The sequence below is a fragment of the Athene noctua genome, chromosome 5 (assembly GCF_965140245.1).
Source record: "Athene noctua chromosome 5, bAthNoc1.hap1.1, whole genome shotgun sequence".
Taxonomy (NCBI): Eukaryota; Metazoa; Chordata; class Aves; order Strigiformes; family Strigidae; genus Athene; species Athene noctua.
This window is the reverse complement of record NC_134041.1, coordinates 46814181-47035480: the sequence shown is the minus strand read 5'-3', so window position 1 is coordinate 47035480 and position 221300 is coordinate 46814181. Positions and strand designations below refer to the sequence as shown.

General features: G+C 40.4%; 2 protein-coding genes across 7 annotated transcripts; one reads left to right on the top strand and one right to left on the bottom strand.

Annotated features, from left to right (window-relative positions):
• Window positions 1-15528: 15528 nt before the first annotated feature.
• Window positions 15529-164806, top strand: ARHGAP22 (Rho GTPase activating protein 22). Of its 5 annotated transcripts, none has more exons than XM_074908347.1 (10): window positions 15529-15565; window positions 32962-33161; window positions 45591-45678; window positions 125288-125464; window positions 145148-145355; window positions 149462-149594; window positions 154131-154204; window positions 155995-156116; window positions 158922-159819; window positions 164007-164806. In XM_074908347.1, the coding sequence occupies exons 1-10, from the start codon at window positions 15532-15534 to the stop codon at window positions 164233-164235; spliced, it is 2163 nt and encodes a 720-aa protein (XP_074764448.1). In that variant the 5' UTR covers window positions 15529-15531; the 3' UTR covers window positions 164236-164806. The 5 variants fall into 5 exon arrangements, with proteins under 5 accessions (XP_074764448.1, XP_074764449.1, XP_074764447.1 ...); XM_074908348.1 differs by lacking the exon at window positions 15529-15565 and adding an exon at window positions 16433-16477 and having other exon boundaries at window positions 125288-125416; XM_074908346.1 differs by lacking the exon at window positions 15529-15565 and adding an exon at window positions 16433-16477.
• A 3657-nt stretch (window positions 164807-168463) lies between these two features.
• Window positions 168464-220838, bottom strand: MAPK8 (mitogen-activated protein kinase 8). 2 transcript variants are annotated; one of them, XM_074907382.1, is made up of 12 exons: window positions 220785-220838; window positions 195296-195462; window positions 192469-192598; window positions 191187-191245; window positions 190933-191071; window positions 186008-186173; window positions 181446-181517; window positions 178897-179079; window positions 177963-178087; window positions 176560-176623; window positions 174636-174713; window positions 168464-173630 (listed from the first exon to the last, which is right to left on the bottom strand). In XM_074907382.1, the coding sequence occupies exons 2-12, from the start codon at window positions 195415-195417 to the stop codon at window positions 173485-173487; spliced, it is 1284 nt and encodes a 427-aa protein (XP_074763483.1). In that variant the 5' UTR covers window positions 195418-195462; window positions 220785-220838; the 3' UTR covers window positions 168464-173484. The 2 variants fall into 2 exon arrangements, with proteins under 2 accessions (XP_074763483.1, XP_074763484.1); XM_074907383.1 differs by lacking the exon at window positions 181446-181517 and adding an exon at window positions 181025-181096.
• Window positions 220839-221300: the final 462 nt, after the last annotated feature.

Here is a 221300-nt window from a genome sequence, read left to right as displayed (position 1 = left end):
AAAGGTTGTTCTTACCCCTTACTGTGAAAATGTATTTATTGAAAGAAATATAAATAGAGGCAGCAGCAAAATCATGGGTTTAGTTCATCCCTTTACAGATTATACCACAAATTAAGCAGATCTGTAGATTTGCTGCAAACAGAAATATACCTTAGATCCCGAGCAAAATGCTCTGCTCCAGCCTGTACAGACAGTAGTGTTAAACTGAAGCATTAGCTAAACTAAGTATAATCTACAGGGTGTTTTCCAAGCAGATGCAAGGTTGCACTGAGCTACCCACATCCAAGGCAACTCCAGTTAAATGTCGTATCTGGCCACTTCAGTGATCCCCATTGAGACACACATAGGTCTGGCTGAGCTCAGTGCTGCACTGACATGGCTATCAGGCCTCTGGGCAGCTCTGAGCATAGGCTGAGCATGTTCACACAGCCTGTAAAAGGCTGTGCCAACACATCCACTACTCTTCTGCCTTAGGCCGTTCATATATTAGCTGATACCTTCTCAGTTGCAATCTAGCCAAAACCACAGTGGTGAGATGAATGGCAGAAGCACAAGACACCGAGACACAGAAAGGAGTATTAATACCAACCTAGAGAGAACATCATTGTTTTCCCCTTCCTAACTCAGAAACAAGCCTAAATGTGCTCCATTTCCTCCCTTTTAGTGCCAGTTTAAAACCACAAAAGAGAAGGTCATTTGCAGCAGCCCCTCCATGCTGTTTGATCAGAGAGGTTTATTTCCACGGAGCCTTCCCTATGTAGTGGTGACCCCCTCACTAGATGCTGTCAGGACTCAAGCAACCACATACTCATTAGTAGATTTGTAATCCACACAGCAGAGGAAGCACCATTTCTCTTTTTTATTCTGCACTAACTGCTGATGGGGTTGAAAGTCCAGAGTTTCAACACACCCTCCCACTTAATCTCTGCTTCACTGGAGCAAAACAGCTGTAACCAAATTATCTGTAGCAGAAATAACTCAAGAGGTAAAGACAAGCTAATAGTTAATGTAGTAGGAGACAGTGCCACAACACCCTTTGTCAGTTTGGGCTGTTTATATTAACAAACCACTGCACTGCACCTTCATCTACAAAAATGGAGAGAAAAATCCTTCCCTTCTTCATCCTTCTTCCTCCCAATCTCACGGAAAAAAAAAAAAAAAAAGCATGTTTCCCACATACTTCCATTTGTGTCTATGTGCAGGGCATCTTGTTCCAAAGAACCCTTAACTTGGTTTAAGGTTTCTAGAAAGAGCATTAATAACCTTCTCAACCCAGGAGCCAGCTCTACCAACACCAGCTGGAAACTGCTATCTGATAGGGGCAGCACTCTTAAGTAGATCATGCACGGCCCAGTGAAGATGGGATGTCCTGCCCAAGCCAGATATACAGTGGCTTCCTGAGACAAGGATCTGAAGATAACTACAAAGTCCACCTGTCTCACATCATCAAATAATATCCCTTATGTTGATTCTTATTAAACCTCTCTTCTTTGTCACTCCAACCTCCACACACAAGCGGAAAAACCCTTTTTCATGCCTTTTCATTAATGATACCACCCACACTGAGGTATCTTCGTAACCCTAGTGGTCCAGAACAGCTAGAAGCACAGCACTTATCCAGCTTGAGGCTGGAGGTCAGCTACTGCAGGTTTCTCCAGAAAACCAGCTTGCAGTACAGTTCAGTTTCAATGGATTCAGCAAATGGCCTGACTGGTTACACCAAGAGCAAACATGTCCTCTGGCAATTGCTCCACAGCTGCCATTACCTGAGGGGCTGATAGTTCAGCCCAACTGCAAACCCAAATGGGATGGAGCTTTGCAGAAAAGTCTGTATTTCTCCCTTCAGCAAGTTTCTCTCTTTGTAGACATAAGAAAAAAAATGCAGCTGATTTTGCTGAGACAATACATTTTTCTGCTACACATTCATAACCTTCAATCTAGAAAAAAAGCCAGCTAAATGCATGTCCCTGTCAACACTGCAGTGTCCAAAAGTTGAGCTAGCTGCAGGTTTTTTCCACTCTTTTCAGCTATCTTCTTTTTTTTTTTTTACTTCTTGATAAAAAGAATGTTGATTAAAAAAAGTTCATGAAATAATTTTTAATTTCTTTAACATCATAAAAGGAAGCGGCTGTGTTTCATTTTCCTCCCCTCTTTTCAATGGCAGAACAGAAGCTGACAGAGAGACCGCAGAGAAAGGCAATGCAAAAATTTAAACCATCTGCTTAACCATCATTTTCACTCATCATTTTTCTCAGGAAACCTTGAAATATGCAACGAAGAAGGCGTTCAGCTCTTTCAGCAAATCTTCCCAAAGAAGTGAAAGCAGCAGACTACAAAGTGAAAAACTGCAGGACTGTGATCTTGAGCAGCTCAGCTCCTCTCCCTCTGGCACAGACACAGGGGAGGTCTGGGGTGTCAGGGTAGGCTACCCTATCTCTTTGGCTGGGTTTTCCCTGAAGGGCAGAGTCTGGGGAGGTGGAAAGTAAAAGCCATCTGCTGCCAGGCAGCCCCAAACTGGGCCAGGGCCCTCAAGAGGAGGCCTTCTACCCCTCAGGTGTGCCGTCCCCAGGCAGCACCACCCCCTCTGAGGAAAATAAGGTGGCATGTATTGACGCATGGCCCCACTATGCAGATTGTAAGGTGACTTGCATATTTGCACAACTGCACAAATAACTAAACTTCAGCTTTAAATTCAATGGAGTTCATGCTGATGAGACCGGTAGCTGGTAAAGACATACAGCACACCTGTGAGGCAACATTTCTCTGCCTATTGACTGCCAGAACCCCTTGGACCTGAGCACTCTTACTCTGGATCCGGAGGTCTTGTTACACCACTGACTACTCTGGCACCGTGACTGATGGGCTGTAAAAAGACAGGACAGTTTGCAGTGTTAGTACTGGAGTCAAGAGGAAAGGGATCCATTTCCATTCCCTGGCGTTTTTGCCTGAGCAAGGCCAGGCAGTCTGCAACTCACCCTCTGTGCCTCACAGCATCCTGCCTGCACCCTTGGTGCTGGTAAGGATTGATCATGAGTAGCAGTGTTACATGTTAAGGATAATTTGTCACATGAAATTCTGCCATTTCAAAACGTTTCATTGCAAATTGGAACAAAACTCCTCCACCAATAAAAATCTGTAAATCAAAAGGGGATTTTTTTTTTTCTGATGCTTTTTGTGTTTAAACAGGAATGAACTAAAAAGTATGAGGTCAGACTGAAGCAGTGGTATTCAGCCTTTTCCAATCCATGCAATCCTGGAGTTGTTTCCTATGAACCCTTAAGTGTAAGTCTGCTGCTTCACACCCCACCCCAACCCTGTTTGCTCATCTTTTTTGGCTCCGTTAAAAGTAGTCTGGGGGAGGGAGAGGGGGAAAGCACTGGGCTGTATAATCACAGAAAAACCCTAAGTAATTTTAAACTACATTTTAAAAAAATTCTGTGCATAACTAAATGCCACCAAAATTAGTCCAGAGTTAGTAAAACAATACCAACTTCTTAAAACACAAGAAAAAAGAAACCACATTTAAAAACTGATTTGTAACAAAAGTGAAAACATTCTTGTTTGAAACTGTGGACCCAAACATCTTGATCAGATGAACAGATTTTCTTCCCCCAGAAGAAAAAAAGTATCAAATATGAAAGTTCCTCTGGAAAGGTGCTATTTTGATTAAATGGCACCTACTGACTAGAAAAATGTTGTGCCGGAAAATTTTTAAGGCAGCTTGACAGAACACATGATCTCCACACTGGAAGGCATGCTATTCTAATGAGATTGAGGAAGTTGAAAGGCTAATGCAAAATATGGCATATCATTTCTTCCCCCCTCCTGTACTTCAGAGTAACAGGATACACAGGAATTAATTGTTTTTATGATCAACTCAAAAGCTGTTGAATGAAAGGATCATAATACAGAAGTTCTGCAGGAAAATTTTGACAAATGCTTGCAAACCAGAAAGGTAGACTTATTACACTTATCAGAAAATGCCACTCTTGGACACAGCCTCAGACAAAAGCACAAACTACAGTTACATAAACACATATTGACCAAGAGCTATTTTCTTGGAAGATTTACTCTTCTCACTCTTTGCTGAAGAAGCACCAAAACCTCTGCAGACAACACCACTTTCTTAAGTCTCAGAAATTGGTCCTAGTTCCTGTTTAGCACACCTTTTTGCTCTCTGCAAAGATGATGTGTAGCTTGCACAGCCTACAGCAACTCTCATCGTCATTTTAGAGGAAATAGGGAGCCCGAAGTTCAAGCTGAACAAATTAAGCAAAATCCTGGCAAGACAAGTAGACATTTTTCTATCTCTGATGTGTCCCCCTACTAACTACTATTATTTTTCCTTTTGCAGCTCCCAAGTCTATTTATAAACTCCTGCTCCTGTGACCTTGCTCTTCTATAAGCTGCGCTCCCAGAGAGGCTTTGCATGTATCCAGGATGGCTGCTTTCCCACCGTGATAACTGCTCAGGTACTTTCAAATAGCTAATAAATGCTTCATGAGCTGTTACACCCTAATCATGAACATGCCTGGCTTTTATACAAATATTCTGCTAGCTCTCTAAACTGAACTCACGTATCTTCCCCTCTCTTTAATTCCTTGTTTACTGAACTAATGCTCCAATTGCATTTGGTTGCTAGCTTTTGCCATGTCATACAAAATTCTGGACAGAAGGAATTGGGACAAACTGATGAAAGCAGTAGTTTTGCTCTGGTTTAAAAAACAATTATTGAAGCTGAGTAGCTTCCCTGGGGACTGTTTTGTTGTTTCCTTTTTTTCCTAGGAAAAGACTGCTTTTAGGGTATTGAGATTACTCTAGTCATCTGGTAAATAAGAAATATCGCCTTAATATCTACTTAATTTATAGCCACATTCTACATTAGTGTTTTCTTTTGTGCTAGGAACTTGACCTATAAGGACAGACAAAATTGCTGCTGCTACTCAGCAGAGAGGTAATATTAGACTTGAAATTAAACCCTAGCACTAAACACATAGAAATATTTTGTTAAAGAATCAGAGCAACAAGAAACTAGTCGTTGGCTACGTGATCATTTGCGAGCTCAATGTATTCACCACAACTTGAAAGCACAGCTTGCACATTTGAACCAGAGGCTGCTACCACATGGAGTAAAGGAGGAACTGGTAAAAAAATGCAGTAGTTTCCTTGCAGAGAGGCTCACCACAAGGGTGAAGTGCAACAGGCTCTGCAACGGCAACGTGTCAGGTAGGAGTCTCTTTTGCAGCTATACCTTCCCCGAGCTGGAGAGCAGTGTCTCAGATCTGACAAATCAACAAATTCCTTCTGCAAGGTTGTGTGTTAGGATGCCAGTTCAGACACAGGATCTCTAAAGCTGTCTGCCTGAAAGAATTGCCTCTCTGTAAGCAGGGAAATGTGAATGTCAAGATTCACATGGAGGCCTAAGAATGCTTATTCAGTAGTAAGAGTTGTTAAACTGTCTAAAAAACAGACACCAGTCATGAGGTGAAACTTAAATAATGTATCTCAGTGCATCAGTCACTGCATAATGCTTAAAGGAATGTGCAGATGCCTCTAACTTGAAAGAAGGAGCCTACCTTGTAAAATTCTGAGATCAACATACATTCAGAATGTAATCTGCAAGGTTCGTCCCCTTCATGCCAACTACGTAGTGACAAACTAGTACCAGAACCTTTGTTCAGACCATTGGCAGAGTTACCACTACAAAAAAATTTGGTCAAAGCCAGTCCCATGGCTTGTGTTTAATTCTGCACAACTGGAAGAGTAGCTCAGAGATGGAATCTATCTTAAAAGACATCCTAAATGCACAGATGATAAGTGTATGACTAAATACTTAATGTAGACACGCCAGGCTTTAGTGGTATTTTTATTTCTATTTAAGTTCTTATCCTTTTCCATTTAACTTCTATTTTCTATTTTTATTTCATATGTTTTTGCTCAAATGAGATAAGAATAAAGATGAAAAATTCAAACAGCCTGCCTTTGCCCAATACAGGCATTCCTGCCAGAGATAGTCAGAGCTCTTCCTTTCCCACGCACCTATTTTTTCCATACAGATCATAAATATGAAATCGTATCTTACAGCCTTTTAGCCTCTCCCCAACCTCCAGATAATAGCTGATTTGTGGGTCTCGGCTGTAACATATTAGAATTCTGAGCGTCTTTTGTGTTGGCACCTTCCTCTCCGAGCGTCACCAGGTGGCAGTACGACAGAAGGGCTTTCAAGGTCTGCTGTTTTATGAGGCAGCAGAAATACATCGCTGCAGGTACGCAGTTATTATAATTTTAATGTTATAATTGCAGCTTCCATTTCTTTTCCTCAGTGCATCTTAAATAATGAGACAGGAGAGTGTCATGGAACAAAATACAACGACTTACTTTCCTGGTTATTTACTTTCAGCAATTTGAGCATTTACAGGATGACATTTTCATACTCCCACCAGCCTCTGGAATGGCCAGGTTTCAGCTGGGCACCCAGCAGAGAAGCCACTTGGCAAGCACTGGTGTACTTTGACTCTCTCACTCTAGGGGCACAGATTATAAAGGTGTCAGCATGTAACGGAGCAGATAAAAGATTGTGAATGAAGAATGGACCTCTGGGGGGAAGCAAATTACTTGTAAATTAGGTCAAATGTGGCAAAGGAAAAAAATAAGGGATGTTTAATAGAAGAAGATTTTTCCATTATTGTCAGAATTAAACTAGTTGATGTTTTGTTTTGAAAACATAAAACAATGTTCATTTAAACATTGAACAAAAATATTTGTCAGGCTAAATAAAGCATAACATAAACCAGAATATCCTGAGACTAATGTCATTTGTGGGGAGTTAATAATTTTTAGAGGATTATTTGGTTGTTTTTAAACAACAAAAAAAAGTCCTATTCATACCACTTTAATGCACAGTGCAGTTCTGATTCTGTAAATCCAATAATGTAGAGCTTTTCAGTACGTGTTTGTTTCCCAACCTGTAAATTCCCTGCAGGGACACAAAGCTTAGGGACTGTCTTGCTAAGGATTTAGAACTATAGGGGGTTTTTTGGTGCTAGAAATTTCTCATTTTTAAGTTAAGTATCTCTGTGCAGCCTCATTGCATTGCAGCTGCAACGTGTGGACAACTTCCACGGGAGATCATATCTGAGAAGACATTTGTATAAATACACAGTTGGATAGTGCAAATAAATCTGCTCCACATATAAATACTGGCTCAGGGAAAGGGAAGAAGTATTTATCATCTTCCAGGAAACAGATAGCCTTGTAAATGAGAAGCTGATTACCAAAATGAAGACCACTTTTATTAGGATTATATGTACTCTAAACTGAATGCTGGTTTTAAAAGACTATGATCCCTAAATTATTTTTCCCCCCACAAAAATGCTTCCATAATTATTTAAAAAACAAAAATGCTTTTTACATATTCTGTTATATTTTGATCCAAAAATATTTACAGGAAGAAATTTTCAGGTCACATTTTTGCTTAATAAGTAATATTACTTATATTAAACCCATTTTATTGGGCATTTTTCTTTCATACATCTTGAAAAGCTTATCAGAGAGGTCAGTATTACAATCTCCATTTCACAGGCTGGAAAAAGTGACATTAATAATTGAAGTGACATACCCAGAGCCACATTGTCAGCCAGTGGCAGAGCTACAGATAATACCTGGGCCTCCAAAACATGAATAAGTTAATATTACAACTCTTATTTTAATCTCATTATTTTATCTCTCATTATTTGAAACAGAATAAAAATGGGTCAGTGTCAAAATAACAGCACATTTGAAATTTTTAGCTCCCTTCATTTTTCACCTAGCCTCCAGTTTTCACCCTAGTTTCATTTTGAATCAGATCTGCCTAAATGGCTATATTTTGCCCTGAGACAGCAGGAGGAGGTATGTTCCTGAGGATGCCAGCCTCAGTCCCCAGTGTCTAAAATATGCATGCACTCCTCTTTGGTTCCTGCCACTGAAAGAGAAAAAAAAAAATTAAAAATCCATTCTGCAGAGATAGCATTTAAGTTTTAAATAATGCATTTCTGTATCTCCTCTCTGAATCAAGGACCCCATTTCTTCTAGGCCCAGAGATGATAGATAGGATGAGTGATTGCCCAGGTTACTGCATTTTAATGCAGCTGTTCCATGAGGTCCTGCAGCTCCTGACTGAAGGATGTATTGCCGTCACTGTTCTCAAAGGTGCAGGGAAGGTCTGGGGGTGCAGAAGAACAGATGGAGAAAAAATCAGTTATGTCTCTGGGCTTCACATCCCACCTGTCCCAGGAATGTCAGAGAAACTCAAACAGACAAACTTTGTTGGGAGATCAGAGTGAGAGCAGACTGATGTCAAGCTACAAGTGGAGGTGTAACTGTGTAGATAATACAGTTAGAATCAGAGACCTGGGCTGGACAGCAGAGTTAACTGGCACTTGGTCATATAGCTTCCTTTGAAGTCTGAGGCTCTATGCTTTGCTTACATAATGCAAAATCCAAACAACATGAACTACTCCAATAAATTCTGATCCAGCAGGTCAGTTAAGCATGTATTTTGATGTGAAGCATGTGAGTAGTCTCTCATCATTTAAGTTAAGCCTTTAAATGCTTTTCTGTGTTGGAATCAAGAAATTAAGTTCCAGGAAAACCAGAATTAATTTAATGTATAATTTCTGAGAGAAGAATCATCCATTTGAAAGAAGTAATGATGAAAGGAATACCTTCAGCTGCTATTTCCCTGATTTGACAGGCTGCTTGCTGTAGCAGCTCTGTTAGACCTGTGATGATCTAAAGGTGATAGTGAGACAAGGGTTGGAGAGAAAAGTAGTATTTTGTTGGACAAACAGATATAGCAGCAGAAAACTGGCTTTCAGGTAGACTCACAAAAACGTTGGACAGAAGGGGCCTCTGGAGGTTACTTAGGCCAGCCTTCTGGTTGGAGCAGGGCTAGCACCAAAACCAGACTAATCTAGACATCTTGAAGACCTCTGAAGACTGACATCTCACTTGCTCTCTGGGTATCTGTCCCAGTGCTGCACCACCCTTCTGGGGAAAAAAATTTTCCTAGGCTCCAATCTAAGTTTCTAAGATGAAACTTGGGGGGCATTGCTTTTTGTTTTAGCATCTGTCACTGTGAAGAAGTGTTTTTCTTCACTGTCCTTTAACTAGTTGTGGGTTGCTATTAGATCTCCCACTGGCCTCTTTGCGAGGTTAAGAAAGTCTGTCTCCCTCAACCCTTCCTTGTAGGTGATGTGCCCTAGTCCTCAACCATCTGAATAGCCTTTATTCAGACGTGAAACAGATTTCAAGCCAAGTACAATTTAGAAACAATTTATTTGAATTTACCTTAAGTTACTCAGTATTTTATCTGGCTAGGAGACACAAGTTGCAGTGTCATTTCCATTTATTTCAGATTGAAAAATATCTACTAGATCTTGTATGAGGCAGAAACAAATGATTCAAAATGTCTGATCTGCCCTGGGGTGTCTCTAGTAGATATTGCAAAGGTAAAAAGATATCTGTCTACCTCATTAATATAGCTATCATGTAGTCACAAACTCAAGATAGGCACTGGTTTTCCATACAGCTAGTATCCATTCTACATTTAATTTATCTCCTTACCCTGTGAAAGGCAAATGAGATGCAATACTTGGAGACACCCTGTCTTAGGAGCCCTATGTTTGCCTTCATTATTGAAGAAAATTTTGCTTGCAGACACGTTTAGGAATACTGCAATAGCAAGAGAATTCCTGGTATTTAAGGGGACATATAATATTTGTTTCTGGCATTGCCATTGGTGTCATAAGGATGATACCACAAAGACTGGTATAGAACAGGAAATATACAAAATAAATTAAGAACTAGGGACATGCTTTGTCTCACTGACTAGAAAGCTTAGAGAAGTCTACAATTTTGGGGTTTATAAGAGATTTGTTGTTTTTAAGAAAGTTTTCACATTCATAATCTAAGTGTTGCTTGCTTCCAGTGTGTGAAGGTGCATCACAAAACAAAGTTGGAAATCTTTATCAGAACTGTCTAGCCTTCCTTTTGTCACCTCTTCAATTGTACTGCCTAATAATTTCTTGAAAGCCAGAAATTTCTGTTAAAGATTTTGCTTCTCATTAGTGTAGTACACACCTTTGACATGGCTAGAGACCCCTGTTTACAGCAAAACCAGAATAGGCACATCAACATCTTTGATGTCTGTTAGGTATAAACAAAAAAAAAGGAAAGAAAATACTAAGTCAGGCTTTCTTTATCTACTATGAAGAATAAGATACAATAAAATGATTTTGCAGGTCATTTAAGTAAAAAACCTATTCTTACTAATCATGGGGCGCTCTTCTGAATAAAGTCAAATGATTTTCAGGTATTTGCTACAGTAGGAGAGATCCTGCAGGGATATAGATACACTTTGTGCATGTGCATCACTGCAGAGAAGAAAAAAATTAAAGTAATCTTTGGCTGGCAGCAGTATCTCTGCTTGGTAAATTTCATGCCCCACTGAAGTCTATGACGGCTGTCTTACAGCCTTCTCTCAAGCTGTAGATGCTCTTTAGAGATACGCTCTCACATCCTGAAACTAAAGATTAATTACTCCTGACCTATTTGTGGAATGTGATTAGATGGGAAGGAACAGTGACTGTAAAAGAATGATAAAGATACCCAGAAATCGCCTAGTTTCACTCTGCAAAACATTAAAAATTATTCTTGTTTATAGTCTCCCCCTTACCCCTCATTCCTGAATATAATTCCATGAGATCATCATCCTGTCCTCTCTTAGTAGTCTTGATGTGTTTGGCATATTCACTGCCTCCTCCGGGAAGCATTATCCCTGGGAAGCCCAAGATACAATTAGGTTTATGCATTTTTCTTAATTTTCAGCCAAATCTGAAGAAATTGTTCAATTTCTTATCTCTTGGCCTTAGATAATCCCTGATCTAAAGTTTTTCCTGAACTATTCACATTTTTCTCAAAAATACCTTTGAGCTTCCATAACTTTGTTTCCAGAGCTGCTCTAGAACATCTGCAGAGTCTTCTCCATCCTGCATCATCAGCTTATCTGGTACTAGAGAGGCCATCTCAAAAGGAGAATAAGGGAATTTTCTCTTCATGGTCCAAGTATTTCTTGCTATATTTCCTAAGACTGCCAATAAAACTGTTGGTTACTGGCAGCTGAAAGACCAGTGGCCCTTTTTGCTTGGAAAACCAGATGGCATCATCATCATGAGCTTAGAACTTGATCACTTAGCCTGGAAGCAGGGGTCATATCACACTGAAATTCCTTCTGGTCATCAGATACTTGAAAAGTTGTCAATTTGTGCTTCAGCAGAATTCCCACAGTTCTTGTATACATAATTATTCTAGCTTGCCTTGCAGAGGCAATGCTTCTGCACTTACTGATCTCAAAACGCACACCATGATCCTTCTTGTTTCGTTGGACCCTTTTCCATCAACTCCATTTTATATCCCATGAGAACAGATTGTAACCAAAGTTGCAATCTAAATAAACTAGATCTGGATTTCAGTGGTGCCAAAGTCCAGGGTGATTAGATCTTGGGCTTTGATCCAGATGCATCTTGCTGATGAGTAAAGAAAATATATCAATCAGCTAGTTACAACAAGTCCTTGGCCTGCATATGGAAGCAGAAGATGAGGAGGAGGAAAAAAGGATATGCTGTGTAATAATTGGTCGGTGACAGCATGCTCTGTGTGCAGCCTGGGGAAACATCCATTCAATCCCCCCCACACATATTCAGCAACTTCACTGGCCCACGCACTCCTCCATCTCAAGCACCTGACATGTTTCATAGCCTCCAGTCATCAGCCTTGGCGCCAACAGATGAATCATTTCTCCTGTGAGTGTCCCTACTGCATTAACTTATTATCGTCTTCTGCATCTAGATAGCACTTGCCAATCCCAGGTCTCAAAACACTGCATGGAGGTGGGTAGGACTTGGGACTGAATATCTTTCTTATAGCCGTGGGAAATCAGTCGGTATTAAGGCTGGAGGCCATGCCTCCCCATTCTCCTTAAATTTTCTAATCCCTAGGCCACATCACTTTCCTTCATTATGTGTGTTTAGCAATCAATGGTAAATACTTGTGATATTTCCCTCATTCCAAACAGGCAGCAGATAATTAATGAGCACATTTATTTTTAGATTCACACAAGAGACAAATAGTAGTGCTTCTCTAGTACTTGGTTAGTCAGCTGATTTATATTTTCTAGCCTTGTAGATGGTTAGTGCTGTATGATAGACTGCCATTCTGGATTTGGACAAGCAGAGGCATAGAACCATGAAAGCAGTGGTTTCCAAAACTGACACACACCTTGACATTGGTATCTCAGTCCATCAGGAATGTCCCTCTTGTCTCAGATCAGTCAGTCATAAAAGTCTTACTGCCTGCAGCCCAGCAGCTTCCCAGGTCTCTCTGAGAAGCCTGCTGTACTGGGCCACCTTTAGCCTAGCTCTGGAATGGGATGACGAGCAATGACCATTTGTTCCCTAAGGGAAAGGGAGGGACAGCACAGCAGGGTAGGGAATAGTCTCCACAGCACCTACAGAGTGAGGTAAGGAGAAGAGACTTAAAAGCAATGGTCAGGTTCAATCAGGAGTCCAGATCATCAAACACATTCACTATGATGAATCATGTCTAGGGTCAGGCTAGGAAAACTACTTACAACTCATAGTCAGAACCAGGTTGGTTGAAGGTTACTGGTATCAGACACAATCCAGGAATTCTTAGGTAGATCACAGCAACAAGGCAGATGTAAGGTCAAGCTGAGGAAACAGTTCATAGGTCACAGTCCAGACCTATACAGCACCTATACAGTATAACTAAGCTGGAGATCAATATTCCTACAATGTAACTCAGGCTAGAAGTAAAGGCCCAAGCCTGGGATTAACCAGAGCTCTTGGACCTATGGGCAGAGGGTATGGGTGGTGGTCAGGAGAAGCTGGTGTTAGGCTATTAATGCACTTCAGGGCCACAGTATAGGTTTCTACAGTTTTTGTAGAGCATGCTTAGGTACAAGAGTAACTCTACTGCTTGCTCTGACTCCACTGCAACTACTTATGCACCTTTATGCAAGAATTTTTCTGGTGTCATAACCTTAGGTTTCAATAGCATGGACACAGATGAATCATGTTCTGAAGCAGCAGGCAGTCATTACTCAGAATTGCTGATGCAAGGACTCAGTCTGAGACTCAGCACACAATATCAAATGCTCTCAAACGGGGGAGCCTGCCCAGATGCATTTTCTGGCATTTCTGTCTAAATTCTCTAATCAGGGTATTTTCGAACTCCCCTCAAGGATACCTTTGTTAGGTGAGAGGGAAGAACTGGTATTACAGAACGGTATCTCTTATGTTCCTCAGTTCTACCACCCCTGTACTTACCAGCTTTTATTTAGCAATGAAATACAGGGCTAATGGGCTAAACCAGTATCCATTTTTTCTACTATGTGACTGCATAATCAGGGAGAGACCTGAAGCAAATACAGTGAAAGTAAAACTTTCACAGATTATTCCTTCATTCTTCACATCTTTACAGTCCTTTAAATAAAATTACTGCACTGAAATAATCGTCCCTAGATGAACTGCCAGATGAACTTCAGATTACTTAAATTAGGTACTCTTCAGATTGCAATTACTGTCCTCCACAAGCAATTAAAGTTGTCAATACGCCTGCTGTTTGGAAGCAGCATCTGAGTCAGACAAAACTTGATGTAGGGAGAATAAGCTAAATCAGCCATTGCTCAACCTTTTTTCCCTCCTACATCACCATGAACTACTCTAAGCTCTGTCACCTTTTACATAGGGGCTTTTTGTATAGAAGGTTATATGTTGAAAATGCCTCTTGCCAGATATGTGCACTGAAGGGGCAACTGGCAGTGATGTGGGACACAGGCAGGTGAAGAGTTGATTTAGGCTACAGATATGTGCATTTCCAGCCCTGCTCCATGGGCAGGGCCCCTGTGGGATGTGGTTCTATGGGGTCGGTACAGCTGAGGAACACACACCCTGAGAAACTAGCTGTGGGATGGAAAGGGGCTGTGGAACTCACAGGAGAATTAAGGTAAATACAGATCATTGAGATATATTGTCCTAATCATCCTGCTCAGTCTAAGATGTTCAGTACACAGGCTTCAGGGATTAAACATTCCCAAAGGATCTGGTTCCTTCTAGACACTTGCTAGACTACCTTTCTATTGGAGCTATTCTCAGTGTTTCTTTCAGGAAGTATTTCTTTAAATTGTCAGAGCAAAGGACTGCAGCCAGCATTTTTTTTTTCTCTCAGCTGGCATTTTTTTTTCCTCTGACAGTTTATTTGCCTCAAAAAGTACATCTGAGAAATTCAGGTCTGAATTATTGTGTTTAAACTGGGGAAAAAAATAGGAAATTTCCAACATTTAAAAAAATAATTTAAATGATGTTGCTCTTTTGAAAATTGTTTTAAGAAGGGCTGAAATGTTTAAGTCAAAGCAAAAGATTTCAAACAGGATTTAATTCAGTATTTCTTTTTACACCAAGTACTTTTTTTTATTTAACGAAACAGTTAGTGTGGAACTTGACTGTTATTTGTTTGAATGTTTTCATTTTACCCATGATCATGATAATTATTTATATAGGTCCCTATATATGTCTTTCCCCAGAGGGGAAATCAAGTTTTCATCGGAAGTGACTTAGCAGGATGAAGCATCCTATGTTTCCCCTGAGGTTAAAAGTTCAGTTAACTTTATCTCTTGTCATGTTTTACTGTACACACCTTTTGGCTTCCTGCTCAAACTGCAAAATGATGTGTATAAACAGCATCAAAGCAGACAAGAAATGCTAAAAATATGGAGAAAGAGTTCTGTTAAATGGTTGGTCGGAATGACTTTTTGATCTGGGGACTGACATCAGGCAGAAAGACAGAAGCGTAACTTCCCTCTGGCAATGCTCTTGGTTATCCAATTTCAGTATGCTTGCTAAGTCTGTCGGCCAAGCGATCACCAGTTAGCTACTCTTCAATGTGGTGAAGCCCAGCTAAGACAAATGGATTAGCAGGGAGATAACTGCAGGACCCTGTGTATTCAGGACAGAGACAACGGTCCAGATCCCACTCCTAGCCTCATTTACAAGTGTGTAAATCTGAGACTGCCACCAAGAACTCAAAGATTTGCAATCATTTCTAAGCAGCTGGTTCCACCAGCAGATAAAGCAGCTGAAGCTCCAAAACATCTTAGCCATTGCTGCAACCTGCATATTGAGAAGCACAGCCTCTGTAAAGATCAGAGAATCTCTTCCACTATTGCAGATGTGACTTGATGGCCAGTATTCAGTATCCAAGATCTGATGGATCTTCTGGCAGGGAAGGAAGCTACCAATCTCAGACGCTTTTTGTCAATGCGACTCAGCAATACAGACCTGCAGGGTGATACTGCAGGGCATGTACATTACTAGGGAAATATTTACACCCTTCTCTACACTGCAGGAGGACCTGCTAGGCAGATGGGGATAGCGAGGAAGGAGGTTGTGCTAAGAACCGCCCAGGGGCAGGATGTGCCAATTACTCGGATTCAATTTTCATCCAAGTACGTATTTATAGTTTATAGATTCTATTTAACAGTATTTAAGTATTTAATCAAATGTTTGTCCATTCCTCCCCCCAGTACCGACTCACTGCGGACTTTGCATCCCCACCCAGGAAGGGGTGAGGGAGAGCTCAGCAAGGAGTGCAAATGAAAACGATGGGTACTAAAATGGAGTGATGGCATTCTCCCTCTAGGCTGTCAGGGCAGGCAAGAGGTATTTTTTTTCTTCCTTGCGGAGAGCAGTGGGTCGTGTCTCCCTCTGCCCCCCGGCTCTCACGGGTACAGCTCCCCGGAGGGGGGGTGCGCGCTCAGCAGGCAGCCCAGCATGCCGCTGCCCTTTGGACCAGTGCACTTGGTGTTTCTTCTAACGCACAGCCTTATCAGATGCGCAAGCTTCGCGGCGTGTGCGCGGTGCCCCTTCTTCCCTCTGGCTCGGGCTTGGAAAGATTCAGCTGCTGATCTGATCCTTGCCGAGTCAAAGCGTCTGTTGAGCGCGACCGGAGGAGGATGTGCAGAGGGGGAGTGCGGGATCAGCGCTGCTCCCTGGAAGAGGCGTATTAATAACACTGATGCATGGCCAATTAGCAGAAGGAGCCAGATCCAGCCCTCGTGTCTGCGTGCTGCTGATTTATCGGCAGTAATTACCGAGGCACTTAATACCTAGTTTGGACGGGAATTAATTCGAGGCCGGATAAATAATGCATTAGCGTTTATTTAGCCCCATGCGACGCGTCGCCCCCGAGCCAGAGCTGGAAGTGGCGCGAAGTGGCGTGTGAGCGGCGAGCGGGCGCGGCGATGCGCGGGGCGGCGGCCGGGGCCGGGGCCGGGGCCGGGGGCGGGCGCTGAGGCTGCCGGCAGCGGCGCGCCCAGCCGGGAGCATGCTGAGCCCCAAGATCAGGCAGGCCAGGAGAGGTGAGTGTGCCTTCCCGAGCGCCTCGCGTTGCGGGGAGGGGGACCGTCTGCCGGCACGGGGAGACGTCCCGGCGGTGGCGGAGAGCCCCCGAGCCGCAGTGGCCGCCCCCCGGCAGAGCGGAGCTGCTGCCCCGCTGGCCGAAGCCGGCCCGGGGCGGGGGGGGTGGGCAGCGGCCGCCAGCGGCGCTTGCAAAGCTTCGGGGAGAATTGAAGCGTAGGAGGGGGGGACCTGCGCTTGTGTTCATCAGCGTCGTCGGCAGTGTCAGGGCTGAGCACCGGGGGTAATTAAAAAATTGTACTGCGTCCTGGGACTTGACGGAGCCTTTGCACCCCTGTGGTGGTTACTAATGCTGTGCTTGTGATGCTGAAATTCATTGTAACAGCTGGAGACAGTTGTGCCAAGCTTACCTGCAGCATCTTGGAGAAGCAGTTTGCTGTTGCACGTTATCCCTCCAGGGCTGGAAGCAGGAGGTGGGGAAAGTAGTTCTGTGTGAGCTGTGGGCAAGACAAAGGAAGGAAGGAAAACCTGCCCTGGGTTTGCAACAGCTGCCTTGAGCAGTCGTTCAGACCTGCGAGGTGTGGTACGAGTGTTTGTAAAGCGATCAGCTGGGGCTGGGCACAGCCCGTGTCTCCACTCCAGCTCGCCTTGGAGGAGATGCTCTGCAGGGCATATATTGTGTGATCTCCCGCTGCAGCACCAGTTTCTTGTTTGACATGGCATTTGTTGAGCATCGTTGCCATTCGCAGCCTAACGACAGTCTCAGAGGGGTATCTTCCCGCCCATCGGAAACAGACTAGATTAATGTCATCCAGGAGCAAAAGCAGACGCAGTCAGAAGAGTATGTAAATATAAGGCTTTTCTATAAAGCCACCATTATAAAATAGGAAAATGTCACTGGTTCTAGCTGGTGTGATTCTGAGACAGATACTTCCAGCTGAATGTCACTTTGCATCATACATATAAAAGCAGTATTACATGCTGAACAGTCTTTAAAATACCAACAGTCCATTGAATAGCTGTTAGTATCTTGGAAGGAGGAAGATTCCTGCCATCCAGATGTGTCAGCATCAGATATGTACAGCCTCACCCACAGTAGTCATATGTACTTATTTTTTAGTTACACAATTTTGTAGAAGTTCAGCAAGTCTTTCGTAGGTGCTGTCTCTTTGTCATCCCCCTTCTAAGGGGTGTCTAATCTCCTTCCAGTCTTTAATATATTTGTTATCCAGCTTTCCTGTGGGCTGTTATAGCTCTGATGAGACAAGCTAAATGATGCAACTAGAGTGGTACAAGAAGTCTGTGGCAGCGTAAGGAACACAGGTTTTCACAACTGCATACCTGCCATTCTTCCACTTTCTTCAATTCATCTGGAAGAGACTTAAGTTGTATATTAATATGTACTGAATTCTAGTTATGGGACAGATGTTATTCTAGATCTCTGTGGGCTACTGATGCTTGGGGGACAAACTGTAGTGTACCTTTGTGACTCAATTTCAATTTATAGCAGCATATGTCATTCTCTTGGGGTTTGTTCTGTTTGGTTTGTGAACTATGCAGTGGTAGGTTTATTTCTGAGTGAATTTATAAGTAATGAAAAGAGCTGGCTTCATGGCTTTTGAAACTTCAGGAATTTTCCTACTTTTGCAAGGCCATGGCAAAGCACTGGTAACCTCTTACAAAGGTTACAAAGTAGGACCTAATACTAGAAGGTTCTTCTATAGCTCTTGTTCACAGGAGCTGTAAACAGGCAGTGCTGAAGACGCTGAATACTTCTTGAAGGTAAGTGTCCCACCTTGCAAGACTGAGTTGAATGTGAAATGGTGGTTCATGCTCCCTGTACTCTCAGCTGAGATTGCTAATGAAGGTTCAGGTAGTATAATGGTGGGCAAGCAAAGTACTGACAAGACTGCAACCATCTATTGCTGACAGTGAGTGTCAACAAGGGCTAGAGATTTGCAAGCTGCTGTATGAGCTTGGCTGATTTATCAGTGCAGAGGCTGTTAGCTCTGCCACTGACGACTTAATTGTGTAAGGGAGGCAGTGTGACTTCACTGAGCAGACAGAATGAAGAGAAGGGACAAGGAAGGGACATACGAGCGTGATAGGAGGCAACAGTAAAGCTGAACCTAGGGATGTTCACGTATTTAGTGTAGATTTCTTGTGGTTGAATTATTCAAACCACCTGTGTGCGTGTCCAGCTCTTTGCTTCAGGCTCCCCGCAGCTGTGCAAATAGGAATGCTTTGTCAGCTCCCCTTGTATTTCCAAATCTCTGCTGAGAATGTACCTTTAAACCTTCACTTGTGACATCTGATGCTGTCATTTTTGTTTGACTTATGAATGGTCCTTAAGAAAGCTCCCGGGTTTAAAGACATTCAGGCTTTTGAAAATCAAGAGTGTGGACTTCTTAATATCTGTGAAAGGTATGGTAGAGAACCAAGATAATTTGCTTTACTAGAGGTAACTGTCAAGTGTAGTGCAGTCCTTACTGTTCCATCAACAAGCTCGCATCTGTAACTCAGAAACATACATTCAGAGGTACATTATGTTTTCATAAGACCTAGGAAGGTTTAAAATCTCACAGACTGAAAATCTTAATGTGCCTAAATGGGCCTTCTGGAAAATCATTCATCCTGGCTAGGCCTGAATGGATTTTGCATTATTTTTTCATCTACAGTGTTTTATGTACAGCAGTTGGCAGAGTACAGAATTCTGAAATAAGTGGTTGCAATGGAAAACATCTATTTTCACATTCTTTCTGTGTGATGGGACATAGAAATACTGCCTTCCAGAGTGGAGGGCAGGGAAAGCAGTTTTCAGACTACATCCTTCAATCTGAAGGAATAAATTTTTGTTTCATTAAGAGATTAAAAAAATAAAACCAAGCATTTACTCCTTGGTTTGAAAAGTCTCAAACAGGTTATACCTGCCCAGTTGCATTTAAAAGTGCTAGGAAATGGAAGCTGGAATGACTACAAACTTACGTATTTGTTTTTTAGTAAGTGGTGTGATGGGATTGCCCTCTATAGCAAGAGGGTTAACCTGCTGATATGATAGATTCTCTACAGTATTCCTGTCTTTAGCACAGTCTGTCTCGGTTGTATAGGTACTAAGAATAGACCTTTCCTTACTGGGACTTTGTACTAATAGGTGTCTGACATTATGGAATTGTCTGCACTTCTCTGACCTATTATTTTTGTTTGGCACATGCTCATACATATTTTACAGTGTATATATATACATATATACAGTATATTTCTTCACAGTCATAATAATGAAACTTTTGTTTGTTGGTTTAATTAAAACTTAGAGCCTGGAAAAAAGTGTTGGGAGACATTTTAGCTAGCTAGCCTGCTGCAGATGAACTGGTTTTACCTCAGGTATCCTTCAGCATGGCTGTAGTAGAACAGAGTTATCTCCCTCTCTCCTTTTTCCTTCTCTGAAACTTGGCATAATTCAATTTTAATGAAAAGTGGGCTTTAGCATACTTAAAATGTTTCTAAGGATGGTGTATAGTAATGCTGCCAGGAGAGGCTTCAGAGGGTAAAGTACTACTACAGCCTTCTGGGAGCGTGCATATTTACAATGTAATCTTCATGTGCTTGCAGTGAGAACAGCTAGGTTTTAATATTCAGTGGCTTTGCAATGGTGTCATTGTATTTTTAATGAAAGTGCTGTGTCTTTGATTACAGAAGCATGAATACTCTCTATATAAACTGCTTCCCTATGGCAGTAAGGGTACATGTTTGCATGGTTTCTCTATCAATCTCTGCCCTATTAATTTTTGATCTGCTTGGCTAAATCCAACCAGATTTGAAAGCAGAAGAGGAGTGTCAAAATATATTTGACTCCTATAAACTTAAAGAAAATTGGTGACAGGGCAGAGGAAAGATAACCATATCTGTACATCTAGGGGAAACTGTCACATAGTACTCAGCAGAATACATGTTCTGAAAGATAATGCCCAACTGACCATCCAGAAAACACGTATTGACTGTCTTGTAAGAACACACATACATTCAAGTCAGCCAAAAAGCTAAGGGATGTGGGAATGTATTGGGTTGTTGGGGATGTGGAAGGAGATGGGTATTTGAGGAAGATGAAGAAATGACATTATGCAAGTTTGAGGAACATGTAGAGGCACTGGGTTTGTGTGGTAGAAGGATAGAAGGCATAATGGGTAGAAACCCAGACTTCCTTAATTCTGCAGACTGAAAGCATATTATTTAATACAAAAGCAAATGACAGTTATGAGAATTACAGTAGTACACTTCAGAATTTACATGAGCACGTTAGGGTTATAGGTGGGCTTTTGAAACAAATCTAATTCTCCTGATTTACTGCACTTTTGTTATGGTGTGAAGCAGTCTCAGAATAAACAAACTAGAATTCCTTTTCGATTAAACTAGTTGGGAACATATTTTCAGAATTACACCTAATGCTCTTCAGCCACTAATAGTTATTCAGTCCATTGGATCAGAATAGAACTAGTCCAAAACAGAGCCACCTGAAATGCATATGTAGCATGGATATTAGTTCCCTGCCATTAACAAACAGACCTACTCCTAATGATCTGCACTGTTTGCTAATTTAGACATCTCTGAAGTTGTCAGTCACAAGACGTTTGTATTCAGAACGGATAATTTTATGTTAATCCAATAATTAGGTGACCAACCATTCACTACCACAGTATCTCAGAACTTACCAATTAAAAATCTATTTATCTTTGCAAATGACACATTTCACAGGTAACATTTACATGTCTGTGGATTAGGAAAGACCCGAGGCCACATGTGAAGTCCAAGGCAGAGAAAGGACTTAAAATGAGTTTCCCCAAGTTTAGTGTATGTGAAAAAATACTGGATTATCTTTCCTTCTTATTCAACAGCTTTTTACTGGCCGTTTTGTTATCAGAACACATCCGACTAAGAACTCAACAGTTAAGAACAGCTTAAACATATAAATGCAACCCTGCAGCTTTATTTGTTGAGTAAACGGAGGGCATCAGCACAATAAGATGAACATACTGGTTTGAAATTGTGGGGGATGCCTCCAGGAACTTCTCCTGTACCAGAAACATAGGGTGGTTGGGTCATCCCTCTAGAGGTTTCTTGTCTAAAGGAAATTACATTATTAATCACTTCTTCAAGACAGTCTTAACCACAGCAGAAGGCTATCAACCAGTCACGGCTTTCAGTTCTCATCTCTCCTGAGTTTTCCAGGCTCAGGAATAAACTTTGATGATGATGAATAACATCTAAGGAAACACCAATTAGGCATTTTTAGACTAGCGAAGGTGACCTCTGACTCCATTAAAAGATGCTGCTTGTTCAGAGTCATATTTTGCCCGGCCAGTTAATAATTCTTCAGTATCACCGATGCACTTAAATTGCAGGAGTTGGACCTCATCTAAGAGATAACCTCACAACCCCAGTAGCAGGCGCAGGTAGCAGGATAACCTGTACAACAGGCAGAGCTGAGATCAGGCCCAGCAAGGGAGCAAGAAACAGTAGTTAAAGGAGACTTCAACAAAAAGGAGAAAAAGAAACAGTGTGCGACTCCTTTTGTGAAAAAGGACATGTCAGAGGGAAGAAATTAGGAACAATGAAATAAATACATTTCACAGGGATCCAGAGATAGCCAAACAGTATTAAGCATTCTCAGACTTCTCTGTTTACCAAGGCATCAGTCTCCAGCTTCTGACTGTTCTCCAGGTCCTCCACAGAGAAGAAGCAATCCTGCTGCCCCATGCACAACAAGAGTTCACTGTCATGTTTCTAATTCCCTCTGGCTTAGGGGAGAACTGGTGACACCTTCCCCCTCAACTCCTGCAGAGGCCAGCACCATGCTGCTGGAGCAAGTCCTAGACCTCAGAGGGTGCTCAGTGCAGGCAGCTCCCTCAGGTGGTATTCCCTTCAAAATCACGCCGTGGGAAGAGCCCTCCTTTCACTGGCCAGTGAAAGGCAGAAAAGGGGAACTCTCCCATGTGTCTAGTCCCCCCTCACGGCTTAGCTAGCACCTGCAGCCTCTTAGTGCTGCAAAGAGGAACACCAGTGCCTCCACAGCCCCACACTGCAGCTCTGGCTTGAGGGGCTGCTGATGCACGTAGCTATCCCAGAGCACGTGGGAGGCCAGCAGCTTGGCACCTTCAGCTCGCTAGGCAAATAGTAACAGCCGGCTTCTTACTCCTGGAACCAAAGTAAACAGCCCTGGAGCAGTGAACTGCATCAAACACTTCCTTCAACCCCTGAGAGCCCACCAACATTGCTGGGAGCACACCAGACCCCGGGGCAAGGAGCAATCAGTGTGACTAGCTGCAGCTGGCATGGCAGAGCCACCATTAAAGAGGAGCCCATCTGCAAGGGGGAGGGTGACTACCCCCTTTCCTTAAATGAGTGATTCTTTAAGGCAGGAGAGGCAACTTCAGGAGCTGTGCTCTAGAAAGATAGGTGAGTAAAAGGCTAAGATGAAGTGCTAGCAAATATGGTTTGGTTTATGTCTTATTTTATGACCTGATGAAGGAGGGAGTCTGTGAGGCACTGGCATGGAGGAGGTAGTGGCCCTGTCTGTGGTGTGGGTCTGGGTTTCATCTTTTTGCTTTGTAGGAAAGTGAGATAAAGCTGAGTCTAAAATCCTAAGGCAGTGGTACAGAGATTGTGGAGAGAGGCATTGAGGCTGGAGCACTGCTGGATTAACTGGCCTGAAGGCAGCGTGAAGAAATTGGCTCAGACTAGAGGGTAAAGCATGGGAGAAAAGTGAACAAGGATGGAACTGGGTGTCCCTTTTCACTGTGTGCAGCTCTGTGTAGGTGAATGAAGCAGGGGATTACTTCTGCCCCTTGGTACCTGGTCAATCTAGCACTGTTCTACTTAGTGCTGGCGTGTGTGGCAGCAAGCTGCGTTGTCAGCTATGCATTGTAATTACTTTGTCTCTTTGTCCTGGTTCAGTGGCCACGTGCGCATACAGGGAGGGTATAGGAAGTGATATTTGTGGGATTCCTCCAGAGGCAGGTTCAGATTCCTGCTCTTATTTTGTGGTATGCCCCATGAAGAGGGACCCCGGATGTTCAAAGGTGTAATCATGTCATCTCTGTAAAGATGCCCCTCTCTTTCCACAGAGGACTCATGGTGTGTGCTGAAGTAAGTGCTTCTCTTGCCTTTCCCTCCCTGCCTGAAGGCTCTGGCAGGAAATCATTCTCCTTAGGAAATGCCCTGAAAAGTTTGCAGGCAGCCCCTAGTTTATTAAGCATAGGCAATGTGAAATTGAAATAATGAGCCATGGCCTCACCTCCTGGGGAGGGAAAGGGTTCTTGAGAAAGAGCAGTTATTCAGCTCAAAGTGTAGCTGGACTGCTGGGGAGAGAACTTATGGGGAGGGAATTAAGTATTAAAAAATGAAAAAGGTATAGGCTCTCTAATTACTTGTAAAACACCCACTGAAGGAGTACAGGGTGAAACCGGCAGGGTTGTGAAGTGGAAGACTGTAAGTGCTAGCACCTCTTGCCTCAGAGGACAGTCACCTGTTATTTTTAGTGCCTACATAAATGTATTCCTTTTCATTGCAGGGTTACTACCAAAATTACTTTTTTCTTTGCTGGCTTTCCCTTTACATTCATGGTAGCTGATAGGCAAGCACAGCAGCATAAACAGCTTAATTTGTTTTCTCCAGCTCCCTGCATCATGGGCAGAGGTAGTTTGAGGCAACGATAAAGGCACTTGCACACCGTGGTGGGTAGGGGAAACCCCTTGATGAGGCAGCAGTATGAGCTGTCTGGTGAGCTGGAAGGAAAGGGATCTATGCCTAGATTCTGCCTAGGCCTGCATGTGTTTAAGTTATTTAAAACTAATTGTGGGGAGGAGAAGCTGCTGCTGACAGACTTTCTAAGTGTGTTCCTTCCACAAAGATTTTTGGTGTGTCCTTTGTGCCCAAAAGGCAGTAAATTGGTGTTTATGAAGAGCTAAAGAGAGGAGATACTAGCTCTTTGCTGCATCTGAAAAAAGTTGCTTCTAATATCCTTCCTCTTAAATGCAGGTATTAAGAATTTTTTTATGCTTCAGTAAGATGGTCATCCTGTGAACTGGCATTGAAATTTAGAGAAAACCTATGGTACAAGGAAGTGGTATGTGTGGATTCTAAAATGAGGATTACAAGAGACTTTTGCTGATAACAGAGGAAATATGAGGTATTCATTGAGTCTTCCTTCTGTGACCCGATTTGATTCACTAAAATCTAGACATCCTGCAAGGAATAAAAAAATCTGAAAATTTCCTGCCATTCGAGTGAGTAACTATTCTTATAAAAAGGTCTCCCCTTGTCAGTGAAGTGTAGGAACGTAAGGCTGGGTGCACCAGCAGAAGGGAAGAGCAGTGTGGGTGTAGGAAGAAGGGAGTAAGACTTCCTCTTCTGAGAACAGTGAGCTGTAGCTCAGCGTAGTTGTCCATGGGACTACAGAGCTTTGCCAGCCACAGAGATGCCTTCAGCAGTGCTTGTCAGGTAGACAGTTCTAACCAACCAGATAGAGATGATGTACAACTTTCAAGAGATCTACCAAGGCTCAGTGGGAGTAAAGAGCTGGTGCTTGGGTTTACTGGATAGATTTGTAGCCCACTGTGTGTAATAAGTGGGTGTGCTTTAAAGCAACACACCAAATGGCTGTGAGCTAAGTGCTGATCTGTACTTTGAATAGTATGCAGTGGATCCAGTTGGGAACTATCAGAAGATGGTGCAGATAAAGGGACCTGAGAATTAAAATACAGTCTTTGCTGGGAGCATGTTTCTGTACTTGGGCTGCTTATCAATATGGTCTTTAACTCTGATTTTGCAATAACAAAGGACACAGCAGGTTGAATTTGAGGCTCTGACCTGCTGGTTACAGAGTTTACTCATGATCAGCAAGAAGAAGAGATAAGAATATATTTGACTCCCCCATCCCCCTGTCCTGAGAAAGAATAAAAATATTCTCTCTTGGTAATGAAGCTGGTCTGAACTTCCTGTCTACTGGTGTAGATTAGCATAAATATATAATGGATTGGCCCTCCAGCTTCTGTGTGTCCGTTTCAGTATTTAACAAATAAATCAAGCATATGAGTATTACTTGAGGGACGGGACTAGTGTTCATTTTGTGGAGCTTGTAGCTCTCTAATCTTGTCTCAAGAATACTGAGTATTACCTTGTTGTTCCGTGCCTTTTGTGTTTATATTCATTGACTGGGAGAAAGCTGTTCTTAAAATATGACTTGCAGCAAGCTTTGTGAATCTACTTCATCCTCCTATTTCTAGGAGGCAGAGGAGATCACTGTTAGTGAATAAAAAGTTGGGAGCATTATGAAGGCAAATTGGACTGGTTGTGCTTTCATGTATTGGTGCACTCTGTCATAGAGAACCTAACTCATACTGCTTCATGCGTTTGGGTTTTTTGCTGTAGCAAAGTGCCTGAGTGTTGAGAAATAAAGAGCCAGTAGTTAGGGTGCTAAATGAATGATATCTTAAGTCTGTGATAGGACAAGGAATATTTTGCAATAGTTTTTCTTAGCTGTTTTGTATGCATTTTTATTCATGCTGTACAGATTCAGCCATGCTTCAGATACACTGGGAGCAGTAAAACTAGAGAAGGGAACAACTAATTGAAATTATTAGTCACTAATACTATAATATCTAAATGCATCACTATCTGCTGTCAGTTCTACCATGTGTATGCCTCTGTCCTTAGCCTCAGCTTACTTGGTCAGTAGATGGATCCTGTCTGTTGTCTTCATTTGGATAGTTTGTCTACATAAGCATCCTTTTTGGTTTGGATCAATGGCATGCTGTTGAAGCAGCTCTCCTTATCTTTCCTACCTACTGTGCTTTGGTAGCATTGTCTTGGACTACTTCTGAATGAATATGTGCTCCATGTGCAGTATGCTTCTGTGGTCAATACAAATAAAATCCCTGAAATAAGTGTTGTGTAGATGTTGGATCTGTGGTACCATCTGTTTCCTACTTATTCTACCCTACACCCAGTGTGCTGTAGTATGGACCTGTGCTTTGTAATATAGACCTAGCAAAATTCCCCAGTTCTGCACAGAAGATGCAGGCTACCTCATCTGAATGCTGACAGTCCTCAGTGGCTTCCCACAATTCACTGTGTTTTTTAGGCTAAAGTATTTTGCTTTTACTAGGTGGTAAATCAGTAGGTTGATCTATTGCAGCAGAAAGAATCAAGCCGTCACCCTTCCATCTTGTCACTTACCTGTGATACAATACTAGTGGTTTGATAACACTAGCATGGCATCATGTATTTGTAGGGCATTCTTGTGCACAGCTGGTGGTAGGTTACCTGTAGAATTTAAAATTTATTCATTGTCAGGTGCCAAAACCCCCACGTATTCCCCACAACCTGTGGTAGTAATTAAAATACTTTTGAAATACAGGAATAAACTCTTTAAATGACTGTTCTGTGGAGTTGACACCTGCTGGCGGCCTTGCTGTTCATGCATCTTCTGCTAGAGTGTATAGTTTATTTCTTGTCAGAGTCCTTCAGCCTGGCTCAAATTCTTTGGCCATAGCTGTGCTTTGTAGCTAAAATATGCTTTTCAGTCATTCCCTTGCTGTTCAGATCTTCCGTCATCCATCTCTTTGTTCTTTCTGCTCAAAAGGCTGTCTCTGTGGATGGTATGGTGGTTTTTTGGTTGGTTGTTTTTGATTTTTGTTTTTGAACAGAATGTGTCTTGCCTATGGCTAAATATCTGTAACCAAAGTTTCTGCCCTTCAGGTAAGGACTTAGAGGTATTTTACCCTTTATATATAGCCAGTTTCCAATAGCAGTCATTCCTATCCTAGTCTGTGAGTGGAATTACACTAGTTTATGCTGGATTTCAGATTTATGAAGTGGCCTTCAGGAATGCAGTTGTTTTTGCAGGAACTTAATAATATCAAGTAAATATTTGTACAAACATATTGTTCCTTCAGACTGTCAGAATCTTTTCTTGGCTGGCCTGCTTGTTTCAGTATGTTCAGTCTAGTATCCCAACCATTGCAGAAAATACAGGTTACTAGACAAACATCTAAAGCTAATCGTGTCTCTGCTTTTCCTTTGGTTGAACAGTAAGGTTACAGAACTGCTTCCAGTGTGTGGCTTCTCTTGGGAAACAGAGGTTTTCACACCCATTTATTTTTCCTTTCATTTTCTTCAGCAATATCTGATGGTGGCTATGAAAAATTATTTTCCAGAGCAAAATATCCTTTTTATATTTTTATTTTGGCCAAAAGAAAAATCAAGGAAAGGAAGTAGAACACATCATCTTAGTCTATAAAATGTTCTGAATAAACAGGTGTGGCTTTATTGAATAGAAGTAATGGAGCACAACCTGCTCTTACGGTAGCGTTTCTGAATGTTCTAAGTGTCCTTCAGGTCACAAAATGTGAGCAGGCATGTGGTTGTGTAACACCCTTTGTTTCTGAACAGATTGCTACTCTGGCTTGAGGGAGCGAAAAGCCCTTGCCACTTTCTTGTAACTGATATCCTAGTTGCCTGAACACATCTCACCACCAACCACTTCAAACATTCTGCCTTTAATTTCTTTGCTTATTGAGTGTCAAATGCTAAATTCTCAGATTGCATTGAGGAAGTATCTTGGTTTCATTTGTGCTCACTGGCTGTGGTATTTTTAACAGTCAAATCTGAACACAAACACAGATGTGTAATGGACACAGAAAACAAATCTAAACCAAGTAGTTTATTTCCTACAATTTGGTGAAGAGAAATGTAGTATCTCTAAGGCATACGAGTCTTGTGTTTTCAGTGCATCCATTTTTGAGGCAAAGTTTGAATTGAATAAAACAAATGAGTATGTTTTTATAGTATGTGAAACCACTTCCCTTTGTGGCTAGTACTTTAAAAAAGGCTATATCAGAAACAATATGTAGTGTTGCTATGTCAGACTGAAGAAGCACTAGAGCAAAGTGCCTTCACTGTAGGACAGTTTGTCAGCCAGAATCAATTATAATTACTATATTGATTTAAGCTAACTGCTTATCAAATTTCAAAAGATTACAACTTTAATTCATATTGAATTGGATGGACTTGATTGATTTCCACATCCCTGATTTAAGTAGGTACTTGTTGATTGCTCAAATCTGTAGTGGTGTTCAGAGCTGAGAGCAGAAGAGATTGTATTATGTTGCCAGACAGGATTGAGCTCAGGAAGGAGAGGTGGTATGGATAGGGAAGGGAAGGAGTTGTCCATGTTATGTGTATGCTTAGGGTCGAAAATAGATGTGTTGAGAAAACAGGAACGTGTATATTGCTTGGAGGCAGGTCTGAGTTGCAGAGGAACTCGTGTGTGTGGTGCTCTGTTAATGGGGCAGGAAGAGAAGTTGAGAAAGAATAGCTTTAGGCAAGGCTGAGTTGGGATGGGGATAGGGATTACTATCTCTTTAAGGAATGGCAGCATGGCTTCATCTGGTTTAGTCCATCCGCTCCTTAGTACATTTAGTAATGGTACATTTACCATTAGAGATATGGCAACCAACTGTGGGGTTCTGGATGAGGAGCTTATTTAGTCTAGCCCAGGCATTTGCCCAAGGATGTTGATTGTCACCCCATTGCTTTTGCTTGTATTCCTCCTCCCATCTTCATCTAGATATGAGAACTTCCATACTAGTGTCACTTCCAGTCACAGGAGTATTTCCAGGGTCTTTGATTCTGACATTTGCCTTCTAATGATTTATCCCCAAAACCAGGCTTGTCTCATTACTAGTGCTGCCTATGGGGCAGCAAGGATATGGATCTGCCTGGTCGGTTGTCATCTTGCTGTGCTGTAATTGCCTATTTTCCTGCTTCTCAGTGGGTATGTCCTGTAGTTGGCATTTCAGTACTGCTGTGCAAATGAATTGTAAACATTTTTTCCAATGAGAGCTTGAATTCTTTCTACATTGATTCCTGTTTAAAACTTAAGCATATGGCTGAATCAATAATCAATTAATGAAAATGTGAAGAGCAAAACCAAACTGTGTGGTGTTATTGAAAAGGCATTACTTGTTCAGAACTCTAGAGCATGTAAAGTATCTGCTGAGTTGTTTTGAGTCCAGTTTATTGATTTGTTTTCTTCTTTATGCTCTGCTGATTCCATAATTCTGTTAAATAGATGAGCACTAAGAATATATATCCACTATTAAGAATCAAGGGCTTGATGTACTGGATCAGATTATTAAAGCAGATATTTTGATTCTAATAGTATGAGATACCTGCTGCTTTAAAGTGAAAGTTTTCTTTTGACCTCTATGCAATTATTGTATTCTGTGAAGCATGCAATATATACATTAATGCTGTTAATAGCCATAAATAATTCCTCCTTCTAAAATTTTGTCTGATCCATGTTGTTGACTTATGGGTGAGGTTGCTGAGTATCTCCCTGATGAAATTACCTGTCCTGACTAGAAACTCTGAGGAAATGGAAAGCTAAGACAGCATGAAGAATTAACAACCATAGCAATCAACTAAGAGATGGTGCTGCTTAAAATAAAAATATGAAGATATACATTCTCTAGCAACTGATCATGTAGGACTTAACTCTTTGCTATAATAAATAATTACTAGGTAGAGCTGTACAAATAACACCAACAGGTGTGATACGGGAAATAGGCGGTAACATACTTTGGGTTATTCCAAAGCTAGATGTTTGATGTCTTTTCTGAGGTTGGTGTCAATATAGATGCTAAAATAAAGGTAGTAGACTTCCAGTTAAATAAACCTAATTTCTTTTTAGGAAGAGGGGTGAAGTAGGAGGGCATTTATCTAACTATATTCAAGACAACTTGCTGGTTGCATCCTTAATCTGGAGTGATGAGGTGCTCAGTGTGGAGATGACTGAGGTGCTTTAATGAAGTATGGGTTTTGCTATTATTAGACTAACTGGTTAAGTTAATAGCCAAGATGTTACCTAAGGAACATTGTAGTTCCATTTGGAAAAGCAAATTCCTGGTATATTTGTTCTTGTAATAACATATGTTGTAACATGAATGTGGAAAAGAATCTGGAACAGACTAAACCAGACTAGAGTTCAGTCCTTGTAAAATGTGGCCTGGGACAACGCAGAGGCAGTTCCATCAACTAAATCCTTATGGGCCTCTGCAATAGAGATTCAAATGTGAAAAGTCTATTTTCTTACTCCATGTGTATGACATAGGATCCTCCATTTCTTGGCAGTGAAGTGGGGCAGGGAGAGGAAACAAATTGTTCTAGTATTTTTTGGAATCGTCTGCTAGAGGGCACTGTGTTGCCAAAAAGGATACATTAAGGCATAAGGATCTCTGCTTCATGATGAAAAGTGTTTCTTTATAAATTTTGCTGGAATGAAAGTGCTGCTCTGAGAGCTCAGACTACAGTGAGTTAAGCTTAGAGAGTAAGTCTGGATGCATCAAAACCTGATTTTAAGTGAATTGTATATTAAGATTATTTTTACTGTTTTGGCTATGTAAAAATAATCAGAATTGAGGAGAGCTGAGTGACTTAAGCAAATCTGAAGTTTGCTGGTAAACTTCATTAATGTAGAATGCTATGAGCTCAGGTTAAACTCAGCAAGGTATTTTAGCCAAAAATAAGGGAAGTGTAATTCTGAAAAAGCTATGATACTTCACCAGCACTTCTTATAATATTTCAACTTTTAAATTCAATTTTACAGTGAAACTGAAAAAAATAATTTTTTACAGCAGGAAATAGTTGTAGGTTGAAACAATTTATCTTGCGTGAGGCATAAGGCAAAACCTGTTATTCACAGTTTTGTTGGGTAGCAGAGCTTACCTTAGCAGTTCAGAGAAATGGGGGAAAAAAAAAAAATCCCTCTGTGTTCAGACCAGGCTTTCACAGAGTCTGAAATTTCAGACTAATAAAGCGATGTCATCTTCTGCCTGTAAAACTGGGAAGTTGTCAAGAGGCCAGACTGAGTGCCTACTAGATGACTACAGGAGAGGTGAGCAGATTTTTAAGCCAGGGTCGGCAGGGAAGCATATGGCACTATACAAGTGGAGATTGCTGTCACTGATACTTCTCAGTAATGGATGATGTGGTACTATTCGGATCTGCCCTCCGCTGACAGAAATGTTTAGCATGTAAAAGTTCTGGGTTTACATTTGTTTATGAAGAACACATTGGCCTGACTGCCAGGTCATGGGGAAGGTCAAAGTAGATTTTTTATTACTATTTTTTTTATTCCCCAACTACCACCTCCACTTTAATTTTTTTTTTTTTTTTGGCATATGTTGTCAGGTCTATCACTGTGGTGAGGCACCAGAGGCAGAAACCAAAGTTAGGTGGCACTGTCAAGGCCACATATTTTAATTGTCTAGTTTTGCTTCTTTGGGGTTTAGACAGCGCTTTGAGAGGCGGAGAGTTGCCCTTTGTTGTGACAGCCTGAATTAGCTGTAGTGTATCAGGGATAACCTTAATAAGAAGCTTGCCTGGTTTTTAGCTGCAACAGTTTATGGCATGAATAGGAGACATCAGGGATGTGGATTTTGGTACTGGCCTGTAAACTGTAACTCTGTTTCAAGTGGATGATTATAAATTGTGCTTTAAGTTAGCTGAATGTAGAAGATGGGAAGGAATAGGATCATGTTAGCACTAATGAAGGAAAATGACATGAGATATTAAATAACTGTTATTATAAGATACTTCATAAATCCAAATGAAGTAGAAGTGGAAAAGACCTATGAGGTCATCTAACCTATCCATTCTAGAGGACTGGCTTGCTGCCTGCAATATATAATCATTATCTGCTACTCCACAGTAGCATTAAATGCACTAAGCTTCAGTACTCTTACTGCAGGCGTGTGTGAAAAGAGGAAGGAAAGGACAATAGACTTTTCTGAAGCTTTTCCTGAGATTTACATGGGTTTTTTTCCTTTGTCTTGTCTATTTTATTTCTACTGTGGTTTTCTGCTTCAGTGTCAGAAAGCCTTGAACAGTGAGGTGACTCTAATCATTCTTGGGTAGCTGTGTTATCTATATGTGACTATTCCCTTTCTGAATTTTTCTCAGCTTTGAATCTTTTTTCCCTGTGGCAGCTGGTTTCACTGGCTAATTGCCCCAGTAGTGATAGTGTGTGGAGTGAGAATATTTTCTTATAGTCTCCCCTTCCTACTTTTCTGTTCCCCCTCACCACACTTACACATCCTCACTGGGTAAATATCCCTTTAGGAGAGAGCAATATCCTTATTTCCATGTAGAGCTAGAAGATAGTAATGATTTGCCACAAAGGTAGTATGAGCATTGGAGGTATTGTGTCACTTAGAAGGTTGCTAGAATGAGCAGTACCAAAAGGTTGATGTTTGTCTTGTATTTGACTATCATGAACTTGAATATACACCCTGAGAAACAAGTACCTGGTCAAAGAGGAGCATGCATGTAATGGTCTGTCCATGTCTGAGAAAAAAGTATGGAACTGTTATTTCACCTCTGTATGTGCTTATCTTTATTTGTTTCATTTACTCTGTAATTGCTTTTTCAGCCCGATCAAAAAGTTTGGTGATGGGTGAACAGATTGGGCCTCCCTCCAGACCTACTTCTCCAAACCCTCAAGAACGTGTGCTGAAGTGTGGCTGGCTGAAGAAACAAAGGAGCATTATGAAGAACTGGCAGCAGCGGTGGTTTGTGCTGCGTGGGGACCAGCTCTTCTATTATAAGGATGAAGAGGAAACTAAACCACAGGTATGACTAGAGAATTGTAGGGCATATTGGTTGTGACTTTTATGTGGATCACAGTCACTGATTTGACAGCTCATTTCAGTTGCTCTCTATCCCAGCCAAAGCCATACACACTTAAGGAGGTTCAAAGGCAAGAGACATTGCAAGGAGACTTAGCTACTATCCAGGCAAGTAGTAGAGCTTGGGAGAATGTTGGAAGGTGTTCAGATACTCCAGATTGTAGTATGGTCACCTATGAGACTGGAGTTTGGCAGGAAGAGCTATAGAGCTCCTGATTACTGAGGCAGGAATGAAAAACCTTTAGTCAGCTGGGACTCAGTATTTCCCAAATAATCCATTATTAAGCATAGAGGTGAGGGCTAGCTTGTGTGGGTAAGGTATGTAGGTTTTGTTACGTGCCAGCATGCAGGATTTGAGGATGGGCTGTAATATGTGTTTTAGTGTGTTTTATATACACCTGGGAACTACTGCTTTTCTATGCAAATTTTGCAGAGAAAGAATTTATACAAAACTTTGTGCTGTCTGCATCTGGAAGGAGGAGTGTGTGTTTGACAGCAAAAGCTAATTTAGCAGAGTGGTGTACAGTGTGACCTTCTACAGTGCAGAAAAAATTAAACTGTCTGAAGTTTGCCTTTTTCAAAACTCCTAGACTTTATGGAGCATGAAGGAAAGAGAACACCTGGTAGAAATCAGATTAAGTCCTGCTGTGCAGTGACTATTGGACAGTGTCATAGAGCCATCCCAAAGTAGACAGTGAAAGAAGAGGAAAGGGATAGGATCAGGATGTTTAGGAGCTAGTAGAGACAGAAGAGGTCAGCAAGTGGTTAGACAATATAATAATAACCAGTAAATGATAATTGAATAAACTGAACCACGGTAGGGCTACTTAAAATGGTAAGTTGAAATCAGCTGTATTGGTTTGTCCATGGGACAGCAAGTGTCTGCAAGACAGCTTTCCAAAGCACATTTATTCTTGCAAAAGACTTAGGAGATTCTAATTAACTTTGTACCAAGTAGTGGTAGGGCGGTTTGATAGTGATAAAGGGTGTAAAAGACAGTCGTCATGCAATGTTCCCATGGGCACACAACATGTTTAACTTGCAACTTTTTGGGAGTGGATATTTTAAACATTTTTTTAATAAAGTGAATACTGCTCAAGTATGTTTCTCTTAAGCCAAGTATTAATGGATTTTTTGACTAACTTCTTGCTGCTTCACATTCTTTTTTGAGTGTGTTGCTGGTCTAGCAACAATTTCTTACAATTAAATGTGGTTCTCTAAAACAAATTATAAACAGAGGACAGTGCTCCTGCACCTAGGGGAAATGCAGACCTGAGGACTTTGTCAGTCTGGACTCGGCACTAAATTCAGGGTGACTTTCTGCTTCTTTGACCCTTCTGTATCTACAGCACTTGATGGAGGGCACATGTTGCACTACAGGATGGGATAAAGCTTACAGCTGAGATGAAGAATTTCTCATTCAAGTTCTTCAATAGCCTGTAAAATATTCTTGCAGTATTTGAGCTAAGGGCTTTCCTAACTGCTGTAGGATATTATGCAGCATATTTAATGTAGCTGTTTTGACTGTCAGGCCTCTAACCAGAGTCATTGAACAGAGGGAACATAATTGAATAAGACAGACAATGTCCCTGTACTGCTGCCTCCTGATGAGTCAGTACAGGCATTAGAGTGGCAGACAGTTTGTGTAATATCACCATCCACACACTCATTATAGCCTATTATTAAACTGCTTGATACAGCTGTGTGCTTGACTTACACATAAATTTCATTGTAGAGTGAGAACGGAAATGAATATTCCCCTGTGAGCCTGACACATGCGTGGTAGCTGTATGAGGATGTTGGCTGTGTCTTATGTCTTGCACTTACCTAATCAGGGATTTAATCCATCATTATGGGTAGTCTGCTGTGTAAAGGCTAGAGACTCGAACAACAATGAGGTAACCTGTTGTTGCTCAGGCCTCTGCAAGCAACTGCTGGATTTTGTACTTTTAAGACAAGTACTTTATCTTCCTATACAATGCATGGGGAGACCTGGACATTTCTGAACTGTATCAGTGCATGTGATGAGGAAGGAGCTGCCATGGGTAGTCCTGTTGGAAAGGGTTTCTTTAACCCTGTCACTTTTTGGGAACAGGGTTGCAGTACATTTATGATTGGGGAAGCCATTTCTGTAGGATGATACAGGACCATGTTCTGACTATTCTTGTTAGCAGTTGCAAACCAGGATTTGCATCTGACTTCAGCTAGGACTGTATACATCTCACAGGCGAGATCTACTTTTCAACCTATAGATAGCTACTTCTTGGGATTCTCTGGAATGAAGGGACAATGGTACAGGCATGTGCACATGGTTTAGGAAGGCAGCTTTGACCCTGGGAGATCTTTGTTACAGGCCATGAAGATAATTTCTTCAATTGATATTAATCCCTAATTTCCTTCAGCTCTAAAGATGCTCATGTTTCTTTTAAATATTAAATATGGCCTGCAAGCTCGTGTGCAAAAACTAAATCAATAGCTTCACTGAAATTCCCATTGATCTCTTGCCTACTTGATTATTTATGTGTACTCTGGAAGAGGGTCACATACTTGACTTTTTCAGATAAACAATAAGAGACATTTATACCATAATGTTTCAGAAGAGAAACCTTAAACAATGTCTTTTTGTTTATGGATGTTGCATTGCCTATTTTTATGAAAACCTGTGCTTCCAGGTCCTTAGAGGGAATTATAGATATTCTTCCCTTGAAAATACAGCTGAAAAGATGGAGTTGTAATCTATTGACAGGAGAATGGCATAAGCTTACTGGAGTGAGGAGGAATTATTCTGTAGTCTTAATGGATCACATACAGTTGAACATGTGTGCATTCATGTACCGTATGGCATAGTTGCAGAGTCCACTCTGTCAGACTGACTTCTGTGCCAAAGGTTAGAGGGTGAACTCGCAGACATTGCTTTTCTTGCGTATTTTCTCAGGTGCCCCCATGAGGAAGGGGGGAAGGAAGACTGACCTGCAAAGAGCTTTTGAGGCTCCTATTAACTCTGTCAATATGTGTGTGGGTTTTTTAAAGTAGCTTTGGGTTTGTGTCTGTTCCCAGGGTAGGATGTAGCATGCACTCCTCCCTGATTTCCAGGGGAACAGAAGCCGCTCTACAACTAATTCATTAACCTTTCTTTCAATATTGACTTGGTATGATAAAAGGCTTTAGTGCATCTGCAGTGGGCTTGAATTTTGCACCATAGAAGACAACAGAATTTTCTAGAGTGTGTTTTGGCCACTGGACTCTAAAGTTGATGTTGTGTATGATATTTCAATGTACCATTTTGGAATAATTTGTGATGCATCTGCAATTTTATCATGTTGCCTTTCCAGTGTTTTCCTGTTATCTTTGGAATGCCTTCAGTGTGTCTCCTAATTTTGGTGAACTTCAAAGTCAAAATGTAGGACAATAGGAATGGGATGGAAGGGTGTCAGAAGTTTATCCTGTTCTGTTGACCTGGTTTTTTTTTTCTTTCACTTTAAAACTCACAACCATTCTAGATAAACCACTCAGTATGAACTTCGCTAAGTACCTTCCTACATTGTGTCCTTCCACAGTCTTACCTTTTCACTAGGTGGGGGACAGGAACCGAGCCCTGACAGTGTCCTGCAGCACTACCGAGAGAGCTTACTAAAGAATTAGAGCTGACTCTGCTATTGCTGTTCACTGACTATTATAGAATAATGTGATCTCCACATAGCAGACTTTATAATGTGTTACCCAAAAGAAGTGAGAGTAGCAGGGCAGCTGCATGTGTAATAGGAAGTGGGGATCGTAACACACAAACTTGATGAATGTTTTTATTCATTTCACTGGATACCTGGATAATACTCATTGATATTGGTAATGGGAATTAACTAGCTGTTAGGTAATACCTAGTAATAGCAGGACGTTTCTCCCGCTGCATGCCCCTGTCCTCTCGGACTATTGACAAGTTTTCTGATAATTTCTTGTCAGTAAAATCCACCTGGTGGCTGGCTGTTTTCTCTTACCAATCTAGGGTGCACTTCACAAGGTGAAGGAGCAAAGCTGTACTTACATATGAAACAGACCGGAATTTCATCTTTCTTCAAGTCATTGTGGAGATTATTAGCTGCTAATGAAGAGAATTTTGGTTTGGGTTGGTTTTTTTCTTTGCGGAAAGAGACAGCCAACACCTGGAAAGTTTTTGAAATAACCAGACTTCATTGTTCCATCTACTCCACCAGCAATATGCAGGCTGGACTGTTGCTGCTACTCGTATCTGTAGGTGCTCCCATAACCCTCTGGTCCAGTGGGATTTGTATGTATAGATTGACTGAAAAAATACATATATCTGTTACAGCCTTGGTTTAGAGGTTTCTAAGATGTATTCAGCTTTGGAAATCCTCTGTGAATTTCCCAGTACTGATAAGCCTTTGAAGGCTTCTACTTGCAAAATACTCCTCCAGACAAAATCTAGTTCCAATAATGTCAGTGAGAAACTCTCCATTCTTTTCCAAAAAATGCAGTGTAACAAAAATTGGATAATTTCAGGTGGAATCTTACTTGAGAAGGAAGTAAGGATTTTTCTGGACAGGTGGAAATCTGAGAGTGTCAAGAACACAGAGATTAATATTAAGGTGTGAGTTATCTCTTGGAATCTGCATTCACTTTTCCCTTTTTTTCAGAAAAGTATGAAGCAAGCAGAATGTTAATACTGCTCAGAGCTGTGGAAGACTAAACCAGCAAAAAGAGCAGGGGTGCTTGTGCATTGGTGGTAGCCCAGGCTAGATATCCTACTTATTTCTTCTGCCCTTAAAATCTATAAAACAGTCTGAAGCTTACAAAGCTCCAGAAAGTGACTGTTTTATTTATAGTGTTCTCAGACATTGATGAAGCTCAGGCATGCCACATCTTTAAACTTTTTTCCAGTGGTCTAAGGACAGACCCTTTTCCTGCCACTTGGTGGAGAAGTGACTGCATAGCAGTAATTTAACAAGTATTGGGATGTTAACTGGTCATAGTAACTGATGTGCATGGCCTTAAATGATAGCAAGTCAAGTAACTTTTTCTTGAAAATGAGTGAGCTCAGTATATCCACGGTAAGTTACTACATGTTCCAGCCTGAAATATACAAAGTACATCTCCAGTGATGACTTGGATGCAATAGTCTTCATTCCTCTGCCTTCCAAATAGAATTTAAAGATGCAAATACCCTTAAAAAAATAAAGGCAAAAAAGCGCACCTCTTTACTCATACAACTTCTTTTTAAAGATCTTTAAACTATTTTTTATAGACTCAGTTTTCTTTTGTGGAAGCAGCTGCATTTACAGAGACATTAAAAATATCTTATAGACAGAAGAATTGTGATGCAGACAACTTAGTTGTTAGATTGGTGTAATGTGGCAGACTTGTAGTTGGGTATGTCCTGTGGCACAGTTGAACCACTTCGTGATCCAAAGTGCCAGTTTGAGAATGAGTCTCTTGAAAGGATCATTTGCCGTGGCTGGAGCGACAGGGTTGGGGTTTTAGCCCTTGAGGTTGCAAAGAAGTCTTGAGTATAGCTGAAGCAGGAATATCTGCTGGCAGTCTGAGCTAGCAAGTCACCTTTTTTGTCTATTGCTGACAAAACTGTTACTGAATGTCTAGATGATGAATAACAGAGGTAAGGGAGCTCTTCTACAAGTTCATGCTTGTGTAGCCCTGGAAAAGTTCTTCACAAACACCTTGTAAAACTTCTTTTGTCATTTTACTCTCTGTTCCTGGCCTGAAACATGAGGATCTGAGACAATAATTGACTTATCAGTTGGACCTTGGCGTTTATCCTTAGCGTGCTTTAAATATGAGACAATTTGATTTCTATGTCTTTCACTGAGGCTAAGGCTAAGTCTGGTTATGGGTTAACTTGGGCTGTTTGATCCTTAGAAGTCAGAGTTGGAGGTAATTCATTGGTATAAAGCTGTTGTAGAAATTTTGTTCCTTGTTAAGCTAAAATCAAGATGTTCATGTAGTCAGTTCATCATCTTTGGCCTGGGATTCAGAAATGCATACCCAAGGGCAGATTTGAGTCCCGCTATTCCCAGCCTCCCATCTTGTAACAGTGGCTAGAGTGCTGTGTTACAAGTAATGGTATGAGAATTGGTATGACCAGTGTTCTGGCAGCAGTTGTGTGTGTTTGAGGGACTCAATCAAGGAAAGGAAGCTTTCCACTCATGTTTCCTTTCTCACAGGTTTTCTTTACCAAACCCTGGCTCCAGAGAACCTGGTACAGGGCAGGACTTCTCAATGGGTCTTTTTAGGGAGAACGACAGTAATACCTTTAAGGTATGAACACTTTTGTTCTCTAAAGATTCTCCCTCAAATCACTAAGGCCCCCAAAAGAGCACAAGGTGATGCTGTCATCAGAAATTGGATACAGACCTTCCAGTAAGCTGAATGTATTGCCTGGCCCTTGAGCTGTTCAGCCATCTCAGGCTCCCAAGGCCTCAGGGAGGGAGGAATAACTTAATCATGCATTGAAGCTTATTTCTGGGGCATGTTTTGCCGTATATCGTTAGACCTTGGAGAATTTAAACTGGTTTAATCTATCATTAATTTACATCCCAAGCAAGATTGCTAATGCAGTCTGAGTGGCTGCTGGACAAGGACACATCAATCTGTTTAAATTTAGCAATGTCTTTCTACCAGTGACAGCAACTGTCAGAACTGATGCACCGTCCCAGCTAAGATGAATTGGGTTTTTTCTACCTTTTCAGCTCTGTTTATTTAGAGTTCTCCATCGTGTGCCAGGCAGATTGGGCAGCTGTGAGCTAGGTACAGTGTTACCCTCTGGAGAAGCATTTCATTCCCTAAAAGGACTGGTTATATAAGATAGAAGAGTTCAGCACAAGTCACTGACATATGCAGAGAGAAGTGCGCAAAAAGCTGATCTGAAGATCTTTGCTCTATATACACTTATGACCTAAAAATACTTTTCGGAGATAGGCCTAGATTGCAGGCTTTTCTTGTTTTTCATAGGTAGAGTGAATGTCCCCCAATTTTTCTTCCTGGAAAATCATTCTTTTAAGTTCTCCTATTTCCCTACTTTTCTTCCTGTTGTTATGCTGCCAGCTCTGCTTGCTGTGACCTCACTGCACAGCTGGTAATGACAAAGTAGCTAGTGTACAGTTCCCATCACCACTGTGGCTGCAGCAAGTCCTGCATTCCTTCCACTGTCCCGTATCTGTGGTTGCTTTTCAGTTTGTTTCTTAAATGAGCTCTGCTACATAGTGATCTTCATCTTCTCCATTTCATCAAAGCTGGTTAAAAGGAGACTAAGAAACAAGTCACTTCGATGAGAACTTTGTACAGAATACATAAAATCAAGTATGTTCTGAAAAGGATGAAAAAGGAAGTGTATTTTGAACTGGGAAAATGCTTTGGTTTAGGGTATTAGTTCAAACAGTTCATGCCTCTGTAATCTCTTCTAGAGTAAACATCACCCTCATGTACCAAAGGTGTGTCTTGCTGAAGGGGGGCAGGTGACATGGCACCATATGGCGCATCAAGCATGGAAGAAGTCCATTTGCTTAGTTTTGAGGCAGAAGGGTGATGGGAGGCAAGCAAGTTACAACCTCTGGTAGTCACTGTAGTATGAAATTCTGGCTTAACCCTTTTGACTTCATCACTGGCTTCAGTTTCCTGCAGAAAGGTGGACTTTCTGAAACTCTGTAGTCTGACAGCACTTTTCTGTGAACTGCTCCTGCTCTTCACTGTAAATACACTCTGAATTTCTTGGTGTGTGTATACTGCTGTACATCCTCACCATTCCATGCTATAAACCAGCAAAAAGATGGCATGTATTAGTTTTGCCTAAAATATGTGTGACTGGCCTGTATGTCTTTGAGTTTACTAATTCAGGCTGAGGGAAAGAACCCTCCACAAAAGCATGCCTTTTTCTGAAGTAACATGGGGCTTGATTCAGAGTGCTGGGTTGTGCTTGATTATAAATGTGAGGTTTAGGCAACTATTTCAAATAGTATAAAGCAAGCATAAATCCCTACTGGATAAGGAATGCCCGACTTCTATGTTGTGCTGGCTTGTAGGTACTACCCATTTTGAGACTGACTAATTTTGCTTAGAGGACTTTGAGAGGACAGTACCTTAGAGGAAGGAAAGAGACACAGTTACTGTCCCTTCAATAACTTTTCTTTCTACAAAATGTAAATTGGTACTCAAAGGAAAGCAGCTGTTAACACTTAAAAGGATTCAATTTTCTGACAGAAGAACAACTATTGCTGGCTTTCAAATGATACTTGAAGCTCTGAAAGTCTGATCAGCTGGAATCAACTGATTAGTTTTTATTGCTATATATACATTTCTAGCTTGTATTAATAAGATAAAGACCTGAAAAGTAAATTTACAGCTGAGAATGCATAAACATTGTATTTAACTTAAACCAACAAAACAACCTTAAGAGCTTTTTTTAGCCAACTGATTTTTTGGGGGTCCTTTCTTGTGGCTTCTTGGCATTCTTGCTTTAGGCTACTCTGAAATCCTTTCTGGTTTTGATTGTGTGACACTGATATTTTAGTTTTCCTCTACTTGTGCTACCATTTCCCAAGGGGTGTTCCATATACTCCTAAAAGCAGGAATGGTTTGAATTTCTGTGTGCAGTATTAAATCTTTCAGTTCTATTCTTCATGAAGAGACTTTTAAAAGACAAAACACAGAATTGTGACCAACCCACATATCTACATGTCCTTACCCATGTTCTTCAGCCTCAGGTTGACACAGGAGCTAATTTCTTTTTCTCTCTTCAGGGAACTGTATTCTGCAGTGTGACAAGCAGATGCTTACATTAACAGTTTTGTTCTTTTTACATTTTGAATATGGTGCTCCTAGGAGCCTGCTATGCAAGTACTTTAAAACTTGTGCATTTGGTATGAAGAAGAGATGGGGAAGGGTCATGGACCTCTCAGTACATCCAGTTAAATATTTTTGTTTCAGAGAACAGCCTGATAGAAACCAAACTAAGAAAATGAGTCTTCCTGTTCAAGCCAAAACTTGAGACTGCTCCTTGGCAAAACATTCTAAGCCTTGGATAAAAGCAAGATTCAGGGTCCTGTCTTTGACAATCATGCTGTGTTCCCTTGATCACTGTTTGGTCTTTGTTCCTGGCTCATATAATATTCCATGACTCTGCCTCTACTTTGCATGAATCTTATGAGTTGCAGTGTGCACAGTTCTTTAACTTGCTTGGGAAATTTGTCTTCACTTTCTGGGAGAAGATGGTTTAGATATGGTGTGATGGGTGATCTGATCTTACTTAGAAGCTGGGACCTCATGGTGGAGGTTACACTGCAGAGAGGTACTTCTGCCATCTGTCTCACCCTCTTTTAGTTCAGCCCTTTAGCCACTGCCCAGCTGATTACAAAGGTGCACAGCAGCACCTGACATTCTGGTGGGCAGTGCTCCTTGTTTCCTTCAGTAGAAGAAAGGGAGGAAGAAGGTGCATTCAGATCCAACCATTCTCCTCCTTTGCTTCTGGAGCACATCAGCTGTGCAAGTTGCCACATACACATTTCACAGGGGCTGCAGCAGGAAAGGAGATGAATGTCTGCCCAGTGGGGCTGTATGATGCTGTTCTGGGTTGTACAGCAGAGCCTACTGCAGAATGGGGCACAGGGCAAGGTACTGCTGGATAGCAGGTGTAGATTTCTGTTTAATATTGCTTTCATTCCCGTTTTCCTTTTTTAAATACAAGTTGACTTCTGTGTTCTGTATTTTTCCTTCTCACTGTATCTCTTGGCAAATAATAAATTTCTGTACTGAGTAGCCTAGAACTGGGAGTATTTGGTCTTTCATTGGTTTCAGCATGTTCTGCTCACAGTTCACTCTAGCCACTGGTGTTGGGCAGTTCTTAGTTTTTTTTATGTGGACAGAATGCACGAAATATATATAATGTCCACTTTAACACCTTTAATCTTCCCTTCTAGGATGCTTCGTGGACCCAGCAGGTGCTGGCTTTGACCCCTTGCAGAGTTTGGCTGAACTTCTCTGGTGCTCTTCTGAGCTGTCCCTGCTGTCATTATGGGTTTTTTCCCTTTGATTTCTCAAATGTATGTCAAATGTGCTATGAAGAACCTTAGTGTGCTACAAAACATCCAACCCCATATTTTGCTGTTATGCTAAGCACAGAGTTTTTATTTTTGAATTCAAGGAAACAAAATTGAGATAGAAGTATAAATGGACAATTTCCTCAAAGCAAACCCCAAAATATCTAAATTAAAGGCCTCAGTACAAAATCTGACTTGTTTAAGAATGTTTTGGTTTTTTTTTCTTTTGTGATTGTTTTTGCTTTTACATTCTGTAGAAGTAATGGCAATAGTTTGTACTGTTGAACATTCAGCATATATGCAATGTGGTTGGGGTAATTTTGCTTTTGGAACTTTCATTTTTTTGTTTTGATTTGTTTTTTTGATGTAGTAACACTGGGGTGCTGTTGCACATCTGTTGGATATAGAGTAATACTTATTGTATAGACTATGAATACTCAAATTCAGAGTGTCTTGCATATTTCTACCTTTTAACTATCTATGCACTGCCCTGCAGTATGTGGTTAACTGTAGTAGAGTTTAATGAATTCTGGGTGACAGGAATTCCCTGCACCAGATTGTTAATCTGGTTTATCAAGAGGAGCTAAATGAAGGTCTATAGGCTGATGTCACTGAGGCGTGGCAGGTTGCTGAATCTGTAATGACATGGCAGGTTGAGGTCTGTTTTGTGAAGAGCAAATTTGAGTACTTGTGAGACACTTACTCTGCAATGAACAGATCCTTTCAAAACAGCAAGTCATTTTATTAGGGTGGATTGTCAGGACTGGAATGCCAACTTGTAAACCTCCATGACTTGGAGTTTATTTCCTAGCTGAAGTATTTTCCATCTCAAGCATTGCTGTTCTGGTAATTTATTTGTAGTAGTTTTTGTATGTTCTGCGTTCAAAGAGAGTAAAACTTAATTCATTTACATTTAATACAAGCTGGCTCCGTGGTTTATTACGGTGGTTTCTACAAGCATCTGTATAAAAATGTATTACCAAGGGGCAAAACTAGAGAAGTTATGCCATAACAGATGTTTTGAAAAATAACACAAGTGACTTCTCTATTTTATGGAGAAGTTTGCAAATGTCATATGATGGGTTGGTTGTCTTCTATCTGTTGAAATTCTCTGTTTTCTGTCTCATGAGATGCTATAATTATATTACTCAGTAGAATGGATCTGGAAGCTGACAAACAGTGTAGCTGGGATTTGTTTAGATTACAAACGTTATGGTGCTCCAGTGTGTCTTTGGATTTGGCTATTGCCAGGTTGGTTAGAGATAATCTAACCGTGCATGTTTACTAGAGAAATGCATGAAAAAACTGAGTGAAACAAAGTATTTCTTCCTTTTCTGCTCAGCAAAAAAAGGGGTCTGGACCCAGCTTCCATTCCAGGGTAGTTCAGTGCAGGAGTAGCAATTGCTGATTACACTCTTCATGGCTTAATTCTTGAGAGTACCAGTTCTTACTGTCTTTTATCTCTCTTATTGTGTGTAATTCCTGGAGAATGTTAGCTGGAAACCTTTTAAAATGTCAAAGATTAAACTAAAAAAAGCAGAGAAACAATAGCGTGTTTGTTCTTGTTCGACTCACATTACTGGACAAGAGCTTCCTGTGATCTCTCTTCAGCTTTACCATAGATGAAGATGACTTTGTTCACTTTGAAGATACTGTGCCACCAGTTATGCAGAATTCCTGAACTGGAATACATTTTGTTAATTATGCTTGGGCTCAACATGAGAATTAATCTGAATTCTGGCAGCATTTGAACTTGAGAAGTAAAGGGGCTCAGATTTCTTGCTACGGGAACTATAATGTCCTGAATTAAAAGGTAGCTCTGTTGCTTTGCAAACCTGAATCAGCTGCTTCCCTCCAGTATCTTCTCTGGAAACTTCTGTGTACTGAGAATCTCTTGAAAAAAGGCTGGTTTTCTTCAGTTGCAGGAATAAAGATTTAGAAATAGAACTTCAGCCACATCATTGCTGCAGGCTGCAACCAGAAATTAAAATGTGAAGGAAGAGTAGATGTAATTCAAGATAAAACTTTTGCAAGGGATAATTAGTTATGGAAACCAAAGAGAATCACCTGTGCATGCTTGTTATACTGTTATACCAGAGGAAAGATAATTTAATCAGAAGTGTTCAGTGTGAGAGAAAGGACAGGTGAGGCAGGTACATGACCAGCTCAATTTTTTTTCTTGTTCATAAGGTTGGGAGGGACATGGGCTTGGTGAAAGAGTGAGGCTTGAATTTGCTACTTGTGTTATGTTTATCTTCTTTTCCTTACCCTCTTCATTTGCCTTTCCTCTTTCACTGGTGTTTGTGTCCTTACAGGGTTTGATACTACTGCAAGGCAATCAGGTGAATGAGCTGCCACCTAATCCTGATGAACCAGGGAAACATCTTTTTGAAATTGCCCCAGGTAAGCCAGCATTTCTTTGTACTTTCAACATAATGTCATCTCATTCCTCTCCACTGTCATTAACAGTAATCGAACTGTACTTATCACTTCTAAGCATTCTGATAGACTAGCCAGATTATATAGATAAACGAGACTTGACAGACTACTTAGTGTTCTTTTGTTTTGGGTATAAATGCTGTCCTGATATCTCATGAAAAGAGTCGTTGAGGTGCCTCATGCTCCTTGATTTATTTTTAATTTTTTTTTTATTTCTCTCTGTCTGGATGGGGCTCCTTGACTGGAATGCTGTGTGGTCTCCCAGCCTGGAGTGAGGTGTGGTCTCCCAAGCTGATGTGGTTTTCTGATTGTTATGGGAGAAGCTGACACAGAGCACAGTGCAGAACTTATGGAAACGGGGTGTGCAGTCGTGCAGTATCTGGATGTAATTTCTTTCATGTATACCAGTCACCCTCAGTTGTGGGAGGGGTGTGGAGTTTTAAAATGTTTCACTTTTGGATAAAAGGTTTAAGAGAATAGATGACCTGCCATGGAGGAGGGGTTGAAATTTTGTTAGGTAGAAAATCTAATGATCTGTCAGTGTAGTCTTAATGTAAAGCTCTTGAAATCATCTTAGTTTCCATGTAAATGCTTCCTGTGGGCTGGCTTGATATCTCCAGGGTATATTTAGAGTTAAGTTCCCTGTTGCAGTATAGGAACAGTTGTATTCCCTTTATTCAGTGTTGATTGTAGTTGGTAGACAACTGTCCCTGTGCATAGGTTTGAATGCAGTATATTGTGGAGGTAGCTTCAAGTGGCAGGATCTACAGAGAAGAAAGGTGTTGCACCACTAGCAGTGTTAGGCTACAGGAGTGAGAAAGATGAACCAGGTTAGTCCTTCCATAGCTGTCTTCCAGTATGTGAAGACTGAGTTCCTGGGAACATGGAACGAGACAAACGTAACTATGGTAAAAGTCAGGCGAGTGCACTGACTCAGTCATGCCTTACTTTGTGGCCAGTTGCTCCTGCATGGACTACCAATCCATGCTTCTTAGTACTGTCTGTTTCCCTGCAGTGTTGGTCCTGTTGATGGGTAGATAAAAGTAATTATGTTAGGCTGCCTTTTTTTTTAATGGAACAGACAACACGGGAAACACTTGTCCCTATAGTTGAATGTTAGTGTTGTGGAAGCAGGTGTGCTTTTACTGGTGTCTTTGTTTTTTTTTTTTTTCTTGCCCCCAATGAGTCTGGTTTAATGTGCCTGTGTTACACACTCCTCTTAACACAGTATCAGGCAGCACTGCAAGCTTTTCAATTCTGCCATCAGGCAGGGTTTTGCCATAACTCAATCACATCATTGTTTGACACACCAGAAGCTACTTGAGGAGATTTATTTTTGTTTTCTCTTTCTTATCATTGCACACTATGTTAATGCCTCCTTTTTCTTATACTGCACCATGCCCTCATAGGCAGGGCTACACAAGCAGCAGGACATTGGCTTCACAGTGTTGCTTGCCTGGAAGATCTAGGAATTGGCATTCACTGTCTGTGACACATCTTCTACACTATCTTTCAAAGATTGTGCACCATGCTGTTGTAGAAGGACCATGGACCTGGGATGTAAAAGCACTTGGGTGGTTGTGACTGTGAATGATTGAATGATCCTGTGTGTTCTAGCCATGATCTGAAATAACGAACTGAGCCACGGACTGGCTTGGTTGAGTTTCCTGCAGAATTTGCCCTCTGGTTCCAGGTGGGAAATAATAATTCTGCACTTCTTTCTCAGTCTGCCAGGTTATATTACTGTAGGCTGCAAAAAAATTGTCCTGAACTGCAAGTGGCTGGGGCTTAAGTGGAATTGGTAAAGCAATGCCACATGGCTACTTGAAAAAGGCTATCCAGAATGGTGGGAAAAGGTGATACTGTTAACAGCATAATTGCAAATCCCAGGACATCCATGTTCAGCTTGTGGTTTTGAGATTGTCCTCCTCTGTGTTCCCTGGAAAAATGATTCAGACTTAGTGTGCACTACTGTACTGCCTGTAAAATTGAAATGTTTTCCCTACCTTGTGGAGCTAAATTCTTCCATGTTTGCAGCAAGTTTAGTTTGCTACGTGGATAGCGAGTACTGGAAAATGCTATAAATGGCCAGTCAGTACAGAATGTGACTCAGCATAGATGTCACTGGAGAACGTGGCCTGAAGAGTTCCCAGTTTTGTTCACAGTATGCTTATTCTGTGCTGATTGTGGTGTAAATGCCTTTTCTTTTTCGCATGTGTTCTGAAATGACTGTGTTCTATGTGGTTGCCAGCCTGCAAGACACCCACATAGTGAACAGCTCTTGAGCAGATGCCAGATAGGAAGGGGAGCACAACTGATCTTGAAGGACCTATCATCACTTCCTGTCTTCCCCCGTACTGGATATATGGCTATGAGTGTACCTCTGCCTAATTCTACCTTAATCCCCCCCCTGCAAACTAGGACTATATAGTTTCTACAGGGATAATGAGATTTTTTTAGTCATCTTAACTAAATTGAGGATCTTGTGAGTACAAGTACATTCCATACCTGAAAACAGAGGTATGGGATTTTACTGTGCTTGTAAGCACCAGAGCTTTAACAGAATTAAGAATAGTGTAGCATTCCTAAAACATTCCCATGGTTTCCTAGTACCAGCTTATCTGACAGAGAAGTGAGGCTGAGATCTCCCAGCAAGGAAATGTCCGAAGCTTTCTAAAGTTTGTGGTACCAGTTACCAGCTGCTTCCTCAGTGCAGGGGCTAGAGTAACAGCATGTCCTGCACTGTAACAGAGCACATGCTGATTTTTCTGCTGAGTAACAAGAACTAATGATGGTCATTGTGTAGTATTCATGTTTCATAAAGTTCACTTCTAAGCTGTGTAGTGCAGCTGGGAGAAGGGTTAACTAGGGACATGAGACTGTAGAACAGTTCTACAGTCAAACCAGTGTTAGTTCTGGTAGCAGGACTTCCTGAAATATCTCCTTTGGCAGATGTGTGCTCTAGCTCCTTTTCTGGAGAAGCTATATAAATTTCTGGACCCTTTTGAACCCATTCATGCTTTCCTCTCTTACAGCTAGTGAAGTTCAAAATGGAATGGCAGGGTAAGCTATGGGCTCAAGTTGCTCTCATGTTCCAGTGTACATTAGCAGGTGGTGGTGGTGGTGATTTTTTTTTTTATAAAATTATCAGGGTAACATAAGGTCAGGTGCAAAACCTTAACCATTTGGAGTAATCATCACATAACAGCTGATATTTCTGGATGGAAATAATCATAGTATGTTGCTTGGGAGGGGAGTCCAAATCTGGTGACAGAAATTAGGGGCAACAAAGCAACCATGCATTAGCGTGGGTTTACTGTGCATTTCATAATGGTGTAATGCAGTGTGTAAGAAGCACAGGGATTGATCTTGTAAGAATGTCTTAAGGAGTACTGATAGATTAAATGCTCCTGAGGTCTTGCCTTTTAGGAAGCTGATGCTTTTAATGCTCTGTGGCCAACAGTCTGCCTAGTTTTATTCTCTGGTCTTTGCAACACTGTAAGATGAGACACTCAAGTTTCTCTGGAGAATCAGAGATAATACTTCTGGTATAGTAAGGCTTTCAAAGTCAAGGGAGGGAGTAGTAAAAAGGTTCAGAAGTTAGGAGTTGAAAAGTGTTGTCTTTTGATAGATATGGCAAGGGTTATTACCCACTGATTTGAGAATTGCTTTTATTTGTAGAAAACTTTGTGACTTTAATAAGATTCTTCTATTCTGACTCAGAATGGATTCAGGTGATCTTTTCATGGAAAGTAAGAGGGGAAAGATAAAAACATAAACAAGAAATTTTCAATGAATTACCTGGTACCTCTTTGGCTAACATCCTCTCCTGTGATGCCAGAGACCCAAGTTTCTCTTCCACTGGGTTTAGACCAAGAACCTGAATCTGTCACCTGTATAGTGGGCAAGTACCCTCAGTGATTACGGTTTGATTTTATTTTTCTGGAAAGATGGTTTTGCTTCATTTTGTACTATGAAATCATTCTAGAGTAATTGTCTTTATCCAAAGAAAATGTGACCTATTTCAACAAACTGGTATGTTACAGTAGACTGAGAGCTAGTTCCTGTTTCTTGCCACAGTGCTTTCTGCCAGGGTCAACAGTGACAGCTCTTAGCTGTCTTTCTGTGAAAATAAGAGAGCAGTTTTGTGATGTTTAATTTGATTTAACTCAAAATTGCTGCTGAAGGAGTAGTTTTTCCCCTTTCCTCTTGGTGGCTTCCCCAACATCTAATCACATCTCTTAATTCCACACTTATGACTGAAAAATATGTTTTTCAAACCAGTTGGACTTTAATTCAATTGAACTAAGCTTGATGAAAACTGCACCTTCAGGTTGCTTTTTGTGCTCCTGTTGAGTAGCACCATCAGTCCTCTCTTTAGTGAGACAGTCCTCTTCAGAAGTGTTGCCTCAGACTTTTTGCAGACCCAGCCAGAGCAAAGATGACTGCATATGCTTGATTCATATGTAGAAGGTTATTTTCAAAACTTCTGAAGTCGGAGCTTTGTGGCATGCTCTTCAATTAATTATAAAGACTGAGCTCAGTATAGGCAGTTTGACCTTATGAAAGGGACCTGCAGTCAATAATGACTCCTTTAAAGTTGGACAGTGGTTACATTCTGCCAGAAATTAGGCTTGGGTGGAATAAAATACCTCATCCAGGAGCTCTTGTTCAGGGTTCATGTAGAAACTTTTACTGCCTTGTTTGTGCTATACAAGAAGTAGGAAATCGAGAAAGGCGGAATCAGAAGGTGGGAGTCCTAACTTTTACAAGGACAGTAACTGCTAGCTACTTGTTCTGTAGGGAGTCTGTCAGTGTCACTGACAGTGTCTTACAGAGCAGTGGAAGTGGTGGCTTGTTTGTCTTGTCCCAGTAGGTTGAATGATGCTTACAAAGCAGTCTGCTATCTGGTATGCTTTTCTGTCCCAGGTGATCAACATCAATTAAGTTATTTTTGTGGCCTTTTTATCTCAGTTCCTGTTGAGATGGTGTGTAATTAAAATAGCTGGAGGGGAAATTAGAAATTCAGACATGGAAAATCATTCCATGTTCTCTATTATTCAAATTGTAATTCTAACTAACAGCAGGAAACAGTTTGCCGCTGGTAATTGAATTTTCTCCTGAAATCCACAGCTGATAACCAACTGTGCATATCTGAATATGTGATGATGTTGATATTTGAGGGTTTTATTTAAGTTTCTGGGATTTGACACTTGGCATATTTAGGGAAATGGCAGCAAAATGAAATAGTTTTGGGTCCTACTAGGAAGAAAGATAATGTAGTTTCAGCAGTGCACTGTGCAGACACTTAGCAAGTGAGAGCTGTGGACACCAGTGTCCATGGCATTGCATTGACCTGCAAGAGAAGATTGGTGGTCTTGGTTTGGCAGTGGAGGGCACTGTCTGATCTGTTTTCGACAGCTCTAGATGTCTGGAATGTATCTGAAGACATGCAAGTATTTGTATGCCACTAAAAGTGGTGACTGTCTTTTGGAACATGAGATAGGCTTTCCATGTATTAAGGAGAGAGAAACCTAAAATGTCTTCTCCAAACTGTCTTTCCAAAGGAGTACCCAGAATGATAAAACTGCATGCCACCTTTGCAGTCACGGAGTCTGGGAACTTGTTTATTATTACCTTATAGCTTGGGTTGAAGACCTTCAAGGTAATAAAGTCTTAGCACTAAGGTAGTGACCGGTATATCTGCTTGTTTTTTGCCGACTGCAGACTCCTTTTTTATGTGTAAGGTAAGTGCAGCCTGAGTCTCCTTGGAAGTGTGTGTCCTGTACTTCCATGCCTAAAAATTGTTGATAGATTCTTCTGTATGTTCTGCTTGCTCCGTCTGCTTCTGAGCACTAGATGGTGCTGGTTCTTTCCACCTTGTGCGTGTACGCTCACTGTCGGTTATGGTTCATGTCTTGAATCACATGAGTGCGAGTTCATCCTGTAAGAGGAAATCAGCTACTCTGTGGTTCACTGGTGCCTCCTCAAAAACAAGTCAGCAAGCATGAGTTCCTAACAATGTTATTGCCCAGCCTGTGAAGATAGTACTGCGCTCTGTAGACAGAATATAGTATTGCGTGCATTTCTGTACGTTTGCACTGCCACAAGCATCTTTGTGTGAATCCACAAGATAAAAGAACTGAATGCTTTCAGCTGCTGTCACAGATGCTAAAATCAACAGTCTTTGAAAACACTCAAGTTTAAATTGTTTGTCTGTTTACTTTTAAGTGGAAGACAAAATTTGTTATGGAAGAGCAAAGCATGTTCTGTATAGACATGTACATGACTGTGTAGGGAAGCCACTTGAACACAGGCCTCTACTATTTCAGGTTAACATACAGACCCAGGGGTTACTGGCTATTTTGTGGTACCTGTATGACCGTTCTCCCCCTCCCCCATTCTGAGCCTGATAAACTTATTTTTCAAAAGATGTATCTTCAGACTTTTCCAGTTTTAATTAATTGGCATTTGCCTCTTGAATCTGAGTGTGGGAGTTAAGGAGTTTGATCAGACTTCTCACTGCATTGCTGGGATCTGCTGAAAAAACCAAAAGATAGTAATTGTCTCCCTCAAGGTAACTTCTTTCCTAATTCTTTTATCTACCAGAAAAAATTAGGTTTTGTGGCCAGTCCAGGCCTTGACAACTTCATTTAGCATTGAAGTATCAATCAGCTGTCAGTATTTCTAGGCTTGTTATATAAATGGATTTGAGTTGAACAACTATTGTTTGAGTAATCTAATGGAGGATCTAGCTTCCTTCATGCAGATATTAGATGCTAAGAACTCAAATCTTCTGCAAGTAATGCATCTCTGCTTACTGATCTCCTTATCCATACTTTCCCTGAATACTTGACTATACCATATGACTGAAAACCTCCGAAAAGAGAAGGTGGAGAAAAAGGGGCTGAACTCTGCCCTTTGAATTCATGTAACCTTACCAATTTCAAGTGTTGTGTTCAGTCCGGTGGTGTGTCCCTGCAACTTGACCAATACACTGTTGCCTACTTAAGGTGATGACTCATTGCAGGTGAAGGTCTTCAGACTACGTTCAGACTTCTGTACAGAAAGGTTATCAGGCTTCTCTTTCCCCCTGAGGGCTATGAGGCTTTCTGATAGTTAAGAATGTTTTGGTTCACCTTATGTTATCAACTTAAAACATCTTGAAGGGCATCAGGAGGCACCTGCAGCTTGTAAATTGCTTTTTTGCTTTGTTTTTTTTCCCCTAGCATATGCGATGCCCAGGGCTTATGTTTGTATTTGGCAAGCAAAGATCCTGCTTCATGAAATAAACAAGATCCTGCCTTTGTTTCATTAGAAGTGTTTGATCTACTCCAGGTTATACTGTCTACATCCCTCAGTGCTCTGGGGCCCTGGGCAGTTGAAAGTAGGCCTGGAAACGGGCTGTGGCAGCATATGTGTTCTGCTGTCCTGGAATTTGCATCTCTAGGAGAAGCTCCCTGTCTGATCCCTGATCAGTAGCACCTAGCTCCTTTTAATGCATGTGCTGGCTTCCAACAAGAATGCTAGTTTTTACAATTTCAATTGCAACAGCATGAGACCTGCTGGGAAAGGAGCATGAGGCTTAAGGAGTTTCATGAATACCTCTTTCTGCTAGTGCAGATCATTAAGACATAATCTCTGACTGTTCTTGGGCAGTTTTCCTTAACCCATTATATTCTTCCAAGTCAAATATATCTGCATAACATTTTGTATAGGCTGCCCTTTGGGTATAGAAAAATGGCTCTGTAAAATGATGGCATGTTGTTGCTGGAATGTACCAGGTATGATCTGATCCGATCAGGTTGCTTTTTAGTGCAAATTAGGTAAGATTTTTGAATTCTTCCTGCTGACACGTTTCAGAGAAAGCTCTGCTATTGAGTATTCTGCCTTAAGGATAATATATTAAGCCTTAAGGCGTGTGTGGTTAGTAGAGATTTTTTTTTAAAGCATTTTTGTGCAAGAACAACTTTGTTCCATAAAGATATGCTTGTCAAACTGTCAATGTGATCAATTATATAGTACCTTCCCTATATTTCTTGCTAATTTGTCAGAAATCAAGTCTTCAGTGCTGTCTTGCAGCTTGTGTGCTCTAGTGCTGCTGTTGCAGGTTAAAGCTTTGTTCTGCCCAACGAGCAGTTCCCATTTGCACTAAGGATGGGTGAATTTTTTCCACAAGATTTGTGCAATGTTTTGGATCCCTGAGGCTGAAAAAGTACTCTAGTGGGTTAGCATGATGAATAAATATACATAATTTATTGCAATATATTTAATAATTGCACTTTCAATATTTATAATTTAAATTAATTATATTCTATTTCATCATTATAATTATATTTAATAATATAAAGATGCATGATATATGGCAATGTAGTTCATACTACCATAAATTCTAGCAGTAGTAAGAATAAATATTAGAGGTCAACAGCAGCATGAAGAAAGAACATCAAGCTAAAAGGAAATTTACTGCTTAGGTGCCTGCTCCACAAATGTTTGACCAGGTCAGTAGTCTTACTAAGATGAGTTGATCTTTAAGTCTTGTGGGATTGGGCCCTTTTATTTGAATTTCATCTGATTTGCCTTGTGCAGTTCAGTGGGTTAATTCTTGTCTCTAGCTGATCTAGCACAGTCATGTTAAATTACAAATATAATACATTTCAGATTAATTTGTAGGGTTGTACTGGCAGTGTGAGCTGGAGATGCAGTCAGGGTTGCTTATTCTTTTCCTTCAGTGTTCCCAGGGACTGCTTTCCTCTATTTTTTTTGTACTTGAGCTTTTTAAGGGTCAGCATGGCTGCTCAGTGCATTTTCTTTAGCTCTGATACTAGAAGTAGTAAATTGCTGAATTTTGGATGGATGGATGGATGATGATTCTTTGTTGAGGTGACTGGGTTTTCTTAATACTCTGTGGATCTTGGACCTGTCAGTGGATGTGTGTCTCTGCTTGCAGAGTTCATGCTTTATAACAGTAAGAATAAAGAAAACATCTCTTTGTTTCTAAATATAAAATTTTGCGAACAGGTAGCAGTAACTGAATTTTTTTGTGTACCTGCTATGCTCCTGCACTACAGAACTACTGTATTGTCTGCAGCATTTAATGACTTGTGAATTTACTCTGACTTCCTACCAGCTTTGAGATGCTGGGGATTTGATTCCTGTGGTGTGTGCAGCAGGTGCAGGCTAAGCAGAATATAGAGAAACATACACACACTCTGAAACTACATCAATTGCACTGCATTCACTAAAGAGAGGGCAAGAAGCAGGACTGGTCTATAAACCAATGCAGAATAACACACAAGTAGAAGAAACCAAAATATTCTTAGACTGCTCCAGAAGGGAATTATGACACAGTTTTTAAAACCCCTATCTAAAGGGGAGACAGAACTGTCATCCAAAAACATACTATGTATTGACAGTCATGTAAGGCAGCACTGCTGATGCTGTTGAGGTACCTGCTAGTGCTGTTAGTTTAACTGCTCAGTGTGATATACTAATTTGAAAATATCAGATGGAAGTAATTTTGGGGAGCAAAGGTACAAAAAATACACTTCCTTTTCACACAGTCCCATAAAAGTGTGTGGGGGAAGGGAGGCAAAGCTGATAATGTGTTGCTCCAGTACCCAAAAGGAATTATAATTGGGAAACTGCTATCTGGGCTGTTTATGAAACTGTGTCTTTGAATGATGTGCTAATACCAGTTTGAAGTGGCTGCTGGCCTGTCGTCAAACAGCTGTGAGGGTTTACAGGCAAAACCTGCTCTGTTTGTCAGAAAAGCTTTAGGGATAACTAGTGTGCTATCAGTGAGAACCAGCTTGTACTGGGCTTTCTGAACTTCTAGGGAGGAGGAGGGAATATGGTGAAGATTTATGCCCTAGGCAATACCACTTAAGATTTGTACTTGGTTAAATAAGTTGCCTGCTATAAAGTAACAAGAACTTAATGTTACATTGTAAAAGCGTTCTTTACCTTTCCTATGCTACTTCAAGTATTTCCAAAGTACTGATTTGTATGATGAGTGGGGAGGTGGGCTGGGATGCTGAAGTGATTTATATGCTGCTGCTTAATGGTTTTCAGATTCCTACCCTGTGTACTTGCCTGTATTTAGCCTTACCCGTGAGTAGGGCCCTATCAACTTGGTTGCTCATGAAATATGTGCCTGACTGTGACCTTGCTCATAAGATTCTCTTGTGTTATGCAGGAACTTAAACTGGGTCATCACATGGGTCCCTTTTGGGCTTGATCTTATTAAAAAGATCCAAGTTACTGCAGGGAAACCAGTTGATCTGACACCTGAATTTTTTGAAAATGTAGGCTCCGAAGAACTAGTGCAACATAAAAAAAGGTAAAACATAAACAAGCAGAACAGTTTAGTTCCTGTGGTATAACAAAGAAATACTGACACTAATCACACAAAAACTGAAACATACAATTTTATTACTTCATAGTGTCCCTGTACTGGAAAACTAAGGAATTAATTTTGTGTGTTTTAAAATTATAAATTATAAGAATATTAGTCTTTTTCCATCAGTTCCTGTTGTTCAAAGAAACTTATGAAGCTAGGGATGGATGTGGAATCTTTGGCATGTTCAGAATGAGTGGGATTTTTTTATGATACAAGCTCTTCTAAGAGATCGGATCCTGTAAATGGTTGGATATTGGATTTACATGTATTTCAGGACACTGGGAGCAATTCATCCTTCCTGATACCTTTATGCTCTGTAGAGAAGTTAATTCAAGTAACTTGAACGCAGCCTGTTGATCTGGGTGAACTTTTTGGCTTAAAGAAGGTATCGTGACAGTTTTGATTAAGACTTAGTTACTAACCAGCATGGCTGTGTTTCACTTCTTGTTGATTTTTTTTCTCCCCCCCTGCACCCCAGGAATAGTTTTTAACTCCCTGTGTTAGTTACCTTGGTATAGTTTCCCTATAGGGCATGCATGAGTATACCTGGATGTCTCCTCTGTTATGTTGAGGATGCCGTACCATTTTAAATTTTACATTGCACTGCATTAATAGACCTGAGCTATGCCAGTAAAGAACTCAAGTTCTATGTTTATATTAATGACACTAGATATGACATTAGTTTTATTATTTTAGCAGTCTGTAAACAGGTGTAAAATAACGGATATTGAAAAGTACAGCTTATGACTACAAGCACCTGAAAAAAGCTGTATTTTGCATTAACATTTTCATCATATTTTCAAGAAGATTTTTAAAAGGATCTCTGAGAACACTTGCAGAAGTGTGTGGCTAATCTGTGTTGAATTTAGTGGCATTACAACAACTTTTTTTCTTGTAAATTTAATATAAGCTTTACAACATCTCTACAGTACCTATCACAGGGACTCTGCTCAAGGCACCATTGTATAAAAGTAGTGAGGCAGCTGGGATTAGGGCTATGTTCTGTTTAGTGTAGCATGTTCTGATAACCTTAACCTTCTCAGCTTTCTTCAAGCACTGTAACTGAAATGGATGTGTTTTTTTTTTTTTTTTTTTTTTTTTTTCCATTAGGAAGACAAAGTTCAGGTCACTTGTAATTATAGAACTTTTCCTTTTAACAGACTCTCAATGTTTACTTTCTCCAAATTCATGTCTTCTGTCTCTGTTCTGGCAGGTGCACAGCCCAGTGCATACACATTCTTTCAAAGTCTGACTTTGAATCTCAGCCAGAGGCAATAGATGTATTTGTAACTGCAGGATTAGGCAGTGTCTTCCACATCCATAAACCACTGCTCATCTAATTGAAGTCCACTTAAGAAGATGTTGATATCCATGCCTCCATGTGGTACCAAAGATGCTATATATCATGCTGAACTCATGAAATATGTTAGTTCTGGGGTTTACTTTTAATCACCTGCTGTCTTGACATCATGAAAACTTGGGGGAGGAGGAAGGAGGCATTTGAGGTAACAAAGAACAGAACTATGAAATCAAAATCATACAGTGTTAAAAGGGAATGTCTGTAAGGCCATGAGGAAAGACTGTTATAACCAACCATATATTCTTTGCATTGAAGAATAATTGTATACACTGTTGTTTCCCTGGATTTGGGGCTGTGGATTTAAATATGAGGATTTATCAGCACACTGGCAGCTGCTGACTTGAGGGATGAAGAGCCTTGCTGCATTAGGCATGCTGTGCTGGTATAGTTATGTCAGAGGAAAATCTGTACTGGCATACTAGTATAACACAGAGAAAGATTACTTTTCTTAACACAAATATAAGTGTCTACAAAGATTAGCAGCCTTCTAGCTATGCTGGTGTGAGAATCCTCCCACTCCACAGAAGCCAAAAAGGCTCTGCTTTGACACCATGGGGTTTCTATATATATCAGTCAAAAGGATGCCTTCTGGGAAGGTTCAGTGAATATTTTCCAGGCTAAATTTCCTGTGGACAGACCAGGGTTCAGTAACTTATTTCTGTCCTTATAGGTCTTGAATATAGATCATCATTGTCAGGAGTTGCTGACATTGCAGAACATAAAAGAACACATCCTAGCTTTACTTAGCTCTGTGACACAAACATATGACAGTGGAGAACAGGGAAAGTTAGTACAAATAGAAATACTGTGCCTATGATCATGCTTGGTAAGAGAAAGATTCCTTCCTGAGCCCCTGTTTTGAAGCTGGTGGGAGTCAGTGGAAGATGTCACAAATATGGCTGTGGATCTGTAGGGTGACTGTCTTACTGAAGGGAGTATGTAAGGATTGGGGAGGAGCAGGGAGAGGGAATTCAGCATCCTCCTGTAGTAGTGCTTTGAGGCCGCAGCTGTTTTGTCTTGGAAAACACAGTTCTACCTTGTAATGGGAAGAACATCATAGGATTCTGCTTTGGTCTCAGTAACTTTGAAAATCTGATTAAGCTACACTTACGGAGTTGTTTCTTAACTACTTCCAGCAAGGCACCCCAGGTGGAAGGAGTCCAGATATTTTCTATCTATGTCAGGCCTTCTTGCCATTATCATAGAATTGTATCATAGAACACTTGGGGTTTGAAGGGACCTTAAAGATCATCTAGTTCCAGCCCCCCCTACCACAGGTAGGGACATCTTCCACTAGAGCAGGTTGTTCCAAGCCTCATCTAACCTGGCCTTGAACACTTCTAGGGAGTGTCCAGCTGCTCTGGACAACCTGTTCCAGTGTCTTACCACCCTCACAGTAAAGAATTTCTTCTTTATATCTAATCTAAATTTATCCTCTTTCAGTTTAAAACAGTTACCCCTTGTCCTATCAATACCTCCCCTGATAAAGAGTTCCTCACCATCTTTTCTGTAGGCCTCCTTTAAGTACTAGAAGTATCTGGAGTTGTCTCCATGAAAGTGGATCCTTGTTTCTTTTCTAGAAGCAGTGGTTCTTTGAAGTTAGTAAATGTAAAAGCTTGCCTTTGTTAATAGTAGGCTGTCGGCTCTCGTGTACACTGAGATCTGTTAGGAAAGAGTTCTTGTTTTTACAGCAGTTTAAAGTGTTGCTGGGGAGTAAGATGCTTTCAGATACCTGCAGTAAATCTGTGGGTTTTATAATTTAAACACTTAGCTGATCTTCCTCTCTGGGCTCTCAAGTGGTGTGAACTGTGTAAAAAAAGCTGCATGGCCACTGATGAGAAGTAGTGTGTGGTGCCAGGTAAGAGTTGCTGATGTCAGCCAGTGTGCTCACCTGCTGCTGAAAAAAATGAAAGCACAGCAGTGAGAGCTGTCCTAGCACTCTCCTTTAATCAGGACACACATTGCGTTTCTACTGACAAAAATGGAACAGTAAGGACATCAGCTTTGCTGGGATCAGGTGCAAAAGGTTCATTATAAAGGGACTTCACCCATGGGTAACACTGACTTCAGGATTTTTTCATGCTTCCTCAGTACTTCAATGACAGAACCCTAAGAGCTTTGTGATCTCCCCGAAGCAAAGGCTTGGGGATTTACTCTTTAGCACAGTGTGACTAAAGGTATAATTGGAATTACAACCAAGCTTTCTTCATTTGTTGATGCTTGCACCTAAAATTCTTCCGGCTTGAATTTGCGTAGGAAGCTGAGAGCTTTTTGTGTACAACAGATGGTCCATCAGAATTCGTGGGATTCCTTTTTCATTTCAACAAGTGCTTTCAGTTGCAGTCATTATTTGAATGGAAGGAATAAAGATGGACACCTGGGAATTTCTTGTAAAATGTGGTCAGTGCTATGGAAAAATTGTCAAAATGCCAGTGTAAATTGTTGTCAGATCAGTGTCAGATGCTATGACTTTAGATGCTGAAATTCTCTTGGAATTACAGTGATTAGGGGGAATAGACTTAGTCAAATCAGAATAAATTTACATAAATTCAGTATCTTGTGACTCTCTCTGAACTAGAAACTGTTTAATAGAACAAGGTCATATGTTCTGAAATATTGCTCCTGACCAAACAGACTTCTGATACTCTGTTTTGAAATGCTGGAGTTTCTTTTTAAGCCCATATAAACCCTTAACACAACTGTGCCCTATTACAGGCCTAGCCTGACCTGGCTAACAGGAATGCATTGTTATATCACATATGAATACAAAATGTGTACTTCTATGCAGTACTTAACCTCTTGCATAGTCCAGTGATGTATCTACATCCAACTCGTGTTCCTCTGTACTACTGTCTTCCATAAGGAATAGATGAACTATAAATTGTTCCTTTAAACCATGAAGGTGTGATGCTTCTCTTAGCAGATTATTTTTCAGTCTTACCAGCCTGGAGAATGAGTTTGCAAAAACATTTCCTTCACAGTTTATATTAAAGGTATTAGAACTGTGTATTTGGAAGGTCGGGCTTTTAGGGGCAGGGGATGATGGAGACAGGCTTGAAAGGGGACTGTGGTTTAGACTTCTCTGATCTCAAAGGAAGGAGGTAGCATGTCACTTTATTACTAAATAGCAGTCTAGAAAGCTTGCTTTCTAGTTTTAGGCTCTTATAAGAGATGAAATAGGTCTTGAAGTGAGTTACAGTGTTGAGGTATATGAACTATGATTGTAATGCACTCTATGTGTTATTATATTGCCCAAATAGTCTCTTTTCTTCCTGAGATCCGATGGCCATTGGGAATTCTCTGGAGAGTCACAGGGTCTTCCCACTGTGGCATGGCAAGCTACTCTCGATTGCCAAAACGCATGGTGAAGCTCAAGTAAGGGAATAATCTGGGTTGAATCTGACTTATCATAAAAAACAAATTTGCCATTTTAGAAAGACTCTAACTTTTGAAGTTCTTTTTGTATGGTTTACCAGCAACTTGACTTTTAGATTTTCAAGCAGTGTGGGGAAGCTAATAGTATAAATAACTTTGGAGACAAAAGGAGCTTTTACTGGCCAAACTTGAAAATTTTAATATATTCTCCTGGGTTTTGAACATGGGTCTTAGCATAAATTGTCAGCTTTTCACAAGTACATTTGCCTTGTACTGGCTGGCTCAGATCAGTTCTCTATAAAGCACAGTTCACCTGTTTCCATATTAGTTTCCAACATTTCTAGTCTTCAGACCAGTTTGTGCCTTCAAGGGGGTGGCTGAGGAAAAAACAAAACTCTGTAATCTTTTCCTTGTGTCTAAAAGTTTGAAAAGCAACATTTCCTCATCTTTAGAGATGCAATTCTGGCACATTTGGGAATCACAAAAACTATTTAGTAATTACTCCTAGTAAGGGAATGAAAAATAAATACCTTCAGCCATCAGTGAGTTGTCACATCTGGAATGAATTGTTGAAACAGAATTCCTCTACCCTGTTGCAATTTTAGGTGTCTGTCCCATCCGTTGTTGTCCTGTCCCGTCCCCCTCCCCCCAAATATAAGTGGTTGGCTTAACTAAAACTGAAATCTTTACCTGTGGTTTCCAGATCTTCAGCTTGGTCCTTAAATAAGAAAGTTCATTATTTGCACAACAGTGTTTAGCAGCCAGCTTTCCTTTTCTGTGGCAGCCAATACATTATCTTATTTCTTAGGAAGGAACTTTGATTCAAGAATTTCAGATGGTGAAGGTGAGAGCTATGGAGAAAAATGTGCAAAGTGTGTTGTTCAGAAACAATTGGCACTCAGTCTGCACTGGTTCATTTCACAGGGACCTGTTAAGCACTTGGTGTTATTGGAAGATTAGCCTAACTGCTTAGTACTTGAAATAAAGATTTAGACATTAAAGTCTGGGGTCCTGATTTTGTAAACCTTAGTCTGAAGTTGATATGTAAGGTTTAAGGAGAAGACATGCATGGCTAACCATAGATCTAAAAGGTCAAATTGTGAAGAATTACAGAAATCCCACTTCGAACAGCTCCTGCTATACAGAATGAGTAATATATATTAATGGAAATGAGTCTCAAAAGAATCTTACTTCAAAGTAAGTGGGTTTTGTTGCTGTGAAAGTGCAAGCATATCCACCTCTCTTACTGTAGGAATAGACTAATACCGACTTGAAATTTTTAGTGTGTATAAACATAAATATTTTATATAGTATTAAATATATAAAATCTCAATTTTGTTTGATTTGGGTTTGGCTATCTCTGTGATACTGCCTTGTGTCGAGCCTTCAAAACCTTCAGGAGTAGGGTTTCCATCTGTATCAGACAACACGTTAGGATCTAGGATGAGAGTATTTATGGTTGCCTTTATATTTAGGCAAAAGATCTGGGTGGCAGTTCTGCATCTTACCTTCATTAGCTGACTCAGATGATCTGCCTGGGCCTGTTTATATTCAAAAGAGAAACTAAATGAGGTTTAGCTATTGAAGAGTCTTAAATTTCCCATGGGATGACAGATTTGGCTTCTGCGTCTCCCAAACATTGCCCTACCCTGCAAGGTGTCTGGTTTGTATGGATGTACTCTGCTGGCCTGCTGCTCTCCTGCCAGCTGCTTTTGTCTAGCAGTATTTGGACTGGCAATGTGTTTGACAACAGACATGCATTGGTTTAAGTTTTAAGAAACAAAATGTGTGCCCTTAGATATGTACAGTATGTATGTTCTAGCTTATATGGATTTTTGAGGTCATAAAAGAGGTTTTATGAAAGTGATAGTAGTTATAGTATTTTACTAGAGATTAGGTGTCTGTATTTAATCCCATATGTTTAACTGGCGAGTTATTTCTATATTCTTACTCCTAATTCTTTGGAATTATCAATGAACAACTCTTTAGCTACAGAGATATATTTCCCATGCCCCTGGCTTTGTGTTTCCTCAGTGTACTGAGCTTTTCTTTTCACTATCAAAACATACATCAAAGACGCCAATACAGTGAAGATTGAGTGTATCATCTTTTTTTTTATTGAACCAGTGTTGAACTGCTTTGTTTTGGATGAAATGTGTATTTTTCTATGAAATTGAAAGTGGAATGCTTCATGCATATGCAAACTTTGGATGGCTTTCTGAAAGCTGGCAATATTGGCTTGTTTTATTGCTGAACTTCACTGTGATTATTATTGTCATCCAGAGCAAAAGTGAGGGAAGGGTTAAGTGCTGTTTTAATTCCATTTGATGTAGTGATGCTCTTGGGTAATGTTACCTTATGTCGGTGTGGTAGGGACATCAGAGGCTCTGCCTCCCTCTTGAAGTGCATGCATCTGAAGGTTATTCTCTTAATTACATGGTGATGCTTATTACAGTAAATGAATCTCAATTTAGTTTTGGACCATTTAATTCCCTCATGTAATGTAATATAATCAAGAGATGAAAAACTTTTTGTCAGTTTTACAAGTATTTTGTGAAAATAAAGGGACTTTAGAATGGTAATATTTCAGTAATAGAAATGCAAAAAAATCGCTACATGCTTTACTGAAGATGTCTGCTTCATTGTTTAAAAGAACCCCACAGCAACCTCTGTCTGTTAGTGTGAGGTGATGTACGTAGTAGTCGTAAAACTTCTTAAATGCTCAGATTTCAGCAACTTTTAGGTAGTCTGGGAAGTTGCTCTGAGGTCTAGCATCTAGTAATAATCCCCATGGAACTGACTTGGCTGCCAGGCTGGAACAGCTGGAGAGCGGGGTGCTCTCTCAGCACATTTTATCTACTACTGATCTGACAGTGTCATTAGTAAACACTTTGTGTGAGTATTCCAGAACTTGGAAATCTTACACTTGCCAGGGGGCTCTGGAGTTTGTTTTGTATGAAATGCAGGAGTGTTGCCAGGAGAGCGTCCGGCCACTCAAGCAGGTGGTTTATGTGCCTCTTCTCAGATCAGATCACCCTCTAGCCAAGAAGAAAGAGAACTATCTGCTGTTTTACAAGGGGAGGGTAGCACTTTGCACAAGAAATGGATTTCTAAGGAGCTATCAGCTACTGGCATTGTTTTGCAAGTTTAGAGGCCCTACAGAACAACTGAGACGAGTTCTCATGTCTCAAAGAGAACCAGTTGGTACCAGCAAAGCCCAAATACTGGATTTCCTTCAGCACTCTTGCAAGAATATCTTGAGTTTCCTCTATCATATTTGGTGGTGATAGGAAAGTTTTCCTGTCCTGTGTGTTTTTTTTTTTTTGTTTTTGCTAATTAATTCTCATAATCTGGGATGGCCCAAGTGTTCAGAAACAGCTGAACACTCTGCAGGGGGCCTCTTTGCATGACATTATTGTAGTCTTATTTTCTAAATTATGGGAGACCCAGTAGACATCTATCCTTTATTTTATTCAGTATCTCTCATGCAAGTCCAGCGTGAAGAATTGGTTTGGTCTCAAGAGGTTGGGATATGTATGAGAGCAGGAGCTGCAGATTCTCATCATCTCTCAGGTTCACGCTGTTTCTGGTATTTGAACTGTATTTAAAGATATAGCTCCTTGTTACCACCCCCACTCCCCCATCCCTCAAACTTCTCTTTGTCTATCTCTCTGTTCTCCCACCTGCGCTCCAATTTGTTTTGTGCATTGTATGCTACTGCCAAAGAGCAGTCTTGTCTGCAATACCGAACCTGGAAAAGCATTTATCATCTGGTCTCTTGCTTGTGACATCTAACTGTTAGTACTTGATCGAAGCTTTGCAAAGACATGCTGTTTGCCTATTAGTTGCTGTATAAAACAAAGCTATGTGACTGCACTGCAATGCTTATGGCATTGCCGCTTCTGAGCAGTGAGTCTTCAATAAGCAGAGTCCCTGCAGGTTTAAGTTAAGTGCTCTGGGGTCTAGAAAACAAACTGAATGATCACAGAACCAGCAAATGTTGTTGTTTCCTTATCCCAAAACAAAACTCTTATCTTGTCGTTGGGGCTATCGATTTAGTTAGGTTAATGCAATTAAAAGTAAGTGTTTAAAGAAGCCTTCTGAATATTGCGGTGCTGACCTTTGCAAGAATGCAAAGTCCCTGTAACTCTCAGTATTTACAATCTCTGCAGAGACTCCTAGAGATACATGGTTAAGTGTTTACTCTTGCAGGGAGGGAGGGCATATTATATGACCCTGTCCTGTGCTGACATAATTTTGCAAGAGGTGAAGTGGCCTTTCTGGTATCTTTTCAAGCAGACTGAAGGTTTACGTTTTGTGTCTGCTGCCCTCCAGCCATCTGAGAGCAAGCATCTGCCACTTGCATAAAGCAGCCTCTGGCAGCTCTCACCACTTCCAAGGGCCGAGTATAATTAATAAGTCGGTGAAGTTTAACGGGCAGAGAGCCGCGAAGCGCTGAGGTCAGCCCCAAGGCCGGCTAGGAACACGGGCGACCAAGGCAGGGAGCGCCAGGGCACCAACCTGCCGCTGTCCCCTGCGCAGCCTGTTGGGAGCCCGGGCCCGGCGGCCCCCGGTGCCCGCGATGCTGGGGGCGGCCCCGCCTGGCAGGGAGCGGGCGGGCTGGGGCTGCGAGGGACGGTCACCTGCCATGGGGCTGCGCTGCTGCAAAGGCTGCGGTGAGGAGCCCGGAGGTAACTAGCAGCCGTCTCAGAGGGGACAGGGAAACAGGCGGCGGCCCCTCTCCTTCCCTCCCCGTGCGCTGCCCGTGCGGCGGGGCCCGGGCGCGGCGGGGCGGCGCCCGCTCGCAGCCCCGGGGAGCGCGGCGCGGGAAGCGCCGTCCGGCCGCTTCTGCAGCCCCCGCCGCGGCGGCCGGCCCCGCCTTCCGCGGGAACAGCACAAGGTGGGACGGCAGCGAGGCCATCGTTCCCTGTGTTCAGCGTCTGGTCCTTCGGAAGGTGCCATCGCTTCTTTTGTAGTTAACTTAAAAACCAAACCCCTAAAAGCTGTCTCTGGGTGTGATCTTATGCTTAAAACATAAGTCTTTGTTTCTCTCCACTAACAGATGAAATTTGATGGGAGGGGGAGTGGGGGCAATAGGATTAACTGACAGAGTCTTTCCGCATCTGTTCTGTGTCCTGACGGACTTGAATTCCTCCTGAGGGGTCGCGCTCTCGGGAATCTAGCAAAGGCTGGTTGGTATAGGAGGCAGAGGGGCAGTGTCTCTGACCCACCTCAAACTACTGGAATTCTCCCGTCTCCGCATGAATTGTCAAAGGTGGCTCCTGCGTGGGCTTATCTGTTGGAGCCAGACTCTGACGTCCTGCTTGCTTTGGTGAAAGTTTGTAGTTTGGATTTGGGAACTCTAAGAAGAAAGTAATGTGTGAGCCCAAAGAGAAGTGTGTCTTTTCTTGGCGGAAAGATGTCTCCTTTAAAAAAAAAAAAAAAAAAAGTTCAAAAACATTAATGGGCTTGGAGTTTGTAAAATTAACTCTTAAATATTTTAACTTTTTGCCAGCTAAAAATAATTCTCTTTCAGTAATCGAAAATTATCAGATGCTGGATTCTTGAGCAAACAGGGGAAAAAAAATCAAGTTGTTTCTTGTGCAGAACTTTGGAAAAAGCAAACTGCACCCTTATAATCAATACACTGGAAACATGATTCCAAAAATTGTAGCAACTTAGCACAGACATTTTGCTTTTGAGACAAAGGCAAAATAAACACATTGATGGAAATCTGGTGAATATGAGGCTGCTGTCTGCATCACAGCTGTATCAAGGTGAAGTTTGTTAGTATACCTAAGCTTCCTGAAGTTAAAGAATGTGGTATAAAAATAAAGCTAAATGAAGAGTGTGCTGATCTGAGGTAAGATCAATATCAGTTATATTAGAGAGAGAGATGAACACTGAAATGAATTTTCCCATTCTGGAGATATGTTAGGAGTAGGGAAATGTAGCTAAAGGTGTATCTAGTATTTCACTGTTACTGAGTTGACTATGCCTGGATTCTCAGAGTAGCTCCTGGTGAAAGTATCTTACACTTCTTTCTAGAGACAGGCTTATGAAAAAAACTTTGAGGAAAATACCCCTGAATTTTGGATCAGAAATACTATGGATTTTTTTCACTTCTGTTTTTAATCTGAGGAAGGGAAGCTAAGATTGGGGAATGTCAAAAAAACATTTGTCCTAGTTCCCGGCATAAGTTCAGTCACCTCATTTACTTGCGTGAAATTGTACTTATCTTCTTCGAGAGAGTTTCTACAAACAGGGCATATTTCAGCTAGCCTATTGTGTTCAGGCTTGAAATAACAAAATGTGTTTTTTGTCAGCTTTGCACATTTGGGTAAACCTGCCAATGCTGGTGAAGCCACACCATTCCCTGAGAATTGGTATGGTTGAGATGGATATTTGTATTAAACTGTACTGTCTGTGGAGTGATGTGGTCATTAAATCTTCCAAAATCTGAGTATGTAATACTAACAAACTTTTTGATAACTTCTTTCAAGGGCACCCCATTCAAGGCCCTGCCATCATTTTTGTCTTATTTTGTAAATATATTTTTAAGTCAGTCCTGTGTAATGGTATAAATCTTTTCTCTGGTTGATTCCCTTAACCTATGTAGAAGGTTGAAGTTTGTTTCGCAAAGGTCATATGTCTCCATCTACATTATACTTAATAAATGTCAAGTTTAATATAACTTTGGTATTAATATGATCAGTGAGGTAAAAAGTCTATGCCCTGTCTTGCTGGGGGAAGGCCTGAAGTGGCAAGCTATGATTTGTATTCTTAATTAGGACCAAATTTGGCTTTGTATGATGCTGCTGAAACTCATTTGTTCCTTGATGCTTGGTGTAGGGCCCTTTAAAGCAGTAACTTTATTTTCCAGTGCTTTTCAGATACTCCTAGATTTATGAAATATGTAGGGAAGCCACTGATTGGGATTGTCCATGCTACTTTTGCACCATTTTATTATTATGGCCTCAGTGGAAGTTTTTTTGCTCTTTTGCTCCTGTAGCATGATTTCACAAAACTCTTTGTATTTGGCTTTAGAGAATGGTTTAGGTGACGAGTCTTCTGACCATGAGCTTTAACTGCTCTGCTGTGAGAATACTTTCAGCAGATGTGGGAGGAAAGGTGTGGCTGGGGACCAATGTACTGATAACAATATGTTTTGAGTTATTGCATTTGCCATGATAGCTTTTTGTCTCTATCTAGACTTTTAGCACATCATGCACAGATAGGTCTGACTGATGAGTAGGTTTTGGTTTCTTAGAAGAACTGACAGACTGAAATGTTGTTAGTCTCCCTGAGTGCAGCTGGTTATCTGCAGCTAGCAAAGACAAGCTTAATAGGGGAAATGTGAGGTTTTTTGGGATACTTGCTTTTGTTTAAGGCCAGAATGGAGCTGGAGTGTTGTGATCCCCACCTACCCACCCTCCTACTTCTGTCACTGTATTAGAATTATTCTACTGGCTAGAAAGTACCAGATTGCTGGACAGGAATACTGACTTGTGCCTTTACCTTCTCCTTTAGATTCAGTGACTTACTGTGTACTGAAATCAGAAGGTGGGAGAAAGACATGATTGCTGGTTGGAATTGGAATGGAACTAGAAATAAAGTCCTCCTTCCACCTAGCCCACTAGTATTAGCCTGGACCAGACTGGAACCTGAAGCTGGTGGGAGAGTGTTTTCCATGTGCTGTGGTTGATTAACTACTCTTTCCTGTTTCCTGAGCTTGCTTGTTTCAGTGTGATCGTATTTCTTTTTTTGGCATTTCTTACAGTGGCAGTTGGTACCAGATGACCCCAAAATAGCTTTCACTGTAGCTTTGCTGATTTCTGGTGGCTTTCCAGTGATGCAATGTAAAAAAAAATATTATATTGCCTCTTTTATCTACTTACTTTTCTGGGTTCTCTTTCAGCTTCCACAGTAACTATAAAGATAGCTTCTAAGAGAATATTCTCACTAGGACAACTGAGTAGGATTTGAGCATAATTTTATACACTTGGCTCTCCTGTGGACAGTTTCCTAGGCTGTGCAGTCATGTGAAGTACACAATAGTACTATTTTAGAGTTATGCAGTCCCCAGATGAGAAAGTATGTGTATGCATAAACTTGTGTGCTTATTATTTTGTATACTTTCCTTACTATGAGAAACAGTCCTTTGTGTGGTGGGACCTAAGCACTGTGAGAACAGGCTGTGTTGGGTGGGAATGTATATAAAGTTAGTATGTGAACTCATTCCTCATTTCAACAAGGTGATTGGTTTACATAATAACCATAGTAGCAGAAAGAACTTGGGAGTCTTCTGAGCATTCTGCATCCTTTTCGAAAACCAAAGTTGTGATAAAGTTGGTATTCAGTCTTTTCCAAAATATAGGAAATAGTGAATTGGATTCTCTCAGTGGGTACAGCAGAGAATGTCACCTGCACACGTCTCCAGCTGGTGTTCTCTGGTGTGTGCCCAAATGTGCTTCTTCCTCCTTTTTCTGTGTACCTATAGCTAATAAGGGTGACATTTGGAGGATATGTCGTGGTGCCTGTGGGAGTCTTTTCTTTGGTTGTTTTTGCTGAAATTCAAAAATTAACTAGAAATTTGAGAAGCTGAGAGATTTAAGAAGAAATATTATCCTGAATTTATTTGGTTGAATTTTACAAGTCTAGAAAATTTTTCTGTGACTTATGTCAAGGAAAGCAAACACTAACCTTTGACCTAATACAACAGAGCTGTTGCTGTGTTTAGTTTATGGAAAAGTATGTTAACTTTTATGGTCTCTACTACTTACGCTCCAAAGAGGAGAGAAATTAACTGATAGCATTTCAAAGGCTTGATCCATATGTTCAGTCTCTTGTCTGTTTTTTAGACTGATCATGGAAGATATTCACTGGTTGCTAAGCAGAACTAATTGCAATTCTCTTGTTGAAGCACTTCATTAAAAAGACTTTGTAATCAAAAGTTGTATTTCTACAGTTTTTGATTGCTGTTACTTGGAAACATGCTTCCAGTAAAAAAAGAGGTTTATTTCTTCCCATAAAATTAATACTTTGCACACAAAGGTGCCGAATGCTTTTGGTTGTTATTTTTACCCAAGGAGGTAAATGTTACTTAGTGCAATGTTGAACTCTGTCCTCCGAAAATGAGCACGTGGCATATTAACCAGAGTGGGATACAACCTTGCAGGACAGGAAATGTGGGGCCAAAACCAGAAATGGGGCTGTTGAGATATTCAGCAAAGCAGTGGATCACTGTCTGTATATAAAAACTGTGGAATATGGCTATGTGGAGGGTAGCTGCACAGGGACTTTTAATGTATAACAGCTACATCAGCTGAGAAGTTTTAAGTAGTTCTTTCCTTAACAAACAGCATTGGTGCCCCTTCAGTGAACTGCCTTTTATAAGTTGAACTGCCTGCTGTGTTTAATCTGTACACAACTGAATCTAACACCTGAAGATTTGATAACATCTGCTGTATACACAACCTCTGGCTTGTATTTACTGTAAACAGAATCTTGTTACTTGTTGATCTAATTTCAGGCTCTCATAGTGAGAAAGCTCATAAAGGCAGCATGGATCCCTGCAGTGACATTGCTTCTACTCTCTATTACCACATCACTCACTTGTAACAGGAAAGCTTCCTCTGCTTCATGAAATGAGATGTGTTCTCTCACCTCCCACTTGTTTTATATCCTCTTTTCTCTTTTCTTCCTAAAGACAGTGTCCATCTGTACATAAAGGCTTCCAACCTGTCATCCTACTGCAGGTAGAACTTGTATTCATTGTTTTTGGGACTTGATGAGCTGTACAAACCAGCTGTCATTTAATTAAGTTTTGATTAATAAAACATGCTGTGGGTAAGGCTTCTTGAAGTTATTACTAATTCTTTTATAAGGAGCTAATGTTTTGAAAATGCTGACTTAAATAAAAACACATTATAGAGGCCTGTACCTAGACAATAGTTAGGTACTCTCCAGAAAGACTCATAAATCTTTGGTCAAGGATGATCTCATCTACCTCTTATCTAGAATATCTCATATAGAGGTCTCAGAGTGGCTTTACAAGAGAGTTGAATTCATATATATTAAGAGGGAAAAGAAAACCCAAACAACAAACAAACCACAAAACCCCCAAAATCACAGTAGGTAAACTGGGGCACAGAGAAATTTGGAATGTTGGGCTGTTATATCTAGATATGTACAGTGTGCTAGATTTGGACATGTTTTACTGGGCTTGCTGGCTGAAACATTTGAAATAAATTCCTAGAGCACTGGCTGTGTTGGTATAATAGCTGCATCTTGTGTGGTAATACACTCATTTATACTTTCTATTTCTTTAGGGCCAACAAGCAACAGCAAAGGCCAGAGCCCAAGTGAAAGGTGGTGGTTGATATTCGTATTTAAATAAGAAAATTAATGCTAACTGTTGAATGGAAATATGGGGCTGTAAGAATTACTTCAAGCGATCATCTTATCCAACTCCTGTGCTCAGACCAAATTACATGCATGTAGACTATCTCAGATAACATATAGCAGAGTCTTAAACTTCTCATGAAAGATTCCACAACATAAGTTTTCTACTCGGCTTCTTCAGTCAACACTAATAGCACAAACTCTCTCCTAAAGCTTACATGAATTTTTTGTTAGGGTTTATTTCTCAGTGACAGCCATTAACATACTAAGAGACTATCAGAAATCCTTACTTGAGTCTCTTTAGACTAAGCAAACTCACTGTTTTCCAGCTTTTCTACAAGATTTATTCTAAATCTGTCATCCTTGCTGTTCTCCATTGATCCTCTGTCTGGTCTCCAAACCTGGCTTGCCATGCTAGGTGAAACCTCACCAGGACAGAGAAGACAGCAGAAAATCTTCTGGTTCTGTTAATAAATTTCAGAACGAGTTGCCTTTCTGCAACAGTTACATTTTTTGGTTTGTGGTTCACCCTACTGAGAAGCTAAAACAAGGCAAACCTTATTTTTTTCCCCTCATTATCTCCACTTTGTGGTACAGGGAAGGAAAGTGACTTGGCAAATGCTATCCAGCAAATACTCAGGAGAATGAGAAAATGAATTATTGTTTCCTGATGAAAATACTGAAAACAGTTGGTTGTTTACACTGTTGCATTCCTGTATTCTTTTAAAAGCTGTTTTGAGTCAGCCTGATATGACTGTGGTAAAATTTCAGTGGCTCAAAAATGCACATTTTCTTTGGAGATATGGAATCAATTATTTAATCTACACAGAAGCATTTTATTTCAGATTAGTCAGTTAACTTTTTAGAAGAAAAATGCAAAATCATTATCTAGTCTAAACTTTCTTACAACTCAGTTATTTAATTTGGATTTGAAAAATCAGTGTTCAAATATCCTGTCCTAATCTCCATTAACATAAATCGTTTTAATTTAAAAACTGCTGAAATCTAATGTTTAGTTCTGTCACTTGTAATTTTATCCTGCATCTGAAAAAGTCAGTGGAAACACTAAAGTTGAGAAAATATTTATCATGCAGTGTCCAGTTTTTTTCTAGAAGACAGATGCACCAGACAGTACATTTCTAGGCCTGAAGTGTCATTTTAAGGGGCAGAGGCTTATGTTGTGTGGTGAGCACTGAAATTCCACTATCTTTCCTGCTGCAGAAGAGCTCAATACCCCCCACACTCTTATAACTAACTGAGCAATTGGACATCAAAGCAGGTTAGGTTATTTCATGTCTATTCTCTTTGCTAGCCCATATATCCAATTTGGTCTGGAGCATTTATGTTGCTGTGCTGATAAGCAATAGTATTCCCAAAAGCAAATACAGGTAAATAATCAGCTATTGCTGATTGGGATGATGCAGAACTTGTTCAGTTCGTATAAATGATGCCATTGAGGTGCCTGGGGTTTTTAACCAGGGTATGACATGGAGAAGAACCCTCTACAGCAGTATGTGAGAATTGAGCAAAGATGTGGTATTTGGAGAAACATAGTGGTTAGAGGCTGGTGTAGCAGGCTTTCCTTTTTCTTTCTCTTTCTTCCAAATAACAAAAACACAAACCATAATCTGTATTCTAGGCACAATTCTCAGCCTGGAATGGCTAATGGAATTTGTGTTTGGGTACCTGAACCTGCTCGTGGAGCAGCTGTATGCTGTGCTGAGCAAGGTTCAGCACCGCTGGGATCCCCTGTCGTTTTCTGGGGGAGGGTGAAAAATCTTTTTTCCCCAAACAAGTAAGCCACAAGTGACTCTGGGAGGAGCAGAGATCTCACCTATGCAAGTCAAAGTGTTGCTGAGAGTATGCATGTTGGTGGTGTCTTGCCTGCGGTTTCTTTCAAGACATTCCAGGAAATTGTCTCCATGCTTGCTGTAGACTGTGACTACTGCAGGTATCAGTCAACAAAAGGGATTGTATGAAACACCGCTGTTTGCCTTGCAGCCTGTGAATGACAGTCTTGTTGAAACTTCTTGGACATGCTTGCTGACTTGGAGTCAATGCTTCTATTTCATATGTGACAACAATTGTGCATATTGTTATCAACTGGTTTTACTGCAATTAATGTTTGATACTTTGTTCAAATGTCAACACTGAATGCCTTGCATCTGTTGTAGGTGATCACATTGCTGTGAGCAGCTGCTACAAGCAAAATAAGTGGTCTTTTAGATCAGTTACTAACAGTGTTTAGGGATGTGACTAACAAAACCAAGCCTTGTTTGTTGAATGTCTATTGGAATAATAATGCTATTTTATTGATTTTTCTTTATTCTTAGGAAGTATAACATTAGCATTATTAGCAAACATAAATCTAGCAACAAAAGCAGGCAACAGCATTTTTAAGGAATGATAATATCTAAGGCTTTGAGATCTTGTTTTGACTTTCAGAAAGTTGTCTCGTGGTGTAATCTACGTGGTTATATGTCAGTTCATTCCATGTAAGAAAGAATGTTGCTTTAAAGTGGGAACAGCCCCTGTACCTCCCCAAACCATTTCCATAATGCAGGCTTTTCTAGCATTTGACTAGGAAAGGACTTAAGTCAGTGTTTTTTTCCATCATTAATATTTGGGTTATCTGAGAAGTTTGGACTGAATGCAAATACAAATCCTCTGTGAATCAACAGCTTTTTGGGCCTGTGATACTGGAGTCAGCACTTTGAAACAAGATGGTAGTCTGTGCTTCAATAAATCTGTTATAAAGCTCCCTCTATTAAAGGGAACACAATGGGAGAACAGTAGTCAGTGTTATAACATGACATGTAATAATAATTTTGCCTTTTATAAAGTATCATGGAAAAAATTTCCAGGACTGTTCTGATCTTTGGGATAATTTGTAGTAGTGAGATAAGCTCTTAATTTTACTACTTTAGCAGTTACAGGTTTTTACTAAGTGACTAATTTCAGCAGTTGGCTTAGTCTAGGCAGTGAAGCAGCAGTCAGAAAGGTAAGTTTTGCAGCTCTGATGTAATCAGTCAGACTGCTTCTGAAAGGAATAAGTTGTTAAACTTGTTTTTAACCAAGAAGAGGACATGTAATCTAAAACATTACAGCAGGTGTGTGGGTGACCCCATGGCTGCATGTTGTGCTCTACAGTTGGGAGATGCTACATGAGAAAATGGACTGGAGTTTGCCATAACTTGACCCCATAGACAGGACTGTCTTCTTGCTCTTACTGGATTTCCTTGTCTTAAAGCTTGGTAGTAAGGAGTGAGAGTTCAGTGTGCTCTCTCTGGTAGAGGCTTTGACAATAACTGTAAGTGATTTGAGTAAGCTTTTAGGAGGACTGAGTCCAGAAGGAGCAAAACTGATGAATTTCAAGTAGTGCTTTGGGGAGCAGTTGGGGTCACAAGAGAGGCTCTCTAACCTCCCACAGCCTTTGCAGCAAAAATGGTCTCTCAACTTTCAAAGTGCAGTAATATCTCCGAGTAGAAATGGATATTCAGTCATGCTGTGTTGGCAGATTTAATGAACTAAGCAAGTGAATCTGGCTGGGAGTTTAGAAATGAATGAGATGAGCTATTTGAAAATTTCCTTTTAAATGAACTCAGTCCTAACAAATCTATAAAAAGGCCATTACATTTCAGCTAGGAACTGTAATATACATTCCAGTTCATTAATAACCTGTGACCCAGGAGTATGAGGTTCAACCATTGCTTCCCAGTAATTTCAGATATGGCTTCTCTAGGCTCTGTGTCCTTGTAGTGGGACCAACTGTGGATTGGTCATTTACTGTGAGTTGGCCATTACAAACCAAGTGGATTGGGCTCTGCTACTGGTATCATGAGGATGAGAGGAAAGAAATGCCTGTATGAAGGATTTTTTTTTTTCCCCCAAATCTTGTTTAATATTTTGTTGTTGGATGAGTGGCAGACACACTTTTCCATCTTGAGTAGCTATGGCAGTATCCTAGCAGTACCTATGATGGAATAGCCATGTATCCCAGCACCTTTTGTTTATCAAAACATAAATTAGAAGTGCAGTTGGTAGGGGAAGTCATTAAGTTATCTCCATAGAGTGTAAAGTCTTTTCTACTGAGCATTCTGTTTTTATGAAGTTGCTGGAACATGCAGTGACTCCTTAGTGAACTGCTGCCTTCAGAATGAGAAATGAAAAAGACCGTGTATCACCATGGCCTTTTCACCTATGTTCTTGCCATTGAGATGCTGTGGATAGCAACTAGAATGTAGAGGGTAAGAGAATCTAAGGAAGTCATGGTTGGAGTAGGTTTGGAAGACCCAAGTTTAGTATCCTGCTCTGCCTCAGTTGTTATTCTGACTCCAAGCCAGTTGCTTAGTCTTGTAAGGCCTCACTTCTTTATTTGTGAAGGACAACTAATTATGCCTGGAATTGTGATTGGACACTAAAGATTGTGATATGCTCAGATACTGTCATAATGGGAACTACATTACTGTCATAAATCTATGAGACTGTTGCATGATTAAATGTGTTATGGCATGACAATCAAATAACACGAAAAAATATAATAACATACCAGTAACTGCTCATTTTAGCAATGGTAGACAATCTAGAAGGGGTTTTTTTACTCTTTATTTCATAGAATAGAATACTAGGTTGGAAGAGGCTTCAAGGATCATCTGGTCCAACCTTTCTTGGCAAAAGCACAGTCTAGACAAGACGGCCGAGCACCCTGTCCAGCTGAATCTAAAGTGTTCAGTGTTGTGGAATCCACCACTGCCCTGGGGAGACTATTTCAATGGCTGGTGGTTCTCACTGTGAAAAATTTTCCTTGTGTTCCTAATCAGAATTTTCTCAGGAGTAACTTGTACCCATTACCCCTTGTCTTTTCCATGTGACTCCTTGTAAAAAGGAGTCTTCTTCCATCTTCTTTGTAGCCACCCTTTAAATACTGGAACATGGTGATAAGGTCTACCCGAAGTCTTCTCTTCTCAAGGCTGAACAGACCTGATTCTTCCACCTTTCCTCATACAGCAGGCTTTCCAGTCCCTTGGTCATCTTTGTGGCCCTCCTGGACCCTCTCCAGCCCATCCACATCTTTTTTTGTATAGCAGAGACCAAAACTGAACACAGTATTGCAGGTGTGGCCTGACAAACACTGAGTAGAGTGGGATAATGACTCCTTTATCTCTGCTGGTGATGCCCTTGTTGATGCAGCCCAGCATCCTGTTGGCTTTCTTTGCTGCTGTAGCACAGTGTTCACTCATATTGAGCTTGTTGCCCACCAGGACCCCAGGTGCCTTTCCACAGAACTGCTCCCCAGATGAGTAGATCCCAGTCTGTGCTGCTCTCCTGGATTGTGTTTTCCCAGGTGCAAGACCTTACACTTGCCCTTGTTGAACTTCATAAGGCTCTTGTTAGCCCACTTTTCCAACCTATCCAGGTCTTCCTGCAGAGTGGCTCTCCCTTCCAAAGTGTCCACTTCCCCAATCAGTTTGGTATCATTGGCAAACTTCATCAGGGTACGCTTGATCCCATCATCCAGATCATCTGTAAAGATATTAAACAGTGATGGTCCCAATATCAATCCCTGGGGGACCCCACTTGTGACAGGCTGCCAGTTTGAAAAAGAGCTGTTTAACACTACTCTCTGGGTGGGGCCTGTCAGCCAGTTCCCCACCGACCATATGGATCACTTGCCTAGACAGTAATGCATCAGTTTCTCTAGGAGGAGGCTGTGGGGAACCGTATTGAAAGCCTTGGAGAAATCCAGGTAGACAATGTCCACCATTCGCTACACATTAACCAAGCAGGTTACTTTGTTGTAGAAGTCAATCAGGTTTGTCAAGCACGATTTGCCCTTGGTGAATCTATGTCTTTTCCCAGTCATGTGCTTCATTTGGCTTGTGATAGCTGCAAAGTGTTATGGTTGTAAATGCAATTATGCTATTTTGCTCCCCATCTTCATTTATAATTCTTCGTAAAGTTCACTATAAGATGAAAGCTTTCTATGCTTGTGTGTTATCCAAGGGGAATTTGTACTAAATCTTGAAATGTTTTGAAAAAAATCAGACTAAACACCAGAGAGCAGAAGAATAAAAGCTTTGTTTCTCTTGTTACCAATATTCTTGTGAACTTTTTTGAGTATTTGATAATGGCAAGAACTTTTCTCTTACCTTAGAGAAGTTTATTTGGCTTTTCTGATTAAACATTGGTAAAATTTGATAGTTATGACTTGTGAAAATGGTTCATAAAATAAGTCCTTTCCTGCTTCCTCCCCCTCCTCTCCCAAGTGCCAACGTAATAATTGATTCTGCCTAATCACTTCAGGGAAGACATGATCTATGCATGCTTATATGTAGCAAGTACTGAGAACATAAAAAGTCAGGTTCAGAGATCTGCCCATATAAAATTTCTTAGAATTTTATTCTTGGATATGTTAAACATTTGAAAATACTATTGGAGGCATGATTAGTTGCTTATAACTGGCCCAGCACCAGTTCCTTAGGGGGTATTTGAGATGTGTTTGAGACTGTGGTGTTGATGTAGGTAATTGGAAATGGAACAAAAATAACACGGGGCTACAAACCTGCTTCTAAGTTATAGAAAAAGGATGTGAAACTTAAGAATAAAATAATGTAAAGAAGTTTTTACTCATTGTTTTGAGTGATCTCCCAGATTCCAAGACTGAAGAGGGTGGTTTTTATTATGTGAATTGGATGTGTTTTTTAAGTAATCTTGTTTGTGTGCTTTAAAAATAAACAAAAGCAAACTCCTGAAGTCATTTCCTTAAATATAGTGAAAGGGCTGTTTTCTGCCCTGAAGTGTTCTACATCGCATGCTCTAGGGTGTTATGTGCTCAAGAAGCTGCCCTTGTGCTCATGCTCATAATCCCTATTCCTTTCACTGATTCTCTGCATCCAGTGTATGCAGTCTGCAGCCAACATCTGGCACACTGCCTGTGGAAAACCCTTATGCCATACTTCTAAACTCAGGTCTGTCTATTTAGCTTGATGTTATGTCCTCACACTTTCTAGCTGTGTTTATTTTGGTGTTTGGGGTTTTTTTTAGGGTGAGATTATTTAACTTTTAGCATTGGACTCTAATGCTTGTCCCCTGACTTTCAAGACAGTGGTGTTTTTTGAATCTTGGACCCTTATCCCTGTCACCTGTACTGTCAGCACTAACTGCACTTGCTTTGGGGACAGAGTCTTGCTTGTTCTGTGGCAGGTGTTGTCCCACATAGGCCAGACTGGCCCCAGTGACATTCAGAAAGGTGCTTCAGGGCTCCAGCAGGAACTAAGTAGGGAGCAAGGTAATATCCAGTTTGCTTTCCAGCATGGTCTGCTGCCTAAGATGCTTTCACTAGTGCTGTTCTGGACACATACAGAGGTGCTAAAATGAGAGACAGAGAATCAGTCCCTTAAGAAAAACCCTCGAATGAACCTTCCACTTCACCACTGTCTCCTCGTGCTCTGTGGGGATTGGTTTCTTTACCATATGGAAGGAACTTAAACCACTTAAGCACCTCTAAAAAGGTGGAATCAGGGCCTTTGCTCCCATTGCCCAAAGCAATGGTCTTTTGTGTCTAACTCTTGAAGTAATGCTTTGAAAAATCAGTGTTTTGGCTTTCTGTGTGGGAAAATCTTTGTGTGCCAATGTGTGTGCCTTGCTGAGTAGCCCACTGGGTCAGACACCCCCCTGGAGCAAAGAGTGGGACTGAAGGGTGGTGGGAGGGAGTACTTTGGCTTCATCAACCCCTTTCTGTCTGCAGCTCTAAAGAATGCTGAGAAATCATATGCGGTATTGTTCCTCCCTGCATATTCTCATGTGCTTTGTCCAGCCTGACTGTAAGCAATTCAAGTGACAGGCATCCAGCTCTCCCTTGGGAGGCAAAAAATAGTTCAGCCATGACTGTAGAGAGGAGAATGAGATTCCAAGGAAATGAGGGGAATCTCCTTAAAACCAGCAGCAATGTGAAGGGCCTCTTAGATGTTACTATCAGGGGTTTGTTTCTCAATCTGAGCCAGAGGCAGACTCGGGCAGTTCTGTGCCTGCTATGACAATGGCATTGACTTAGTTAGAGCCTTACTATGCTTCTATTTTATGTTGTAATTTGCTTCTGGTTTTGATTCTGGAGATCTAGTACTGGCATATGTATGGTAGAGGGAGACTTTAGTACAGAAGAAACACACAAGGGAGAGTGGGACTTGAATTCTTCTCTCAAAGCAAGGGTGACTAGACTAGTTGAGAGGCTTTAGGCAGCTGTTTATGGGTTTGGAAAGGGTCCCTGAACACACTGCTGGTGTGGTGCTTTTAAGCATCCTGGTTCCATGCTTCTAATACCAGATGTGTGTTGCTGTCACCGGGCAGTATAAATGTGATTCTGATCGACAGGACCGATGCATCAGTGTTTATATTGGATTGGGTAGAGCATACAGTAAGGTTTTATACTGGCACTTTATGCCTTGTATTGCCTGTGGGAGTAGACTGTGACTGATCTGACACAAAATCTTCAAGAGAAGTTTACTGTTTCATAAAATCCTAGTACATCTGTATATGGCAGACAGAATTGGCACCCTTGTGTTTGTACCGTGCAGCTGGGGTGTTTTCTGATATAATGGAAAATGCCTCAGAACTTGCTTTTCTGCCTCACAGGACAGCAGCCTTGTGTCTGTTGGCATCACCCACTACAGTTCTCCACAACTCTGTATCCTCTTGACTATACACTACCAAATCACTCATGTGAATTCAAGGTGGTCTTAATTAATCAGGTCATTCCTCTCAGTCACAGCATCCCAATAATTTATCCATACTGAGTTATTCAACCTGTCAGAGACCCAAGCTGGTGTTACTGGCAGACTTGGCTAGCCCAGGGAGGGCTTAAGAATCATGCTCTTCTGTTTCTCTGGTGCTGTAGGTGAGTGGTTGGTAGTGCAGAATTGCAAACGAACATTTTAATACAGGAGTACAATTAAACCTTTTAAAGCTTGTGATTTCTGCTGATAGGTCTGATTTCTGCTCTAGAAAAAGTAAGGTGTACTCTGATTTCATGACTTTGAAGCTGATTTATGCATCTCTCATCTCCTGCTCTCAGCAATCCTTTCTGAAATATCTAGAATCAGAGGAATACCATACTTGAAGAAATCTCTGCAGCAGTAGCCTTTCTCTGACAACGGTTAAAACAAAGCATGATTAAGGCCTGTTTTCACTGACAAGTTCAGTTTCCCTGGACAGAATCCTTGCTGAGCTGTTAATTATCAAATTAGATAAGTCTGTTGTTTTGTTTTTCTGAGAATGCAGCAGTTGCTAGACTGGTTCTGACCCAAGGTCTGGTATTCTGTTTCTGACAGTGGCTAGCACCAGATGTCTCTGAAGTGACTGGGGCCTGCAGCAGCAGGAGGGAGCTAATCTTACCTCTACACTAGGTTTTATCATGTCAGCTAGAGATAACTTAAGTTCTGGAAAAGATGTTTCAGTATTTCTGCGAAGTGTCTGTTGCTATAGCGAGGTGATCATTGTGGGTAGTCTTACTAGCACTAGGAATGTTCAATAACTTTGAATCATAAATTTTGTGGAGTTTTCTTTGGTCTTTTTGTCTTTTCCCTCTCCCCTCTCTTTCCCTCTTTTTTTTCCCCCTTTTCCCTTGTCAGTTTGGCACCTCAAAAGATCTGTTGTGCTTATGTGGTGCCATGAGGGGAACACTGCTCCTGTTTACTGAACTGTCAGCTCTTCCACTGGCTCTTTCTAGCTTCTCGAAGTTGCTAACCTTTTTTCTTCTGAAAAAGCAGTTTTCTTCTTTGAAGTCTGCTCAGCTGCAGTAATGATGAAAGTGCTGCTTGCTCACTACTACTCTTGGAGGCTGCTCTGCTGAACAGTGTTAACCTGTTGTTGCCTGGATGCAGCCTGGCCACTTGTGGAAGTATCGGTGACTTTACATCCTTTGGTCTTTTGTTACTTGGAGTTCAGTAAAAATAGCTCAATTTCTGTAAATGTGTTATCTGTATCTTACAGAAAGGAAAACTGAGGCAGAGACCTAGAATATAATTTGGTCAGATGGGATTTGAGCCAGGGAGTGTGGTATCTCAGGTCCACTAATGGGCACTACTTCCTCAAAGAAAAGTCAGGTTTTGAGACCTTAATCTATTAGTTCAGCTAAATATGAAGTGTTTGACGACCTGAGAATGACCAAGTCTAAGAAAATAGCCTCACTAACACTGAACACCACTTCAATGTCATCACCTAGTGTATTTCAGATTCAGGTCCCAGCAGGACTTATTTTGTTGCAAATTTTAACTGGGGTGATTACAACTGCTGGCTAATTTCCTGGCACAGGCACCTAGAACTTGGATTTCCAGAGCTGCATTCCTTGAAGAGACCTCTTGCAGCACCTGTAAATCTGTAGTTGTTGAGTGCTCCATTGATTCAGTGCAATATAAAGGTAGAAAATAAATTATACAGTGTCTGGGAATAATTCAGATGGAGTACAGATTTAATCTATTCCTGTTTTACAGGTGAGGTTGCTGAGACACTGAACAATTAAGGGACCGACTTTCAGAAATGTGGTTTAGAACATCCACTGAAGTCAGTGGGAAATAGGAGGACATGACAGCTCTGAAAAGCAAGACTTGATGACACACCCGAAGTTGTGTGACATGCCCTTGGCAGACTGGGAGAAAACTTGGGATTCCTGTCTCCCAGCATAGATCAACACTCAGTAGTTTGTCCTGAAAAATATGTGCTTGAATGCAATGCTGATAGATGTCTTAACCTTACGCTTTGCTGGGTGACAATGTGGGTTTGTTTCCATCTGTTCAGTTGTGGAAGGAATGCAGAGCCCCCAGAGGAGAGAGGAATCAATGAAGACTTATGAAGACTAATCTAAACAAGTCTCTTTGCTGTCTTTGAGAATCAAAAGGTGCACAGACTGTTCATTCACAGAGTGAATATGTGGGATAAGTTTTGATTAAAAGAAATAATACTGAGACAATTCTCCTTAAATAGCGGCAATGCTCCAGGGGTCTTGGTGTCCTTTTGTGTTGGAACGCTGGGAAAGTTCTGCACTGAAGTGAAAACCTCCTGAAATAATTTGCTTTTGTCTGGTTTTTAATTTCCTTCATACTGTGCATAAAAATCCTTTCTGGGGTAAGGTGTAACATGGCTCTGAGGAGTGACAATTTAATACCGTCAGAGTAGGTAGTAGTCCGTGAAGCTAATGCCACTCAGGGAGCTCGGTAAGACATTTAAGTATAGCTGAAAACAAGATCCAGAGTCTTGTAACACAGTGGTTTATTTAGTCCACCTCTTTCCTTTTGACTTCTTTCAATCTAATTGCATCAGTCCGGGTTTGGAACTAAGCAGAACTGGTGTGCAGGGTATGAAATGATCCATGCATGTGGCTTCTTGACAAAACCTCTGCTGCTGTTATCCATCCAGGTAAGCCATAGAACATTGGGATGCCATATTCATCATCCCAGGAGGTAGAGTTTACTGGTCCAAACGTGTCATTTAGTAGCACAGTAGATGAGATCTATTCTCTGTCAGTCTTAAGTGAAAGCTGTTGTTAAAGCAGCAGTTGCCAGCTGTTACTGCTTGGATCCTAGTGTGTGCGGTTTGATGACAGGTTGGGAGGGTATGCCAGTCTCAGCAGCTAGTGTGTGATCTGCAGGGAAGAGGTTGATATCTTAGTGTCCATTTCCTAAAAGATATGTTCTTTCAGCTGTGGTGTGGCTAGTGAATACTCTTCATGTGAATAAATGTCATGGTCATCATCAAAGCTAGGGATGTGAGGTTTGGTAATCTGGATTAAAAGTAATAATAGAAAGGAAAATCTCCCTTAATGTGTGATTCGGTGGAGGGATGATTTTTTTGTACAGGTTTCTCCTGAGGGGGAGTCAGTTCTGGCATCCTCATTCAGTGTCAGGATGTTGTGTGCAGTCAGATCTCTAAGAGCAACAGTCTCAGTGTTTTCTGTCCTGGCAGACCTGTTCCAAGACCTAATTGCTAATTAGAATCAATATGAACTAGATAATAGTTTTCAACTGAAGCATCCATCATGGTCTACTCCTTGGGGAATTTCATAATTGTTACCACATGAGTGGACTTGATGTTTTGTGAGGCATGTGCAGAGCTAGACCTGGTTGCTGTACAGAATTCAGCAGCCATGAGAACTTTCAGAAACAGCGAAATAATGCATTAAAATATGTTTTTGCCTTGTGTATGTTTCAGTGCTTTCTGCATCACTAGAAGAGGATGAGCCTCAGAAAATGCATGGGAGGATATCCTCAGAAAAAGTAGGGAAGGTAACTTCTGCTTGTGGGTCTAGAAGAGGTTGGTTGTACAGATTTGAACTGGAATGGAATTTGAATCCGTGCAAATGAACTGGAAAGCCTGAGACACATAGTATTTGAGGTCCCACTTAAAATTACATCTCCTCTCTGTAACATATTCTATATTGTAACTTTGCCCAGTACAACCCTCAAATATAACCATACCTATGAAATTCCCTGAGATACTCATAGCTGTTTAGTCTACACTGAGCATTACAGACATTAACACCACATCATCATCATCAGTGTCAGGTTTATATTTGCAAACCAAATACTCTGGTTCATTTTGTGCAGCATGTCAAGAGTGGCATAGAATCAGTTCATACCCTAAATAAGCTGTGCAAATGGCTTTTCCTCTCACTACTACTGGCATTTCTCTACCTACTACAATACATGGGTGGCAGCTTCAAAGCTGCTGTTCTGTTTCTACAAATGGATGTGTCTGCTTAGAGAACATCTCTACTTTTATCCTTTGGTTTGTCCAAAACAAAGGAAAAAGCTTCCTCATGTAGCCTCTGCAAGCACAAACAGAAGATGTGTAAAAGCATATGTGGAGTCTCTGATGTTCTCCTCATGTAGAGGAGAGCATCTTCTCTGCAGGACAGTATAGTGAGGAAGGTGGTATGTTTGTTGGGAAGATGGAATCCAAATCTTGTCCCACAGGTCCCTGCTCTTGGCAGAGGATCAGGATCTGATTGTCTTTAGAGAAAATCCAATCTTTTTTGACTTTCATGGATTTGGAAGAATTAGTGTCAGAAAGTAGCAGATGTTCAAGGGACCTGTGTCTTCTGCTGCTTGGTCACTTCCATTCTCCCCTTTGCAATCTTTTTCCAGTGCATCAGATGCAACTTTCTACTTCTTTACTCCTTATGCACATAATTCAAGCTCTTTTGTCAAAGCTTTCAGCACCTTTGTTTTCTCATCTTGACATGATGAGCTCTCTTAAAAATAAGAGGAAAGTGAGGTGACTGAATATAATCCCTCCTTGGTACTCTTCTGTTTTAATCATCACAAAATCTGTTCTCTTTTCAGGTAAATTTTTTGTTCTGCTCTTAGGATTAGGACAGAGCTCTGATCACTGGCTATCAATTTAACACATCTTAAACTTTCAACCTCTGTGGAGATATAACAACTTATGGATGTACCTCTATCTGATGGAAAGGCAAAGTAAAATGCATTAGTGCAATGGTGTGTTAATGCATCTCCCTTAAAAATGGAGACTTCTGCATAAGGGCTGGTAATTCCCGAAGATATGCTGAGTAGATGGTCTGACCATAACTTCAGTGTTTTCACTTGTCGTGTGTGCACTGAAATAGTTGCTGCTTCTTGTCTATTTTTTTCAAGGTAAAGACCTTCACTTTGGTTTTATAGTAATTGCCCAGTGATGTGAGGGCACAGAGACATTACCCCAATACAGATGAAAGTAATCGTATCCATCTTTCCAGACTCATCTATTTAATAAAAGTGCAGAAGGTATTCCAAAAAAGTAGACACTGCTTTTGAATGGGCTCACTATCTGTGTTAATCTGTATTACTCTGGTTTGTTTGAAAGTCACTTTCAAGTAGGGAGCCTGTTTGGATTGTTTTGACTAAGGATAGCCTGTTTGGGTTGTTGTTTATCCTTTAATGCTTTGGTTCCAGGGAAGTCAAGGTCAATAACCACGATGCTCCTTTAGAACTGTTGCTTATTGAAATGAGGCACTGCTTAAAGAGAGCACATAAACATCCAGTGTCCCCCTAGGATGGGAATAATTGAAGGGGGAGCGCAAGTTGTTTTGAACATAGAGCATCTTCAGCCCTTGGCAATACTGACAGCACTGAAAGGACTTTCAGAGCAAAGTCAGACTGGTGTTGTGAGGTGGTGATTGGTGTTGTGTGTCAGTCTGCTCTCAGTGTGCTAATGTACATAGATTTTATGCTGTCCAATTAGGGAGGAAGTGTGTTCCCTTCTGCTAACTGCTAATCCACTTTGCCTTCACACTTGGATCTGTGAAGGGAAGAGAAAAACCCCAACAAATTCTCAGTTCCTAGTATCTGACCACCTAAAATGTATTGACTGCTTTCCTGTCATAATTTCTTTAACTTGTTAATCAGTTGCATCTGGGTAATTTAAAGTGCCATGAGTGCTAACTAACTGTCATTTTATTGATGTTATCCTAATGGACTGGCTGAACTGCGTATATGCAAATAGCTGTTGTCATGATTAATTGGACAGAACTGGTAATGCTTCATGATCAGAGGGATGAGGCTGCTGATTTGAAGCAGCCTGATTTCTTTTTTTTTGGTTGTTTTTCCTTTAGCATCCATGGTGAGAAGGTGAAACTTTGGTGTTGAAACCCTAGTTATTGCCTTTGAAAAGTTCAAATAGTTGGAGCCTGTCATAGCACTATGATCAAGATGAGTTGAATAGAATTTATTTGAAGTATTAATTGTTGAACTGCAAATTGAAGCTCTATTTGTAACCATTCTAGGAGGCAAACTTTCAAATGGGTAACTTGTCAATGGGGGTGCATCGTCCTTCTGCTGTGTAGTTGATAGTGTGTTTGAGGGTAGATTAGACCAGCACACCATGTATCATGTGAGAATGAAAGAAGGGCTCTTCCCTGATGTACTGTTCTGTGGTTCCTCTGAGGTTCCCTCCTGCACTGGTTTGTAGCACTTTGTAGGCTTCAACTGTTACTTCAAACAGGCTAGTTGCCTCTTAGTTTATACATGTTAGATGAGACACATGCCAATGTTCAAGTGTTGCTTGCTCACTACATTGGGAATCAGCAGCTACAGCAGTACAGCTCTTCTTAGCATTGTGCTGGGCTTGTTTCTGGCATCCTTAAGGACAGTTCTTACTTTTATGTAGGACCTAGATCTTCCTAGATATCTCTCATGACTGCCTGGGCTTGCAGTTTCTGACCTGAAAGCAGAGTAGCATCAAAGTGTTTAATTGGCACATGATTCTCATAATGTTTGCTTGTACTGAAGCTTTCCTACATGCTGTGTGATAATAAAAAATCTACTACTGTAATGACATTCCAGGCTTATGGGGAGACCTCTAGATTAACAGTTTGAATATTTAATGCCTAAACATTAAATAAGGGACGGAAAGCATAAAAGTTATGCCTGTAGTATCCTATTCTTGTCTGCTTTATTTAATTCCTTTAGTGAACCTTCGTGGTTAAATCAAAATTCTGTATCCAGCTAATGGTCCTCACTAAGTTACTTACATTTGATTGCTTGCTCTCACTTTGATATTAATTTGAAAAATATTTTAAGGAGATTGAATGTTATAATATAGCTTTTTAGAAGAAAAAGTTCACACATAGCATGAAGCCTGGAAACTATGGATAGTAGAATAAAATTGTAATTGGAAGTAATATGTTGTTAGTTCTTGAGCATAAAAATGTGATGCACTAAGACTAAACTATATCTGGGATCTGGGGGATAAAATTTATTTTCACTCTTGGCCTGACTCAGCCATCTGTAGTCTGTTTAAAGCTGCAGTCACTTAAGGAAATGTCTGTCTCCTGCAATTATGCCCTTGTTTCCTAATCCCAGTTCTCAAGGGCATGTTGGATTAGTTTGAATAAGGAATGTGTCTAATTGAGAGGAGTTGACACTGGATGTAGCTAATAGAAAATAGGGTTGGAAACAGAGCGGGTGTAATGTAACCTTTGAGAGGACACACTAATTTTTCTTTTGAAATGTGTGTCATGAAAAGACCCTTATTACAGGTATTGACATGCTGCAGTTCTTAAAATCCTGTTCTTTGAGACTTCATGGATTCTGAGGCTGGATTCAGTTCATGAATCCTTATTTTCAGTTGCTTGGTACCAGAGTGAGTAGGACTGACGGTTGTACTCTGCTCTGTTCTCTGCAGCTGTGTGCAGAGAATGGCCTTTGGTCCCTCTGTTTCCCACCTTCCTAGCATCTTTACTCAGCTGCTGCTGTTTTTCTGTATAGGTAAATCTCACTCCTGCTTAAGAGATGAAAGCTTGAAAAGAATGAGGTTTACATGATAGTACTGTTTACAACACAGTCATGATGGGGTAAATATGAGTATCAAAGGAGGTGGTTTAAAACCATAGCTATAAAGAAAGGAGGTGATGATGTGGTTGGGAGCTCAGTTTTCTAGTATCAACATTTCAGCTGACTCAAGTGTTACTATTACAAATAAAAAGAAGAGGTAGTAGAGAGGCTCTGTTTTGTTTTGTAACAGCTTTTGGTTCTTCTGTGTGGCCTCAGCAATGTGCAGAAAGTTGTTTTATTGAATGTATTGAAAGCTTAGGTTTATTTGAAGGAAAAAAAATAGTCTCTTTTGCCACAAGAGGGAGAGCATGAGAAACGCCAGAGAGGAAACTGCACTGTGACAGTTCTGCTCATGTCTTCATTTTAGGCCCCACAGAGGGTTAGGGAGGATTTTGGAGCTGAACTACTCCTATCATTATGCCCATACTTACTGGAAGGCACAGGTGCTAGAGATGGTCAAAGTCTAGCTAAGCCTTGCCTAATCATTGTTGTCTAGTGGTTCTTGCATGAATTGTGATTATATCTCAGCTTGAGATGCACATCAGTAAGATTTTATGAATCAAACTTGCAGACTAATTTACTCAGCAAGCCAGTCATAGTTCTGGAGCCGAGGCTTGGAGCCCAGTGAAGAAAAAATGTCAGTCATTAGAATTCATCATTGCTTGTGTCTGGTTGGCACTCTATTACTAAACCCATTTAACTAAATGGATATTGATTTTTAGTTAATTCACTATCCAACCAAGTCATGCTGATATAGTTTTAATGTACTTTGACTTTAGTTATGCTGGAGGGCTACATTTATTTAACCGCATTGTTTTTTATGTCAATGTAGTTAAATCTGAGTAGAAGTGAGTATTGACAAGCTCTAAGTGTTTCATAATGGGATTTTGCATTGTAAGCTCATCCTCCTATCAGTTGAAGTTTTACCCCATCTTCAGCTTTTCACTTGGTCTTTGGTGATAACATTTTCTGGGTTTAATTTTTATTTTATTAAATCTAACACAAGAGTGATTGAATATTAACACTATAAGAGTCAGCACTTCCAATTCAAGAAATAGCTAGCCTAAAGCTTCATTTGTTTTGCTTTCTTCTTCTTGCATAAGATGTGCTGTTATAATAAACATCTCAGTTATTTTGTCTCATAGCATTTTCTTTTTTTCGTTTGATAAGTTTAACAGAGACACTTTCTAATCCCCTAGTATTGTGATTAACTTGCAGAGTCCATGAAAGGCATCTGCAAATTAAGCTGAGCAGTGCATGCAATTATCTGAGGCGGGTGAAATATAAAGCAGCAAGTAGATCTGCTGGGAATGTGTATATCTGTGTGTGGCAGGTTTATGCTGTGGGTAGTGGATGGTGCATGACACAGAAGAGAGTAATATGAGTTCCTTCTCCTGGATCTACTGATGCTTATTGTGCGACTGTGGACACACTGCTCCCTCTGTCTGCCTGTGACTCCCTACCTGCCTGTTCCCTAGTCTGTTATGATGATATACTCTGCAGGGCATGGACCACCTCTTGTTGTGGTCTAAAAAAGCCATGCACATCCTCATTATCTACCACTCCCTCCTTAGACTATTTTTAGTTGTTTGTCTCAACCAGTTGTTGCTTCTATCTTATAGACAGTGGATACTGCCAACTGCATGTTTAGACAGTACCTAGCACTTTGCAGCCCTGATTTAGTGAACATCTTTAGTCACTACTGTGGTGTTTCCCCCAGAGGTCTCTATATATTCAGAGTATATATATATATATATATATTTAGACACAATGGAGCTCTGATACGGCCAAAATTTTAACTGTGGCATCTGTGTCAGCTATCGGTGGTGTTATCAGCCATACCTTACTTCATAAACTAGGTTGAGAGAGGAAATGTTTTAGGCATAATCTGAGGGAGCAGATCACACAGTAGCAGTGGTATGGAAATGAGCAAGTTGAATTCAGTTGTTTCCTGAAAATTGGGGGTAGGAAATCTACTTTCTTCAGCCAAAGTAAAATTTTTGTAGTTTAGGCAGGCATATTAATTTAGGACATTTCATCCTGTATTTACAGCTTTTTAAAACTGTCAGGACAGCCTGAGGTTGTAAAAAGATTAATCCAGGGATGCCAAGCAAACACCACACAGGCCAGAACATTCCCCTCCCATCCTGTTTGTTGGTGGTTCTTCAGATGTGGGCAGGAAGTGGGTCAAGGTCTGGAGGGATTATTACAGTAGTCCTGTCCCTGCTGTGTTTCTACCCAGAGGCTCCGTAGATGTTTTCCCAGCATGTGAACAAAGTAAATCTTTCAGGTGAATAAAATTCTAACAGCTCCTGTGCATGTAATAAAGATGCATCTGGTGATGTTTTGGAAAGTGCAGGGAACACCTGCATTTGACTGTATACGTGCACTTGTCAACCTGTCCCTGTTGTGTGCCAGCCACTTACCTGTCATGTGATAGATCTCTAATTGCCTAGGGGGAGGGTGGGATATGGAGGGATGGAGGTACACTGTTTAAGGGCCTTTGGAAGAGGTGACTTGTCACTTACCAGATGAATGGTTGAGCACCACCGAGTTACTCTGCGTTTTGGTTTTACATCAGGCAGAGAGAGACTCTGAACCTCAGGTAGTTCCCATACTACACAACTGGGCAGACAGGAGAACACTGCCTCTTGGCTGCTCCCCTTGCCTCTCCAAGAGCTCATCACATGGTCAGCAACTCTAATGCCACAAACTGAATTTCATGTGGAGTTAGTTTTGCAAGGTACGGGGCATATGAATATGGAAAATGGTATCATGGCCTCAAGATGGTTGAGATGTAGCCTGTGCTTTATAAGGTGAAGTCTGTAATATTTATCTGTTTGATTTATGAACATCTACTCCAAATAGATTTTCTTTTTTACATGGAAACAGCTGCTCATTTTTGTGAGTTTGTGGGAAAACTGAGTATTTGTCCAGTTAGAAGTAGTTCTGAAACTGTTCAGATAGCTGTGCCCATTCAAAGGGCAGCCCAGCGCAGCCAAGGCAGTAACAAGGGATTGTGCCAAAGACCATGAAGAATTCCAGCTGTGAGCAAATGTGAGAGCAGCCCCTGGGTAACCAAGCACTGTCCCTTCCCAGCTATTGTTTCTTTCACAGCTGTGGGAATGCTTAAAAATTATGGTTGGTTGGGGAGAAGGGGGAAAAAAAGATCACAGTGACTTTCAAATATTTGGCTGAAAACCAGATATATTGTTGTGGGCAGAGATTCAGCACTGCAACTGCAGCCATGAGAGAGGGATTCAGAAATGACTGGGATTTATTTTTAAAGTGTACTTAATTCCAAGTTTCTTTCTCAGAATGTGAAGTCCTTGTTGGCATACTGAGGCCCACTCTGCACTTTCTCACTCTCTGGGCCCTGACTCAGTCTGTCTCATTCATTCTCCTCAGCTGTTATCAATAGACATCACAGTTTATTTTTTCATTTTCTTTCTTTCAACTATTCCCACTCCACTTCTGGTGCTTGAGGAACTTGAGACAGCTGAGACGAAAGTAAGGAAGCTGGGGTGCATAGAGGGGTTATGCTGCTGTCTCCAGGAGATGTTTACCTTCAAGGTTCTAATCCCACTGCTGCCTCCACATCATTGGGGAGATTTTAGGGACATGCTTGTAACAGCTGTGGCTAGTGCATGAGATAACTCAAGCTGGTCTTCCTTAGGTATCAATTGGAAATGGTCAGCCCATGTACTTTCTTTTCAGTGAATGTATCCCTTTGGGTGTTGGATTTGGGAGCAGGGGGTATCCAAGGCATGTGAAGTGTCATTCCTAGTATTTCCCTCAGTGCATCCAAAGAATGTCTAGGTTTAGTTTGTCATCAAAAAACCCATTATCAGCTGTTTTGCCAATTATTAGGCCTAGCATCAAGGACACAGCCAGTATAAAAATGAACCAATAACCAAATTGTATTTGATACAAAAGGGTCAGTACATGGGTGAGCGCTGGGGGTACAAACAAGTCAGTCAGATTGCACATAATCGACATCAATCCCACTGACCCCAACAACACCACACAACCAGCAATAGGTGGAATAAATGGCAAAATGCAGTCTCCCATAGAAGGGATGGGAGACAACCGAGTCAACAAGCCAAATACAGAAGACCAAGGAAGCCACATACTGAATCTCTACACAGCCCACACTTACAAAAGCCAGACCTGACTGGAGCCCAGTCCCAGGGAGGCAGAGATCCTTCCCCAACAGAAAACTCTGCAAAGTGCATCCACCTCACAGACAAACACTCCACTCTTCCTGCAAGTGGTCCCAGCTTTTATCCCCAAGTGGGACACCTGACCTTTGCTTACTTAATGGGGGACACCCGGGGCTCATTTACCTAATGGCTCTCCCTGCAAGGCTGGCCACACCCTGGAGGGAAGTTTAAAGGTAAACTCACCCCCCCTTTGTGAAGGGCTGTGGGAATCACCCCCATGTCAACTTTAATTTAGGGCTTGGGGTTGAAACCCCAGCATTTCATCATCAGAGTTGGATTAAGGGAAAGAATTGTTAAAATGGAAATTACTCTGTAGACTGTTGCAAGTTCAGAGAATTTTTTGTGTTAAAAGAATGGGGGAGATAATTTTAACTGTATTTTAAAATGTTATTTTCCATATCTTTGAATGAGTGGGGATTGTATGGGTGTCTTTTCACCTAGAAGGGACAAATTTCAGATTAATGGAGAGGCTTTTTTGTTGATCCAGAATTGGTTATGGGATCAGAGAGGATTGTTCTGATAGAAAATGTGAAACTGTATCTTAGTATGTTATTGTGACCCTGTCTACCTGCAAATCCTTGAAAAACCCTAGCTTCAGTACACAGATGAATGACATCTATGGATGTGGTTGCCTACATGGAGTGGCTGGTGAGGGTCTATTAAAAGTCTAGCCCAAGGAGGATGGAAGGGCCTGAGATTCAGGCTGTGGATCCATCATGGACTATCCAGGATATGCATGCTCATGCTTTTGGCTGAGAGGTATCTTGACACTCTTGAGTTGCAAGCTCCTAGAGCAGACCATGCTGCTTAGCAGAGGCAGCTTTGTTGCTTCTTGGTTATCCACAATTCCTGTGCTGGGCTGGTCAAGTTGCGAGATTCTCTATGCCAATTTAGGATTGCTACACTTAGGTTTACCAGCTACACTGAAAAGTAACAAAATTTTCAATTCCCCTATCTGAGCACTAAATAAACATTAGGGTAAAAGAATGCGTTTACTTCTCAACAAATACAAGCATTTGTCCACCAATATTTTAATCAATTTCTAAGAAAATCCAGAGGCTTCCTGGTATTTGTAACTTAAAGAGGAATTCAGTTTTAGTGCTATTTAGGCAGAAATGTTAACTACCTCATTAGTTTCTGTGATGGCCTGTGGGCTATTGTCCCTCCAGACAGTAGGTAGCATGTGTTTACCACTTATAAATAATTCCCATCTCTTAGATGGACCACTCCTTCCTGGCTCAGTGGAGTACAATGTTCAACACAGCTCTTAAAATGAGTTAAAAATAGACTTCTATATTTTATATAAACATGTAAAAAAAGGGATGAAAGGAATCAACTGTAAGGTTATTTGACTGAGATTAGACATAATGGCAGCCAAATAAGTTTTGGGGTAAACACAAAGAAAGTTTTGAGAGACAGAGAAGTTAAAAAACCCTCATTCAATGAAGCTGTAGACATCAGTAGCCAAATACTTGATTTACACTGTGTTCCATACTGTACAAGGGTGGTGGGAAAGCAGAATCCACTCACAAGCAATAAGGTGTGTAGATGGAGTTAGGCTGCTAGAGTATGAGACCAGAGTAGACTTAATCTTAAACCAGCAGTGAGAAAGTGAGTCAGTCTCTTTAACTGTGACTCGAGACAATTTTGCTTTTACTAGGAAAACCAGATTTGTTTGTTGCACCATGTTGATTTGTTAATATTGTAGGAATTGAGCCTTTGAGGTTCCTTTTTGTCATAAACATGCGAGTGGTGTGTATATGTTGTAATGAATGGTTTTAATAAAGTTGATTAGGAAGTATGTGTGCCACACTGCTAATAACACCAATCCAGCTGGAGAGGCTGCAGCAATGAGCAACTGTTGTGGCTTCTAGCAAGGGTTCCCTGCAGGCAGGGAGCAGATGGGAGGTGCGAGGAAATGGGGTGTTGGGAGAAAAGATGGATTCCACATTGAATCGTTATTGTTCTGTTGTTTTCCTATATAAACGCAAAATGCCAACTCAGTTGCTTATGGTGAGAGAGATCCTGCAGGAACTGAAGGTCCTAGCAGACTCATGAAAGGACCAGCTAGCGCTCTCTCTCTACAGATTTGGCCTTTGGTGCTCCATGTTGTTGGCTTTCAGACTGCTTTGGATTTTTCTTCTGACTTACTGTTAGCAGCATGGCCCTGGCCTGATTTCACATCCATTATAATAAGTTCTGCTCACTTTCTTGACTTGAAGCCATGGGGTACTGTAGGGAAAATGCTTCAGACAAACGTGATACACTGTTCAAGATGAGGGTCTACATGAATTATTCCTATTGTATATTCTCTGTGGTTCGAGGTTTGCATAATGCTCTCTGGGTTATTTCTGAATAGCGTTGTAGACATTAGTGTTGATGTTTAGTTATCAGATCCCATTGCAGAAGATGCTGTCGTACAATATAAATGTATAGATTTACAGAAAATCTTTGGGGAATATGAAACAGCATTAAGATATGTGTGCTGGTGCAGGTCAGTCATGTTTATACCTAGTGGCAACAACTCCAGAACTGTCTGCATGGTTGAACAGCAACTCAGCACACTTGAAAGCAGTAGTTTGTAAAAAAACTAAATGGTATATGTGTAGGAATAAGGGGTAGAATTGGTTCTGAGACACATATGTAGCTGTGATAACCTTGCCAAACTGTTTGTGTAGCCTGCATATAGCCTGTATAGTAACAGAATAGACAGTAACAATTTTACTGTAACCTTGCTTTTTCATGGGTAGATATCCAATCCTAGTTGCCTAGTAATTTTGTTGAAAACTAACTTTGACAGAAATCAGCTTTTTACAGAAATTAGGCTTCTCACAGTTTTAGTAATATCACTTAACTTCAGATGAGAGTGGCAGGGAAAGAGTCCTGGCCATGAGGCTGGAAGGTGTTCAGCTGGGCATATAGCAGGTAACATACTGTATGACAACATGTAAATTCACAGAGTCACGTAATGTGTTGGAAGAGGATTGATGGTGTGAGGTCTCTTATTTTGTAGCCCAAACCATGTTTTCTTTGCTGCTGTTATCACATACAAATTCTTTTGTAATTAGCCATTCCCTGTCATCTCTCATTGTTGCCAGGATTCATTTTTCCACAACGTACACATTGTTTTCACATAATACGTTGGTTTTAATCTCATGTGGTTATTTCTGTCTTTCTAACCTATGTAGGATTCTTTGCTCTACTTCTGTCACTGCATTTTGCAATACTTTTACTATCTTCACGTGCTATCACGCTTTTCTGTATACAATCTTTATGAAAATATTATCTGAACACTAAATAAAACATTACAAGATGTGTTCTCTAGAGAGAGAAATGTTGGATGCCGCTAAATGCAGTAGATCTTGATGCAAACAAAAATCTAGATACAAGACCTGAAGCACAGCTGAGACTAGAGCCTTGTACTGTGTGTATTTTGATGAGAGATTTAACATGTACTGAAGCATTGACAGCCTGAGGCTGTTTCAATAATTTTACATTATTTTTAGAGCTGTTAGTACCAAAGATGTAGCCATGTGATACAAAACACTGTTCTGATATAAACTCATTTTGATGTTTCAAATTTATATTTAAAAAAAAAAATCTGTAAACTAGCAAGCTTTATTTCAACTCAGTTATGGTCTGTGTATGTCATTTCAATTTTATGTTGGATTAGGTATTTTTTTCTCCTGCAGCTGGCGTAATGCTGATGTAAACTCTCTATTGTGTGCTTTCGCTAACTTGTCAGAAATGTGATTGTGTCCGTGCCTGATCTAGCTCAGTCATGCCTTATTAAGTGATTTGATAGCTTAGCGCCAGCATTAATTGTTGTGGAACCTCTGCCATGTTAGGCAAGACAGAAATAAGAAGTTGTCATCTTTGCTATTTTACATTATGGGGAGCTACAGCAAAAGGAACAAACCACCTTCCAGTTCAGAGCAGAACTGGCCTCTTCTCTCTGACCCACCTACTCTGCTGCTGACTATCGCACATCCTTTCTCAAGCTTAGTACAATGTGTGATAATACTTTGCCCTTTATAAACCAACACTGTCTTTGAAACCCAGAGTTTACCATCTTCCTATTGTGTTTAGTTCTCTTCCTATTACTTATATTCTTGCTTGAAGGAGTTACGTGGATTATTCCTCTTTTTATGCCTGCTTCTAAAAATATAGATTATGATAACATTAAGCTTTATAGTTAGCTGGAAATTTTGCACTTAATGGTAACATAAGCTTGATCCTAGTGTTCAAAGGGACTGTCAACCCCTGATTCTTCTTTAAGGTAGAGTTAGTGCCAGATATAGAACACAGTTTGGTGTCTACCAACAAACCCACTATCATGTGTGCAAGGCTAGTACAGCAAAATTAGGAATCCTAATTATTAGATTTGTGAGGTCCTGCAGGTCCAACCAGCAATCTTAGCTCTGTTTTGTCAGGTCATGGGTGGAGTGGACCAAATGCCAGGTAGATCTCTGAGTTCCCAGGCTGGAAGTTAGCTATAGGCCATAAGGAGTTAGTCTGGGTGAAGGGCTGTAGAGGAAAGTGCTGAGGAAGAAAGTTAGTGCTTTAGAGAACAGCAGGAAAGGCCTGAAAGCTAATTCGGATAGAGTGGCAGGTGAGAAGGCTCTGTCTCCTGCTCACATTACCATGTCGGAAGGATCAGTTGCAGAGATTCCCTCCCTAGGCCCAGTCAGGCTTTAGCAGAATTCACTCGACTCCTTTCCTTTCTACCAGGACAGAAGAACTCGGGCAGCCATCAGGATGAGTTTATGCTGGCAGATCTGTCCCAGACAAGGCAGACCTTGCTGGCCAGCCTGGGAGACACAGCCAACCCTATGCAAAGCAGTTGTGTTTTGGCAAAGTTACAGGCTACTGTAGGAGTCTAACAACAGATAACACTGGGAAGCTCTAAGAGGAAGCAACATTCTCAGCCTGGCAATAGTGCAAAATGCTGTGTTTGAGAGACGAACATAGAAGTCAGACAATGTCAGGTTTTAACATCACTTCTCTTGCTCAGTGGATTACCAGGGTACGGTTGCTTAGTCTTGCTGGTCTGATCTGGAGCAATATTGTTGTCCCTTTTGTGGCAGTGCTGTGGGTGCGGTTTCAGGAAAGGTGGCTGTGGCTTCTGCAATGGCTCCTTGACCATGTGTAGTGGATAGACAGTGTGCAACAGCATGTCTGTTGTGCACTGTCAGCTGCAGTACAGTGCTGCATCCTGTTCAATGTGCATCAAAATAGAAAAAGTCTGAAGCATTCTCCACTAATGTACTGCTCACTGTTGCTCTAATTAGTGTATCAAAAAAATATCTAAGGAGTCAAGATGACTCTAGAAAGTGTTCTCACACTGTTTGGCTGCAGCAGCCTGTTCAAATCTCCTAAAAATAGCCACCTATGGATCAAAGCCATGAGCACTAGGACTGAAAATACAGACATCCTAGTGCTTTACTCTGAAACTACACTGGACACCTGTACTGAAGGAATGGGGAAGAAAGAGCAAAGCAAAAAATCTAGATGAAGATGAAATGTCTTGTTTCCCTTCTCCACCTCAGCACCAGCAGGATGCTAGTATCCTGGGGAAGATCATCAAACTCTGCTAGGCAGTTCCAGAGTCTGAAATGCAAGAATAAGCTGCTATTAATGTTATACCTCTTTTTGCCCACTTTTCTTGAGAGTCTGGCTTCCCTAGCTAGTAATGTTGGTATTGAATATGAGAAGCTTTTCCTACATTTATTACACACATTGGGGACTGTTTTGGTTCCACTTTGACTCATCGTCTGTCCTGTGCATATAACTCCTAACTGAGACAGTGGGAAAATTTAGTAGTTTATAAAAACATAAAGCAAAAACTGTAAAATAAACAGTTACCTACCTGCATTTCCAGTGCTGCCCTGCATTTTTTCACAGGTATGGTCCTCTACAGACAAAAGTCAGTATACCACTGCTGCTTCGAGTAGAGCAATGCTACCTGGAAAGCTGAGCTTGTAGGGGGCTGTCTCTTTCATCTGCAAATTTCCAATCAGACCTGGGTTTTTTGCCCCAAGCCTCACCCAAGTCCCATAGCAGCATGCCTGTTCTGTGATGCACCAGGACATGGCTGGAAATTTATTGACAGCTTTGCATCCATTTAAAAATTCGAGAAAATACCTTCAGTTGTGCAATTAGAGATGTTTGCTTTCTGAAAATGTCTTAAGCCATTTCCTAGGATCATCTGTCTATATTTACTTGACACAGAGATGCCCTCCTGTAAAATAGATTTAGGACTTTGGTTATGTTTTTGATCTCCCCTACTCTATTGCAATAATCCCCAAAAGAGATATACCAAAATTAAGAGCAGCAATTTCAGGTGTATGGAACTGCCTAGATCATGAGAACAGATGATTAAGAGGTGGGCACAATAGAATTGGATATAACTCTGACCAATATGGGCAAAACAAAAAGGGAATAATTAATTATTCAGGACTATTCATAGCACAGCAGCTAGGATCACTTAAATGATCAAAGTTCCTCTTTTTAAAACGAACAAAGGGATTTAGTTTTTTTCTTGACAGTTTACAATTAAATTGTAGCTCTCATTACCATAGTTTATTATGGGGGCTAAAACCTGAATAGCTTCAGAATGGGATTAGAGTTTGGTAGCTGTAACATATGCATGTGTATATACATTGTACACAACAGCAAAAAAAGCCCTATTCCATGCTTTTTTTGTGCCTTCTTCCTATACATCCAACTCTGATCTGACTGATTATGGCTATTCTTCTGTTTTATAGTTTTGTTTTTTGTTCTAACTAAAATCTAAAATTTACATAATGTTCAGAAACTTGTTTATCTTGCAGCATTTCAGGGTGCATGATATACCCCAAGCTAAACAATTTGTTTACCACTGATACTGGGGGTTAGACTTGTGAATCAAGGTAATCCAGGCTGGGTCCAGTTTTCCAGTATGTTACATAAACCCATGGGATCAAACACTTTTGAGCAAGTGCTGTATAGCCTAAAACATGTGAGGCTTTTGAATACTTCCTGCTCTGGTTCTTCCTGTATCCCCTTCCCTTCCTGCCCTGGGGCTGCACTATATGCTTGACATAAGCCATCGATGCCTTGTTATCAAATCTGATCAATAATGATTTCTCTGTCTAAATATTTAATTCTCGGTCTTTGAAGGAGAACTGTGATAGAAAAACATTTTTGGCAGCTGTAGGGAACAGTTGCCCCCACTCTAAACTGAAGATTGTCATAGTACAGCTGGTGATTTGTGGTGATGGGGAGCTAAGTGTGTTACCTGGATGTTTGTGTGCAAGTGATTGATTAGCAATAAATCATCTTAATCTGTTAGATAAGGGTATTTGCATTGTCATCACTGGGTTTCAGAGTTAACATCTCAATTTCTGGCTCTTCAGATGTTTTTGAGCGTGTACCACTGCATTGGCTTCAGCTATGTTGGGATGGTTTTCTGCCATGTGATGGGGGAGAGAAACTTGAAGGAGTCTGAAGACTTCTTGAAACAGTTCTGAAGAGTGCAGTTTAAAGCAAAATGGTGGTGAATTTGCATAGTACATCAAGCCTCACATCTACCATATTCAGTATGAAACGTAGAGAGACTATGTTTCACTCCTTAGGGACAACTGAGTAAAGTAATGCAAACATCTGTGGACTACGGACCTGTGTACAGTAAAGGAGTGATGTGAAGATGCTGGCAGTCCTTCTCAATGAGGCTAGTGGTGTGAAATGTTTAGCTGGTGGGTGTTGATGAATCAAAGCAGTTCAGAGCACAGAGTATGCAAATGTCTCCTGCTTTCCATCTCCTGTCAGCTGCAGGGCCTTTAATGAAGAGGATCTGCTAGGTCTTAATCTAGATACCACTGAAAAAAGTAAAAGTTTTCAGTGGTGGTGGTGTTTAGTTGTCTTATTTATTTATTACTTATCTACATTTTTTTTTTTTTTTCCTAGGAAAGTAATGAGGGGATGAAGTCTGGGGAAAGATATTGGTTTAGGCTTCCTGGGGAAAATCAGAGAAGTTCAAATTACTTTTCAGCAAAATAACAACAAAAAAACCTATTTTGGGTCATCCCAAGACAGTTTACTGACTTTCAAACTAAATGTTTTTAGTTTATTTTTACACTTACTGCCTTTGCCTAAGCTCTTCTTTTGCTGTAGATCAGCTTTTAAATGAGAAACATATTTATCAGAAAAATGTTGAAATACTTTATGCAAAATGTAATATTTTGAGAGGTTTTAATTTAGGCCAAACCCATTTGCACTGAATTAAAAAACTGTTCCAATCTTCTTGAAATACAGCTTCTGTTTCTTCTGGCTCTGTTCTGTTGTAGAGATGCTTCTGTGGGTAGCAGTGTAGTTAAACTTCTCTAGTCACACCAGTCTGAAGCCAGATGTACATTGTACACTTCTTACTGGTCAAGGGTGAAAACAAATATGCTCCCTGATCAATGTAGCTGCCTTAGCAGACAGTCTGCTGATGCAGTATCTGTTACCTGTCTTCACATGTGGTTTTTGTTCAGTGTGAACTACAGGATGCGTTATGGTAGCAGATCTGCAGCTTCCATTAGTCTTAGCTGAAGGTCTGCTACAGTGATGCTTTAGTCTGTGTACAGATATCCCTCTGGCATCACTGGAAAAGCTCCTAATACAAATCTAGCCCCAGAGCTCAGTTAACATGCCTAAAGTTCTCAACTATGGTTTTGTGCTGGAAAGAAGTGGGGCCAGATCCTCAGCTGAGGATAAACTAGGCCTGACATCATTAGATCTGATTGACTTCTACCTGCTGAGAATGTGGCCCAGTGTCATGACTGGATTTCCCCAGCTGCACCTTGAAATACAGGCAGCTTTTGTTTGATTGCATAGGCCTGCATTCTAGTTGGGACAATTACTGTTGTTATTGCCAGTTTGGAAGAGGGTGTTTACCTGCTGTCAGATCTGGTAGAGAGGAAGGGAAAACAAAGTTAACTGTCAAGTCACCGCTCTGAGGAGGCATCATCCAAACAGAAGGGATCCTGGCCTGAGTGCAGGACAGAATCAGGTCACAGGCAAGCAGCTGTGTAACCCTTAAAGGCATATCCTTGGTTTAGGAGTCTTACAGGAAGCTGTATTGTTTCTGTTTCCTCACATTTTTACATGAAAGAGAAGTTCTGTCTTAATCTCTGCCCAGTGGAGGGATGTGAAAATAGAAATACTGAAGTATAGCATCTTGGTACTTCAGTCTGATTGTATCCTAGAATTTAAACTCCATTTGAAGCCAGTGAATTGCCAAGGCAGATGTAATGTGTTTGAATGAGCTTAATAAGATGATCAGGACTCTGTTTACCAGTGCGGCTTGCTTAGAGCAGTGCTCCCAACGCCCAGGGAAACAGGAAGAAATTGTAATTAAAGTCATCTTTGAAATTCAGTATGTGTCTAATTTACATTTTACCATTTTATTCCTCTTTCTCCTTGTGCCTGCAAAAGCCTAGGGAGATTTGCATGGTGAGACTGGCACCGCTGTGTTGCATTACGTGTGCTTGAGGGCTTAGGAATGGCAATTGTGTAATGAGCATGAAAATCAGAGCTTACTCTGGGCAGAAAGAAACTTCTCCCTCAACTGCTGCCTGGGGACTTTCATCCTCTTTATTGCACCCGTGGGCCAAGGTTGTGACTCTTACTAGCAGGACTGGAGGATGCAGTGAGAGGCTGCATGGTGCTGGAGGGGATTTTCAGGGGTTTGTACCCAGTAGCTCTGGAGCTGCAGGATAAGGATACCCCACAGAAGCTGTGCTGCTAGCTTATGTTGCATGTGCAGTCTTTCTGTTCAGCTCCTCCTTGTCTTCATTTTCATTATCCTCTCTGGGGTGGAGAGTACAGGTGTCTGCTAAACCTTTTTTATAGTAAGACTAGGAGCAAAACTGAACCTATTTCCTGTGCTGAGGATATAAGCAAAGACTCCTTTCCCCTTGATGATGATTGGAGGCTTACAGTGATTTATTCTGTCCCATTTTACCTACTGTGTTACTAAAGTCATACTTACTCAATTCCAGCAGTAAAAATGTAGTAATGAATAAGTTTGCTGTATCAGTATCTTTTAACTAAGCTCTGTAGACTTACCACTTTGTCCTGTTCAGCTTTGTTAGTGCTATAGGTATATTTCTGTCCTCATTTTGGTTTAGGTACCTACATAATTTCATTTCCAAAGTGAATTAAAAAAATATAACAAGGCTCTGGGGTTTCCCATTTAGAAATACATAGGCCTGAATTCATATGCTGTGTCTCATTATGTATGTGTTTTCCCTTAAAAGCCATAATTATAAATACAATGATTATGTAAAACTTGCAGCTTTCATTAATAGAAAGCACGTGTCTCACTGATTGTGAATGCCCGGAGTGGCAATGATTCAGAAGCAAGATTGTAAGCAAGCTGGTTGCCAAACAAAAGTTACTTTAGAATCAGGTCATTTAAAAATCAATTAAGATAAAAATGCTTTCTGGAAGTGTGGACTTCACACTATATTGTAACTTCCTGTATCAGGTGGTTTTTAACACATCACCCTCTTCAGCATAGGGATTTTTAAGAAGTCTTGTAAACAGAATAAAGGAATCCAGAGATGTACTGAGGAAATAGCATCTCTTCCCCTCCCACCCCTTGCCCCATTAAACTAGGAAAAAAAAAGTAGGACAAATTCTGTAGCTTTTATGGCTACAGAAAGTCCCATCAAATTCAGTGGGATACTTGGCTCAGGGAGAAATACAAGAGCCATGCCAAAGTTTGCATTCTGGTTTTAAGAAGTTAATATCACATGTGTACAGACTAATGCCACAGAGTGTTGCAAAAGTGGCCAGTGAAGCAGTCAAATGCCTCTAACTCAGTGGACTTTTGGCATTTAATTCCCGCAAACTCCAGTCTTTGTGTTTTGGTAATCTTTTCTTCATTAGAACATGTTTACTTGAACATGATGTAGGATACAGCCAGCAGTGCTCAAATATACCTATAGCATAGGCATAAATTAAACCCTATTCTTGCTATGAGGTAGATAAGCATGAAGGGTCTTAGTGTTTTGCAGATGAATCATACTTAGCTCATGAGTGAGAGTCTTGATTTAATGAAGCCATTGGATGTCAATGTTAAAACTGCCAAAAAGCTGTAAAGTTACAGGCAGCCACGCTAACTAGCTACAAGCATTTAAAAGCCCAGGCATGAGCTCCTACTTGGCTATTCTGGCCATAATTAATGATGATAAGTATGTTGGAAAAATAATTATTTTGCTTGCTTTGAAAGACAATTACTTGCTTGAGGCAAGTGAGGGGGTGGGATTTATGTGGCTGTAATAAGCATATGTGGATGGCATCTTCCCAGAAGAATATTGTAGCCACAGGATCTTTTTAATTGACCTGAGATTCCTTTGTTCTGCAGATACAATTTATGTATGTGGTCATAGACTAAAATGACCCTACTTGTTTTAGGGCAGGCTGAGCTCTAAACTGCTGAAAGGGAAAAAAGCTGCTTTTATCAGCCCAATCAGGAACACACAGAAATCTCTCCCGGTCACTTTTTCAATGTGTACCCTGAGTTCATGCTCTTTCCATCTGATAAAATAGAAGTCAGGGGTATGGCAGCAGGCTGGGGTATTACTGAGGTCATCTGGTATCTCTCCTGTGTCAGCTGCATAACAGAGCAGCTTTTGCCCAACATGTGGCCATGCCATCTTCTGGCAGCCATCTGCCTGCTCACCTACCACCTTGGGATGCAGAGCTGTGGTCCCCTTCCTGGACATGGTGGTGGAGTGAGGAAGGGAGAGCCTGTTCTCCACACCTGCCACTCTAGAGCATCATGTTACTGGGTGATGGAGGGCAACTGCTCCACCTCAGCTCCTCCTCCTTCCCCACCAGTCACTGACATTCCCTGCATTCAGGGGCTATGAGAGCCATGTAGTCTTATCACATAGGCTGTGATTAGATGCTTTAACAATATGGTGGAATCTCACTGCCTTACTCTGAGTTTCGTGCTAACTTTGCCCAGGTGGGAAATAACAGCAGAAAGTCCCCCAAGGCTGTAATTCAGTGGCAAATTCCAACATGTGGCCAACCCTAACGGCCTTTAATAGAAAGCAGCAGTTTTCATGTCTGTTGTCAGTCACTCCACTGTTCCTCTAAGGTGGTGAAATACTCCTGGGCCACAGAAGAGAGAAGGGGAACCAAAAAGATATGTGCTGATCACTTAGGTACATTCAGAAAAATCTCCCTCTTATTCCCTTTTTTAATCTTGTGGTGAATGTACAGAAGTCATGATCCCTTTCTCCAATTCCCATCTGTAAGATGGGGAAGATGATGCTGACTTTCTTAGTAAAACATTTTGAAACCCAATACTGAAACTTGTTACAGAAAATGCAGTATCAAGTCATAGGTGCTTTTCTCTGTACTAGCCAGCTTGCTGCTTACAGCAAAGATTGTGCTCTGTACAGTCTGCAGTCAGTCTCTGTTTGTGACTTGGAGTCTGAAGCTGGGAGAAGGAGGAAGATCAAAAGAGGAGGGACCTGATAACTATATATTGATGCGATTTGGGAGTGATGATATATAACAGAAAAATACTTAGATTTCTTGCAGTCTGAGTTGTATCTAGTCCTTTCTAAAAGCATTACTAAAGGAAGCAGACTGAAAACTGGGTGAATGATAATGTTTAAGGGTTTGGATCCAGTTCAGTCTGTTCTTGGTGTCTGCGGATTTTTGTCAGGATAGAAATTTTCACCTTATCTCTTGTCTGTTTGGAGATCTGATTAAGGAAAGCTATGCATTAGCAACAGAAAAATACTAGAGGACATAGAACAAACAGTCCCCCATTATGAAAATACAGGGTCTTAGGGTTCCTCAGAGTAGGTTGTGGCATTAGGAGGTGGGGAGTGGAAGAGCCTATGTTTCATTGCCCTGGAAAAGAGATGCAAATGTTTGCATAAGTTCAAAGTTCTCCCTGTAAATTGCATCTAACAGGAGGGCAACCTCTGCTTTTAGCTCCAAGGGCAGAGTGAGTTGGAAATGAAGCAGAATATAGGGGTACTGGAGTTAAAAGCAGTAGGGTTTTGTGCAAGGTCATTAAAGGGCCAGAATCTTAGGCAGCTGGGAGGGATTACTGCATTAGTCTAAATTTGACCCTGTGTTAAACTGACAGAGAAGGAAATTCCCCTGTAGTGCTGTGGTTATACTGGGTATTTCTTTTGGGGTTTTTTAGGTTTTGCTTTTTTTAAAATTTTATTTTACTGTGAGCAAAAGGGCAGACTTACTTTGGCAGAAACTCCAACTTGGTGTATCACCGTGTGAGGGTCATGTCTTCTGGCAAAGAGGAAGCTGAATGATAAAGGGGATGTTCCAAGGGCTGTTTGTACATGACATCTTTTCCCATGTACCACACAATGATAGCAGGGGGAAGTGTCATGAGGTTCAGGGATGAACCCAGAGAGTTCATCCTGACTGCCAAGTTTCTCCTTCAAAATAACCAGATTCTACTGTAAATCCTTGGTTGGGGTCTTCTGGAAGGAATTAGCAGTGATGAAAAGCATGCCCCCCCCCCCCCCCCGCAATGTTTCCAGATATCCATGGAAAGATTTGTGAGGCCATAAATTATATTGGATCTGGGAGAAAGTCTGAGTTGTCTTTGACATGATATTAGGATCAGGCATTGTTTCCAGATTAAATATTATGTAGATAGGTTTTACTAAACCAATTCCTTCCATGCTCACACACAGTGCTGTCCCCCTGTCTTTGGGGGGTGCCAGTCTGACAATGGATGGAACAGATGCATTAGGTACATGCACCTTAATGTGTGCAAGGTTCTTCCAGCTTCTGAAGCAGATCCTCCAAGGGAAGGACAGCAACTATTTTAGCTCCTCCATTCCAAGATCATGTGAATTCCCCAAGTCCAACCCACAGCCTGCGGTGGTTCACAGGTGGTACTGACTCACAGGGACTCTTATCTCTTTCCTTTCTGTTGTTCCTCTCTGCTCCATACGTGTTTAAGTACCCTTTTGCTCAAATAGATTAACATAATTAAGTTAATCTGACTTTATCTTGAAGTTTGCTGTGGAAGAATTGTTTGTGTGTCTGAAAGCTTGTCAGCTGATTTCCAAACTGTCTAATAAAAGAGCAGAGACTTGTGGTGGGGGGGTGTATTTTGGTATGGTGGTACAGATATGGGAACAATGGTGTCCTATTGAGTATTGCAGGATTTATGAGTACTAAACTATGCTGAAGTTTTTCAGATTGTGTGCTGAATGGATTTTTCTCAGGCATGAAATGGATTTTCCCTCAAGCAAGAGATTTTCAGGTGGCCTTTGGTCCTAAAAGCAACATGGCAGTGTGAGGGAAAATAAACAGCTGTAATCATAGAGGGCAAAGCAGTGAGGTTAAGAACTTGTTCTTCTCTTAGTATGTACTGCCCAGGAGCTTTAAAGATTTTTACAAATACAAACAATGGCCTTATTGTCACCCCATTTGAAAGATAGGGAAACTGAGGCATAGGGTAGCAGGCAGAGTGTATGGAATCAAAACCTCCTGATAGTTTCTTTAACTGTCTAGCAAGGCATCCTTTTCTTTCCAGAAGTGCCTAAGAAGAAAATGAGTGACATGACATAGGAGGTTTATAGTGATACATTTTCCACTCTAGACAAGAACTGGTTAATAGAATCAGGTTTTTTGTTATCCAAACCTGATGTGTGGTTTGTTTGGGTTTTTTGTTTTTTTTTCTTTCCTCCTCAACATATTGCTGGTTGCTGTAGCAGCTGAGTAATGCAGAAGTTTTACCTGAAAAAAATGCTTCCTCCTTATATGATACTGTACATATTGTCATGGAAATTGTCCTCATTTCCCCCGAGCACACTTTAAATAACTCGAACAGCAGTGCTAATGAGCAGAAAGATATCTGCAGTCCCCACCGTGCAACTTGACATAGTTTATCCCACTCTGAATTCCCTTTGCTCATCATTGAGCATTTTAAAGATCTGGTATAATAATTTGCTTTCTCTCTTTGGTCCAGTCATTTTGCTCTTAGTACTTGGTAATAAAAGGTCAGCTCTGACTGAAACCTTAGTGTTGCAGCCATGCCATTTTTTACTGCCAAATATCTTAAGAAAAGCAAGTGTCTCCGAAAGGGTAAGTCAAGATATTTTTGCTGTGTTTAGCGTTGTCTGTTTTGCTTTAAATCACAGTGAAGGATTTATTTTGAATTAACAAGCAGTGGGAATGGATCTATTCATACTGCTGGTCGGTTAGCACAGGGGGTTTTATTATGCTGTGTGCATTTTTGGTTCAAGATACAGTGTATGTTATTATCTTGCTTTTTACATTCAGTAAAGCCGACTAAGCAAGAGAATGTTTAACCCTTTAAACATGGAGCATGTGTTTTGCACAGGGATGGAATTCCTAATGCAAACCAAAACAGCAACAGAATGTGTGTATTTGTTTTTCCAGATAACTTTAGGCAGGCAGCTGAGTAATGCTCTGGTATTCTTCTTTCTCTTGTTAAAAGGAACATTTTTTTCTAAAAGCTACACTAATAAATTAAAATAAATAATACCAAATTTCCTCATAGCATCTTTCCTATTTAGGGCTACCTGACTGCATGATTCCATACAGATTTTCAGCTTGGTGGTGTGAGGTTTGCTTTGAGAATGGCTGTGTGTGCTTTTCCAGGAATGTGATTGTTCTACTGCCAGGTAGATACAAAATAGATGCTCTCTTCATGAGAGCAGTTTGCCTCTAGCATTATAAAAATTGGCAACGTAATAAACTCCTAATAGAGAACTGCTTTGGTTGTTCCATTGCATGTGTCTTTACTGTGACATTTGTCATCTAGCTAGCAGTCCAGATGTAGGTTTTGTATAAATGTAAATAGCAGGCTTATAGCTGGGACAGGCATCAGTTCCAGGGGATCTGAGGATTCTGACTTGCTTACCTGGCTAAGCATTTTTATTATGTATGTATTTATTTCATGTATGCATTTCCCTAATTTTTTGTTTGAATATAATTTTTTTCTAAGGCATAGCTAGAAGGTGGAATTCTGTAGGTTTTCATCACAGGTTTAAAGGTAAAGAAAAGGTTTTGAAGAAATGTGAATTTGGTTTCTTTAACCTACCTTTCTGTTTCCTACTGAGTTCCTGTTTCAAAGGGGATTGCAGAACAAAAACTAACAATTGGGATATGAGAATTGAGTTAAAATGGCCTGTAGCCACTGGTACCAACTTTTTTGGTATTCTGTTGAGCAAAATATGTGCATATGTACACAGATTTACACAGTCATTAAAGAATTTTTAAGGGATAGAATCCTGTCAACAAAGTTTTTATTAGAAAAAAAGGAGAAAATACTATAATTGAATTCTTAATTTGCTTTTGCTAAGTTCTTTTTTAGAATTTTGTTGTATGTGTGTACCTATATATGCCACTTTTACAAGAGGCCATAGAACACTTTTTGGTCCCTCTTTTTGCTCATCTGCTGGCAGCACTCAGCTGACCAGTGCTTCTTTCCGTTATAGCATGTGCCACGGTAGGAATGTCTCTCTAGACAGATGCTGAGGAAAGGTGCCTGATTTACCTGTGTCTGCAGAAGGAAAGGCCTCATGATACATCCAGGAAAGGTAAGGCTATTCTGGGAGGCACACCTGAAGATAAACTTGCCCAGCCCTGATGCCTGCTATGAGAGCAGGGTGTATGCATCCTGCTGAATACCTGCATGTTTGCTGTGAGGTGTTCCCTGCCCCTCTTGGTAAGAAGCTGTGATACATTAGATGCACAGATGTCCCTTTAGGATTGGAGCCCCACTTTAGACATCCAGCACGAGTGTGACCCTCTAAAGGTTACAGTTTAAAGTTGGGGCGCAGTCACTCACTGATCAATCCTTTGCCTAGTGAGCTGATCCTTGTTGCTGCCTTGCTAATGATTTGGCTTTTCCACCTGTGAGGTCAGATACTGTGCTGGCATGAGGAACAGCCAAGCCTTCACAAGCAGCAGGTGGGGGGTAGGAGCTGTGGTTGTAGGTCTAGAATCAGTGGTGCTGCATCTCTTGGGAACCACCATTGGTGACACAGTGCAGTGGCTGTGATTTGCCTAGCCGTAGAGCTCAGCCTTGTAAGAAAGCCTTGCATGAGTAGAAAGGCAATGAGGAATCAGAAGCAGTAGCTTGGTGCCCAGTTTATGCAAGCAAGAGGGGGCTATGAAGTGATTATTTTAAAACCAGAATCAACATGGGCATGATCTGGGCCTTTAAGAGATAACTGAGGAAAGCTCAGCTAACAGCAGCTGATCATATTCTTCATGAATCATTACCAATGTGAAAATTTTCAGTTAACTGAACACCCCAAATAACTTTTCCATAAAACTATCTTGGTGCATCAAAGAGGGTAGAGGGTATTGCCTCTCTGAGCCTGCTTCTGCTAAAATCTGTCTCATCTGTGAAATCCATCTAGCTGTCCAGAATACTTCCCTGGTCCAGGCACACTGGAAGGGTAGGGATCCTGCTTCCTGCTGATGCCCATTCTGCTCTGTGCTAGACTTTCTCCTCTTGCTTTCAGGACAGTCTGGGAAGTGCCAAAGCATGGACAGGGAACCTAAGTGTCTGAGTGGGGAGTGCTGAGGTAGCTGGGCGTCTCCATGAGCTGTTTAACATCAGTTTATCACTAATCTTGCTTTGAAGAGGCTGGAATCCTGCCAGTTTTTGATCTGCTTTCCATCCAGTGACTTGAGGCAATCCCTTCTAGTTCCCTTCCAGAAAGCATTTCATTTGCAGAGGTTTTTACTGTGATCTGAGTAAGGAGAGCCTTCCCAGTAAGTAAATGTGGTCGTTAAAAGGCATTAAATGATTACAGAATGCCTTAGGCATAGCATCAAAAGTGCAGTTGCATAAAAACTGTAGTAGCCACAGGCTCCAATGGGTCTGTCCTTGCTGTTCCCTGTGTCTCTGAACAGGGAAGGAGCAAGCCAGCAAAGCCAATGAGGTTTGTGTATGATCTCTTTCCCACAGGTTCATATGGCCTAGGGACAGGAGCTGGGCTGTGGATAAGTTCATGTCCAGAAATACTGGTCACATGGGAAAGAAAAGTCCCAGATAAACACTCCTGATTCAGCCTTGAGTGAGAACTTGCCCAGATTAATTCAGGAAGTGGCTAGCAGAGCTGGGAACTGGGACCTGATTCTTCAAAGTCTTACAACCTGAAATCCCAAGCAGTGCAGGGTTTTGCATCTTAGCTCTGTGGACATGTTTGTACTAAGTTGTAGCTGAAGCCTCTTTTGAGTTTTATTTACACTGCTCCCATTTTATCTTCTCACTAGTATTCCAGACCAGGCTAGACTGTGTTTTAGATTAATTCTCTATTTGTTTTTGTGGCGTTTGGGGGAGCTTCCAGACACCCCTGAAATGAAACAGCCAAGCCAAAGTACAGTGTTCTCTCATGCTGTACATCCTTTGATTTGGAGACTGTTCTGCCTATGGAGGTATCCTGCAGGTCTCATTTGATGATGTATCTTTAGGCTACTCTTATCCTCTGGTAAAACCTAGAGCAATGACAGATTCTGGAAAGATACAAGTAAGGGCCCCTTTATTCCTCCTATTAACGGATTTAAGCATCATCAAACTCCTCTCAGTTACATCCACACACACCTTAAATAAGGCATCTAAACAATGAAAAACATTTAACAGCCACTGTAGCCTGTTGTTAAAACCCATTGTTCTATCACCTTCCTACAGTAAAATTTGTGTTTTCCTTTGGCACTGAGCACTGGCTCAACACTACTCAAAACTGGGCTATAAAATGTCATACAGTCTGAATTCTCTGATCTGGTAAGTCACCATAGATTTTTCACCTGCCCCTTGATTTCTAGTGGAGAAAAGGAAAGTTTCAGCTCCAGCAAAGCCTTTTCCTCTTTAATTCAAAAAAATTAATAATGAATGTTTTATTGCCAAGTGGTCCTTACTTTGCTGCAGCTGTAGATATACAGGACTTCAAAGCTGGATGATTAAGGCGTAGTTTTAGTTTGTAGCCAGGCAAGACAGACAATCTCAACTTCAAAGAGGGGTGTTCTTTAATGTTGTGGGCTTGCTCTTTGTGTTCAACAAACGGAGCTGCTGGGGAAAATGCCATGTGTAGCAGACAAGTGATGTGGCTGCCGCTTCTGGGAGAGTGTCAGTTAGCTGCTGCCTGAGAAGAGCAGCCCACACCCAGCAAACTCAGGATATCTGACTTCTGATTAGGTCATTTTTGCATTATACTGACCTATGGGACCTTCAGTGATCTGCTTTTAGTATGCTCAGAGCTGTCTGTGTGGACCTCCCAGGGGTGACCATGCTAAAGACAGGATTTGGGTCTGAGCTCTGGCTCTCCTGCTTCTTTCTGTCTGTGCTTGGTTGTTTTCCTCCTACAATGTGCTTGCATTAGGGAAGTTGAGAGAGGCTGTCTCAGTGAAAGGAACTGTTCAATCCACACAGAACTGTGTTTTGAGAGAAATAAGGGGCAGCACTGGAGATGAGGATGCTCTGCATCTATGACAGCTGTGTTGAAAAGGGGCCATCATGATTTTGCTCTTATGTTAATACTTTGTCTAGTCAACCTTACATACCAGTTCAGTCTAACAGGGCTAGCAGGGAGGGAAGAGGAGCTGGATAGCTCCATCATTAGATGGACCTAGCAGTTGAGGTGGTGTGGGGCTTTACTTCTAACTCTGAAGCCTAGGCAATGTGACCTGACCCTCTGCGTTTTATTAAACTTTTTATCCTCATATCTGGTGGATGCTCCAGTACAGAAAAGAGAACAAAAGCCTTATGATGAGACAGAAAAGGGCGCTGGATAACTATGTTAATTCTTGAACAGGTGGGTGTTATTTTCTAAGACTGTTTCCTCAACTAGGAATGAGGCTTAAAACCCCCTACAGATAAATTCATTCCATAGGTTTGGGATGCAGCAAGGTGCAAAGATGTTTTGGTGAGGTATCTAGGATCAAAGCAAGGCATCTGGGTAGAAGATGAGCCCACAGACAGTCTGGACTGCATGCTCTGCCACTTTGAATGGTCAGAGACTCCAGGAAACACTGTGCTGGAGTCCATGGGCCTGGACATATGAAAGGAGCTGACAGGGCACCACAGAGATGTGTCTGTCGTTCATCAAATGACTTCCAGAGCCATGTGGCTCTGGTGCAAATCTCCCCCATCAGTATTAAAAGCTGAGCAGAACTGGGGCTCTGTCCAAACAGTATCTAGGCTTTTGTGTGATCCAGACTACTCTCTCCACAGGGCTCTGGGATTCAGCAGCCAGAGAGGCCAACACTGCCAGGAATTCATAGTACTTGAGAGGCAGAGTTGGCCAACACACCGCTGTGCCTCTCAATGAGCCATGCGTATGCTGATGAGAAAGTGGTGCCTTCAGCTCAGCAGTTAAAGCTCTCCAAATGGAGGAGGTGCCAGGCAACTGCTGGGGCAGCTGAGTGAAGGGACAGCTTTTTGGGACACAGTATGCTCCTAATTTCTAATATGGCTTTCCCATTTTGAGAGCTCTGCTTTGGTGAGAAAGTGGCCTGCTTTCCATCCTGTGCTGGGGGAACAATGTTCATGCTGTTGAGCTTGTTCTCCCTCATTCTTTGCTTTCTAGGGCTGGCACTGCCTATGCAGTTGCACACGACTGACCTTCCAAACAGTATTCCTTGCTTTATGAGAATCAGTGTTTGATTAATCCAGGGTGCCTGGATGTGGTAGTTCTGTTTTTCATTCCTGGCTCTGCTAGTCACTAACCAGTATCATACTGGAAATCATTTAGTGTCTCTGTATCTCAGTTCTCCACTGGTATGTAGGAATTTCTCACTGTGGAATTTGAAGACTGCTTTTTTCTTTAATACAGAGAAGGCATTTCCCCACTGATGCACAATATAACATTGGAAAGTAATTTAAACTTCTCTGTGCCTGTTCCCCCAAAACACTAATGTTTAGTTCTGTGTGACAAGCATATTCCAGCAGTGGAACAACTTTTTTGATTTCTTTTATTTGTTAATTGCTAAAGCATACACTGAAATCACTTCCACTTGCACAGACTTGTCATAAGATTGTTTTGCAGTTACTGTGGTGTGACTATTCCTTATCTGAAAAAGGCAGCCCAAGCTCTATTGGACATTTTTAATTGGACAGAGAAGTAACAGAACTGGACTGGATGAAGCTGATCTTAGGATAAGGTGTATGGTGTGAAGAGCTCTTTTTACTGTGTGCTGCCACCTGAGAATCAGTCTTCACTCAGACTCAAACATGGACAGGACTAGAATATCTGCAAACAGGAGCATTTAAGGCTTACAGTTATTTGACTATCTATTTGCATATATGCACACTCCTTAGGATCATTTTTATGTAATGCTTTCATGCTTAGGTGCCTAGATCACCTAACTTAAATTAAACAAGGCAAGAGAATTATTAAATCTTCTCTGGAAGGCTGGAGAAGCTGTGACTGTTTGGCAAGTGCTTGCAGATTTGCTTCAGAGACTCTTAAGACAGAGTTCTGTCTTAGAGAGGTAACTGGCAGAGATCAGAGTTTCAAGGCGATAGTTTACTGCTGTCTTGGGTTCTTGATTTCACACTATGAACCGTTGAAATAAAAATAATGGTAAAGGGTACCTTCTGTGTCTTTAATGCTAAGGCAGTAAAACTGGCTGCAGTTACAAGCCATACAAGCTTATAGCTCTGGGTTTTTTTCCATCATTTTAGATTTGTATACCGTTTTAGGGACTTTCAAACTCACCTGATTTGTTCTTAGTAAAAAATGGGAAAGGGAGGAGGAGGCGGCACTTCCCATACTTCCCCAATTACCTGACTGGGGCTCAGACAAATCATAAAGCCATCAGTGATTTTTTTTTTTTCCTCCCAGCCTTGCCAGACTATTAACCCAAATGGTTCTTCCACTTCTGAACCTTGTCCTCCCCAGCTCCCTGCGTATCACAGCTTCACTGCAAATCATAATTAATTGTCTGGAAGGCCACTGTTTTAATGTAATATTAAGCAGGCAGCAGCTCAGCAGGTGTCCCCAAGGTAAGGAAGGCAGCATGCTGCTGGCAGCAGCTGCTGGTTTCAGGCTTATCAAGATTTCTTTGTTTTGAAACAGAAGCTGGAAGGCTTTTAAATATACCATGTCATTGGCTGAGCAGATTCTGGTTTCTGGCTGTTATCCTGCCTTTGACTGCAAAGACAAAAAATTCTTATAACACATGCTGCCTGTGATAGCTGCATACAGTTCTGCACTCACTGGAAAGGAGCAGGGTGAGGAGAGGAAGGAGACTCACAAGGCAGATACATGTGCCTTATTTCCTGCCCTCATTTTTCTTAGTGGACCAGCTCGGCTCAGTGTATCTGTGGAGCAGGCCCACTGATGTCAGCTTTGTCAGAATGAGCTTTCTACTTTTATAAGCATGAAAATACTCAAGTAGGTTGCCTACAGAGATCATTCCAAGCAATGGGGTTGATATTCTGCTGGTCTTACCTGAGTGCTAGTTCTTAGTGGCCTAAATGGGCATAATTAGATCTAATCTATATCGTTAATGTCACTCTGACAAAAGCAGCTAAACTGGCAGCCCTGGCATTTCTGTTTGAGTAGTATATCACAGTGTGTCGCTTCTGACCAAGCTATGTGCAGGCCTTTGGCCTATAATGGAGAAGACAAGTCATCAGTAGTATTTCAGTATGCTATAGTGGCAGTGAATGCTGCAGACAGGACTTCCACTGGGAAATCCACTGAGTCTCAGAGAAAAGCATTCTGTGCAACACTTCTTGAATTTCAGTGGGAACAAGCTCACCAGCTTAAGATGTCTCTCAGGATGAGTTGTTGTTTACTTAACAGGCTCTTTTCATTTCTTGTTTAAATCTGATCTAAATCAGCATGTTTTTGAAAAGTGATGTTACATCTGCTAATCATTAACCACTTCAAAGGAGCTTTTATGGACTTTTTGATAATGCTATTAACTGTGAGGAATTTGTCCATTGCCAATGGATGGAGAGACTTAGAATTGATTTTTTTTAAGCTTTGTTCTACTAGCAGTTCACTGACAGTTGTCCTAAAGCACAAAGACTTGAGGGCCCTGCTTTTTGCATCAGCACAGCCTTGAGTCCCTTAGCCATCCACAACTGTGTTGAGTGGCTGCAGTGCTGAGCTCAAGTGACAAGTATGATCCTTCCTTTTTGACGAAGAGCATTGTTGCCACAGTGAAGAGTGCTATGTGTTACACAGGTTTAGAAGATTCATTAGTTACCCAATGCATAGCCAGATACAGGAGGAGACTGCTATAAAACTGCTGTTCTGTGCAAACTATAACAAGACTATGGACTTGGATCAAAATATCCCTGAGCTCTTAAGTTTGGATTCAGATCAGTAGTACTTCCATCTACATCGTCCCATCATTAACATTGGCAAGGGTTTTTTCCAAATTTGCCAACATTTTGCCAAAGGCCTACAGTATATATTCTTTTTTCATTTCAATCTGTTTTCTTCATTAATGTGACTAATAGCTTCATTTTAGTAAAAACAAAGTCTGCAACTGTTAAGTCCTTAATGATAGGCCATTTATTTGCTGCTGCCAAAAATGTACTTGTAAAGCTTCAGTCACTTCACTGAAGAAAACAATGATGTTTGTAATTGGTTGGCTTGAATTTCTGCAGAACTCTGTATTCAGTCTACAGAGAATCAGAGTCTTTACAGGCTCAGCTAAAAGCTCTGGTGTCTACAGCCTAAGCTGTAGTAGCTGATGGCTTCACTTCCATTCTTAACTCAAAGTCCAGAGCATTGGCTAAGATGGGAGACATATAATCCTTTAAAAATACAGTGAGGATGTTTTTTGTTTCATGGTGGATTAGATGCAGAGGAAAGAAAAAAATAGGCTTATGAGGGGCAAGAAGACGACAGTTGTAGAGAGACTTATTTAAAAGGCATGAAAACCATTTCATTCGTATTGTTGAGCAGACCTGGAAAATATGAGCACAACCATTCCAGAAGAATGCAGAAGTTGGATATTATCTCTCCAGTATAAAATTATTAAAGAAAAATAGATCAGACTTTTCCATACTGATGATGTGGTAAGCAATTTCTTGTCAGGATTTAAAATTTCCCTTAACTTTTGTCTTCAGCATTAAAGATTTGAAGAAATTTATGTGAATTAGAAAATTGCTTGTGGTTGCATAGTAGGGCATAAAAATTATCCAGTCATTTTCATTCAGATATTTTGAAGCACAAAATAACATCGTCTTTGGTCAGGAAGGAATTTACTCCCTTATAAATAGCACGTAAACATAACCACAGTTGGAATATATAATTTGATACATTTCTCAGAAGTGTTGAGTACTTGCTGCTTTGGAGAACTACAGAACTGTGTGGCCTGCTTTGCATAGATATGCCAATATTTTCTGAGTCTTTTGTACATACATTTGTAAATTTTTTTTATACCCTCAAATTTATAGTTACCTTAGTTTAGATGACTCCTGCAACTTACTGTGTAGGGGCAGGTGCCCAGCTCTTGCCAGCAGGCTGGCCTGAATTGCCTCCCTGTGATGGTGTGGCTTCTGCTGGCTGGAGAAAAATTATTTTCCTTTCCATCCAAGCCAGAGAACAGTGCAATGACCAGGAGCTCTGTGTAACCCAGGCAGTTCCATACTTTATCACTTTTAAGTACTAGGCTTATTGTAACTTTCTGGATTTAAAATACGTTGAGGAAAGCCTGCAAGAGTGGAAGAAAAAAGGGTAAGGGAAAGAAGCCTGCTGTTGGTGCAAGGCTGTTTATGGAACATTCTGGGGAAAAAGCTGTGCAACCTTTTCTTTTGCCCCCTTGTCATCCCTATGTGCCATCACCACCATAGCCTTAGATTTTTCTGTAGGGTTAGGGTCATATTTTGTGAGAGGAGGAAATTTCTTTTTTCTTTTTTTCTTTTTTTCCAGCACACCTGTAGAGAGAGACAGAAGTTGTCCTTTTGTCATTCTAAGGCAGACACTTCATGGGGTGAACAAGCACCAAGAGCTGGTGACATGCTGGACAGATTTTAAAAGAAAGGTTTGTGAGCTCTGGAGCTCAAGTTTGTGCAGATGGAAGAAGCTGAACAACTATGCCTGGGCTCCTAACACCTTTAGATTGTTTTCCAGTAGGAACTTTCTTTTTCCAGTGAGAATTTGGTGCCAAGGTGGCAGATACCTGTTGCCTGGCGGGCAAAACAGTGTTAGTGTCAGCAGAGGCAACACTATACCCTAAATTTGTCTGCTTTGTCACCAGATACTGCCATAAGAGGTAGTGACTGTGCCAGTGCACACTGAGAGCTCCACCTAAGAAACTGCTGCTAATTTATGATCTAGGTTTTGAACATGTTCAATCTCCACAGTAACCCCCTATCAGGAAACATTATTTGAGTCAAGAGCCACAAGGGTTTAATTGAGCAAACTGTCACTCGTTTGACAGGCTAACTCCCAAGGCATTATTGGACATAATTAGAATATCGGTACTCCAGAATTCACACTCAGGATGAACTGCGCAAGTCACAGCAGAGGTGAAATGGTGTCATGCAGCTCCTAGTCATTGCTGGTGTAGTAGCTGTTCTTTATGTTAATTACTGTTGATCAGTTTCTCTTTGAAATAGTTCTGATGGCATCCTAAACTGGCTGTGACCACCTTGGAGAGATTTTATCTCTTGCTGCTAGCTAGTAGAAGCTTATACGAAGCCCAAAGCAATAATAATACTACAGCTCACTTATAGGCATACTACACAGAGTTGAAGGCACGTTTCACAAGGTCCTGAAACCTGTAGAGTTAGGGAGGCAGGGTGATCATTGTTAATGGCTGTTCCTTTTATGGAGCAAGGTAATAGTGGCCAGAAGGTGGGACGGTATGATGCCAGAGCTGTGTTGGTACAAGAGCACTGCTATGTCCTTGAAAAAATAATGTACTCAGTAGTTGCATATTATGCCTGGGCTCATCTCAACCCTAAATATTGGGCTGCTGCAGTAGAAGTTGCCTTCCCACAGTTGTGAATTCACCTTAGCCAAGTTAAACTGTACACTTTGTGACCACAGTGAGCAGCATATCCCAGGCAGCATAGTAGTCTCTCTGAAATTTAAAATTATTGAAAACAAGGAGTCATGAGAGCATTGGAGTAATATTACAATAAATATGTTAATGCCAGAAGTGAAACTTAAAAATGACTGAACCTTTTTTACCAAAACGTCTCAAAGTTCAGCCTAAGGCAGGTAAAGCACATAAAAATTCAGGTTAAGTAGACTTAAACATTACAAATCACTGAACACATGTAAGCAGGTTTTATAAGCAGGGCTTTGAGGTGGCATTTATGTGCAAAGCTACTTGCTTTTTCTTTAAAAGTACTTTAAATTGTTTTTCTCCCTTCCTCTTATCTTGAATCTTTCTTTCTGTTTGCCATGGTTCCTGGAATGTGACATCACTTACCAGCATGTGGCCTACCTGGAATATGGGTTTGTTTATTTTCAAGGTTTTGGTTTATTTGAAGTGATTGGTAGCATTAACCAGTTCTTCAGTTTAATTAATAGATAAGTCTAGAGTAATACAGGTCACACACATTATCAAGAAACACATCTTCAGGCAGGAGAGTCAAGCTAACCTGATGCAATTTTTACATATAAAAGGCCAAAGATTAAACCAGATCTTCATTTCTTGCATCTAGTTTTAGTAATCATGCACTTGATCCTGACAGCTGAAATAGAGCACTACTCTTAGGTTTTTAAGGGTTTTTTTTAGTCCATGTACCAGTACAGAGAAGCTGTAGTGCCTTTGTTCATGTTAAGTCTTGTCAGAATTTTTGCATAAGAAACCACAGTTCTGAGGTCTAATCTTTTTGTTGGTGCTTTTTTTTTTTTTAAAGCAGTTTAATGGCATCTGAAACCACAGAAGCCATGGGAGGGGAGAAATGATCACAGGGCCTTGGATTAGTTTATAGATGGCAGTGCCTAGGAGTATTTGCCTGTCTTTATTCTCTGGGATGAGGTCTAAGATCTGGGATCTAAAAATCATTTAGAGACTCATGAAAATCCTCTGCAAGGACTTTTAGTTGAGAATGTGATCATCTTCTACTTGTAACTGTCATTAAACCTGGTGTATTGAAAAGTGTTTAAGGAAATTGGGCATTTATATTTGACTGAGAAGTCAATGAGATTTTAATGCATGCTCATAAATCCTGCCCTAAGATAATTTGAACCCTGTCAATTTATGAGCTGAATTTACTCAGTACAATAAAAAGTATTTAATATTTCACTTTCCTCATTGACATAACCGAGTGAAAGTTAAATGTTAGAATCCTCTCAAACTCCTTCCAAACTGTGGAAATAAAACACCCTTCACCTACAAAGCCGCATGTTTCTTAAGGAAAAATTACCATTATGTTGTCTGTTGGAATTGAGACACAGTAAATTAATTTTAATTCAAAACTTGTTTCATTTATTTGCACTCCATATAATACTAAATCCCCAAACATAATTTTTTCTTAATTTTGTAAGCTTTTTTTGTGTGATTATGAGTTTATTCAATCAGCTTCCAAATCAACTTCCAACTTGGATATCCCATACATAGATAGATGGGTGAGTGGCTATAGATAGATAGATACAAATATCGTATCAAGCACATATCACTGTTTACTGTACTGCTCAATTCCTCACAGATCACACCCTTGTAGATCCTGTCAGTTTCCCTTATTTTTATCTGTCACTCCTTGACTACTTCAGATTTTTCTTGCTGTTTTTTCTCAAGTAGCCTAAATAGAGTATTTCAAGATCAGTTGTGTATTCACAGCAAGTTTTTCCTTCTGTTAAAGGATCATCCAGAAAAGCAATAGAGTTGTTACTGGTTGTAGTGATGTTTAAACTTAATTCTAATGGCAGGTTAACTCCAGATTCATGTATGATAGGGTCTATCTCTAGCATTCAGGTTCTTGAAAACCTTAGGTTGGGTGAAAAGAGTGCTCACTGTAGAGGTTCAGCATTAGCCAGAATCAAAGGCAATGATTGAAAAAATGGAATTAGGTTTCTAGTTGACTATTCTAAGCACTCAGTAATATTTTTTGCTTACTCAGTAATATTTTTTGCTTACTCAGTAATATTTTTTGCTTACTCAGTAATATTTTTTGCTTACTCAGTAATATTTTTTGCTTACTCAGTAATATTTTTTGCTTACTCAGTAATATTTTTTATCTCTTCAAAATTCAAATATCAAGACTGGGGTTTTGGGTTTGTTTTGTTGGTTTTTTTGTTTTTTTTTTTATAGCTGTGCAAAGAAAGATTTTCTCCTAATAGAGCGGCCTTCAATCTTGACAGAATTCATCCACCTAATTTTTTTCATTATTGGGGAGATCTTATAGCCCTGAATCTGATACTCACCTTTAAGACAATCTTAAAGAATAGATTAGGGAATATGAACTGTTGCAATTGTTCTTTTCAGCTGTGGGTGCTACTTTTTGTCCATTTGTCAAGATCTTTGCTGCTGCTTGTCTGCAGTCAAAGGTTTCCTATCACTACTTGCTTTCAGACTGAGGGCAAACACGTCAGCTAGACCTTGTGTTAGCCACCAGCCACCCTTTTCATAATTCAGCCTTGAACTGCCCTTTGCCTCCTGACATGCTGCAAGCAGCATGTACACAGCCAACTAAATTTCACTGTTACTGAAAATACCACTCCACTATCCACACCAAAGCAATACAAACATGTAAATATATACACAAACGCAAGCATTTGAAATTGTGTAAATTTTCAGTAGAGTTGATATAATGACAATACACAAGCACATCAGTAAGCAAAATGATGTAAGAAATGGGCAAAAGGCAAACCAGACGGGGGGTGGAAGGAAGGGAAATGGTCTGAACAAAAAAAGAATCTGCCAACCTCAGCAGAACCTGACAGCAGCTCTACTTGAGAATAGAAAAGTTCCTCCTTTTACATGTAATGGGCCAGGAACATCTCCTACTAGGAAGTGCAGTCCTCTTCCCCTGAACTTCCGTTTCCATACAGACAAAGGGGATCTAAGGCTTGACTTCCCAAACATTGATCTTAAGAAGGTTAAGCTTGTGTGAATCAAATTTCGGGGAAAACAAAAAAATTCTAATGTTTCTTCATGGGAAACAGCTGTATAAAGGGAGAGATGCAGCTGAACATCTGTTACAGGTTCTTTGAACAGGAACACAGGCATGATAGGTGGATCTAGCATAATGGCAGCCTTATGATTTGCACTTACAGTGAATGCGTACCACACTAAGGATAGTCAAAAAAGAAAGAATTTTCAGTAAATAGGACTTTGAAGTGTGGACTGTGATTCCTGATGCTGTTGTAGCGCTCCCTCTGACCTTCAGCAAGTCACTTAGCCCCAGTCTTTCAGTATTTAATCTTCCTTCTTGTGGGGCATGGGGAAGAACTGAAATGAGGACTGTTATTGAGGATTAGGAGGTGGCATGCTTCTCTGAGGTGAATGCTATACAGCTGACGACAGCAGCAGATGGCTCCGATACCACATTGAAATGTAGTTGCACAAACCCCCTGAGCAGATGGCATATGAGAGAAATCTTACCATCTTTAACTAGTCTGGGCCTGGAAGAGAAAGCATTCATGCAGTGCAGCTAGGGGCCTGGAGCTATGCTGTTCACTCCATGTGAAGATACCTACCAATGTATGTAAAGCAACTTGACAAAGGTAACTTGAGACAGGGGTGGCAAAGTATTTGAAGTCAGCTGGGATCTGCAGTCCTTTTCAGTAAGAAAACAAGTGCCTTAATCTCTAGGCTATTACATTTACTGTATGTACTTTTATGGTGGTCGTAAGTTTTCCTGGTCTTGAAGTTGTTCAGTTTCTGTACACTTGGGAGGGAGACAAGTAGCACTAACAGCTTGTTTTATGGATAGGAATGGAATTCAGTGTATCTTATCCAACATGCACTGGAAATGTGCAGCAGAGCAGACAGTTGAATGCAGGATCCTCTGTAAATTGATGCTGCAGCAGATGGACTATTAATCCACAAAGTTGAGGCCCCTGCTTCTGCCACATCTATTGAGGTGTTTGCACTCTGTGTTTGCAGACAGTTTTAATCTTCCTCTGGTCTGGAGATGAAAGTAGCTTTGAGCAGGAAGACTGCAATGTTTGCCTGTGGCTGTCCTGAGCTACGCAAAGGTTGTCTCTTGAGGGCCAGGCTTATTTGTATGGGAGCTTGATTAAAGATGAATGAGAAATTCTGTTCAAGGGAATGGAAAGCCTATGTCTGTGTTAAAAATTGTTAGCAGAATGTTTCTTCCTATCATGGTGCTGAGTAGCCAGAGCCCTGTTTGATTCACACACTAGAAGTAGCTTTTGTGTACTTCAGGGTTAGAGTAACAGCAACTGTAGTAAGGGCTGGAGCTCCCTTAGTGGCAGAGAAGAGGTTTGAATCCAGTATCTCAATGCAAACTTCATGTTGCTCTGAGAGACAAAACTAAAATTCCATATCCATGTTTCTAGGCAGGAAGGTTTAAAATTATTTTCTTAAAACAATACCTAAAGACTAGGGTGTTTGAGTTGATACAGTGTTTGTGTTGCCAACTCAGATCTGAAACTCATCACAACATCCTGTTTTGGGTCTGAGCCCAGAAAAGAAAGCATCTGTGAATTCTGGGTAAAATTCTGAAGAAGGTATATGTGCCATTGTTTCCTTGGGTTGTTTTAAGAAGGTCTAAGTGTTTGAATTTAGCTGTTTCTCATTCTTGTGACTACTGAGACTCAAAACCTGTTGAATGTTACAACATACAGAGACGTGTCTGAACTCTGCCCTTTAGGGAACTCTAGTTCTGCTTGTTGCCTCAAGGATGTAGTGAAAGGAGGCAGCTGTGTGTGGAATGGAACATGATTAAAATTTTATTTAAAAAACCCAATAGTTTGTAGGTGGGTCTGCATGCTCTGCCACTGCATATTCATGTCATGTGAACATATGAGGCTTTCTCTAAGAAGCAATTCTGAAGTGTGGTCTTGCTTCTAAGCTACCCTCTATGCATGGAGTTGTCTTCATTTGCTTGTACTTACATGACTGGTCACTACTGACTCTCCCACAGGCAGCTTGTAGGTTTGTGACCTTGCTCCTATTTATAGTTTCATTGGGAAAGCCAACCATGAGGAACTGTACATAGTTTTTGGCAGAGTCTCAGGTCTAGCATATACAGGAATCTTTTTTTTCCCCATCCTGTTTTTACTTTTTACAGGCTCAAATAGAAGTGTAAACGTTTTTTCTCTAAATGCTTGCATGAAAAAGACTTGCAGAGGTTTAGAAGGCAGCTGGCTGGTCCAAAATAACATCTTAGGGAAGAGGAGTTGTAGTCAGGTCCCTGTGGTACAGTGATTCAGTGGGAAGATGCTGAGACACCAGTTCTGCAGAAGTCCATAAGAAGTCATCTTCATCCTTCTTTGCTTATTCTGCTTCATATGTCCATCTTTGTATGGGTTAGTTCAGCTGTTCTGACTAAATTTTCAGTCTGTAATTAATTCTAAGCCAAGATTCTGGTCTCTTCTTGTCCTTAGTGCCTTGGGCAGGCAAGATCTCAGCTCTCTTTAAAGAACAGGATCTGTGTTTTTACCTTGACTAAGCTCAGTTGTTTGCTGGTGGTGTGACCCATACATCGCATGGATTTCTGAGATTGTTTCATTCCTTTGAAGAGCTAGCTTGAGCTCAGGCCCATCTATCTGCCAGATCCTGAACCCTTGTTTCTGATGTGTTCTGAGGGCTGTGAAAAGCCTCCTTCTTGCTATCATATCTTCTGTAAGATATTTGGTTGTGAAAGGGCATGGTGATAGGTCTACCAGGTAAGGTACAGGAGTTAGGCCTCTGCTTTGCCCATGAGGGTGAGTATGTTGATAAAAGAATTAGGTTGTGACAGGAGTTTCACAGACTAATTTCCTGCTTGGACAGTTCATGCAAAAGTTGAATTATCTCCTCCTTGCCATGGAGTATGATGAAGCATGCATCTGTTTAGATGTCTGTATTTTAAAATTGAGCTAGAGAGCTGTTCTGCTTCCTATGTCTTAAGGAATATGAATCATTCAGTAAATTCAAAATGGGAGACTGTCTGAGAGGATGCTATGAGGAAAGATGCAGAATTTGGATACATCATGACTTCTGTTTCTTAAGATGCATGCCTAGTCCCAGGTGACTGTTGTCTCTTTTCTCTACTGAAAGACTGCCTCAGTTTCCCAGTTCGGTGAATTGCTTCTCAGACAGCCACAAAATCCTTCCCAACATAGCTCATTTTACCCCTTCTGCTTTGCAAATCATCATATGATCCCTGAGTATGTCTAGGCTAGGAGACAGTAGCAAGAAAAAGTACTTCCTTGGCTTGCAGGCAGCTCCCAGGTTGCTCCTTTCTCCAGATTAGCAAGGATTTAGGAGGTGCATGCTCTGTGTAGGCTAAATCAGTTTTGCAGAAACTACTGCATACCATCATCCTCCTGCTCTTATCTCTGAATTTCATGGAAAGGCAATCTCAGCTGCTCAGTGCAGGCTGGCAGTTTTAGCTTGTCAGTAGGTACTGAAAGCCATGTAAGCGTGGAAATGACAGTGACACAACGGATAAGATGTTATCTCCACAGCAAAGCCAAAGGCAGTTTCCATGGTGATGGAGAAGCTCCAGGCTGCTAGTGATGCAGCTGCTGTGTTGGACACGATCAGTAGCCTTTTTATACAGAGGCTGCTCCAATAAAGCTTTTATGTGTTTATGTAGCCCTCATTATGTTGTATCCAGCGCTGGAACATAAAACAAGGGGTGAGGGGAAGATTTATACTGGCTGAAGTGGATGCTGACCTAAAAAGAACACAGGAAAAGAAGGGTGAAAATGTTGCAAATCTCGGATTATCCACAAGTGACAGATGTATATGACAAATTGAGTGCCTTTGATATTCTATGCATTTGATATTCTGGTCAGTACTTTACTGAGATATTGTGTGCCAATGTTAATACCTCCTCAAGTTCCTATTTCAAGTGGGAGAGTCAGATGCATTCCCCAGGTCATAACTCCTCTTCAAAACGTTCCTTCTGAATTGGATCCAAAATCAGAATGGGTCTCCTTTTCTCTCTTGAGAAGTTCCCAGGGATCTGGGGAAAGTGGATCATCTTATGATTTCTGTATCTCAAGCATTAAAATGTCTTACAATTCACTTGGTCCCCCTTTGGGTAATAATCTTTCAATACCTCAGCACAGATATGTGGAATTCATTTTGTACTCTTCCTGTAGGGTCTTACAGCCTGTGCTTGCACTTTGCTTATTGATGGGACAGCAAGTGCAACACCTTCAGCTTCCCACACTGGAAATGAACATATTGCGCTTCTGCTTTGATCTACCGACCTGTGCTTTGCGGGTGCTGCAGCACAAGAGGAGGAATTGTGTGTAAAACTGCTCAATTAAAATAATCATTTATCATTTTGACCCAGACTTTTGGTGGTTTTAAATATTGGTTGCTCTCTTCTGAACTAGATGCTAAAAGAGATTTGTATTCTGTCTTTCAGGTGGTGCGGGGGACCGGGAAAAGATGCCTGTCAATCATGAGGCTTTCCTGCTCATGGCTAATTCCCAGAATGAAATGGAAGATTGGGTGAAAGCCATCCGACGGGTTATATGGGCTCCATTTGGTGGAGGTATTGCAAATAGCTCACATGCACATAAATTAAAACATTTGCCTCAAGGTAAAACATATTCTTGTGATACTAGGATATGTGTAACACTGTAAAATCACTGAGATGCCTAGATAAGCCCTTGATTGTCTGAAGTGTTTTGCAGCAAGGGGATTGGGTTGATTTTTAATTTTTTTTTTTTTTTTTGCCAGGGGATGGGAGGGCACATCCAGACTGTATGACTGACGCAGAAACGTGTGGTGATAATAAACATACCACTATTGTCAGTACTCAGTTTTTTTACAGCTAATTATGAACTATTCTCTGGACCTTTTTTATCCTTATGGACATAAAGGAGTGTGTCCAGTTATCTCAATTTTCAACCCAAGGGATGGTGCCCATCTTTAACCTCCCTACAGCCAGAGACAGCAAAACTTTTCATCTAGCTAATGTAGGGCACAGTTGAGAAAACAAAGCTTCCACTGCCTTCAACGGGGGTGTAGCCTGAGGAAGAACAATAGGGTCAGGTTGAGTGAACACCTGTAATATAGCTGTTGACAATATCTGTAGTTAAAATGAACAAAAAATCCAGACTCTCGGTGTTGATATTATACCACAGTCTTCAAATTCTCAAGTCAATAGATTAGATAGGAAATGTTTTTGAGGTTTAGTATAGAACAAGGGTTCACGGATGTCTTCTTCTGGGTTCATTGTTGGTGACAGCTTCTACTGGCTTGGTACTTGGACACTCTATGCTTTGAAGTGACTTGTGTGCTACCAGTGGAGTTCATGCAAATAGTGGTATCATATGTAGATTGTGATATTGACCTTTTTTTGAGAGGTATAGATAAAAAAGTGCCAGATAAGGGTTAAATAATACAATTACATTTACTCAATGTTGATAGTTTTCCTGGATCTAAAGGCTTAAATACTACGTCAGTAAGAAGACCCAGTGTTTGTTAGTAACTTGGTGTATGGTTTTTTTTTACTTCTTCCTTTAAGTGTGTCAGACTATTTTGAGTCTCTGTGTAGCAGCATTTAATTTGTCTGGAGGAGATAAAATCTCAGATGATGACATTTTTTTCCTAGGTCCTTCTTTCACTTAGCAGAAAGGGTGTATGTACGAAAGGCAGCTTGTACCTGATTATGAGAGAATACATGCAATGCTGTTGTGCTGTGCGCAGAACAAGCCCTTTTTGCTAGTAGAAACCAATCCACCATGATTTCTTTTCAAACATGAGTATGTGCTTGTTTTGCTTTCCTTCTGAAGTCCAGTCCACAGTGAAGGGTCTTTTAGACTCTTAAGCTCAATGTACGTCCCTGCAGTTCCCCATCAGAAGTCTCAGAATCTGAGATGGTATTTCTGTGGCTATTTGTAGTGGACCTTATAGTATGTATTTTACAGCTTAGCTATGTGCATCAAATAAATACTGTGAGGAAAAAGGAGACATTCAATCATGACAAATGGTACAGGTTCCAGCAATGGCCGCCCTATTTAGGGCATGATCTTGTCAGCAGTGTCAGTATCAGTGGAAATTTGGCTTCTTTTTTGTTAGTGTTCATGTTTTTCAGTCCCTTCAAATAGTTCCAGAGCATGCATCTTTTTTTAGTATTAAAATAATAAATAATTACAAATCCTAAAAATTTAAAAACAAAAACATGAGGATGACATAAAGGTAGGGATGGTTGTCTTTTTTTCTTGTTTCTTTATGGGGGCAGTATTGTCCTAATTAACCTGGTCTTTTTCTGTACCTCTGAACTTCTCTGTAAAGCTATCTGATAGCATTTTGTTTTTCCTTTAAATGAGACAGATACATTTGATTCCAGGAACTGGGGCTTGATGAGATCTCAAAAAACATAGCATGAAATAATGAGAATGTGGGAGCAGGACAGCGCAGAGGGGAATACAGCAGCACAGGGAGGAAACAGAACAGCTGCTATTTGTTGCTGTTTTCACATAGTGCAGATTTGATCTGGTTCTATCAGCGTCCTTTGACTGTTGGTGAGAGCTGGCTTAAGCCTTGTGGAAGAGAAGCACTGCCATTTGCAGAGTTGGAAAGAATTGCAGTTGTGTATTGGTGTTTTTGTAGATCTATTTGTGGGTAAACACTACCCAAGAACGCAGGTACATATTGGGTGATCAGCCTGGCCTGAGCTCTCTGCCCTACTCTCAAATGCATCAGTCTAAAGCTAGCTTGGCTATGTCTGCTTTGTAGTCTAAGCTGCATGAACTGATTCTTATGCTGTGGTTTCATAGCTTCTCTGAGCTGACTGAAGTGCTAACTGCTGTCAGGAGTGGGCTTTTCCCACCTTGCAACCATGTGTTCCCACCATTTTTCATTCTGCTAATACTAGTGGTTATGCAGCTGTGCGATAGGAAATGACCTGGCAGGAAAAAAGAGCAGGGACGATTAGTTTGTATGTGGTTTGTATATGGATCAGCTTCCTGGCCATGCTAACCATGCAAATGCAGGACTAGTAGTTCTAACACAGTGAAGACAGTGGGGAGAGATGATGGGGTGAAGCAGAGGTAATGGGGTAGAAGAGGGCATGCTTGTTCATTCTGATTTCAACCCTTACATAAATTAGCTGAAAGAAACTATGGAGTTGCATTCTCAGTCTCTTTGCACTTCACAAAGTATTTATAGGAATGTCAATAATTAGGAAACAGTTAAGATGTTCAAACTGTTATTTCCAAATCAGTTTGGGGAAATGATCAAACCTACAGCTCCTCCATCAGAATCGGAGCAAGGCAATTTCTCTGAGTGAAATCCCAGCTTAACTCAAATGTGGGAGGACAGTAAACATAGCTGTGTCTGTGTTTTAATTGAATAATTTGAACTCTGCTTTGCTACCACCACTAATTTGAGAGTCAAGTCTTATCTATCGACACTTTTTAATATATGAAGCTAAAGGGATGGGGTGAGGAATTAACAAGCAAGCTTCATTATTAATATGTAAATATCCAGCCCTGGAGAAGGTTGATATGGTGTAAAAATGAATTATGCCAAGATAAAAGGGGAGGCTTAGCCACACTTTAATCTTTGCTGATGTATTGAAGAAACATAAATCAAAAATGTTGAGGGTTTCTTATGTGTTGATGTGGGCACATGAACTGTGTTTAAAGGTGAACAGCAAAGGCTTCTTAAAATAAAATAGAAAACTCCCCTAAGATGCTGAGGATCCCAAATTATTAATAGGAGACACATTCATGCTTAAAAACCATATGGAATGTGTTCTTTGAAATACACTTCAAATGCGGCCTTAAAATAAAACCCTAGACTTCCTAAGTCTTTTGAAGAGGAGCTGTCTTGTTTATGGGGAAAATAATTTCGAACAAGTTTCCCTGAGTTTCAGGCTTCTAAATTCTTGAGTCTAGTCCATCTCATTCAGAGCAGAAGATGTTGTAAACTGAGATTTAAGAGTACTCTTTATGTTTTGATTATGTCTTTAAGAATAGAGTTTGTCACAGTGGCTTGATAAAAGTGAGTTTTGGAGGACATTCTGACCAAGGGGGATTAAATCTGTTCCCTATGATCCTTCTTACCTCCATGCTGAACAAATTTTGCTCTGGATTTGCACCACTAAAACTTTATCTGGAGACTCCCTCTGTGCCCTGCAGTCATGCTGTTCTGCAGCTGCTTTTTAATACGGAGTGCTTGTAGCAGTGCCATAGTGCTAATTTCAAAGTGTTTGTGGCCATAGGCTTGAGTGAGAGTGAGCCTGCCAGTGTCCTCCGAAGGCGGATGCATTGAAAGAATTCAGTGTAGTTGGAAGGAGAGATCATTCCCCACTCCACATGTGTATAGAGAGGCTGTACTTCTAGTCTGAAGAAATACAACTACTTTAAGGAAATCCCATTCTATCTGCTTGCCTCTCAGTTAGCATGCCTTCCCCATTTTTGTCTTGCATCAGACATAAACCATAATGTGTTTAGGACTGAATTTTGGGCCTTGAGGTATAAAAGCTGAAGTCTTTTTGGTGCCTCAGTTGAAAGCTGATTGACATAACTCTCTCACAGCTCAGCACATGACCAGCACTGCATAGGGACAGACTCATTCTGTGTTAGGTTTTTATTTGTTTTGTTTATGTATTTGTTCATGCCATGAGCAGTTCCTTGCTTGTCTGCCAGAAATGCATGTCAGCCCCTTTCTATCTCCATTACTTTATCCTATTTTCTCCTCCTCACCCCAAGCTTTCATCAGTTTCTTGTGATGGAGGGGAGGTGAAGCAGTTGTAAGGGATGTGCTTCCCTTAACCAAACATGGACAGCCTTACCCTGTGATAAAGTAATTGTGCTTGCAAGAGCTCCATGAGTGGTTTCTCTGTTCAGGAGGAATAGTCGCTTTTTAACTGGTAGGCTCTGAAGATGTGTCTACTGAGGAAAGCCACTCCACTATCATTAATTCCAGTCCTCTTCTCCATATAGATAAACCATGATGTGTGGATTTCTTTCTTCTTCTGACAGCAAAACAGTGCAGAGAATATTTTTGCTGGCAACCACAGCCCTGTACAGACCATGTCTTGTATTAGGGGAGAGCTGCAAACTAGGGGAGAAGTTTCTGAGGTGTAATTTAATACCTGGCTCAATTTCATTATAGGTAATAGAAGAATAGCCTTACATAGGCCTAATTAGGAATGCTGTTTTGAATGGGTAAATGTCTTTCATATAACATCTGCATGAGAGCAAAACATGACTGTTTTGAAGGGTCAGATATTGGTATTAGATACATGTCACCCAGGATGTCAGAATGTTTAGGAACTAGGATATGATGTGAAGTCTAGGAAGCCTGAGGATTATTTTCTTCACCTGTAAAATGGGGATTTTCCACTAAGAGCATCATAAGCATAGAATCACATCAATGAATTTAAGATGCTAAGATACAACAGTAATGAAGAAAAGGGAGATAGCTTCTGTTATCCCAGTGTGAAGGCAGAGCAAAGGTTTCTGCTCCCTGCCTTGCTAGAGGGCTCCTCCAGAGTGACTGTCTCTAGAATTCCTGGATGGGCCAAGAGGAGCCACTTCACTAGGTGGCAGGGTGGGCTTCCCTTGTGCAGGCTCCCACAGGTATATGGGGAGTTGCACTGTGTGTTTGTTGTGCCTGATAAATGCCATTATCTCTGCACAGAGACAGCTGGTGCCTGATGCAGCTTATCAGTGTTTGCTCTTCAGTGTCGTCTCACTCTGGGATATGGGCCCAACCAAAGGAAGAGGAAGAGAAAGATGATGGGGGTTATGAGTTCAAATATCTGTCCAGGACTAGGGGACGTGTGAATCATCAGCAAGGAGGTGCTGGTTAGCCTTACCCCAGGCAAAGGTATCACAAGCACTTGTGGATATAGAAACTGAGACACAGAGTAGAACTAAAGTTAGTTGGGAGTGGATCTTGCTGCTGAAACTGCTTACAACAGAGAAAGTTTTAAGATCTGTTTCTGAGATCTTTTTCTGAGTTATTTTTTCTAACTTATCTCTGTCAGATAGATCTGGGGCTTCTATACTGCTTTATGACCAATGTATTTTACCATCATGACGCAGCTGTGAGGTAGGGAAAGGCTATAGTACTCATTTTTTGTAAAGGGGGAATCTGAGGGTATTGAGCAATCAAGTAACTAGCCTGAGGTCACAATGACTATCTGTAAAAGAAACGTTCTGAAGGCATCTTTCGGCAAACAGAAAGATCACAACCCTGGACCTCAGGAGAGCAGACTTCGTCCTTCTGGGCGATATGCTTGGAAGAATCCTATGGGATACGGTCCTGGAGAGAACAGGGGTCTCATTGATTTTTCAAGTATTACTTCCTTCAAGCTCAAGTACAGTCTTCCGCCATGTGCAGGAAACCAAGCAAAGGTGGCAGGAGGCCTGCATGGGTGAACAAGGAGCTTCTAACAAAGCTCATACCTAAAAAAGAAGCATAGAAGTGATGGAAGTAGGAACAGATAACCTAAGAGGGATATAGAGAAACTGTCTGAACTGCAGAAATGGACTTAAGAAAGCTACAATCCACCTGGAGTTGAATCTGGTAGGGGCTGTGAAGGGCAACAATTTCTTCTTCAGGCATATCAACAAGGAATACTTGTCCTCAGTAGAAGATGATCAGGTTAGGGAACATTTAAAGAAAATGGATATACCTTAGTCCATGGGACCTGATAGGATGCATCCACAAGTGCTGAGGGAGCTGGCCAGTGTGTGAGGCCATTCTTGATAATCTTTGAAAAGACGTGGTGATTGGAGAAGGTCCCTCTTATCTTCAAGAAAGGCAAGAAGGAGGACCTAGGGAACTATAGGTTGGTCAGCCTCACCTCTGTTGCTGGAAAGATGATGGAGCAAACAAACCCAGAAATAATTTCCAAGCATTTTAAGGTCAAAAAGGTGACTGTGAATAGTCAGCATGGATTTATGAAGGGAAAGTCATGCTTGACCAACCTTCTATGATGAAATAGTGGATGAGGGAACAGCAGTAATTATTGTTTGTCTTGACTTTAGCAAGGCTTTCAGCACTGTCTCCTGTAATATCCTCATTTACAAATTCATGAAGTACAGGCTAGATAAATAGAGAATGAGGTGTACTGAAAACTTGCTGAACTGTTGTGCACAAAGGATTATGATCAGCAACCCAAAGCCCATCTGAAGGCCAGTCATTAATAGTACACCCTAGAGCCTGATACTGGGGGCAGGACTGTTTAACAGCTTCATTAATGACCTGGATAATGGGACAGAGTACACCTTCATCAAGCTTGCTGGTTGGTGAATCACATGGTTGTGCTGTCATTCAGATGGACCTCAACAGGCTGGAGAAATGTCTGGACAGGAACCCCATTAAGCTCAACATAGAGTAATGCAATGTCCTGCATCTGGGGATGAATAAACCCAGGCAACAGTGTATGCACTGGGAGCTGGAAACCAGCTTTGCAGAGAAGCACCTGGGATGCTGTCGGGCAGCAAGTTGAACATGAGCCAGCAATGCACCCTTGTGGCAAAGCATGCCAACAGATTCCTGGGCTGCATTAGGAAGAGCATTGCCAGCAGGTTGAGGGAGGTGATCCTTCCTCTCAGCACCAGTAAGGTCACATTTGGAGTGCTTTGTCTAGTTCTGGGCTCCCCAGGACAAGAAGGATTGGGCTTTCTGGAGTAAGTCCATTGAAAGGCCACAAAGATGATTAAAGGATTGTGGTAAGTGAAATACTGAGAGAAACTGAGAAGCCTGAGATTGTTTCGCTTGGAGAAGTGAAGGTTCACAGTGGATCTTCCCAGTGTGTATAGATACCTGATGGAAGGATGTAAAACTAAAAGCAAAACTAAAGGATGTCAAGGACAGAAGGTCTTTTGAAGATCCTACCTTTAGAAGTCTGATGGATGCTCTACTTGCATTCATAACTTCCACATCTCTTTAGTTCACTCCTTGCATATATTTCACCTTTAAAGCTGCTGGCTAAAGGCTTTAAGTGACATTCAGTGCCAAGCTTATCTGGGCTCTGAGTGGAGACCATGCAGTAGCCTGGTCATTGCAAAACAGAAATGGGTATTCTTGGAGTAGTGTGTTAGGGCTTGCCAGAGGGGCATGTCCCCTGCTACTGACTTCAGAAATCCTAGGCAGCAGCACTAGTTCTGCAGTGCTGTATCTCCAGCTGACATTAACCAGCTTAGTTCCAGCTTCTGAAGGATGATGCAGTTTGGCATCAGGTGAACGAGTTTGTAGTACTTGTCTATTAGCATGGATAGTCCTGGGTACCACAAAGCAGGCATCCAGTGCTGGGGAATGACACGCAGCCAAGCAAGAATCCTTCTCAGTGCCTCTGCTCAACCAGATAGCAGATAGAGAAAAACTATAACTAGAAATTACTTCTGTTACGTTTGAAGGTGAGCAAAGTAAAGCTTTTCATAGGATTTGCTTGATGAAATGTCTTTTGATCAGGAAATGCTGATTTGATAAAATGAAATGTCACATGGGAATGTCTCCATTTGGGTGACACTTGTGCTAGGAAAGGTTTTTCAAGCTCAGGGTAGTATTTTTAATACAAGCACTGCCCAGAATTGGCCTTGTACTCAAAGGTTGTGTAAGCAATTAAGATGTAGAATCTAACCAACTTAAGCCCTTTCCTCAAAAAAAAGACTTTTAGAAGTGTCTTGGAGAAGATAAAATTGAAGGAAGGTCTGATAGATAAAATTACAAGTGTAAGGAGGACTTGAACAGTGCATAGTCATGGGGTCTGAACCAAGAAAAAAGTGTTTCATGCAGTGCATGATTAAATTATGAAACTCATTGTCATAAGATGTGGAAACAAAATTAATAAATAGATTCAAAGTAGAAATAAATGAGTTCACAGAAGAATAAGTCCACCTGGAATATCAAAAAGAACTGGAGGGAGTCATTAGCTTCACATTGCTAGCAGCAATCCACCTTGATAAAATATGGTGGGGCTTGTGTTTGTTTCAATAATGAATTGTTTTCCTCTTCAGCTAGTAAGTGCCACAGAGAGCTGATAGTGGCTGTGCATTTCTTACATTGTTGGTGGCTACTGCCTGTAGCACATAATCTGACCAATACCACCTCCTACACTGGCAGTTTCTTGGGCGAGACCATTCTGGTAATTATTAGATTCATGCTTGATGTTTGAAAGCTGACAGTCGTTAAACTGATGTCTCTCACTGCACATCCTGGCAGTGTATGATTAATGGGTCAAACACGTTCCTGTGGTGTTTCTCTGCTTGCAGGCAAGTATTTTAATTTCTCTATATTAGTGCTTTGATGAATGTTATGTGGATGTGTGCTTACTGAAGGGGAATGGTAGCCTGCTCCTTGCAAGTTACAATTTTAACCATTTAGGAGCCAAGAACAAAGAAATTCACCATCTCTCTTTTCCTATTTCCCTTTCTACCCCCCGCGGTTTTCCCTTTTTTTCTTCTCCTTCATCATCATGTAATTTGGTTTTGCGGTTTTCCCCTTCCTACCTTCAGAATTGCAGATCAGGGAAGGGGGACCTCTCCTAGAGTGTTCCCGAAAGGCTAGCAGGTTTACTGAAATGTTTTATTCATTGTACAAACGGGAGCTAAATGCCATCCCCTCCCCAAGCACATCCAGTCAGGCTCAGACTGAGGATTTTAGTTGGATAGTGGAGGATAAAGGTAAATGTGTGGGAATTAGCTAACAGATTTTCATCACTGATTGAGTTTGAGGAAGCAACAAAGCGAAATCATACACAATTTACCCGGTAGTGAGTTTTACAATTGCAGGTTACAGAGTGACAGAGGTACTTATGATGAAGTTTGATTTGGATAAGCACCCATGTGTTCAATGTTGATACTGTTTACTTCTCAGTTACTGGCTGTGCTTAGGTTATCAGCCTCTCAGGCTTGGGATATGGGAAGGCTTGAGGACATAAGCTTGTTAAGTTTTCTGAATGGATAAAAGGGGCTGATCTTCTACATTTTGGTTGTAAATCTAGATCACGGGCCCTGCCAGGTTCCAGGATGGCCAGAAATCCACGTGACTTGTTTCAGTCTGTACTACAGATGAGGATCAGCAACAGTTTTTGGACTCTGTGATCCTTGCATTTGAACCCATTGCTGGAATTCTCATCCTTTTCCAAAATGAGACACTGGTGGCAACAATTATATTACGTCATAACTATTTTTTACTTACTAACATCCAGAATTTTTGTCAAACTTTTCTGTGCAGTGGAGGCATCTACATGCTACACACTTGAAAAAGAAGGTCTGCTGGTCAGATACTTTCTACAGACATAGCTTCGGTCAAGTCTGTGGAAGCTATCTATTAAATGTAGACAGGCATGTGCAAGAATCAGGAAATAAAAAGTTCTGTAAAATATGTTCTTATGTTGTGGGGAGAAAGAAGTTTTCCAGGGCACGTTCGTCCAGTTCACTGCTTGCTAAAAGGCATTTTTTGTTGCTCTTGATGTTTTGTTTTCTAGATGCTTCTTGTTTTGTTTAGAGAGAAATAGACCAATAAACGCAGGGGTTTGGCTCTGGATTCAGAATGCTGTGGTTAAGTGATGTTTAGGTCTGTTTATCATCTTTTCTCTGTGAGCAAACAGTTACAGTCTCAATTTAGAGCATAAACTGGTCAGAGTCCATGGCAGGGTAATTTACAGTGCTGCTCAGTCAGTTCCTTTCCTGACATATTTTAAAGAGATTGGAAGGTATCTCACACAGGTTAGGCAGAATCTACTATGATAGAAGGATGAAGATAGCTATTTGCTAACCTTTTAACCCAGGGTGAGCTGGTTTATCAGTTAGTAAACAGAAGCCTGTTTATTCTCAAAAGATTTTGTTTTACTAGGAAAGGTTGAGACCCCAAGCAGGAAAGGGGTGTGGAGACATCATTTTGTCTAGAGAAGGATCTGTTAAGTGTTTGGGGAGGGAGGAAACTGTAAGGGAAATTTTCTGTACAGGGGACATACTGTTGAAGTCTTTTCTTCTGGATTCAGCCCTGAAACTGATCACCTGTAGCTGTTTTACTGCCATCTTTCAACAGACGTAAGGAGGTGTTCAAGTGCCCATGTTTGTCTGGGTTAAAAAGTGAGTGTGTACAAGGCTCAGCTTACTTGAAAATTAGGGAACTTCAGCTCAGATTCTAACTTGGATACTAGGCCCTTTCTGTACAAATAGATGAAGCAATTGCCTAGATCTGAGCTCCCTCAGACAGGTCTGCTTGAGTATACCTGTATATTAGCTAATGCTCTGTGTAAGCCAGCATCTAAAAATACTCACACCCTATGGGCACTTGCTAGAGCTGTGCAAGCCAACAAGTTTGCTCACAATCAGAGATGAGGAGGAATATTTTCTGAGTTCATGCGGGTTCACTATTCCTGTCAGTTGAAACCAGATTCAAGACTGAATTTGACCTGAGTTAGATGCCAAGCCTGAGACATGCCTGGATTTTCAGAGGTGGTGTGAGCTGTAGTGAACTTCCCAGCCAGTCTCAAGGCCTGTAGTGACATGTACAAGCAGGATGCTTTCTCCCTGTTGTGGTACCTGCAACAGAATAACTGTGGTGGTGCTCTCCCATACGATGACACCAGGAAAGAAAATGCCTCCAGTTCCCCAGCAGCAAATTCAAGTGAGGTTTAGTTGCTAAACAGTTTTAGGAACCTGAGTTCTTTAGGTAAATAAGAGCTGCCCAGTGGTAAACTTTTCTACAGCTAAAAAAATTCACACCAATGGGATAAGAGAGAGTTGAATCTCCATAACCCCTTCTCTCCTTGGCACATGTGTACAGGGAGATCTCCGGGTGAAAATTTTGGTGGTATTTTATATACACTGTGGCCAGCTCTCTGGATTTTATTGCTATTCTTGCACTATCAAGTACGCTTCTGGAGTCTGCAGCCTGTGCAATTCAGTGATTATGTGTGAATCTTGGATTTCATTTTAAAGAAATGTTGTTAACAGAGAAAGCAAGATCCAAATGTGACCTGGAAATTCAAAACACAGAAGACAAATAAAAGAAATATATATACTGATTTTTTTTATTCCAATCTCATCATATTCTGTGGTCTGTCATGATTTTTAATACAACACTTTGAAAGGGATTGAGAATTGTTTCATGTAAGGAGATAGGTCATAACTGTGGAGTGTGTAGATACACAGCACAATGTTGGATTCTTCTCACAGGACACCTATAGCTGCAGAGTTACTATGTACAGAGAACAACACTGAAGCAGCTGCCATTCTATGCTTTAGTTGTGATGCTTGTGTGAGCAAGCATGTGCTCCTTCTGATTTTTTTTTCTCTCACCAGAGACCTGTGTTTGCTCTTTTGCTGGAGAAGAGTTTGTTGTCTTTGCCATCTCTCGTACAACTCATGGTATTACGAGCTGTGCTGAAGTCTAATTGTGCTTTGAGTCATGCTGTGTCCTTGGCTGCAGAGAGGCTGTGAATTTCACAGTTTAATTATACTTTGGGTATGACAATATCCATGTTAAACAACGTGACTCTGTATTTCATTGCATACCTCCTTATTCTTGTGTTTTGAGATATGGAAAACAGAAAGTGAGTGGAAGAATAAAAGTCTGCATTTGCTAACTCCTGGGCTCCCATCCCATACATTGAGTCCCAGGCTCCATAATGTTATTAGCAGATGTGACAGATTTTGAGGCATTGTTCCAAGGAATAGTACCAAAAATCCTGATGGTGTTTCAGCCATTCTGAAGAGGATTGGTCCTGCTCACCAGTTAGCACTGTAGGCAGGCTCTCCCTAACCTGCAGCCTGCTGTGTTCACCACAGGGAAAGAGAAGATACTAAAAAGGTGAAGAATACCCAGGATCCCATTTGTACCTTTTGTTTAAAGATCTCCATCACTTCCAAATATTCTTTAGTGGGCTTTAAATACTGTCTCGTGTATTGTCTGGGATTCTGGTGTCTAGTTGTGCGATACCTTGCTACTCAAGGTGTATCTTGAACAGCTAAGGAATACCTTATTAGCTTGTCATTCAAGAACTGGAGCTTTTGATCCTGGTACTGCCTTCACCTGTAGTGTGAGAGTAATTTCTTTAGGAGCTTTTGTTCAAAACAGAATGTAGAGACAGAGTTTGATCTCAAGTTTCTTGAGTTGTGGGACAACACTGTCTTGGTGACTGGAATCTCAGAGCTTGACTACTGGGTCAGTATCTTCTTTGACACGTGTGTTCAAACTGAGACCCAATGTAGTTAAGAAAGTGATGAGCCACTAAGTTCAGATGAGTGTGGTCTGTGCAGTGACCACAGACATGATATTTTAATAACAGAAGCAGATGAGTAGCTGCAGACAGGGATAACTTTTTTTTTTTCCCCTGCAGAGGGAGATGAAGTTAGCCAAACTTGATAAAATTCCCCAAAAGCTTGATGCAAAGGTTTTGGGTGGTAACTGCTGCAGATCTGCAGTCACATAAGTGCATTTTCTAAATGGGATGGAGGGCTGACATCTGTATAACTGCATGGGACATTGTGTGATAAGCATTTTTCTTAACTACAGGCTCCTTACTCTGAGAGCAGGAGCCAAGGGGGTGAATGTTTTCCTGCAAGTAGGTCCTGGGGATTGGTTCACATTGTAAGGAGCTTGTAGTTCCTTCCCCTACCAGTTATTCAGCTGAGCAGCTATTCATCATCAGGCAACTTCTCTGTAAAGGGCTAAAGCAGAGGCTGCAAGCACAAAAAAAGCTGCACATGTCAAAGACTAGCTTTTCCTAAGCTGAGTTAAACTTTCCAATGTGCCCCAGAGCAGCGGTGATACTCTCAGAGCACGCTAAGGCTAAGATGAGGGGATGTTTCCCTCCAAAATGAAGTTTCTGCTTCTGGTGCTTTGCAAGCAGACCAGAGGCTAGACCAGGGCACCAGGTTGCCTGCAGCACAACTAACATTGCCTGTATCAGGAATGGATCCAGAGTGTGGCATGCAGACAGCAACTGTTGCTCAGCTTTTCCAGCTATCTAGAATAGATCTGACAAGCAATTAGAGCATGAATATATTACAGAGCCGATGGGGGATGCCTTTGTTAAAACTTGTGACCTATACTTAGCTGCTGTTTACATTGGCGGCAGCTTCGAGGGTGGGCAAGACCCTACCTGCCTGTCTTTCTCCTTTCTCCTTCCCCGTGTGGAGAGAGCTGGGGAGCTCAGCATCTCATTGGATATTTCAAATGCTTTCTGCACAAGTCATAATTAATGCCGAGTTGCGGAGCTAAGACCAGATGTGCTGCTGAGATTATCTCCCAGGGCAGATCGGCTGCTCTCTGCTCTGTAGCGCTGAGTGAATGGAAAGCTGCCAGTGCTGGGACTCAGAATGTGTCTGATGCCTGAAGTCAGGACTTTCTTTCTCTGCCGCTCCTGCTGTCTGACACTGCCTGGTTTCTGCTTGAAGCTCAGCGCCTGTCATGTAGCAGAGTGCTGCACAAGAACGAGAGGTATGAGATGATTTTACAGAGTTTAGATTTGTTATGGTTTTCTTTTCCTAGAGGAAAAGCCAATATTTAGGCTTAGCCTCAGACAGAAGCTAAGAATCTAAAAAAAGGAGATGGCTTTACAAAGGGGGAGAGAGTGAGAAGGACCCAGTATGTGGCCAAAAATACTACTGGATGCCAGGCTAGCATTTGAAGATAGTTTTGGGGAGGTATGTTTCTGTTTGCTTTTACATAGAATATTTAAATGAACATATGTGGATAAGAGCAATCAGCTCGTGGTATTATGGAGGCTGCACTTTGTGGGGAATGGGTTCAGAAGACACCAAGTTCTACTGCAAACCTTTTTGTGTGACCTTGGGCAAGTTACTTCATCAGTTTCTTTTGGGTCCTGTTTATCTGTCGCTTCCTTTCCTTTCCCTCATTCTTGCATGCTCTGTCTGGCTGGATTGTTTAGTTTTGATGGACTATCTTAGGCATGTATAGCTTCTAACATGGAACTCCTTTTTCAATTGCTGTTGCAGTAATTCCCATAGTGTGTGCTTGGGTGGGCCAGAGGAGGGGAAACAAGTTATAGGTTTGTGTGTGTTTTGTGCTGTTGAAGCATATGTGTTTCTGAATGTCTGCCCATGATTTTTTCTTAATGCTTTCATGTGTGAGAGAAGGACAGATAAATGGGAGCCTAAGCATGAATGTGGGAAGGTAAAAATAGACGCTTACCTGTGCAGGTGAGCACGTACACAATCTTTGCATCCATAAACTGCCTGTCTGTGAGGCACCACATGCATGCGCGGGTGTGTGTACTGCTGTATAGCAGCATGCAGGTGTGTGCCTGACTATCTTCCCGCACATCTTTTAACGTGTGTGTACTAAGCTGTACATACAGCTGGCGTTGGTATGTCTGGACTTTTCCCACTTTAAGCACATACAGAGTCCTCACTCCTCCCTGTAAAGAAAATCTACTGAAGAACTGACTTTATTATCTCTGTCTTTAGTTTACTTTGGTTGAAATCAGAGCTCTGATGAGGAAAAATATGAAGCAGAGAGCATATATTTTCCTGCCCACTGCATGTCTGGACAGCATAGCTGAATGTATAGGCTTTGTATGCCTGGAGCTGGTGGGTGAGTTATTCAGGCCAGGACAGAGAGCCTGTCTGTGCCTTAGTCAGTACATCATTCCTGGCTTGCTTTTTCCACTAAGAGCCACCTAAATCTTTAAAGAACAGCGGCAGCTTGTTGGAGTAGAGGAAAGAAATTCTGTAGTTCTGCTAGCCCATTTTTTTAGTATCTCTTGAATCTTTCTGAGATTAAGGATGTGGTCCCAGGCATGCTGGATTTTTTTGTCTGCTTTGAAACCAAACAAAAGGGCCTAGCTATAGATAAGGGTATGACAAGGAAAGTTAACCCTTGGGTTGCTAGTAGCTTTTGGCTTTATTTCCAGCCTAACTCTGTCTGGGAGTGTGACTGGATGGCACTGGCTCCCCTTCTTCTGAATGAAGAGAAAGACTTTAATGTCTTCCAGCAGGATCATCAAATGGAGTGAAGCGCTGCCAAGTTCAGTCTGAGCTGCAGGCCCCAGTGATTAAAAACAGGCCTGTGCCTTGAGGAGACAGCAAATGAGACTGTGTGACTGGCTCCATACTAGCTTTTCCTTGTAAGACAGGGCAGTCTCTGTCCAGCCTGGTGATGCTGTCATATACTGGTAGTTTTAGGGACATTTTACTACATCAGTTTTACAAGCCCTTCTGAGAACCAGCTGAAGTGGGATGAGCTTTACAGAGCTAGCAGGACACTGCCTTCTCAGTCTGCCCTGTTTAGCCCTGGGAGACTGAAGTAGGTGCATCTGCTATGTCTCTTGCCAGTGTAGCTGTGAGAGCCCTAGTGGTAATTTTCCTGAGGGTAGACTTCATCAAGCAGGTGCCCAGATGAAAGATTTCTGCAAGCCCAGAACTGTCAGCAGCTCCAACTTGCCTTTGACAGTCCCTTTCCTGTTCCACTCCAAAGATAGCTCTTAGCTTGCTTCTTCTCTGAACCCTAACACTAATTTCCTTTTCTAAGCCACGGATAAGCTCTGCAGCTACTGCACAGATGAACAATTTCTTCAGGGCCAACTTTCCAGCCCCGCTCTAACTGCAGTTCTGTGCTTTTTTTCTCTAAACCCCAACTTTAATGCTCTTACTGCCAAAAGACTTAGCCTGGGAGCAGTCTTTCTTCCAAGCGGTGGCAGGGGGGTTGTCCTTGTCTATAGCCTAGCAAAAAAAATAAGGGCTAGGAGAGAGATAAGGAAAAAGCATAGAGCTGCAGTGTAGTTGGGCCTGCTGAGGGGAAGTTGCAGTTATTAACAGATTTGGCTTGGGCAAAATACTCTGTCTCTGCGATGGTTGGTGACCTTTTCTAGTGCTTCCCTGGAAAATTAGGGTTTGGGGGTGAAGAAAAGAGAAAATAAAGATCTGCAATTGGACTGGAGTGGGGCTATCAAACCAAGGTGGGAGGCAGCCAAGAGACTTGGGCTGGGAGAAGTCTTTCACCCTGGCAGTGGCTTCAGGGTCCTTTCTTCTGCATAGCAAAAAATGAACTGTGAGGGCTGTGTGTGATCTTGCCTGCACAGCCCTTTTGCACACACTGTCACACAAGAAGAAACCCATGCTTGTGCCAGCTCCTTTCGCTCATCATATGATAGGTAGGTAGATCAGCTTCATCCTCAGTTGTGTCAGTCTTGGTTTCATGGCTGGTTTATCTTGTTACCTATTTGAAACAGGTCCCCAGCATCTGTTTCTCCAGCAGACACCCATAGTAATGTTAATACACTGCTTGTGAAAGGTTCACTATTGCTCCTTCTGAATCTCAAAGCAGGTCACCCTCCTATCTCTATCCATTATCTTAGCATCAGATTCCTTAATCTCTGTGTCAGTGGTCTCTGTTTGCCTGCAGTCAACTTGTTACGCAGGAGTCACTGATCAGTTGATTGTACCTACAGAGAGCTACTGCTGTGGTGATCCAAGTTGATTGGGAAGGCAATGACTGATGTTGTCTGAAATGTATTAGAGCAGGTTGCTGACCATAGAGCAGCCAAGGATAGGGAAAAGTAGACAAAAAGCTTCACATAGCAAGTGAAGATTATGCATGCAGTTGCTCTGCGTGTGCTTGCATATGTGTGTGTCTGACACTGCCTTTGTCCTTGCTCTGAGTTAAGTCTACAACATCAGAACATGAGCTTCTGGAAGACATCTTTGTGCTCCTATACGTGGAGAATACAGACCATTTACCTCTTTCCCAGAGCCTTCACTAGACAGGTCTTTGAGGAAACAGGGTTGTGATTCAACAAGTAGAGATTTGAGAAAATAGGGCTGCTATCCTGTATTGTGTTGACCTCTACCACAGCCTCACCTCCCTAAACCTGTATGTCTTGCATCTAGAAGAGTGAATACTATGTATCATTTTAAGGAAATAGATGGGTTTGGTGGGAGGGAAGCCTGTCTCAGAGATTGATGATAGGATATGGGTTTTTTTGTCTCTAAGGTGTACAGCTTGGGGTCTGACCCAAGCTTGCTGTAACTAATGCTTGGTTTGCATTGGCCCATGGCCCAGGATCAAACATTCAGGTCGGAGGAAGAGGAAGAAATGGTCACTAGCAGAATAGCATGAGGGAGGTTTGACAGGACACATGTTCCTGTTCAGCTTTTCACAGCTGAGGGACCTGCACTGTAGCTTACAACTCTTGTTACCTGGATCATTCCTGGGTGTATGATATGCAATGTTGAGAGTTAATCCTTTGTGAGCAAGATCAGCAGAGAGGCTGAGAGATGTTCACTTCTCCAGCTATGATCTGGATTCAGAAGTTACCTGAGAAACTGGGCTGAAAAGGTTGTTCTTTCATGGCTGTTCAGCCTCTGTAAGTGCCCTGGAGACCCTGAGCCCCACGTGCCAAGTAGTTCTGCTGTGCTGCCGCATCATGACAGCAGGGATTATGTGATGAGATTACAAAGCAACTTGTGCAAAAGCAGGAAGAGATACCCTGTCCTAGAAAGTGAATTCAGAGATGCCCATCTCAGTGAAAATTCAAACAGATTAGAAATGAGAACTAGTAAAACCTTTACTCTGTAAGAAACCCAGTATTTACAATGATAAAGATAAGTCACTCCCATGCTCCAGGGCGTGCCCTTCTGCCAGGGTAAGGAGGGAATTTCCTTTGAGACTCCTTATGGCCCCCCAGCTCTGATACGGTAATGCAGTTGTGTAGGCTGGGGTATAAGGAAGATTTCTGTCTTCTGATGTATAGCAAACTGGCAGAGAAAGGAAATAGGACTTTGGGATCCTTTTTGCGTGTTTCATTCAACTGATAATGAAAGGTTTGTTTCACTGAGAATTCAGCAGGGTTGGTCTGAATATAGAAAGCTGGTATGGTTTGACATGATGTCTCCCATGAAGGACAGCGAATGGTGGTTCAGAAGCTTACTGCCAGGAATTATCAGCTTCCCATGAATATAGCACTAGAATAAAAATGGAAAGTGTGGTTACTAGCGGGAAGGTAACTAGAGCCTTAAGAAATGACCAAATCCCCTGGTATAAGCACATGCATGCATCCATTAAATACTGCTTCTGGCTGTTGGTTGCGAACGCAGTGTAACTCCAGTAATGCATGCTGCTTTTTTTTTTTTTTTTTTTTTCCAGACCTGCAGGATTAACTGAGTGTTGAATACATGATCTAAAGTTCCTTGATATTGTTGGAAAGCTTCCAGTTGCTTTGAGAAATCTTTGAACAGAATTTCCTATCTGCTGTGGTCTGGTCTCATCTCAAATTCAGTAGATTCTAGGATTCTGTCACTGAATTCTTATTACCAAAATGTGGTTAACTTGGATGCTGTCCTCCCTGACCCCACCACACCTTGTAGGGTGGTGGAATTGGGATTTAAGAACACAATCCAGTAGCTGTCCTTTTAGATGGACCAGTCTCCTAGTAGTAGGGATCGAAGTAAGACCTCTGGGTCTTACAGTCTGAGCCGCTTCTGTGTTGCTGAAAAGATCTGGTGCCAATAGTGGCGTTCAGCAGCTGGTGTTGATCAGGTGCTCCAGTTTCCCCAAAGAGAGAGACAGTGCTTCATACTTGGTGACATATATCTACAGTAGATCTGACAAGAATTACCTAGGCCAGTCTGGTTTTAAAGTACCTGATGCTTCCAGTGTTTTCAAGGTGCAAGAAGTACAGCATAAACAGTTTAGTCGAAATGGCAATCTATTTTGCATGCATTTTACTGTTTTAATTTTCATTCAGCAGTTTTAATTAAAGGAAAAAAAATAGAAATGCAAAGCTTGCAGGATGGTGGGGGATTTTCACAATAGCCAGTTTTAATTACTGTGATTTATTTTATCATGTTAGCAGTCACCTTCTAGCAGCATTGCTGCCTGTTGGACTGGGGAGCTGCAAACTGTTGAAGGGCAACTGTGTAACAGCTAAGAGGTGGGTGCATGCAGAAAGGAATTGTGTCCCAGAAAGTCAGTGTAACCTTTGTTTTGGCATTCTTGGGACAGAAGATGCAATGGAAGTATAATTACTTAATCCAGATTCAGGACAGCTGTGGATAACCATAAACATAATCTTCACCCCACCTTCCTTGTGTATAATGAGATATCAGCTGGTTTAGGGCAGAGGATAGTTTTAAACAGTCTTAAGCAGGAAAAAAAAAATTCTTGGCATATAATTCTTGGTTTTAAAAATAGTTTTACTCTTCTGAGTCTGTTAGAAACTGGACTTTCACACAGGTTCACACCTTCCATGTGAAAGTGTCCCTCATTTTATGCCCTGAGTGATAGCTCAAGAAGAGTTTTAAGCTGACACCCAGATGTGTCTCTTGCTCTGTGTTGGCAGGGATCTTTGGACAGCGACTGGAGGACACTGTACAGTACGAAAGGAAGTATGGCCAGCGCTTGGCCCCACTGCTGGTGGAACAGTGTGTGGATTTTATTCGGGAGCGAGGCCTTACAGAGGAGGGGCTCTTTCGGATGCCTGGCCAAGCCAACCTTGTCAAGGATCTACAGGATTCTTTTGACTGTGGAGAGAAGCCCCTTTTTGATAGGTAAGTTGACATGGGTGAATGCAGTCTAATTTATCTGTGGCATGTAAAATCTGGCAGGAGCTGCCTTGCAGTGGGTATCCTGGTTTACATGTTCTTTCTGCACCATCGTTCTTTTCACTTAAAGGCTGCTGAGGGCTTTCTCCTGCATGGTGTTGGGTACAGAGGCCTGCCTTCAGTTAAGTGCTTGAGCAGAGGGAGAAATTGAGCCCATTAATCTAGATGGGGCTACTCCAGTGTTTCAGTTTAAGCACATGTTGAATGAAATGCATTGCTAGATCTGGGTGTGGCATACTCAGTGTGGGATCCCACTGTAGAAATGGATATGACAGAGGTGAACTGGGTGTTTGACTGCTTTCAGATGTTGCATTCTCCCTTGCCCAAACCAAATCACCTCTTCCCTTTCCTTTGTCACCAGGTTTCAGAATAGTCATCACCATCTCACACATCATGGCTGTCATGCATGCAATGTATAGAATTGGTCAGCATGTCAGAACAAAGCACTTTCTGACCCCAGAAGAATTCTTGGCCAAAATTTTTTTTTTTGGTCCACAATTTCAGCAGCTAAATTTTTTTCATTTTCAACAAAACTTGAATCAAATGTTTCTGAAATAAAATGGCAATTTTGCCTTTTTTTTTTTTTTTTTTTTTTCCCAGTATAAAAATGTTGATGTAATACCTTGCCTGGTACAAAGACGTGCTAGCTGCCTTTTTATCCTGCTGACTGTGCCAATGTCAGGGAACAGCAAGGGCCAGCTGGTCTGCAAAGCAAGGTGAGCCAGGATCCAAGTGGGGTAATAAGGCAGTGACACAGTCCAGTGATCACCAGGCAAGTCCACAGTGACGAAGCAGGTCCAAGATCAGGCTAGGTAATCTGTCCTATCAGTCAGGGTCTAGGTCCAGATTAACAGGGTCTGTAGCCAGGAACAGACATGGCTGTGAGGCAGTGGGAGTTGTAGACACAGAATAAACAGTAGATGCTCAGCTTGATGTTGGGTCCCACGGGAAGAGTGTCAGCCCTGGCTCAGAGTACTCAGTCCAAGGTCAGTAAGGGAAGGAGGGCAGCTCTCAGCTGCACTATTTCTATGTTGGCCCTGAGCCTAGGCAGTCAAATCATCAGGAAGGTGGATGCTCTCAGGGACCTTAGAGCCAAATACTGTCCATACTTTGTAACTAGCATTTCTTTTCCTCTCGCATATGTACATGCTACCCAGAGTGAAGGTCAGCATTGTGCTAACCTAAACAGTGCTTTGAGAAATGGGCCTTGACCCTAACAGAGACCTTGAACTCCAGGAATATTTGGATCCAAGGCCATTGTGTAGATCTGGCTCAATCGCAGTCAGAGGTCCAGAAGTGGGATCAGATCTGGGATCTTGACTTGGAGACTTGGCTCCATTTCTTGCTGGAAGCCACTAGCACCACTTCTCCATGTGATGCAGGCAGCATCTGGTATATTGCCAGCACATTAACATAGGGGGTCACTTTCCCTGGACCTGCAGCCAGTCTCAACATTGCCAATAGCATCCCTGCCTACTGCTGCAGGAAGAGCTAGTGCTCTCCTGCATGGGCAGAATGGTGTTTGGTCTCATCCTGGGAAGAATATCTTTAGAGTTTATTGGGAACATTCTTCTAATTCTTCCCTCCCCTCAGTTTCCCAGACCACCCATCCTTTTTTCTTTGATTTTTAACCACAGCCAGTACTTGCTCCCTAAATGGAAGTGTCAAATATTTGGAGATATTTTAATGAAAAAATGAAGTTTGAAATCATCAAACTGTCTCACTTCATCTTTTCTTAAAATCTTTGTGTTTTTAACAATGTCTGGGTGTTCTAGTTCAGAATTAGAATGATCTTCATGTGAACAAAGTTATTTTGGAAAACGATCATATTCTGGAACTAAAGTATCTAGGGAAGTAATTAGGAATGAAAGTTTCACTTTCATGTTTTACCTTAGTCTAATCCATCCTAACTTTATTGTCATGAGGCTAAACCAAGCCTTGCCTCACTCCAAGCATTTTTAAAGCAGAAAGCACCTTTATTTCCATAGGCATCTGCACTGACTAAATAGATCAGTGCTAAATCTCACCTTTGACAGTGGCAGTAAAGATCTCCATGAAGGAATGCCTGCCTTTTGGGTGGTTGATTTGAAATGTGATAACTGAAGGTTTAGGACAGAATTAAAGGAGGCAAGTCTAGGTGTACCTGAGGACTGTGACAGTTGAGGGCCCCCCAGTCATTGCTTTTTGCTCTTTCCACCATGTCCACTGCAGCTTGAAGGCCCAGCTCTCTGGTCTTTCATATGCATAGATACAGATAGTAACAAGTGAGAGGCAGTTACACCCTGCCTAAGTGAAATGCTTCTCCTCCTAGCATAATTTTCTCTATGTGTAACTAAAACCATCCATGTATGGCCTAGGACACCTAGGCAGCAGCAAAGATTTTCTGCAAGTGTGAAATCCATATGCTTGTTTCCAAATCAGTGAAAGGAATATCCCTCCCCCCCCCCCCCCCCCCCCCCCCCCAGTTGCAGTCAGTGCTTTTAAATGTCTTTTGTATCAACAGTGATCTTCCAAATGAGCCTTCCTGACCTATGGTGGATTGGATCTCTGTGATGACTGACAATTAAAGTATTTTTAAAAGGCTTGCTTTTCAAACTTGGGTTTCAAATGCATATATACTTATGAAAGGCCCGGTGTTGCTCTTTTGGAAGCACCTACGCAGTCTGCTCCTATTGCACTTCCACACCACTGAAAGTTTGGCTGGATTTCACACGGCCTTGTGAATGAAATGATAGCTGCAGCCAGCAGACCTGAAGCTGTATTCTGGGCTCTGCTTCTGGGTGATGGTCATATCTACCATCCATGCCTGAAACTGCACACTAAAAAAACAAAAAAAAGAATAATGGTACTGACCTCATTTGTAAAGCAATTATAACCAACTGAAGAAAACCATTATGTGAAACTGTGGTGTTCTCAAATATTATGGAGCTGTTTAATAGGAATAGCTTCATCAGGATTAGTAGTGAGTGGTAGCTGCTGGTAGCTTCCTATTGTAATTTTTCCTGTTTGTTTTAGCTGTGTGTTCCAAAAATGCTTAAAAACATACTAAGTGGAAGAGATTCAGCTTTTAGATAGAGGTGAGGACTTGAAGCTTTATTGTCCCATGGTTACTGATGTGTTTTTCCTCAGAGTTCTTCAAAGACTGTCAGGGCAATGGTGGGTAGTGGGGAGCTGGTGACAGAATCTGTTTAGACTTCCAACAGTTAAAGCCTTTGAGGAGGTCATCTGCAAAGGTTAAAGTTGTACAACAAGGGACTTGGAGTGAGGGAGAGGTATCGCCATACATCAGAAGCTGGATGGGAAATGGAAAGGGAAGAACAGGTTCATCTTCATCATGGAATCTGACACCTCAACCCCAACTTAAAGCAGAGGACAGAGAAGAGGAAAGAGAAGTTCCTGGAGTGGGAAAGAAATGAAAAGATGATATCCCAGCATAACAGATGGACTAGGAAATTCCAGATACCCAAGCCTGAGGGAGGCGATGTGACCCACAAGCTGGGCAGCCATGCCAAATGGCAATAGAGGGCCTGGAGGAAATAGAGCTTCCTCCATTTTTTTCTGAATGATTGTCCAAGAGACTTGGGAGCCTGGCCCATCAGACACAGGTGGGTGCTGGCTGGGAAAAGTATCAGGCAGGAGGGATCAGTGAGTGGATCAGAGGTTATGTTTGACTGCGTGAGGATGCAGAGCTCTATTGTCAGTGATATCTATCTACGTGATCACTGTGCACTTGCCTGGACTGCATTGCTCACGTTCCTGATCCACATTGGTTGAGGAACTGCAGCACCACCCTACCTCTTAAGCAGTATCATGGACATATCCCTTCCACTGCCCGTATTGCCCAAGATGCTTTTATATTTTGAGAAAATTGGAGATTTCCCTTGTTCCCAGGTAGACCCTCCTGCCTAATACAAACGTGTGTCAGAACAGCTTTCTTCCAATTGCCTACTTTGTCCCTGTCCCTAAGAGGGACTTAGATGCACCCCCAATGAAAGGCATCAAGCCTGGTGTAGTGTGGGTTTCTAAATTTCCTTCCCTCTTCTCTATTGCAGCAACACGGATGTTCACACTGTGGCGTCCCTCCTGAAGCTTTACCTTCGAGAGCTGCCAGAGCCTGTCATCCCCTTTGCCAAATATGAAGAATTTCTTTCTTGTGGACAGCTACTCTCAAAAGATGAGGGAGAGGTCAGTGATCCTTCTAGTCTGCCTTCTACCTTGAAGGTTGTTCCCAAGACTCAATGTAGTGCAGCTTTCTTCTCATCACTCTCCAGTCCTGATTTAAATCAATTAAGTTCCTGGGAACCTTCCCCATAATTTTCCTGAAGCCATGAATTGGGCATTAATATCACAGGCTCCTGCTTAAAGTAGGAGCTTTTTTGAATGCAGTCTTGTAGCCTGGTGTTTCTTTCTTCTGAACAAAGCTGTTCTGTAGCATAATCAGCAAGAGATGCAAGGTAGGAGACTGGGTTCCTTTCCCAGCCTTGCTTGTTGACTCTAGCAAGCTGTATGATATTGCTCCCTTCTTCTGTGTTTTCAGTTTCCTATGAACTACATGTTCTGCTTCCCAAAGTTTTTGGTGGATGAGATGTTGATCAGTGCAGTGGTCTTTGTATTTCTTAAAGGAGAGGCACTACAAAACGGCAGGCTATAATATTATCCCAAAATGGGGGAAATAATGCTATGAATACTTTGCCAGAACCTTCTTATGATGTTCCTCTGATTTCCAGGCAAGGGAAGGGGCTGACAAAAACCTCCAAGTCTGTGGCAATCATGGAAATTTTGATTCAGTGCTTGGGAGGAGCAGGATAATTTACAATATGATTGATTGATCTGTTTCATCCATGTTTTTCCTCTTGTGGTGATGTTTGAGCTCTTTGCTGACTCCAGAGGCACGTTGGATCTGGTCTAATGTGGGTGGAACTGTGCCACCATTTAAAACAGAGGTTTAAAGAAGCCTTAAGGGTTGTTACTGGTGTTAGCTAAAGAAGTAAAGGCCTGAGGACTTAAAAGTTGCAGTCCACAGTTCTGTTCCTTTTCTGTGTGTGGCCTCAAGAGTGTGCTCACGTTTTTATCTCTGGTGGGGATTGTAAAAATTTTTCTTTACCAAGAGCCTGGGGTTCACCTTTAGTTCAAGTGGCAGAAGGCTCTGGGGAGATTCAGTCCTTCATGATGTCCATAGGAGGATGCATGCTTGCATGCATCAAATGTAGCATATCTGTTAATATCAGATTTTTATGGATAAAAAGCAAGTTTGCTACTATCTGTACTCACACGATCTATTCTTTAGGGAACTCTGAGAAAGTAAAGTTCTGTGCGTGACAGCATATTACCACACACTTACATGCATTTGCATTCTGGACACAGCCACATCAGTGTGTCAGTACACTAGTGTTGTCTTTCAATAGGTACAGGTATGTGTCTACTAGCTCCAGAACTTGCTAATTTTCTGTGTTATTCTCACTCAATTTGGGTATCTCTGCATGATGCTATGTTACAGACAGCACAACAGTTGATTTCACAAGAAATGGCAGCATTTCTAAGGCAGTGGAGCTGGTTTCGTTTTGGTCAGAGTATGTACAGACTGGGAAGTTTTGGACCCGTTAAGCACTATTGCACAAGAGTAGAGACACTGCCAAGTTGGGCAGACATAATTGTGTATCACTGCTCAGCTTATTAACTATGTAGTTTGCCTGATTTTGCCTGCACAGGCTGCAGCAGTTTGGGAAGCAACATCTGTGTTGATTTTTGTGGGAGCAAGGCCAGACTCATATGACTTGTAGTGCAGTATTCTCTTTGGATTAGAAAAGCGATGAGGAGTGCTAGATAGCCAAAATGAAAGCTTACAAAATACAGTACTGCTGATAGCACAAAGTTGTCTTGTTAAGCTGTTGTTGTAAACATAAGCTTTTTTTTTTGTCAGGAAAATCTGGAACCTCAACAAGGGCTGTTTACTTTTTCAGAAAGGAAGGTGGAGTGCATACACGAAGGGTGGAGAGGCTGTACGTGCACAGTAGCATGTGGAGCAGAATGTAGCACAAAGTCATATCTAGCCTGTAGGGCCTGACTCACCTCCAACATGGAAAATCCCCCTGCTAAAAAATGTAGTTTCATTGAAACCATAATTTTTTAGAACAAAATGATAAGCATGGAATTTCAAAATCAAAAGTTTCATTTTGAAAAAGTATTTAGAAACAAAATGCAATCTGTTGTTTTAATTTGAAGTTCTATTTTGTGTTCATTTTTCACTTGAAAGTTTTGAATGAGACTTTTGGACTCAAAATACTATTTTCTTTAGTTTTGTACACACACACAGCCACCCCCCACCCCCAAATAATTTCTTAAGACAAAATAGCTGTTCAGATAAAATTACTGGCACCTCATGCTGCTACATTGTGACTATAGATAGGAGTTACAATAATGTTAGCTTGGCCAAATTTCCATCTGCAGCAAAAAATACTCCAGCACTGCCCTAACCTTTCAATTTTTCATTCAGATTGCTGTTCATCTTCATTCTGGACCCAACTAATCTCTGTTGGGATGCAAACAGAAATGTAGTAGAGACCTTGGGTTGTCCTGAGGCCTCCAGGTATCTCAGCAGGACTGCAGTGTTAAAAAAGAGTTTATTCAACCAGTTGGGAGGAAAGATTAAAAATGAAAAACAAATGTAGAGTAATGATGAATGAAAGATATTCAAAATCTTTAAAAACTCATTTGAATCTGAACTGACCTGACATGGTAGTATTTTAGCCTTCTCTGCTGCTTGTATTCTAGAGATACACACAGCAGTTTAGTGGGCTAAGCATGTGGCCTTGAGTTTTTAAAGAGGGGTCTGAATTTGGGTGAACGTCTGAAGTGTTGCTACTTTTCCAGTCCAACTAGAAGCTCCTAACTAGTGCTGATCTGTTACTCATACTGCAAAATCCTTGGTTTTGAGATCACACCTTGGAAAACATGCATCTGTAGCATATTAGACTTGCAGCATTTTCAAGGAGGTAAGAGTTATTACTGAAAATACTATGATGAATGGCAGTGCAATGCCTCTATTGCATGCTAGGTTGCAGCCGTAAGCACGATCAATGCTATTTATTAATAACACAGCAGTTCCTAGCTTGCATTTTCCTTTACACTTTCGCTTGTGCGTTACTAGGCTCAGCCTTCAGCCATCTGTTGGTCAGGTGGTTGGTGGGTACAAATCTGTGACAGAGCTGATAAATGCTGCAGCAGGAGATAAAGCTTTTTTTTAACCTGGCAAGTGTATGAAGATACTCAGTGTAATACCATGTTTGTGATTCTTTGCAACAGAGCATGGATGGTAAGTTTTTAGAACCTGTTTTCTTTCAGGTAGCATCTTTTACCTTTAGGTGATGTTTCCAGCTGTTCACAATTGCCTGCAGTTTCTGTTCCAAAGCTCCCTTTTTTGTCCAGTGGAGCCATGGTGTTTTAATTCAGAGCACTTGAAATACAGTGCCAAATACCATCCTGATTTCTGTGTTTGAAATAAATTGGGTTACAGAGCAAAATTTCGAAAGGGAATTAGGTCTGTTAGCTCACTTATTTCTAGTTCAAACTCCCCACTTGAAAGCTGGATGACCTGAACAACTGACCTTAACCTTCACATCAGTAGCAGCTGTCCTTGATTCAAATGTTTTCAGAAGTTTAAAAAAGAAGACTGAGATTTTCAAAAGTGACTGGTCTTTTTTTGGTGTCTCCATTGTTGTCACTGTTAAACTGGCATAATAAGCTAAGGAATAAAAAAGGATTTACTGCCTTTAAGAATTCTTTTTTAAGTTTTATTTTTTTATTACGGGACTTTTTTTTGTGCTGGGATATATAGAATAAAAAAGTATTTATACATTCAGGACATTAAGGATGGAGGCAGGAATACAGACTGCTCTCTGGATCTTTCTGACTTGTCTGGACCAGAGAAACCAGGAAGAGGCTGCCCAACAAAATTGCCTTCCTAACGGTCCTTAATAAATCAAAGAAAGTTTTAAATTTATGTCCAACTGCACTTCTTTGACTTGGAACCAGCTGCTTCTGGAATTTCTTCATCATTAGTTAGAAAGGAATGAGCAAATTATGCTTGGGACTATGGAAGGCCAATAGCCTTCTGAGTCAGAGGTTTACATTAGATGATTTAAGTAGCTTCAGGGTTTAAAGTCATATTTCCAGCAGATGTCTCATCTTATGTTTTAATGTAAAGACAAAAATTTTAGGAGGAAGTATGTCACAGCTCAAAATGACTGCAAATGGAAGTAATTAAAAAGGAGATAGTTGAACTGGAATGTCATTCAGCGTTTTAAAGAAAAAACTCTGCTCAGTTGAGCACTACTGCAATGTATTTATATCACACTCAATGCCTTGAAATTTCAAATAGGCCAGGTGCTGAAAAGGCACATTTCCTGCTACATTTATACCAATGCTAGTGGGCAGGCTTCGAAGACTAGTAGGCCTCACTAAGTCAGGCTTCTACATCAAGCATTAAAGTTGACAGGAGGATTTCTGCTGATTCTGAGAACTGAATCGAGTTCTGGACACTGGGTTTTTGGTAAGGCACGAGACACTGAATGACACCAATTTTAAAGCAAAGCCTCCCTGTGCTGTCATCTGTTGTTCAGGTCTGGACTCCGGAAAGAGCACTTTGTAGTACTGAAGAAAAGTCAGGTCTGCTTTGCATCGTTTACATTAACAGCTCTCCTTTTTGTTTTTCCTGTCCCTCAGGGTACCCAGGAACTGGTTAAACAGGTGAAGAATTTGCCCCAAGCCAACTACAACCTCCTCAAATACATATGCAAGTAAGTGAAATTAATTAACGCTTGGAAAAGTCACTAAGTTTTGTGAGACTTATATGCAAATAATTTATTCTGAAAGTATGAATATTCAATCACTTACATGTAAGTTATTGCTCCTATAAAATCGTGGAGGTGAACATGCAGCCTGCCTAAAGGAAGCTCTTGGTTTATCCAAGAGCATCAACCAAGCAAATTGCTGTCACCCACAGCCTCAGCAGCAGGCGTGAATGATACTAGCCTATTATATTGTTTATTTTAGAAGCACTTAAAGACAGTAAAGAAAGGGATTTTTTCCAGGTACTGCACACTTGGAAGAGCCAGCCTGAGCCAGTCTGGCCTCAGCTCTGGTTTGGAAGTGCAGTTGGGAGTGGATCCTTCTTGGAGTACCAGGAGCTCCAGAGACTTGTCTCTCCTCATCTCTTGGCTGACTGTCACAATTTTTGCAAGTGGACTGGAATATGTTTTGGGAGCTGGAATGGACTGTTACTCTAGATACAATGTGGTGAACATTATGTTGTATTCTAGTGTTTGTGGTAGTTAGCCCCTTTATGACAAGTGGGATTTGCACATCTGAAGCAAACAGTAGACACAAACACTGACGTGTAGCCCGTGTCATATTTGAGATGTCAGGCTCTTCCCAAGTGCACAGATGAATAGTGTTTCTGAAATGTATTTGTTAAATGTTTTAAAAAATGTATTTTACCTCACTGTGTGCTTCTATAACCATTTGTTTTAATATCTGAGCACCTCAAAATATGAAAGGCTGAGGCAGGGGAATACATGTTTCTAAAGAACTGAGGAAACTGAGGAAAGGAAAGAGAAATAGAGTTTGTTTCTGACTTAGTGAAGAAACAGGGCAAAGCCACAGAAGACATGGGAGTGCCTAGAAAAGTCATGTTGCCAAGTAGAAGCATTCAAAAATTTGCCAAGTAATGCAGAATGACAGGGAAACTTTTCCCCTGCCAAAACCCATCCAGTCATCCAAAAATTAACAATAGTTTAGGAAATGAAGTACAGAGAGAATGAGACTGTTAGCTTTTGAGGCTACTGAGTCGTATTTCCGGCTATTGCAGGTTTGCATGTCACACAATCCTTTTTACAACTTGGCTAATTATGTACAACCTATTCAGGTGTTTGTTATAGCCTGTGTTTGTTACAGCCTTTCTCTTGCTACAACTCCTATTGGGAGGCTGTTCCAAATTACAGAAACATCAACTGTTAGAAACTCACTGCTGATTTCCAGCTTGTACATATGGATAGCCAGTCTGTCTGGATTTCTTATGTGCTGTTTCTGGCTTGCATAGTCTTTTTCTGGTGTTGATGTTTGCCCAACTGATGCATTCATAAGAAGCATTTGGGCTACCTCTTTATCTGTATTTTGTTAGATTCAAGCCACAAAGCTCTTTCCACAGGCTGCTATTTCTAGGATGAGGAGATGAGTGAAATTTATTCTTACTTCTGTTATATCTGTAAGTGAAAACTGCAGAAGTCAACCTGTGTAATTGGAGAATTCCTATAAAAATGTGAAAATCTGTCCTTTCACATCCAGTAGAAGGTTGGATCCTTGGTAAGCTGGTACTTTTGGCAGAAGCCACCCTGTCCTCTCTTGCTCAAACTATAGGAGGGATCTGGGGTTATTACTGAATATCTAAGCTGAGTCCCTAGAAGCATTTCAGGTATCAGGGTTGTATAAACACAGGAAAAAACTGTTCCTGCCCCAGAATGCCTACAGCCTGAGAAGTGACTGACCTATTTCTTCTCCTCCTTTGATTTTTCTGGGGGGGCTTTTCAAGGTTCCTTGATGAAGTTCAGGCTCACTCCAGCATTAACAAGATGAGTGTCCAGAACCTGGCTACAGTATTTGGACCAAATATACTGCGGCCCAAAATGGAAGATCCAGTGACTATGATGGAAGGTAGGTACTACTCTTATGAAATTACTCACCTGTATTTTGGAGCTGCAAGAGTATGCTGAAAATCATACATTCACTGGTAGCTGTATCACTTGGCTACACAGTCAGCAACAAGTCAAGCAATCCCTTGCCTGTGAGGGGATGTACCAGTTGGCCTCTGTTATCCCACTCACTACTAGCCCGGGAGTGTCTCTTTTCTCCACCACATGGAGATGCTTCTTCCCTATTACAAGTTGTTATGTGAAACTCTCTGAACCTACTGCTAAAATGAAAGCTCAGATGTTCCTCAGAGGGACTATGTTTAAGTATCAAACTGCTATCATTTAGTATTGGTGCATTTTGGTGGTTAGATGGCTTCCTGTAAAGGACATCCAGACCCCACAGTGAAAGAGGTACAGTGGTTTTTGCTGTACCACAGTAGCTATAACTAGGTGTTTTAGAAGTGTTGTCTTCTAAGTAGGACTTGTATGTGTCAGAACTTCACAGAACCTAAGGAATAAGTTGAAAATCACTGTTAATTTTGGATGTAAAAATCTGAAGCTTGCAAATTATCTACCTCCATATGGGTCAGGAAGTGCACAGGGCATGATCTCTGGCTGGCTGACACCAGGGCTGGAACACAGCCCCGCTCACATGTGGCACTGGAGCGCTACTGTGGTGCAAGCCTTAGTAGGGTCTTTGCATCAAGTTCTGTGGGATCCGGGCAAGTCTGCAAAAAGAATTGATAAGATTCATCCAGCATTAGGCACAGATGGAGATGCCGTGCCCAGGATGCCTGAACTCCGCCCTGGCACTGCTCCCTAGCTGTAGGGGGCAGGTGATGTGGTGCTCTAGGTGATGGAAATCCTTCACAGAATGCCAGCATTATCACGCCTGAGCAGCAGCAGTGCCTTTAGCTCTGCACAAGTGACCTCTGAAAGGCACTGCAGATGAGTGCCCTACAGATGGCAATAACAACAACAACATAATAATAGATTGATATAAGATAACAGGCCAACTTCAGAGCATGGCCTGACATACTATAGTTGTTCAGGGACTCAAAGCATGCCACAGAGATGTGTGCCATATTATTAAGGGTAGATTTGAGACCTTCCTATCAAAGTGGGGAAGGTAGAAAAATGTGGGCAGGAGAAAAAGTGAGAGCAGGAGCAGATGCTGGGTTATTCAGTATTACAAGGGCGTGGAGGTAGCTGAAACCTCAGTCTGTTGTGTGATGCTGTGACTTCCCCTAGTGGCCAGCTGGCCAGCGTTGACAGGACTTAAAGCCTTGGCCAACAACACACTTTTTTGTTCAGTTGGTACAGGTGACAAGTTTGGGTTCAGTTCACCTCAGGCATTTCATTATGCATTCCAGCTGATGGTAGAAGTGCCTGTAGTGTGTGTAGGTTCAGAGCTACAGATGCTGTGGTCTCATGCGCTCTCCTATCATCATGTGAAAACACTACAATGACCTGACCTAGAATTCTGTATTACCACAGACCTGAAATGTAGAAAAGGGGATACAGTGACTGGATTTTTAGACTTAATAATTTTACTCATAAGCAACAGCAATGGAAAAGTTTTGGTTTATTGTTAGTTGAGGATAGAAGACTGGTTAAATAGAAATAACAGAAGAATGGAAAGACTCAATAAATTTTTTTTTTTTAGCTTCAGGGCAAGATGGATCTGCTAGATCAACTGAGACAGAATAACACTGCTGCCAGTGCTTAACAAAAAGCACTCTGTGTCTCTCTTCCAATTTAAACCATGAATTTCAAGTAGAAATATCAGAAGTTTGTCAGCTGAATTGTTAGGAGTGCCCTTATCTCCACAGAGGTTTATTTCTCTCCCTTTATTCACAAACATAAAGTAGAAATTGTAGGTGAGCTCAGTACCTCTTGCTGAGACCATAATCTTATTAATAATTTAATAAATTCAGGCTCTTCTCTTGAACCCCTCAGTATGTTAATCTTTTTTTCATACAATACTTAAAGGTAGAATTATGTATTCTCTTTTTAAGGTTTTCCTCTTTTGTAGAAAGTGCTTTATACTAGGTTTGGTTAAGTGATGTTCTCTATTACTTCATAATAGTCTGTTCCACTACTGGAAAACAATGACAATGCAATTTTGTGGATTTAAATAATTGCAAGTACTTTTTGTACTTGCTGTATGTTTTCTGCAGTCATACTCTGTGCATTTCTTTATACACTGAATGCAGCAGAAGGTCTGAGCTGAAATTTCTGCTTCTTCAATAAACACTATCTCTGGGCCTGTTAGACTATGAAACTGGTGCAATGCAGTTGTGGAAACCTTCTGGTTCTGAAGCTGGACAGAGAGGTGCTCCATTCCAGCAAATAGGTTAGTGTGTTCAGGATCCAACAGGCATTTTTGCACAGGGGTCTGCTGTCCTGCATGGATGCAAACACTGAGATTGATGCTGGCTCTGAACCACATGCCTTGGTGTGGTACAGACATGCCCCATTTTCCAGGTGTTCTCCTCTGCTGTCATCCTCAAAGGTGTCTTTAAGCAGACCAATTTATTAATCATTGCTAGTGATCATTTGTACTCTGCTAGATAGCTACATTCATGAGCTGGACTGACACCTGCATCCCTCACGGTCACCATTTCCAGTGAACGGAATGATTCCTGTCCCTTGTAGTCCTGTACAGAAAGGCACAGAGCAGTTGCTTGGGCAGACTCATTGTGATGCATGGTGGCCACAGGCCTGTCTCACAAGGAGCTAGCTCACAGGGCATCTCACAGACAGGGCGTGAGTGTTTGAGGTCTTCATGTTTCACCAACTGCTTGCCTTTGTCTTCTCCCCACAGGCACTTCACTAGTTCAGCACCTGATGACAGTGCTGATAAGTGAACAGGGGCGAATATTTGCTGTTCCTCAGGCAGATGTGCCAGGGAGCCAGCTGGAAATCAGACCTGTGCGTCAGCGCAGTACTGTGGAGTGGATCTCCGAGGAAGACGGGGAGGACAGCAGGTCGGAGAACAGTGTTCCCAGCCCTGCTGATTTGCCTTCTAGCAATGCCGTGGCACCAGAGGCCGCTCCTGGACCTGCAGTGAAAAACACTCCAGAGCACAGTTGCAAATTGACTCAATCTGCCACCAGCCCCAGTAAAAGAGTGCAGACACTGCCTCCGTGGAAATACTCCTTCCGCCAGCAGGGAGCACGGTCTGTGAGTCCAAAACTGGGCAGCTCATCCTTAGATATCCCCAACCTCTCCTCCAGTGGGAACTGGTTGATGAATGGATTGTACTCCCTCCGAGGCCATCGCCGCACAGCCTCTGGGGAACGAGTTAAAGACTCGTGTTCTTCCCAGAGACTCTCTACTTACGACAACGTCCCTTCACCCAGCCTCTCCCTTAGCACACACAGTATGGCCAGCACCACATGGTCTACATCATCATGTGAAATCTCTGTGATGGACTCAGTCAGCAGCTGCCCAGCCTGCCGGGCCAGTGACTCTTCTGCTTTAAGCTCTCTCAAATCTGAGTGGATAACTCAGGGCTCACCATCTCAGAGTGAGGTCAAGACTGTAGATCTGGAGAACAGCATCGACAGGCTTGAAGCATGCAGCAGCAGCAGCCTACAGAGCAACCCGGCTGCAGCTTCCAGAGACTCTGTCAAATGCTCTAGGGCCCTACAGAGCTTGGTGGTGGAGCTAAAGACAGAACTGAGCAAACAGAGGACTGAGTATGAGACTAGTATCAAAAGGTAATGTTATCTGCAGGGGGGACAAGGAAGTCATCTGTCCGCATTACGTCAGCTTGAACGTGGGTGGTGTAGGCTACCAAGTGTATCAGGTTCTCAGACCTGGAGTTTGGGTTTGGGAGACAGCAGATCTGGTTCTGCTCTTTCCTCACTGCTCTCTGCATCCAAGTTTTATCTTTCTGATCAAAATAATGGGATTTCCTTCACACAGCAAATTCCAGTATTTCACATTCTATGTTTTCACTGGAAATTAGAACTGCACATGTAACACCAAAGTCTGATCTTTGTCAGTGTCCTGTGAGAAATAGCAAAGCAAGTATCTTGGAGGGGAAGGATTCAGACTCAGGGTGGTCAGGCTTCAACACAGAACTCTTGTTGGTCTGTGCAGGTGCCAAGATTTATACCAGATCGGTCTGAAATGGAGGGCTTCTTGCTGCTTTTCCCAACAGAAGCATTCAAGAAACTAGTCTTGACTGTTCTCCAGGTTGTTCTTTTTTTGGTGGTGGTCGGTCTGCATCTCACCCACAACTTTTTCAGCAGCCCTTTTGTGTAGAACTTTTTGAAACCTTGCTTTTGATTTTTGATATAGTTGTAGTAGTTCTTTGCTCGTATGGCCAGCTACTGACTCAAAGTAGCAGCAGGGTGCTGCTTGTACAGCAGATACATGAACTGTGTAGTTATTTGCCCACTTGTGTTTACTTGCATAACTGCAACTGCTGTAAGACCTGTGCTCAGAAAAACTCCTTTCAGTTTTCAGGAGAGATGCATGTGAGGGTAGGGGCTGTAGGAAGCAGAAAGTTAATAACTAGGAAGTCGTATTTATTCATTTGTGTGAGTTAGTATATTAAGTTTTATGAGTGTGATTATTAGAATGACTTTCAGGCAAGTACTCAGAAATATGCACATGAAATATTGATGCTTAAAGGAATTAGATATGTTTTAATATACAGACATATGCAAAATTGGACACCATGTTATAATACAGAAGAATCATCATTGGCCTGGGCTCTGCAGCACCAGTATTTCACACTGAAGAAGGGCTGTAGTGCATTTCTTACAGATAGTTGAGTAGCTCTTTTTGTGTGTTAAGGTGTTAATGTTTTACTCCTTCAATTAATAAAACTCTGGTAGCATTTACACACCTCGTTTCCAATCAGTCTCCCAAACATGGTACCAAAAGCACATATGACTGTAGGGATTGTATAGCACAGCTTTAGGCTGCATTTGTTGCCTCTTTTTTCTTGTTAATGTCTCAAAAATTTATCTGAACTGCGATCTGTTCTGGTGGGCCAGCTGTTAAGGTATGAATTTCACTTGCTACCTTCCTGATTTATTTTATGATTTCCTGTGGTGATGGCTTGCCAGCCTCTGCAGCCTTTCTGCCTCTTACACTGTAGTGCCTTGGTACATGAAGCTGGAAGAGTCTCAGGCCATCTAGCAGTTTCTGTTCCCACCTGACATTACAGAGTGGGAGAAAAGCTTCTATCTGCCTTGTGTTCTAGCATGTTGCTAGCATGGTGTGTTGGAAAAGGTCTGTGAATGAGGATGGTAGTTCAAGGCTTATTTGGTGGTGGTGTTTGGGTTTTTTTTTTAGATGTCCTACTGATGCAGAATGGGAGGGCAGTGAGGGTATGTGCCTTGCATTTAATTCTGCAGAGCTTCCCTGGCAAGCCTTGTTGTAGGGATACAGAGTAATAAACAGAAAAGAGACCAGGCTGCAAAATTTGGAAATGTGTATCTGCACATTTTTACTTTCTGCCTGGGGAAAGAGATGGCTTTCCCTCCTCTTATCAGTAAAACTGTTCTGACAGAGCCTTCAGCTGTTGACATGAGGGACATCCAGGAAGACCTGTTCTTCATTCCTGCTGTTGAGCAATTTCAGCTGCTTCAGCTTTAGCAAACACCTGCCTTTTCCCTGCAGCTGCATAGGGACAGAGAGCACTGTGGCTGGAGGAAAGGACTAGAAATTGGCCAGGTCTCACAGGACAAAGTAGCTAAGAGGAAAATGCCTAATGATCTAATAGGTTCATAAAACAGGCAAGATACAGTCACTGCCTTCTTATATTAAATAGGATTACTCTAGCTGTTCAGGATTACAGCCTGAAGGATCTTGCTGTCAAGTCTAAGAATTTCAAGCCAAGTTTTCAGCTCTCAAAGATTTTGCAATGTTTTTACTACATCTGCAGCAATTTACATGTGCAAAAATATGTTCCTTTAGAGACCGTATGAAAGTCTGCTCCTGTAGAAAGACAGGAGCTAACTAGCAAAGAAGGGAGACTGTTTAGCAGGGAAACTTTAGGCTGCCTCACTAGCTTTATTTTACTGAAGATAATTTAGTCCCCAAAAGCAGTAATTAGTTCCTTTACAATTGTACGTGTGCTTGTGTGGTTTGCAGAACTCAGTATGTGTAGCAGGGCATGTTTTAATGAAGGAATATAAGCTTTTTGTTGGCACATACATAAGTGGAGGGAAAGCAGAGTCAGTACCTGCCTGGGGCAGAGTTAAGGAACACGTGCTGATGGAAAAGCTATTATTTCTCATCATCAACTGCCCATTTTATCTCTCTTAGTCAGAGGGAGGCAAGTTTTATGGCCTTCCTGTAACCAGCCTGTTCCAGAGCATTCCTTCCTCGAGGATAGTATAATTATCAGGCATTTGCTGTTTGAGTTTCAGTAATTCATGTTTATCACCTGGGATTCTTAAGAAACTGGAAGTATCTTGGAGAGGACTATTATGTTGTATATGTAGAAACATAGCAAGTACTGTGACCCTATGTAATGCAGAACATGTAAAGCTAGTCTAGGCTTCTGTAGCTGACCCTTAAACTTTGTGGTGGAAAAATTTAATTGGTAGCTCAGAGCTTAGGATGTAATGAAAATGTTACAAAGGGTGGGTCTGGGGAAGCATTCTAGTGTCAGAAGAGTCCTCTTGTATTACAGAAGACAGTTATCTGGGTGATAAAAGTCTGCCTTCATCGAGAGGGGTAGTTTTTTGCAGACATACTACACATTTCTGCGCACTCATCAGTGGAGCTGTTGGTCTGCTGGACTTGGTGATCAGTGCGCCTGCGTGTGACTTTCTGGTTTGTTGTGAGAATGATCATATTGCCTTCCTGAGCTGTACGTGAAGGGACAGTTCAAGGGGATGCACCGCATTGCTTGCGTAATTGCCTCTTTGTGGTCACAAAATGGAGTTCTGACCCTTCTGGGACTGTCACAAAGGTCTCTTTGTTGTTGTAGAGTCTGTAGCATGCCCTTGTTGAATGTCATTTACGCTGTCTAAAAATAACCCATGCAGTTTCACTGGGAAGCCAGGCACCCCAGCTTCACGGTTGTGTATTATACTCATCAGTGAACCTAAGAGGTGCTAGGATTTTGGGTTTTTTTCTTTCTTAAGAAGTTAGAGGGGGGACAGTTTTCCTAGGAGATCACTCTTTTTTGAATATTCTAGTGATCAGAAATTCCCATCTGGATAGATTCCCTCCCCTACTCTGCCTTGCTATTAGAAAACATTGATAGGGAGGACAGCAAGTGATGTGCCTCCTGCACTTGTTTCAAATCAAAAAACCATGAACCTTGTCCTTTGACCTCCTTAGAGAAAGGCTCTGAGTATTGCAGTAGAGCTTTGTGCACAGATAAATTTAAGGTCTGTTCTTCAAATTCCTCCTCATAGGAAATGCTGTTTTTTGTAAAATATTGTACAGTAGGAAAAACTTTTCCCCCACCCAATGTCAGTGACAAACTTTACAGAAAATACCATAAAATGGATGGTGAGGAAGGACTAACCTCATTCCTGTTCCTCTGTATATCCATAGGGACATACAGCATCAGGATGAAAACAAAGGTTAAAATATTATTTTGGAATTAGGTATGTGAACTCAGCTTAACTGAGCAGTTAATACATCTCCTCAGACATTCAGTCTGTTGCCCAAAGTAAGCACTCTTCTGTAAGTCTTGCACATATTTTCTCAAGATACAAATATAGGAGGCTCTAGCTTTCAAAGAGTCTCTGCCCTTAACATTACTGAAATGGCAGTTTGTGCCTGCCTTTGAAAATTCCTCTTAGAATGAAGATATTTTAGCTCTAAGTGGAACTTACTATAGCTATCAGTAACATTTATCCAGCCACTTAAAAAAACCTCTTTTGTTTTGTCTGTCTGTCTGTCTGTCTCTCTCTCCTTTGGTTTTAAGAATTGAAGAAACAAGTGCAGACCTGAGGAAACAAGTGGTTAGATTAGAAGAAGAACTGGACCAAGAACGAAAAAAATACACAATGCTGGAGATAAAGCTGAGGAATTCTGAACGTGCCCGTGAAGATGCCGAGAAGAGAAATCACCTCCTGCAGAAGGAAATGGAAGAGTTTTTTTCAACACTAGGATGTTTAACTGCTGGGAGTCGAAGTGCTAAAGTTCCCAAGTAGAACAAGATGATGTACAGCATAGAATATTTTATTTCTGGCAAAACCAGTGAGAATGCACATTTTGTTCTGGTGTACTCATGTATCATGAGTAACACTACAGTGATTGTGCTCTCAGTGACACTTACTCTGTTGTCTTTACGTGTGCTGTAGTATTTGGGCCAGCTGGGAAAGACTGCTAAACATAATGCTTGCAAGTTTAAATGTCAGATTGCCAAGAAAGAGTGGGCACCCTTCTTATCCACCAATCAAAAGATACTACTCAGCAGTGCAGCCATCTTCAGTCTTACTGCACCATCCTTTTGCTGGCTCCAGGACAGTGGAAGGTCCTGCAAGGTGGGTGGGACTATCAGAACCGATGGACAGGCTAAGCCTGGAGCTGAGGGCCTCCTACACTTGCACATGGGAAGATGGCAGTTCCAGTATGTCACCCACATTCAATGTGGTTTAGCATGTGAATTTAATGGTGTTTTTTCTCCCCACTCCCTACATAAAATTTGTTCAAATTTCTCATTCACACAAAAAAGTGGCATTTTTTTTGGTGAAGATAACATGAAAACAAAGTCTGAGCTGAAGATACCAAAATCTTGACAATTCATTAATATTGTCCCTTACCCACCAAACAGTTTCAGTGTTTAACAAAAATGCAACTTGTTAAAGTATATGTGATTAATAATGACTTTGGCCACATACTCCATGGAACTTTTAAATATGCACATTCTGTCCTAGGTATCTGGGTTTTTTGAGCCAAAAATAGAGCAGTATTATCTGCAAAAAAAAATCTCATGAGTTGATATGTACTGATCAGACATCAAGGTAGGAGAAGATTCTTATCATAAAAACACATCCAACTACTTAGGGGTTTTTATCTATAAAACTTTAATAGCAAAACATATAGTAAAAGAAATTAGTGCAATTGGGGGGGCAGGGAGTAAAGGGAGAAGTGTGGGGATCTAACTTTAACCTTCCTGGGACAATTTACACCTAGCTGCCTTGTAACTTTTCTCATGACACCAGTTGATATTTTAGTTGTTAGCTCACAAAGAGATGACAGGACTGGAGGAGTATTGCAAACAACCCAGCAGCCTAAATTTATTATTTCTACTAAAGAAAAATCATTAGATTTCAGTTGTGATTTCCAGTAACCAGCTGCCAGGGCTGACTTCCCCTTCAAGGGACTTCTCAATGTTCTGTGTAACATTTGTTGTGCCCTGAGCCAAGCAGAGCCTGCACACAGAAAATCATTTTAACAGATTCAGCTTGAACTCTGCTTGCCAGCCCACCACTCACAGCAGTGTTCACTCCTTCTTGACATGTATCTTTGACAGCTGAGGCAGCTTGGGAGCCTCAGAGGAGAAAGATTTTTAATGGGAAAGTACCATAACATGAACTGGCTAAAGGGAAAGTATAGACTCTAATGAAGGTGCTTGCTTTAAGTATTTTCAAAAAACGACCTGAATCTGTCTTTTCTTACTAGAGAAGAATATAACTCATTGGAAGTAACCTGAAATGGGCTTTTTTATGTACCAGCAGACTGTACGCCCTTCAGTATTGATTTTCTCATCACCTTGCAGATATCCAGGTATTTCAACATATAAACATATAGAACTGTACTTAACACTTCTTCCTACTGAAATGTAAAACATTTAAAATGAGCAAAAAGAAACATTTTAACCTAATCCTTCCTGGTTAAGACAAGTCAAGCAAGGTGCTAAAGTAAGCCGTGTGGATGGGTTAATTCAGTTTTAAAAACATTTTCCCTTCTTCCCAGAGTATCTAGCAGCGCTGGATTTCTTACTACCCCTGGTGCGAGCAGGGTGCAGGCAGCCGGGTGTTCAGCAGGAGCAGCCTGCCACCCGCAGGCAGCAGCAGCACCCTGATCCTTTTTCCACCTCCACCCCACCTTCTATTATTACTGATAGCTGCGACCAATCCTGCTAGGAATGTGATGGCCTGTTTAAAACAGAAGCATTAGAGATGCATAATGTGAGAAGCAACTATTTTAACAATGATTCTGAGCTGGCACAGCATAGTGGGTTAGATAGTGTTAAGTACCATGTCAGTCATCACAAACCTTGATATTGGAGAGTGGCCTGAACTGGGGTTGTAAGTAATTCTTTGCAATTAAAAACATCAGGACTAGTAAAAAAAGTTTCTACCAAGACATTCAATCCAAGTAGTAGTAGCAAGCAGGTTATTTTAATGCCCTCTTTTATTCCTACCCCCAACATAGGTACCTTTCACTATATGCATCCTGAGAGCCCACATCCCTTTGACTATATTGCATTTCTTCTGCATGTATCAACTGCAGACTACTCCCTTCAGTTCTGGCACACTACAAACTCAAGAACCGAGCCATGCTGACTAGAAGCCTAAAAAACAAATTTGCAAGGCAAGCGCTGAACAGCACTGCTGGCTAATTCTCAGTGAAATCAAATGCAACTGGAATTCTAGATTTTCTTTAAGTATTTAAACTTAGGTAACCAGTACATATAGCAGAATAGGGGAACAAACACCTATCCTAAACCTTCAGCTCCACGAGAGGACTGTCTGTCAGCTGTGTAGACTACATAATCTTACATCTGGCATCCAGGATAAAATTCATTCTTTAGTATCGCAAATGCAACTGTATCCACTCAAACTGATTGATGGCACTAACCATTTCCCAGTTGACTGTTGTGGCTCCAGCAACATCTATTTCTCTTGTTCATAGAAAATAAATTTGAGGTCCTTTTGAAGATGATCCACTGCAGTAAATAAAGCCTACAAGGAGCTGCAAACTACCTAGTTCATGCTAAAAAGCACCGCAGTAGAGTGTTAACTCTAAAGCTGAGCAACAGGAGCATTAATGTTCATTTCCCGTTGCAGGCAATTATGCAATAAATGCAAACACGCTTGTGTCGTTGTACACAACCTCCTGGAGCACTATGCCCTTAATTGAGGAAGATGCTCTTTCCCAGCTTTCACTTCTGTTTCTGTATTCTTTTTCCCACCCCTTCATTTGCCAACTTCATGAATCTGAGAGGACATTCCTTATTTTGCAGATCTTTTGCTTATTACAGCCTCTAGTTTAAAGTACAAGCTTTCTTAGCAAGCGTTTACAAGGTACAGGTTGGTTATTATTAATAAGGCATGACAGAAGGCTCCTAGGTGGATACATTTTTACCATAGCTTTACCTGTGCAATCTTCCCAGCCTGAAACAGCCCTTCCTGTATCATGCAGGCAAAAAGGTGCAAAAAATTTTCAGTGAAAGAAACTTAGCACAAGCCTGTGCTCAAAAAAGATCCAAAGTCAAACAGCAGCATTGCAGAATAAAACAAAAAACTTCTGTAGGTCTCCATGGCATTTCTAATATGAAAATTAATAAGGGTAGCTTATTGAATTATCTGCATTTGCTAGCGAGTTCCTTGCAAGCCAGCAGCACTATGGAGTGTTTTGGTTCTGGGCCTAAGTCACAGACAAAACCTTAGCAGGGCAACGAATGTCTCAAGCCTTGTTCTATATTAATATATTACTTGGAATGGGCTGCACTTTATGCTAACATACACAAATAAAAAAAAAGATTTCTGAGCCTCACGGCATTCTTGGAAGAGCACCTCACAAACAGTTGGTCCAGAGAAACAAAGCAGGCTCCTCTGTACTGTCTGTAGTCAGAGTGCCATTCCCTTAAAAACATACACAAAGTAACAGCATGCAGACAAACACAACTCAAGGACATCTTGAGACTTTGTGTAAAGAAAGACTGAGACCCTGCTGGAAATGAAGGCAATGAATGAATTAAGATTTAGCCCCACAGTAGAGGTGCCAGTGCAGGAAGTGGTCCTGGCACCCAAGTTAGTTCTTTAGAAGTCAGATCCTTCAGACTTTCATACACGAGACAGCCCATCGCTTACCTCTTCTGCAACGCGGGGTCTCAGCAGCTGTATTTCCAGAAAGAAGGTGGCTAGAGTTGGCAGCAGGGAAGTAAAAATGGATTCCAAGCAATCACAAACACACTTGGTATTAACAGTCTGTGGCACACACAAAGCCCACGGGAATGGAGTAATGGAAGAAACATGTCACTTTGCCCATGAGTGAGCTCATACACAAGACAGGAGTTTAAATACCGTTAAAAACTGATAGAATTCTCAGGTAGGACTGAAGCTAATAAGCTGCTAACTGCAGCCTCATTATGAAGTCAATGAAATCCATTCCAGCCTAGCAATGAAGAAGCCTAAATGCATAATGGTCAAACTTTTTTTTTCTTTTTTATTTAAAATATCATTATAACCAATTGACATACTAGATAACAATGTATACATTCCAGTGGTGCACATGTAATGACCTATGGCATGAATGAGTAAAAAAACCACAATGTTCTCAGTAATGCCCCACCAACAACTTACTTGGAGGGAATAAAGGAAAAGCAGGAAAAGGTATCAAATGTGGGGAAGAAAAAGAAGTTACAGTTTCCCCCAGTATTTTTAATGGTGCATCTTCCCCTTCATATTTCTTGGGACAAAATTAAGAATATACTTAAAAAGGGGCAGAAGGAATGATCACAATAATTAGGGGTTTTTTCTCAACTTTAGTAATAAAAGTTAAAGAACTCTCAAAAATAGACTAGATATTGGGCCTACAAAAGTAATTCATCTGTATGCAAAGCTTACCAAGAATTATTCCTTTTGTAAAATGTAAAGGATGAGCTGACATTACTAGTAAGCTATTTTTACCTACAAAACCAGACTACAGTAATAAAATCACCAATTTACAGCTAACACAATACTCTAGATGTACATTATTGTACACAAGCTATATATTACACATTAACATCTTACGTGAAATATTTAAGAAACATACTTAACTGATATTGTCTCAACATTGGCCAATAGGTTTATTTTTCTAAAGGAAGTGTATTTTTCTATTCACATTCAGTGTAGTTCCACTAGCAAGGGTTAGCTTTGCTTACTTAAGAAACGTAGAAAATTTGTGTGAGGTAGTTCAAGAAAACCTAGCTTAAATTTTAAACTGCAGAAGTAGAAACACAATGTGATCTGATTCATAACATGTTTCTGTAATGCAGAAATACCTAAAGAAGAGAAGGGAAGAGAACTTTTAAAATACCACTTTTATCCAGTGCCCTTAACTAAGAATAAATTAATTGAAAGTTTGGGTAGGCAGTAGAGTATCACCACATTTCTTCATTAAAATCCTCTTTCTAATCTACTGAAAAATGCAGCCAGCTCTCCTTCAAGTCCCCTCAAACTAAATATGTAAGAACCAAAACATTGATAGGAAAATAAAATGTAACAGCATGGACAAGCTGCTGTAAAAAGCATATAAAAACTTATCTTGAAACCGTAATTCACTTCCTTTAGCAACTTGAAACAGTAAGACCAAGCGTAAGCTGAACCATCTTCTGCACTTTCCCCCATAATCTTAATCGAGAAACATTTAGTGTCATAAACTTTGTATTACTGGCTGGGTAGGAACTATCCTCCTGTACTAGCTCTTTGTCTTTATGCAATGTTGTGATGAATGCCAAATACATTAATGCAGGGAATTATACTCATGCAAACGCCTGTCAAGGTGCCTAACTTTTGCTCTCTAACAAAACAGCCTGTGTTCAGAGAAGCAGTTTTCCATAAAACAAACCCATGTCAATAACACTCTACTTCCTTGGGCACTGAGGCAGTAGAGGGTGCTATTGCCACAACTACCTCAAATAAAGTTCACTATATCCTCCCCTAAATTCACACCTGTGTGCTGGCACAGGGCAGGGGGGGCTTACCATACAATTTATCCTGATACTATCTTTGAATCTAGCTGGGATTCCTATCCAGAAAGATACTACTGCATATAGCATGGTCAGGTTCTTCAAAACTAAAACCCCACCTACATAGGGAAAAGTGCCATGTCTGTTCAGTTTAGCAGAATAAATACAACAGAGGTGGTCTAAGGTTGTTCAGCTGAATGGGTATTGTTTTGGCAGTCCGGCTTCTCACACACTGACACACAAAACTCAAATCCTGACCCACTGTCTTGCATCAACAACAGACTTCACAGATCAGAGATGCAGCACAGAGCAATGGTACAAATTTCCCCCCATACTTCTATTTCAAATTCTTGAAGAACGTACTTCTACAGAAGGAGAGGAGCTATTTTATCCTTGATGCCTGCCACAGCTCTGACCAGAGAAGGTGGAAATTCATCTCATTATTACTGCCAACTTTTAACCTCACCTGACATAAGAAATCAGCTCACTGCAATTCATGCCTACCACTCCCAGTGGATTGGAATGGCCCTAGAAGAGGAAAGGTGCATGCACTTTAGTGAAGCCTGTTGTCATGAGAAGATTTTGGAATCACAGATGGAATAAAACTCAATACCTTAAGAATAAAAATGTACAGTGTATCAGTATATGATCCAACAATATAACAATAGACAAAGACAGATGAATTCTAGCTACCCATTTGTTTGCTATCTGTGGCAGTTCACAACTATTTCTGAAATAATTTTATATTCCAACAAATAAAAAGGGATCTTAAGACTAGTATGTTTTTGTGATAATTTGGTTACTGAATCTGATGTTCTTGTCTTTGAAATCTGCTATCACTTTAATTTGCCTAAAATAACAGCAACTAAAAAAAAAAAAAAAAAAAAAGAGCAACACTGCTATGAAGATGGTGCCAAAAGTGAACTCTAGGTTCCCACTGGCAAAAGCTCTGACCTTACTGAAATAATCCATTTAAAACACAGCTCACTCACACTGCAATGGGTTGCAGCGGACAGTCTCACCCATTCTTGAACCCCACTTTAAAAGAAGAAAAGCTTAATTCTCCTTAGAGCTTATTTATGAACTCAGTGAAGTTCTACTGTAGCACATTGTGGTAAAAGCCTAGTAACTATTCATTTGAAAAGCAATTTTTCTTTAGGACACTGGAAAGTGATAGCAAAAATTATTTCAAAGTTTCAGAATACTTCAATCATCACTTCAATCCACAGGGGCCCAAAATAAATTTAAATAGGAATTATATTTACCAATTTCTGTTCTTAACAGCACTTACAAGCATCAGAAGCTGATTTTATTTAGTCTTAACTTCATTATACTGGGCTGACCAGAGTATCTTTTGACCCTATATAGCAATGGAGTACTGTTGTATGACCAAAAATTTTGGCTTAATTCACAGCTTAAACCTTGATAAAAAATTACAAAATAGACTGTTCTGTTGGTCTTTTCTATGTTCCAGTGCTAGATGAATCCAAACGTGTCCTGCCTATTCTGAGGTAATACACAATTTGGCAGGATCCTGTAAAAATAATTGCCTTAACAAATGTGGTTTAGAAAGGCAATATTGAAATATTAGATACAAGTGAGAAAAGCAAAACTACACACACACAGCACTTACCAGCAGTCTAGCCAGGCCAGGAAAACAACTGTGCAGTTTATCAATTTAGTAATCTTTGAGACATTACCATTCCATGTAACCCTGTACGTTTTTTGAAAAGACATGTTAGATATTGAAAGCATTACTATCACTTCTGTTTTTCTGAAACTTACTGCAAAGACAAATTTTCCTTTTTCAATTAGAACTTCAAAAAGATACCTATTTAACCCAACAAGCAGAAGGAACCACACTGAAGAGCATCAGTCATTCCTGGATAACCTCTGTAGCCAGTTATATTATTTGCTTATGCTCTGCGCCTGGCAAGACTTCTGTATTTTTTTTAATGCTCATTTTTGTGAGCATTACTAATTTAAATTCCTCTTCACATTCTAATTCACTACACAAAAAATGCATCTATACAGGGCAATCAATTATACAGCCTAGCTTCACTAAAAATCTGCATTTACCAAAGGAATAAATTCTGAATGATTAACTCATAAATAAACTTAAGTCAGTTATACATAAATCATTCTGTAAATATAAAATGTAAACAGTTAAAATACTTCTGTGAGGAGCAGCACCATTTTACATGACTATTTAGTAACTGTTCTATATATTTCAATATATCTTTTGTTTAAAAAGTGTATTGAAACCTGGAGCTTCAGTGCTGAAAACTACTGAATATTTATAATTTAAAATGAACCATTATTAAGATTTCTGCTACACTGGTCTCATGGTGAAATGAAAGAGATAGGTATTAATTTATACAGCACTACTCCCTCCTTTGGATGGCATATATTGCTCACTTAATGCATTAGCTACAGAAATCCTGAGGTTCTCCTACCACTTAATGGTTTTTAGCAATCAGTTACTTTTGGTGGAGAAAGGATAGGTGAAGTTTTGCCCCCATTGCATTCATGTCATTCCCCCTTCTACCCCAAAAGCACTCGCCTTAGTAGACAAAACTAGTAAGAAACAAAACTCCCAAGAATCACATATTACATTAAAGTATAGCTACAGCATATTCATTTTCCCTCTTGGCAGTCTAGACATCCTGGATACACTTTGTTTCGTGTGTACAAAAACAGGCTACAAGCTAGAAGTAAACAGTTTATTGGCATCGCAATGTATTATTCATGAAGTATCCTCGTGTTTTATGGTGATCACAAGATTTGGCATGCCACAATTCTGCAGAAAACATCACATTATTTTGTTAGCCTAGATATTTCTGCAGCTTTGAAGATATGCTTTGCTTTCTTAAGTTCATAAAACCATTCAGATGAGGTTACTTTGCAAAGGTTGTATACCGTTTCTCTAAAAAAATTCACTAATTGTTGCTTTTGCTGAAGTATTGTAGGCATGTGGCCAAAATAAGAGGATTTTGTTCACTGCCAGCACCATAGTAGTATGCCGAAAACTACAGCTGGCTGAACTGAATTCTGTCCCCCTCCACCTGGACATGGACATATGACCAAGCATAAAACTTTGAAGGATATCATGAACAAAACATCTGGAATAAATTCTAATTAAAAAATTGAAAACCTATAAAATCTTAAATAATCATTATATGGTAATGACCACAACATTAATATGTGCTTCGATAAAACAAATCTTACAAATTCAGTAAAAAAAGATCAGCAGCATAATAGTAAAGCAAATATGCAGATTTTAAAACCACAATAAAAATTATCAGGTTTAATATTTTACAATTAATTACAGCAAAAAAAGTGGCTGCTTTTAACACAACTTAGTTTAAAATTACAGCACTTTATGATGAATTCTACAATTATTTTTGAAAAAACACTCAAAAATACCACCAAATTTTAAAGGTGCCCTATTAATGACTAAAAGGACCCCCCTCCCACCCCCCAAAAGACCAAGTAGTCATCTACAGCAACCCAGAGGTCCAGCTGAGGTTTCTAGACTGCTGTCTGTATCAGAAGCCAATGTTGGATCTGTTGACATTGAAGACACATCATTGACAGATGACGATGAAGATGGATGTTGAGAGCCATTGATCATTGCTGCACCTGTGCTATGAGAAACAAAACAGCAAATCAGTTGCAGATACAGTTGCACGGTTCAGTACTTGCATTAGTCTGTCTCTTCTAACAGTCATTATTTTCCCCTGTTTCGGCAAGTTTTAAGAAATGTGTCTCAATTCATTGTCAAAGTAAATAAACCCCAGAAGTCTTTAATGTGGGGCTTAATGAAGGGTATGTTAAGAACCACCAAACTCATACAGCACGACACCTGTCAAATTACAGTAAATGCTAATGGCTGAAGGCTAAAAATCACACAGACATAGTACTGCATAATACCAGAGCTTAAATACCCTACAAAATGTTGAGATCCAAAGCTAAAATGTATCTACATACTTTGATAAAGAAATAAGAGGTCTGTTTTTTTTCCCATCAGATCCTCCCCTTCAGGCTGGGCAATAGATGGTGTCCAGCGACATCACATACATTCAATCTCAGATAAGCAATAAAATTTTTCAGAGTCTGGACTTCAGTGAACTCTGAGCAGAGTCAGCAACAGCTGTCCAACTTCTGCCATCATTTTTCAACCGTGAAAATGGAGTCCTATCAATGGTCAATTAATGGGCACATTTTGCTGCAACAGTTTCTGAAAGTGTTCCATAAGTCTTCAACCTAGAAATCCTGTTTTAGTACTTAATAGATGTAAGTAGTGGTTATATTCTTACTTGAAATTATACCAGCTACACATTACACCTCTAACCAGATTATGGCAATAAAGTACTGGTAAATACCAAGATGTTTCTTGAGGACTGAAATGAATGAAGCATCAGTTACATGGAACAATAATAGAGGAATTTACCAAATTAGTAAAAAGAGATGTAAACACCATACATTCTATTCAAATAAGCAATATCACAAAGAGAATTCAAGAGGCTATTGGTCACTTAAGAGCCATATTTTTGAGACAGGTTACTACTGTATGTCTTGAACAGCTTTACTCCCTCCTGACCTACAACTCAACATAGCTTTGTATGTGCTTTTATTGTAACCAACCTAAAGGGGCTGGTTGTCCACGTATAACCCCATTCTTGGTTCTCTCCTCAAGGTCCATGACTTCCTTGTATATCAGCTCTGAAAATGCAGAGAAGGGAAGGCAAAAAATTAATTTTCAAACCCAAGACTGGATTAATATTTCCCATTAAAATACACACTTCAATTTCATAGGTTTCTTACTTTTCAGAATTAGTTTTGAACATCAGGCTGTAGGCTACAGAATAACTGGTAAGTGATATAAAAATGTACAATTCTTTCCTGTTGAAGCTACAATGGTCTGGCACTCTTAAGAACACAATGACATTGCTCTAAGACTCGTTTTACACACTGCTCGGGGACCTGAGGTTAAACTGAATCTTAATGACCACTCAGTGTTTAGCAGTGGCTTCTTTGGTACAGGTAAACTTGATCAGCAGTCTTCAAAGAAACAGGTAGGAACAAGCTCAAACAGCACTGACATCCTCCTGACACATGCGTGCCACTAAATTTCCTCAGCAACAACATCTAAAGGTCCAGATCACCATGAAATGGAATACAATATTGGCATATAAGTAGCAACTCCAAATGAAAGCAGCAACTTTTATCTTCCAGTTACAAAAGTTCCTCATCCTTAAACAGGTTAGAAGTGCTTGTAACATGAATCAATCATATACCCTCTATACTGGCCAGAAGGTTTCTAGGCTAATGACAGCTTCTTAGCCAGAATACTTCAGCTGTGAATCTACAGAAGTAACAATAGAAGGACTAAACGTGTTAAATACAACTCCTAAGAACTGACTGTCAGAATACTACTTCTTATCTGTCACTGGCAAACTAATGCAACATACAAACAGTTTGGAAGAAAAAGCTTTTAAGAATTATAATTTCAAGGGCGGTGGTAGTCTCAAAAAGTAAACTCCATATTGCTTGAAATGCCCTCAGCACATCTGTTTCAAAAGGGAAATGACTTTGCTTGGAAGGAGAATGGTGAGAGAATTTCCACAATTCTCTACATCTCTGCCTTTACAATTAAAATTCAGTTTCTAATAGAAAGCAACTTAAATCTGTGGTAGTACTATATTTACAGACTTGTGTCCATTACCGGCCAACACAATGAAACAATTCATGAAACCTTGTCCCTGTTTTTATGTCCTCTGGGGATAAAAAGGTTATACAGGTCTAATATCTCTTCCTAGATCTTTATAGTATGAAGTATTATATTGCTCAATGCACTAAATGCCTGCTTAAATACAACATTTATAGCCTGCACAGCAATCTGGATCTGCATTTTTTCTTAGCATGAGAACTTCTGCAATAATACCACAACTTCTAGAAGCAATTTCAAAATTAAGCACAAGCTTTACAAATAACAAAGATTATCCCTTTATCGTTTTACACCTCTTACATGACCAGGAAATACAGATGCTAAACCAGTACTGAACATTAAAGATGATGCTCTTGGAGGTACATCTCTTTATGTCATACTATGATCTGTTCCACACCTCAACCCAAGCTACTTTCTCAGGATCCCACAGCTCATAACCATTATCATCTCCCACACCAGCTGTAACTTCACTATCTCACCCAGTACTAACACTCCTTACATCTTCTACTGCTTCTACTTCAGACTTACATTGCTCAAATTCCTGCCTCTTTTTCAACTCTAGCAGTTTGTCCAGAAGAGTCACCCTCCCTAAAAATGCTGCCTTATGGATTGCAAAATGTGACTGAAATGAGCAGGTCTTAAGCTCACTACAAAGGTTCAGCACCTTTGCAGGAAATTTTTTAGTGTCCCAACAATCAAGAGGATGTGAAGCACTGATCTATTCATTCCAAGCAGTTTAAGTAAATACTATCCAGTTGCTCAGAAAAAACTCGGTAACAGTAATCATTGTGGTCCAGCCTACTCCCAAAAGACTTATTATACTTAAAATGCCCTTCTTACCTTTCCATTCTTCTATTGTGTGCTCCCTCTCATCTAACTGCTTATCTGGTATCTTTGGTGGAGGCTGAAAAACAAAACTAACTCATGATAAAGCAATCAAAAGGGATATAAAAATGGAGTAAATTAAAAATTAATGTAAGCACTCAGAATATGAACCCGATTTAAAAATACTGTATTTACATGGTCATATATTCTCTCATATTTGGGCTTGGCCTATTTTCCAGATGCTGCTACATGTTTTAAAGTTCTTCTGATTAACAGATTTGCTTACATTACTGTAATAATTAAAACAGAAACTGAACAGTCTGCTCCTAAGTGCAGCAGTCTCCAGCCTAAGCAGCCCTTTCTATCTGCTTACTATTAATTACTAAGTTTTCTCCCTAGCTATTATAGATCAGCAGAATTCTAATGGCACCATTTACATCAAAGCATCTTTTTCTATTCTTAGTGGGCCATCACCAACTACCTTTCTTCTAAAAAAACTACACTTTTCTCATGAGCTGAAATTGTCCAGAAATTAATTTTTTAAGAAAAAATTTCAATTAATCCCTTTGTTCATTAGTGTTAATAATTGAAAGCTTAAGATTTTGAACTCAGATATTGCTGAAACAATTTCTAGTTCAAGAGTACTATCAATTGCTACAAGTAATGAAAATATTTCTTTCGCCCAGGAGTGAATACCTCAGAGTCCTATCAAGAGCAACCAAACCACGCTGAAACAACTGAAATTCAATAAATTAGAAGACCATATAAAAGATTTCAGGTGCATTGCTACATGTCCAGGAGATAACATTGGATTATACATGAACACACACACAGATACAGGTACTTCAGTTTGTGCCAATTCATAATACTATTTCTAAAAAACATGTCTACTGATGTTAATAAAAATTATTATAGCTCAATTAAGCTTCTAATGAAATATGCAGTGTGGTGGTTTAAGCCCTGCCTGACCGGAGAGCATGTTGCTGTTGCCCCTCCCCCACACGCAGCCGGTCGGGCTGGCAGTGAGGCACAAACCCCGGGTTAAAATAAGAAGAAATTTAATACAACAGTGTGATAAACAATCTGAACAACAACAGTGGCAATGATAACAACAATAAACAGCAATAACAGCGAACAAGACAAGATATACAGAGAAATACCGCAAATGGTCAGGGAACAGCTTCCCGCCACACAGCCCACCAAAGAGAAAGTAAAAAAGGTTCCCTCCTGGACCTGTCAGCATGGTATGAATAACGCATCTGAAGATCCCTTCCCCCTCTCTCTCTGCTGGGGAAACTTAACCCTATCCTAGCTGAACCAGGACATGCAATAATCTTTCAAGCAGTTATATCAGGCATCACAACAAGTTTCCTTTAGTACTGTAGCTTCCTAATCAGAGACTTAAAAACAGAACTTACAGCTTCTGCTTCTGATGGATCATACCAAACATTGATGTATGGGTGCTGCAGGGCTTCATCCACAGAGATTCTTTTAGAAGCATCTATAACCAACATTTTTGATAACAAATCTCTTGCTTGACTTGCTGTAAAAGTGAATTTTTTTATTTAGCCTAGTGTCATATAGTGTATATAATACAGTATTTCAAAGCTCATAAGGAGAGGAGACCTGGAATACACAGTTTTAATATCTGTGCAACCCTCACAGGGTTTGGGGTTTAGGAAAATAGTCCATTTGATGGAAAGAAAGAAAACTGAAGAGAACACCACAGGTGGGAAAGGGGTTGGACATGTTTCACCATGTATTTTCAGCATACAGTACCCTTTTGTGTGACATCCTTTGGCAGTACAACCTTGTCTGGAATAGCAGTGGACAAGCACCTACTACTCCTCTCTTACAGTTTCATGGGAAAAAACTGTCATGTACTGTTAGTCACAGAAAATAAGGTGAGTCTGTGACTCCACTGACTAGGTGGCTTTTAGAACTAGTAAATTATTTCAGTAACTACAGGGTATCTCTGTATTATGAATATAAAAACCTTTATTTTCATCCCTAGAGAAAGATCTGCTCTGCCTACACAACTTCTATTCCACCTTCCCCCCACTCTTCTCTAAATCAAGTCGGCATCTGCCATGAAGAGGAATATATATATATATATATATATATTTACTTTCCTTTATAAAGATATCTCCAGAATAGGAGCTGTTTCAGAGATAAGAAAGCGGAGGTAAGCATATGCCAGCATGTTCATCCATTCCCAAGTTATAAATACTGTAATATTTAAATCCTTAGTGGGATTATTTTTACAATGAACAAAACCAAGACAGATTTATGTTCAGTAAATGACAGTTTTAAAATTTCTAAGATATACAACACACAGAAGATAGACCTTACCTTTAAGCTTATTGTGTTCAGAGTCAGCTGGGAAAAGGACATCTGGAAAGAGTTTTTCAAAACTATATCCAGCATATTTAGGTCTGTTCTCCACATAAGTTCGGACAGTAGGCTGTAATTTCTTCATAAATTCAGGGCATGGTGTTCCTAGCTGCTCTATAACTTTATTCCATTGATCAATATCTAAGGTTATGCAGCTAAGAAAAACACGGTGCTAATTTTCAGCTAAAAAGTTATGTTAAAACCACATGAAATAACCGAGGGAAAACACAGAAAATTATAATAAAATATCAAGTTCACCATCATTAATTAGGACTACCTTCTTAGACAAAACTGAAACAAAGCAAGACTATGATAGTGTAGTCAAGGCAACATGTATTTTACTCAAAATTGTAATTAACTAGCAAAGGATATACTTCTGAGAAACAGAGAAAATTAAAAGACTCACAAAATGTATTAAACAAATTTAAACAAAAGTGTTTGGGTTCTGGAGAAGAACTCACTTCCTAATCTGAACATGTATTCACAGTAGTCAAGCTACTACACATTACCAAGGCATTCATGAGAATTACCCCACGTGGATGCTTTATCCTTTGTTCTCATCTTGATACCTCAGCTCAGTCCTGGACTCACCCAAGTTAGTGATCTCTAACGACATGCAACACTGAACACCAGTGGGCACACAAAAGATTGAAATCTTGGCCCACACAGGTTAATGACAATTTTGTCAGAGACTTGAATACATAAGTTAAAGAGTTTCAGGGACACATAAGGAACATAACTGAAAATTTTACATAAGGTAAAGGGGAGATTGACCAGTTCACAGCAGAAGAATTTAATATGTGTTACTGAACAGGAAAACCCCAAAAACGTTTGGCTCATGAATTCCTAGTTGCAGATGGTTAGATACTGGGAGAGAGCTCAGGTAAAATTTTATGTATACTTATCTCACTCATACATTCTCCCAACTTTCTCTTTTTGCCTACTGCCAAAGACTGGGTAGTGGGTTACCTAAACCTTAAGCTGGATGTAGCAGGCCCCTCTTATGTTCTTAAAACTTAACAGCAGGCCTTTACATAAGGATTTTCAAGTTCTACAGTACTTCATACAGGTCTTGAAACAAAAGTATTTACACTGTATGGCACTGAGCCTAAACTGAAAAGCCATGCTAGCAAACCAGACGCACAAAGCTAAACATGGTACAGCTCATGCAATGACAGAGCTGTCTGAAAGTAAGGATGCCCTGGACCTCCTCATGGTGCCTCAAAATCTTCAGCCGATCTTCACCCCTAAACAGTACTATATCAATTATTAAAGAGTAACCTGCAGCAAAAGCAGAAAAGATTTCTGAAATCTAAAAAACTGGAGTGTAACTACAAATAAACAAGTAAGATTCACTAATTTTAGCAATGATCCAGAGGTTTCAAGCTCTATTTGCTTGGAGCAGACCCTTTGTCTGAAGTACTGTTCACAGGACAACCGATACAGATGCCACCAAGTCATACAGGGAATAGAAAAACACAAGTGCCAGATATTTCTGAAAGCTGTTTGCAGGATCATTTCTGCATACAAAAATATAAAAATCCAGAGTGTAACTAATGAACCTGGTTAGGATTTTTTTGTAAACGTTCCCTGTAAAATGTAAAAGAATAGTAACTGCTAACATGCTCAGGTACTAAACAAGATTGTAAGTTATTACATAAAAATGATATCCAAAGCAAAAGCCAATGCATGTGAAAAAGTAAAACACCTCCTAAAGAAAAAAAAAACCTGTCTTAAATGTGACAACATCCAAAAGCAATGGATAGACACTCTATCAAATTGGAAAGAGAAAAGAGAGGGGGGAAAAAGCCTGTTTGCCCAAGTGGTATTTTGTTCATCTTGCTTAGTATTAATCTCTAAAGACAGTCATACACATTAATGCTGTGTTGTGGTTTTGCTTTAAATGGTATAACTGTAGACATTTTTGCAGCTTCCTGGAACCAAAATAATAAACTTGAGAACTGTATTTTGAAAAGGCAGTTTAAAACCAGTATTTTAAAAATTAGAACCACCTCAATCTGGAACTATATTGCTACAGTATCTTTTGACTTTTTACAACTACATCCTAGGCCAAAGGTAAGGATACGATCTGTACCAGGAAATAAAACACCACCTTTGATCATTTCTCCCATGATGCACCCAACTGACCAAATGTCAACTGAAAACAAAATGCAATGACATTAACATAAAAGATAGTTATTAAAATAAAGTAAATAAAAATATCTAGACACACACACACACATGAAGTGACTATAAAAAAGCGTGTGTAATGAAAATGAGTGAAGGTGAATGTATGCTAACTACAGGACCAGCAGAGACTATGTCCTACTGCTAGGTGCAGCCTGAATATAAATGAAGTTCTTAATTTTTTTTAAGCGTATCACAAGAAAAATCCATGTTCATTTAATAAAAAAAAATTGTACAATATGCATTTTCATGACACAACATCAATAAAAAGGTTAATCACTTCCTAACTAATTCAACCTGCTGCAGCAGCACAAGGATACAGTCCCTTCCTGGAAAGAGGATTTTGTGGCAAACCATTTCGCCCATAATGCACCCCACAGACCATAAATCCACTATGTTTGTAGCACAAAAAGAAGGAAAAGCAAAGCAAACAGTCATTTAAAATTAAAAGAAGCATAATATGACTGCATCCTATAAACTGCAGAGACAGCACAGGAAGAGTAGCAAGTCTTTGTATTAATCAATGAAAACACTTTAAAATACACCATATATAAGGATTAGCTTTTAACTGTCTCAAATACAAGGCAGAAAAACATCCTTTTGTTTAACACGGTGCTAGATCAAGAGCTACAGTAGGGAAAGAGAGAGAGAGATACATACGAATCAAGTAAAGTCCTTCTCCAAACTTCGAGGCTTGCAAAGCTACCTCTGCCAATAGACTAGATTGGAGCACAAAAGGTATCTTTATTTCTTACAAGTAATTCCTCTGTAGTTGTAGGAATAATTTTAAAAGTAGCAGAGTAAACTGACTTTTAAAAATATTGCTTATCTAAATAGTTTATACTTTTAGGAGAAGTAACTGGTTATTATACGGGAATTATAGTCTGCCATCAAGTATTTCCTAAAAGTCAGATTACCATGCATCTCTCCCTCCCTTTAAATAAAAGGCAAACACAATCAGTAAAAGATCACTTAGAATTTTAGAGGATCAGTTAATGACAATATTAGTATGTTCCTAAAAGATTTTCAGTTTAAATTATTTATTTAAAAATATTTCTCCACTTATGCTGAAATAAAATCTTATACAAAAGAAAAACTCATAAGCAAATTTTTTTGTATGAAATACACATTTTCTACATTACCTTAAAATAAAACATTCAGAGGACATACTCAAAGATGCACAAGTTTTTTACAGGTATGCCAGTTTCTTTTCTGGTTGCTTTCAGAGATATTGTTAACTCTGTATGTAAAAATCCTCTTGAAGTCATAATAATGAAATTGTATTATTATGAATACTTTTATGTCAAACATGACACTGGAATTTCAATTAAGCAGATAAGAAGGGGATTTAAATAAGAACAATTGTTTATTAAAAATCACATGTAAAAGTTCTGAAGGAGCTCAACAATGTCAAGCAAACAACGTTGCTTCTTATTGAAAATATTCCTTCCTCCTTATTTATAAGTTCCTCTAAAATAGTATCTAAATCATATGATAGGAGATCATAGTTGTACATATTAATAGGTCAAAATTAAGGGCCTGGTTCATTTAAAAAATGATTGTCAACATTTTATGATTAGTAATGTTTTTTCTTTAAAAATTCTTTTCAAATATTTAAGAAAAGCACATATTCTTTGGCTTAGATATCCAAAGATTTGAAGCCAAGTTTTGCATTTGACTTTTAAAATAAAATTGTGAATGTTGACTTTTTTCACCTGCAAAATAATCAGCTGCCATCACAAACCAAAATATACCCAAATCTGTTCTAATTAGTTTGTGTCCAACATGATAAAAATGATACCCGTAATTACATGAAGAAGTCTGGGATGAGAAATAATGTGAGTCAGTGACTTATCTTCATGCCTCAGACACCAAATTACTTCAGAGATGAAGAAAAACACTCGAAAACATTCTTCTGATCACCCTACAAAACCAAACTTGTGATATTTGGGTGTGTTTTGATATGCCCCTTTCATTAATCACACAAAACCTATCTATTTATAGGTCTCTAACTTCCTAATGAATCTACACTAATTTGTACATGGAGGACTACTTCTGTGAACACTTCTATAGAAGACTGAGTAAAATCTCATTACAGATTTGAAAAATCTTTTTTAATATCTACTGCTTGTCATACAGAGTGTATTTTATTCTTAAAAACCCTGTTTGGAGTGAACTTAATATTTCCTATAATTCTAAGAGAAAAAATACCAAGTGAAAATGAAGTTCCAACCCAGTGCACAAATTAGGAAACCTAAAAGTAGTTGTTTCAGGGGGTTTGGGGCTTTCCTTGCTTTTCAGTGATTCCTTCCTGATAATCATGCACATAACTGCACATAAACCTAAATATGTTAAGGTATGTGTGCATGAAACAGTTTTGGTGTCCTTCACTTCTGAATTTCTTGAGTTTGCAAGGCCTGGTTTCTTAAACAGAATATACCCGAAGGTGCTTTATCTCCTTCAGTATGAAAACCTAAGTAGAATTCAACTCTATAAATAGTTTGTCTGAGATCTCTGCTAGTTTTTAAACAATTAAAGATTTCATATGTGTCATATAGTACCAAAAGAATACTACTCTGCAGTACGTATCTCAGTCATCAAAACATACTGCAATCCTCCCACATAAGTTCACATAAGTTCAGCAGGGCACTGAAATGGCATAAAGCTTCCAGATGTCCCTGTTCAATTAAACTGAATAATAACGTTAACCATTAGTTAGCTGACAATTTTCAATGTTCAGCTCTAAAATAAGTAAGTTAACTTTTAATGGGCTTAAAGGGCCAAAATAGGCATCAATGCAAACAGGTGAGGATGCTGGACAGCCCATGGTTCTTACTATAAGCACAACCTTGATACCTGCCGCCCCCACCTCTGCAGTCCTGCCTCCGTGTCAAGAGAGCTCCACAATGAGGAACTGATCAAGCAGTGATTGAGAAGAGTAACAGTTTATGTAGATAGTCTTTTAATGACAACAGTACATATGTCTTCTGACTCAGCTAGCCCACAGATTTACTTTTACATTCTTCAAAAGTGTGATTTTCAACACAACAATGATGTATTTGGCTTTGGGAAGACATGATAGTTTTTCATATGAAAGTAGATTTTTATATATGTTCTGCTGCACAACACAATTCATGTTTGCTTAAGAAGCAGGATTGTCACTAGCATGACAGGGTGCTCTAAAACACAACCTGTTTTAACTCCAATAATAACCTAAGCAACGTTTTAGTGGAAAGAATGTTTCACCCTTTTGCAACTCAAAATTACTTAAGAAAAAAAAAAAGTAATCTGGGAAACCTAAGTCAGAAAACTTGTGACTTCCACCATATCAATTCCTTCTGTAATGCTGCTGCATGACTCAGACTACAGCTTTAGGTTCTTTTATCTAGTGTCTCTTAACTGGTCAATGTAAAGTCTGGTGGGGAAAAAAAGGAAGACAAACTTAAATATATGCTTTCTACAAAACTTTAGCAGTTAAAAAAAATTTAAGCTTGCTCCACTCAACCTCTGACTTCTAAATTATGGGAAAAATATCACATCATGAAGGTCATCTGAAGGAATGTACATCCTCTCATGCACGCTAATGATCCGGAAAGAGACATAAACCACAGCCTTGCAAAAAAGATCTATTCTCATTCCTTTGAGCTGGCTTCTTTCATTGTCAGCACCAATAAAAGTTACTCTTCTTGGCTTTCACAAATCACAACAAAAATCAACTCTCTATGCACATAGCAGCTATCGCTTATACACAACCTGAAGTCACTTGCTGTAATGGTATGCAGTTGCCAGACAAGTTTGCAGACTATATTAAGAATTCTGAAAGGCAGAGCAAGCCCCAGTTGTGTCAGCAACCTGAGGAGCCACGCCTCACATCAGCAGCAAACAGCTAACAAAATCTCAAGCACCATGGCATCTCATGGGCCTTACTGGAGGACTAAGCAATAGAGAGTTTAAAATACCTTCAGCAAATGGTGACCTCTGTGCACTGTGCCTGCCTGAAGTGGAAACACCAGGTGAGCTGAACTGACCACAGTGACAGCAGATCAATGAAATGGCAGTAGAACTGGGGCCACTACAACAGATTTTCAGGAATGACATGTTACTTTGGTTTCCTGAAGGATACTGCAATTCAGGAAATGCAATGTACTTGATCATGTGTTTTCCTCAAATACTGTATCCTTTCCTTATTTTTTTGTAGAAGATACTGAGCGAAGGGCCACAGAGCGAGTATGAAGAGGAAAATATATGCAAGCAGAGGGAGAAAATAAACGAATTTCCTTGGAATTTGTCATAGACCTCAAAGAATCTATGATCCTTCATGACAGTACTTTCTGCATTGTCTCCTCATGTGTATTATTGAATTTTTCTTCAGCAACATTAAGAACTTAGTGTGACAGGTTTAAAGTAGGCTGGTTTTAATAAAAAGTAATGCCACAGTAGGTAGTTTTAACTTGTTTCTTCCTCAGTAGCCTTTAAGATCCCTACATCTGGAAGTGCTACAGTGAATATAGCTTTTTAAACAATAAATTTAGGACACTAAATTTACTGATGGATTACAACTTACATCCTCGTCAGGAATAAAGTAATATCAAAGTACGTAACACCTATTAAGAAAATATATTTCTAGTTCTTCCTGTATGAAATTTAATCTACCAACCAAGTTTTTTTAAAAAAACAAGGCCCTCAATTTCTTCTCCTATTAAATGCAAACATTTCTAATGGGTTGAGTTGAATAAAAGAATTGGTGTATCTAGAATCTGCATTTTAGTCACAAGGCTAATTTATAAAATTTCTGCAGCTTGAAAAAAACATTAACATGTAAAATGTGGTGTGCCAAACAAAAAAAATAAAGCTATGCCAAAGAAAGACTATATTTGCTGACCGTTTTCTTTGTATCCCATCCCTAGGATGACCTCTGGTGCTCTGTAGTAACGAGTCACTACATAAGGCGTCATCATAAAACTAGTTCCTGCAGTTCTGGCCAGTCCAAAGTCAAGAATCTTCAAAGTGCAGTCTGACTTTACTACTATATTACTGGGCTTTAAATCCTTTAAAAAGAAACATCATATATAACTGCTAAGATAAGCACAAAGTACTCTCTGGTTCACATTTTTAAAAGATAATACTGCTAACATTAAACCCCACATATACAACTACGTTACTGCTATAACGGCAGTTTCTTTTCCCCCTGCATTAATTCATGTGCATTCAGCAGACTACAGAATTAATTCCCCTATTGTGCTTGTAGATTTATATAGCAATTAAAGAAGGAAAATACAACCAGCATTACAAGTTATGTTAGCAATGTCTGAAATAAATTGAGGTTAGTAGGAAATGTTAGCTCTGAGGAAAGGTCTAGATACTGCTCACTGTTATTACTACTATGCAGAACATACATAACATGACAATTGCTGACATCTTTGATGCAATAATCATCTCGATATGAGAATTATTAAAATTATAACATGAATGTAAAACTCTTTGCTAGTTGAGGCTGTATTACCTCTTTTGAACCAATGCAGTTGTTTCTCTGAACAGGAAGGAAATCCCCAGGCTCATACAGATTAGGTTTCCCATTTAGGATTTGGGTTTATACTAATTTTGGTGACCAAACCCAAAAGCACACCATTGAAAAAGTGCCAGAAATTAACACAATAATTAAATTGGAGTGGAAATTGCCCTGATACAGCTTCAGATCATGTTATTTAGAAACTTCGTAACTGTATTCTCTTCACTTGAACCTTAAAACCACATTGACAATATTGGCTTTACAACATGTATTTACACAGACACTACAGAGGCATACTTGGTTGTTATCTCAGGGAGATCTTACACACATCTGAATGTCACAGAGCAAATATTACAGAGTAACTTCAGAGTAACTTTGTCATCATAAAACCACTCACAGCACACAGGCCAACATAGATAAGGCTTGGATCCTTTCTGCCTACACTCTACTAAGATTGAGAGAAAAATCTGATGTGGCAGAGGACTCCAGCATTTGAGCTGCAGGGATTTGATAAGCAGCACTATCTTCCACTGTTTCATAAGACTTAAAAGTGGCTATCTGCAAGATATATATAGTTTTCATATGTATTTGCATGGCTTTCAGCGAACTCCTCAGAAAGCTAGGAAAACTGCATTAAAGACAGAGAGGAAACCACAAAAAAGAGTTCTAGAACAACAGAATTTTAATGGCTCGAGTCCTGCATAGTTACATATTCACACATGCACTTCCAAATCACACACACAAAGCCTCTGCAGACAACTCTGGTTTGAAAGATTATCAAACGCCACAAATGAATTAAGTATTATAAGGCATTCCAGCTATTTAATATGCATGTTTCAGATTCTGCTACAATCCTGTTTATTCCTGCACACTTCTATTGTTTGGAGGATGTTCACTGCAGAATCTCTGGTGCATGCTCATAGTATTAACTATACTCATTCTCCCCAAAGCTGCAGGATTAACACTGAAAAGAGAGCTTCCCTCCGCAAGAGAAAACATCACTGCAAGGACAAAAAGCAAAAACTTACAGAGTAATGTCAATCCTTAATTTCTGAACATCATGTAGTTGTCATGAAGCCTAGGAACAAGTTGTAATTTGGAATACAGAACTGTCCTTCAAAATGATGGAGGTGAGAGTTGACTTACACTGCATCTAAATATACCTCTTATGTTTTAAATAAACACGTTGAGTCGACTCAAAAGCTCCTGTAAGACTCATCAAGTTAGTTAGGCTGTATAAATATATCCAGAACCTATAGCAGAAGATACCTAGCCTAACCTTGAAAATGTAAAATGTCAGCGCCTAAAAATCAGAGATTATTCATGGCTGTCTCTGCATTAACCAGTCAGGAGGGGCATCTCCCTTTTCCCTTTAAAAAGAAAGATTTGTGTGAAGGGCTTCCATAATTAGGCACCTTTGTTAAGTGCTCAAAATCAGGCAGAATACAATCTTTCAGAGCCTCCATGCAAGACTAATGAGACACTTTGTGTCCTTCAGCAAGTCAGTGAGGCACAACTCTGCAACGCTGATCATTCATCCTCCTCAGGCTGTGAAATATAAATGAATGTGTACTTCTACGCTTGCTGGAAACTCCATCTCTGCAAAATGTTTTGAACACAATAATGTTCATTTGCCAACATCTGTTAAAGCCAGTGTACAGCTTTAATCAAATCTTTACCGAGATCAAATCTTTATCCACTGATACGGCATTTAACTATGCCCCCTACACCTTTGAAGTGAAATGGTCTGAAACTCTTTGTGTTTGACCTCTGCCTTGTTCCGTGACTGTAGTTTGCTATGAGAAAAACCCTTATTTCTATGGCAGGCAGTATCCAGTGTTACAGGCACATATACAGACTGTTGTAATTTCAGTCATTCCGCCAGCTTTGAAACAGTTACTGAGATGCTGAGATTATCGCAGCTGTATTAGAAGCTGAAGAACCCAGTTAAAAACCATGTGAAACTACCAACACCAAAAAAAGCTTAAAGCTTTAGAAGACACTGAAGAAGTACACTAGATGCATAGCTAGAATGCTTCACAGGCAGCCACAGTTCTGCAGACGACCTTTAAGGAGTAACTAGTTTCGACAAAGTAATTAGCTTTAGACATGACAGACAGTGGTGCTGAAAGCCCAGAAGAGTGGTACAAAGGGTTACTATTGCAGCTACCTGGTCCATATGAGCTATGTCCCTTTTCAAGCATGTAATCTTTGTCTTCTGAGGTTTTGTTTAACATGTTCCACAGAGAAACGGGATTTTGATACTTTACACCTTGAACTATAGTGGCATAATGCAGACAGCGGGTAAGTAAGGCAAACGTTTTGCCTGACATACTTAATCTTCTAAGAAAATCTGAGAAGCTGTCAGCTGAAAATCTACCATGAAGCCATGCAAGTGAAATCTATCTGCCCATGTCCTTCAAAAGCATTCATGCATACATGTTACTGTTTACATAGCAATTGTATCTATAGTCTCTTTGGAATAGGTTACCCCTGCACTTCATATTACTGCACAATATGAAGCATTTCAAAGATCTCACCTGTACAGAGGCAGGATCTATCCTCAAAGCTGTCTTCACTCCTGCCTAACAACTACCTGCGTAGTAACTTCTTTTCTCTCAATGTATGACTTCTACAGGCTCAGTGGTTTCATGCCCACTTTATAGGAGTACAAACCACCCTTGAAGCACATGAAGTTTTAGAAGCTCCCTCCTGCCTGTGCTAAGACCTATAGGAAGAGATACTCTTACATTACCTACTCTAGCACGTCCATACAATATGTAGTTTTCGAAAAATAAAAAAGACCTACAAAAACCCACACCGTTAAACTTGCATAGCTAAGTACTAAAGAGACCAAAAAATGTGAAGCTGCATGTAAAACCATTATTTTGCCCCACAGGCACATGCATTAGGACACAAAGGGCTGCATAGTATGTCATATGCAATATAATATCACAACTGTGGGATGTGAAGTAACCTAGTTTTGCCTAGTATTCCCAGAATAATGCAAGAAGCCCACCAATCTGACTTAACTCCCACAGGCAGACCAAGAAGCATAGGGTGCAATGCCTGGTTGCAGGTGATGTTTCTACCTACCTTCCCTTGCCCATCTCTTTCAAACACAACAAGCAGTTCAAGGTAAACTGCACACAAGAAGGAAGCCTTCACCTTTCCCCTCTGAGCTCCTCACTGGAACAATTCAGCTGATGAGTACTAGAGCTAGCTGACCAAAGGGAAGCAGTGTCTGGCCATTCAAACCATATTCTCTATTCAAACATTTGTTCCAGTGCCCTTGTCGGAAAAACAGCACACTGAATGGGAGTGTCATATTGCCAGATCCAGTGTGTGGGCCATTCAAAACCCTGGTCACAAGAGGTGAACTACTGAACGGGACAAGCATCCTAACAGCAATTCCTGTGGTAACACTCAGAATTGCCATTTGTGATTTGCTTTGCTCTGTACATCATCCATGAGGAACTGTGTAGTACTTAAAGTATCACACATGAATAAGTTTAATTATATCTTCTGCATCATTTCAGAAATTAAGACTTTAAAAACTCTAAAAAAACTACAGTGAAAAATGTAGCACTGTAGAAATACAAGCTTACAATTTCTCCAAATAGCAGAGATTATATCTGAAAAGTTATAAGTAGACAATCTCAAGCAACCTTTACATTACATACAAATATATATGAGATGTTCAACTTGAACATGCAACCTTAAATTCACAATTTCTTGACTGGATTGCAACAGACACATGCCATTTAAAAAGTAATAGTATTGCCTGTGGACTGTCTGAATGCTCTGTGACACACAGGTGTATGAAGGTTCCACTGACAGGCCTTTATCATCATCTGTTTATCTGGAGATTTCAGATACTTATTCATTACTCTGCTAGTAGAAGAGCAAAATAAAATGGGCAGTTCTTTCAAAAGATGGGATTTCAGGCTTGGTTACCAAAACAATAAAGGCAGAGACACTTTCAGATATTCTTTCCTGCCATGACTACTAAAATAGAACATTACATAAAATTAGAGGAAGTAATGTAACTTACTGCAAAAATCTTTATTTGCTCTGTGCAGATGATTACCAAATGATTCAAACACTCAAAAGTTTCATTCCAGAATTACAGTGGAAAAAGCTAAGTGTGTGATGATCTCCTTTTAGCTTTTACTCTCTGCTTATGGGACAGGATATGGATCACCCTCTGTGCTCCTATTACTGAATTTTTTCTGTCTTTTCAATACTCAAGACAAAACCAGGTGCAATGCAAAATATACACAGTTAAATTCACTTACCCGATGTATAATTCCAGCTGAATGCAGATGTTTGATACCACACAGCATTTGATAAAGAAGATAGGACATTCGTTCATGGTCTAGCTCCATCTGAATCACTTGGCAGAGATTTGCATCCATGAGCTCCATCACTATGTAGCTTATGAAAAAAAAAATAAAATCAGATAATACTGCCATTTTATTGTGTTCTTTCCCTTGTTCATCTTTCTGTGTGAATATTTTTTAAATCAATTCTCAGTTCAAATCAGACTTACACATCTTGAAATTCTTCCAGGGATTTTTGTGGTGTGAACACATTCAATAGGCCGATTATCTGTAGAAAGGGGGAGAGAAAGTATAATTGTACCATAGCAATAGCAAAGTTGCAAAGTCAACATTTCAAAAACGATACCCAGTATTCTGATGCGAACCTCCTGGTACACACTGAAGCTCAAGATGCTCAGTGGCTCAATCTAATATGATGCTAATGATTTCAGGATTATTTTTCCTCCACAAATCACAAAGTAAAAACACTCTGTGCGTATTAGCAAGTTGATATTCAAAGCTTAAAACGTAAGGAAGTTAGTCAGTCTCACCCTGCCACCTACTTTCAGTTTGAAGAGATGGTAATATTTTTATTTCATGTGAGGAAAAATAAAAGTAAAAACTGACATAAGACTACCTAAGAGATACCATTTTGCCATTTACAGAGGTGAAGCAACACATGAAAAACATTTTCTTTGGAGCTGCTTTAGGACATTTCCCAGTTGCTACGAATGGATGGCATGTGCAGAAACAGATCAAGCTACTACTCTTGAAGAGTCAGACAGCCTTGCAATAGTTTATCAATATACAATTTATGCTATTAGGTAAAAATTCTTTCAGAGAATCCACATATAAACCATCTTTGTCTTATAAAAATACAAAATTCTCCCAAGTAGCTAAAAGACAGAGGAAGTCTTCTATGACTCCCTCCTTCCCTAGCAGCCAGGGGAAATTTTATCTTGCTGAAGGGGAACTAAGAGGGAAGGTGAGGAAGACTGCATACAGTTGTCTCTGAAGGAAGAAAATGGCCAATAGCAGCTCTGATAAATTTATCTCTTATTCTCTCCCCATTTCTGTGATCTGGTCTTCTCCATAGCTTCTTCAGCATCAGACAGTTCCTGTTGTCACACCACAACACTCCTAACTCCTTCATGCACCAGGAAAAAAAAAATTACTATGGCCTTTTCTCTCCTATTTCTCTAGCAGCAGCAACAGAAACAAGAATGCACTTACCACTAACGGTATTCTTATTTGCCAGCTGTTTGTAAAACGTAGCAATGTAACTGACCCCCTTCCTGAGTTTGATGGGGGTATTTAAAGACTGGCCAGGTATTAGAACTAGTCAATCATACCTCTTCTGTAAGATCCTTCTGCCCTGATCATGGAGATACAACCATACATGAAACCTTTACAATCTACAGAGGATGACATCCTCTGAAGTCACTTCTAAGATGTACAAAGAATTACCTTCTGGTTAATTCTTTAACATTTAAAGCAGGACACTGCACTCACATTTTTGTGATTAACACACTTCATAAGAACAAGCTCTCTGTAGGCTCTTTTAGCATGGGTTTGGTTCTGAAACGGTCGGCTTAATTTCTTGATTGCAACATTTCTTTCAAGGATGGCATCATAAGCTGCACTGTAATTAAAAATAACATTATTACATTCAGTGTCAAGAACATTTAAGCTGTGGCATTTGCCACCCTTTTCATATACCTTGTATCATGTCTGTAGATAAACCAGATCTTCAGTATTATTCAGCTTTAGCAAGTATAATAGCAACGTGCTCTTGGATGCTGAGCGATTCAAAACTTAGAAATATTTGCCAGCTTCATAGTATTAACACTTGACAACCTCCACAAAATGATGCAGGAACTCTGATTCCTAAAATGTCTTACTAAAGATACTGAGTTCTTGCCACTCGCTGGTACCCAAGAACAGACAGCCTAAAAAGATCCAACACATTTCAAACATAAAAAGCACATCAATTTTATGTAAAAACTTCACACTGAAAGAAAGGGAGAAAGAGAGTGGAAAACTAGGTTATGTAAAGGTCCCATGCACTTATGCAGCTGCTTAATATCCTCATGTCAATGAGAGCATCAATGTCAAGATGAAACAAAAAATAAACATTAGGGAAGCTTTAACATCTTGATGTCACTCGCTTTTACTTGGTAGAAAGAAAGAGTAACATTTTGTTTGCAGACTAATGCCAAGATTGTCATATGATTCAGTGACATACAATGACATACTGAATCAATTAAACAGTGGCTGTTTAACTGATGAAGACTGTTAACTGGGGACAACTCCCATATGTATCACATTTCCATGACAGGAAGGCATGGATTTTGTTTCCTGTAAGAGGTAATACAACAGCTGACTACCATGCAGACTCAGGAAATATTTATCAGTTACTAAAAAAGCCTCAGCAGGAAAAATACTGTTTTCTTGTCTCTTACCAAGAATGGTTCTCAAACCTAATGAAGAATATCACCAGTAAATGGTCAGCATCTACTAAATCCAGCCAGCTACTTCAAAAAAAAGCATGTTGTCTACATAGTATGTAGGCTTGAATAATTTTTTCTGGTTTGTTTGTTTTTGGTTTGTTTTTTTCCCCCCCCCCCATGCTAAAACCTCTAGTCACTATTGAAGAAAAAATGGCAACGGTATATACTGATAATTCTCTTTGGTTTACATTTTCCACTATCTTGAATTTCACCCACCTACCCACAAGATAAGAAATATTTTATGAAAGGGCGACAAAGAGGTGGTCAGGAAAGATTGCCAACATAGGAGTCCTGTACCAGTATTTAAACTTCTGCATCCCCAGTACACAACAGTAGCCTTAGAGCCTGTTTCAGTATTACATATGGTTGAGCCTTTAGGCCATCTATGTAGTACTCCTCTGAACCAAGTCGGATCAGGTTTTTTTAAAAAAAAGCAATCAAGCTAACAGAAAATCCAACCCAAATCACAAGAAAATTTAACCACATGAGCAATCCAGTCCTCCTCAGGGTAATCAGAATAGTTTAACTAAAAAAGCTTCATTTAACACTAGCAGCAATTACAGAATGACACATAATTACACGGTCACAGTTTTTGGACCTGAGGTCTAGGAGGGGCAGTAAATTTGAAAACCAGGCAGTAACATATGACTGGGAATCAGAGAGTAATAACATCTAAAGCTTTTGTAGGCATTTCTGTAGTAACTAAACAAAACTCAAACAACTGTGTATGCCCTCATTATATTAATACAAACTCAAACAAAATTCAGATCAGTTTTCCTGCTGCTGCTACCTACAGACCAAATAATCTTAATGTTAGAAGTTACCATTTTAAAAACAACTTTCTAGAGTACTGGCCTTCAAGTTTTCATTTGCACTAAGCACACTGTTTATTATTAACCCAGCTAAAACACATATATGAATTCAAAACTCACCCCTACCACACATTCTCTAAACACCGATCAAGACGAGATCAAGGCAGTAAAGAGGTTACAGGGAAAAGTATTTGAGAAGATTATGCTTTTCCCTACCTTCTTCTTCCTTAATGTTTCTTTTGTATTTTTATGTCCCTGGTTAGTGTCTTAAGAGTTACAATAAACTGAAAAACCTGCAATTTCCTGTGCCATCTACACTGTTCTCTAGAACATCCAAAAACCTTGCAAGAAGCTTAAACCAATATTTATCTTTGGGGCAATATCACTGCACAGGAAACAGTGCCTACAAGCAGCTAGTTGTCACCAATCTTAAATCAGTCAGACACTCTTCAGTCCACACAGCAGAGCTCTTATTCAAAGAATTATATTGTCAACTCGTATTTTCCTAAACTGCATCAGGTATTTACATATTATAATGACAGTCAGCATCACAAATGCTCACTACTTAGATAGATTATGAAACTAAGAGAAACAGGACCCTAACAAACCATTTCAAGAAATAAAAGCATTTACAAGCAGCAAATATTATACAGAGTATTTCTGGCTTTTGTTTCACTGTAAGCAGTGTGGTTTAGGATTAGGATTAGTTTCTTTATCCAGGTTCCCCACTCCGCTCTGCTCCCCCTTCCTCCCCCACTCCCCCCACCCCATTAATTTATAGGACTCAGCACAGCTGGCTGAATTTGCACAGAAGGGCATCAGTTCAGAAGCAGGAAAGGACACGGGTCAAAAAGCAACAGCCCTTGCTAAGGAGAAACAGCCAACCATTACTATTGCCGTTTTGCACATAAAAGGTAATTCTCCACACTCCTACTCCATGACATACAACAGTTAAAGGACTCAGAAAATTCTAGTAAGGAAACCCAAAAGTGCATTTCTGTTTTAAAGAAATCTTACCATACTATCCCTTGTGCTCCTGAGCCTATTGGTTTTAAGTTTTGATACCGTTTCAATACAGTGAAAGTAGAGTCTCCAATTTCAACACTGTAGAAATTGTTGTCACGCTTGCTTCTGCTCATGATGGCAACTTAGATAGATCACTTCATCCAAATTTTGCTTCTGGCCTATAAAGACATAAAATTTGAAAAAACTAAGATTTTACAACTGTATATAATCCAACAAAAGGCAAAATTCTTTATAACAGGTGCAAGACATTTCCAAGTAAGTCTCATATGCAAATGTATGTTATTTTTAATGTCTGCCAGAATGAGATGGCATGTCTCTGAAATGTTTTATTTTTAGGAATGATCTCAAGATAGGAATCTAGAAGGGAAAAAATAATAGAAAAACAAAGGTGAATGGATGGTACCAAGTATCTTAAATGGCAGTGACAGAAGATCAAAAGTCAGGAAGCTACATGTCATCCAGAAAGCTCAGAGAGTGCTGCCATCCCTTCACACGCACACATGCAGCAAGGGAGCAGAGTTTGGACCAGACACTCCAGAGGTCCCTTAGAACCTAAATTGTTACATAACCCTGCAAATACAAGAGTGACAAAATATCAGTAAGTCCTCCAGACATTGCAGTCATCAAAATACTCTTGTCCACAACTGCCAGGAATACCTATCGCTGTATGGAAGCACATACAGTCAATTTCTGGCCTTGTCAGAGATCTCACATACTAGCTCCTCTGAATAAAAGCAATAATCAGGGAGAGAACAAGGGTAAGAAAAAAGGAGGTATATTCCACCAAAACCCTCTCATATTAAAAAAAGAAAGGCAACATCTCAATGCACATCTCCACATGAGAAAATAACAGAACTGCATAGTGGCTTTTACTGTATCATTGCCTGTCTCTGACATTAACTGTGCACTTTTAATGTTCTCTTTATGTGGGTTTTGGGTGTAGCTGTAATGGATGCCTAGTAGTGCAAATTCCTGTTTGACTAGAAGAAGCAATTTCTCCATTTCTTCAAGAGCAACAGCATGCTGTCTTCCTTTGTTACTCACTTCAGAAACATTTTCTCATATTATTAAACATCCCCAAACAGATTCTTAGCTTCCAGATGCCATGACACTATACATCTGTTACATTTTAAACAAGCTTTGAAAATGCAGACAGTGCAAATATGGCCTCCACAAATAATCACAACTGTTGTACAAGTAAAATTATTTTAAGAATCTGTAAACTTACCATATTCTACGTTCAACTAGTTAACCTGCATTCATTTCAGATACACAGGTGCAATACAAAGCACTCTGAAGTTCTTAAAAGGACACATTTTTAACTATTCTATATATTATAAACTAAAAATGCACTATCTTAATTGGCACTTATCTCAAAAGAAACATCTACTAAACAAGCCCCTTTTCCTAAATACTGTCAAAAAAATGAGCCTCTGTCTCAAAGACTTAACTAAAGGAGCTTGTATTAGTGTATTAGCAATATTGTTAATAACTTCCTTCTCCAGTTTATAGGGGAGGCATAACTGGACAAGAATGCTTGCCTAGCACAAGGAAAATTGTATACAAGCTGGGGATTCAGACTGTAAATGGTAGCTCTGTGGGGTGGAGGCAGGCTTACTGGAGGCAGCCAAAGAGCCTAATTTCTTAGCAAGACACAACACTGTCCCCAGCTCTTTCTTTCCTAACCCTTTTACGACTACATCATTGGACTCTGACTCTTTCTCAACACTTTTTTCACAGATGTACTTACACAAAAGTTGTGGAATAAAGATGCCCAACAAATACATAATGACAAAAAAATAGCCCGAATCAGAAAATTTGTTGTGGAAAGTAAACCAAATTTTTGAAAATTAGAAAACAAAGAATGAAGACAATATTTCACACAGTCTTACATCTGTTCATCATCAGCTGAGGAAGAAAACTATTGAGTTTATCCACTAAAACTGTATTAAGTGACATTAAACAATGTAGGATTAGCCAGAAGAGCTTAGTAGATAGAGCTCTGCTGTTTGGTATCAGCATGAAGATAATTAAAGTTTAATACTTCACTTTGGATAATTCCTCGGAAACAAATGCAGGAAGGACAACTCCTCTCCATCCATGGTTTTCAGATGAATGTTGACACCTTCCCATTTAAAGGTCAATACTTTGAATAGCCAAAACCAAGTGTTTAATTGAAATTGCTTTCAATTTGGTAAACTCCACAGGTTCAAAGGATGAAAAAAAGCAAGTATTGTTTAAGAGAAAGACCCTGAGAGACAGTATTCTCTTAGAAAATAATTCCTTTATATTAACAGATTTTACATGTATACCACATATGGTGGTATTACCAATCAAATTTTATTTCCTTAAAGCTTTGGCATTTGCTATATGTTCAATACTGTAAAATATGCTTGGCAAATATGTACTGGGAAACTTGTATTTACTAACCATTTTAAAATTCATAATAGTATTTTAGCATATGGCAGCACATAAAAGAAATCCTTGCTTATTTTTACCAAGGTAAAAAAAAAAGAATTCTGTGTGCAATCTTTCTGTAATAATGCTTTCACTGCTTTCTGAATATATTTGCAGTCATCTAGGTGACTCTGCTCCAAAGATAAATGAAAAGAAAAATAAAGCACTTGTACACTAAGTTTAAACTTCGTAATTGAAAAGCCCACACTCTGGACTACTACGGTAGCTATGATGATCCTAAAAAAATCAAGTTTGTGACAAGGTTTGGTATGTAAATTCTCTCTTTCACTTTAGCCAGCAGCTGTGTGATGGATAGAGGAGATCCCCAGGAAGTGTTAAGCTCTCATGGTCCATCGCCCTGCACTCTGCAGGTGCCTCCTGAAGCAAAGCTGACAAGGAAGATGGGAAACGTACCCATTGGCCAAAGAGACAGAAAGCACGAAGGACAGTTTTGCCTATACATTAGCATTGGTGGCAAAGCATTTGTCCAACAGACAGCTTCCAGCTTCAGTCATGCAGGAGGCCAGTTCAGCACCAGCTCACCATCTCACCCATTCTAGGCTATCTCCCCTCCTTCCACAACCTTTGGTTTTGCCCCTTCCACTCTCTCCTGTGCATCATGAACAGAAATCTCACTTCTCTCAAAAAACTGTGTCTTCACCTACCTTTCCATACCCATGGAGAGTACCAGGCTTATCAAAAGAAGATATGTCTAACTAGGCTTTTTCAAGCATTAGGGATGATTTTGCTCCCCAAGCTTGAAACCACTTAGAGCCAAAGGTTTTTGTTTTTTTTTTTCTTTACTGGACTGCCTAAATAGAGAAAAGGAAACATCTCCAACATCTTCAACAATAAAAATATTTACATTCAAAAATTCAAATATATAAATCTATTTAGGTAGCTATGAAAAAAATTTTAAGATAAACTATCCTAACATTTCCAAAGCAAAATATTGTATATACACTCTATCACAATTCAGAGCATTTTAAGTTACATTAGAAATTTAAAAAAAAATAAAAATCTTCTAAACTCTCTAGTTCCAACAATTATCACATTCCTATCTTAATTCTACACAAATTACAAACTCCTGCTGTCAATGGTTTAATTATAATTGGTTACTTAAAAAAGAATGAGCTAAGTGTTTGAGGGACATGATTCAGTGACAGTCAGATATAATTAAATGTGCTTCTACCTTCTTGAAAAATTCACTAACTAATGTCAGCTGTGATGCTTAAAACTTAAAAGTAATATTTTAAAAGGCTTCCCCTGCTACTTGAGTCTTTAAAATCTTGTTAAAAAACATGCCATACGTTGCATAAGAATAATACTGAACAGCCTACAATGCACTGTATCTTTCTAGTGACAGCTGAATAACCTCAGTCTTCTAGTTGTTGGTGTATCTAACTCTTTACAAAATAAATTACCAGAAAGTTTCAGTGAATGCTTCCCTCTTAGTCATTAAACTTGTTAAGTAACTCTTCCCTATAACAGATGTTCTTATAATAGCTGTGGGTATTCTGTAAGAGATCTGACCTACCTGGACCGTGACTTAAACACACCACTGCTACTTTGACCCGTACGTCACTAGCCTTGCAAGACTGTGAAAATTAGAAGTTTCTCAGACCACCTTTGGCAGTATTTCCAAGCCCTAGGAAAAGAGCAAAGAGCAAGACTGGAGGGATGGGTTTTACAGTGCAAAGACTGCTTTTTCAGGAACTATTTACAGGAGGAAGAAAGTGAAAACAAACCACCCTGCTCTTACCTACAGCAAAACCGAACTTGCACTTTCTGTAAGGCACAATTTCAGGAAAGGGACTGATTTAAAAAAAAAAAAAAAAATTTAAAGAACTCCCAAGAAACTTTAAGTCAGGCTGTAATGCGCAAGTGAAAACAGTCAAAACACCAAAGAAAAACAAATACTCAGATACAACTAGGAAATTGTATGAACTTCAATATACATTTGCATACAGCAACTCTGGAGCACAAATCCAAATTTAATGTTACATCTTTAAAGACTAGTATATATAGTATCTTATATCCCAATGTGCACCAAAAAAAGTCTACTTTGGATTAGGGATATTCTTGTTTACCATTACTCAAGAGTACTGACAGTCAACAGTTCAAAACATGAGAAGGATGATGATACCAAACAGGTTAGCTAAATGCATACATTAGTCTGTTGCCCAACTGACTTAGAAAAAACCCTGAAAAATCTTCATGTAGCTAAACATATGCTTAAGCACATAAAACCAGCATGACAGTAGTTGGTTCCCTTCCCATTATCTGTGAGGTTTGTTCCCATAAGCTTCACATGAGATTGAAGTCTAGGCTTATAACAGTGGCTGAAGAAGAGAAAGAATTCAAAGCACCCCAGACCAATAGACAGAATAGAAAAATGCTACCCATTATACAGTGATCGCAAGAAAGAAGAGCAACTAAATAAGGAGGGAAAGGTATCCTGGAGTGAAGAATGAGGAGTATCTCCACTTGCATCTAAACCGTCATTGCTTTTTCTGCAGCCCCATATGCTGTTCATCAAAAATTACCAGCCTCTCCTGTGTTAGCAAGAGGTATAGTCTATCTCTTCATTTTAAATACATGCTCTTTTAGCATAAAACTTACTCAGCTTCAGCAGAAATTAAGTCAATTCTCAGAAAAGCCATTTCTTGCACATTTAGTATGGTGAGCTACTGTTGGATGCAAATAAGCCAGCCACTTGGATGTAATGCACTCAGATCAGCACAGACCACAGAAGTCTCAGAATATATATATATGCCTTCCCCTCGCCTCCAACCCTCTGGCATTTCATCCAGCTATTAAGAGCTTCCTCAGCCTGAACGAGCCTTCACATCCATCTCCTCTGCACACCTCACCACAAAGTCTCATAACTTCTACACAGTTTTGTCCATCAACCATGGAAAGCGTAAGCCTCTCATTCTATAAGCAAGTTTACTTCCACTCAGTGCTTTGCTCCAACTCAGCTCTAAATCTGTTGCACTCCCTGTCTCGTCACCTCTCACAAAGCATCTTCAGAAGTGTCTGGTATTGCCAAACAATTAAGCCAAAGCCTTAATTTTTTCCTAATTTACTGGTGACCAGCCTTACGAAATCTAGCTTCAAAGATCCACAACACCAAAATTCTTAGTCTTTAAATATTAAACTGAGTCTAAATTCAAAAACTGTCAGACTTTCAAGATTCTTACACAATGTATGCCTGCAATGTCTTTCATTAAAACATGATTAAGCTATATCAGATAAACTTGCCTGCCTGAAATTTGACATTTTCTTCCATTTTCTAGCAATTTTGCAGAAGTACATATGGGAAGAAAGGCAGGATGCAGATTCCAGATTTCTATTATTAATGAGGAAACTAATAATACATTTGTTCCATTAACTGTCAACTTGCCAGAACACTGTCAACTGTCAGCAGGGGAAGAATCCCGCAGAATATTTCAATTTCCTCTCACACATCAACTATGGTGCTTTTCCTTGAAAATACCTCACCTAAGCAATTTTCAATACATGGCAACCTTTTAGCGGCAGCCCACAATTGCTCATGATGAGAATACTCCAAAACTGAACCCTAAAATAGTACAGTGTGGTTTGGCATACTAACTTACTAACTCTTCAGATTGCTATATGAGTATTTACTCAAGGAAGCACAATAAAAATCTTGGAAATGGAAATACCATTATATCTCTACAGTGAAAGTTCCATAGGGGACCTTCAAGGCTGTACGTAAGTCTTAGCCTGATTCCACCAAAAGCAACCAGAACTCAGTAGTCCTGCAGGAGACTTAAAATTGCCAACAATTTCCACCCATCACTTGTTTTATACAGCCTGATAAAGTTTAAGTTGGAAAAGCATGAATATGGATACACTGAACTTGTAGCTCCTTGAAAAGCACCATGTATCTATGAAAGTAAACATTATGGCTAACCTTAAGATGCATAGACATTTATAAAAATGTTTCACTGACACCCCATTCTCCTCCTCCTCCACACCTGAGTAATATTGACAATGAAGACTGACCAAATTTCTTCACCCAGCTTTAAAATAAACATATTTAAAAGAACAGTGAGATTTTAGAATAAAAGAAACCATGTATAACAATGTTTATATACAAATATGCAAACATCTGTCATTTACTTCTGTTTAAAGAAAGGTGTGTGTCTTAGCATTTTTCAACAAGACTGTTCTGTATAAACTTGCTAACTTAAAGATATCTGGAAGATAACATAGTGGTGTATTTTAATACTACTATCAAACTTTGCCTCTAATACAGAAAGCATTCAAATTATTAATCAAGATACACCACAATGTATGGACAGTATACATTACAATATTTTTCCAGTACAGCTGAAAAACGTCAGAGAAACAGAGGATTTGAGGATAGGAAGGTGGAGCGAGAAAGAGAGGAGCTAATTCTTTGCTCACACAGCTTTCACTTAAAAAGTGCTACTGCAGGTGCATTGAAAATCTTAGAAACGGACAATTAGACATCAATTAAACAAAAAAACCTTTGCAATGCAAAATTATATAAATAATAGCAATATATTTGGTAAAATGTGTGTAAATTGATTTCTTTAGAAGGCAGAGAGAGATGGCTTGATACTCATTCCAGACCCCATTTTAGTTAAAGCTTTTTATGCCTATGATCTATAACACTGAACAGTGATATAATAGTCTCCAAAGTAACAGAGCTTCAACTCTGAACAGCACACTCTCAAACTGTAAATGAGCTTAATGTGTTCAAAACAGAGCTGGCACCAGCGTGGCTCAGGCAAGGTGTATGGTCACGCAGAGCTTGTGGTACAGACACGGTTGTCAGACCTGAACCTGAACACCATTATGGCTGGATTTGGGCAATCTCACATTTTGCTTTTAAGATCAACACAGGCTCATCTCCAGGAAGTTTAGCTGAAACAGCAGGCAATTACAAGAACTTGAATAGTTCACATGGCCCCCAAGTGTTGTATACCTGAGTTAACCACAGCACATTTATGTATTCACAAGTAGAATTGAATTAGAAAACCATGTGCTTTCAACTAGATATCTGAGTATTTACCTTCAGCATAGTACTACGATCAAGTAATATTTTCTTGGCTATTACTCCTGCTAGCCTTCACATCAACTAGATACCAAGTGAGTGCTTTTTGAATCAGAGATCACTTTAAAAAAAACCCCATAACTACAGATAATGTTACTTCTCTCACACAGTGCTCTGAAGGCATGTGTTCCAGGCATACAGAGGAACAAAAACAGAACAGGTTTTGTGAAAGAAAGGATCTCTCAGCTTACATAAGAGCACAAAATATTTTAAGACCTCTTCTGTGCCTTTCCTTCACTAGAGATAGCAACAATTAACAGGAAAGCATACATTTGAGAGATGTCTCTTCTTTTCAGACAAAGAAATGGAACCCAGAAGATAATTTTCCCACTAGGGACATGGAAATAGAATTGGCTAGAACACTGCCAACTTGAAGAGTGGAGAAACACATGCTCTGTACAGTTAAATCTCTAAGACTGCTCCTTAATTGCTGTTTTATACCTTTACTAGACAACATAAAATGAAAAACTAGGATTCATCCCATGCTATAGCTCACAATACCTTACCCTAAGTACCCTTTCATGTAAGAAATTATACTTATCAGTTTGGTCCTACTACAGTGAGGAAGCACAGCTGAGAAGATATTTTCATACCCTAATACCTTGAAATGTAATAAAATATAAGAAATGAGAAAAGTCATAGACAGGAACAACCATCATTAGTTACAAATTTTGTGTGGAATCAGACTTGTTTTTCATGTTCATGGTTGCTAAAGCAATCCTTTCCTAAGAGTAAGCATAAATGGGCTTAGTCTTAGAAGAAAATTGGGATGCTAAGCCAGCAAACAGTCTGGGGCAAGATGTGTCTTAGGTACAACACAAATACCAGCTAGGACAGCAATCTATCTAGATATGCTGAAGACCAACGGCTCCTGGGCAAAACCATTTTACAATTAAGGAAGGAGATTACTACAGTAGTTGTTCAAAAGTAGGGTTACAAAAGATGAAGATCGTGGCAATTAAAGAGATGCAGAAATGAAAAAAGGCCATTTTAAAATAAAACAATTGCATACATTAACAAATTAATTAGTAACATAATCGACATTGTAATGGCATAAGCTACATAACAATGATGATTCAATAACTCCGTTTAGAAGTGGATCTAACACTACCAAAATGAATATTCTGTAGGAATCTGTGGTTGACCTAGAGAAAGCCAACACTATTTCAAGTATATGCTAGATTGCTACTGAAAGCAAAACAAATGCACAGTGTACATAAAGCTCTTGCATTAATGAATTTTATTTAATTTCTTTGTGAAAATACAGTTCACACATAGCTGATTTGTATGCATCATGTGTTTGTGAAGGCTTGTCTAGTTTTCAGCTGTCACATTTAAAGGCTTCTGGACATCTGCTAAACAGATATGGCAAACAGAGCACAGTTTTCAGATACTTAATACAACAAATGCTTCAAAGGCTCAAATTTATGAAAGGAAAGAACAAAAGCGTTCTGTTTCTTAAAGGTACCTTCATTAATTCATTCTGTGATTCACAAAAGTAATCACAGTTTTAATGTTTGTCCATACTGCCCTTGAAACTGGAAGTTGTATCTCACAATACTTCCAGCTCTGTTAAATGCCAATGCAGTTAAGGAATCTGGAAAAAGGAGTTAATGTTAGCTGTGTGAAGACTACAGCAAGTTATTACTAGACCATTATAAATGCTAAAGATGTCTGAAAAATCTGAAGCTTACTCTAAAATGAAATATTCTCATAGTTGACTACAGGATTAATTTTCTTAGCCTTCTGCATAGCTTTCATATTACACCTTCATAAATCAGATGGTTTTAAGTTGAACAACTTCCACATGATTGACTAAACTACTCCTAATGTTGACATGTGTTTAATGAGGTCTCTAGCTTGTGTGTAATTGATATGGAAGTTCCTTGCACAACATCTAATGTGCATCTGCATTATGTCCTCTGTTTGGCTTACACCACTCACAAGAGGAGTGGCATAGCACAGAATTTCAAGTTTACAGCTTGATCTCAGGAGCTATTTTCCACAGGCAACTATTATAAACAAAACCACAAATATACTTGAGTGATTTTTGTATACCACAGGTCTGAAATGCAGTGTAAGTACATTTCTTAAAATAGCAGTACACTTTAACATATCTTTTGGCCACCAGAAAGTCTAACTTCACTAGTTACAGATTCTGTAAAGCAAAGGTGGACATCAGGTCTCAGTGTTTATCCAGAAGAGAAGTACTGAGGCAGAGGAAACCTGCATAAATGCAACAAGGGCACATTTAAATTTCTGGTTTATGACTTGTCTACCCCTTTCAAGTTTGAACAGAGAAGGGTTAAGTCACTTCAGTTTGCCTGAAGACAAGAGATTTGAGAAATATTGATTTTTTAATACTTTAGGACCATTATGATTTCTTTTTTAATACTAATTTTTTACAGAAAATTCAAAGCCAATTATTTTATTTCTAAGAGCCTATTGAATATTTAACAATAAATAGATGGCTTTCTCTACTAAAGGTGATAATTTCAGAAAAGATGACAGGTTTGGTATAGAAAAATAAATATAGCTTTAAAGCAACAAACTTCTGAGTTATGCAACAGCAAAATGAAATTTAGGAGAATATAATACGAGATGTTTGTACTAACGAATTAGCTCAGTAGTTTAGCAAATGACATTGCCCGATTGATAAATCTCTTGTGAAGACTTAGAGCCCTCTGTTAAAACTACGTCTGTTCTTAGTACATTTTACAGAAAACAACTATGCAGAGTCCTAAATTAACAACGCATGAAATCCATCAATACTAATGCAATCTTTCCAGTGACTTAAAGTTGCGGTTTACAGGTTCAAATAGTGATTCTAGACTCATGCTCCAGCCAGATCACATGAAGACTTTTTCTAGTCATCTAGAAAACTAGGTAGAGTTTTCTTCATATATTTCTGTCATCTCATCAGAGTATTAAAACAGCCACTGTAATGTGAGGAATCTACTAAGAAGGGGAAGATGTGCAGGGAAATAAATCACCTCCTTCTCCACTCTAGCTACCTTTTCTTGGCCAATACTCACCTTATTAGAGTTTCCATAAAAAGATCAACTAATTGAATGCAATTGCAATCAACTGAACTTAATTCTGCATTCCAAAAAACACTTGTAGTCAGTATCAAGGATCCATCTACCACTTAAAGAGCACAGGCTCACACAACAGCATAATTCTCCATACAGAATTCTGATTCAAACCCATACAGTGATCCCTTTCCCATCTATAGAAAAGTAAAACTAAAAAAATTTGTAAAATTAAAATTAACATTAGCTTTACTTTAAAAAACAAATTCGTATGTGGGATGGTTGGGAGCACAAGAGGCTCCAAGGAAAGGAGGAAGCATGTCTTCCCTTTGACAAGCAAGATCAACAAATCACATTGCTTTGAAAATGATATTTACATAAAACTGGTTTTGTAAGCTACTCACAAAAGATCTAAAATTCAACTTCTCGTTCTAAATTCTTAACCTGGTAAATAAAAAGTCTATACTTACTTCTTTATCGGTTGTCAATAAAAATTCCCTTAGTAAAATCTTCTAAATTCAATACTTTGTGTTTTCTACAAAAGAGTGTTCCAAGGACCAGATATCACTTCTTGAAAGAGGCACTTTCAAAACAAGTCTGATAATCTGACTTTAATCTCCACAATTGATGTCTTTCCCCAAATCCCAGTTCTGTTTGGCACAGAGAAGTAATCCTATTACCTCACATACATACAGGGAGCTTTCTTACAACCATCATCTCCAGATGTAAGTTTAAAAGAAGTATAAAGGACCTCAGGAATCGTGAGGTGCTTTGAGTCTGCACCCAAATTAGCAGTTGCTGAAGGTAAGAACTCAAATGGAGAAAACGAAGCATTTTTAAGACTGAACATGCGTAAGTACACACAATCACTTCAGGTTCACAGAGAACCTTTTGCAGATGAGGTACTCTCAGACACTCTAAACGAAGCCTCTTTCTTGCTATGCATACATCTCCCCAGTCTTTGGGTTGCTTCTGCTCTCTAATCCTATACTTTACAGATGTAACAGTACACACTTTTCATTCCTTATTTCTTTTTCCATCCCAGAAATACTTGCATACTATACTCCAGCAAGTCCAGCTTCAGGTCCAATCTCCCCCATTTCCAGCTTCCAGTAGAGCCTTTCCTGTGCTTCCTCACAGCAGAGACAGTTCCTTGCATCTTCACAAATTCCAGACCTTGCACTTCACACTTAGGCAAGAAACTGCATCTCCCCTATAACTCTTTAAAAATGTCAAGGCAGCCTGAACTACCCTGGAAAAAGGAATCTTTCTAAGTGCTATTTACTACTGTGGATTATGGAAGAAGTGGTGCATTTTTAAAAATCAGAAACAAAGCAAGAGTTTTTCCAGATCCTGAATCAAAGCATAAATACATATTTAAGATTTACTAAGGATGATATGAAGACAAGAAAAACAACAAAGAGGAGCTTGAATTAGTAGAGGAGGACTTGGGTTTTTTTTTTCCCCCCATTTGTAAAACACACAGTGCGTAAGAGGCAGGAGAGCAGAACCCAAGCACACCGAGGATGAACTAATCTTCTAGGGGGACACCAGGGCTCTCCAGAGCTGCTGATAAATGCTAGTCAACTTCTCAGTAATTCAGAGAAGTTCTTCAGCAGACACCCAGGCAGAGCCCTCTGGTTTCCTCTCTTGCAAAAATGGGTGAACTTTTATCTGTAATGCTATTATAGTAGAATTTGAGGGGCAAGAAAGGAGAAAACTTCTTCACAGAAACACAACCTGCAACTTTTTTTTTTTTTAATTACTATTAGTGAGCCTCCTGAAATTTAAATCTTTCCCAGCCTAATATTTACAGATTTTATGAACTGTAATGCCCAAGCCAGACATTGTGTTATCCACTGAATAAAAATAACTCCAGTGTTATGGAATGGGGCAGAATGTTTCCATAAAATTTCACACCTACTGCAAGTCAGCTTCCAGTTTAAGGACAGACTAAAAGTTATTAAATGAGAAAAATTATATATGCAAATAAGGTTATCAAACACATGTTTCATTTTTCCTCTTAAATTAAATGACCTGCTCCTTCTTCTAGTCACTTCAGTCAGTGAGTGACCCCACAGAGGGGCCATGACAGCAGCGCAGCACTGACCGGGGCAGAGCGCAGGGCAACAGCCCGACCTGCAAGCACCACTAGCACTTGGGAGCTTCTCTGTTTGCTCTGGAGGGAGTGAAGGCACACAGAAGAGAGTTAGGACTGGCAACCAATCAAGGATTTCTCCAGGGAAGCCGAACATACTTATTTCCCAAGCAGAGCTCTTCAGTAGCAGCTGCTGGCAAATGCAGCCGCCTGAGTTTTCCCTTTTCACGCTGTTCATTTCCCTCTCTCGAACAAGGTGATTTCACCAAGGCTGAGGATACATTCTGTGGCATCACTGAAGCTGGGATGCCCTAGAGATTATATTTGCAGGGTTAGTCATCCAGGAAGGAACTTGAAGCTGACATGTTCTCTAGCACGGCTCCTGTCAGGCTTATCTGATCAATAGCATAGCATCTCGGCCAAAAGTAGGTATTTCCACAAAGCACATACCATCTTGGGAACCTCACCCCAAATGTTTCACAAGCCACAATAAAAGGTTAATAACAAAGCTAGGAATGAGCTCAAACAGCTTATTTTCAACATTACGTTTTATGCACCAGTGCTTGAACTCCCTGCATCAAACTATGTTCAAATACTAGGTAGCCAGAAATAGCAATCAGTCACAGCTTGTACCCATCAGTGTCAAAATGTTAACAGCTGAACCTGAAACTGGGGAAACCTTAAGTTTAATAAAGTGAGAAGTGCTCCATGATTTTTGTATTAGGCAACTGGAACTTCAGCTTTTCCACTTCTGTGTCTCAGGCAACTTCAAACCGTCTGATATAATGTCAGAAGCAACTAACAATTCAGAGGTTGTTTAACAGTAACCTATGACTATCAACAACAAAACAGACTGTAACTAGCAGACTATTGAGATACTGGCATTTGTCTAGAAATGGGTAGTATAATATCACATCCAAACATGTAGAAAGCCACAAAACCAATTCCTGTTGTTAAGCACTGCTCCAACTGAACTATTTCCTAGCGCTGCTCGGCCAGCTGGCATGGACAGAACCTCCAACAGCAATTTCACACACTGCTCCCCATGGAGCACAGGCAAGGCCAACATGTGCGCTTCACATCACATTTTCCTCAGAAGGTCAAAGTATGCATTTATGCAAACCTAGTATCAAACAGCAATATTTTCTGAAGTGGTTTAAGAAAACGCTATGCCTCAATAGGGATCAGCAGCACCAACTTCAAATGCTGAACATGCAATCACAATTTTTGAGTACCCTCTATATAAAAATCAATATTAAACTGCTATGCACATTTCTGAAGAACTGCTACACACATTGCTGAAGTGAATTCTCATACTGTGAAACATCTCTTACAAAACATCCAAAATAACACAATCAATATAATTTCTGCTGCTTCTAAAATATTTGTTTTGTTTAATATCAAATCAAATTCAGCTGAGAACTGAATTCTTTATTGTGAGATAACCATATCACATACCTTGCACAAGCATGAAAACGAAGCACCAAGTAACAAGTGCACACACAGAGTAAATTATTCACAACTGACAAAAGTTTTGCAGTAATTCTCTTTCCAAAACAGACATTTTTCTGTTTTTTATCGATAAAGCTGTTATTGGGAGGATTTCACTTAATCCACCTTCCTACTCTTGCACCTCAGTCTGTCTACACTCTATTGTCAACGTAATGCCAGTCTACAGGCTACAGCCCTTCCACTAGAAAAAATACTAGCATGTAGTAGTCATTCATGAAGACTTAATGTACTGTTTGTTAACAGCACAGAGACAATAAAAGAGATCACCACAAAGCACAGGAAAAAAAAACCACATCGGACTGCATGTTTCTATTTATTTTCTAAAAAATTACCTAAAACAATCAGATAACTGACCTCACCTCTGGCACTTTTAGTGCTACTCAGTTTTATCTCCCCTTTACAAGTCACTAAAGCAGCTGGTCACAAAAGAAAATTATCCACAGTCTGTTGGTTTAGGCCCTGCCTGGCAATTAGGTAAAACACACATTATGGACACCAGCATCTCTAACTTTGTAACATGTGAAGCTGAAGTAAAACAAAATTAAGATTCAGAAAACAGAAGAATGAGAAGTCAAAATCTATAGCATGGTATAAAAATCAGACTTCCAGTAGCCTGAAGGCAAGGAAAAAAAGAAGCGCAAGTGAACGCATGCTATCAGCTCCATGAAAAGATGTGAAAATTTGTGCTTGCTTATCTACCATTTCTTCAACCATCTCCGTCCTCTAAGGAAGCAGGGAAGTCTGCTGGTTTGTAGCAGGGGATTTGAAACCTGTCACTTCATCATCTGTGAATATTAAACACTTGGTGCTATCCAGATTTCCTGGTTTCTGGAATATATTTTTTTAAAAGGTACGCATTCTGAACATGAAGCAGCCACCAACATAAACATTTAAAACATCCTGAAACCCGTATTAAGTGATACAAAGTTTCAGATTTAGCAAAACCTTATCTGAGGCTTATGAGTTGATTATGGTGACACTCAAATCAGCCCTGGTTATTCACATCAGCAACAAATAAGACAGCAGCACATAAAACCTCCCAGCACTTCTCATGGTCAAGTCAGTTCCTGTAACAAAACCCGCTGCTCTGGAATACCAGTGCAGTGTCTCTGGAAAGTCCTTATCTGTGACCAATAACACTTATTTAACATACACAGCCTCACCAAATTATAAATCACTTCTGATTTAGTTTATTACAATGACACTCTGCTACTGTATGGTATTCTGTACCGTAAGTTTTCCAGGGTTTTGTATTTTGTGATAAGGGTATGTATGACACAGAAATTAATACAGAAGGTTGCACAGTGAAATAATGTATTTGTAATGGAGTATACCGCAGTTTCTCTATTCTTAAACATTCTTCTTTTAAAAAGTGATTAGACATCAGCAGAGATTCTTTAAGATAAATATCTTCCTTCGTCTCTAGAATAGGTTTTAGATTCACATGCCAGTAGGACGTAAAAGAAGAGGCAGAAAGGCTGCAGCATGCAATATTAAACAGCCTGTAAACTGGCATTTCTAATGCAGAAGATTCTCACTCTACCTTTCTTCTCAGTTTTTTTTTTTTTTTAATGGACTCCTGAACTGTGACTTTATCACAAAAAGATTTGATAGGTAGCGTTTTCTAGAAGAAGCATTATCAGAATGAACAGTGCTACATCTACAAAAAAATTACCACTCTGCAAACACTCTGCAGTGCTACATTTTATAGGAGAGTATCTCTACAGCTTCTTCAGTGTAATGTCACATGAAGCTCCACTACAGATGGTTCCATGATGAATCTTATTATCACAATATATGAAGTAACACTTCACCAACCGTCTCTTGCAGGTCAGTTTTGCCACAGAAATCATAAACTGGAATGGTTCTATCAAAAGAAAACTTGTGTAATTCTACAGTTTGGCAGAGAAGCTCTTATGACAGCAGATTAAAAGACTATTCTTAGCAACACTCTCTTTTTCAGAAATAATAGGATAAGGCAAGGATCTTCCAATTCCTTAATCCTTTTTCAAATAAAAGATTATACAAAAGGACAGTAGATGGTGAGAAAATCAAGGTAAACATTTTTAAAAAGGCTTAAAATATTCAAGTTTATGGCAGGGCATTATTTGTCACTCCAATTTTTTTTTTTTTAACAATGTTATTAAAATCTGAAGTCAGTGAAAATTCAGTGAAGCACAACTTCAAACAGCTGTCCCATTTTAAGTACCAAATTCAACTGTCAGAAGAGTAATCTGAACACGTGCTGGTGGACCCTGAAAACAGATTAAAAGTCTCACTTAAACCATAATCCTGGCAAATGACTAGGACTACTGCATTCAAGGGCATGCTATTCCATACAGCTTTATATACCTCCCTTTTGTGCAGAATCGTATGTCAGGGCCCATTCAACTTATTCGAGTACTTGAAAAAGCTTAACTGTAATCTATCTTGAAATTCACAAGAAGATAATAAATTATTAATCTTGGCACTATACTGTTTCAGCTAACTACCTAAGGGAATGTTAATTCTAACCGTATCACAAAAGTTTGCCTGTATATGCTAGTCCTCTGCCCACCCAATGATCACTGGCAAAGCAGTAATACAGAATAAATAGGCAAACCATCAGCACAGTAAAACAGCAAATATGACTCAGAGTGCTTCAATGAGATCTGCAGAAGGTGAGAAGCAAAATCCCATTCCAGGATTACTCTGGGGTAGGGGAAATGCTTGTTCTTTAACCTCTTCTTGTAGGGGAAGATGAAGCATGTGGAAGCTAAATGTTTCAGCATAAGAAACAAATCAAAAGATCCTCTAATTCTTTTAAAGGACACAAGCAAATTAAAGATATGAAATGACCTAAAATACTCATTAACTATCTATCAGTGATGAAGAGGTCAATAGCTACAGAACATGAGAGGAAGCAAGGAGTTGCATAACAGCTAGGAAAAAAAGTTTTCAGAATGTTTTAAAACTACATTTAAGAATCACATCAATAGTTCCACAAAAATAATCCTAAAACATTTTAACTTTAAATCCCAGTTACAAAAACTTAAGAATCCAATTATGAATGTGCTACTTTCACTAATTCATGCATTTATCTGTAAAATACAAGCAGATTAACGGCTATGAAATCCTGTTTAAAGTATTTGGCATAAAATACCTGAGTAATAAGAGCTTCTGAATGGAACAAAAAACTCCAAAACATATTACAACCTCAGCAGGACAACTTCTTCACACATACTTCATGTAACGCAGTACAGTACCTTCCACAATAATTTACTGGGAATGGGGTAGAAAGGCAGGTAGTACATTTCAAAATAAAGGCTTTACTTTCTAGGTATTTTGCAGAAAACTACACCAATCTGCAGGATTTATTACTAACGGCAATAGTCTGTTCTGCTGTCCCATTTCCTTTAGACTTTGGTAGTGCCTGGTGCTCTGTCCTAGAAAAAAATTCCTAGGACAGAGGTTCCCAAACTAGGAAAAATTAGAGAATTCCCATTCTTTAAACAAGAACAAAAAACCCCTTCAGAAGCACTGGTCTGCACTGTACACTAGTACTAGTGAGTATGTGCATGAAAAGTTGTGATGAGAAACTTTCTGAAGAAAACAGAACAAAGCATTTCAAATAAACTAACAGCAGGAAAATAAAGTAGCTCTAGTCACATCAAGATTCTCTGATTTCCCCATGACACCACTCCAATATTAATGAAACTCTTTTATGTCCAACATAATCTTATTAGAAACTGAACTGTCTTTTTCTTCCCCATCTCAACATGTAAGCAGCAGAAGAATCTCATAAAGCTTCAATTAAAAAAAAAAAAAAGAAACCCTAGCTAGTGTTCAACAAGAAGGAATTTTGCATTGCAGCAATTGTGCAAATAAAAGTCACTAGCTGTTGGAAGGCTTTGCTCCTCATTAAATGAACCCCTGCCACACACAAAGAGCTTCCTGTTACTGTGTCTCTCCTGAGTATTCACTTTTGGCACTAAATGAAACAAGTGAACCTAGCCCACAGCTTCTAATAAAGCTTTTCCGAGTATCAGGTTACTACCCTTCCTACTCTGAGGGTGACCAGGATGCTTCTCACTGTCGAAAACATTCACACAATGAACAATCAAGAATTTATCAAGATTTTAATGTTTCCATAGTAAAACTTAAAATTTGGATTACATGCTTGAAACTACAATTGTACCTTTATACCCAAGATCCTGCAGGTAAGAATCGTAACTACTGCTAACCTTGCTCCAGCATAAGCTTAGACATTAAAGCTATTAGAGAATACATCTAGGGCTTGCAAGGATGTGCCACCTCCAAAACCAGATTTCCCACAGAATTCTTAGTCATATACAAGCAGCTGTATTCACATATTCACCTACAGGTTCAAACCCCAGGACAGCTGTTTTGCCAAGATACAAACTAAACAGTCACTCTGTGCTGTAACTTTCTATTATGCTTACCTCCTGTTCCCTAAGATTTCTGGTTAACTTTACTAAACGGACAATACATAAGAATTAACAGAAATAAATGAGCTGCAGGATGCTGTCTTTTCAAGGTGGCGCTAGCATTAAGCACAGAAAAACTTACGGATCTGCCATGGCTCTTTTTCTTTCTCCCTGCTGCTATTAGTCCTACCACCTCTCTGCAGTCATGAACGGCTATTGTGATCAACTGGAAATTACAGCTGGTTTGCTCCATGAAGCCACTTCCTGGAGTAACCATGCTCCAACTCAGCACAAGGAACCATCACCCACCCAGCAGAAGATCAAAGCCTTGCAGCAGCAGCTGCCAACATGCTCCTCCACTACAGAAAGCAAGATCTGGACAAACTTCAACTGGCTACCAGGCTGCTTATTGCAGGCTGCTCCTTTGGAGATAGGTTTTTATGTTCACCACAGCGATCACAGGCATGATACGTACCATAACCTTTTTTTTTTTTTTTTTTCCTTTATGCTAGCCTGCAAACACTTCTAGCCTAGTCAGCTGGAAAATTCAATGCAGGGCAGAAAAATGCCACCAGCAGACTTGAATGAAGATGCTTATCACATTTCATTACTTTTCCCTCCACAATGTCTAACACAGTTCTAAGCAGCCTTGTTTATCTGTGTCAACGTGCCTTTGTTTTGCCAACTTCCTCAAGCTATAGATTTTTAAAATTTTATTTTCAAAGTAAACAGTAGAATCCTAATATGGCTTGAAAGCAACCTCTGGAGACCATCTATGTGCTCAAAACAGGGAGAACATCAAACCTGTATTCAAATCAGGCTGCTCTGGACCTTGTCAAGTCTCCATGGCTGGAGAGTCTGAGGCCCCTCTGGGCTATTGCTGCAGCACTCACCCATTCACATGCATTAAGACATTCCCTTCATATCCTACTGAAGTTTCCCTTCTTATGTCTTGTGACCATCAACTCATCTTTCATTGTACACTTCTGGGGGGAAAGTGGCTCCACCATCTCTATAAACCCTTTCTTAAAGATGGCTAAATACAGCAATTACATTCTCCCTTAGTCTTCTCTTCCTCAGGTTGCAAACCCAGTCCCTCCTCCACCCTTAGGTGCTCCAGCCCCCAGGCATCTGAGCAACCCACGGCTGGACTCCCTCCAGGTGCATGTATGTGTGATCTCCTGGGCAGGACTGCAGCTTCACAGATGGGAACAGTTCCTTCCCTGCACTTGCTGGCCAGGTTCTTCCTAATGCAGCCCAGTAAGTAAAGAGCCTCGAGGGCTACAGAGAAATCGCTGACTCCTGGGCAGTTTCTCATTCATCAGGAGCCCCAGGTTCTCTTCTGCAAGAGTTGCTGCCCAGCCAGCAGCTCTCAGCAATCCATAGCAGAAGAATCATTTTCATTTTACACACCTACGTGCATAAAATGAAACACACTTAACAGAGTTGGGCATTTCCATGACTTTGAGATCACAGTGAGAAATATGATACCTAACATTCATTCTTCTTATTTTTCAACAATCAAAATACCAGACTGGAGACATCTGAGGTTTTGTTCAGCAGAAGGTAGATGTCTGAATGGACATAGACTTCAGTGATGGAAACACTCATTTTAGTTTATAATCAAAAGAGCTTTTTTCCTGCATGCTTTTAAGATCTATAGCACAGGAAAAAAAAGCTTGGTATAATGTCGATACAATTAAATAACGGGAGGTTGTCAGGGTTGTGGTTGTTTGGGGCTGGGTTTTTTTTTTAATGCTCAATAATTACAGTGAATAGGCATCCCAGCAGCACTGTAGGATTAATGTTTGCCCTTTTTGTTTGTTTTAGGTGTACACACATATGAGCACATATACAGTATTTGCTTTGTTTGCAACACAAATGACCATTAAAGTATATTTTCTGCCAGTCACCATTTTAGCTACAATATGCAACTGAGAATGATTAATAAGCATCCCTTCTGCTCATATATCAAGCAGCATTTATCCAACAATAAAAGTGACAATATGGGCAACAACTATGAGGTTTATTTTAGTATCAAGCTTACAGGCAATCAATTTGGACAGAGAAATAGCCAAAGATTAGCTTTTAATCATTTACAGGAAAAAAGCATCTAAAGTTAAGAGGAAATGTGTTGCTATTATTATAAGCTTGGTACACCAAAATTCTCTCTTCACACATAAATCAAAGATAAACTAGAAAACCTTACAAAAATACTTTACAAAATAAGTAACAGTACTATATAAACAGCTGGTTGGACAGTTCTCCATGCTGATCTGATTCAATACCAGTAATGGATCTCCTCACAGTTTGATGGAGTCAGCTCCAGCCTCTTGGAGTTCTCATCCAAAGTCTATGTAAAATCTATAGGAGCAACAAACTCCTATTCACTGTTGTCTGTATGATAAGCTGGAGTGTGTTCCTTATGCTGCACAGAAGAGCCTTCCAGCTCCCAAAAGATGGCTTGCTACCCCATGTGCTTGGTGTGTTCCTTGAGTATATATCAAAGTTTACATTGAGGAAATCTTAAGTTGCATTTTAAAAGTATCTAGCAATTCTAGTTGGTTTTAGTATGCGACTTAATTCTTCAAATTCAAGTATTAATTCCTCTTAATTAAAGGTTATATCATGCATAGCTACACTTACTGCTATTTACTTCCCATAAATTTCAATTGATGTATTGGTAACGTATTCCACCCATCACCAAGTCATCATGAATTACTCAGAATAATCTTCAAATTCTTCTAAGACAGCACATTTCCTAAAAATATCACCATTCACTAAGAAAGCTACAGTTTTGCCACAGGACAAACTTGTACAGATTAATAGTACTAATAAAATTCCACTAAGTATTTGGTAAATACAAACAACTTGGGAAACTACTCAGTGATGTACGTTGGTAGTCCCCTATTTTGAGCTGGGACATAAAAGGAATAGAGTATTTCAAACATTTTTCCTGAAGACTTCATGTATTACTGAGATATAATAAGCTGGAAAAATATATAGTAAGGGAAGTTTTGAACACTCAATTAAAAGCTGCCCCTACCAAGCACAATAACCTAAAAGATAAATGCTACATATTTTTGAAGTGCCACAAAAGACAAGTAAGCATTTGCATTACTACATGTAAAATACAGTCCTAAAATAATTAATATTTTCTTCTTCACAAACACAGTATTTAAAGCGGAAGACACAGTTATCAGCACTGAGAGGATGCATTTTTTGCCTCACCACCCTGCCTCAGTCCAAAACTTTCCAGATTTTTTATTTAAGGGCCCCTATTGATATTACACGTACACTTTGAAACAATACAGCTAGGTGTGGAAGCAGATGTCCAGCCTCACAGTTACTGATTCATACCTTATAGTTCAGTGTTCACTACCAAATGGGTACTCATCCCCATTTCATTTTGGGCTCTACAGTGCATCGAAGAAACCAAAATAAACATCTTGTTCAGAATGCTTTTCAGTAACAGCAGCAGAAGATCAAGTCTGCCGACAGATCTTTAAACAAGCATTTCTCAACATAAGAGGCTTGCCCCCTTCCATCACTTTAGTCTTCCAGTCACCGCTACTTGATCTGTGAATACCTTTGTGCATACGCATGACTGATAGCAATCCCCACCTAAGCAGCCTCCTTGCCTTCCAACTTTGCAACGGCATAACTGTTTGTTCAGACACACACGGGAATTAATCAGGCTGAAAAATAGTCCAAGAGGAAGATGTTTTTTAGATGGATCAGTGAGCTCCTTGATCTATTTTGCCACACAGCAGCTGGCAAGAAGGAACAGTGGGTAAGAGAAACTGCTTAAGCAATGTAGACACTCAAGATGAAACTATGGTGTGATGTTATAGAAATATAAACACTTATAATTGCCCTGAAAACTCAAGGACTTTATTAACCAAGTATTTTTCACTGACACTACAGTCACTGTTAAAAAGAATATATGCAAATAAAAATTACTATTGCTGTATTTTCATAAAAATATACCTTGTAATGGAGCAATGAATGCCTACTTAAGTATAGCTCCTCTTTTCGTGAGGACAGCCAGAAAGAGCCTTTATCAAATTTAAAGGTGAATTTCCATCTCCATTTAAACAAGAGGATTCTTGAAAGCTATGAAATCTAGACGTTCAGATTCTTAAATCAAAGTAAAAATTATTTTTCAGAATCCATGTCCAGACTATGGTAAATTTCACAGCAGGCAAACAACGTAAGTAGTCTTAACTGATTTTTTTAGAGTGCTTTCAAAAGCCAAGAGATCTTTCCATAACATAAACAGAAGCCTGTTGCTGCAGGTTTTGAATTAAGGACTAAGGGTTTTTTTTAAAGGAAACATTTACAGCAATAAAACACATTTTAGGATCAAAACCAGATTAGTCTAATTTTCAAAGTGATATAGCAATGAACATTATATATATAAAAAATATATAGTAAAAACTATATGCACATGAAGCGCTTTTTTTTTCCCCAGTGGGGGTGGGTAATAAAGTTTAAGAAATAGCACACCATACTTTTCAGCAGACTATCAAGAAGGGCATTTGTATTTATCCAGAATAGTGGCTCAATCCTCAGAAATGAGGAGCTGAGCATGTACTTACCATGCATCTTTTAAACAATAAGCGTTCAAACAATTTAGGCAGTTGAGGGAGGATGAAAAAGAAACCAAAAACACATATACAATGAACAAATAACCGGGTATCACTATAGTCTCCAATACTATCCCATTAGCTCATAGGTTAAAAAAAATATATAAACGAAACATGAAATAAACACATCAATCGCAGATAAGTAGCAGACAGAAAATAAATTCAGTAGTTAAAATCTCCAAACACTTGTTTATTCCTAATATTTGCATAACAATGCACCAATGTAACAAGGTTACCTAAAGCCTTCGCAAAGAAGGCTATACCTGCACACCTATAAAGCCAGCAAAGGCCTTAGTCCCTAAAGAACAGGGTTAAAAGCTAAAACACAAAAACCACACACAAAAGAGAACTCTACTTCTGCATAGAAGAGGTCCAAAACTACAGGACTCAGAACCACTTAGATCATCCCACCTACGATTCTGACCTAGAAGTCACCATGAAGTATGAGGCAGCCCACAAGATTACTCTGTTTATACAAGCTAATGGTCCAAAGAGTTTGGGAACTTCTGCACTGGAAGACACCATTAAAATTCCTTTTTCAGAGCGATGACATAACTTCATACACCCTCTGCAACTCTGTATTAGTCTCATTCAGCAGATGTTTCTCTCTCCCTTCTCTTATCACACTTTTGCCCAGCTGGCCCTGTAAACTGTCAAGATCAGACAGGCGGCCTGCAATTTGTCTGGTCCTTGCACTGGCATTACACATTCTGAAGAATTCCATACCTGCACCCTACTGTCAAACTAGTCTATGTTACACATCTTTGAATCAAATGGGAAAAAGACAAGATGGCTGCCCTCACAGACTGAGATCAAAGCAGGGGACTATTTTAAATTCAACATAATTTTCTTAACTACTATTAGAAGAATTAGGAGTTTCCCTTTATTACATAAAAGTAATGCTCAAGTCAGTGAACTCACTTTGACAGTATCCTTAACTAGGTTTGGCCTAGTTTCTCTTCATGTTACAGTTTAAACCATTTCCAAGTTATCAAATCTACTGCCATACCCCCAAATACATAAAGATGCATGTCATATACTATTCTGCCCTAGAAGTGCATTTATTGGCATCTCTAGACGTGAGACTAGGTCTCATGTGACCTATCAGACTATCACTGCTTAAGTCTCCACACCTTCAAGTAAAACCCAGCTGCAAGGAGTAAGCTTGCTCAATTCCACATGCACATGCCCTAGGGCAAGTAATACTTTCCTTCCCCGAACAAGCATAACACCCTTTGTGTTTATATTATCAGATAGGCCAAGGCGGGTAGGCTTTTTCGATTGTCTGAAACGCTTCGGCAAGCTTGTTCTGTACCGAAATTCAAAAACACACTATGCGTTCAAAACCATTATTGTAGCTGGTGGGGCTGGAATTAAATTACCAAGTCTGATTTTTATTTGAGGTTATTAGTGGTGCTCAGATCAAACTTCACTGATAGAACCACTCCAGACAAAAGGCATAAAGAAACGGGCTTCGGGAGTAAAACTGGATGCTATTAACGACACAGAGAAACCAAAGACCAGAAGAAATTCTGCAGAGACGTGTCACTCTTTTTGCAAGAAATAGAAGAATTCCAAGGCAGAAGAATCAAAGACACTGCCGGACTCCCCCAAGCCCTTACAGCTGGAGCAGTTACATTATCCCACACGGGTAATTTTTGCTTTAAGAGGCGCTTTTAAGAGCAAGGTCACGGAAGCTGACCACAGAGGTGGCTCGCTCGCAGGCTGCATTCCCCCTCCTCCGCCGCAGACCCTTCCTTCTCCGGGGCCGAGTGGGCGCCCGGGCTGGAAGGAGACGCCAGCCCGGCCTGCCTGGGTGCCTCCGCTCCCCGGAGGAGGAGGAGCCCCGCGCCGAGCCTCCTGCCCCTCCTGCCACACCAACAAAGAGGCCCCCGCCATTATCCGCCGAGACACCTCCAGCCCCCCGCCCCCAGCCCCGAGCAGACGCGGAAGGTCACCGGACCGGAGAGCTCCGCACCGCCGCCCGGCCCCGGGCAAGAGCACGGGCCGCCCCCGGCTCCCTCCCCGCCCGCCGCCCCGCTGAAACGTAAACAAAGCGGCCGGGCCGGGCCCGGCCCCCGCGGCGCGGCCGCTCGCCCGCATACCGCGCCCCAGCGCCCCGCGCCCGCCCCGCGCCCCACACCGCCGCTCCGGCGAGGCCGGGGCCCGCCGCGGCTCCCCGGCACCGCGCTCACCGCCTCCCGCCGCCGCCTCCTGCCTCGGCCGCTGAGTAATGAGCCGGGGCCGGGCCGCGCACACGCACCGCCCGCCCGCCCGCCGCGGCTGCGGCTGCCCGCCCCCTCCGCTCGCCCCGCCCCGGCCCCGGGCTCCGCGCTGGCGCTGCCCGCGGCCCCGCGGCCCTGCCGCGCCCCGGGGGCCCGGCCCCGACCTGCTCCCCGCGGAGGCGGCGGGGCCCCGGCTGCCCGCCGGCCCGTCCATCCCTGCTCGGCGCCGGCATCGCTGCGGCGCCTCCGCACCCTTCCTCTGGAGCAGTTCCTCTCCTGAATTACGCCCCTTAGCCAGGCCTCCCTCCCTCCTGGGGCTTTCGTAAAAAATCTGTGTATTTCAGGTCTTTGCCTTCATGCTCTCCGCTAGTGCTTTGGTACCCGACCATCGCACTCTCGCAGCAGTATTTCTGCCGCTCCTCGACATCTTTCACGGCCTTGGCAGCTCCAGCTTCCCGTTGCACGCCTGGCATGGCAGAGCGTTAT

Coding starts and splice junctions, on each gene's coding strand:
- MAPK8 (XM_074907382.1), bottom strand. CDS start 195,417: ATGAGCAGAAGCAAGCGTGACAACAATTTCTACAGTGTTGAAATTGGA. Junction 181,518..186,007: donor GATGGGATACAAAGAAAACG/GTCAGCAAATAT, acceptor CTACAAACATAG/TGGATTTATGGTCTGTGGGG. Junction 179,080..181,445: donor CCTCTTTCCAGGAAGGGACT/GTATCCTTGTGC, acceptor GCATAACCTTAG/ATATTGATCAATGGAATAAA.
- ARHGAP22 (XM_074908347.1), top strand. CDS start 15,532: ATGTGCCAATTACTCGGATTCAATTTTCATCCAA. Junction 33,162..45,590: donor AAGAGGAAACTAAACCACAG/GTATGACTAGAG, acceptor GTGTCCTTACAG/GGTTTGATACTACTGCAAGG. Junction 45,679..125,287: donor TCTTTTTGAAATTGCCCCAG/GTAAGCCAGCAT, acceptor TCTGTCTTTCAG/GTGGTGCGGGGGACCGGGAA.